The sequence below is a fragment of the Molossus molossus genome, unplaced genomic scaffold (genome assembly GCF_014108415.1).
Source record: "Molossus molossus isolate mMolMol1 unplaced genomic scaffold, mMolMol1.p scaffold_m16_p_9, whole genome shotgun sequence".
NCBI lineage: Eukaryota > Metazoa > Chordata > Mammalia > Chiroptera > Molossidae > Molossus > Molossus molossus.
Window position 1 is genome coordinate 27,867,609 of NW_023425403.1, and position 288,358 is coordinate 28,155,966.

The 288,358-nt window shown below is 34.9% G+C and overlaps 3 protein-coding genes and 2 pseudogenes across 3 annotated transcripts in view; 3 read left to right on the forward strand and 2 right to left on the reverse strand.

The window, feature by feature from the left end:
* Window positions 1-1,394: 1,394 nt before the first annotated feature.
* On the reverse strand, window positions 1,395-102,811 carry LOC118622330 (disintegrin and metalloproteinase domain-containing protein 2-like). Its single transcript, XM_036249779.1, has 21 exons — window positions 102,760-102,811; window positions 101,725-101,856; window positions 101,088-101,164; window positions 93,551-93,606; window positions 78,128-78,206; window positions 72,908-72,984; window positions 72,108-72,276; window positions 66,866-66,922; window positions 57,040-57,111; window positions 56,446-56,612; window positions 55,147-55,228; window positions 49,874-50,010; window positions 38,299-38,479; window positions 36,220-36,318; window positions 35,912-36,107; window positions 26,459-26,564; window positions 13,515-13,698; window positions 7,089-7,163; window positions 5,983-6,115; window positions 2,772-2,931; window positions 1,395-1,458 (listed from the first exon to the last, which is right to left on the reverse strand). Exons 1-21 carry the CDS (start codon window positions 102,809-102,811, stop codon window positions 1,395-1,397), a joined length of 2,355 nt encoding a protein of 784 aa, XP_036105672.1.
* LOC118622955 lies at window positions 15,003-16,231 on the forward strand (annotated as a pseudogene).
* Window positions 102,812-119,226: 16,415 nt separating the features above from the next.
* Window positions 119,227-133,674, forward strand: LOC118623041 (disintegrin and metalloproteinase domain-containing protein 18-like). The gene is made up of 6 exons (XM_036250611.1): window positions 119,227-119,281; window positions 119,919-119,995; window positions 127,296-127,351; window positions 131,366-131,444; window positions 131,816-131,892; window positions 133,479-133,674. The coding sequence occupies exons 1-6, from the start codon at window positions 119,227-119,229 to the stop codon at window positions 133,672-133,674; spliced, it is 540 nt and encodes a 179-aa protein (XP_036106504.1).
* Window positions 133,675-244,070: 110,396 nt separating this feature from the next.
* The window catches only part of LOC118622331 (disintegrin and metalloproteinase domain-containing protein 2-like), a 119,534-nt gene continuing 75,246 nt past the window's right edge, over window positions 244,071-288,358 (reverse strand). Inside the window, exons 13-20 of the mRNA XM_036249780.1 lie at window positions 276,433-276,531; window positions 276,126-276,321; window positions 266,277-266,382; window positions 257,937-258,120; window positions 250,875-250,949; window positions 250,305-250,428; window positions 245,176-245,335; window positions 244,071-244,134 (exon numbers count right to left, since the gene is read on the reverse strand). Coding sequence (XP_036105673.1) covers window positions 244,071-244,134; window positions 245,176-245,335; window positions 250,305-250,428; window positions 250,875-250,949; window positions 257,937-258,120; window positions 266,277-266,382; window positions 276,126-276,321; window positions 276,433-276,531 — 1,008 coding nt within the window. The remainder of the gene's footprint in view (window positions 244,135-245,175; window positions 245,336-250,304; window positions 250,429-250,874; window positions 250,950-257,936; window positions 258,121-266,276; window positions 266,383-276,125; window positions 276,322-276,432; window positions 276,532-288,358) is intronic.
* On the forward strand, window positions 259,687-260,414 carry LOC118622956 (annotated as a pseudogene).

The window sequence follows — 288,358 nt, forward strand, 5'->3', positions numbered from 1 at the left end:
TTTGCAGATGACATGATATTATACATAGAAAACCCTAAAGACTCCATCAAAAATCTACTAGACTTAATAAATGAATTTGGCAAAGTAGCAGGATACAAAATTAACATCAAGAAATCAACGGCATTCTTATACACCAATGATGATCTCACAGAAAGAGAAACCGAAAAAACTATCCCATTTACCATCATAGCAAAAGTATTAATATATCTAGGAATAAACTTAACCAAACAGGACATACAAATGGCCGAGAGACATGAAAAAATGCTCAATATCACTAACCATCAAAGAGATGCAAATTAAAATGACTATGAAGTATCACCTCACACCTGCCAGAATGGTTGCCATCAACAAATCATCAAACAACAAGTGTTGGACAGGGTGTGGAGAAAAGGGGAATCTAATACACTCCTGGTGGGAATGCAGACTGGTGCAGCTACTATGGAAAACAATATGGTGTTACCTCAAAAAATTAAAAATTGCACTTCCATTTGACCTAGAGATCCCGCTTCTAGGAATATACCCTAAGAAGCCTGAAACACCAGTCAGGAAGAATATATGTACCCCCATGTTCATAGCAGCACTATTTACAATAGCTAAAATCTGGAAACAGCCCAAGTGTCCATCAGTAGACGAATGGGTAAAAAAGCAGTGGTACATATACACAATGGAGTACTGTGCAGCTGCAAGAAAGAAAGATCTCTCATCCTTTGAGATGACATGGAGGCCCTGGAAAGTATTATCCTAAGTGAAATAAGCCAAGCAGAAAAAGACAAATACCACATGATCTCACTTATATACAGAATATAATGAACATAACAGTCTGAGGAATACAGTAGACCCAGAAACATGAAAGTAGGGTACAGCCCTCAGAAGAGGGGTTGGTGGTGGTGGGGGGGAGAGATAAGCCACAGATTTTATATGCATGTATGCATAACCAATGGACATTAACAACAAAGCTGGGGATGAGGCGGGGGGAATGGGGAGGAGGGTGACAATGGGGTAAAAATGGAGAAACATCTGTAACAAAAATAAAATTAAAAAAGAAAAGATGGTTAATTCAATAAATAGCATGAGGGTAATCTCATTATAGAGTTCTTTAATGAAATTTATTTTTAACCAATATTTGAATACATAAATGCTAAAGAGTTAAATATTATTTGAAAATATTTTCAAAAATAACACTGCAAGAAATTTTAAGTAATGAATTGAATGTTATTTATAGTTTTTTAATCTATTATGTAGCTTATACTATTAAAATATTCTTCAATTTAATTTTCATTTAATGCATCTGTATGACTACCACTGTTTAATAAATATTTATATTATTTATATTTATTTAATATATAGATTTTCTCTCTCTCTCTCCATGTCATCCTTAAAATATTTGTTACTCACTATGATCTCATGGATTCTCTGTTTTCCAGGCTGCTCTTGGGTTCACTCTCACTTTCAAGTTCCCTGTACATTTAAAATAAAATATAATCACTTAAAATTATATTTTCTTCAAATATTACTGTATAAAACTCTATACCATCTGTCCATACTAAAACAGTTTTGAATTCCTATCTGAGATCTACAAGCAGCGGCTATTTGAGATTATTTTAACACGTAAATAATTTCTCACTACTAATTAAGACTAACATGAGAGCCCTGGCCTGTTTGGCTCAGCGGTTAGAGCGTAGGCCTGCAGTTGGGAGAGACCTGGGTTTGGTTCCTGCTAAGGGCACGTACTTTGGTTATAGTTTGTCCCCTGGTTGTGTTGTGTGGGTGGCAACCACTCAATGTGTCCCTTTCATGTTGATGTTTCTCTCTCTCTCCCCACCTCCTACTCTATCTGAACAAAATATCGAAAAATGTCCTCAGGTGAGGATAAAAAATAAAATAAAAGATTAACATGAGAAACAACATGAGATGTAAATTCACCTAAAAATTAACTTAGGTCATTTTCATATTTATAATATTATTAGCTAAATAACTAAACTTTTTTGACATTCATCTTCTGCCTTATTATTTTCTTTTATTTAACTTTTTGTTTTCAATTATAGCTTACACTCAATATCATTTTGTATTAGTGTCAGGTATGCAGCATGGTGGTTAGACAATCATATATGTTGTCCCCCACGATATTTCCAGTACCCACTGGGCACCATACATAGTTATTACAATATTATTGACTACATTCCTTTGTTGTACTTGACATTCCTATGACTATTTTGTAACTAGTCCCCTAACTTCCATCCATTCTGGTAACCACCAGTCTATTCTTTTTATGAATCTGTTTCCATTTTGATTGTTCATTTATTTTGTTCTTTAGATTACAAATATTAGTGAAATTATACGGTATTCATCTTTCTCTGACTGACTGATTCACTAACTACTCTCCTGGTTTTCTCTGCTACCTTTTAATAAAATAGTGTATGCAAAGTTCTTTAAAATATATAAATATCAAGAATGAAGTAGTAATGTTTAATACATAGTTAATAGTTAAGATCAAATAATAAAAAGAGGTAAATAAATATTAACTAGAAATATTTTCACTTAATTTTACCCCTAACAGAGTCCAAGTTGTTACAAGATTAAAATTGTTGACATTTAAAAAAATTCTGTTCATTAGTCATTATATTAATCTTTAATATATTTAATATTAAATTTCCATTTAAAGATAAAGTAACTCTGAGGTAATACTAGTAACATCAATGATTTATTAATAAGTTACTATGGATGCTAAAAAATTATAAAAGTAATAAATCTTAAATATGAAATCAATATACTCATCGCTTGTATACTCCTCAGTTTTCCATTTTTTTCTTTGGAAATAAACTTTTACCAGGGTTGCTATTATTACACAGAGAATAACACAAAAAGGAATGAGTAGGAAAAATGGCCATCTTGTAGGTCTGTGAGAGTAAGCATTCTCAATATAGGGTATTTCTAGGAAAGAAAACATCAGTGATTTAAAAGTAATTATGAGAAATATAGCAAGACATTTCTGTATTTCAATGTGACTATTAGAATAAAACTTTTTAACTACTTAATAACTTTATAATTAATATTTTTATGAAGTAGGTAAGTTGGTAGGGTCAGTGCCCAAAGAGACCTTCTAACTCTTACAATAATAGTTCCATCCTTTGCTTTTGATTGAGAACCTTTTATTCCATATAGTCTCTTCACAGAACTGTCTGGTCTTACAGATAAACAGAATGAAAGTGTGATCCCTGTATCAGTTGAGTTTTTCTCAATTTCTATTTTTAGCAAGAAATACTGTACATTTAATAAAATTTTATTGAAGTCCAAATTATCTTTTCTTTTATTGCATTGATATATATTTTCATATTTTATCTAAGACAGTATTGCTTATCCCAAGATCATGTAAAATTTTTCCTATCTTTCTTTCAAGAGGATTTATACTTTTGGCTTCTTCCTTTAGATTTATAATCTATCCCATATCAATTGTTAAGTAACTTAAGATTTGTGAGGTTCTTTGGGCTTATGTGGGTATCCAGTTGTGACAGTTCAATGTTTTGAATGGACTTTCCTTCCACATTAAACAATCTTTGTACTTTTCTTGAAAAATTGATAAACCTTCTATTAATGGGTAAATTTCTAGGCTCTCTATTTTATTACATTGATCTATCTGCATATCTATCCTTTACAAATGCCACGCTGTCTTGATTAATGTAACTATATACTAAATTTGTACTATACTAAATTCAATATAAGGCAAGAAGGCAAATAGACTAAGTTATCCTTTGTTATTCTTTTTCAGGATTGTTTGGCTCTTTTAAGTGCGCTTTTGATTATTTTAGAATAAAATTGTTAACATCTAAAAAGTTGCATGCTTTTATGTTTTTAAAAAATCTATAGATTTAATTAGGTAAGAATGGACACTTTAGCAATAATAAGCCTTCCAGTAGGTGAATATGGCATATTTCTACCTTTATTTGTGTGTTTAACATTTATCTCCATTTTGTTTTTGTTTCAATGCTAAGGTCTTGCACATCTTTTGTTAAATTTACTCATATTTTATAATTTTATAGTCTTGTAAATGGCACTGATTTTGATTTTCATTTACTACTGCTATTACATGATAATACTACTGACTTTTAAACATTTTTCCTTTGAACTTTCAGATAATATTTATTACTTCTGGAAGTGTTTTTTTAGATTCTTTAGGACTTTGTATGTAATTAACTATATTATCTGCAGTCTTATTTAAATCTTTCCAGTCTTTATGGTCTTGATTTCTTGTTCTTTTGCTACTTATTGCACTGTCTAGGACTTACAAGTAAAATGTTGAATAGATATAGTATCAATGATATCAGTGTGTGTGTTGTGTGTGTGTGTGGGTGTATGGAGAGAGAGAGAGAGAGAGAGAGAGCGAGAGAGAGCGCGCGCACTGTGTAAGAAACTCCAAATTTAGTAACTTAAAACAATCACTTAAATCTGATCATTTTGTGGGTCATAAATTTGGGGAGGGCTTAGTTGCGCTGTTGTATTTTTGTGTCTCATTGTAATCATATTTCATACAGAGAAGATAAGTTTCAATAGAATAAGTGTTCCAACAATGAGAGACCCAAGAATTAGTATTCTAAAAGACTTTGTCAGAATTTACAGGAAGACCAGGGAAGTCCCAGAATCTCACTGTACATTTATTGATTAATCATGTCACTAGGGTCAACCTGGATTCTAAGAAAGGAGTAGTTTCCTCTGCTCATTGGCGAAATGGCATGTGTGCGCATGAACAGAAACAATGAATTTCAGTTGATTTGAGCATAAGCCATTGCAAGTTAATTGTTACTACTAAAATGGAAACACCTTGATAATGCTTATATATGTTATAATTTAGTAATTTATTATCATATGGCCTTAAACTGTGAAATGAATGTGGAGATGATAAGAACTAGCTCTGGCCCTGGCAGGGTTTGCTTAGTGGTTAGAGCTTCGGCCTGCAGACCGGAGAGTCCTGGGTTTGGTTCCCGCTAAGAGCATGTACTCAGTTGCCCTTTGTCCCTGGCCCTGGTTGGGGTTGTGTGTGTGGCAGCCACTCGATATGTCGCTCTCACATCGATATTTCTCATTTCTCTCTCTCTCTTCACCCCTCCTTTCCTCCCGCTCTGACTGAAGATAAATGCAAAAACAAAAAACAAAAACTACCTCTGGCTCAAAATCTGGAAAAACCTGCTTTAAGTATATGCAAATTTAAGTTTTTACATAAAGAAAGTCTTGCCCAAAGCATAATTGGACACATTGGTTTACTCTAACGTCCATTCCTACATTGAACAAAAAAAAATTATAGGGTACTAGATTTCCCAAGTTCATTTCCGTTTGTCTTCTAGTTAGATTTAGTCAGTGGAAGTCGCTGGCTCAATCAGGAAGTCTCTGAATAAAATTTGGAGCATCAGTAGAATAAAATATCCATGCTATTTATTGCCCTTCCTCTCCTACATCTCTAATAATGGCTGTAAATGCTCTATATTTCTACCTCATGCTGGACAGTACCTTTCTCTGTGGTCTAGATACTGATAGGTAGCTTTGACCATAGTTACATGTCATGCCACATGGCTCAGATTCTGGTTTCAGAACTACCTCTTCCTTTTATTGTCCCACCAGCCCCAAGAAGTGAAAATGGATTTCTGCTGTTGCTAATTTCTGGTTTGCTTCACCATTCTCTGATTGGTTTTTATTTCTGCCATCATGTCTTACCGGTTGCCTTATATTAAAGTCCTTCTGTATAAAGGACTAAAGTGATTTCTGTTTTTCTGCCTTGGTCCTTATTGCCATATATTAGCATATATGTTAAATATGTTCTATTACATTACTCTCTATAAGTAAAACATAAGTCAAATAGCTATATGCAATTTATTATTTGATGTACAAACATAATCTAAATATAAATTGGTAGACAAAATAGCATTCATTTATTTTATTTAATCAATTAAAAGGTTGTTTTAATTATGTTTTCAATTTGTTATTAATACTTACCAAGACTGCGCGCTGCGTTAGGTGGGTAATTGCCACTGTCAACACTCCCTCCAGGCCAATTATCTTGTGTAGTTTCACAATTTGGGGGTAAATAATTGGGGTTACAGTGACAGTTCTTTTTATTGTTGCATATCTGAAAACAGGAGGAATTTTACCTTATAAGTAGCTCAAATTATTTGTGTTCAAGTAAAATTTTAAAATAATATTTAAGTCAGACAAAGCCAATTTTCTTATGTGGTTAATAAGTATGTGTTTAGCTGTGTGTTTGCTTTCCTAGAATCATTCTTTAAAAAAAATTTTTTTTTCTTTATTAATTTTTAGAGTGAGGGGAGAGAGAGGGAGAGAGAGATAGAAACATTGATGAGAGAGAACATCTATTGGCCATCTCTTGCATGCCCCCCACTGGGTATTGGGCCCACAACCTGGGCACATGGCCTGGCTCAGAATTGAACTGGTGACCTTTTTGGTGCATGGGTTGATGCTCAACCACTGAACCACACCGGCTGGGCTCTTTTTTTTTTTTTTTTTTTTTAATTTTCTTCTTCTTCTTCTTCTTCTTCTTCTTCTTCTTCTTCTTCTTCTTCTTCTTCTTCTTCTTCTCCTTCTCCTTCTCCTTCTCCTTCTCCTTCTCCTTCTCCTTCTCCTTCTCCTTCTCCTTCTCCTTCTCCTTCTTTCTTCTTTCTTCTTTCTTCTTTCTTCTTTCTTCTTTCTTCTTTCTTCTTTCTTCTTTCTTCTTTCTTCTTTCTTCTTTCTTCTTTTTTGTGGTATGTGCCCCTAGCAGGAACTGAACCCCGGGACTCTCTGGTCCATAGGCCGACACTCAGCCACTGAGCCAAACTGGCTGGGGCTCTTCTTTATTGATTTTAGAGAGAGAAGAAGGAAGAGGGAGAGAGAAATAGAAACATCAATGAGAGAGAACATCGACTGGCCACTTCCTGCATGCACACAACTGGGGATTTGGCCTACACCTGGGCATGTGCCCTGACTGGGAATTGAACCAGTGACCTCTGGGTGCATGGATCAGTGCTCATCCACTGAGCCACAGCAGCTTGTCCTAAGATCACTTTTAATGATTTCTATTCTTGTGTCATAATACTGGTACTTACACCATGAAAGTGGCATTTTTGTGGAGTACAGTCATAAGCCAAATCATTTTGTACACACTCTTTATTCTTGCAATACTAAAAGAAAATAAGCCAAAGTAAGTTAACTGAAATATCATCTACATTTGGCATCTAATTAAGAGGCATTTATTTAACAATAAATATTAATATACTAACTATAAATGATTAATTTATAGTGCTACTGTTTTAGTACTAAATGAGACTCTGATTATCTGAGATTAAACAAAACAATAAAAGCCATCTTCCCTGCTTTTGCTGGCATGGAAGTCACAGGCATGAAATAAAATAAAAGATTAACATGTGATAATTAATATAATAAAAATAATTATATGAAAAAATACAAGTAATTTATCTCATATGTGAGAGCAGTAAACTCTTTTTATTGATTCCTAACACTGAAAATAACTTAATAAAAGCATAGACATGAAAGACAGGAACTTATAGAAAAAGAAATAATATTTAAAATGAAACAGTATGAGAATTTTGAACAATATTAAGGGCAATGTAGCTATTATACAGAAAACAGCCATTAAATTATTAATTAACTAAATATTTGAATTCTACAATGTAGTTGGCCCTGAGAACATGCACACACAAAATCATATTGCTCATATTTCAGTAAAAGATATAGATACACACACAAATACACACACACACACACACACACACACAAAACACTAAGTGTGATTTGATAGAAGTTGTTATGGTAGGATTGTGTAGGACCTTCCAGTCTCAATCATAAAGTTGGCCTATAGCCTATAAGCAAATGGTTTTATTTAGAGATTTAATTGAAAGATGGGAAGCTGATAAAATTAAGTTTTGGAAAAGAAGATGGAAAGGCAAGAGAAAATGTAGAGAGATAAATTAGGATTTAAATGATCCTACCTGTCTGGTAGAATTAGAAGGAAGGAAGGAAGGAAGGAAGGAAGGAAGGAAGGAAGGAAGGAAGGAAGAAAGGAAGGAAGGAAGGAAACATAGGAACTCTGGAAGTAGTCTAAGGGCTCAAGCATCCAAGGAAATCCCGATCAAGGGAAAGCCAAAAAGGTAGAAAAGTTTGTGGGTTTTGCTCACCCTTGCTCCACTCCTTCTCTCGCATGGCACAGTCTTTATCTGAAGATGGAAGCAGCCGAGTTCTCAATTCCCTCCCTTAAACGGAAGGGAGCAGAGGAGGCCATATTTTCAATATTACAACCTGTCTGAGAAGTTCTTGAAGGACTTGTATCAATTTACCTAATTTAAATCTCAGATGGAGAGGAGCAATGAACACTGCTCAGGATGACTAAGACTTTGCAGACACCTGGGGCAAGATATTATGGGTAGAGACAAACAACAGACAATCTAAGGCCCCAAAGAAATGTTTGCATGAGATTATTTGGAATACCAAGACATCTAAAAACATCCATGAATGTGGGAAATCAAAAAAGCCCCACCTGGAAAGATGCATATCACAAAAGATATCAGAAGACCACAAGCTTTCTCCACAGGCTGATCCCAAGGCTCAGAACTACCCAACAAATTAGTAAAGGGCTGCCCTGCACAGAGCCAGTTTGAATACAATGGGAGAAGTGATTGTTCTATAAAAATAAAAATAGAAATTTTAAAAATCACAAGAAATAAAAAGAAACAGGAAAACATATCTCATTCAAAGGAAGAAAATGAAATGACAGATATTATCTTGAAATGACTATACTAAATATACTGAAGAAGCTAAATAAAAACATAGATAAAAAAAGGAAATCAGAAAAATGACATGAACAAAATGAGAATATCAACAAAGAGACAGCAATTTCAGATAGCAATCAAAACAAATTGTGGTGCTGAAAAAACAAAATACAGGCATGCCTCATTTTATTGTGCTCCACTTTATTGCACTTTACAGAATCCATGCTTCTTTTACAAATTGAAGGTTTGTGGCAACCATGCATTGAGCAAAGCTACTGATACCATTTTCCTAGTAGCATTTGCTCATTTTGTGTTTGTGTCACATTTTGGGATTTTTCACAATATTTCATAATTTTTCATTATTATATTTGTTATGGTGATATGTAATCAGTGAATTTTGATGTTACCATTGCAATTGTTTTGAGCTGCCATAAACCATGCCCATATAAAATGGCATATGTAATTGATAAATGTGTGTGTTCTGACTGCTCAACACCAGACTGGCTGTTTCCCCATCTCACTCCCTCTCCTCAAGTCTTTGTATGACCTGAGACAGAATAACTTTTAAATTTGGCAAGTCGTCAATAACCTTACAAAGGCCTCTATGTGTTCAAGTGAAAGGAAGAGTCTCACATTTCTCACTTTAAATCAAAAGCTAAAGCCTGGCCAATGTGGCTCAGTGTTTGAGTGTCGACCCATGCACCAATAGGTCCCCAGTTTGATTCTCTGTCAGGGCACATGCCCAGGTTGTGGGCCAAATCCCCAGTGGGGTGCATGCAGGAAGCGGCCAATCAATATTCTCTCTCATCCTATCTCTATCTCCCTCTCCCTTTCTCTCTCACTAAAATCAATAAAGAAAAATTTTTTTTAAAAATCAAAAGCTAAAAATAATTACGTGAAGAAGGCATATCAAAAGCTGAGATAGGTTGAAGTCTAGGCTTCTTGTCCCAAAGAGTTAGCCAAGCTGTGAATGCAAATGAAAAGTTCTTGAAGGCAATTAAAGTGCTATTCCAGTGAACACATGAATGATAAGAAAGTAATGTAGCCTTCTTGTTAATATGAGAAAAGTTATAGTGCTCTGACTAGAAGATCAAACAAGCCACAAAATTCCCTTAAGCCACAGCCTAATCTAGAACAAGGGGCTGCTTCTCTTCAATTCTGTGAAGGCTGAGAGAAATGAGGAAGCTGCAGAAAAAAGGCAGTTTGAAGCTAGAAGAGGTTGGTTAATGAGGATTAAGGAAATGAACAATTTCTATGACATTAAAGTACAAGGTGAAGCAGCAAGTGCTGATGTAAACGTTGCAGCAAGTTATCCAGAAGATCTAGCCAAGATAATAAAGGTGGCTACACTAAGCAGCAGGCTTTCAATGCAAATAAAGCAGCCTTATATTAGAAGATGTCACCTAGGACTTTCATAGCTAGAGAAGAGAAGTCAAGGCCTTGCTTTAAAGCTTCAAAGAACAGTCTGACTCTCTTTTTAGGTGATAATGCTGCTGGTGACTTTAAGTTGAAGCCAGTGCTCATTTGCCATTCCAGAAGTCCTGGGGTCCATAAGAATCATGTTAAATCTACTCTACTTTTGCTCTATAAATGGAACAACGAAGTCTTTAGACAGCACATCTATTTACAACATGGCTTACTGAATCTTTTAAGCCTGCTGTTGAGACTTATGCTCAGAAGAAAAGATTAAAAAAAATAATAATGCTGCTCATTGACAATGCCCCTGGTCACCCAGGAGCTGTGATAAATATGTACAATGAGATCAGTGTTTTCTGATGTTTTTTTTTTTCCCCCATGCTTGTCAACACAACATCTATTATGAAGCCCACAGATCAAGTCTTATTATGTAAGAAATGCATTTTTTTAAGGCTTTAGCTGTCATAATAGTGATTCCTCTGATGAATCTAAGCAAAGTAATTGAAAAACTTCTGGAAATAATTCACCCTTCTAGATGCCATTAAGAACATATGTGATTCAGGAAAAGAGGTACAAATACCAACATTAGCAGGAGTTTGAAAGAAATTGATTCTAATCCTCACGGAGGACTGAGGAGTTCAAGACTTCAGTGGAGGAAACAACTGCAGATGGGGTGGAAATAGCAGAACTAGAATTAGAAGTGGATCCTGAAGAAGTGACCGATTTGCTGCAATCTCATGACAAAATTTTAATAGATGAGGAGTTGTTTCTTATGAATGAGCAAAGAAATTGGTGAAGATGCTGTGAAAACTGTTGAAATGACACCAAAGGTTTTAGAATATCACATAAACTTAGCTGATAAATCAGCAAAGGGTTTGAGAAGATTGACTCCAATTTTGAAAGAAGTTCTGTTGATAGAATGCTATCAAATAGCATCACATGATTCAGAGAAATTGTTTGTGGAAGGAAGAGTCAATCGATAAAGTAATCTTTATTGTTGTCTTATTTTAAGAAATTGTCACAGTCATCCCAACATGCAAAAACAATCATCCTAATTGGTCAGCAACCATCAACATGAAGACAAGACCCTTTACTAATGAAAAAGATTATGACTTACTGAAGACTCAGGTGATGGTTAGCATTTTTTAGTAATGTAGTATTTTTAGTTAATGTATTTGCATTGTTTTTTATTATTATGCAACATAATAATAAGTTGCATTTCTATACACTAATGGTGCACTTTTTGAAAAGGAAATTAAGTAAACAGTTCCCTTTACAATACAATAAAAAAAATACTTCAGAATAAATTTAATCAAGGAGTTCAAAGACTTGTATGTTGAAAACTATAAAACATTGCTGAAATATATTCAATAAGACACAAGCAAATAGTATGATACCCTATGTTCATTTGTTGAAGACTTAATATTGTCAAGCAGTCAATACTACTCAAAGAAACCTGCAGATTCAGTACAATCCAATAAAATACTTATGTTATTGGCATAAATAGAATAACTCATCCTAAAACTCATTATAGAATCTTAAGGGACTACAATAGCTAAATTAATCTTAAAAAAAGAAAAATGTGGACACCTACCTATTGATTCCAAACTTACTAAAAAACTACAATATTCAAAACAGTGTGGCACTGAGACAAAGGCAGACAAACCAGTGGAGAAACCTACAAACCAGTGGAGAAAAATAAAGAGTCCAGAAATAAAGTTTTTCAGATAGGTCAAATTATTTTCTTTCTTTCTTTTTTGTTTATTCTCATCTGAAGATATTTTTTCCATTGATTTTTAGATAGAGTGGAAAGGAGGAAGGGAGGGAGAGAGAAATGTTGTGAGAGAAACACAACAATTGACTGACTCCTGCATGCCCCTGAATGAGACCTGGGATTGAACCTGCAAATCAGGTACCGTGCCCTTGATTGGGAATTGAACCTGTGACCCTTCAGTCCATGGGATGATGCTCTAACCATTGAGCAAAACAGGCCAGAACAGGGTAAAATGATTTTTAATAAGGTTGCCACAGAAATTCATACTAAATATTCACATGCAAAGGAATGAACTTGGACTTTTCATTTATACCATATACAAAAATTAACTCAAAATGGATTTTAGACCTAAACATAAGATCTAAAACTATAAAAGTCCTAGAAGAAATCATGGTAATTGACACTGAATTTGACAATAATTTCTTGGATGTGACACAAAAAGCATAGGAGAAAAAAAAAAAATAAACCATACTTCATCTAAATTAAAAACTTTTGTTCATCAAAGAATTCAATCAACAGAGTTAAAGGCATTCCATAGGATGAGAGAAAATATTTGCAAATCATATATCTAATTAAGGATTAATATCTAGAATATATAAAGAACTCCTAAAGTTCAACAACAAATAACAACTCAATTAAAAAAAAAAATGGGTACAGGATGTGAAAGACATTTTTCAAAGAATATAAGCAAATGTCCAATAAGCATATGGAGATATGTTCAACATCAGTAATCATTGGAGAAATAACAATAAAAAATGATAATGAGGTACACTTCAACCCATTAAAATAGTTATTAGAAAAATAAAAAAAGAATAAATGTTGGTTTAATTCCTAACTCATATAGTCTGTGGTAGGCTATTTAGAAAAGATAGAGTTACAAAATTAAAGACAGTTTAGGCAACAATTTGGGAAATATTTTGCAAAGTGAATTTCATAAAAGCAAACTTACTACAAAATTTTTTAAAATACTGAGTTTTGTGTGAGAATTTCAGGTGACAATTTTTCTTTTACATTTTTTTATTTCTAATTTTAAAATGAATTACATTACATTAAGATTTTATTATGAATGACAGTATTTTCATAAATATCATGTAAAAATAATATATTTTAAACATGTATACATTCATAAACCTCAGATATGTGCCTTCAATTACTTCTGCCTTACTCTATGCATCCTATATTAATTTCATCACTAAAATGGACATAATATTATTTAACAGCTATTTTATAGTAATTATATCATAAGATAGATCATGGCAATAGAAGTACTCTATGTAATATAATTTAACAAAATACAGTGAGTGAACAATATGATTCTCAAATTAGTGAATATATACAATTTGTAAGATAAAAGTTAATAAATATTCATGGCTATAACATATATGCATGAATGCAGATTATATATTTTTCCTTTTTAATTTTTTCTTAATTTAAATTTTTTCTATTTTCTTATTTTTGAAATTGAACGTGCACTTAAATTATGAGGAAAATACTAACCATGCATCTAAAAAGAAAGTATAAATTAGAAAGTCATTTGGCACTAAAAGTCTACATACCTTATTTTTATCACAAACAGTTCCATCTTTTACCCACATCTGTTTGCTCTGTTCATGATAATATTTATATTCCAATGAAATGCAGAGGTGTCCACTTATGTTACTATACATAGTACTGGCACTTCGAATTTCAAGTATATTTTCACCTGTATATTTACATATTAATTTTCCACACTTCAGATCTCTATAATTTACCAATAAATAAAAATCATTAGTTTTAAATACAAAAAATTAGAATATCATTTCTAAAGCAAAAAGATTTAAAGCATTGAAGTTTTGAAAAAACATGCATGCAATTAATTGTGAAACACCAAAAAAGTGAGGGCTTTATTTACATTCTTAATAACTGAACAATATATTAATTATGAACTACTTTCTAGTTAACCTGAAAACTTTTTTGTAATGATTCCTTCACTTTTTTGATTCTTAGACATAATCAATTTCCAGTTTGTTCTATCTTAAAAAATTAGTAAAGTTTATCTAATTATCAGTCTTACTTGATTTCCTTTTTAATTTTTTTAAACATAATATCTTCACTCACTATTATGGGTAAAGACTTTGAGACCCACTCAAGAAGTATTATATGCAATAAATATTAATATAAAATACATTATAATGACAGTGCTGTAAAGCACAAAATTATGAAAGTAACTGGAAAATTAAAAAGTACTAATAACAAACAAACAAACAATAATACAACTCATGACTGACTTTACAAAAGAAATAATGGAATCTAGGATTATTGAATGACAGATTCAAAGGTAAGGCAAACTGCTATCTTCTCATTCTATATGCAGAGAAAACATCTTTCAAAATGAAATGTAGCATTTTTAGACAATGATTAAAAAAATTTTTCATTAGCAGTCCTAACTAAAAAAAAAAAAAAAAAGTCAACTGAGTTCTTCACATAGAAGGAAATTATCCTAGGTATAACTTGTATAAATACAAAATACATATAGCTTTAATCTAATTGAGAAGGTTCCTTCCTATTCTTAGTTAGATGAGAGTGTTCATCACAGGTATATTGCTAGATTGTGTGATAAATCAGATACAAAAAATAAAATAATGCAGATAATTCTAAATGAGGGGACTGTGAGGGAGAGAAGATATAGGTTAAGTCATCTCCCCTTTAAACAAGTATAAAACTGGACAAACTGATAGAAACAGCCATTTCAGAGCAATAAAAACTGATCAAAAGCAAACAGCACTTTAAGAAGTTGCTATAAAATCAAGTAAGAATAGTGAGAGGCTGTGGTCTTCTTGCTCGAGTCGGTGGCCAAGCCCAGCCTTCTCCCAGCTCAGCTGAGGCTGTCATTTTATCAGGGCAGGCCCGGGCATGGAAGCCAAAAGACTTAATGTCTTGATATGGTGCAGAGGACAGAAAAAAATATCACCCAGCAGCATTTTGAGTAAAAGTAGCAATTTTTTAAGGGAAAGAGTGTAAACACAGATTGGAGGGGCAGGGGGGTGGTGGTTACAGGCTGGGCCATGGATACACCGCTGAAGCGCAGCCCACAGCTGGAAGGCCTAAAGGCTGAGACTCCCGAGAGCATCACCTCAACTTTGTGGGCGAAACGAGTGCTTGTGGAGTTCGAATCGAACCCAGAAGAAATGAGTGAGCCCAGGTCTCCTCGGCGTGTGCTGCAACCCAGCCTGGAATGCCCCCGATGTCAGCTGGAGACATGCCCAGGATCACCCTAGTCTAGGGCAGGGGGCAGGCCTGGGGTCTCCCCGAAGGGAGCCGGACCCGAGCCCAGGGTTCCCCCAGTGTCAGCAAGACCCCAGGCCAGGGGTCTCCCCGAAGGGAGCCAGAGTCCAGTCCTGAAGCCCCCCAATGTCAGCCAAAGCCAAGTGAGGAGTCCTCAAAGTTCTCCTGGAGACAAGAAGAACCAGATGCGAAGTTGACCCAGAGTGAGGAGGAGCTGGCCCGGGGGTCCCCCTCTGACATCAGCTGCAGTCGGGCCCAGGATCACCAGAGCCTTACCCTGGTCAGCAAGGCCCAGGTCCAGAGCCTTCACCGCCACTACAGGAGCTAACACCCCAGCCACCTGGCTCCCCCTGGGGTCAGCACGTGCGGAACAAGCCACCTCCAGCCAGGAGCTGGTGAGAGACGGCCTTTGGCCAAAGAAGCGAAAAGGATCTTCATCCCAGGCCCCAGCGCCCAAGAACTTGGAGAGGGAGGTGGAGGTCCCTATAATCCCAAGGGAAAGCCCAAGTCGGGGCGAGTGTGGAAGGACCGCTCCAAGAAGAGGTTCTCCCAAGTGGTTCAGGACAAGCCCCTGCGCACATCCTGGCAGCAGAAGATGAAGGAACAACAGGAGAGGAGGCTGGACAAGGACTTTGCCAGGCACCTGGAGGAGGAGGAGAGGCATCAGCAGGAGAAGAAACAGCGCCAAGCTGAGAACCTGAAATGCCGCCCGGAGAACGGGCGCAAGGCAGAGATAGTCCAAGTGATCCAAAACCCCGCCAAGCTCAAGCGGGCGAAGCAGCAGCAGCTGCGCTCCTTCGAGAAGTGGGACACCCTGACCCTGCTGCAGAAGCGACCGCACCAGTGACCTGCAGCCAAGGTCTGGGCTCAGAACAGCCCACAGTCCGTAGCTGGCCACCAGTTCAGACATGGCACCTCAGGTCACTGGGCACTCCAGCTCTGGCTCCAAAACAGGGGCCCCACTCCAGATGGGGCTCAGCCTTTGAGGGCTCTTAGGAGGTCTTTGTGAGACAGAGTCCAGAGTTAGCCTGGGACCTGGCAGAGATTAGGGGCTAGGGCAGGAGAAGAGGTTCAGCTCCATCCTCCCTCCTGCCCCCTCCTTCTCCAAGTGCCTTCAAACGGAGGAGAGTAAGTTCTTCTGTCCTCCAAGAGCTGCTGACTGAAGGGCGAATCCCCCAAATGTGTATGTCCTATCTTCAGGTCCTGGGTCCATCCCAGACCAAGAAGCCGGCGGTCAGAAATCCAGCTCCCCCATACCTTCCCAAAGGCTGCTTTGGGTACCTCTGCACCCCATTAACCCCCACCACTGAATCCAGCTCCACCCACTTTTCAACAGGAAAGGTGAAAGTGGGAGGTTGCAGGGAGCAGGGTTGCTCTCTAACCTTCTCTCCTGTACCATCCTCCCCAGAAGTCCCAAAGATCTGATGAACTCGTGCCCATCCAGTTTACAACAAAAATATTATTGAATACCTGCTGTGTACAGGCACTACTCTGGGTACCAGGAATGCAGACAAAAGTCCATGCTCTCAAGGAGCTTTTGTTCTGATGGAGAAAGCATAATAAATAAGTAAACTATGAAGAAAAAAATAATGTAAACACAGCATTAGTTTTAGCCTGAGGTTGAGGTTCCCTCTGGGGTTAGTGATAGATCAGCCAGGATTTAAAGGCACACTCTCAGAAATGATGACTACAAAAGAGTGGTGATAAGCTTTCCTTACATCACATTCCTAGTTGACTGGAAGGCTATGTGCATGTGCTGAGGAGACTTGAGAAAGATGGATTGGAAGTAACACCAGAGAAAACTTTAAATTTGCCTAAATCTAAATGTGCGCCCCAATTCACAGACAGAGCTCTCCCTCTCAGCGCCAGATGGCTTTAGTTATGAATTCTATGAACTATATAAAGAAAAATTAATGCTAATTCCACACAAACTTTATAGAAAATGAGAAGAGTGAAACACTTTCTAATTCACTCCGTGGGGCAGGTTTTATCCTGATATCAAAGCCAAGCAAAGTCATCACAAAGATGCACAAATCCTTAACAAAATATTAGCACACCAAATCTAGAACTATATAAAAATGATTAAACACCATTATGAAGTGGGAATTAACAAGGAACACAAGGTTGGGTTAATGTGTAAAATATTCTAATTCAAACAATAGAAAAGAAAAAAATGCATAATCACAGGAAAAGCATTTCATAAAATCTAATACTGATCTGTGCTAAACATTCTCATCTAACCAGAAATAGAAAGTTCCTCAATCTAATAGACCTGTATATATAACCCACTAGTAATATCATGATTCAAGTTGTTCCTTTAATCAGGAACAAGACAAATAATTCTGTTTTCATCACTACTATGCAATGGGGCAAAGATGTCTTAGGAATTATACCAAAGCCTGTAAAAATACAAATGAATAAATTGAATTTTATCAAAATTAAAATATTTTTCTCCCCAAAAGATATCATCAAGGAAAGATAAAGAATAGCCAAAAGAAAATATTTATAATTTATATATTGATAAAGATTATATTTTAAATATATAAGCTACTTCTATAATTCAATAACAGCAACAAGTTTTAAAAATGGGCTACAGATTTCTCAAGATATTTCACCAAAGAAAATATACAAATACTTAATAATCACATGAAAGAGTGGTCATTTTATAACTTAATGTCATTTCATAAATTAAAATCAGAATGGGATACCTCTTTAGCATGAAAAAAAAAGCAAGCAAAAAGAAGTTGTGATAACACTAAATGTTGGTGAGGATGTAGAAAAGCTGGAACTCTCATACATTGTTAATGGAAATGTAAAATGGTACAGTCACTCTGGAAAATATTTGGACAATTTCTTAAAATGTTGAAGAAATATTTGCCAGATGATTCAACAATTTCACTTCTAACTGTGCATCTAAGTAAAATGAACAACAAAAAAATTTTGTCTACATATACACTTGCACCTTTGTCACTTGTTATATCCCAAGAATAACAAATACGTGCCTTTACAAAACAAACAAGCAAACAAAATGCTGCACAAGGATGTTCATAGCAGAATTATTTTTATTAGTCAAAAATTAGAGCCCTGGCCTGTTTGGCTCAGCAGTTAGAGTGTCCGCCAGTAGACCAGAGATTCCCGGGTTTGGTTTGTACTAAGGGCAAGAACCTCAGTTGCAGTTCCCCCCATCCCCGCTTGGGGTTGTGTGGGTAGCAACCAGTCAATGTGGTCAATGTGTCTCTCTGGTATTGATGTTTTTCTCTCTGTCTGCCTCCCTCTTTCCCTCCCACTCTATCTGAAGATAAATGCAAAAAAATGTCCTCAGGTGAGGATTAAAAAAAAAAAAATTAGAGGCATTCTTAATGACCATTAACTGATTATGATGAAATAAAATGTTGTATATTCACACCATATAATATTACATGCTACAAAATGGATAAACCATAAATACATTACCTTAAGTAAACAAAATCAGAAAAGAAAACACAAAAAACTACATATTGAATGATTTTTCTTATGTAAAGTTTCCAGAAAAAGCAAATCCTGAAGACAAAGAAGGTCACTGGTTGCTTGGTGTTAGGATCAGGGGTAAGGATTAATTCCCAATGGCACAAAGGAAGATTTAAAATGAACATATATGGGTACCCCATTGACATGCATAATAGTTTAGTAAAGGCCAAGGAAGGGGGTGGCATGGTGGGTGCAAGTTGCCAAAGGGCAAAGGGGAAAGGAGGCTACCTGCAATTATGTCAGCATTAAATTTTTTAAATAAAAAATAATTCTTTATCCTGGTGATTTTTGTACTCCTATAAATTTATCACAAAGTGCATAAAGTATCCTCTTAAATAAATTTCTTACTTTTTATTAAAGCGACTGATATCTTGAAAAGCTGTAAAAAATTATATAAGAGAGACTACAAAAAGAGTTTGCAAGTGATTTCTCCTGTCTTTACAATAAAATGCTGAACAAACTGACATCAATGACTCTTCTTGGATCTGTCAGAGAACTGAAGGCACAGAGAGAAACACCTGTGGGAATCTGGAACGCGAAATACATGCAGAAACGACAAATACAGCAACTGCAATTTGCTTACTGGGAGCAGAAGCCATTGAACTACATAAGCCACTAAAAATATTTAAATGCCAGTTTTAACAAATTTCTGGAAATTGAAAAGGACTATTGTGAGAATGAGAAGGTTTTAGAGAGCTCAGTCATAAGGCACTACCACATTTTTACCTGCCTTTTCTCCAGGAGCCCTATCAGAATCCTGTTTGAGAAAGTTATCCATGTGTCTACAGACATTGCAGGGAAAAGAGAAGAGTAAGCATTGTGAACCCTTCCAAGGCCCTTCTTCCTAACAAAGGCTTATTCTCCAGGTGGAAAGATTTTATCAGAGGGCAATTTTGAAACATTCTCTCTAGCTGGGAAAAGGAAATCCATCTCACTCTGGCCAACTCCACTCTTCTCGTCGCACCTAAGAAAAAGTAATACATAAAGTCATAGTCAATAATAGAGAAGGGTTTAAGAAAATCAGTTGGGAACGCTGTAGCTGTTTCAGGGACTAGGGAATGGGAGAATGGTATGGAAAGCTCTATACCTGGAGGAGGAACAGAAGCACCTCTGAAAGCCATACCTGAAATAGAGGCACAATAAAAGACTGAGGCTTATATGAAAACTAGAGAAGGTCCCTTCCCCACACTCTTATCATCATAATAAAAAGTCTCCAGTAACAAGTAGGTTAAAACCAAAAGAGCTATAAGACATATACTTCCTATGAGGAGTAGAATGAAGGGAAGCCCCAATTTTTAGAGGGGAGGAAGAAATTTGAAGATTCTGTAAAGCTGCAAAAAACGTTAGACACAGCCCAATTCCTAAGAAGGTTAACATAAATCTTGATACTAAAGGCCTATTTACCCATGGTCTATTATACTATATGATATGTCCACCTTTCAACAAAAAGTAAAAAGTATGTGAAAAGGCAAGATAAAAACAGTCTAAAGAAAGGGGGGGGCAGTGCAGGAAGAGATAAACCAAAGGGGGTGGGGACATGAGCAGTGAGGAGGGTGTTAATGGGGACAAAGAAAAATATCTGTAACAAAAATTAATAAATTAAGTTTTTTAAAAGTCTAAAGAGACAAAACAAGCATCAGAACAAAATCAAATATGAAACATGTTGACTATAAAATATACAATTTAAAAAACTGTGATTAATATATTAAAGATTTTAAAGGCAATAAATGTCAACATAAAAGATCAGAGAGAAAATATCAGCAGAACTATGAAAACTGTAAGAACCAACAATAAAACTCAAAAGGAAATGATAGAAACAAAAAAGTAACAGAAGTGAAGAATGGCTTCCAAGAGTTTATCAATAACTCAATCAAAATAGCAGAAGATAGACTCAGTGAACTCAGTGATAGGTCAACAGAAACTTCCCAAAGTAAAACACACTTATAAAGAGTAATGAAAAAAAGCAAAACAAAACAGAAAATCCAAGAACTATGGAACAATATCAGAAAGTGTAATGTTCTCTTAATAAGAATAGCAAAAGGAGAAGAAAAAAATGAGGCAGAAGAAATATTTGAAAAATGAATGGTCCAAATTTCTCCAAAATTATTGACAAACATGTAGCGACAAATTCAAGAGACACAGAGAATGCCAAGCAGGGTAAATACCAAGACAAAACCACCCACAAAAATATCACATTTAAACAGGAGAAAGCCATAGTCAATGAGAAAATCTTTGAAGGCCAACTAGTTTGGGGCACACTTTTCAAAGGACCAAGGATAAAAATTACAGCAGACTTTTTATTTAAAAAAATACACATACACAAGCATGCAATTAAGAAGAGCATGGAGCAATGTTCCAAGTGTTAAAATAAAATTAAAAATTCTAACTGAGAAATCTGTGTCTAGTGGAAATTATCCTCCAAAAGTTAGGAGAAATAAAAATTTTCTCAGACAAAAAAAAATTAATATAATTCTTTGCCAGCAGATCTGATTCACAAGAAATGTTATATGAAGTTCTTCAGAAAAGATAAAAAGTACATGGGTCAGAAAAGCATCTATATAAAGAAAAGAAGAGTATCAAAAAATGAATAAATAAAAGAAGAATAGTTTTATTTTTTATTCTTAACTGAACTAAAATATAACTGTCTACATAAAGCAGTAATACAAAAAATGTATTGAGTGTTTATACCATATGTGTAAGTAAAATGAATAACAGCTATGTCAAAACATGGAGGAATTGGGATAATAATAAACCTGCACTACACGAAAAGCAGTATACTGTTATCAGAGGGTGAGTTGTGTCATATATTATTATTTGAAGATAACAGTTATGACCCCAACATATAACAGTAATCACTTTTAAAGGGAATGGTCTAAACAACCAATTAAAGCTAAACATCGTCAGAGTGAAGAATGAAAATATGACCCAAGGTCGGTATAACATCTGAATATGGATTAATGTAATATACTATACTAATACAATGATGAACAAGAAATATAGAATCATGTCAATAGGTAGATGAAAAACATTTTTAAAAAAATGCAATCACCTTTCAAGATTGAACACTGTCAACAAAAAAGGAATACAGAGAAACTTTCAGAATCAGATAAAAGACAAAAAATCTATAGCTACCAATGAACTTAATGATGAAAGGCTGAATTTTTCCCATAAACTTGGGAATGAGAAAGTGTCTCTTCTTTCTCCACTTATTTTTCAACATTTTAATGGATATGTGTACAGTGCAATCAAGCAAGAAAAACCAATTAAATGCTTCCCAATTAGAAATGAATATTAAGACTTTATTTGTAATTGATAGGATTCTGGACATGAGAATGCTAAGAAATTTACATACCAAAACCAAATAAACAAACAAAAAAACCCAGGAAGTTCACACAATATACAAGACCAATATAAATTGTTATTTATATTTTCATTATTATTATTACATTAAACAATGTGGAAATGAAATTTAGAAAAGCATTTTATTCATAATAGTTTCAAAAACAAAATGTTTAGGAATGTATTAAATAAAATCAAGGCAACACGTTAACACTGAAAACTAACAAAGCCGACTGAAAAAATTAAAGAAGATTGAAATAAAATGAGACATTTTATATTTATGAATTGAAAACTCAAAATGGTTAAGATGGCAATTCACTATACACACACACACCACCACCACCACCACCGATGTAGTAGGAACTGATGAAATCTAAGGAGTAAGGTCTATGAATTTACCAGTGCTAATTTCCTGGTTTTAATATTGTACTAAAGACAAGTATAATAAGATGTTACCATTTAGGAGAACCAACTGAAGTGTACAGGGGTCTCTCTATTCTCTCTATGTTATTTTTGCAACTTCTGGTGAACCTACAATTAGTTCAGAAATAAAAGATACAAAGGTAAACCTCAATGGAAGGAAGACTAAACTAATCCAAATATAATGGAAAATAATTTGAAGAGGTTCCTCATGCAGGAAGATACACACATTGACAAGAAAACTAGGAAAATGCTAAAAATAATTATTAATATTATATATATAAATTAAAACAAAAATAACCTACAACTAGAATGACTAAGATAAAAGACTGGCAATACCAAGTAGTAGCACATTGTGGAGAAACAAGGACTCAGATTCTGCTAGTGTGAATATAAAATTGCACAGCCACTTTGAAAAAAACATTTATCAGTTTCTTAAAAAAGGTTTATATGGACTTACATGACTCAGCAATTATAATCATATGTATCTATCTACGCAACATAAATGAAACTATATCTCATCATAAAAACCTGACTTTCTTTAAAGGTTTATAGCAGCTCTATTCATAATACATCAAAACAATGCACCATATAATTGACCATAAATAAGTGAATGGATAAATTAATTGTGTTATTTATATTTTACATATCAGTTTCAGTGATAATTTAGAACTACGCAGCAATAAAAAGAAACTAATATGAGAGCAATCTATTAGAATGTCAAAAATTACCCTCAATATATCAAGTTTGACACAAAAATATGCATACTATAGGAGTCCATTTATATAAAAATTTTGGACAGACTACATTCATCTATCATCGTTGAGATAAGAACACAGGCAGAGATTGGAGAGAACATGCTTGCATGATGGAAATATTAATCAAGTTGTATACCTAAACTACAACAATTATTAGCTCATGTAAATTAAAAAATAAATTCAAGCAAAATGAAGACAAATGACTCGAAGGAGGTTACATACACTCTATCTTCAGAATGCTATGTTTATATGGACTTTAAACAAAACTCCATGAGGGTAAAACAGTAGTGTTTTAGGTGTTTAAAATGAAAATTAAATTATGTAAAAAGTTCTATGAAGTAGGAAGAGACAGTATTATTAATCCCATTTCACATACAAGTAACTTGTATTTGAATGGGTAGTTTTGTTTTACAAGACACATGGATAAGGAGTTGCAACATAGGATCTATAGATGCATACATGTTAGGTAGGAAACTGTATTTTATCTAATAAAAAACAAGAATAATAAACTGTTAAAATGCATCACTTCAATTTATCTAAACTCCTAAATATTTACTAAGCATACATTTAACATCTGTTTACCTTTTAACTGAATAATTTAAAAAGTAAAAGCTCAAGAGTCAAAGTTGTATTAATAAAAAAAGTAAACAAATTATATACTGTAGAGTTATCACTATGTACATCATTAAGGTATGTGCAGTATTTTAACAAAATGGATATTCTCAAAATTATGTCTGATGGATTGTTGTGAGCATGTGCTTATAACACATGTTATACCATAAATTTGTTATTTGGCCTATGAATTCTTTTTTGGTGTCATAAAGGCTACCACACATTCATTGCTACATCAAAGGATTCAAAATATTATTCTGTACCAAAGGGGCAGGAGAGACTAACCCCAGTTCAACTATATATCATGTTCTCTAAATAACCTACTACTCAGTAAAATCTTAGCAATGGTAAAAATCTAGATATGTTGGAGCAATTTTTTTTTTGGGGGGGTGCAGTTTTTTATGACCTGATTCATTCTCCCTTTGGGCAAGAGAACGAAATGAAAAAGAGAAAAGCAGCCTCTGACATTCAGGTGAAGGTCTCATATTAACAGTAAGCCCTTGAAGTTAATACAAGCTGACTTGTACTCATTGCTAGACCATGGAGCTTACACAGACAATAACAAGAACATCAACTTTAGGTAAAGCCATTCAGGGACCATGCTGGATCAAGCCCACACCATAAATCATATCTGAACATAGAAAGGGAAGAAATAAACATGATCCAAGCAATAAAATTACCAAACATCCCTCTCATCCAACTAATATGAGTGACTATTGTGTCATTACCAGTTATAGCTTTACTCTAGTCTTCCTTCTTCATATATGATTTATTAAAATATCTAATCACACAATTACCTTCACTTCCTGAAATATCCAATTCAGAGCAACGATCCACTTCCTGAAACCCTACTGAAAATCACTTAACACAAGCTCAATTCCTATAAGTCTCTAAACCTTTGGAGCCAAGGTTTCCCATAGTGTGAAGTCTCACTGACTACAAGATGTGAGAAACCCAACTTGTTCAACTATGGGTGCTTTCCTGGTAGTTTTTTGGCTGGAAGGCATTAACACAGAACTTGACCTAAAAATTATGTCTACAGTTAAGAGGTGGATTGAAATGGATTCCAGATAGGGTAAAATTCTAATCTAACACACACACACACACACACCACCACCACCACCACCACATTGGAATGTGAACAGAAAGGGAAGACTTGAGTGCTAATTAAGCCTTAAGAATGGAAAATGCATATGATATATTTTGGATTGTGGCTTTTTAAAAAATTCATGAGAGCATATTCAATCTTCTTAGCTTGAATAATCAAAGAGCAGAATTAGAAGATGGGCCTAATGTAAATTTGGTGACTGGAAATTAAAAGGTACTGAGCACTAAGATATGCATATGAACTTCACCTTAAATCTTGGCTAACCAACAAACTAAGCATGGAAGTGAACATTCCAGGGAATTCATAAAATGCATCTGAGGAGACATAAGAAATGAACACTGTTTTCAGCTGCTGCTCAAGAGAGGGATATTGTTTATGAGTCTAGTTATGTTCAATCCCTTTCATATCAAAATTCTATAGCCTTCTGAAATGCATAAATGAATGCAAAGTTTCCATTGTATATTATTCATAGTATCCAATATAAAGTAAAAAATTGCTAGGCGTATCAAAAACTTAAAATGTAACATAGTCAATGAGCAAATAAATCTCTAGATACCAGTGTCAAAATGACCCTGATATTGCAATTAGCAGAAAAGCACTTTATAACAAATTATATAAAAATTACCAGTGATTTAAGGAACAATATAGTCATAATAGTTAGAAGGTTTCCTTTAGTCAGTATATACTTTAGCAATTATGAAACAAACCTCTGTGTATTCTGGGTTTGAGCACATGGAAAACGATCTTATAAATGTACTTTGTGGTGTGCATACTGTGTGTCAGTCCCATTCTAAGTGCTTTTCATAGACTGGAACCAGATTAGTGATGTTGGTGAAACTGATATTTATATTTTATATATAAAAAAAGTGAAACAGCCCTGGCCGGTTTGGCTCAGAGGTTAGAGCGTCGGCCTGCGGTCCGGAGAGACCCGGGTTCCGTTCCCGCTAAGGGCATGTACTTCGGTTGCAATTTGTCCCCGGCCCTGGTTGGTCCTGCGGGTGGCAGCCACTCGATATGTCCCTTCACGTCGATGTTTCTCTCTCTCTCTCTCTTCCTCTCTCTCCCTCCCACTCTATCTGTACAAAAAATGGAAAAAATATATATATATTAAAAAAAAAAAAAAAAAAGTGAAAAATATGCCCAAGGTCATTCAAGTTGATAAGTCGTGATGTCTGTCTGTAGAGTACATGTTCTTAAACACAGTGCTTTACTGCTTCCTGGATAGTAAAAATTCATGGATTTTCATTTCATTACTGTAAGAATGGTCATCCTATGTGTAAATTAAACAGTCTGTGGAAAGGTACAAGGGGTAGATTGGATATATGAGAAAACGAGGCTCAGACATTCTGTTATGTCAGACATTTCTAACTTGATTAAATACAGTCTTACTTCATGGACAGGTGATATTTTTATTACATATAAACTTATGTGATGATATTTTTAAATTTAAGGCAATAAATAAAGTTTCTCAGATAGATTGTGTAAAGCATACTTAGTTTGACACTTTTTGTATCCTGAAGCATCTGAACCACAATTGCCAGATTGATCAGTCATAGCGTTAAGGACCTGAAAACATTCTGGAGGACCTGCAGATGCATCTGGGGGAAATCAAAATGTGGTCAGTTGTATTCAACTTATATAAATTTAAAATAATTAACAAATATAGTTAACATTTTAAAATATATTGCACAAAATAGAGTTATAATATAAACTAAAAATAAAAACCAGGTTTAAGGTCACACAAAACCACTTCGATGAAATATTTAGAAATTAAAAGCCCTCTTTTATTATCCAGATACCTTAGATATAAACATGGTATTCAGTTTATATTTTTATTTTTAGTAAGTCTAGAAGTACATATCTATAACTATATAAGAAACTTGTACAAAAATAATTGACTTATTGGTCAGTAATCTGTGTTTGCAAAAATGTCATTTCAAGACAAGCCAGTGAACTAATATCTTGCTTTTTTTCATCATAATTTCCTCTGACCAAAAATCTTGGAGCCACAATTGATTCATCTTCACATTCACTATCTGATCCATACACAGCATGTGTTTAATTCTCATAAGATCCAACCTACTGAAAGAACAGTTTACTTACCGTAACCCTCCATCATCAGTTCTACTTTAGTTGAAGGATTAGATTAAATCAAAACCCTCTGATATGAAGATTTAACCACTGCATTGTGATGCTAAAAAAAATGACACACTAAGAGAGGAGCCCCGTTAGACACATCAGGATCTCAGCTGAAACTCCTAGAGGCAGTAGTGAACAGAACATAAGCAGTGGATTTTGTCCAGAGGTCATTTGTAAACCTGGTACGGGTAAGAAGTCAAAAGTGTAAACTCAGCAAGAGAAGCAGGCAATTGCTGGCAGATATAAAATAAGCCAAAGCTGGAGATCTTTCATAACTATAGGGACAAAACTAGAGACTCAAGGGGCATTCACGTATAGTTTAGTCCACCCCTATGACTTGTTCCTGCTTCTAAACATGTAAAAAGCAGGAGATTAAAAAATAAAGAGATGACTTCCATAAAACAGTATAGATTTTTCTGCAGTTTTTGTGCTGTGGCAGTAGGGAGAGGAGTCTTAGTAACTATAGCAACTTTCAGTTGAAAACCCCGGAGAGTTATGCCCTGGAAACAAGAGTGTACTCCATGTAGACTGAGCCTTATCTACAGTCTAACCTTAACAAATATCAGTTTCTGATTTAACTAAAGTGTTTAGTCTCTTGTTTCATGTACCTAACAGAAGAAAAAGAAACACAATAGTAGTATCTATACAAGAAAAGCATTTAGACTGAAAACAGGACCTCTCAAAGGCAATCATTAGATAAAAACAGTGCCTCAGCAGTTAGAGCATCAGCCTGCAGAGTCATGCGTTCGATTCTGGTCAAGGGCACGTACCTCAGTTGCTGTTTGTCCCTGGCCCTAGTCGGGGTAGTGTGAGAGGCAGCTAGTCGATGTGTCTCTCTCACATCGATGTTTCTCCCTCTCTCTCTTCCTCCCTCTCTATCTGAAGATAAATAGAAAAATATCCGAGGATAAAAAAAAGATAAAAACTGATTTTTTTTAAACTAGAAATATGTCTTAAAATAAAAACTCAAGAAAGAGTATAAAATAAAAACATCTATCTTTTAAAAATATTTGAGTAAGAGAACCATGGTACCTGCATACTAAAACACGCATCTGAAAGCTTACTGTAATTTTCAGAGATCTCAGAGGGCGGGTGCACTCAGCCAGGCTCCAGAGCACCAGTATCTTCCAGAGGGGCACTTTCACACAGGTTGGTGCCATGGTTTTTTGATTGGGTGCTCCAGTTGTTGTGGCTTCTGCCCAGGGGAAGCTTTTAAATCAACTGGCTCTGGTGGCCACCGCAGCTTCTATTCCTGGGTGCCACGGGATGGTAACAATCAGAGAGATAGTTCGGCTGGCTACCAGCCCCAGGGCCACGAACAGACAGCAGAATGAAACACAAGCTGTCTCTGTGAAAGGGAGAATTCTTTGCTGATACTGGAGCTTTGGCCTGAGGTAAAGGTATCTGATTGCCATACATCTAGTGGCCTACTCACGTTCTTTGAAGGGATGGAGGTTGATGGACATCATCTTTGAGCTCTCCCTCCTCTGCTTTGTCTTAGTTCTCCAGTATCGCCCATTAAATAAGATTTTACCCTCAGAATTGCCTAAGCCAATTGCTTGATTTTGATAGATAGATAGATGATAGATAGCTATACATGTACATATACATATACATACAGAGAAAAGAATTATATTCCTTACAGATTTTGTTTCTCTGATGGAATCCGGGGTAATACAGTTGAGAGGACAAAAGGACCTGTGATGTTTTAATTTGGAAATTTTCTTATCTCCCCTCAGTGCCATGGTAACCAAAATCTGGCTCACAGCTAATGAAATGGCCTGACCTATTTTTACCTTTTGTAAAAGTACCATAACCAGGGCACATAGTTGATTTTGCCCAACTTTTCAATAATAAATGGAACAAATAGACAGAAGATCAGCAAGTAAACACAAAATTAAAGCAACACTATAACTAAACTAGACATAACAGATATCTGTAGAACATTATGTTCAACAACAGAATACCTATTCTTCTGCATGCATTTTAGATTCAAGAAAATCAATAAACTAAAAAGAATTGAAATCATACAAATTATGTTCTCTGAATACAATGAAATTGAGTTTAAAAATCAATAAAAAATACATAAGAAAAATGCAATAACATGGAAATTAAAGAATGCCTATAAATAACCAAAGCATTGGAAAAAAATAAATCTCATGGGAAATTAGAAAATACTTTGAGATGAATGGAAATAAAAAGTATGGCATACAGCCCTGGCCTATTTGGCTCAGCGGTTAGAGTGTCAGCTCACGGACCAGAGAGTTCCAGGTTCAGTTCCCGCTAGGGGCGCATGCCTCAGTTGCAGTTTGTCCCCAGCCCCAGTTGGGGTTGTGTGGGTGTCAATCACTCAATGTGTCTCTCTCACATCAATGTTTCTTTCTCTCTCTTCCTCCCTCTCTCCCTGTCACTCGATCTGAGGATAAGTGCAAGAATATCTTTGGGTGAGGATAAAAAAATGTATGGCATACAAAACAAAAACAAAAACACAACACGTGTTGTAGAGGATGTAGAGAAAAGGGAACCCTTGTGTACTGTTGGTGGAAATGCAGACTGATGAAGCCGTTGTGGAAAACAGTATGGAGTTTCTCCACAAGATTAAAAAATGGAACTGACTTTAACCTAGAAATTCCACTTCTGGGAATATATCCTAAGAAACTCGAAACACTAATTCAAAAGAATATATGCAACCCTATGTTCACTGCAGCATTATTTACAATAGCCAAGATCTTTAAACAGCCCAAGTACCCATCAGGAGATGAGAGGATAAAATAGCTGTGGAGCCCAGTCAATGTGGTTCAGTAGTTGAGCATGGACCCATGCACCAAGAGGTCACCGGTTTGATTCCCACTCAGGTTGTGGGCCAGAGTCCCAGTGGGGGGCATGCAGAAAGCAGCCAATCAATGTTCTCTCTCATCAATGTTTCTATCTCTCTCCCTCTGCATTCCTCTCTCTCTAAAATCAATTTTTAAAAAAGCAGTGGTACGTTTGCACACTGGAATATTATGCAGCTATATAAAAGAAGGTAATCTTACCTTTGGCAACAGCATGAATGCACCTGAAGATTATTATACTAAGTGAAATAAGCCAATCAGAGAAAAACAAAGGCCATATTATCTTAATTTTATGTGGAGACTAAAGAACAAAGTAAAGTGACAAATAAAATAGAAACAGAGGCATGGACATGTGGAACAAACTGACAGCTTTCAGAGCAGAGGGAGGTTGAGAGACTGGATGAAAGAAGCTGAAGGGATTAAGCAATTAAAAAACATATGTCTAACTACCTATATCTATAGATAGATAGATATGGATATAGATATATAACACATAGACACAGTGTGGTGACAGCCAGAAGCACAGGGGGGTGAGGGTAGGTGAAGGTGGGCAAAGGGAGGATAAATGGAGATGGAAAGAGACTTTGCTTTGGGCAATGGGCACATGATGCAGTATGCAGATGATGTTTTGTTGAGTTGTACTGTTGAAACATGTATAGTTTTGTGAATAAATGTCACCTCAATAAATTCAGTAAAAAATCTATTTAAAAGATTTTTAAAAAAGAAGTTATGATAGTAAACATGGTTACGATTATTTGACTTTGGGTTATGAGCACACATGCAATATACAAATCATGTATCATAAAAAGTTACACTTGAAACATATATAATCTCATTTACCAATTTACCCTAATCCAGTTAATTACAAATAAAATAAAAATTTGAAATATGCTGTTAATGTTAAATTGCATATATGTCAAACAACACACACATACACACACAGGTACAGAGACACATACAAACATATTTCTTCCTCTTGCCTCTCCTGTAGCCCTAGGCAACCATTAATCTACTTTATGTCTTTATATATTTGCTTATTCATTATATTAATATAAATGAAATCAGAATATGTGGTCCTTTGTGACTGACTTCCTTAGCTTAGCTTAAAGTTTTCAAAATTCATCTACCTTTAGGAAATATCAGAATTTTGTTAAATTAATATTTTATTGCATAGTAATATTTCATATTTGGTTACTTATTCATTGAGTAAAGATGACATTTGGGTTATTTCTATGTATTGGTTATTATGAATAACAGTGCTATGAACATTTGTATGCAAGGTTTTGTGGGAACATATGTGTTCAATTCTCTTAGGTATATGCCAAGGGTGAAATTGCTATGCTTAACATTTTAAGGAATTTCCAAACTGTTTTCTTTTTTTAAATATGTTTTTATTGATTTTTTAGAGAGAGAGGAAGGGAAAGAGAGATAGTAATATCAATTGGCTGCCTCCTGCATGCCCCCTATTGAGGATCAAGCCCACAATCCGGGCATGTGCCCTGACCAGGAATCAAACCAGGACTTCTCAGTCCATGGGACAACATTCAATTGACTGACCCCCACCGGCTGGGCCCAAACTGTTTTTTAATGTGGCTACACTATTTTTATATTTCCACCAGCAGTGCATAAAAGTTCTGATTTTGCCACATTCTCACTAACACTTGCTATTATCTGTCATTTTAAATTATAGCCATCCTCAGAGGACCTGAACAGACACCTCTTCCAAGAATATATACAAATGGCCATCAGATATATGAAAAGATGTTCAACTTCACTAGTTATTGTGGAAATGCAAATCAAAACTACAATGAGATAACACTTTACACCTGATAGAATGGCTATTATCAACAAGAAATAACAAGTGTTGAAGAGGTTGTGGAGAAAAACGAACCCTCATTCACTGCTGGTGGGACTTTAAACTGGTACAGCCACTGTGGAAACTACATGGTGGTTTCTGAAAACACTACAAATGTGACCCACCAGTCCTCTTCTGGTTATCTACCAAAACACTCAAAAACATTGATTCTAAAAAATATATGCACTCCTGTGTTCATTGCAGCATTATTCACAGTTGCCAAGACATGAAGATAGGTGTTCAAAGTGTCCTTTGATAGAGGAATTGGGTAATGAAAATGTGGTACATATATACTACAGAATACTACTCAGTCATAAAAAGAGACAAAATACTGCCATTTGTGACAACATGGATGGACCTTGAAAATACTATGCTAAATGGAATAAATCAGTCAGAAAAAGCTAAGAACCATATGATTTCACTCATATATGGGACAAATGAAGCTCCGAGACACAGACAGACAACAGTATGGTGGTGACCAGAGGGAAGGAGAGTGAGGAGTAATAAAGAGCAAAGGGGCCAAATATATGGCAGCAGATGATTTGGCTTTCAGTGGTGGGCACACAATGTGATATACATATTGTGTATCATAGTAATGTACTCTGGAAACCTATATGACCCTATTAATCAATGTCACCCCAATAAATTTAATTAATAAATTATAGCCATCAAATGAATGTGAAGAAGTATTTTGTGGTTTTGATGACTAATGATGTTGAATTCTCTCATATGATTAGTCATATTTATGTCTTTTCTTGTGAAATATCTAGTCAAAACATTGCTTATTTTTAAAATTGGGTAATTTGTCTCTATTGTTGAATTGAATGTTTTTTTATGTATTTTACACAAAAGTATGTTATCAGAAATATGCATTGCGAATATATTCTCCCACTCCTTGAGTTTTCTTTTCACTTTCTTAATAATATACTTTGAAGAACAAAAGCTTTTTAAATTTTTGATGAAGTCCACCTTCATACATTTGTTTTATTTTTGTCATCTGTGCTTTGGATTTTATAGCTAAGAAAAAACATTGCCTAATTCAAGGACACTATGATTTATGCGTATGTTTTCCTTTAAATGTTTAAATGTTTTGCTCTTACATTTAGGTTTATAATGCATTTTAAGTTAATTCTTGTGTTTGGTATGAGGTAGGGGTTCAAATTCATTATCTTGAATGTAAATACACCATTGTTCAAGCTCATTTGTTGAAAAGACTTAAAAGGTATTTTTGCTCATCATAGACTTCTAGATGAACACTTATGTTCTTTTAGCCTTAAGAGGTGTCTATTTTTTCTAGCTTCTGTAATTGTTGAGAAATGAGATGGTTAACTCATTTTTGCTTCTTTACAGATATTATACCTCCACTGCCCCTTCCCACCACCCATACTTTTGTTCTCCTCTCTTTATTTTCTGGCAATTTTGCTATGATGTCTTTGTGCTTTTTATTTAGAGACACCCGTCTTAAGATTTTTTAGAGCATCTTAAATTTGTGGATTGACTTGTTTTATTTAGAAAAGTATTGGTTCTTATCTCTAAATATTGCTTCCTTCTTTCCATTCTCTATCTTACCTTTTTGATGACCCTTTCCTTAGTTAGGCAAAAGGAGTGATACAGTGATCATCTAAATCTAATCAGGCAATTATGCTAGGGTCGAAGTACAATTTTATTTGAATTAATCGCATGATCTCACATGTGGTTCTTGCAAACTACTGACAGAGAACCTTACAAGTATTTTATCTTCTCTTCACTGAAAGTCTGCCAGGGGTAAATATATCCCCCTTAGAGAATTTCAAAGTGGTTTTCTAGCCTATTAACACAGGCACTTCAAAATGTAGCAAAAGCTTTTAGGAGAAGGCTAAGATTTTCTGGAGGCAAGATTCCTCCAACCTTTGGTCTTTGATCATTTTGTGACTTCAGATAAATTTACAATGCCTTTTAAATATTTTAAGTGACCAAGTTCCTGAGCAGCGTCAGAGCTCTAGAATGCCTCATGGCAAAAAATAGTCTATGGTTTTGACAGTCCCCCTTCAATTCCAGCTTCTGAAACTTTTCTAGTCTAGCTTTGTTTTCTAGTGAAAGATCTCTGCCAAAGCCAAGCCTCATCTTTGACTTTTGAAATCTGCAAATGTTTCTAGTAACATGAATGACTGACTGTTGTCCCCTAAGAGATGTACAGTTTCTCTCCTGTGAAAATTTACATCATTAGCATGTCTTTTTGTTTACTGTACTCTAATGCTTTTCAAATATCATCAATGCAGTGTATCTTGATTTTTCTAGTAATTTTCTCATAGTTGCATCTGTCACTATTTGCTACATCCTTTTCCTAACTTTAATATTAAATATAGGTTTTATTTTAATGTGGTTGTTAAATATTTATATGTAAAAATACCTATCATAGTATTTGTTTTCCTATTCTATTCTCATTTATAACTTTTGCCTGAAAGTTAATTAAATGTTATTAATTTTGTTTTCTTCTCCTCTATTAACTTTTAGTTTCATATTATTTTATTATTAGTCTTGTAGTTAGATTATAAAAATAATACTTGACTTATATGCTAATTTTTAATTATTCTGTGTGTTGCATTCTATTGAAATGATAGTTTTGTTTCAGTTAATTTTTTCTTGTGAAACTTTATATTTTTATTCAACAGGTTAACATACTTTAGACATATTAATAGCTTCATTTCATATTATTCTTTATCTTTTAAAATATATGTAGTATATATCTTTATTTTTTTATATTTTAAAAAGTATGTATATCAGTCAACAATGACTTTTACAATTTCTGTGATTATTTCTTCTTCTTGCTTAATTGTTCTTTCTCTTGGGTTAGTCTCCCTTATTTTGGACACTATTCACAACACATTCTACAAAGGTGAATTTGGAAAGTAAATTATATGAGTTTAAATGATTTAATATACCCTCTCTTTTTAGCACTGGAATACATTTCTTAACTATATCTGCCAGCGTAGATAGAAGTTCTACCTTTTTAATGATTTAACCAAAATTTTTATTTATTTTTAAACTTTAACCAGTATACTTTTCAATTCATGATCTTCTCCCTCCAACATATACATACTTATATACTACATATGAATATTTCTTCTTAATTTTCTCACCTGGTTTTCAATCACCTGCTATATTGTAGGCCACTTTTCCATTCTATGCCTTTCTTTCCTTTTATCTTTGTGTTGCCTTTCTTTAAACTAATAGTCATTCTGATTATATGTTCATTTTGGGAGTTGATAATCACTTCACAACATTTTTTTTTTTTAACATAGAAATTAGAGTAGGCATTACTACCTGTTCTAATTGAGAGAAGGTTGACCCATCTGGCTGTTTCTAAAAATATCCTAAATATTTTCTCTGTCAATTGCTATTAATTCCTGTGAGACAGACATGAAATAATGTTGCCATTTGCTGCTGTTTTCATCTCCTTAAGCAAATGATTCTATGTGTATTTTGTGCAATAGCTTTCCTTTTGTTTTCAACCTCAGTCAACATTTTACATGGCTTCATAGTTCCTTGATTTTAGGATTCTCTTTGGGAGTTTCATGAATCATCCTCGTAATTTCCTGGTGCAAATGTGTGCATCTGTCTCTGTGTGTCTGTATGCGTAGTTTAAATTGTATTCATATGTCGACTTATATTTATGACCCTTTTAATGCTCATAGGCATATGTATTTATTCTATATTTAAAAAAAAATGTGAGTATGGAATGAATGAGTGATTGACACATAGTTTTGTGTTTTACTCATACAATTTCCATTCAGGCAGAGCCATTGATTCTCTTCACATGGATGACCATTCTGAGCATAAAAGTCATCAGGACATGATATAGATGATCCACTGTCTGTGTTCAGTCTGCCGTCTTCTTTCTTGAATGCAGATCCCATAGACTTTTTGTATTTTCCTTTATTATTTTGTGGGAATACATCAGAGTTGTATTCCCAGATAACTTTTATAAATTTTTCCTTTTAGTATTCCTCTTCTCTTTCTGTAATTCTTTAAAAATGCTTATAATTACATTATTAAAAAAATCAGTTATATATCAACATCTATTTCTTTTCAGTTTCCAGAAAAATGTATATACATGAAATCAAATTATAATAAATACCTCCACCAAATATAGCCATGCATTGTAGTTTCACACTCTTACACAGTCCCTTCAGGCAGAGCCCTTGATCTTCATCGCATGGAAAACCATCTTGAGCATGAAAGTCATCTGGACATGATGCAGAAGATCCATTGCAAAATTCAGGGAGATCACATTCATCAACGGTACTCCTACATAACTGTCCTTTTGCTTTATACTGATGGTATGAGGTAAATCATATTGAATAAAGCAGAATGCAAACATGTAGATATTATAAAGAATGATAACTTTACTTATATAGGTAATATAAAAATTTTAAGAAGACTTACGTTACAAAATTCACAGCATGTTTCTTCATCACATTTGTAACCAGCTTTTAGTTTACATGTGCCAGCCTCACAGCATTTGTTTTGGGTTTTACCACATTGCTGAAAGAAAAACCAAATGCTCTGAAATATCTTCCAACTTTTATTTACATTGGGTACTTTTTTTTTTTTTGGTTAATCTTCACTCGAGGATATTTTTCCATTGATTTTTTAGATAGAGTGGAAAGGAAGTGGGAGAGAGAGAGAGAGAGAGAGAGAGAGAGAGAGAGAGAGAGAGAGAGACATCATGTGGGAAAGACACATCTCACATCGATTGGTTGTCTCCTGACTGGGGCCAGGATCAAACCTGCAACCCTGGTTTGTGCCCTTGATTGGGAATAGAACCCTCAACCCCTTATGTCCTTGGGCTAACACTAACCACTGAGCCAAACCTACCAGGGCAACATTGAGTACATCTTTTAATGATATCAATGTCATATAGACAGATGCTTAACATACATGTTGGCAAACAAAAAATTGCACTTATTTATTCATGCATTTAACAAAAATTATATTAGTTACTTACAATGTGCTAACCTGTGTGTTTTTTATATCCCTAGAGTAGGTTTGACTATATTGGTAGTAGGATTTTCTGAATTCCTGGAGGCCACCAAAGCCAGCCTCCAGGAGCTTGCTGGCTCTTGTAGACAGGGACAGTTAAATTAAGACTTGAAATAAAAGTCACAACTTAACAATTTTATTAGAGTGACTAGTTATTACTCATTCTTTATGAATCTACTGTATTTCAATAAGTCAATAACTTTATGAGATATTCAAAGTTTATTTTACTTTTCTCTAAAGATGAAGAACTAAAAAATATTTCTGAACATGACTGAAATTGTCACGTTTACATCACTCATCCCTATTTCATGATGCCTTGTATTTTACGTTGTAATTCATCTATGCTGAATGATTATGTTTCTTTTCAATTCTATTATTAGGCTTAATAAAAGCAACATATAAGAAGAAAGCTGGGAGATGATACTTGACACACACACACACACAGTTTTAAAATTCCCAAGAATTTTAAAAAGGGTTGATTGATTCAAATTTTTCAATAAGTTATACAAAAATAAATAATAGATTTCAGTGATCTATATGACTCATAGCATGATACTTAGTAGGGCACACTAAATTTGTAGTATTTTCCAGAACTGTTCTGCCTAATCTATATCTATGGTTATTGCTATCTGAAGGGGATTCTAGCAGGTTAAATTATATAACAGGGATTTGGACTCAATTACATGATATTTAATAGAACCAAAGAACACTACTGTCAATTTTTATTAGAAATTTTCAAGGTGCTTTCATTTAGATCCAAACAAGGAAAAACAGGTGGGTGCTGAGGAATAATTTCTTAAAAGCATATATTCCAATTAGTTATCTAAAATCACACTTTTCATATTGAGGAGAGTACACATGAATGACCTTAGCTATTGCAGTAGGGAACACTGAACTCCATTCTTGTCTTCTTGATTCTCTCATTTTTATACAATTCACTGTGAGTCTCAACCTCGACTTCCCTCATTGCATTCCCTTTATTTCTTCTCTTATCACCTCCTTCTGATCCAGAAGCTATTTGTAAGATTTCTGTGAGTTTGAAAATCAGCTTTTATGGATTATGTATGGCCCAAATCTTTTTGACTGAAGTATTGACCTGGATTAATATACTCAAAGTCAGAAATATGCCTCCTATGTTTTCTTACTCAATTTTAAAACCTTTATATCTTTCTGAATGGTAGAGGATTTTAGGTTAAGAATAAATACAAGAAATATACACAAGAGGGGCAACTTAAATCTAGGTCAACCCAGCTATGGGTTTAATGCTCTTGACAATCACTTGTACAGATAAATCTACAAACTATTAAATCTGTACATTGATATACAAGTGTACTCATTAGTTTATTAAAATCCCTATATACTTTCTTAAAGTCTTTGTAGAAAAGTAAATTTGATCAATTATGAAAAATAACAGAGAAACACTATAAAAAGTAATTACTTTTGATGTAATTCTGGTATGTATTCCTTCAAATTAGTACCAACCTCTGTAGTCCCACAGTCACATTCTTCTCCTTCTTCCACTTTTCGATTACCACAAACTGCAGCTTTGTATGATGGATCTAACGGTGGATGATTTTCAAGACATTGGGATTTTGGCTTTGAAATAAAACGTGTAAAACCTTCTATACTGCAGTTACTAAAGATCTTCACACCACTGGAATGACTAAAAATACATTAAAGTTCAACTTTTTATGTAACCATTGCATCCATAAACTGCCTAGCCTGAGAATAAAGCTATTTAATAACATTCCACAACAGACAAAATGTTTAATTTTATTAGTGTCAGCTATGCACAAACTCATATTAAATATTTTTAGTAGAATGAATAATTAACCAATAAAATTTTTTTACAGAATTTCATTCTTTTTTCTTTTTTCCCCCCTTTATTGAGTTTAGAGAGATAGGAAGAGGAAGAGAGACATAGAAACATCAATGAGAGAGAACATCGATTGGCTGCCTCCTCTTAACTTCTAAATATTGTAATACCCTTGCATTAAGAAAAGAGACTGGGCTTTTCCACTTCTTTATATTTACTCATAGATAATCTTTTTAAGTTATAGGTTTTAAATAACACCAATACCTAACAACTCAGATATTTGTTTTTCTAACTCAAACATACTACTTAAACTGCAGAGTCCAATCCAAATTCTTTACTCAGTGTTTACACAGAGATGACATCTCTAAGTACATGTGTAGCATACTACTCCTTTTCTATCCTTTATTCCCTTAGTGACACTAATTTTTCTTCAAAATATTTATTGAAAACTAGAATATTACTTACTTATTTATTAATTATGTATTAGTCTGATTAGTTTTTTTTAGCTCTAGGAGAAAAGGCATTTTCAATTGTTTTGTTCACTAGCAAAAAACTAAGAGCTCAATGATTATTTTTAAAAAACGAAAGAGTGCATGGTTAAAACTGTTGTATAGTAGATCTTTTGGCCAATGTTTCACTATAATTTTTATTACTCTGAATAGCTTTAACAAGTAAAGAGATTATAATCATGAAGGGCTATAATCTGATGACAAATATAGCTAACATGAAGTTATTGACTTTTAAAGCCAGAGAGTCCTAGTCATTCAGATTATTACAGAAAAATTGTTATTCCAATGAGGACTACAAATTAGAGAGTTTTGAACAAACTACCAGTTTTGATATTTTTTGTTGTTGTCACATCCTGCTTAAACATACCCTTCAGTTATATTAACCATGATGAATGCATTTATTATTACATTGCCAACAATTCAGGTGACTTCTATTTAAATGCCACAAATTAAAAGTTGAGAAAGCAATAGAACTTTAATATTACTGAGAACCAGGCAATGCAAAATCAAAATTGTCCATATATTTTCTGGTAATGAATTAATGTTTTCATTAGAAAGAAAATATCAATCATAATCATATCCAATGGGACAATTATTTGAAGTTTGAATCTTTGCACAGATTTTCTGGATGTTCCCATTCTCATTCTCTCATTAAAAAAAAATAATAATAATACCAGAGCTTCTAATTTTCAGTTCAATATGTAATATCCTTGTAGAAATGCCTATAATCTTACTTTTTGTAAAATTAAGAGTGGGCAGATATAAAGGTTAGATGATTGGCTTTCAATAAAGCTAGAAATTTAAGTTCTAGGAAGTAATGTTGACAGTCATGATTTTATGTGACCCTTTATTTCATTGGTGACTATAAACTTGGTTAATTTAATTTTGTAGTTAAAACTTCCATCATGAATTATGACATTATCTTGGAAATGTAAGCCACTATGTAGAAATCAATGTGAAAATATAGTGTGAAATGCCACAAAATTAATATAATTTTTAGAAATTAAAACAATTTTTTAAAATAAAAATATAAAAAAAACCCTTCTCTTTGGCTTAAGTCATTATTACTTTGGGTTTTCTATTACTTGCAGCAAAATTTAAATACAAACTCTATCTCAATAAATACAGACATCAATTAAGATACTACTGTTTTAATTATCTTTCAAACATTTACTTCCTCACCACAAAATTTTTGAACATTGACAACAGTATATAGTGTTCTGAATTGAGAATAATAGAATAGTGTATCTTTTTTCTTAATTTATAAGCAGAACATGTTTTCCATATTTTGCATTTTTCAGAAGCAACATTATTAATAATAAAATAAAATCTGTTTTTAAATATAATTTAAAAGAAATTATTAGAGGCATCTCAATTACCAACTAAAAACAGTTAAACGACATCTAAACACTCTTGCTTTTACTGTGAAGTGTGTACAGTATGAAAATAATAAAACAAAAATTAAAAAAAGATTTAAAAATACTATTAAATAAGTCTCAATAAACTTCAAAAGATATATATGTATGTATATATATGTATGTATATATATATCTTTTGAAGTTTATAATTATATAAATTATAATTTAGGACCACAATAGACATTAATTCAATCATCAATAATAAAAAGACAACTAGATTATTCACAAATATTAAGGCATCGATTAAATACTTCTAACATAATTCAGTAGCCAAAGAATAAATCACAGAGAATGTGTGAAAATATTTCAACTAAATAAAAAAACAAATGTCAAAAATTGTGGTATGTAATTGAATCTGTGGTTAGAGGGAAATATATAACTTTAGAAAGACTTACACAGAAAGAAAGTTTAAAATCAATTAGTTGAGTTTTTACATAAAATTTAGGGGAAAAAACTATGCATAAAGAAACTATGCATAAAGAAAGAAACATAAAATGGAGAAGTAATAAGAAAGAGTGAATAAAATTAAAATAAGGGACTTGAGTAACAAAAGGTGAGATGACCATTATCACAGACCCCAACAGGACTGGAATTTACTCAGTGGCTTGTAGGGGAAGGTAGAAGTGACTCAAGATTTGGAGGGCACTGGGAGTTTTGTGCTGAATCACTCCCTAATAGGACAGTAGCCCCAGAACCCCAGGGACAAGTGAGAGCCTCTCCCTCAAGAATTTAACGCCACACAGCCAGGCCAGAGAAATGCAAATCGAGGCTCATTAGCAGCAAGCAAGCATCTGCCTTACCCTCTGAAAATCCTCTTACCCTGAACATCTGAGGGATTTTTTTTTTCATTCAGTTGAGGGCTACAACCCAAGGCTCATCAAGTAATGGAGACTAATAGCGTCCAGGCAAACAGCTAGAGGATAACTGAACCTTTCCTGGGCTTGCAAAAATAGCCAGAAATGTAAGACTTGACAGTGGTGTTTAACGTGGATCCTCACACAAATGTCCAAACCCAGAGGGAGCCACAACCAGTGGAACACTAATACCCACAGGGAAAATTTGGCAAGATCAAAAACCACTGAGACAGCCAAAATGGCAAAACAAAGAAACAAATACCAAATGAAAGAATAATATAATATGACAGAAGATGAAATAAATGAAAGGGAATTGAACAAGATATCAGAGGGACAGTTCAGAGTAAAAATCATGAGGATGCTGAATAGCATGAGTAAAAATATAGAAGCGTTGAAAACATACCAATTGGAAATGAAGAATGACATAGCAGAAATAAAGGACACATTGGAAGGAATAACCAGCAGAGTAGAGGAGGCTGAGGATTGAATCAGTGAATTAGAATATAGGGCAGAAAAAAATCACCCAATCAGAGAACCAAAAACAAACAAACAAACAAAATTAAAAATCAGAAAGAGAGCCTAAGAGAACTGTGGGACAAATGGAACATAACAACATCTGCATCATAGGAGTTCCAAAAGAAGAAGTAAATGAGCAAGGGTTAGAAAATATATTTGAAGAGATAGACACAGAAAACTTCCCTAACTTGGTGAAGGAAAAAGGCATTAAAGTTCAAGAAGCAAGGAGAGCCTCAAGTAAGAAGAACCCAAACAGGCCCAACCAAGACACATAATAATTAAAATGCCCAAAATTAAAGACAAAAAGAGAATCCTAAAGGCAGCAAAAGATAAGCAACAGGTTATCTACAAAGGAACCCCCATAAGGCTATCAGCGGATTTCTCAATATAAACATGACAGGCCAGAAGGGAATGGCATGAAGTAATCAAGGTAATGAAAAGGAAGGATCTGAATCCAAGACTAATCTATCCAGCCAGGCTATCATTCAAAATAAAAGGTGAAATAAAGACCTTCCCAGACCGAAAAAAATAAAAAGGCTTAGGGACTATATTTACACCAAACCAGCACTGCAAGAAATATTAAAAGGACTGCTGTAATAAGTAGAAGAAACAAGAAGAAAAATATAACCACAATAAAAAAAAGGCAATAAATAAGTACATATCAATGATAACCTTAAATGTAAATGGATTGAATGCTCTGATCAAAAGACACAGAGCAGCTAATTGGATAAGAGACATGACTCATATGTATATTGTTTACAAGAGACCTACCTCACAATGAAAGACTCACAGAGGTTGAAAATGAAGGGATGGAAAAAAAATTCTTCAAGCAAATAGAAAAAAAAAAAAAAAGATCTGGGGTGGCAATACTTATATCTGATAATTCACACTTCAAACTGAAGGCCATAACTAAAGACAAAGAAGGTCACTATATAATTGTCCTCACCCGAGGACATTTTTTCTTTTTCTTTTTCTTTTTTTTTTTTATCCTCACCTGAGGACATTTTTCCATTTTTTGTTCAGGTAGAGTGGGAGGGAGAGAGAGGCACAGAGAGAGAGAGAGAAACATCGATGTGAAAGAGACACATTGAGTGGCTGCCACCCGCATGACTGACCAGAGCCGGGGACAAACTGAAACCGAGGTACATGCCCTTAGCGGGCACCGAACCGGGGTCTCTCAGGACCGCAGGCCAACGCTCTAACGGCTGAGCCAAACCGGCCAGGGCTTTTTTATTTTTTATCCTCACCCGAGGACATTTTTTCTTTTTCTTTCTTTTTTTTTTTGCCACTATATAATTTTGATAGGATCTATCTAACAGGATGATATAACCTTGATAAACATATATGCACCCAATATAGGAGCACCATAAGGAAATTGAAACAATAATCAATAAATTCCCAAAACCAAAAGCCCAGGCCTGGATGGCTTCACAGGGGAGTTTTACTGAACATTCAAAGAAGAACTAACACCTATTCTCCTCAAACTATTCCAAAATATTCAAGAAGAAGGAAGACTTCCAAACTCATTTTATGAGGCCAGCATAATTCTAATTCCAAAATCAGATAAAGACACTACAAAGAAAGAAAACTACACGCCAATATCCCTGATTAACATAGATGCCAAAATCCTTAACAAAATATTAGCAAATCAGATCTAGCAGTATATTAAAAAAATTATTCACCATGACCAAGTGGAATTCATCTCAGGTATGTAAGGTTGGTACAATATTCACAAATCAATAAATGTGATACACCACATAAACAAAATGAAAAATAAAAAACCATATGATCAAAGGATTCTGAAAAAGCATTTGACAAAATTCAGCGCCCATTTCTGATAAAAATGCTCAGCAATGTGGGAATAGAAGGATCATATCTCGAAATAATAAAGGCCATATATGAAAAAGCTACAGCCAATATCATACTCAATGGGCAAAAACTAAAAACATTTCTCTTTAGAACAGGAACAAGATAGGAATGCCCACTTTCGCCACTCTTATTTAACATAGTACTGGAAGTCTTAGCCACAGCAATGACATGAGGAAAAAATAAAAGGGATCCAAATTAGAAAGGAAGAAATGAAAATGTCATTATTTGCAGATGAAATACTATTGTAAATAGAAAACCCTAAAGACTGCATCAAAAATCTTTTAGATTTAATAGATGAATTTGACAATGTAGCAGGATACAAAATTAACATCAAGAAATTGATGGCATTCTTATACACCAATAATGATCTCACAGAAAGAGAAACTATAAAAACAATTTCATTTACCATTGTGGCAAAAAAATTAAGATACCTAGGAATAAACTTAACCAAAGAAGTAAAGGACCTATATGCAGAAAATTACAGGACATTGAAAAAAGAAATAGAGAAAGATATAAAAAAATAGAAGCATATACCTTGTTCATGGATTGAAAGAATTAACATCATTAAAATGTCCATACTACCCAAAGCAATCTATAGATTCAATGCAATTCCCATCAAAATACCAATGTCATATTTCCTAAAACTAGAACAAATCTTCCAATGCTTATATAGAACCCAAAAAGACCCCAAATAGCCACACTGATCTTGAAAAGAAGAACAAAGTAGAAGGGACAACAATACCGGATATCAGGTTATACTACAAAGCCACTGTAATCAAAACAGCCTGCTACTGACACAAGAACAGACATATAGACCAGTGGAACAGAATAGAGAACCCAGAAATGGACCCAAGACACTATGCTCAATTAATATTTGACAAAGTTGGCAAGAACTTGCAGCAGAGTAAAGACAGCCTCTTTAATAAATGGTATTGGGAAAATTGGACAGCTACATGCAAAAAATTAAATTACACCATCAACTTACACCATACACAAAAATAGACTCAAAATGGATAAAAGACTTAAATGTGACCCATAAATCCATAAAAAATTCTAGAAGAAAATGTAGGCAACAAAATTTCAGACATCATACGGAGCAGAATTTTCACTGATACATCACCTAAGGCAACAGAGAAACAAAGGAAGAAATGAACACATGGGATTACATCAAACTAAAAAGCTTCTGCACAGCAACAGAAACAACCATCAAAATGGAAAGGCAACCCACTATATGGGAAAGCATACTTGCCAATGATACATCACTTAAGGGACTAATTTCCAAAATATATAAAGTACTCATACAACTCAACAAAAGGAAGGCAAAGAGTCCAGTTAAAAAATCAGCAAAGGACCTCTCCAAAAAGGACATACAAATGGCCAAGAGACATATGAACAAATGCTCATCACAAATCATCAGAGAGATGCAAATTAAAACGACTGTGAGGCATCACCTCACACCTGTCAAAATAGCTGCCATCAACAAATCATCAAACAACAAGTGCTGGCAAGGGTGAAAATTGGACTCTAGTAGACTGCTGGTGGGAATGCAGACTGGTGCAACCACTATGGAAAACAATATGATGTTTCCTCAAAAATTAAAAATTGATCTGCCATTTGACCCAGTGATCCCTCTTATAGGAATATATCCTGAGAAGCCTGAAGCATCAATCAGAAAGAATACATGTATCCCTATGTTCAAAGCAGCACTATGTACAATTGCTAAGATCTGGAAACAGCCCAAGTGTCCCTCAATAAATGAGTGGATAAAAAAATATGTGATACATATACACAATGGAACACTATGCAACTGTAAGAAAGAAAAATCTCTAATCATTTGAGACTACACGGAGGCATCGAGAGAGTATTATGCTAAGTGAAATAAGCCAGTCAGAGAAAGAGAAATAGTACATAATCTCCCTTATTTGTGGAATATAATGGAAAAAAAAAGAATATGAGCAATATAGACCCAGAGACATAGAAAGGAGTATGGTTCAGACTGAGAAGCTTCAGAAGATGAGCAAGGGAGGGCAGGGAAAGATAAACCAAAGAACTTATATGCATATTTGCGTAACCAAAGGACATAGACAACAATGCTTGGGAGAGGTGGTGGGAGGAGGGTGTCTGGAGGGGAAAAGGACAAACATCTATAACAAAAATAAATTAATTAAAAAATTAAAATAAGGTCTTTAAAAAAATCAATTAATTTGACAAAACCCATTAGAGTGATTGACAGTGAAAGAGAAAACACAAATTACTATACCAAAGTAAGTATACTTTGGTATACTATATATCTATACCAAAGATAAAAGAGGTCATTATCACTAGAGATCTCAGTGATTTCAAAAGGAAAATAAATAAAAATTATTTTAAAAATTTATGAAAAATTAATCAATTTCAATAAAAATGTTAGAAAACCAAAATTATCAGAAATCTTTATATCCATATAGCTTAAATATTAATTATTAAATACCTCCACTAAAAAAGAAGGCATTGGTGAATTCTATCAAATAATTTAAAATTATTACTAGTTTTCCAAAATTAGCTTTAAAATATTTTATGAAGCCAATGTTACCCTGATAATAAAACCAGTTAAAGGAACTACAAGATAAAACAACGAAAGATCAATATTCCTTGTATATATGGAGTCAGCTGTTAGGGAAAATATACAGCAACAAATAAGACAAATACAAAAACAGTGAAAATAGAAGAAGAATAATGCATCATGCCCAAACACGGTATATCCTGGAAAAACAAAATTATTTAAACAACGGAAAACAATCAATAAGTGTTTTAATATATCAACAGAAAAAGTAGAAAAATAAAACCACATTATCATCTCAACACCTGAAGAATCTATTATGATGAAAACTTTGTCAAACAAGAAATAAAAAAGAACATTCTCAATCTGAATTAAAAACCCTCTATGATAAACCTTTACCTAACATATTTAATTGCGAAAGAGCAAAGATTTTTGTCTCTAAGTCAGAAGTACAGCAACAGCCACACACCCCAGTTCTATTTTACATTGTACTAGAGACCCTAAACACAGGAGCAGGCAAAAAAATACAGATTTTAAAAGACTAAATAGGATAATGTAAAACTATATGTACTATATATGATTGTATATGTACAAAATTCTAACAAAGATAAATTAAAGGTCCCAGAATTAATAAGTTAATTTAACAAAGCTGCAGGATATAATTTCGATATAAAATTATCAATATAAAATTTCTATACATTTGCCACAAACAACTGGAAATTTCATTGTCACATAAATAGGCACAGTTAGAACAATATAAGTCAATATATTTACAGTTAATAATGTCTCCAAAAAATAGTGAGGAAACACTGCATTTTGAAGGGTTCTAATCATGATGAGACTAATTCAGACATCCTAACAAAATAAACTACTTTCAAAATTGAATAAGGAATAACTTGACAATATTTAAAAGCAGTGGAAGATTCAAAGAGCTATTAATATGTAAAATCTTTTAATCCTTCCTATCATTTCTTCACCATTATAGCTATTATCATTGTTACATTCAGTATCACAAGCAACATAATCATCATCATTGTAAAAAAAACTATAACATAATAAAAGATAAATAAAAATTTAATAGGCAGTGCTCAGTATTATTAATATAAGCTCCATAAAATGTCATTTGTCTTTGTTTAAATTAACCAGAAAAATACACACACACACACACACACACACAAACAAAACAAAAAAAGCAAGGCACGAACTTTATTGCAGGAAATTTGTGAATGTGATCCTAGGAAGAAAGGTTAAAGGAGTAGAGATTAAAAAAAGAGAGAGAGAGAGAGAGAGAGAGAGAGAATAAGGAAAAATCAACCCTATGTATGTTTTATTGAGATGGCGAAAATGGCTCTATTCTGTTGGGACCACAAAGAAGTGTACAGAATATTTAGTGGAATTGTCCTTAGATGGCCAGGAATGGTGATCCAATCAAGTAGTTGAAGGTTGGTCCTGTGAAGGGAGTAGCTACTTTCATTCTAAGGGATGTTTTACGGATAGCCTAAGGGAGAATCTAATCAATATTTGTGGATTTCAAAATGTTGACCAGGTCATTAAAATGCTTCCTGTGAAGGAAATACTTTTTGCGGGAATGTGAACTTAAGATATAGAGATCTTCATACTTTGTGCCCACTTTAAATCAATTCGCATCCCTCTTCCCCACACTTTCTTGTCTTTAAATATCCAGTCTTGTAGATTCTAAACCCTCGCCCAAATACCCAAGATATTTGCCACTGCTCAGGCTAAGTAGATCCCAATCTCTAGCATTTCTCTCACAGAAGATAGAAAAGAATAGTTTGCAAATATGCATGCTGGGACTTTTACCATTTGCCATTGTCTGTAGGTCTTATTCTAAATGGAGAATAATATGGAAAAGTGATTTATTTTTTTCTTCTAACTAACATATTGAGATGACATGTTCTTAAAACAAGACAGCTTTTTTCTTTCTCTAGTAGTGAGTTTTAGGGAACCATCATCTGGCCATTGGTGTGAAGTGATTAAAAAACATTGGTGCAATAGAGGCAGGTGCCATAGGGATTTGAGATCCCTGGCTGTATTATTTACTTGCACTATCTGGATTTTTTTTAGCTTGTTCCCGAATTTACCATTTTGGTCATCAGATAGATTAATATGTCTATTTGATCTTATAGTTCTGTGGATCTGAAAGTACACAAACTATGATGAAAATATTAAACTTTAGTAACATAGTAACTTGGTGTTTCCCAGATGCATGCTCAACTCAACAAGGGTCCAGTAGCCTACCAGGAGCTGAAACAGTACTCCAGGGGTCTGCCCTATAAATCTTTGATCCTTGTCAGAGATTCCACATTAAAGCTAACTTATAAGGAATATCTTTAGTTAAAAAAAAATATTTTTTTGATATTAGAGAAAGAGATGAAGGGAGACGGAGAGAGACATCAATGAGAGAGAATATCAATTGGCAGCCTCCTGCATGCCCCCTACTGGGGATCAGGCCCACAACCTGGGCATGTGCCCTGAGTGGGAATTGAACTGGCGACCTCCTGGTGGATGGGTTGATGCTCAACCACTGCACCATGACAGACAGGCAGAATATCTTTAGTTTTATCATATCTTAATGGTCATAAGTAACAAAGGACAAGGCATCCTGCATCACGTCCTGCACCTGTTGCAGTGCCCTCTCTGTACATCATCTCCTGCCAAAGGTGTCCTTGTTGCCATCAGATCATTTATTAATCTAGTTCAACAATCATTCCACAATAGTGTGTTTACTATAGTCATTTCTGGGATAACTATTTAATATGGGTTCCTCCCAAATCAGAGCCTGAAATAAAAATTTGAATACAAGTACTTTCAGGAAATGGTTATGGAAGCAGGAGAGAGGGGAGAGAGAGAGTGAGATATTATAAGTTTGCTGTTGTAGATAATTGGATTTGATTTTCTAAGACATCTGAGAAGCAGAAAATGCCTCCAGAATTGTTTATCAGAAAGATAAAAGGCTGGCTCCAGTCACTGAATGGATAATTGATTTCCTAATCCCTGACTGTCTGCTCCTAATTTTATAAAATCTCATAGTGTACTTTAAGAATAATGATGATAATAGCAAATTCACTAGGTTTTAAAGCATGATAAGGATACTGTAAAAGGCCTCCTCTGATAACAAAGTAAAAGCTGAATAACATAATCTATGAAGTCAGCAGATGCCAAGATCTCAGGCTGAGCCATGTCAGAATGAAGGAGATTTATGCAGACCAGACCATACTAATAAATCATTCTTGTATAGTGATCACAAGCCAGTATTTGTCTTATCTTAACCAGCCTTAAATTATAAAATCATGCAATAAATGTAAGAATAGATTACATATGACAAAGCAAGTGTGACATTAGAAAATATTGAAATAGATATTTGGGACTTGGGTTATGTATTTTGATCTGGGGGTTATTGGTCACAGGTTATGCTCAACCATTTTTAATTATTTTAACAGCTTGGGCTTTAAATATACCAAACTTATTTTCATATAAACTATATGTGTAAGCCATATAAAAATAAAGCATCTTACATCGCTTCTGGGTTCATTATGCAGACTGCTCCTGAGCACTGGCATTTTTCAATGTCATCGTAAACTATTCCCATACTAAGGCTTAGTAATTGAGTTATAATAACTGCAAGTGATTCCAGATTTAGGGCTTTGGGGTGCTGGAAAGAAACATACATATATAAACTCACATTTTAGGAGGTAATTCATTTACTGGAAGAATAATGTAATTATTAAAAATAGTCATATGACAAAATGGAATGGAGCCTTCTAATAGATTAACCACAGAAGTGCCTTCTACATTGGCCTAATTTATTACAGGTATCATTATCAATATGAAAAAGTATGAATAGTGAAATCCAAAATTTTACCAAAATGTAAATGCATGGTTCATTTGGTGGCATCAAAACAAGATAAAAATTGCTCCAATAACATAATTATATATAACAATAATCATAGTCACATTTGTGCTAACAAAAACATTAAAGAAATACACCTACAGTATCAGATTATTAACAGGTTGTGCTAATTTATAATTTGATTATTTAGACATGATATATTAACCCATTGAATTAATTTATATTATGGTAATAATGACTGATAATGACAATGTCAACTTTCCACTGTTGTTTAAACTATTTTTGAAACCAAAATGTCTTTATCGTTTTCTCTTTGTAAATGTAAGATGCCTATATAGCACATTTTGACCATATTAAAATATATGAAGTTTAAGAAAAATCCTGTGATTCACACCATATCTTCATATATAACTAAGAACACTTTTATGAATATACTTCAAGATAGGTTTCCAGGGAGTACATTTTGGTGTATTCTGTTTGCTTCTCTAAATCAACTTTCCATCATTTTCCACCCTGCTCTCCAGCCCAGGATGACACCAAGGGATTATATCAGAAGTTCCTTTGCCCTCTGTTTTGCTGTGGTCTAATGAGGGAAGAGAGGGTGAGAAAAAGCAAGTGTTTATTACCATCATTGTCAGGGCATTTATGATGGTCTGAATCCTTGAGTGGAGGTCTCTACATTCTGTCCATGTCTCTAATAAAATGACTCTGTCCCTTCTTTCAAGCCTGGGCGACAAATTAAATAGATTTATTACTAGCTCTCAGATACTGCAAAGTCCCTACATCTTGCATACACATTGATGAATGGCCCCTTTATCAAATGATCATAGTTGAATGTACCACCCACTTTTAGAGACAGGGAGAGAAAAGAAAAGAAAAATAAGAAGATGAAGAAGGAGGAGGAGGAGGAAAAGGAAGAGAAAAAAGAGAAAAGGAGAGGGTAGAGAATGGAGAAAATAGAAGGGGCTGGAAGGAAGAGAGGAACTATTTGATTCTGCTAAATTTTAATAATGTAAATCATAGGATATTATAAATACTAACATAAAAAATAGTAAGATAGTATATTACTAGTGTAGTTATTTAAGATTTTTGTTGTTGTTTTCAGGATATTGTAGCTAACCATTCAATTGATGTAGCTTTATAATTGTTTCTCTTTCTCTTTGTTGCTCCTGTTCTTTACTAACTTTGATAACTCAGTAAGATGGAAATAACGACACCCAAAAAGTTTTACTTCGGTCGTTGGTATAAAGATTGTCCCCCGCACTCCCCTGTGCAAGTGCTCTTTTCTTCTCTATCTTTCAACTTGTGCATCTAGTCTGGTCTTTCCTTTCATTGTGTGATAGGGTCAAAGACATGGTTTGTATTGGAGATGATGTTCCTTTGCATTCCCTTTGTGGCAGTTTCACACTGGCCTTCTATTAGTCAGCTAGGTCTGTCAGTACAAAATATCACAGACTCAGTTGGTTTAAATAGCGGAAATTGATTTTCTCACAGGTCTGGAGAAAATCAAGTTGCCTAAAGGGTTGCTTTCTGGTGAGGTCTCTCTGCCTAGGTTGTAGAAGGCTATGCTTTCAGTGTCCTCGCCTGGCCTTCTATTGTGTATGCACAGAGATAGGTATCTCTGGTGTCTTTTCCTCTTTTGTAAGGACATTAGTCTTATTGGAGGCCCACTATTATAACCTCCTTTAGCTTTAATAACCTCTGTAAAGGCCCTTCCAATATACAGTCACATTGGGGGTTAGGGCTTCAATAAATAAATTTTAGGAGTACACAGTTTAGTCCATAACAGACTAGTATGAAAAACTTGAAAAAGACATAAACTGGAGTATGAGAATTTTCTATAGGATATTGTTATGAACCTCTGCTTTGAAAATAAGAAAAAAATAAAATTTTATTTAGCATTGGAATTTTTCAATATTTTGTATAAAAATTTATAACTAAGCAAAGAAGTTTCTTTTGGTGAATCTGCTTAGAACAATAGCTGTCAAATAATAATAATAGCAGCTGATATTTATTAAGACTTCTTTTTCTTTTTATAGATTTTGAGAGAGAGGAAGGGAGAGGGAGAAAAAAATAGAAACATCCATGAGAGAGAACATCTACTGGCTGCTTCCCGCACGCCCCCTACTGGAGATTGGGCCCACAACCTGGCATGTGGCCTGAAACAGGAATCAAACGGGAGACCTCTTGATGTACAATTACTCCTTTTAGCTCTTCAGTGTTTTCTTTGTGCATCTTAGTTTGGAATATATGAGTTTAGATTTATTATATTATGCTAATTAAATTTTATTTCATTCTAAATAATAAATCACTTAAAATTAATATGTATTTCACCTGAAGAACATTTTACTGCTTTAAACTATTGATACATCAAATTTGGTGATATATTTGGTTCTTTTTCTTACTCTTTAGGGTTAAAATTTCTGTAGCATTATATATGGGTTGGAAACTTATAAACAGAAAACAATATGATAATTTTTATTTTTAATAGTTGAAATTAAAATATTTTGTTTTGATTATTGCCTTTTGAAATTATTAATACATTTTATTTGTGTGATATTTCTATGCCTTTTAAATAATGAAGTGCACAAATCTTATGTGCCTTGATGTAGTTATTATATATGCATATACATATATGTGTGTATAGAATATTTATTTACACATATATACACATTCTTATATATCATTTATAATATCATATGTATGCATACATTTGTGTGTATATATATACACACACACATATTTGTGAAGTATGTGTGACACATATCTGCAAAACTACTACACTGTGCAAAATATTGGATATTTTTATCACTCAGGAAGTTCTCTCCGGCAAGTTTTCAGCCATTACCTCCCCATAATTTGTTAACTTCTATTCTTACTTTTAACAATATGGTATATCTTTACCTACACATTAAGATAGCATAATAAATATTCTTTTGATTTTGGTATATTTTGCTCAACATACAGTTTTGAGATCTATCAATGTTGAGTGTATAACACTATTTTTTTTATTGCTTACATTATGTGAAAATTCCAGACATGTTTATTCATTTCGTGGACAGGAGGAGTCAGTATTAGTAAGATGTCAATGTCCCTCAAACTGGCCGAAAGATTCAGTTCAAAATTAATCAAATTGACAAGCTGATGTTAAAATGGAAATGCAGAGAACTCAGAATACCTAAATCAGTCTGAAGAAGTAGTAATAGGGTTTACACTATCATTTTTGATGATTCAATATAAAACTATTGTTATTGCCCTGGCCGGTGTAGCTCAGAAGTTAGAGTGTCAGCCCGCAGACTGAAGAGTCGTGGGTTCGATTCCAGTCAAGGGCCGGTACCTCAATTTTGGTTCGGTCCCTGGCCCTGGCCAGGGTCCTGCAGGAGGCAATCAAGCCCCGCCCCTCCCCCCTCCCCACCCCGGTCTTAAAATAGATGAAAAAATATTCTCTGGTGAGGATTATTTAAAAAAAAAAAAAAAACACCTATTTTTATTAAGAAAACGTGTTGTTGGTGGAAGAACAGAAAAAAATACCAATGATGATAAGAGAGTCCATAGAAATATGATCCCCTGATTTAATAACAGAGGCACCACTGAGGGATTAGGTAGGAAGAGTGGTGAGTGTTTAACAGCAGAAGACAGAGCATTAACTATTTACTTTCACATCTTACTCCAGTGATATGCGCTGCTGCTGCTTTTTCCAACAAATGGTCAGGCAATGATTATCCCAATGAAACGTGGAGAATAAGAAAGAAGAGCCCAATCAGTGTGGCTCAATGGATTGAGCATCGTCCCATGGACTGAGAGGCCCACGCGGTCAGGGCACAGGCAGGGATTGTGGGTTTGATTTCCAGTAGGGGGCGTGCAGGAGGCAGCCGATGTATGTTTCTCACATCTATATTTCCATCTCTTTCCCATCCTCTCTAAAAATTAAAAAAGAAGAATATTAGAAAACCGTTCTCTGATTGCTTCTTTCACTGCAGAGACCACTGCCCTCTGCCCATAAGGCACACATTCCAGTAAACTATGGCATTTTTTCCCCCTCTTGGTAGCTAACCTTCTTGCAGAGAGAATGAGTTTTGTTCTACGTTTTGTTAATCAATAAAGGTGCTGCTTCACATGAGAATCTTATGATATGTAGTGTTGCATGTGACTGGGTAAATCAGCCAAATTCCAGCTTTTGAGACTAGATAATGGCTTGCCCATAAACATGTCACATTTTCTAAACTGTCGTATATAAATTTTAAAGTTGATATTCCTGTCTCTATTTGACTGATTCATCTTTACATATCTTCACTTAGCTTTACTTGTTCACTGAAATAAGGGTATTATGCATTGCCTCCTTGAAATTTCAGCAGATATTGTACAAACACACAAAAAATAAAAAAGCAAGTCCTACATGTCAGAATAATCATAGCATTATGAAGAAGGAGCAAAAATATACCGATTTTAAATACACCAAGATCTTCTACTAAGATAAGTAATGCCAGTTAGGGCATTTGATGCTGTTATCCTTCACCTGTGCCCCACAAAGCATTTTAAGGCAATTGATAATTTCAAATTTTTTATTTTAATCTGGTTCATAATTATGTTAGCTCTAATTAAGAAAATGTTCAAAATCTAAGCTTGAACTTAAAATCAATTAATGATTTAATATTGAGCACATGAAAATTTATGAGCGTCTTATAAGACTAAAATAGATCACTACATTAACTTTCTAAAAAGGATATTTTGAGTTTATGAGAGGAAAGGCAAAAACTGTATATTAAGTTCAATGAGGACTTGCTATAGTTCAAACATTCCTCTCAGCAGCAGGGACAAAGATTAATAGATTCATTATGCCAATATTAATATACTTAGACATAGTTAAGAAAATATTTAACCATATATGATCTAAATAGCATTTTATTTATTTATCTTAGCCAAGCAGATTATACCAACCAGGGCAATACTTCCTCCATATTGTCTATTGCACATCTTTCCTTGAAAGGTTGCACCAACATAATCTGAGTTTTCTCTGTAACTTAAGTTTAGAAAAAAAAAAAATCACATAATTTTGTTAAACTAAACACAATTAATATTGAATTTGAGTAATATATAATTTTTGCATATTTATAAAATATATTCATTGATCTGTCCATGTAACATTAAAGTAACAAAGCATAGGAAGTGACTAAATGTGTCTCTTTCTTTTAAAAACAATAAAATAAATTTTAAAACAAATATTATAAAGTGTAATAGCATACGGAACTTTTTAAAAAAAACGAGGATTCTTGTCTGGCCAGTGTGGTCAGTGGATGAGCGTCGACCCGTGCACCAAGAGGTCACCAGCTTGATTCCAGGTTGTGGGCCAAATCCCCAGTTGGGGGCATGCAGGATGCAGCCAATTGATGTTCTCTCTCATCGATGTTTCTATCTCTCTATCCCTTCCCCTCTCTCTAAAATAAATTTTAAAAAGTTTTTTGAAAAGAAAAATAAATTAAAAATGAAGATTCTGTTTTGTGAAGCATTCATTATATCAAAATAAGAAAATTTAACATTTTTTCTTAAAATTAAAAATTAGTCAGTGCAGTTGATAAATAGGAAGTCACCTATGGACTGAAGTTTCTTTCCTCTAAATCAGAGAATTAGCTTGCCAGAGTCATGCAAAGTTATGGCATATTTGCAGGGCAGAAAATAATATAAACAATTATGATTTTTAAATATACGTATGATTTGATTTAATATAAAAACATATAAGTTCTGAGCATTGATAAAAGAAAAACAAGGAGCTTATTAAATAGAAAGAGAGTTTTAACTTTTTAAAAGGAAGTATGACGTGAATGTAGTATGTCAGAGATGTTTTAGTATACAACAGTGTTTCCATTTCCTTGTTATTTCTGTTTTTATTTTATGGAAATAAAGCTTTAAAAAAGCCCAAATTCTATATTCATAAATTCAGGTACATTTCTTCAGATAGATATTATTAATATTTTATGTATAGTTAGGGACACTATACTCTATGGTAAGAAGTCATATGGTAACAAGATTGGAGTGAATTTTAAATACAAACCAATAAATAGAAGGATATCAATAATTCTATAAAACTCATATTTTGAAAAGTAATATTCACATGATGTCATATGTAAGAAAAATGGCACAAGATTTTTTTTCTCAAAAGACCTGTCAACTGTCAGAAATTAGGTCAAATATGGATATGTTTTCTTTGTATAAGATTTAGTAATGTCAAGATATGCTTACACCAGTAAAAATGCCATATCATGTGGACGCAAAACAAGGTAAGATCTTTTCCATTTTAAAAATCTGTGTAATAATTCATTAACATTTCCAGTTACTGGAATTTTATTTTCATATATCCAAAACTCCAATGAAGATAGAATTATTGTAATATTAAATGAAGTAAAAATCTAAAATAGAACACATAAAGAAAATATATTCAAATATCATGGTCTAAATAGATTTGGAAATAAGTGTGAAAATAAACACTATACTGATAACAAATATTAATCAATTGAACTGTAAGTCTGTTTTGAATCTTATTATATAAATAATATATATTACTAGTAAAACAAGTTATAATTAGCATGTGAAAAATCTGTACTTAAGCAAGCCCCATGTCAAATGCTATATTTAATTTAACCCTTCCAATAACCTAATTAGGTATACACAAGTTTTATTATTTCTATTAAACAGTTAGAAAACTGAAACTTAAAATGGTTGTACAATTTCCCCTATTCACACCAGATTTGCATTCAGGCAGTGTCATAAAAAAACTATGGACATTTTTTAAAGTAACACAAGCAAATGCAAAAGTACTAAAAGGCAAACACTTACAGCATTAGTCAATCCAATTAACTGGAATATTTTTTGAGTGACAACAGTCATATCGGAACCCATATGATTGTACTGAAAAAGATAATCACACATTTTAGATCTAATTATATATTGCTTAATATTTAATGATTGTCATTTCATTTAAGTTTTAATATAGTGAGTTTAAAATGTTTAAGCTAATTATTAGTTTTTAAATATTAAATTTTATAGAAACAATATGATATATTGTCAGTGTGAGAAATGGGATATATTAAAAAGTACAAAAAGACACTACAAACTACCAAAACTAGAAGAGGAGGGACCTTCCAAAGTCATTTTACAAGGCAGGCATTACCCTGATCCCAAAACCAGACCAAAGCACTACAAAAAAGGATTACAAGCCAATATCTTTTTTTTTTTTTAATCCTCATCCTAGGACATTTTTCCATTTTTTTGTTCAGAGTGGGAGGGAGAGAGAAGAAGAGGGAAAGAGAAACATCCACGTGAAAGGGAAAAATTGAGTGGCTGCCATCCGCACGACCAACCAGGGCCGGGGACAAACTGTAACCAAGGTACGCTCCCTTAGCGGGAACCAAAACCGGGTCTCTCTGGACCGCAGGCCGATGACAAGGCAACATCTTAAAAGGATCATATACCATAAGCAAGTGGAATTGATTCCATAGATGCAAAGATGATTAAACATTCACAAATCAGTTAATGTGATACACTACAAAATGAAGGAAAAAAGTCATATAATCATTTCAATGATACATAATAAAAAGCATTTGGTAAAATTCAACATCTTTTCATAATAAAAACTCTCAACAAAATATGTATAGAAGGAACATACCTCAACATAATAAAGACTATATATGACAAGCCCGTGGCCAAAATCATAACCAATGGAAAAGTTGAAAACTTTTCCCCTGCAAAATCAGGAACAATACAAGGATGCCCAGTCTCACCACTTTTATACAGCATAGAACTGAAAACTTAGCCAGAGAAATTAAGTAAGAAAAATAAATAAGATGCATCCAAATTGGAAAGAAAGAGGTAAAACTGTCATTATTTGTAGATGTCATGATATAATACAGGAAGCCCCGAAGTCTTCATCAAAAAAACTGTTAGAACAAATAAACAAGACAGTAAAGTTGCAGGATATAAAATAAATATGCAAAAATATGTTGCATTTTTATATGTTAATAGAAAAATATCAGAAATAGGAATTAAGAAGACAATCCCATTTACAATGACATCAAAAGGAATAAAATACCTAGGAATAAATTTAACCATGGAAGTTAAGGATCTGTAAACTGAAAACTATAAGATATTGATGAAAGAATTGAAAAAACACAAATGAATGCAAATATATTTAATGTTCAAGAATTAATATTGTTAAAATGTTTATACTACACAAAGCAATCTATAGATGTGATGCAATCTCTATCAAAATTCCCATGTCAACTAGGAGTCATAGAACCTTCAGGAGGAGGTGAAAGGACAAGATGGTTTGAGAGATTTAAGAGTAAATATTTCAAAGTGTTTGGCCTCATTTATATGTAAAGTTTTAAATCAAGCTCATAGATACAGAGAATAAATTGGTGGTTGCCAGAGGTACAGTGTGAAGATTTGGCAAAATAGGTGAGAAAATCAAAAGGTACAAGCTTTCAATTATAAAGTTATTAAGTCAAGAGGATGTAATCAACAGTACAGCAACTATAGTTAACAATGCTGTATTGTATATTTGCAAGTTGCTGAAAGAATAGATTTTAAATGTTCTCATTATAGGAAAGTAAAATTCTGTGACTGTGCATGATGACAAATGTTAACTAGATTTATTATGGTGAGTATTTTGCAATATATACAAATATTAAATCATGTTGTACACCTGAAAATATAACATTGTATGTCAATTATCCTAAATAATAAAAGAGAGAGAAAAAGAAAGCTATTCACAAGTTTTAATCAGGGGATTGATACAGTCTGATTTATATATTAAAAAGAAATATATGTCCTAGCTTTATTAGGTGTTATAAAGTGTATTATCATTATAAAATGAATTGAGAGCTTTCTAAATAGTTTAGAACATTGATTCTTATATTTTGGTATATGTCAGGCTCATCTGGAAAGCCAATAAAGTATCAGACACCTAGATTTTTTGAAGTTCCAGGGTTTTGGCCTCTGTTTATTGTTTTTTCTCCCAAGTCCTCTAGGTGATTTTTATTCACACCAAAGTTTAAAAACCACTAGATTAGACATCAGTGCAATTATCTGCTATTTAGAGGTTAGATAAAAATGTAGTTATGAGGAGATTTAGGGACTTTTTGGGAAGATGGCTGCGGGCAGGACTAGAAGGAGGGTGAGTATGTGAGAGAGTGAGCTAGTGTGTGAGAGAGTGTGAGTGGACTTGAAGGTGGATGACCAAACTTGTGCAGTGCAGAGACACTGAACAGAAGGTTCCTGTGTTGTGGACAGGAACAGCTGGCTACCACGGTAAGCTACTCTTCAGGGAGCTTCTCCCTGCGCCATGGGAAGGTCCCACCATTTTGGAAGATCCCGGGTCTTCCCTGGGAGGAGGCAGTGGGAGCGGCTAGGGCTCAGCAACCTGAGCCACCAGTGCAACTGGCACCATCAAACCAGTGGACACTCTGTGTCAACACAGACCAGTGCACAGTAGTGGAGCTCCCAAGTTGCCAGTTGCAGAAGCCACAGACAGCTGGGAGCCCAGCACCATCCCCCACAGTAGCAGCCCAATCAGAGTCGAGATATATCCCCAACAATAGAGGCTGGGGAGCAGACATCTATCCCCAGGCAACAGAAGCACAGACCAGCAGCTGAGACCCAGCCCCAAAAACTACAACAAAAGCTGAGCAGGAGTCCACCCCCACAGGGAAGCAGCACTCCCCGGGCAGCAGCACTCCCTAGCCACCAGCGGTGGGACCTGGGGCTCCATAGAGGCCTGTGCAGTCCAGCAGCTCACAAGATCGGTGGGAAGTCGGAGTCTGAGAAGGACTGTTACAATCCAGCTGCCTGCCCACGGTACCTACAGGGTGCGGGGGCACCAGAGAGGCCTGTGTGACCCAGCAGGGACTGTGCAATCCAGTTAAGCATGGGACCTGCAGAGTGCTGAAGCACCAGAGAGGCCTGTGCGACCCAACAGAAATTGTGCCATCCAGTTAAGCATGGGACCTATGGGGTGCTGAAGCACCAGAGGGGCCTGTGCCACCCAGCAGAAACTGTGCCATCCAGTTAAGCATGGGACCTGCAGAGTGCTGAAGCACCAGAGGGGCCTGTGCCACCCAGCAGAAACTGTGCCATCCAGTTAAGCATGGGACCTGCAGAGTGCTGAAGCACCAGAGAGGCCCCTGTGCGACCCAGTAACCCAAAACATAGGCATAGAGCCATGTCCCAAAGGGACTCTGCGATACAGTTACCTGCAGGACCTGCAGGGTGTGGGGGCACCGGAGAGGCCTGTGCAACCCAGCTGAGCACAAGATAGGCATAGAGGATATGAAAATGGAGGCAGAGTAAATGGAAGCTACACAAAAGATCTCCCAGGACCAAATGGAAATTACAATGAAATAATGACAAATCCTCAGAAATAAGCAACAGAAAAGCAGCAGGACAGGACCATATAACCAGGGACACTGGTAGAATCTGCAGAGGCACGAGAGGGTGGCGGGCTGGGAGCCTACGAATAGCAGCAGTCTTAGCTGTGAGCAATGCCCTTGGGAATAAAGACCAAGCCTGCTCCATAGTGCTGAAAGCTGGGACAAAGTGCTAAAATAGCCACAACCACTCTCCTGGGGGCTATGGCACAGGGAAGGCAGACTGGGTTGGAACTCTCTGGGGACAACCAGGATTTGAAGGGCACTCAGAGTTTTTGCTGAGTTGTGGCCACAAAGAATGGTGGTCAGTGTGCTCCTTCCCAGAGCTGTGGGGAAAAGAAGCAGCCTCTCCCTCAAAGATTCAGCTTTTCCCAGGTGAGGCAAAGAAATGCAAATTGAGGCTCATTGAAAACCAGCATCTATCCTACCCTCTGGAAATCCTTAGGCAGAACACCAGGGCTATAATCCAAGGCACTGAGTAACTGAGACTACTAGCCTCCAGGGAAAAGCTAGAAGATAACTGAACTCTTCCTGGGCTTGCAAGTCTACAGTGGTGTTTAACGTGGACCCACCCAGGCTCATCCAAACCCAGTAGAGGGAGCCACAAACAGCAGAACACCAACACCCACAGGGAAAATTTGGCAGACTCCAAAACCCACTGAGATAGCCAAAATGGTGAAACAAAGAAACAAATCCCAAATGAAAGAACAAGAGAACTCTATCGAAGATGAGATCAATGAAATGCAGTTAAGCAAATTATCAGAGATAGTGTTCAGAGCAATAATCTTGAGGAAGCTCAAATGCATGAGTAAGGACATCAGCACCATGATTAAAGATATAGAAACATTGAAAACCAACCAAATGGAAATGAAGAATGACATAGCAGAAATAAAGAACACATTGGAAGGACTAACCAGCAGAGGAAAGGAAGCTGAGGACCAGATTGATGAATTAGAAGACAGGGTAGAAAAAATCAACCAATCAGAAAACCAAAAGGAAAAAAACAAAAACAAATAAAAAACAGGAAGATAGCTGAAGAGATCTGTGGGACAACTGGAAACGTAATAACGTTTGCATCACAGGAGTCCCTGAAGCGGGAGAAAATGGGCAAGGGTTAGAGAATATATTTGAAGAAACAGTGCCAGAAAACTTTCCTAACTTGGTGAAGGAAGAAGGCATTCAAGTTCAAGAAGCACAAAGAGCCCCAAGTAAGAAGAACCCAAACAGGCCCACACCAACACACATAGTAATTAAAATGCCCAAAATTAAAGACAAAGAGAGAATCCTAAAAGCAGCAAGAGATAAGCAACAGGTTACCTACAAAAAAAAAAAAAATCCATAATGCTTTCAGCTGACTTCTCAACAGAAACACTACAGGCCAGAAGAAAGTGGCATGAAGTAATCAAGGTCATGAAAAACAGGGATCTCAATCCAAGAATTCTCTATCCAACAAGGCTATCATTCAAAATAGAAGGTAAAATAAAGAACTTTCCAGACAAAAAAAGGTTAAGGGAATATATTAACACCAAACCAGCACTGCAAGATATGCTAAAAGGACTGCTGTAATTAGCAGAAGTAGGAAGAAAAATAAAACCACACTAAACAAAAATGGCAATAAATAAATACATATCAATTATCACCTTAAATGTGAATGGTTTGAATGCTCTGATAAAAAGACACAGAGTAGCTGACTGGATAAGAAAGCATGACTCACACATATGTTGTTTACAAGAGACCCACCTCACAACGAAAGACTCTCGTAGGTTGAAAGTGAACAGATGAAAAAAAAACCATTCAAGCAAACAGAAAGGAAAAAAAAGCTGGAGTAGAAATACTCATATCTGATAAAGTAGATTTCAAAATGAAGGCTATAATTAGAGACAAAGAAGGCCACTACATAATATTGAAAGGATCTATCCAACAGGATGATATAACCTTGGTAAACATATATCCACCCAATACAGGAGCACCAAAATATATTTAAAATCTTCTGGAGGACTTCAAAGGAGAAATCGACAGCAATACAATCATAGCATGGGACTTCAACACCCCGTTGACATCACTGGATAGATCCTCTAGACAAAAAATTAGCAAAAAAACAGACGCTAAATGAAGCACTAGACCAAATGGATTTAATAGATATCTGCAGAGAATCACACCCCAAAACTGCAGAATTCACATTCTTTTCAAGTGCACATGGGACATTCTCAAAGATAGACCACATGTTAGGGCACAAACTAAGTCTCTACAAGTTTAAGAAGACTGAAATCATATCAAGCATCTTCTCAGATCACAATGGCATGAAACTAGAAATCAATTGCAACAAGAACATGCAAAGACATTTGAACACATGGAGGCTAAATAGCAAGTTATTGAACAATGAATGGTTTACTATGGAGATCAGGGAAGAAATTAAAAACTTCCTGAAAACCAATGAAAATGAACACAAAACACAAAATCTATGGCATGCAGCAAAAGCAGTTCTGAGAGGGAAGTTCATAGCACTACAGGCCTACCTCAAGAAACAAGAAAAATTTCTAATAGACTATCTAACCTCACAACTTAAAGAACTAGAAAGCAAACAAAAAGAAAACCCCAGAGCAAGTAGAAGGGAGGAAATAGTAAAGATCAGAGCAGAAATAAATGACATGGAGACCAAAAAAACAATTCAAAGGATCAATGACACAAATAGCTGGTTCTTTGAAAAGATAAATAAGATTTATGGACCCATAGCTAGACTCACCAAGAAACAAAGAAAGAACCCAAATACACAAAATCAGAAATGAAAGAGGAGAAATAATAACTGACACCACAGAAATACAATGGATCGTTAACAAATATTATGAACAATTATACGGCAACAAATTCGACAATCTAAGCAAAATGGACCAATTCATAGAAACATATAGTCTCCCAAAACTGAACTGGAAAGAGATAGGCAACTTGAACAGACAAATAACAAAAGAAATTGAAGATGTAATCAAGGCTCTCCCAGCAAACAAAACCCCAAGCCAGGACGAATTCACGGGGGAATTTTATTGAACATTCAAAGAACTACTACCCATTCCCCTCAATTATTCCAAAAAATTCAGGAAGAATTTTTGTGAGGCCAACATAATTCTAATTCCAAAACCTGAAAAAGACGCTACAAAGAAAGAAAACTACAGGCCAATATCCCTAACGAACATAGATGCCAAAATCGTGAACAAAATACTAGCAAATCAAATCTAGCAATACATCAAAAAAAATTATTCACCATGATCATGTGGGATTCATCCCAGGGATGCATGGCTAGTACAATATTCTCAAATCAATACATGTGATACACCACACGAACAAAATAAAAGATAAATGTCATTATGATCATATCAATAGACGCTGAGAAAGCATTTGACAAAATCCAGCACCCATTTCCAATAAAAATGCTCAGCAATCTGAGAATAGAGGGATTATATCTCGACATAATAAAGGCCATATAATAAAGACCTAAAGCCAACATCATACTCAATGGGCAAAAACTAAAATAATTTCCCTTAAGAACAGGAACAAGACAAGAATGCACACTTTTGCCACTCTGATTTAACATAGTACTGGAAATCTTAGCCACAGCAATCAAACATGAAGAAAAAATAAAAGGGATCCAAATTGGAAAGGAGGAAGTGAAACTGTCATTATTCACAGATGACATGATATTATACATAGAAAACCCCAAAGACTCCATTAAAAATTTATGAGACTTAATAAATAAATTTGGCAAAGTAGTATGATACAAAATTAACGTCAAGAAATCAACGGCATTCTTATACACCAAAGATGAAATCACAGAAAGAGAAACTAAAAAAATAATCCCATTTACCATCGTAGCAAAAAAATTAAGATACCTAGGAATAAACTTAACCAAAGAAATAAAGGACCAATTCGCAAAAACTTCAGGAGATTAAAAAAAGATACAGAGGAAGATATAAAACAGTGGAAGCACATACCTTGTTCATGGATTGGAAGAATTAACATCATTAAAATGTCCATACTACCCAAAGCAATCTGTAGATTCAATGCAATCCCCATCAAAATATCAACGACATACTTCACAAAACTAGAACAAATACTTCAAAAGTTCATATGGAACCAAAGAACACCCCGAATAGTCACAGCAACCTTGAAAAAGGAGAACAAACTAGGAAGGTTCACAATACCAGATCACTAGCCACACCAAGATTCAGAAAAACTACAACCTGAGTGAGAAAAAGCAACCAATACTTGTCAACACCACTGTAAATAATCTTTTAGAATTAGTTGACAAAGCTTTTAATTTTTTTTTTATCCTCACCCTAGGACATTTTTCCATTTTTTGTTGTTGTTGTTGTTCAGATAGAGTGGGAGGGAGGGGAAAGGGGGGGTATAGAGAGAGAGAGAGAGAGAGAGAGAGAGAGAGAAAGAGAAACATCGATGTGAAAGGGACACACTGAGTGGCTGCCACCCACCCAACCCAACCAGGGCTGGGGACAAATTGCAACCGAGGTAGGAGCCCTTAGAGGGAACTGAACCAGGGTCTCTCTGGACCACAGACTGACGCTTGAACTGCTGAATCAAAACAGGCCAGGGTGGCTGACAAAGCTTTTAAAGTAGCTTTCATAACAATATGACAACAAGAGACTAAACATATCATTCAGGGCGGGGGTTGGAGGTGACATCAGCAAAGTGGTGGGCTAGAAAACTCCAAGCCCTTGTTCCTCAGTGAAAATGTCAAAAGACAATCAGAAACTGGCTGAAATAAACTCTTGGGACCTCTGGAAAAACAGTCAAGGGTTTACAGCAACCAAGCAAGAGAAAGTCAACTTGAAAATGGCAGGAAATTTGTGGTGCTGTTACTTTCCTTTGCTCTACTCCATCTTCAGTGTCTCATGGTTTAAACTGGAGGAGATTGCAGCCCAGTTTCCAGTTTCCTCCCTCTAAACAAGGGTTGCAGAGAAGACCTTATTTGAAATGTTCTAACCTGTCTAACAGCTGCCTGAAAGGTTGGTTTCTGTCTTACCTCCCTCAGATTTCAGGCAGCAAAAAGGAGTAACCACTGCTTGTAAAAGTGTCAGATGCCTGAGACAAGAGATTATAGGTGATAATATACAACAAGGCCTTCTAAGGTCTTGAGGAGAAACTGAGGTGAGACTCTTTGGAAAATTGAGATATCTAAAAGCAGCCCTGTAAAATTAAGAAAGTTCCTCAAGACATATGCTCAGAAAAGACCTAGAACATCCTAAACTTCCACCTCAGCTGACCTGTAAATTGAGAGCAAGCCCGACTAATCACTGGAGGACTGCCCTGGAACAGAATCAATCTGCATAAACTGCAAGAGGTGTTTATTTTTTTTCAAATGCCCAGTTTTCAACAAAAAATCACAAGATTCCTTAGTCAGTCTGAGGTACTATATAATACAAATTTTATAGACGAGGTGCTTAAACAACAAATATTTATCTCTCTCAGTTCTGGAAGCTGTAAAGTCTAAGACACAGACTCCAGCAGATTTGGTGTCTGAAAAAGCCTCTTCTTGGTTCATAAATGGCCATCTTATCATCTTGGCAGAAGTCCTGGAGTCTTTTTTATAAGGTCCCTAATCTCCTTGATAAGGGCTTCATCTCGAAGCCTCAAGCCACTCTCAAAGGCCACACCCTCCAAATACCATCACATTATATTAGGTTTCAATCTATATTTCAGAGAAACACAAACATTAAGTTTATATAATGAGGCAAAGACACAAACAAACAAAAACCGTGGCTCAAAGGAACAAAATATATTGGGAGAAACCATCTTTGAGGAAATGCAGCTCTATCTGAGTCTTTAAAACAGCTGTCTAAAGTATACTCAAAGAGCTAAAGAAAAACAAAGACTAAGGGAAATCAGAAAAATTCCATATAAACAAAATGTCAAGAAAATATAGAAATTATAAAACTAAACCAAATAAATTCTGGAGCTATAAAATACAATAATTGAGTTGAAAATTCACTAAAAAGCTTCAACAACAGATTTGAAGAGGCAGGACAATGAGTCAACCAACTTGAGGAGAAGACAAATGAAATCATAGATTCTAAGAACCAGAAATAAAAAAAGAGGGACTTGTGAAATACCATTAGGTGGAAACAATATATGAATTATGAGAGTCCCAGAAAAATAAGAGAGATTATTTGAAGAAACAAATAATTACTAACATCAATTGACGTAAGGCGAATAAATTAGAATATACTTACCAATTTTTTTTCAACTACAATATGCAATTCTATATACTTAGATATGCCTTTAAGTACCTAAAAATAAATCCACATGAAAATTAAAGTTACTTAAATATTTTAGTGTTTATCACTACTTCATGAGTTCAATATTGAAAAATACAATTTTATATATAAAAATAGAATCAGATAATATAAGCAAAACTAGGTATCAAAGAATACTTTCCAGGATATTTTCTTTGTCATCTCTTAAATAGGTGATCAACCATTTAATTTACACAGAAAGTAACTTTCCTCTACCTTCCATTCTCTATATTCTCATTGGTTTTTAGCTATTTATATTATTAGATTTTCTGCATAAAACAACAATAAAAAATAAAACAAAACAAAATACCTTCCAGTGACTCCCATTACTAAAGGTGTGAATTTTTATTAGCTTAATGATGCAATCATACATTGATATGTGGTATGGTTTTATCTATGACCCTGAAGGTATAAGAACCCATCTCTGTGTTTATTTCCTCTGAAGGACAAAGTTAACCATTATATAAATCATCCCCAAAAATGGTGAGCAACAGAGAATGAAAGTGACTAACTTTCTTAAATTCACCATAGATATCTCAAAATGTAGATTCTGGGTATGATGTCATCCATCCAAATCCTAGTGATTGAGTTAGGCAAAAATATGAGGCCTTATAAGATTTGAACTCTGGCTTATCATTTATGTGAATTAGACTTGCCAAAAAACATGGGGATACAGAAAAAAATATTTTCATAATTATGTTTACATGAAGAGAATCTAGGAGGAAGGCACTAGGGAAAACTTGTAACAGACTTTATGAACTCTAAGACTATAGTGTAGATAACTCAAAGTATCTTGTTACTAAAATAGCATACCATCTACAAACACTAGACAAATATCTAGAAGCAGAAAGAGAGGACACAATTTCAGAAATTAAGGAAACTTTTCTTATATTTATTTTAATGTCTACAGTTTCTCTTTTTCACATTGAAGTTTTAAACTATCCCATTTTAGTAAAACCACTTTACTTAACATATTAAGCAAAGCATTTTAGTTATATGCTCTACTTTAGTTAAACAATTTTCCTTAACATAATTAACTGAGCATTAGAGAACAAAAAATAAGGAATTTAATAGCAATCAGAAAAGTGATGGTTTAAAGGAGTAATTTAAAGGCAAAAAAAAAAGTTGAGAAAGATCAGTAAGACAAATTTAGGGCTGATTGATCACCCAGTTTTCTTCACTTTAAACTTCTATTTCTTGGCCAAGTCTTGGATGTTTCGGGGTTTTGTTTTAAAAAATTCAGATGAAATTCCCTTATGGTCTGATTTTTTTTTTTTTTATCATTTCCATTCAAAATTAAGCACTAAATGTTTCATGATTGTTTGCTTATAGGACTCCATCCTTTTATCAAAGTCCCTAAGCAAAGAAATAACACTATTTTTGTATTGCATAAACATAAATGTTATAGGTAGTTAGATAGACATAAGCAGAGCAAAAACGATGGGCCAGGTACAGAAACTCACCATGGTAAAAAGCCCCAGATGCCTACCAAGCAGCAAAACTGGGAAAATAAGAACCTTGACCCCAGGGTAACCTATCCTCCCCTAGCATATCTCTGGTCATGTGGTTTGGACCCCCTGACTTTTCATATTGCTAGTCATATAGTTTGGTTTAGACCCCTTCACCTTTTCTTTTCTAAGGGTCACTTTGGGCCTCACTTGTATTTTAGCTCCAGGCCCAGAAGAGTAACAAAATCAGACAAGTGATGCCATGGCTGCCTCAGGACCAGTTGCATTGAATAATGACCACCTGTCCTGTCATTGACCAATCACTGGACACTTGGAAAGCTAATAAATATTCTGTTAAGAACCTCCCATAAGACCCTCCCCTAAGATTCCCACCTGCAAGAGAGAGATAAATATGCTCAGGAGGAAGGACCGAGTGTGTAGTCTCCCCCAGAGAAATGTGCCAGTGCCATTCCCTTCCCCTCTTTCTTCTTTTAAGGGACCCAGAAGACTTGCAATAAGGGGAGCAATGAGCAGTGGCAGCTCGACATGGGCTAACCCCCTGAAACTGTCCCCAAGGACCCCTTTCCTCTGAGTTCCCAGTGAACCAAAGCAGCCCAGCCTAGGCTCTCCTGTTGCTTCTTCTATGCCCTTCCTCATTTCACTGTCCTAAGTGTGTTTTTGCTGCAGCCAATAAATCTTTTATTACTATGCTTCATTTTGTTTCTTGATTGAAATCTCTCCTTCAAGAAGACAAGAACCGAGGTCTCCTCATCTTGCCACTGACGTAAACACTTAAATTAATCAAAGTAAACAATTAACTAATGGATTGAAGGATTCAAAACCATTTTGTTTTTTTGTTTCAACCAACATTTGTTAGTTGTTTAACATTCCCTGAAGTAATCTTTGTTCATTTTCTCTTCAAGATTGGGGTTGATTATATTAATATTTTATTAATTCATTTAGTGAATAATAATTTTTATGGGGTAAATTTATTTGCTTTTTAACCAAATAAATTTAAGACAAGGATACATAACAGAATACCAGGAAATGTGTCTGTTGAAAGGTGAGCAGGTGTTATATTTTAAATGACCTCAAAAGTCATTTTATGTAGTAAGAGAATGTGGCCATACAAGGAGACAAATTGCTGAGATATGTATTATATATAGATAACTTTAATCGAAGTAAAGTTTGTTTTGATCAATCAAGCACCAAATAATTGGATAAGGGAAGGTTAGTGAATACTATTGAGTGATAAAATTACAATATAGATTATAGTTAAATTTAAAAGATGTCAAAGTCATCAGTAAGAATATTCAGGGAGTGAAAAGGGGCATGATGATAAATAGATGGATAGATAGATAAATAAGTAGATAGATAGATAATACATAATTAGGTAGATAGATAATGTGTTCCTGTATTTTGTTTAACTTGAGCAACCATTATGTTTAATATGGATCATTGACTTAGGAAAAATTGAAATGAGAGTAAGAGATATGTAAATCACTGTAGACAATGGCATAGAAACCTACGATAGGCAACTCAACATAAACCTGAGGGATAACATAGAAAATACCAAGATCTAGAATGTAAGTGAATAAGAAAATGTCAGAAAAGTGAGATAGAATGAGAACAGTTTTACTGGAGAGTAAAGTGAGTTGAAAAATCTAGAGAGGTTCAGTTTTATTTCACCATTAACATTATACTCAATGGTGATGGACGGAATCTTTTCCTCCTAAGGTTGGGGCAAGACAGGGATATCTCTTCTCGCCTAATAACATTATACTGAAGATGCTAAGCAGGACAATTAGGCAATAAAAAAATGGAAGTTATTATAATTAAAAAGGGAGAACTTATATAAACTATCTTCATTCAAGATGGCATGACCTCGTACATAAAAAATCAGAGTCCAATAAAAAACACACTAATAAACAATTTCAACAATTTTGCAAATTCTGAAATCAATACACAAAAATCAAGAATTTTCTAACACTGATAATGAGACATGCAAACTTGAAAAAAAATTAAATGGGCAATAACATACAGAAATAAATTTAACAAAATGAGTTTACTTGACGACTTGAAGACTAAACTGTGCAAAACAGTGCATAAAAGTATCAAAGAAAATCTAAAAACAAAAAGCTATTCCATGTTCATAAATAGAAAGAGTTAATATTGTTGAATGGCAATATTCTCCAGGTGAATCTACAGAATTCACATAATCCCAGATGGCATTTTTAGGAAACTGAAATAAAATTTAAAATTCATTTGGAAATTCATAGTAACAAAAATAGCCAGAACAATATCATAAAAGAAGAATGCACACTTACTAATTCCAAAAATTTATTCAAAGCTATAGTAATAAAAAAAAGGTGTGTTTCTGGCTTAAGAATAAGCATAAAGATCAATGGGATGTAATGGCAATTGTGGAAATAGTCCCTAACATTTATGGTCAACTAATCTTAGGGGGAAAAAAAGCCATGAAAATTCAATGGAAAAAAAAAAGTCTTTTTAACAAATGATGCTGGAAAAATCAGATATCCATATAAAGAATGATGACTTGAGATTCTTAAATCACTCCATACAAAAATTAAATTGAATCATATATCAAAACGTAAGAGACTAGCCCGGCCAGTGTGGCTCAGTTGGTTGAGCCAAGAGGTCACTGGTCTGATTTCTGGTCAGGGCATATGGGCAGGTTGCAAGCTTGATCCACAGTGGGGGGGGGGGGGGGGTGCAGGAAGCAGCCTCATCAGTGTTTCCATCTCTCTCTCCCTTCCTCTTTCTCTAAAATCAATAAAAACATATTTTTAAAAAATGTAAAAGACAAAGCAATAAAACTTATGAAAGAAATACAGAAATAAATTTTGTAGTCTTGATGAGATGGTTAATTTTATTTGTCAACTTGACTGTCCCCTACCCAGATATACATTAATATGTATATATATATACACACAGGCATACATATATGCACACATACATATGTATACATATATCCTGTTGGTTCTGTTTTTCTGGCAAAATATCTGCCCTGAAATAACCCTTACCTACTGTAACAGCAGATCAGAGAGGGTTGAAAACCAAACTCAAAATCTCATTTCATGAGCACATTAATTGCAACATACTTTAAATTTCCAAGATCGCAGGGTATCTACTGTTAAAATGAGGGTATTAACTGGAAAAAAAATGAGACTCTGAAAATTGGAATGGGAACATATGGGGATACTCTGATGAATCTGTGGTCACAGAACCCCTAAATTCTGGAGTCTTCTTTGCCAGTAGAAGCAGCTTCTCCATCCATGCACAATGAAATTGACATAGCATCTTGAGGGAAATATAATGGCTGCCCCTGAGGCCACTGCCTTAGAAGACCCTAGTAATTCTCTTTAGAAAATATCTTCAATATTTATGTGAACGGCATTTGTATTTATTGTATCAAAATTTTGACACATTGGAAATGGAGAAGGGTGTGTGTACATCTGCAGACAATAAAAGTCTAGATTACGGGGGTGGGGGGGGTGCCACTAACAGTGAAAAATGCCAGATTATAGTTCTGGAAATTTGAATGACAAGTTTTAAGTCTTAAAATATAAGTTACAAAGTTTTTATTACATCTAGCACATCCATGTATCTATCAATCATATTATTAATGTAAATAACATTTTATCAGAAAAAATACATTACTTATATTGATGGTTAGTACTCACCATATAGATACTTAATTAATCACCTACCTGAACACTTTGAATTGTATAGGGTATGTCTCTTGACTCCATATCCTCCTCAGCATATAAAGAAACACCTGTATTCTCATGCTTTACTTGATAAATCACATGTTCAAAACCAATAGAAGGCTCCAAGGGCTCAATTGCATAAGTTACATTTTCAAACTGTAGTAAGCCCCTATGAATTTCAAAATAGATTTTTTCAAATGTACATAAAAAAGCCAGTTAGTCAAGTTTTTACTTAATGGTATGTGAATCATTTTCACTCTTAATCTCAAATGGTAACCTGGAAAAATATAATTTCTAAGTATCCACCAACTTACTAAGTGGCAATGAATTTTAATACTGTTGGCATTTGCTTAGTTATTGATATTTCATGTTCTCCAAATAAATAAAAAAAATTTCATTCAGAATAAGAGTAGGAAGCATTGCAAGATTTTCCATATTCTGCCCAGCTGGTGTGGCTCAGTGGTTGAGCGTTGACCCGTGCACCAAGAGTTTGCCAGTTCAATTCCCGGTCAGGGCACATGCCCAGTTTGTGAGCCAAATCCCCAGTTGGGGGCATCTAGGAGGTTGATATTTTCTCTCATCAATGTTTCTGTCACTCTCTCTCTCTTTTCCTCTTTCTCTAAAATCAATAAAGAAAAAAAAATACTGTTAAAAAAAATTTCCATATTCTGCTTTTCCAAAGATTGTTTTCCACAATAAAGCATGTCTCATGTTAGAACCCCTAAATATAATTTTTTGAGTTTAAAAATTATTTCTAAACTAATATTCCATTTTATAGTGATAAAATTATATATCACAACCTGAGTCCAGTACATGTGCTAAGGATTGCCACAGAATTTGGATAATCTTCAATGTATCCTTGGTAGTAGCAAAAATTCTGAAAAATAAAAAATAAAATACATATAGCTCTATTAGAATAATTCATGATAAAGGTACTATTTTCAAATACTTAAAACAAATGTTAATTGTGCATATGTATCAAATACTCATTATTTCTAAAATAGATTTAAAGGATTATTGGATGAACATTTGGCTCAATTAAGCAAACATTTTCCGATAGGTTCAAAAAGAATTAGTATATTTTTTCCTATTATAAATTAAATATGACATTCTTGGTGATTAAGATCAAGGTAAAAATCATTTAAAACTTATTTTTTCATACTCTATGGACTTGATTTTACAAACAATAAATCAACATTAATCCAAAAGAGAAATTTTTCTTTTCAAAATTATTTGAGTATAATATCAGAGTGGCTTGCATTGTATTAACCCTTTCACCAATTACAAGTATAAACTCTGGAAATAATTTTAAAATCCAACTACAAAGGCAGGCAGGAAAAAGTGAGAACAGGGAGTCAGTATTCCAAAAAACAAACAAACAAAGAAACATGTTGTTTACTGAGCTTTGTGTTTATATTAGTTTTCACCTGAGGGCACTCCCCAAGGTAGGGCAACAGAAGGTAGCTAAAGTTCCAACAAAGAGCCCAGTCTCACTGACCAGGGTTTCAAGTTCTCAGAAATTGAGATGCCATGTCCAGGGAAGGAAGGAGGCATAGAGTGAGGTCCCAAATACTATGATACTAACACAGGTTCAAATGTTAAGACTGACACAGGAAATATAATTCCTAATAGCCATTTTGCAAGCCTCCCTATCTCATGAGAACTGGCTGGACAAGAAATGCAACTGGACACGAGAAACAAAAGCAGCACCCAATCGCACATCTGCATTCCTATAGATCCAACCTCCTGCCCAAACCCACCAACCAAGAACCCAAAACCCACTGACTGACAAAACTTTCTGCTAGTGGATGCATAGAGGGATGAAATTCCAGCTCCTAGGGGCTGCCATTATTGACCCAATACCCCATGGCTCAGTGATGTGTAGCCCTTCCCTTTGGATATTCCAATCCCCCATCCCTTTTTCTTTCATAAAACCAATTTTTCTATATTCACCATCCGAGACAGCTATTTAGCTTGCCTGCTCACGTCCGACCATTGGCTTTAACCTTTCAGTAAGTTCTTTACTTACATCTGCACTGAGAATACGTGAAAAAAATCTCAAGTAGCTTAGTAGAAACTAACATCAGTAAAGCTGGTAGTGGAGACATGTTGGCTGTTTCTGAACACACGAGGGTAGATAGAGTTTTGAAAGTGGCTCCAACAAAATTTATTTTCTGGTGGAATAAAAATGAAGACTCTTTGGAGAAAAGAGTCACAAACTCTAAAATGAATTACTGAGTATGTCCAGTATGACTTTAAAATATCAGATGTGCGAATGTGGCTCACAATCAAGATAAAAATCAGAAAAAGAATTGACCCTGAAGTAACCCAAGATTTTGGAATTAGTTAAAAAACAGATTTTAAAAAATAAGGCTTTAAAGCAGATATTAAAAGTGTGATCTAGAACAAACAAACAAAAAAATTAAGCATAATAGAAAAACAATTAGGAAATCCAGAAGAGAAATAAAGGTTATAAATATGCCAACTCTAAATTCTAGAGCAAAAATATATTTAAACTATGATACAGTGTATAGGTTTTATGGCACATTGGGAGAAGGCAACAAAATATAATAATAAGTAAAAAAAAAATAAAGTATAGGCTTACAGAAATTATCAAATATTAAAGAAAGCTGAACAGAAAGAACCTTTAAAAATTGAAAATAGCTGCAGCAACCTGTGGGATAATGTTATCTAACATGTTTAATTGAACTCTCATAAGAATGGAAAGAGAAAATAGGTATAGTGTAGGTGGCAGTGATGGCCCCACGTGTTAAACCCATTGAGTCAGACTGGATCTGGGTTTAGCAACCTTGGTACTTGAGTTCTGGCTAGGAACACTCCAACTATAAGAGAACATTTATTTGGAAAATCAGAGAGGTAGAAGAAGTAATTCATAGAAGGAATGGGCTTAGGGAATAAGTTGTAGTGGAAAGAAGGGCCCTTGGAGCTTGGGAGAAAGGCAGGTGAAGGCGAAGTGCCTGCGGGGAGGAGGAGCGGGAAGGGAAAGGCACAGGCATGCTCCCCTGCTCCTGGAAGGGAGAGCACCATGGGTCCTCTGTCCTAAGGGTGTATAGGGGACGTCCCAGGGGAAGATTGAATAGAATATTTGGCAGCTTTTCAGGTGTTTTCTTTCAGGGTCAGGTGTCCACTGATTGACTGGTTGGGCAACAGAGCAGAAGGTCTTTATCTAATGCAGCTGGTCCTAAGGTCAGCCATGGGGTCACTGGTCTGGTTTTGCTGCTTTTCTGGGCCTGGAGCTGAAATATGACAGAGGCCTTATATTATCTCTAGGGGGGAAAGTCAGGGATCCAAACTGCAAGACCAGTGATATGCAAGGAGAGGAAAGGTCACTCTGGGGGTGAGGTCCCAGCCTACAATTGTCCTTTGATAGGCACCCAGGGCTTTCTGCCCTCATGTCTGTCTAACTACCACAGATACAAAAATATTTATTTAAAAATATTGTCCAAAATTTCCCCAAATGTATTGAGATAGCACAATTTATAGAGTGAGACACTGAATATGCAAATAGACAATACAAAATTTTAATCTGTCTAAATTTTGTCGCTGTTTTCAACTTAAGCTCAACCTAAGAAAGTCAAACATGCATCCCTAAACAATTACTTAGGAGGCTTTGCTTCTAGTTAGCCCACCTACAGCTTCCCCAGGTCACCCACCTCCAATCAGGGCATACTGAAATTTTCTTTATTTCTACTCTCTGAAGCTTTCTCACCCTCTGACTATTTTAGAATTTTGAAACTAAGGTTCCTTATTACTTTGATTAAATTTAATTTCAAGCCCTGCTAGTGTGCCCATGCACCAAGAGGTCACCTATTGATTAGATTCCCAGGTAGGGCACATGCCCAGTTTGTGGGCCAAATCCCCAGTAGGGGTATGCAGGAAGCAGCCCAATGATATTCTCTCTCATCGATGTTTCTATCTCTCCCTCTTCCTCTCTCTCTAAAATCAATAAAGAAAAAAAAAATTTAATTTAATTTTAACTTCTCATTCTAGAGATTCTCTCCTTCTCTCTCTCTCCGTCTCCCCCCCGCCCCGTGTATGTGTCTGTGTGTGTGTGCGTGTGTGTGTGTGTGTGTGTGTGTGTGTATGTGTATATATATCCCTTAGAGAAATAGTATTTCCCCGAGGCAGCAGAAAGATAACATTTAAGTTATGACTTGGATTTTAGAAGCATAAACTTCCCATCTTCAAATGAGCTAATTCAACGTTAAACTATTTTTTTCTTTCTGTAGTACAAACTCCTACTTGGTACTTCTTTGGGCCAGTACACACAGGCCGGCAGACTCAAGGAAAAACCTTAGGGTTCCAGTAGCAGCATCTGTCCACACGAAAGTGACAGTGGCTGACTCCCTGGCCATGGCAAGCTCTGAATAAATAACTTTTGGTTATTTTCATTTATTTGGCTTATGTTCATTTCTATAAGATATAATGAATTCAACACATCTTAAACTGATGCAAACTAAAATTAAAGAGAAAATCTTGAAATAAACCAAAGAAAAGTAGCATATAACATTCAGAGAAATAATAATACAAACAATATTTCTCACTCTATATATCTATAGATACATATAGAAATAGATGTATAAATATAGGTTTAGGTGTATATATAGATATAGAGCCAGGATACAATGGAATAGAATAAAATGCTGAGAGAAAAAAAATCTCTGGTACCCATAATTATGTATTAAACAAAAGTATTCTTTAAAAATGAAGATGTGGCCCAGCTGGTGTGGCTCAATGGACTGAGTGTCATCCCATGGACTGGGAGGTCCTGGTTCGATTCCCACTCAGGGCACACGCCTGGGTTGCAGACTTGATTTTCAGTAGGCTGCAAGAGGCAGCCAATCAATGTTTCTCTCTCACATGGATATCTCTCTCTCTCTCTCTCCCCCATCCTCTCTCTCTAAAAAAGTCTATGAAAACGTTTTGTTTTTTTTAAATTGAATAAGTAAAAAGAGTACACTCTAAAATAAGAATAGAGAGTGTAGTATAGGAAGTACATAAACCACTAACAGAGTAATGTATTACCATTATCAAGTGTTAGGTACTGTGCATAATTGTACTGCTCTACTTTTTTATGCCTGGCAGTGCAGTAGGTTTGTTTAACAGTGTCACCACACACAAGGGAGCAATGCATTGCACTACAACATTACAATGGCTATGGTGTCACTCAGTGTTAGGGATTTTTCAGCTCCATTATAATCTAATGGGAACACCATAAGTGGTCCGATGTTGACTGAAATATTGTTATGTGACACGTGACTGTACTCATTACATATGAGGCCGATATTTAACCACTTACTACATTCAGGTTATTAATAAAGCATTCTTTGCTTCCTTTTTAATTATACATTTATCTTTCATGGTTACCTCCTAGAGGTAGGAAGTAGATTTAGGTGTTAGATATAGCAAAATAATATAAACTTCAAGCATGGGATATTGCGCTTGTGTCTCTCTGATTCTAACTCTCTCTTATACACTCACACACACACATAAATGCCACATGCATATACATATCTATTTGTGTGTGAAAAATGTATATATTATAACACAGTTTGACTATGTATTATTTATATATCTGTACCGACTGCTCCATAGATAACTCACATATATTTGCCCAGTCTGTTCAGCAAAATTTAAAACAATTATTCACTATCTCTAGTATTTTTTCTGTTAAAAGCTTAGTCTCTATAAAAATGCTTTAATTTCAAAGTATTACACATAGAAATTAGTAACACAAAAGGAAAAAGCAACAGAAACTGGAAGGGCAGGACAAAAGTAAAAAGAAAAATGGTATCTCAGGCATGGGTAATTCATGCAATCCTATTATTCTTCCAATAAATTATAGATATTATAAAGACACATTATCAAAAAGAAATGGTTAAATTCATGCCAAAACAATGTATAACTTCAACCCTTTGTACTGCAGCAACAAGTGGACCTAAGTAAGGTGATCATAGAAACTCACATAACAAAGGTGAAACAGACCCTAAAAATCATACCTCAATCTGTTGTTCAGAAGGTTTCATATACCTCGTGCCATTATAACCATAAACTCGAAAATCAGGGGGTAAAAAAGCTCTGCAAAAATAGATAAAGAGTATTTGATTGAAAATTTGTTTCCTAAGCTTTTATGTTTAAAATATATTTATTTTGTTTTATTTATTATAAATAGGTAAGCAGAGAGGGGGAAGGGAAGGAGACAGAAAATGAGTCTCTGATTTTGTTCTCATTTTACTCAAAGATTCTAGTTTCCAGTCCTCCCCTCATACACTTTATTGTCACACTGTCCTTCTAGCTGGGTTTTTTTTTTTTTTTTTTTTTTTAATACAACCAGCAAGCTTTTGCCTCAGAGTATTTGTGCAAGTTATCCCTTCCTGAGGTGTTTTTTAGCATGGCTCATTGTCTCATTTACTTCAAGTTTTTCTTCACATGTCAACTTCTCAGGGAGGCTTGTCTTGATAATTTTATTTTTTAAAATGCAACTTACCCAGTTATCAAGGATTGGATTTCCAAAAGATACTTTTCACTTTGCTCTATATTTTTGCTTAAAATTTTAACACTTTTCTTAATCTACTTATTATATCATTATTAGAGTCATCTGCTAACAATATAAACTAGAGATTCATATTCATTCTGTTTACTAATGCATCTCAAGCACTTAAAAGAGTATCTATCTGGAGAGTAGCAAATTGTCAATAAATGCTGAACTAATATGATATACAGTCGTCCCTCACCACTTCACACTTTGATGGCTGTGGCTTCACTCTATTGCATTTTTTTCAAATACCATACTATACTGTATTTGAAAAAACCACGATGCAGTGAGGTCGCAAACATCAAAGTGCAAAGTGGCGAGGGACGACTGATTATAAATAAAGAATCCTGCTTCACAGAAATTCACTTATCACAGTAGAGTCTGGAACTGATTATCCCGATAAATGAGGGCCGACTGTAATTCAACAGATTAGATGCACAGCTTGTGGCAGGATAGCAAGAAGCTAGGAAAATTCCTGAGCAAGTGGAATAGAGAAACTGAGGGAAAAAATTAAACAAGGTCAGTTTGGGCAGGTTGCAGCCAGCTTGTGAATCACAGGACTTTATCTTCCCCAACCAAGGGCACTTGGTTAATACCTCTCCTCCCTAAACAAAGATTACATAGCTTAAATCACCTTGGACCAGCTGAGGCAGGAGGGAGGAAGGGGAAAATGGAGGGAGTTTTATCTCACCCACTAAATAAAGAAGTCAGCAGGCTTGGGACTTGCCAAGGTAAAATCTCCAGATGTTCTTAGAAAAGCCACAACAAAGTAAAAGTGGGACCTTGAAATCTAGTCTGTTGCCCAAGATATCCAGGAGGGAAGCTTTGAAACCTATAGAAATAAGGGTATAAAACCTCTTGAACCTCAACCAGTAGTACACTCAGATTAGTTAGGTGTCCACTTGTGCTATATGCCAAGTGTATTTTTAATAAATTTGTTTGCCACGCTTACTTATTAAATTGGCTTGCTACAATGCTGCTATCTGTCACTCGTGTTTGAATGTTTTCTCACAAGCATGGCAAGGACCAAGGAGGGAACAGCCCTCTCTCTCCAACTCAGGGGGTTGTCCAATAACATCTTTTCTGGTGCTGATAGCAATCTCACATTAAAATATATTATGTGTAAATATGAGAATATTATGCTTAAAAGGCTCTATAATGAGAAAGGTAGTTATAGGTATTCCATCTCAATTTCCCAAGCAAGTATAATAATATAGAGATTGTGACTGCCATGACAGTCTGGATTTATTGAAACCACAGGCTCAAGAACCAAGCCACTGAGAAGTAGAAAAAAAATTTTGTCTTCTTGTCATAACTAAAAGAAAATGACCCAAAGTGAGGTGGGGCTCCAGGGAACACACTAATTCTGAGTTTGAAGCCCTATAAAGAAATTTAGCTAGTGATATACAGGCATGTTTTTTTTTTGCCAGAGAAAGAAAGAATCCAAATGTCCATGTTTGTCCCCAGGAGAAACCCACTATTTAGAAGCCTAGAAACAAGCAGAAGTTTTGGGGGTCATTCACATCTAGAATAACAATAATAAATATTTGAAATACATTAAATACATAACTTCGTTCCTGTAAAATAATTTTTCAAATTTTGAAGTCAGACAGAGAGGCCAAGGAACTAAATAAACTTAAAATCTTTGAAAATAAGAGCAAAATTTTTTTTAATGGACAATATGCTTTATGCAATTCAAGCATGATAAAAGAATAATCACATCTAAATATTTTAATTTTATTTTAAAATTATTTTTCTTTATTGATTTTTAGAGAGAGAGGAAGAGAGAGGGAAAGTCAGAGAGAGACATCGATGAGAGAACATCAATTGGTGCCTTCTACATGCTCCCCACTGGGGATTGGGCCCACAACCTGGGTATGTGCCCTGACCAGGAATTGAACCAGCAACCCCTTGGTGCATGGTTTAATGCGCAACCACAGAACCACAACAGTCAGGCACACCTGAATATTTTTTAAAGACTGATGAAAACTAAAATAAAACCTTCAAAATGTCAAGATGGAAAAAAAAGATTCTACCTTCAAAGAAAATGCAGTAATACTGACAGATACCTTATCAGTAGAAATGAAGAAAGCCAGAAGACAATAAATTATAATTTAAAAGAACTAAAGTTTGTTTTTTTTATCCTCACCCAAGGACTTTTTTTTTCATCTATCTTGAGATAGAGCAGGAGGGAGAAAGGAAGGAAGAGAGAGAGAGAAACATTGATGCGAGAGAGATGCATTGAGTGGTCACTACCCACACGACCCCAACCAGGGCCTGGGACAACTGCGACCGAGGTACATGCCCTTAGAGGGAACTGAACACGAGACTCTCTGGTCAGTGGGCCGATGCTCCAACTGCTGAGCCAAACTGGCCAGCACAGGACTAAAGTCACTTTTTAAAAGTAATTCTAAAATTTATTCCAGCAAAAAATAGGCTTAAATAAAGATTTAACAATGAATGCAAGTAAATATAATTAAAAAGAAGCAGACTTGGAATAGAAATACAGAGACTTCCTGGGACATGGAAAGTAACTACATATAGAAACAGAATTAAAGCAAAAAAACAGCAGAAGGGTAAATTTATGGTTAAATATAAAGGAATAGTCACTCTACTAAAATAATAGTAATATTTCACTGAGGTTTAAAAGTATGCAGGATTATGATACATAAAAAATAATGAAAAGGTAGATGAAGAAATTAAAAACTTAAATGATCTAATAATCTAGGGTAATTGGTAAATGTAAAACTTATTTATTAGATTTAAATTATTAGATTTAATAACTCAGGAATATCCAGATAAACTACTAAAAAAAGAGTAAAAAGATGTATAATCTAAAAACTTAATAGAAGAAAATGGTGTAATATAAAATAATATATTCATTAAAATAAACACAATGAAAGCAAAGGAATATAAAATAAAAGGTACAAAAGAAACAAAATAAAATGATTTAAAAAATATATGAAAAATCACAAGATGAAGAAAAGTAAGGATATCTTAGAACTATAGAACAATACCAGGTATCAAGATCTATTGCAGAGTCATAGTAATTAATACTGTGTGGTGTTTGAATTGATAAATAAGTCTCCAGAATAAACATACAAACCAGCAGAGGAGAAAAATATGTACAGAAAGAGATCCCATCATAAAAAGTCATTTGATTTATGACAAGGATTGCATTATAGTGCAGAAGGGAAAAGGTTTTTTTTTTTTCAATGTGCTGGAACCATTGAATGCTAATATAAAAAATAATAAAATCTTGACTCCTATGTGCACATAACATACAAGCATCAACTCTGGATGAATCCTAGAGCTAAATATAAAAGTGAAAACAATAAAAACCATTAGAAGAAAATAGTAGCTTGGATTCATACAGTATGTAAACAATAATTTATTTTAAAATATGAAAAAAGTAATAACTACAAAGTAAAAATGTTAATTTGAACTGTATTAAAAGACAAGATCTCAGATTTTATTAAAAAATCTGGATTGAATAAAAAATTAAAAAGGAAAGGTAGTATTTGCTTATAAATATTAAACAAAAAAAAGTTAATGTAACTATATATTCATCAAATATATTAAAATTTAAAACTAATTACTAGAAAATAGTCACTACATAATGTTAAAATTTTATTCCCTGGAAAGATAAATTATTTAAAATTTCTATTTAACATTTTTATAATTTCAAAATATACAGGCTGGAGCAAAAGCAGTTTTATAGTTGTGAATATGTGAAACACAGAGTTTATTCTTTTATTATTATTTATTAATTGTTGCACTATTTTCCATATAAACAACTGTAAACCAACTCTTTTTTTTTTTTAACCCTCACCTAAGGATATTCCTTCAAAAATCTTCAGATAGAGTGGAACTGGGGGAGAGAGAGAGAGAAACATTGATGTGAGAGAGACACATCAGTTGGCTGCCTCCCACACAACCTGACCAGGGCCAGGAACGAACCACAACCAAGGTATGTGTACTTGGCCAGAACTTTTTAAAAGTAATTCTAAAAATTACTCTTTGGTCCACGGGCCACTGCTATGACCACTGAACCGAACCGGCCAGGGCTGTAAACCTACTTATGCCCAACGCTGTATAATTTAAAATGTACAGAATACAGGAAACTGCCCAGGCTGGTTTGGCTCAGCGGTTAGAGCGTTGGCCCACAGACCAGAGAGGTCCGGGTTCAGTTCCCTCTAAAGGCATGTACCTCGATTGCAGTTTGTCCCTGGCCCTGGTTGGGGTCATGTGGGTATTAACCACTCGATGTATCTCTCTCACATCAATGTTTCTCTCTCTCTCTTCCCCTCTTTCTCCCTCCCACTCTATTTCAAGATAAATGGAAAAATGTCCTTGATTCAGAATAAAAAAATAATAATGATACAGGAAACTAATCAATTTGATAATTATTGTGAAAGATCTTAATAGATAAATCAGTTTTGATATGAAAGATTTTTTGTTTTTAATTCTCACCAGAGGATATTTTTCCATTGATTTTTAGATAGAGTGGAAGGGAGGGAGGGAGAGAGAGAGAGAAACATTGATGTGAGAGAGACTCATCAATTGGTTGCCTCCTGCATGTCCCTAACCCAGGGCCAGGGATCAAACCTGCAATCCAGGTACATGCCCTTGACTGGAACTCAAACTTATGACCCTTAGCTCCATAGGCTGACATGCTAACTGCTGAGCCAAACCAGCCAGGGCAAGAATTTTTTGTTTTTGTTTTTTAAACTCATTTTGATTGATGAATGTATTACAGATGTTTCTCCCTTTTTTCTCCATTGACCCCCTCCTCCTCATTCCTACCCCCACCCGCCCTCCCCACACTATTGTTGATGTCCATTGGTTATGCATATATGCATATAAGTTCTTTGGTTTATCTCATCTCACCCTCCACCCCCCTTTCCCTTTGAGGTTCATCAGTCTAACAACCAATTTGTACTTCCTAATTCCTTCACCTTTTTCAACCATGCTCCCAGCCCTCACACATCTGGCAAGCAACGAAAAGTTCTCTGTATCTATGAGTCTGTTCTGTTCTGCTTGCTCATTTTGTTTGTCGATTCAATTGTTGATAGATATGTATTAATTACCATTTTATTGTTCATATTTTTTTTTCTTTTTTGCCTTCAAGAAGAACCTTCAACATTTCATATAACACTTATTTGGTGGCGATGAACTCCTTTAGCTTTTTCTTGTCTGGGAAACTCTTGATATGTCCATCGATTCTAAAGGATCGCTTTGCAGGATAGAGTAATCTTGGTTGTAGGTCATTGCTTTTCATCACCTTGAATATCTCTTGCCACTCCTTTCTGGCCTGCAAAGTTTCTTTTGAGAAATCAGCTGACAGTCTTATGGCAGCTCCTTTGTAGGTAATGGACTGCTTTTCTCCAACTGCTTTCAAGATTCTCTCTTTGTATTTAACCTTTGACATTTTAATGATGATGTGTTTTGAGTTCAACTTGTTTGGGACTCTCTGTGCTTCCTGGGCTTGTATGTCTGCTTCCTTCACCAAGTTAGGGAAGTTTTCTGTCACTGTTTCAAATAGTTTTTCAATTTCTTGCTCTCTCTCTTCTCCTTCAGGCACCCCTATTATGTGAATGTTAGCATGCTTGAAGTTGTCCCAGAGGCTCCTTACACTATCCTCATTTTTTGGATTCTTTTTTTTTTTTTCCTATTCTGGTTGGGTGTTTTCTGCTTCCTTATATTCCAAGTCAATGGTTTGCTTGTTGGCTTTACCTACTCTACTATTGATTCCCTGTAAATTATTCTTTATTTCAGTTAGTGCATCCTTAATTTCTGACTGGCCCTTTTTTATGTTGTTGATGTTCTCACTAAGTTACTCGGAAGTCTTCTTAAGTTCCTTGAAGGTTTCACTAAGTCCCTTGGATGTCTCACCAAGTTCCCTGAGCAACCTTCTAACCTGTGTTCTGAACTCTGCATCTGTTAGATTGCTCATCTCCATTTTGTTTAGTTCTTTTCCTGGAGTTTTGTTCTTTTCTTTCATTTGGGACATATTTCTTTGTCTCCTCATGTTGGCTGCTTCCCTGTGATTGTTTCTATGCATTAGGCAGAGTTGCTATGCCTCCTAGGCTTCATATAGTGGCCTACTGTTGTAGGTGTCCTGTAGGATCCAGTGGCACAGTCTCCCTGATCATCCCAGATGGGCCCCTGTGGTGCACCCCTAGTGTAAACTGTACACACTTCCTTTGTAATTGAATCTTTATTGCTGTTGGCACATCAATGGGAGGGGTTTACTCAGGCTAATCAGTGGCAAGGACTAGCTGTGCTCACTGATCACTGGTCTCTGACTACCTTGATCAGCTGTATAGGGGCCCACCACATGGAGAAAAACTTACTTTAGCAGGTCTCTAGTACCCACTGAGTCCACTCATTGAGTGTGTCACTTATGGAGGTAGTTGGGTGGTAGTGTTTTGATGTGGTCTGAAGCTGTTCACCAGGTGTGCTGGCTCTGGGACAAGGTCAGCCACTGCCTGTGCTCTAGCAGGGCTACCTGGCATAATCTACAGAGTGAACTGCAGATGGCTGCTTCTTGTGCTGGGCTTGGAGGTGTCCAGAAAAAGCCAAATTGTGAACCAAGGCTAGCTGCTTCTACTGCCAGGCCTAGAGCCCCTTAACAAGAAGTATGAGGCTCACTGAGACTGGCCCCTCTCGAGCTCCAGCTCCACACCACTCTTGTGGGACACTGGGTCGCACAGGCTCCTCTGGATTCCTGACTTCCCTCAGCACTTGTGGGCTGCTGGGTCACACAGATCCCTATGGATCTCCAGCTTCCCATTGCTCTTGTGAGCAGCTGTGATACACAGGGCCCTATGGAGCCCCGTCCCGCTGCTGGTGGCTGGGAAGTGCTGCTGCCCCATGGGGCTCAGCTCCTGCTCAGCCTTTGTTGTAGTTTTTGGGGATGGTTCTCTGCTGCTGGTCTGTGCTTTTGTTTTTTGGGTATAGATGTCTGCTCCTCAGTCTCTGTTGCTGGGGTATATCTCGACTCTGATCAGACTGCTACTGTGGGGGATGGTACTGGGCTCCTGGCCATTTGCGGTTTTCACAACTAGCAACTTGACAACTCCACTACTGTGCACTGGTCTGTGTTGACACAGGGTGTCCACTGGTCCGATGGTACCAGGTGCACTAGTGGGCTCAGGTACCAGATGCTGCTTGTTTAAGAGATATAAGGAACTCTGAAGCAGGATCCAAGACAAGCCAATCCTATGATAAAGCCTTTGGAAACAGCTTGGGTGGGCCTGAAAGTTGGGTGGGGTGGGGACTCAGGGAATCACCAGGGCGGGGCAAACAGTGGGAGCCAGGTTGGTGGAGTCCCAGATATGGCAGCTGCTGCCTGCCCTGTGGGGCAAGGGCTCACCAAAGGCAAAACGGCCTCCACCAGCACGTCTGTCCAGGAGAAAGCTGCCCCTCCAGCCCTCGTCTGGAGGCCAAACAGCTCAGTTCTTTTCTGTTCTCTGATGCCCCTCAAGCTGCCTCCCCTTGGAGTTCAGAAGGAGTGGATCTGAGTAAGTCCATGTATGCGGGCCCTTTAGGAGGAACTGCTGGGGCTTCTGCAGCTGCGGCCTCCCTCTGCCTCAGTTCCCGCTGGTTTTTCCAGCCAGAAGTTATGGGGACTTTTCTTCCTGGCACTGGGACCCTGAGCTGGATGCCTGGTGTGGGATGGGGACCCCTCAAACCTCAGGGAGGGCCTTCCCGTCTGAGGTGTCCTCCTGATTTTCATCTGCCACACGTGGGTGTGGGACCAGCCCGTCCGCGTGCCTTCACCCCTCCTACTAGTCTCCGTGTGACTGCTTCTTTAATTTCTTAGTTGTAGAACTTCCATTCAGCTCGATTTCAGGCGGTTCTGAATGATGTTTGTGTTGTAGTTTTGATGTGGTTGTGGGAGGAGGCGACACTGCGTTTATCTACCCGCCATCTTGTCCCACCTCCAGGGCAAGAATTTTTTATGATTAAAAAACATTGTCTGAAATAATTGCAGAATATATACCATCTTCTAGTATATACAGGACATTTACAAAAACTGAATATAGATTATATCATAAGGTAAGTCTCAAGAACTTTTAAAAGATTGAAATCAGAAAATATTCTGTGATCAAAAAGTATTAGTAATGATACTAAAAAAGTTCCACATGTATTGACACTAAGAGATACAATGAAATAATTTATGGGCCAAAGAAGAAATGTAATGTAAACTGGAAAATGTTTGCTAATGGTAAACTGAAGAAGATTCTACATATCCAGAGATGTGAGGTGCAGCTAAATAGTATTTAGGAGGAGGGGAGATAGGCTTAAATTCTTAAACCAGAAAATAAAAATGGTTGATGAATAATTAACTTAAAATTGGTTGAGAAAATTATAAACAAAGATCAAAAGAACTCAAAGAAATGTAAAACAAAGCAATAATATAAAAACCATATGATATAGGTGATAAACAGAACAAAAATTAGCTTATAAAAACATTATTAATTTAGCCCTGGCCAGTTTGGCTTAGCAGCTGGAGCATCGGCCCAGGTACTGGAGAGTCCCAGGTTTGGGTCCCGTTAAGGGCGCGTGCCTCAGTTGCAGTTTGTCCCCGCCCAGGTTGGGGTCATGTGGGTGGCAACCACTCAATGTGTCTCTCATGTCAATGTTTCTCTCTCTTCCTCCCTTTCTCCCTCCTGCTCTATTTGAAGATAAATGCAAGAATGTGCTCGGGTGAGGATAAAAACAACAAAAACAAAAAACCATTATTTAAAAAGTTATGGTGTGAATTGTCAAAGAAAAAAGAAAAGAGGGATGAAATAACTAATATTAGAATGGATGATGCGGAATGAATGACCTTAGAAATAGCAGGGTTTGAAAAAATAAAACAATACAATAAACCATAAATTGAAGGGTTTAATTGAAATGTAGGAATTCCTAGAAAAATATAATTTATAAAATCAGACTTGAAAAGAAAACCTGCATAATCATAAAACCTTCAGACAAATCAACAGTAAAATTTTTCTAAATTAGGGTACTCCAGGTGAAATTAGTTTCACAGGTGAGCTTTACCAAACACTCAACATTTCAGAGACCAGAAAAAGTAGGAGTACTCTTCAAGTCTAAAATGTTTACTATCTGGCCCTTTGCCAAAAAATTTAGAGACTCGTGTTTTAAAGTTAATAGTGAAAGAAGTAGAAACAAAGACCGGGGCCACGGCTGAAAGAGTAGTAAGCAGGTGACACTGTGCAAACTAAGAATCTGGACCAGAATTGTGCCTTCAGAATGATGCCCGCTATGGTGACTTAATGCCCTAGCATGAGGACACATTATTTGAAACACTTATTCCTAGCATGAGAACATATTCTGAGTCTTCCAATAAAGAGCATAAAGCTAGAATTATCCTCTGCATTTCATGAACAGGAAGGAGAAAAATCAATACCTGTTGTCCACAAACCATGGACAGAGGAAGCTACCCAGACCTGACCATAATAGAAACACCACAAGCAAAAATGAAGACCCTTAATTATATCTCATACAGATATGAAATGGATTATAAATAGCCCCATCATTGCTGAAACCCTAAGATATGAGCAATATAAACATTGGAACTAACAAATGAACTCAGCAGGGATCAAGTAAAATCACCCATAAAATCACCCTCAAAGAGAAGCCTCCACAGCACAAAGGTCAGGAAAGATAATGGAAGATAATGTCCAGTAGAAGGAGTTCATCAACAATAGTTACAAACATATGGAAAAATCCAGATCTTGAAAATGGGGATTTTAATGCAGACAAATTACAATAGTGAAATAAAAATGGAACTCTAATTTAGAATAAATAGCTTTTCATGATCAACAGAGAAAAAGATAGCAACACCAGTCATAAAAATTTTTCAGAGCATAAATATATATGTTTGTATAGAAATTATAAACATTAAAAATATAGTCATTGAACAGGCAGATAGATCAATGGAACAGAATAGAGAACCCAAAAATGGACCCAAGGTAATATACTCAATTAATATTTGACAAAGGGGGCAAGAGCCTACAGTGGAGTCAAGACAGTCTCTTCAATAAATGGTGTTGGGAAAATTGGACAGCTACCTGCAAAAAAATGAAGCTAGAACACCAACTTACACCATACACGAGAATAAACTCAAAATGGATAAAAGACTTAAATGTAACTCGTGAATCCATAAAAATTCTAGAAGAAAACGTAGGCAACAAAATCTCAGACATCACATGCAGTAGAATTTTCACTGATACAACACCTGAGGCAACAGAAACAAAGGAAAAAATGAACACATGGGACTACATCAAAAAAAAGCTTCTGGATAGCAAAAGAAACAACCATCAAAACGGAAAGGGATCACACTGTATGGGAGAGCATAATTGCCAATGATGCATCAGATAAGGGGTTAATTTCCAAAATATATAGAGTGCTCATACAACTCAACAAAAGGAAGACAAAGAACCCAGTTTAAAAATGGGCAGAGGACCTAAATAGACACCTCTCCAAAAGAACATACAAATGGCCAAGAGACATATGAAGAAATGCTCACATCACTAATCATCAGAGAGATGCAAATTAAAATAACTATAAGGTATGTATTACCTCACACCTGTCAGAATGGCCGCCATCAACAAATCATCAAACAACAAGTGCTGGCGAGGGTGTGGAGGAAAGGGGACTCTAGTACACTGCTGGTGGGAATGCAGACTGGTGCAGCCACTGTGGAAGACACTATGGTGTTACCTCAAAAAATTAAAAATTGAACTTCCATTTGACCCAGTGATCCTGCTTCTAGGAATATACCCTAAGAAGCCTGAAACACTAATCAGAAAGAATATATGTACCCCCATGTTCACAGCAGCACTATTTACAATAGCTAAGATCTGGAAACAACCCAAGTGTCCACCAGTAGATGAGTGGATTAAAAGCTGTGGTACATACACACAATGGAGTATTATGAAGCTGTAAGAAAGAAAGATCTCTTATCCTTTGAGATGGCATGGAAGGACCTGGAGAGTATTATGCTATGCGAAGCAAGCCAAGCAGAGAAAGACAAATATCGCCTGATCTCACTTAGTTGTGGAATATAATGAACTAAACAAACAGCTGAACAAAATTAACCCAGAGACATGGAGGTGGGGTACAGGCTGACAAGCCTCAGAGAAGGGGGGTTTGTAGAGGAAGAGATGAACCCCAGAACTTAAATGCATGTGTGCATGACCAATGAATATAGACAACAAAGCTTGGGATGAGGGGATGAGGTGGGGGGGAGGGGAGGAAAGTGTCAATGGGGGAAAAATGAGAAACATCTGTAATAAAAACAAATTAATAAAAAAATTTCCAAAAGTATAGTCATTGAAAAAAAAATTAAAAGTAGACATATTAATGTAAAAAAATAGTAAAGTGTAGTTCGGTCGGTGTGGCTCAGTGGTTAAGCATGACCCATGCACCAAGAAGTCACTGGTTCTATTTCCAATCTTGATGCATGCCCAGGATGTGGGCCCCATCCCCACTAAGGGGCATGCAGGAGGCGGCAAATCAATGTTCTTTCTCATCAGTGTTTCTATCTCTCTCTCCCTTTCACTTTCTCTCTCTAAAATCAATAAAGGAAAAAAAAAAATAGTAAAGTGTAAATAAAAATCTGAGGCATTTACCCAGAATAAAGGACAAATCAAGAATAATGAGAGCCTCTTTTCTGCATCACCTCAGTCTGTTGGCTGCTTCAGGATGAAGCTGAACATCTCTTTCCCAGCCACTGTGTAAGGGAAATTCCTTTTACAAACCAAGGAGGACTGGAGAGAGGAAACCACAAATCTGTTTGGGGTTGTGTTGTGGATGCCAATCTCAGTGTTCTCAACTAGGTCATTGTAAAAAAGTGAGAGAAAGACATTCCTGGGCTCACTGATACTACTGTGCCTCGTTACCTGGGGCCCAAAAGAGAGCAAAATCCACAAACTTTCAATCTTTCTAAAGAAGATGATGTCTGTCAACATGCTATGAGAAAGCCCCTAACCAAAGAAGGTAAAATTACCTAGGACCAAAGCATCTTGTTACTCTACCTGTCCTGCAAGGCAAATGTGGTATATTACTCTAAAGAAATGACATACTAAGAAAAATAAGGAAGAGGTGCAGAATACGTAAAACTTTGTCCTAGAGGATGAAGAAGGCCAAAGAAAAATGCCAGGAACAGACTGCCAAGAGATGCAGGCTGTCCTCTTTAAGAGCTTCTACCTCTAAATTTGAGGCCAGTAAAACATGAGGTTTATCTAATAGAAACAAATAAATTAGATCAAACATGAAAAAAGAATGATGGGAAATGTAAAAATGTATATTAGAAATATAGGTGATATAGTAAGTGAGACAGGAATTGCTTACTTGGAATAACCAAAGGATCATTCACCCATTTAAGTCAAATAAGAGGCCGCAACATATATTCAAAAGCATTCCAGAAAAAGTTAATGGAGTAAGAAAAAAGGGAATATTAAATTTAAAAATTGACGAGAAGATTCCAGAATATAATCAAGGAAATTAATCCTCAAATTGAAAAATCACAGAATCCTTAGAGATTGAACAATAAAAAGCATGATCAGCATATCACAAACTACAGCATCTTAAGAGGGGGTGGTGGGGGAGAGATAAACCACAGAACTTATATGCATGTATGCATGAACAATGGACATGGACAACAAAGCTGGGGACCGGGAGGGGAGGGAGGGGGAGGGGGAATCAGTGAGGGGAAAAGGAGAAACATCTGTAACAAAAATAAATTAATTAAATTAAAAAAAAAGATAAGCAGAGTACTCATTGGAATTAATATTACTCTCAATATGCTAATCTAGACCAATTCCTGATTTTGGCAAGAACACCACTGAACAACATGATAAAATTGATTCCTGTTGTTCTAACTTCATATGTTTGAAGGCCCTATGGAACTGCCACCTTGCCATGACAAGGGACAGATTGGTGCTAGCTCTGTGCACAGACCAAGCCTCAGTGTCTGTTGAATGCACAGTGGTTATCACTCTGTTTATGTCCTCACCCGAGGACATTTTTCCAGATAGAGTGGGAGGGAGAGAGAGGAAGAGAGAGAGAGAGAAACATCGATATGAAGGGACACATCGAGTGGCTGCCACCCGCAGGACCAACCAGGGCCGGGGACAAACTGCAACCGAGGTACATGCCCTTAGCGGGAACCGAACCTGGGTCTCTCTGTACCGCAAGTTGACGCTCCAACCGCTGAGCCAAACCGGTCAGGGCATCACTCTGTTTATGTATAAACGGTTGGCTGAGCCTGAAACTAACTAGCTATCAAGAAACCCTGGGTAGGGGCTTCCAGGGCTTGAGGCAAACCAGGACCAATGGTGACTGAAGGCTTCGTGACTCCACCATCAGGAGCCACCTGGCAACACTTTATTCTGTTTCCTCCCTCCCTACCAGTATTACTCATTTTATTCCCACCAATTTCCTTAAAATATAAATACAGCAAAGCTTTGCATTTTACTATGATTACAGATTTGGTAATATCTTAAAACTTTGATTTATAATAGCTTATTTGCAGTTACTTTATTGATATTTGGTAACAACGTTTCAAATTATTTGGAGCCAACCATTTGGTGACTGCTATTTAATTTCCAAAAAGCTGGTGTTTTTGTTTTTGTTTTTTAATTAAATATTTGTAACTGTGTTTTCATTTTATTGTCTAGACATTGAGAATGTGGTTCTTTTTCAAAAGATTTTGTGTTCTAGTATGTGATTGTTTTTTATTCAAATGTACTTTGATTGCTTATGTGCAAATGAAAAACTTATAATTGTAGGATGTATAATACGTGATTCAAGAATTACTACCTCTTCATTAGTTGTAGTATATGTTCTATAACTTTTTTCCTAATATAGAAAAGAGCTTCAGAAAGCAATTACTTTTACTGCATTTCAATTCAGGTCTTATTATATTTGTAAGCAATTATACTTTACATATTTCAAAATATATAAATATTCAATAAATATTGTGTCTGTGATACTTATATTCATAGGATGCTGTAGACCTGACCACTGGCTCACTTCATCCCCAAATAGTGGCTGACTATGGATTCTGTCTGGATTTTTACCCATGTATTTCTTGCAAAAATGAAGCATTTTATTTAATTTTTTTCTTTAGAAAGAAGTAATTTTAGGTCTGTTTTCAATGTTTTCCTTTAAACTAATATATCTTTTACATACAATTTTTTTCCAAACATTATAATGTTTGAAAGGATCGCAGCTATGAATTCTAGAAGTGATACAGATATATTTCTTATTTATGTATTGACTTGGTAATTTCAGTTTTAGACTTCTGCCTGTCATTAGTTTTGGAAGTCTATTCTTATCATTTAAAACAAATCCATTACAATTTTTATGTTTCTTTATTCCTTAGAATGTTAGTGCTTGTTTCCCAGCTGGCATAGAATTAAATTTGGCTAATTAAAAGTATATTCTAAATCCTTAAGACATTCTGACATGATATATCACTATTCTTTCCACCTGAAAATCCTCTATGTTCTTTCAAATAGAGTTAAATGTAAAGAAACTGAAAAACAAGTCATACTTATGTTTTGATAAAGATAGAAAATTATCAAAATTCATCCCCTATGAAACAACATGAATAACTAAAAAGAAATCTGGTTCTACATGAAAGAGCAAGGTAGGAACTTACAGTATGGATTCAGGTTCTTTAGTATATAGATTCAAGATTTACTATATAAACTCTTAAGTTATTTTAAGGATAAAATAAGAGACAATGAAAAGCCAGTAACTTGAAACATTTACAAATGCAAAATATTGACATTTTGGATAATTACAAATGATGATTATAAATAAAACAAAGACAAGTAATAGAATAATGTCGATCACTTACTTTTGCATCATGTTCACAGTGTGTATTTTGCCATCAATTGCAATGTTGTAGGACACCTAGCAGGATAGTATATTAAAAAGGTAAAGAAAAGTGAGAAGAATTTTAGAAAAAAACTATCATTTTATTTTATTTTGTTTTATTTTTAATCTTCACCTGAGGATATTTTTCTATTTATCTTCAGTTAGTGTGGGAGGGAGGAAAAGAGAGAGAGAAACATCAATGTGAGAGGGACACATCGACTGGTTGCCTCTCACAGGACCCTGACCAAAGCCGGGGATGAACTGCAACTGAGGTATGTGCCCTTGACCAGAATTGAACACACAACTCTTTGCTCTGCAGGACGATGCTCTAACCGCTGAGCCAAACTAGTCAGGGCAAAACTATCATTATATATTAAAGATAATTGCATTCTAAAATACTAATAAATTTTTTTAAAAATTATAATTTAATATTGATGTATTTTAATGAAATTTGATATTAAAATATTTGGTTTTCATAATAAAACTGTGTAGAATAAATATTTGTGTAATTTCTTATTTGTTAACTTTTAAATGTACCCAATATAATAGAACCTCAAAATTATTTTCATCCAATAATTTTATCTAAATAAAGATTGACACCATTATAAAAGTTATGCTTAAAATGGAAGAGTATAACTAAATTACTCAATAGAAAATGTATATAGAAGAGCAAAGAATTAACAGCACTTAGTGTATAATACTTGTAGATTTTATAATGTGTTTCAAGTTTAGATGCATTACTCATTGATTTATTTTATTAATGTTAGGATTAAGAAATGATGTCTAACAAATGGACGATTTAATCTTTATACATGAATTTTAGTGTCTTTATAGGCTTTCCAATAGTACATGAGAATGGCATACATTCAATTTATTTAGGTCTTTAACTCCTTTCATCTTGCTTTACTATCTTCAGTGAGGAGATTTTGCTTATCTTTGTGACATTTATTTAGATATTCATTTTTATATAGTGTCAACTGTAACTTTTAAAAATTTAATTTATATTTGTGCTTTGCAGAATAAAAATACAATTAATTTTTTAATATTTTGATCTTGTTTCCAGAGCATGTACTAAATTATTGTATTATTTCTAATTTTCTGTAGATTATTTTGAATTTTATTTTATATGCAATCATTTTATCTGCAAATGATGATAGTGTTATTTCTTCCTTTCCAATTATTATGCCTATTTCAAAATTTGTCATTTTCTGTCTTTATTGCACTGGCTAATACTTCCAGAAGAATGATAAATAGAAAACATAATAGAGTGCATCTTCGTTTTTTTCTTGATCTCCGGATAAAAGCTTTAATATTTCAACTTTATGCATTTTTAAAGGCATATAAACTTCTTTATAAAGCCTCAGTTAAGTATTATTTTAAATTATTACATGGTTTGGGCAAATAAACATTAAAGAAACTATATGAAATTTCTTGTCACCAATTTCTATATTAAAAAATAAAAACATTACAAGTATCTAAAAATAATTTTAAGTACTCTTGGTACCATTCCCATAGTTACTTCCCTTTCTTACAAGCTAGCTAACACCCTAAATTTTATTTTTATCATTCCTATACATAATTTTACATTTATGCTAATTACAGGTGTTTATTTAAGTAATGGTTTTATTTTTCATAAAATTTAAGTTTCAATAAATGTAATCCTTCTACAAGTTATATATTTTATTGTTGGATTACACCTTGTGGTTAAAACACTGTCTCAGATATAATAGGCACTATACATACAAACATTTGCTGTCATCATCATCATCAATACACACAGCTTTATCATTTATTTTCTTTGTAATATAACTGAACATAGCAGAGTTTATTCATCTATATTGTTGATATTTAGTTCTATTTTTTCACTATTTTAAGCATAGCATCAATAATGTTGGACATGTTGCATTATACATATTTGCTAGGTATATGTTAAACTAAACTTATGAGTGAACTTCTTTTATTAAAAATGAAATAAGTCAGAAAAAGACAAGTATCACATGATCTCACTTATATGTGGAATCTAATAAACCAATTAAACTGACAAACAAAATAGATCCAGAGACATGGAAGCATGGAACAGACTGATGAATCTCAGATGAGGGGTGAGGAGATTAAGCAAAGAACTTTATTTATATCTATATCTATATCTATATCTATATCTATATCTATATCATCTATCTATATGTGTGTGTGTGTGTATATATATATATCTATATATAATCTCAGGGACATAGACAATAGTGCAGTGAAGGCCTGGGGTGGGGCAGGAGTGGGGAAGTGGGGTCAATGGGGAAAAACAAGGGGGACATCTGTAATACTTTCTACAACAAAGATAACTTTTTAAAAAAGTAAGCTATTTCATTTGAAATTTAAAATTAATCTTCAAATTAATTGTACAAATGTAGACATTAATTTACAGTGAATAATATGCTTTTATTCATATCCTATAATGACATTTTGTTTTGTTAAAGGTAATTTTTTGATGATGCAAAATAACTATCTTATTGTGTTTGTCAATTTTCTGTAAATGACTTAATTTGTATATTTGATTTTTTTGTTACCCACTTCACACTTAATGGTCATTCATAATTTTGTACATGTATCTATTTTCTTGTTTTTTATCTTACTGATTTGTATGAGTTCTTGATACAGTTTGAATACACTTTGTGTATTATAAGGATTGCAAATTTCTTCTGTGAGGCTGGAACATTTTTCATTTTGTTTATGGTAGCTATTTATTTATGTATTTACAACTAGATGGGCCTCCAACTTTTACTTAAGAATTGTTCTTTATTTTTCTGATTCAAGATTTCCCTATTATAAAGTTCTAAAATAAATCTTCTATCCTGGCTTTCTAAATTTTTAGTATTTTATTCTCAGATGTATGCATTAAATTATCTATTTTAAAAATCCATCAACAATCACTTTATTTTTTAATGTAATTTAGTTTAAATTTTCCTATCATTTATCCCTCCTATATTCTCTTCCACCTTTCCCCACCCCCACAATCACACACTGTTGTCCGTGTCCATGAGTTATTTTAATAGTATTGGTGTATAATGTGGCATAAATATACTGTTTATTATTATTATTCTATATTGCCAATCAACTGTGCCTTCACCATTATTAACTAGTCCATTCTGTTCTTTATCCAATATTTCAGTGTTGTCATATCCTGTTCCACTTTTCCCCAGCCCCACAATCACCACACTATTGTCCGTGTCCATGCGTTATTTTAAATGTTGGTGTATAATGTGGCATAAATATACTGTTTGTTATTATTATTGCCAATCAACTGTGCCTTCACCATTTATTAACTAGTCCATTCTTTATCCAATTATTTCAGTGTTGTCATTGCATTGAAAAGTTTTCATATGTGTTGTGGATATTTTGGAAGCATTCTATTCTGCTCCATTAATTTGTCTTCCCTTAGACACTGCCATATTATTTTAATTACTAAAACTTTAAAATATACTTCAATGTGAATCCTCTTTTATTCTTCAGAGTCAACAATTTCTGACCTTTACCATTACTTATAAATTTTAAAATCAACCTGCCATTCTTTATGAAATTCTTACTGAAAGTGTAATCAATTTATAGATCTGGTGAACTTCAGAATATACTGAGTATTCTTTACTGCCAACATGATCTACCTCTCTACTTTTATCCGTGGCTCAATAAAAATTTAATATATCCTAAAAAAGTCTTTACCTTTTGAGTATAATTTATTGGTGAGTAACTCATATTTTTAGCAAAAGTGTGTATTATATATATATGTATGTGTGTTTATACATATATACACATATATTTGTATATATGAATGTACACAATACAGTTTCTCAAAAAATGAGTTATTTACCAATAAATATTACTAATTATGTGTATGAATATGTATCTTTGTGTGTGTTTCCTTTTATCATTATAAATTTCTCTTTATTGCTAATATTTGAGTATTTTAATCTTTTCCTCATCTTACTTCTAAGTTATAATGTCAAATGTAATGTTGAATAGAAAAGGCTATGATAGCCATCCTTCTTTAATTCATAAAAGTCAAAGAAATCCTATTTATGTTTTACTATTAGAAAGAGACTTTCATATATGGTTTAAATATTTGTCTTGGTCATTTTCCTATTTCCCCTTTTTCCAAGAATTTGTTTTTCTACAAAATTGCTTATCTCCTCAAAGTGTTCAAGTTTGTTGGTATATTTATTCATTGTATTATTCATTAATTTTTTTTCTTTCTATATATCTGCTTTTTTTCCCTATATATCCACTATGTCCACTTTTCATCCCTATTAATAGACTTTTAAAAATACTTTTATTCTGTACTTTAAAGACTATTTTTGCCTGATTTAAAAAATGTGACTATACAAGCTTATTGTTGGTTACAGTTTGTTTTGTATTTTTTTTTTATTTTTGTGTTTGACCTTTATTTCCTTATAATTTAGATGTTTTCTCATGTATTTTTAAAACCAATCTAAAATATGTGCATTTCTGATAAATTTAATCAATTTTTATTTAAGTTTTATTTTGTTTTGATTCCCTTCTATATTGAGACTTATACATTCTTTCTATTCTTTTATTTGTTACAATTACAATTTCGTATTCACTTTGTTTTGTTTTGTGTTAGACACATTCACTACTTTTTTACCAGCTCCTGTTTTAATGTTCTTCTTTGTCCCAGTTTCAACTTCTATATGCTGAAGTAAATTATTTCAACTCTTTTCTTCCCTTATAATCTGAAAATTACTAATATACCCTAATTTCTAAAAGATAGTTAATTTGAGTAAATTATTCTATAATGCAAATTTATTTAAAGTCAGACCACTGAAGCTTTTATTTCACTATTTTCTCATCCATATTGTTAATTTTGAGATCTATCGGTGTATTAATTATTTCAATGTGGATGAACTCTGATGCCTGGCTGCCTTTAAGATGTTTTCTTGGCCTGGCATTGTCATTTCACTGTCAAGGTGTTACATGATTTTTATATATTCTGTGGTGTGATACCTGATCTGAGGATTCTTTCTAAAATCATTTCTCAGTTAACATATGTTCAATACAACTTCTTCAAGTTTTTTATTTCCCTTTTTCAAGAATTCCAATTATTCAATACTTGAGCCTCTAATTCTATCTTTCTTTCCTTTTTAAGTCATTTATATGTTGTATCACTTGATCTCTTCAGCTATCTGGTCTAGTTAATTCTTTATTTTTTTTACTTTTATTTTATATTTTTTACATCTAGAAGCTCCATTCAGTTACATTTTTTAAAAATCTCCTAGTCTTTCTAAGTTGAATATTTTCTTCTATGATCTTTATTCTTTATTAATTATAATAATTATAAACACTTTGTTTCATATTGTTTGTAGTATTTGTTGAATCAGTCAGCCTTTACTGGATGAAAAATACTATTAATTCCTTACTATCTATTCAGCACTGTTTGGAACACTGGGGATAGAGACACTAACAAATAGTTCAATTTTGTTCCTTATGAATTTGACCATTGAAGAAAGTGAATTTTCCTACCAATCTTTTATTATTATTATTATTAATTTGTTTTTGTTAGAGATGTTTCTCATTTTTCCCCCATTGACATCCTCCTCTCCATCCATCCCGCCCCATCCCCAGCTTTGTTGTCTATGTCCATTGGTTATGCATATACAAATATAAATTCTGTGGTTTCTCCCCCCCCCCAACCCCCCAACCCCCTCTGAGGCTTATCAGTCTGTACTCCACCTCTATGTCTCTGGGTCAATTTTGTTCATCAGTTTGTTTAGTTTATTATTTTCCACAAATAAGTGAGATCAGGAGATATTTGTCTTTCTCTGCTTGGCTTGTTTCGCTTAGCATAATACTCTCCAGGTCCTTCCATGCCATCTCAAAGGACAAGAGATCTTTCTTTCTTACAGTTGCATAGTATTTCATTGTGTACATGTACCCCAGCTTTTTTATCCACTCATCTACTAATGGATACTTGGGTTGTTTTCAGATCTTAGCTATTGTAAATAGTGCCTCTATGAACATAGGGGTACATATTTTCTTTCTGATTGGTGTATCAGGTTTCTTAGGGTATATTCCTAGAAGTGTGATCATTGGGTCAAATGGCAGTTCAATTTTTAACATTTTGAGGTAACACCATAGTGTTTTCCACAGTGGCTGCACCATTCTGCTTTCCCACCAGCAGTGTACTAGAGTTCCCTTTTCTCTGCACCCTCGCCAACACTTGTTGTTTGATGATTTGTTGATTGCAGCCATTCTGACAAGTGTGAGGTGATTCCTCATAATTGTTTTAATTTGCATTTTTCTGATGTTCAGTGACATTGAGCATTTCTTCATATGTATCTTGGCCATTTGTATGTTCTTTTTGGAGAGGGGTCTATTTAGGTCCTCTACCCATTTTTAAATTGGGTTCTTTGTCTTCCTTTTGTTGAGTTGTATGAGCACTCTATATATTTTGAAAATTAACCCCTTATCTGATGAATCATTGGTGATTATAGTCTCCCATATAGTGTGATCCCTTTCCATTTTGATCGTTGTTTCTTTTGCTGTGCAGAAGCTTTTTATTTTGATGTAGTTCCATGTGTTCATTTTTTCTTTTTGTTTCTCTTGCCTTAGGTGTTGTATTTCCTACCAATCTTATGAGAATTATTATCATAGAGTCTAGTGGTGATTGGTTTAAGATATTGCCTTCTCAATAGCTCTTGTGTATATTTTCTAATATAACCAAACAATTACTTTTTTGCATAAAATTAAAACTTAAAATACTGCTAAATGCATCACCTTTTTTCTATTTAAATAATTACATTTGAAACTTTTATAAATATGCATTTTTTCTAAAATGGTATATTGAAAAATTTAAACGTGTAGTATCTGCATTTGGGTGACAAGTGGGTAGCTTTAAAAAACTTTTCATTCAACTTATCAGAACATTTATTACTCAACAAGAAAGGAAATTAAGGTGGGGTGTATCAGAAAACACTTTTCACTTTTTTAGAAGTCATTCTAGAAATTAGTAAAAGAGATATAAATCTTTCTAATAAGTTCAAAGAAAACAAAGATGCTGATCCAAGATGAACTAAGCTGGCATGAAAAGAACAGCCTTAATGATCACATATTTGCAATAATAATGAAAAAAATCATCACAAAACAGTTTATGAAATCAAATGATGATCATCCCACATAAGGAAGCTGTAAATTTACTAAAAAATTGTTTTCTCAAATATAGCCTGGGGAGAGAGTCAGGGAGAATCTCTAGATGGAGCTAGTCAATGATTATTCAAACACTGAAGAGGAAAACAAATTTAGAAGATGGAACTTGGGGCTTTGATAATAAGCATCATTGTACAACATGTCTATGAAACATTATTAGTCTGGGTTCATTTTCAAAAGGCATTTTTACTCAATAAAAATTGGATATAAATATAAAATTCATCAACATGGATAAAAAATGTCAAGTTACTTAGGAACAAAATAGTCACTGGTTTTTAGATTATGAAAAAATGTTAGTGCTTAATTACATTTGATTCAACTCCATTTCTTGATTGTGACACTTTTTTCTCCGGAACTGTAATTTGCACATGTAGTAGTTCAGAATCTGTAAGATGCAAAATGTTTTGTTACAGCAACATATCTCCTTATCTAACTTGATAATATTCTATACGCCACCACTTATTTTTATTACATTTTCAAATACCCTCAATCCTCAGTCTTTCCGGAATTACAGGACTTTGCAAAGAGAAACAGGTATATTGCTTTAAGGAAATTGACCTGTGGCGGTTCGTGGTAATTCTGAGCCAGTGGGACCAAGCACTCTCAGTACATATAAAGTCAGGTCCTTTTGACCTTCCAACTACAGTGTCCAGGGGTAAAAAATGCAGAGCAGTGCATGAACACTAATCCTGGGGCGTCGACTCAAGCCATGCATGGCATCTCCCATTTTTAATATGGTCCCAAGACAAGTGGGAAAGCCCCTTGGCAGGCAGTGTAGGTATTGTTTGGAGAAGGTGGCAATGTGGGATTGGCTCGTGCCTACACAGTTGAGCCCCCAAGAAGGTACTTTCCCAGGGATTATCCAGCCTCTCAGAGGGAAACCCACAGAAAAGCTGACATTTCTGACAGGTCAAATGGGACAGGGCCAGGGGACAGTGTACTTACTACAGTCTGTCTGGACCCAGATGAGCCCAACGATCAGGAACAGATAGCGCAGCATGGCTTGATGTCCTGGATCCCAGCCCCAGTAATGGCAGTTGGCTTGGCGAGAAGGCGGTTGGAAGCGCGAGCGGATCCCTGCAGAGGCAGAGGGCAAAGGGAGCAAAGATGCGTGTGGAGCATCTGTGCTGCGAGCTGTTGAACGTGGGCAGTCTAGGCCCCTAACTCGAAGCAGTAGGAGGCTTCCACTCATTTTGATGCAGCTTTCAGGCTAAGAAAGAGCAGAATCACTTTCAAACAATACAGTTGAAGAAACAACTAATGAACAGGAAGATTTATATGTACTTTTTAAGTGAATTTTTAAAAAATTTATATTTGTTACAGATGTTTCTCTCCCCCCCCCCCCCATTGACACCGTCCTCCCAATTCCGCCCCCACCCCAGCATTATTGTCTATGTCCTTGTTTATGCATACATTGTATAAGTTCTGTGGTTAATTTTTTCCCTCCCCCCACATCCACCTCTTCTGAAGTTTGTCAGTCTGCACCTCACTTCCATGACCCTGGGTTTATTTAGTTCCTCAGCTTGTTTTGTTCATTATATTCCACAAATAAGTGAGATCGTGTGACAATTGTCTTTCTCAGATTGGCTTTTATCGCTTAGGATAATGCTTCCAGGTCCTTCCATGTAGTCTCAAAGGATAGGAGATCTTTTTTACTTATGGCTGCATAGAATTCCGTTGTGTATATGTACCACAGCTTTTTTATCCATTTGTCTACTGATGGACACTTGGGCTGTTTCCAGATCTTAGAAATTGGAAATAGAGCTGCTATAAACATAGGGGTACATAATTCTTTCTGATTGGTGTTTTAGGCTGCTTAGGATATATTCCTAGAGGTGGGATCACTGGATCAAATGGCAGTTCAATTTTTTTATTTTTTGAGGAAACACCATATTGTTTTCCATAGTGGCTGCACTAGTCTGCATTCCCACCAGCAGTGTACTAGAGTCCCCTTTTCTCTACACCCTCACCAGCACTTACTGTTTGATGATTTGTTGAAAGCAGGATTCTGGCAGGTAAGGTGATACGTCATAGTCGTTTTAATTAACATCTCTCTGATGATTAGTGATGTTGAATATTTTTTCATATGTCTCTTGGCCATTTGTATGTCCTGTTTGGAGAGGTGTCTATTTAGATCCTCTCCCCATTTTGAAATTGGATTCTTTGCCTTTCTTTTGTTGAATTGTATGAGTACTCTGTATATTTTGCAAATTAACCCCTTATTTGATGTATCGTTGGCAATTATGCTGTCTCATATAGTGAGTTCCCTTTCCATTTTGATGAATGTTTCTTTTGCTGTGCAGAAACTTTTTAGTTTAATGTAGTCCCATTTATTAATTTTTCCTTTGTTTGTCTTGCCTTAGGCATTGTATCAGTGAAAATTTTGCTGCATGTGATGTCTAAAATTTTGTTGCCTACATTTTCTTTTAGGATATTTATGGATTCACGAGTTACATTTAAGTCTTTTATCTATTTTTAGTTTATTCTTGTGTATGGTGTAAGTTGGTGTTCTAGCTTTATTTTTTTGCATGTAGGTGTCCAGTTTCTCAACACCATTTATTGGAGGCTGTCTTTACTCCATTGTATGCTCTTGCCACCTTTGTCAAATTAATTGAGCATAATGTATTATAATTCACAACAGGCAAAAGGTGGACACACCCAAATGTCCACCAACAAAAAAATGGGGAACCAAAATGTAATATATTTATATAATGGAATATTATTTAGCTTTAAAAAGAAATAAAATTCCTGCGTACATTACAACATGGACAGAACTTGAAGACCTATGCTAACTAACAAGCCAGTCACATTCTGGATGTGATACTGACTGATTCTGCATTTTTGAGGTACTTAGAGTGATAAAATTCATAGAGAGAAAGTAAAATCGTAGTTATCAGGGGCTATGGGGAGGGGAAAATAGCAAGTTAATGTTTAAAGGGTAAAGATTTCAGTTTCAGAATAAAGAGACTGGAGTTTTAGGTGGTAATAGATTTACAGCAATGTTAATGTGCTTAATGATACCTATTGTGCACTTAAACATGTTTAAAATGATACATTTTATATGTTGTGTATTTTACCACAATAAAAACAAATTAGAAGAATTCCATTTTCTATATCACCAAAGATAATATAACATTTAGAAATAATGTTATGCAAAGAAGTTTAAGATATACACTGAAAGCAAAGTATATTATTAAAAGATCTAGATAAAAATAAAGACATCTAATGTTCATGTATTGGAAGTCTCAGTATTGTTATTAGAGAATCACTCTATGACATAAATATTCAACACAATTATTAACAAATCCAAGTTGTCTTTTTTGCAAAAATTGTCAAGTCGATCCTAAAAGTCATGCAGAAATTAAAAACCAGGATTTCAAGAAAACTTGAAACTGAAAACATATTTCTCATTTTCAAAACATTTTACAAAACTAATCAGAAGTGCAGTACTGTCCTAAGAGTAAAGATAACATATATAGTTCAATGGAATAAAATACAGAGTCCAGAAGTAAAAGATTGTTAATTATAGTCATTAATTTTCGACAAGGATGTCAAGGCAATTAAATGGGAGAAAGAATGGTCTTTTCAACAAATGGTGTTGGGAAAAGTAGATATCTACATGGAAAATGAAGTTCCATTGCAACATCACAACCACTCAAAAATTAACTTAAAATAGATTATAGATCCAGCCATTTCTGCTACTGTGAACTCTGTCCTTTGCCTCCTTACCTCAGTGAAACGCTGCAACGTGCCCAGAACTCCAATTCTCTGCTGAGATCAGCAAATTATCCGTAGGTAAAATTGAATTTTCATAAAATCAATCATATTTTCCTTTCTTCAGATATTATAGTTTTGCATTTCCTGTTGACTTCCAGAAATCATTCCCCTAATGTATATTGTCTTATTTTATATTTTTATTACATGAGGTCTAGTTTGGCACCATTTAATAGAAAAAATTTAATCATAGCTAAAGTAAAAGCCTTACCTTTCTTCCTTAAGGTAATGGCTCTCTCTCAATCCAATAAGTAGGGGCAATTCCTTTAATCAGCTTCTAGTACATAAGAAGAAAGATCTACTTTCAAAATAATATTTTGAGTGAAAATGGACTAATGGAGAGTTTACTTTTTCTGATGGATGAAGCAGGGAGAGTTTTAGAACTGTTGAGTTCTATCATAGTGGAACACTGCAGCATATTTACTTGATTTCAATCCTTTTGCAAATATTTGCCAATTATTTCCTATAATACATAAAATATCCTGAATCATTTTGTTTTAAGTAAATCACTTCTTAGCAACATGTAATTGGATTGTATGTGTTTATTTTTTATTTTTTAATTAATTAATTTATTTATTTTTATTACTGATGTTTCTCTTTTTCCCCCACTGATACACCCGTCCCCCTCCCTCCCAGCCCTGTCCCCAGCTTTGCTTTCCATGTCTATTGTTCAGGCATACATGCATATAAGTTCTGTGGTTTATCTTTCCCCCTCCACCCCCACTTCTGGGGATTGTCAGTCTGTACCCCACTTCCACGTCTCTGGGACTACCCCATTCCTCAGACTGTTGTGTTCATTATATTCTACAAATAAGTGAGATCCTATGATACTTGTCTTTCACTATTTGGCTTGTTTCACGTAGGATAATACTTTCCAGGTCCCTCCAGGTCGTTTCAAAGGATAAGAGAATTTTCTTTCTTATAGGCGCATAGTACTCCATTGTGTATATGTACCACAGCATTTTTATCTATTCGTCTACAGATGGACATTGGGCTGTTTCCAGATATTACCTATTGTAAATAGTGCTGCTATAAACATGGGGGTACATATATTTTTTCTGATTGGTGTTTCAGGCTCACACCTATCAGAATGGCTGACATCAACAAATCATCAAACCAGTGTTGTCGAGGTTGTAGAGAAAAGGGGACTGCTAGTGGGATTGCAGACTGGTTTAGCCACTATGGAAAACAACATGGTGTTACCTCAACAAATTAAAAATTGGACTGCTATTTGACCCAGTGATTCCACTTTTAGAAATATACCCTAAGAAGTCTGAAATACCAATCAGAAAAGATTGTGTATGTATTAAAGTTATTTAACTTTTTTGTTTTTTGGGGGGAAGGGGGGACATTAATTTTATTGCATTTAATATTATCACAGTTATGTTGGTGGTGATTTGATTGCTTAATTTAGTTTTCTGTATTTTAGTTATCTGGATTATTATTATTATTATTTTTTTTTTTTTGCTAAATTGGACCAAGTTTCCATAGATTTAAAACTTTTCTGTAATGTCTTATAACACCTGGAATATTTATTTTCCCATTTATATAATCAAAATTAGGGCAATATCACCTTATAGAGATAATATAAAAATTTAACCAAGTTTACTATAATTAATTGTGCTTCACTGTTAACCTAGAGTTATGCCAATAATTTTTCATTAAATAGTTTTTTAAAACAGTTCTTTTGTTTGTTCTATGTTTTAAATGGAAGAACATATTAGATAGTAGTATCAATTTAATGTGTTGTAAGCAGAAGTTCACAGATGGGAACATGATAAAATACATTAGAATATAAAACATAACAAAGATTATCCATATAATTATTCAAAATAAAATGTGACAATAATATTGATATATATCAAGTGATATAAATATGTGATGCAGTTGGTGTCATAGTCATAGAATATTAAGAAACACTTTGAAATTTAATTTTATTCATTACATGACTATTATTTGAACCACAAATTTTTATAAATAAAAATTCTATTATGCTTTGAATATCATTTTTTGTAAAAGTTAAAAGGTACTTTCATGTTTTCAAAAAAAACTGTAGTCATTCCTATAAAACACTATATGTTGCTTCTGGAAAAAATGGCCTTTTGATCAGTTTCTTCATTTTTCTAACTTTCCTTATTTTAATTGCCATTAAATGGAGTAAAATGAAATTTTGATAAAGGTAAACAGTAAGTGAAGGGTAAGTAAACTTATTGTTTCTCATATTTATATTAAAATACATTATGGGACAGATTCCAAAATGGCGGCAGGGTAAACAGAAGCTACACAGACCATCTACCAGGACCAAACTGAAATTACAACTTAAAAACAAATCATCAGGAGAAAGCAACAGAAAAGCAGCTGGAGAGGACCCATATAACCAGAATCAGGTAAAAAGGACACTGAATTGAGCTGGGTAGGTCTTCAAGGCATGAGCGGACGGTCTGGGGGCCCTGGGACAGCAGGTGTTTCAGCTGAAACAGCTCCCTCAGGATAAAAATCTCAAGCCTGCTTCACAGTGCAGAGAGCTGAGACAGAATACTAAATTAGCTACAGCCACTCACCTTGGCCTCTGGCAGAGGGAGGGGGACTAGACTGAAACTGTGTGGGGACACTAGGGATTTGGAGGGTGCACAGAGTTTTTGCTGAGTCACAGCCACACAGGACGGTGGCCATCTTGCTCGAGAAGCCCTTGTGGAGTTCTGGGGAGAAGCAGCTGCCCCTCCTTCAGGGATTGAACCCCATACATCTGGGCCAGAGAAATGCAAATTGATGCTCATAAAGAACAGCATCTGCCCCATGGTCTGGAAATCCTCTTACCCTGAACACCTGAGGGAGTTTTTCATTAAGTTGAGGGCTACAACCTGAGGCTCATCAAGTAACTGAGAATAATAACCTCCAAGCAAGAAGCTAGAGGATAACTGAATCTCTTCTGGGATTGCAAATATACCCAGAAAAGTAAGACTTGACAGTGGTGTTTAACATAGGTCCTCCCACACTCATGCAAACCCAGTAGATGGAGCCACAATCAGCAGAACACCAACACCCACAGGGAAAATTTGGCAGGCTCCAAAACCCACTGAGATAGCCAAAATGGTGAAACAGAGAAACAAATCCCAAGTAAAAGCAAGAGAATTCTACAGAAGTTGAGATAAATGAAATGCAGTTAAGCGAGTTATCAGAGGTAGAGTTCAGAACCATGATCTTGAGGAAGTTCAACAGCATGAGTAAGGATATCAACACCATGAGTAAACATATAAAAACACTGAAAACCAACCAAGTTGAAATGAAGAATGACATGGCAGAAATAAAGAACACATTGAAAGAAATAACCATCAGAGTAGAAGAAGCTGAGGACTGGAGCAGTCAATTAGAAGACAGGTAGAAAAAATCAACCAATCAGAAAACCAAAAGAAAAAAACAATTAAAAAACAGAAAGACAACTTAAGAGAACTGTGGAACAACAGAAAATGTAACAGCATTTGTATCATAGAAGTTCTAGAAGAAGAAAATGAGCAAGGGTTAGAGAATATATTTGAGGAAATAGTGACAGAAAACTTCCTGAAATTGGTGAAGGAAAAAGGCATTCAAGTTCAAGAAGCACAGAGATCACCAAGTAAGAAGAACCCAAAGAAGCCCACATAATAATTAAAATGCTAAAAATTAAAGACAAAGAGACAATCCTAAAGGCAGCAAGAGATAAGCAACAGGATACCTGCAAAGGAACCCCCATAAGGCTCTCAGCTGACTTCCCAACAGAAACACTACAGGCCAGAAGGGAATGGCATGAAGTAATCAAGGTAATCAAAAACAAGGACCTGAATCCAAGACTGCTTCATTCAGCTAGGCTATCATTCAAAATAGAAGGTGAAATAAAGAGCTTCTCAGATCAAAAAGAGGCTAAGAGAATATATTAGCACCAAATCAGCACTGCAAGAAATGTTAAAAGGACTGCTATAATTAGTAGAAGAAATAGGAAGAAAAATATAACCACACTAAACAAAAATGACAATAAATAAGTACATATCAATAATAACCTTAAATATAAATGGACTGAATGCTCTGATCAAAATACACAGAGTAACTTATCGGATAAGAAAACATGACTCATATATATAACAAAAGACTCACCTAGGTTGAAAGTGAAGGGATGAAAAAAAATCTTCCCAGCAAACAAAAAGGGGAAAAAAAGCTGGGGTAGCAATACTTATATCTGATCAAACATATTTCAAAATGAAGGCCACAACTAATGACAAAGATGGCCACTACATAATATTGAAAGGATCTATTCAACAGGAAGATATAACCTTGGTAAACATACATACACCCAATATAAGAGCACCAAAATATATTAAAAATCTTCTGGAGGACTTCAAAGGAGAAATTGACAGCAATACAATCATAGCAGAGGACTTCAACACCCTGCTGACATCACTGGATACATCCTCTAGACAAAAAATTAACAAGAAAACAGAAACTCTAAATGATGCACTACATCAAATGAATTTAATAGGTATCTACAGAGAATTACACCCCAAAACTGCAGAATTCAAATTCTTCTCAAGTGTACATGGACATTCTCAAAGATAGACCACATGTTAGGACACAAACTAAGTCTCTACAAGTTCAAGAAGACTGAAATCATATCAGACATCTTCTCAGATCTCAATGGCATGAATCTAAAATCAATTACAGCAAAAACATTTGATCTTATGGGGGCTAAATAGCATGTTATTAAACAATGAATGGGTTACCATGGAGATCGAGACATTGAAGAAAGAAATAGAGGAAGATGTGAAAAAGTGGAAGCATATACCTTGTTCATGGATTGGAAGAATTAACATCAATAAAATTTCCATACTACCCAAATCAATGTATAGATTCAATGCAATTCCCATCTAAGTACCAACAACATATCTCATAGAACTAGAACAGAAACTTCCAAAGTTTATATGGAACCAAAAAAGACCCTGAATAGCCACATCGACCTTGAAAAAGAATAACAAAGTAGGACGTATCACAATACTTGATATCAGGTTATGCTATACAGCCATTGTAATCAAAACAACCTAGTACTGGCATAAAAACAGGCATATAGATCAATGGAACAGAACAGAGAACCCAGAAATGGACCCAAGACATTATGCTCAATTAATATTTGACAAAGGTGGCAAGAGCATAAAATGGAGTCAAGACAGCCTCTTTAATAAATGGTGTTGGGAAAATTGGACAGATACATAGTAAAAAATGAAACTAGACCACCAACTTACACCATCCACAAGAATAAACTCAAAATGGATAAAAGACTTAATGTGATTCATGAATCTATAAAAATCCTAGAAGAAAATGTAGGGAACATTTCAGACATCATACACAGCGGAATTTTCACTGATACATCACCTAAGGCAACAGAAACAAACGAAAAAATGAACACATGGGACTACATCAAACTAAAAATCTTCTGCACAGCAAAAGAAACAACCATCAAAATAGAAAGGGAGCCCACTGTATGGGAGAACATAATTGCCAATGATAAATCAGATAAGGGGTTAATTTCCAAAATATGTAGAGTGTTCATACAACTCAACAAAAGGAAAACAAAGAACCCAATTAAAAAATGGGCAGAGGACCTAAATAGATACCTCTCCAAAAAAGACATACAAATGGCCAAGAGACATATGAAGAAATGCTTAACGTCACTAATCATCAGAGAGATGCAAATTAAAACAACAGTGAGGTAGCACATCACATCTGCCAGAATGGCTGCCATCAACAAATCATCAAACCATAAGTGCTGGCGAGGGTGTGGAGTAAAGGCGACTCTAGTACCCTCCTGGTGGGAATGCAGACTGGTACAGTCACTATGGAAAACAGTATGGTGTTTCTTCAAAAAATTAAAAGTTGAATTGCCATTTGACCCAGTGATCCTACTTCTAAGAATATATCCTAAGAATTCTGAAACACCAATCAAAGAATATATGTGCCCCTATGTTCATAGCAGCACTATTTATAATCACTAAGATCTGGAAACAGCCCAAGTGTCCATCAATAGATGAGTGGATAAAAATGCAGTGGTGCATATATACAAGGGATACTATGCAGCTGTAAGAGAGATCTCTTATCCTTTGAGACAATATGGAAGGACCTCAAGAGATTATGTTAAGCGAAATAAGTCAATCAGAGAAAGACAAATACCACATGATTTCACCTATTTGTGGAATATATGAACAAGGTGGGCTCATGAATGAAATAAACCCAGAGACATAGAAAGGAGTGTGATTCAGACTGACAAACCTCAGAGTAGGGGTGCGAAGGGGATGGATGAGATGAACCAAAGAACATATATGCATGAATGCATAACAATGGTCATAGACAACAATGCTAGGGGGATGGGAGTCAGGATGGGGAAGAGGGTGTCTAGGGGGAAAAGGAGAAACATCTGTAACAAAAATAAATTAATAAAAACTGGAAAAAATAAAATGCATTATGGGAAATATTCAAATGTAATTCAGAGTATTATGAGTAGGAATACTTGGATGGGTTGGGTTAATGTTTAGAAATATTGAGTCTTAGTATATAATTTTTATTTTTATTTTTCAATTTTCAGGCAGGTAGGTATCTTCCATGTGCATATAGCCCCAAGAACAACAGAATCTACTCAGTAAATGCTTAGTATCTTCAAATAGGAAGCCATTTAGTTATAATTGCATAGGCAGTTTTATCTATTTCCTGAGCAACCCCACATTCAGGTGAGCTGAGGAGATTAATAGAGAGAGGGAAGCACATTTTGTGAACAGAATATGTACAAGGTGAGAAAAATATAAGATAGCAAAGAATGAGGGAGAAAACAGGATGCTCCCCAGTAATTAATATCATAATTAATATCACTCATGTGTTTTGTAAAGTTAGAATTAAGGTACTTGTAAAGCTTTTTTCTTTAACGATAACATAAATACAAGCCACACTTTGTTTAGTGTGAATGCAGAGTGAAAGATAAATAAGTTGATCTCTTTATTCCATGCTAAAGGAAAATGCTTCTCATTCTTACTTTTGGAGAAATAAATAAAATAAAGATAGAAAATCTTTGTCAACACCTCTATTTTTCAAGTTAGTTAATTTTATTTATAAACAAGTTGGCAGCAACTAGCTAAATTCAGTGTGGTATTCTGCCTGATATATAAAGACATTTACATAATCATCAAATTATCATCAATTGACTTGAGTGAATGTCTGGCATGATCTTCTGGTGCTCTTACTTAAGACATTTTGGGAATATCTGAATAATTACTGGAAGTAAACATGACTTTTAAAAAAATTGTTATGATAGGGAATGATTGATCATAAATAACTAAAACTGGTCATGACAGTTTTAGAGCAACCTAAGTGGCTTCAGGGTTGCAAGGGTAAGAAATGAGGTAGGGCTGAAGAACTACTGGGTGGTAACAAACTTCAGTCAGGAACTACGTCATTCCATCATTCAAAGGCTTTATGATTGACATCATCTCTTCTTGTCTATGTCTGTCCATTTACTGAAAAATGCTCTGCTTGTACATGGCAGAGAATATCTATCTAAACATCGTCTAGATTCATTAAAACACACACACCGATAATCTGTCTACAACCAATGCCTTGTAGTTCATGTTCTCAAGAGACAAAGGAAATAGATGTGGAAGTGTACTGGCATTCGCCTATGTTCTGTCTGGATTTATAACTGAACAAGGTACTCAAACCTGACCTTATTACCTGTGGACAAGGAATTGTATCCATGTAGCAGAAACCTGAGTACCATGACACTCCTGTTTGACAGGAACTGTGTAGGTATTGAAATTTTCTAAAGAAAAAATTGAAGACTATAAATACCACCAAGCGTAACTAAATGTAGCTGAAAGACATAGAGGCCTCATTAATGACCTCATTAATGAAAGTGAAAAAGTTAGTTATTTACATAGTTTTTGATGAAAATGTCAAAATTGAATAGACGATAATTTAAAAATTTGACAATTTGCATGTATATTACCTTTTTAACTTTGGAAGAGCATTATAATAAATATATTAATGTACATTTTGTCTTCCTTGTAGAGAAGATAGAGAAAAATAATAGGTTGGGTTTTAGCTTGAAATTTATATATGCTTAAAATATTTAGTAGTCAAATCGATATTAGAAAGACCAAATATTACATACAGGATCACTGAGTGAAATATGGGAAGCAAAGTGAATATTGGTATATATTATTTGAGTAATTAACACAAATATAGCTTTGTTACTTTTCTTGATTTTGCTTGACTACAATGTGTCCTAAATCTAAAACTAATGTTATTTCTTGGGTACAGTTCTATGTCAGAAGGCAACAGTAATATACAAGTTGTACACAATGTTCAAGGTGAAATGAACAAATCAAGCTATTGACAAACTATCCTTACTGAATGTTTTAAAATCTTTAACAATACTGCAGCCCTGGCCGGTTTGGCTCAGTGGTTAGAGTGTTGGCCTGTGGTCCAGAGAGACCTGGGTTTGGTTCCTGCTAAGGGCACGTGTCTCGGCTGCAGTTTGTCCCAGGCCCTGGTTGGGTCATGCAGGTGGCGACCACTCGATGTGTCCCTTTCACGTCGATATTTCTCTCTCTCTCTCTCTCTCTCTCTCTCTCTCTCTTTCTCCCTCCCACTCTATCTGAACAAAAAATGGAAAGATGTCCTTGGGTGAGGATAAAAAAAAACAAAACAAAAACAATACTGTAGTATTAGACCTATTATTTTCATGTCTCATCACCATCATCTTATTTGTCAATAGCATATACTAAAACAAAAACTAATTTTGTTTTATACTCTTTAAAATAGTTAATGTTAACCAGTATTAGTCAGAGGTCTTTTATAAACTTTTTATTGAAAAAAGGAGTGATTTTGAAGAGATTTAAATATATTCTTTTTTTTTTTTCTTCACCCAAGCACTTTTTTTCCCATTTTTGTTCAGACGGAGTAGGAGGGAGAAAGAGGATGTGAAACAGGGAGAAACATTGATGTGAAAAAGACAAATTGAATGACTGCCTCCCACATGACCCCCAACCAAGGCCTGGGATGAATTGCAACCAAGGTAAGTGCCCTTGATTGGAATCAAGCCCTAACTCATTGGTCTATGGGCTGACGTTCTAACCGCTGAGCCAAACCGGCCAGGGCTAAATATATTCTTAAAATAGTTATGAGTCGCCCTGGCCAGTTTGGCTCAGCGGTTAGAACGTCGGCCTGCAGTCCAGAGAGACCTGGGTTCGGTTCCCGCTAAGGGCATGTACCTTGGTTGCAATTTGTCCCCGGCCTGGTTGGGGTCATGCAGGTGGCAGCCCCTCGATGTGTCCCTTTCACATCGATGTTTCTCTCTCTCTTTCTGTTCCTCTCTCTCCTTCCTACTCTATCTGAACAAAAAGTGGAAAAATGTCCACGGGTGAGGATAAAATAAATAAATAAATAAAAATCTTTTTAAAAAAAAAAGTTATGAGTCATCAAGTATCCTGTTCACTCAATTAAGGTTCTAATTGGTAGACTTATATGAATTGTTTCCAAACATGTACATTCTTCCTCACTAAGATTCCATGGTTGTTGTCCTTTTTATTTTATAAATAACAAAACAGACATAAGAATTAAAATAACTCCCCATGCATAGAATTTTAGTAAGTTTTGGAGTTGGAGTTTAAGACAATCAGACTCAAGGGTTTAAACTAATAACTCCACAATTTTGATACACATAGCCTGATATATAACTAGGGGTGGGGAATGAAATCTACATTTATTGAGGAAAATGCTACATGCACTATCCAAGGCAGAAAGATAATTATTTGCTATAAAATGAAATAAAGTAGGTATCTATATATCTATTTGTAATTTTAACTTATATGCATGAAGAAATCATGACATTTGACATAGTAGACCTATCACTTGGAGTAAATGGGAGAATTCAAAAGTTCAACCAAGAGTGAGGTCAGTTTATCCTGTATCTTATATGCCATTCCTCCATGTCTGACTCAGAGTTAAGTCGGTGGATCTATTTCCTTATCTGCCACCAGAGAACACACTGATAATTCCTACCCTGGATATAAATAAGTCTTATTTCTGGCTGGACCAATCTCTACTTCTTGTTTGATTACTCTATTAAAATTCACATCTTAGGTGAAGATTTGGCACTTGGCTCACTGTCTTCCTCTCACAGCCTCCAATCATAGTCACATCCTCATGCTGGGATATCCTCCCCTGTACTAATCATTGCCACCCAATTTCAGTCATTATCTCCTAGGACAATATACTGACCTAGCCATTTCTCTGATTTCTTTCAACTCTTGTCGTAAATTCACAACCTTGCTTTGTTTTACATTTATTTTTTCACAATCTTCTTCTATCACCAGTACTTTATCATTATGGTAAGATCTTGCCTCAAAAATTTGCCCTGGCCAGTTTGGCTCAGCGGTTAGAACGTCGGCCTGCAGAGCGGAAATTCCCGGATTCGGTTCCCGCTAAGGGCGCGTACCTCGATTGCAGTTTGTTCCCAGCCCCTGTTGGGGTTGTGTGGGTGGCAACCACTCAATGTGTCTCTCTCACATCTATGTTTTTCTCTCTCTCTTTGTCCCTTTCTCCCGCTCTATCTGAAGATAAATTCAAAAATGTCCTCAATTGAGGATTAAAAAAAAAAAATTGAAAAAAAAAAAGAAAAGATCTTGCCTCCAAAATCTGAAATAGTGGGCTAGGCAGGCAGTTCATAAACGATAAACACATTTCATAAGTTAATTGTACAGTGTATTGAAAGGAATTAACATTATGTAAAAGATGAAGGCAGTAGGAATAACTGGAAGAGTTGATGTTGATGAAGGATTTTGATAGCAATTTTTAAAAATATGTTTGACTCAGTAGGCCCTATTGAGCAAGTGATATATAAACAAAGAATTGAAGGAGATGCAAATATTTACCCAGTTTAGATATTTAAAAGAAGTCTCATGGACTCACAGGGTCATCTAAAAGAAAAAAAAGGCTTTTATTTAAATGCAAAGGATACAGCACAGCAAGAAAGAGTGCAGGCAAATGGTGGAGGTCAGAGAGACACCTCATGCACAAGGTCTTAGGTTAATTTAAAAAATTTATAAATTGCTAATCATTAATCTCACAGCCCTCATGTTGGCAAAGTGTGAAAGCAGACACCCAGCCTTTCCCAGAAATAAAGATAGAGCTTTTCCATTCCAGCTATAAATCAGCACTATCTTACACAGTGATACAGATGACAGGGCAATTCATGCATGCATCTGGGCAGGAGCTTTGCAAACTCAAGTGATCCAATTAAAAAGGTCAGGAATGCTTGATAAATAACAGGTTTATCTGCAGCAGAGTTAGCAAGAGGCACATGACTTACACTTTTAAAGGCTGTTTTGTTGAAAGTAACAAGGACAGAGAGTAAAGAGGGGAAACCAGTTAGTGGAGTACGACTTCAATAACCCAGGAGAAAGCAGGATGGCGCCTCAGACCAGCGATGACATAAGGGGTTTTAGGAATAAAATTTAATGTGAAACAACAGAATGAACTGACAGCTTGGGTGTAGGGTGTAAGAAGAGGTAATTAAATAATGTTTATTGATATATAGCAGGAAGATAAGAAGGCTAAAATGTAAACCCAGACCTGTTTCTAAATTTGTTCTCTCAATACATTTTAAAATTTCTTTTAAAATTTAGGAACATTGAGAGATAAAATCTACATAGGTAATCATGAGCCAAGATGTGTCTGGTGTGCCCTGATAAGGAGTTTAAATTTTCTCACATGTGAATGGGAAAATGCTAAAGTATTTTTGAAGTAGTACAGGAGGGATAACATGGTATGGTTTCCTGGAATGAAGTAGGAGAACATGCAGTCAGATTCCGCCAGAACTGGAGACAAGTGAAACAGCTACGAGAGTGCAGAATACCCAGGAAAGATGGGGTGAGGGCAGGTTTGGAAGGGCTAAAAAGTTTTGTGAGACATATGGAGGTAGAGTCTACTCAGTGGTGAGTGATGGATGTTTTTTGGCTAGAATAATGAAGGAATACAAAGATCTAAACATTCTGACACAATCGCTAATGACACCTTTTACTAACGACATTGTACAGCAGGGCAAGCACCAGTCTGGTGTTAAAAGGATGATGTGGAGGGGAGTGAAGAATAAGTTTGGTTTTGAACATGTGTATGTGGGACACCTGTTGGATATGCCCAGAGAACTCTTAGAAGTACTCCTCTGAAGATAAAAATAGACCAGCTAATCATAATCACATATTTTTATTGTTCTTTTCCTCTCTGTTTCCTCGTTGGTAATTTTCTCTTACTCTGTCAAGCATAGAGACTGGATAAATAAGACATTTATAAGTACCGATTTAAAATACATATTTTAGTGTGGCTCTCATGGAAGATTCAGGAAAATGAAATGGATTTACAGATTCCGTGGGGGCACAGGCATAAGACCCTATAGCCAGTGTCTTATCACACTAATTAAATGCTATCCCTGCAGATGAATAGTGAAATTACAGTTTCATTATGTTAAAATTTAACATTTCTATTTTGTGTATTTCTTTTTTCTTTTTATTTTTTATCCTCACCCAAGGTATTTTTGTATTTATCTTCAGATACAGCAGGAGAGAAAGAGGGAGGAAGAGAGAGAGAGACATACCAAGTAGCTGCCACCCACACGACCCCAACCAAGCTGGGGACAAGTTGCAACTGAGGTACATGCCCTTTGCGGAAACCCAACGCAGGACTCTGTGGTCCACGGGCCAATGCTCTAATCACTGAGCCAAACTGGCCAGGGCTGTTCTGCATATTTCTTTACAGCAGTGACTAAATGATAATGTCAAAAAGCCATAGGTTGGAGAAAAGTTATTACCAAGAAACTCACCATTAGCTGGCCTGATCCAAGAATGAAACAAATCTGTTTTTCTCTCCTTTTGTTGTGGCTTAAAGCTTTCACTTTCAGAAACCCAAATAAATCCTGTGAGTGAATGTATGTAGGCTCGTGTCTGCTGATTGTTCTATCTGCTGTGACCCTTTCGTAGGAAATAATGAGTTTTGCCTGTTTTGAACTTGGGAGACTGTTGCATCCCAAGGTGACAACATCCCATTGTCCACTGTGCAGTTTGCCCTCAGATGCCCACAGCCATGCTAGCTGCTCCCAGCTCAAGAGAAAACACCTACAGTCCTCATCTCTCCAATAGCTGTGATTCCCTCCCTACCCACTCCAGGCTTTGGATTTTGAAGTGTTACTGGGTAAGGCCAGCCCCCAACCGCTAGAGTCACTAGCATTCCTTCTGTCTTCAAGAAATTGCTCGAACTGAGTTCCTGGTCAGATAACTGTTCTGTCTCCATGTGATACTCCTTGACCTATGTAATCTGAGATCCAGGATATATCGTGTCCTTTGGGGGCACCTGGACTTGCTCTTTCTTTACTTGAAGCTGAGTTTTCTGGGTAAGATTTTCTGTGTCCCCTCTCCCCAACTCGCCCTTACTGAGATAGGTGCAATTCTGTCTATCCAAACCATTATCCATGGACCTGAAATCTTCCACCTTCCTGGAGATAAATATGACCTATGGGTTCCTCATCAATAACAAAGATGCTCCTGGGTCAGAGGTCAGGGAACCTCACCACAGAGACCAAGAGTTTCCTTTTCCAAGTGTCCGTAAATTGATGGACATATATATATTTTAAATGTATTCTATCCATACAATGGAGTATTTTTTAGGGATAAAATGGTTACAAGTGGATGAAACTTGAAATCATTTTGCTAAATGAATAAAGCCAGCCACAAAAACCATACATTAAATTGTATAACATATCTAGAGCAGGGACATTTGCAGAGACAAACATTAGAGGTTGTTCAGTGCTGGAATGGGGCCTGGAAATGAAGAGCTGTGATGTGATGTGGTGACAGCCAAAGGGTACAGGACTTCTCTTTGAGATGATGAGACTACAGTTGTCTGTGGTAAGGGTTGCACTTACCTGTGAATATACTAAAAACCCGATTTATTTTTTCATTGTAACTCTTCAATAGGTGAACAATACACACTGAGGCTGCATTTTAAAGTTTCTTTCCTTTTTCTCAACCGATTATAAACTAATACTCTAAGAATAGGTCCATATTGGAAGAAAAGTGCTTTTAATTGCCTTTTCCAAGATACGTCTAAAAATCTTGATTTTCCTTGTTTGCAAAGCTGACAAATTAAGTCAGCAGTAGCACGATTTAAGTAGAAAGTGTCTCGTACAAATAGCTAACATTTCTACTTTCCTTTCTCCTCCATCACAGTAAATAAAGCATGCCCAAAACTGGGACATGGAGAAAAAAATTACCAAGAACTTGACCAGAAAAGCCAATCATGCTTATTTGCCCCCATATCACTACTGAAGGATTTAAACGACGTAAATTTACCCATAAAAAATCAGTTGTGGAAAAACGCACAGGCTCCTTGCTGGGGTTTTCCTTCCCAGACTGGTGGCGGCTGCCCAGCCAATCAGGATCCCTGAAGGTGCGCCAACTAAGGCAGAAGGCAGCTGCAGTTCCCCCCCTCACCCCCCCCCCCCCCCCCGAACCCTGGTACACGTGCTGTGTAGCCTGAGTACTGCTGCCCAGGAGCCTCAGGGCTGTCCAACGGCTTTCAGTCTTGGCTGTGTTCCTGCGCTCTGGCCCAGCCATGTTCCTTCTCCTTGCACTGCTCGCTGAGCTTGCAAAGATACAGGCCAGCAGGGGTAAGGCCATGGGAGGCTGGACTTCCTTCTCCTTTTGCCTCTGAGCAGGGTGGAGCTCTTTATGAAAAACAATTTCCTGTAGCTTGGGACCTCTACTGCCCTCTTCCTGGATCCTCCCACCCTCCCCCTTGCTGGTGTTTTCCTCTGTGTCCACACCCACTTCTCATCCTCAACACCTCCCCCCATGCCCCTGCCCCTCTCCTCCCACTCCCACCTACCCCTTGCCCCAGAGCAGGGCAGGTGACTCGTAATGTTAGCCAAGGAGTCCACTCTGCATCAAGGGTATAGTGTCTCAGGAGCTGAGACTCAGCCTGTCTTCTTGGCTCACTTACCCTGTGGCCATTGGGTTTAGGGGTTTGTGTACTGCTCTCAATTTCTTCCTGGGAGAGTCGAGGGAAACAGTTCCAATGTGGTTCTAAAGGAACAAGATGGTCCTATAAAACTGCAGTGTGTAATTTTTGTTTCTTAGACATTTTCAATGTCATCGTGAAAGCTTTGGACCAAGAAGGAGGGAGGGCAAATATAAATAAATTTATTGACAATTTTAGACCCCATGATGGATTCAGTTAAGAACCCATGTTTAACTAAGATGATTGCTGTTGCGAAAAACAGAAACAAAACAATTTTCTTACAGCAGATTCTGAAGGAATATTTCTGCATGTCACAGTTCCAAAGAAAATAAGGTCAGATGAGAGTGAAGGTACTAAGAGGAAGGTAAATGATGGAAATTATTTGTTTCATAATTAAAAATTTTAGGACTGTTATAATTTACCTTTGTATTAAGTCAGATCAAACTGATTTATTAGTTTGCAAAGCAAAATGTTTTCACTGAACTATTATATTTTAGTGTATTTTGATACTCCCTCTATTACACCTCCATTGCTAACTCCTGCACCCTTTCCTTCATCTCTTCATCTCTTTGACATGCTTGTTCACAATTTTAAAGAAAATACTTAGAAAAAATAATTCAGTATGAAATAAGTATAATAATGGTCCAGCAATAGAGTAACTGGTCTTGAGCAAAATTTAGATCTACAAAATTTTGACCCAGAAGTATCAGGCTTAGAAGTATAGCCAAAGGAAGAAAAAAGAAAAAGAAAAATGTCGTATTTGCCCTATTATGATTGAAATATCATAATAAATATTAACTGGAAAACAAAGTTAAAAAATACTTAACTGACATATAAAGAATTAAATTGAAGGCATTTAGTCTTAAATATTTCAAATTAGCTTGTTCTGTTTTATATTACAAACCACAATTAATTATGCAGGGGTTTAGAGTTCCATGTACTTAAATTGGTGTGGTCAATATATGGTAACTCTGAAAAAATATTTTTATGTTGAAGGAACAATTTTTGAGATGAGTAAGTAAAAAATTAAGAATTCATTCACTCTATTTTTGTCATACTATAATGGAACTTATGATTTTGTTCTGTTACTGAATAATAACAGTAAAAACAAAATGTATCTGAAATTATAATTGAAAACAACAATAAAATAGTTTTTAGAGAAGTTGTACTTTCTTTTTTTAATTATTTTTATTAATTTGTTTTTGTTACATATGTCATATGTTTCTCCTTTTTCCCCATTGACACCCTCCTCCCTATTCCCTGACCCCATACCCAGCTTTGTTGTCTATGTCCATTGGTTATGCATACATGCATGTAAGTTCTGTGGTTTATCCCCCCCCCCCCCAACACCCCTTCTACTGAGGTTTGTCAGTCTGTGCCCTACCTCTATGTCTTGGGTCTTTTTTTTTTCATTAGTGTGTTTAGTTCATTATATTTCACAAATAAGTGAGATCATGTGATATTTGTCTTTCTCTGCTTGGCTTGTTTCACTTAGCATAATACTCTCCAGTCCCTCCATGTCATCTCAAAGGATAAGAAATCTTTCTTTCTTACAGCTGCATAGTATTCTATTGTGTACATGTACCACGCCTTTTTATCCACTCATCTACTGATGGACACTTAGGTTGTTTCCAGATCTTAGCTATTGTAAATAGTGCTGCTATGAACATAGGGGTACATATATTCTTTCTGATTGGTGTTTCAGACTTCTTAGGGTATATTCCTAGAAGTGGGATCACTGGGTCTAATGGAAGTTCAATTTTTAATTTTTTGAGGTATGAGTACTCTATTTATTTTAAATATTAACCCCTTATCTGATATATCATTGGAAAACATGTTCTCCCAGAGAGTGGGTTCCCTTTTCATTTTGATGCTGGTTTCTTTTGGTGTGCAAAAGCTTTTTAGTTTGATGTAGTCCCATTTATTTATTTTTTTTCCTTTGTTTCTCTTGCCCTAGGTGATATATTAGTGAGAATTCTCCTATGTGTGATGTCTGAGTCTTTACTGCCTACATTTTCTCCTAGCATTTTTATTGATTCATGGGTCACATTTAAGTCTTTTATCCATTTTGAGTTTATTCTTGTGTATGGTGTAAGTTGGTGGTCTAGTTTCATTTGTTTTGCATGTGCCTGTCCAATTTCCCAATACCATTTATTGAAGAGACTGTCTTATTCCTATTGTATGCTCTTGCCTCCTTTGTCAAATACTAATTGTGCTTAATGTCTTGAGTTGATTTATGGGTTTTCTGTTCTGTTCTATTGATCTATATGCCTTTTCTTGTGTCAGTATCAGGCTGTTTTTATTATGATGGATTTGTGGTATAACCTGATATCCAGCATTGTGATCCCTCTTACTTTGTTCTTCTTTTTCAAGATTGCTGTGTCTATTTGGGGTCTTTTTTGGTTTCATATAAACTTTTGGAATATTTGTTCTAGATCAGTGAAATATGCCATTGGTACTTTAATAGGGATTGTACTGAATCTATAGATTGCTTTGAGTAGTGTGGACATTAATGATGTTAATTCTTCCAATCCATGAACAAAACATATGCTTCCACTTTTTTATATCTTCCTATATATTTTTTTCAGTGTCCTGTAGTTTCTGAGAACAGATATTTTACCTCCTTTGTTAAGTTTATTCCTAGTATCTTATTTTGTTGTTATTGTTGTGGCAATGGTAAATGAGATTTTTTTTGTGTGTTTTTTTTTTGTTTTTTCAGTTTCCGCTGCTGAGTGTTCATTATGTCTAAAAGGGTATAAAAGTGACACTGATTTCTGGATGTTAATTTTGTAACCTGCTACTTTGCCAAATTCGTTTATTTAATCTAGTAGATTTTTGATGGAATCTTTAGGGTTTTCCAGGTACAATATTACATTATTTGCGAACAATGACGATTTCACTTTCTTCTTTCCAATTTAGATGGCTTTTATTTTTTATTCTTCTCTAATCACTGTGGCTAAGACTTTCAGTATTGCGTTGAATAAAACTGGCAAAAGTAGACATTCTTGTTTTGTTCCTGTTCTTAAGGGAAACACTTTTAATTTTTGCCCATTGCGTATGATGTTGGCTGTATGTTTGTCATATATGGCCTTTATTATGTTTAGATATGCTCTCCCTATTCCCAGTTTGCTGAGTGTTTTTGTTAAAAATGGATGCTGGATTTTCTTAAGTGCTTTTTCAGCATCTATAGATATGATCATATGATTTTTATCTCTCTTTTTGTTTCTGTGGTATATCACTTCTATTGATCTGAGAATATTGTACACGCCTTGCATCTCTGTGATGAATCCCACTTGGTCATGGTAAATATTTTTTTTAAATATATTGCTGAATCCAATTTGCTAATATTGTGTTGAGGATTTTGGCATCTGTGTACATCAGGGACATTGGCCTGTAGTATTTTTTCTCTGTAGTGTCTTTATCTGGTTTTGAAATTAGGATTATTCTGGCCTCATGAAAAAAACTTGGAAGTGTTCCTTGTTCTTGAATGTTTTAGAATAGTTTGAGGAGAATAGATGTTAATTCTTTGAATGTGTGGTAAAACTCCCCTGTGAGTCTGTCTGAACCACTATTCTTGCTTGCATTTTGTCACTCAGCCAGAAAGTTAACAACTGTGCTTATCATTTCAATTTCTGTTTCCATAGGACCTCAAGATCAGCATGAACTGAGAATTTAGGATCTTTTTATCTCTGTTCTAGGCATGTGCAAAGTTTTGGGCGTGCACATAATGTGTGAGAACTTCTAGATTCCCAGAAATTTGTCATAGCTTTTCAAAGCTCCATGTGAACATTTAAAAAATATTTTTTATTGTTTTGTTGTTTTTTTTAGAGAGAGAGGAATGGAGAGAGAGATAGAAACATCGATGTGAGAGGGAAACATTGATTGACTGCCTCCTGCATGCCTTCTACTTGGGATCGAGCCCACAACCCAGGCATGTGTCCTGATCAGGAATCGAACCAGGACCTCTAAGTTCATGGGACGGCAATCAATCCACTGAGCCACATCGGCTGGGCCATTATAAAGCTTTTAAAAAATACTTTTTATTGAATTCATTGGGGTGACATTGGTTAATAAAATTACTTAAATTTTAGGTCTACAATTCTATAACATCATCTGTATATTGTATTATGTGTTTGCCACCCAAAGTCAAGTCTCCTTCTATCACCATTTATACCCCTTTTACTCTCTTCAACCTACCCAGATCTTCTTCCCCCTCTGGTAATCACCATACTGTTGTCTGTGTGTACAAGTTTTTTGCTTAATTCCTTTAGCTTTTTCACCAAGCTCCCCAAAACCTCTTCTCTCTGATAGCTATCAGTTTGTTCTCTATATCTGTGCGTCTGTTTTTATTTTGGTTGTTAGTTTATCTTGCTCATTAGATTCTATATATAAGTACATTATATTGTCCTCTTTTAAGACTTTTTTGTTAATCAGTACTCAAGGATATTTTTTTCATTGATTTTTAGATAGAGTAGAAGAAAGGGAGGGAGAGAGAAAGAGGCTTTGATGTGGGAGAGACACATGGATTGATGGTCTCTCACACAAACCCACTCAGAGCTGGGGATCAAACCTGCAGCCCTGGTGTATGCCCTTGAGTGAGACTTGAACCTGTGACCCTCCGGTCCACAGACCAGGCTGATGCTCTGACCACTAGGTCAAACTGGCCAGTGCTTAAGTATTGTGGTTGGTCTATTGTTTGCACTGCTGCTATTCATTTTATCAGGCAACTGTGAAGTTAAAGAAAAGTTTGTAATTATTTTCAAAAAAATGCCTTTGGGAAAAGGTTTTTGACATCAAGTGTGATCTTATTTATGTCAAATACAGACAGGCTTGAAGTGGATCTTCTAAGAACCACAAAGTACATCAAATCATGACATTCTCTAGAAATGAGATTTTGCAAATGCTCTAGCCACATTCTGCTTATTTTAGAGGTTTCTAGTACACTGGTATTCACTGCAAATGCTTTCTATTTATTTTCAATTAATGAAAGAAGAGACTAGGGTAAACTCAAACCTCCCAAACATAAATTTCACCATGTTCAGCTAATACATTTGACTCCAGTGTGTATGTTTCTCTATATATTACATAGTTGTTTTGTGTAGTGTTCTATAGATGTTTATTAAGATAATTTGTTTGTATTCAAAACTTCTGCTTTCCCATCTTTTTTTCTTGTAGGGGCTATGTAGTTTATATCTCTTGTCATAGTATCCTCCTGAGGGGCATATATGAGACTTGTTCTGTATTTTTTTTATTTCTAAGTGATATTCTTGTAACCCAGGAGAATCAACCTCATTCGGACACAAAGTAGTTTTGAATATTAGGAGCTGTTATTACCTGCGCAGGGACTGCAGCCAACCTACACTGAGGAGAACTGCAGCCCCGAGCTCAGGGGGTGGGTTGCTTATATAGGACAGGGGTCATTCAGAGCAAGCAAGCTACGTGTACAGAAGCGGAGGCAGTTAGTGATAAGCAGGAGGGAACGGAGGTGGGAGGGAGCTGAGGAGAAAGGGAACTGGGTGAACTGGGCCAGCACACATCTATCCTGCTATTCATTCTATTATCTAAGTTTTAAAAACTAACAAATTCGCTTAGAGGACACATTCATTTAGAGGAGTATCAGGCCAGCTGGTACTTCCTCAGGTTGCCTCTGAAAGCTTCATAGTTGGCCTTTTGTTTATTTAATTAGGACAAAGTGATAGGAGCAGGTTATTATAATATGCCACTATTAATTATTATATTAAAGTAATACCGGATAAGTCTGGCAAACTTTTGTTATCTCCTTTCAGACACTCATTGGTTTTGTCTAGACGTTTGTGGGAAAATTATAGCACATTTCTCTCTCAGGGTTTGGAGGAATATCTGCCACATCAGAGACTCTACCCAAACTCATCTCTTCTACCTTCTTTATGATGCAAAATCCTTAGTCTCTTGACAAAAGGTTAAAGAGATTTGTGGCCTGAGGGCACTGGTGAAACCCACTACAAGTAGGAAAAAGAAGAGGAAAAAAGGTCTAATATTGAAGGCAGAGTAAGGAATACTTACTAGGCCTGTTACTGGACAAGGGACCTGGCCCTGAATGGGTCTGCCTAGGACCAGCTGGTAGCGTGTGGGTTCTTGACTTCCTGTGGGAATGGTTTCACATTGCGAGTCCAGGTGACATCGAGGGCATGTTTATTAAAGCTGGGGACAGTGAAATAAGGGACTTGGCATAGAAGAAGCAACAGGAGAACATGGACTGGGCTGCTTTGGTTTGCTAAAAATGTTATGGGTAAAAAATGAGCAGAGGCAGGGTTCCTTTAACTCACTGGGAAGTCAGAGAAAAGAGGACCTTGGAAACAGGCTCAGGAGGTTAGCCCAAGACGAGTTGCCACTGCCCATTGCTCCTCTAGTTGGAAGTCTCCTGAGGACCCTTAGAGTTTAGGAGATGTGGGCCTGTGGAGGAGGAAGAGGGGAAGGGAAAGGCACGTGCTCCCCAGAGGGAGAGTGCACACAGGGTTCTTTGTCTTGAGGGTTTTTTTCTCTCTCTTAGAGGAGGTCTCAAGGAAGGATTTCAGTAGAATGTTAATCAATTTTCTAGGTGTGCTCCTTCAGGATCATGGTGGTCTCCACTGATTGGTCAGTGTCAGGGCAGGGGGTCATTGTTACTGCAGCTGGTCCTGGAGTCATTCACCTGGTTTTACTGCTTTTCTGAGCCTAAAGCTGAAAAACAGTTGAGTCCTAGATGTTATTTCTAGGGAGGTGACCTTCTGTATCTGGCTGCAAATTGCTTGGTCAGTTTGTTCTGGTATCTGTCTCAGTTGCCCCATTCTACTTGCTAAGGAATTTCCCTAGTAATATCCAGCCTCAGGCCCAGTGTTACATTTTTAGTTCTAGGTTATCAGGCTATGTGGGCTTCTTGTGCTTCCTAGGTGCTTCCAGGCATAAACATCAAATACCCTCTCACAGGCTCACAGACTCCCTTCCCTTAAAATCAGAGATCTTTCTTAAAATTAATTTTTCTAGAAAAGAAATTGTGTATTTGCTAGCAGAGATGTGTGTCTGCCTTTGTAGAGACTGTCCACTGACTCACTCTGTAAACATCCTCAGAGTCACCTCCTAGTCCTGGATGTTACCACATTAGGATGATGACACTGTCATAACTCAGTCTATGTTGTATTAAAGCTGATATTCCTGGAACTGCCGTGTTTCTCATGAGCTTCAGTCTCTCAGACCTTTTTACTCATGGTTCATATATGGAGAAGATTATGAAGTGGCTCTAGGTGTATTTGGGAGTATGTATATATGTATTTTTAAATTTGTTTTTGTTTCATTGTATTTAGCATAGGATATTAACCTGCAGTCATGTCTCGTTCATCTTCACTAGAAAATGTTTATACTTTTCAAATAGAAATGATTAATCTATTGTAATAATAATGCTAAAATTGTATTTTTTCAAAATGTGACCTTCAGTTTTTTTCTTTTCAAAAAGACATTTCTATATTTAAATTCACTACTCTAACCCTGAATCTATGATAACAATAAATTCCTTCTATTTAAAATAATAAATTCTGAAGAATATGTTAATTTTAAAAATGGATTGAGTCTTTTTCTGACATGAGAAAAAAAGTTTTACTTCATATATTTTTAATTTACTAACTCATTTGTATTGATTTGCTTTCTTTTAGGCGATTTATATAATTACAATTGATAAAAACCCATATACTCTGCATCTCACAAAACGGTAAGATATGATTTTCTCTTAGAGCTTAGATTTTAGTTTTAAAAAGTTTTGTTACTATTTAAATATAATAATTAAAAAATTCAGACTGCTTAATCAATCAATTGTCAATCTAGAGTTTATTAGGTCTTGAATCTTAGATCTATGAGACTGTTACATTTAATTATTCATCTTTTTATTTTCAAATTCAGAGATAAGATAGACATTTGTAAATCTTTAACTGAGTATAAAACCACTAAACCCAAGAATTGTGACAGATACTAAGTATGTCTGTGAGAACCAAAACATAGTTCACGCATTGAGTGGTTATTGTTGGGAAATTCAACTAGTGGCATACATCTCATAAATGTATTAATAATATATGTATTTATTTTTAACTTTATAGGGTACTTTATATATCATAAAACTCAGTCAACTGTATAATTAAATCAACCATAAATCATTTTTAGAACATTCCATTTCCCACCTAAGATCCTTCATGCCATTTGAGATTTAATCCCTGTTCCCTGCCACCACTCCAAGTAACTATCCATGTACTTTCTGTCAGTGTATTTTCTCAACATTTCAGTTAAATGGAATCAAACAGCCTCCTCTCTGCCTGCCTCTTTGAAAATATATATTTATAAACAACTGCATTTTGTGCACCTGAATCTTTATAGTTGAACAAGTCTGGAGAAATTTATCCTTATTTAATTCATGACTCTTCTCATGTACTTCATGACTATTAAACTCATGTTGGCCTTTAATGTCTCTACAACCCCATTAAAATTGTTTTTTGATTAGACAATCAATGATCTTCATGTTTCTGTATGCCAGTTAATTTTTAGTCTTTATTTTTCTTGACCAACTGGCAACATTTTGTATAACTGACCAGTGTCTCCTCCACCAAATCATTTCTTCACTTGGCTTCCATAATACCACAGACTACTTGTTGAACTCTTAAAACATTATGCTTACTCTTTTACAATATTTTGTTTGTTTGTTTTTCAGATTACTTTTTATGTCTCCAATCTCAGAGAACTCTGTGATGCTATTATTGAATCTTGTTTTTTTTCACTGAGCTATATTCAATCACCTGGCTATTTCATCCAGCCTTAGGGCTTCAAATTGAATTCATGAATCAATTATTCCAAACATATCTATAGTTTATTCCTTTCTAGTGAATGCCATATTTAATTATCTGACTACTTATTTGATAACCAAGTGTTTAATAAAATTTTCATACTTAACATACTTGAACTGCACTTCTGATCCACCCTAATTTATCCTTTTCACAATCATCTCAATAAATGGTAACTCTTTTCTTCCAGTATCTCAGAACAAAAACCTTGGAGGGATTCTTACCATCTCCCCCTGCGCCCCCTCCTCCTTTTTCTTTTTTTGGAGTTTCACAGTTCTTTTTTTTTTTTTTTTTTAATTTATTTATTTTTGTTACAGAGGTTTCTCCTTTTTCCCTCACTGATTACCCTCTCCCCACCCCTCCCAGCACTATCCCCAGCTTTGTTGTCCATGTCCATTGTTCATGCACACGTGCATATAAGTTCTCTGATTTATCTCTCCCCCACTACCCCCCTTTTCTGGGATTGTCAATCTGTACCCCACTTCCATGTCTCTGGGACTACCCCATTCCTCAGACTGTTATGTTCATTATATTCCACAAATAAGTAAGATCATATGATACTTGTCTTTCTCTGTTTGGCTTGTTTTGCTTAGGATAATTTCCAGGTCCCTCCATGTCATCCCAAAGGATAAGAGATCTTTTTTTCTTACAGCTGCATAGTACTCCATTGTGCTATGTACCACAGCATTTTTATCTATTCGTCTACAGATAAACATTTGGACTGTTTCCAGATCTTAGCTATTGTAAATAGTGCTGCTACAAACATGGCGTACATATATTCTTTCTGATTGGTATTTCAGGCTTCTTAGGGTATATTTCTAGAAGTGGGATCACTGGGTCAAATGACAGTTCAATTTTTAATTTTTTGAGGTAACACCATATTGTTTTCCATAGTGGCTGCACCAGTCTGCATTCCCACCAGCAGTGTATTAGAGTCCCCTTTTCTCCACAGTCTTGCCAACACCTGTTGTTTGATTATTTGTTGGTGGCAGCCATTCTGACAGGTGTGAGGTGATACCTCATTCTTGTTTCAATTTGTATCTCTCTGATGATTAGTAATGTTGAGCATTTTTTTATATGTCTCTTGGCCATTTGTATGTCCTGTTTGGAGAGGTGTCTATTTAGTTCCTCTGCCCATTTTTAATTGGGTTCTTTGTCTTTCTTTTGTTGAGTTGTAGGAGCACGCTCTATATATTGGAAATTAACCCCTTGTCTGATATATCATGGGCTATTATGCTCTCCCATACAGCGGGTTGCCTTTCCATTTTGATGATTGTGTCTTTTGCTGTGCAGAAGCTTTTGAGTTTGATGTAGTTCCATGTGTTCATTTTCTCCTTTGCTTCTGTTGCCTTAGGTGATGTATCAGTGAAAATTCTGCTGCGTATGATGTCGGAAATTTTGTTGCCTACAGTTTCTTCTAAAATTTTTATGGATTCCTGAGTCACATTTAAGTCTTTTATCCATTTTGAGTTTAATCTTGTGTCAGGTGTAAGTTGATGGTCTAGTTTAATTTTTTTTTTTTTTTTGCATGTAGCGATCCAATTTTCCCAACACCATTTATTAAAGAGACTGTCTTTACTCCATTGTATGCTCTTGCCACCTCTGTCAAATATTAATTGAGCATATTGCCTTGACCTATTTCTGGGTTCTCTGTTCTGTTCCACTGGTCTATATGCCTGTTCTTGTGTCAGTACCTGGATGTTTTGATTACAGTGGCTTTGTAGTATAACCTGAAATCTGGTAATGTGGTTCCTCCTACTTTGTTCTTTGTTTTCAAGATTGCTGTGGCTATTCGGGGTCTTTTTTGGTTCCATATGATCTTTTGAAGTATTTGTTCTAGTTCTGTCATGTATGTCGTTGGTATTTTGATGAAGATTGCATTGAATCTATAGATTGCTTTGGGTAGTATGGAAATTTTAATCATTTTAATTCTTCCAATCCATGAACAAGGTATGTGCTTCCACTTTTTTATATCTTCCTCTGTTTGTTTTTTTAATGCTCTGTAGTTTTCTGCGAATAGGTCCTTCATTTCTTTGGTTAAGTTTATTTCTAGGTATCTTAATTTTTTTGCCGCAATGGTAAATGGGATTGTTTTCTTAGTTTCTCTTTCTGTGAGCTCATCATTGGTGTATAAGAATGCCTGCAGATGGTTCTTAACATAGCATTCAGTCTGATTTCATTAAAATATCAGTCGGATCTTATTATGTATTGCTCAAAATCTTCCAGTGGATTCTCATCTCATTGACATCATCTTTCACTATTATCTGTTGTCTTAAATTCATTTCCACTCTAGGCATATTGCCCTCTAGTTGTTCTTTGTATACAAAAACATATTTATGACTCATGGTCTTTGCATTTTTTCTTAACTCTGTCTGGAATAACATTTTTGTGACAATCCATGGGCTTGTTTTCCAGTTTTTAGTCATCTAACGTATCATATCATCTCTGGGCCTCTCATGCCATTCTATCCACATTTTGCAAGAAATCTCCTTCACCCAGGCCTTATTTATCATCATCTAACATGCTGGTTGTATGAGTACTTTACTATCATGAAGACCAGTGGTTTTCTCTTTTTTTTTTTTACTGCTGTATCCCATGCCTAAAAGAGGATCTGTCAGACAGCAGGCACTCAGTAAATATTTGTTGAATGAGGACATACATAGGCACACATACAGATATCTGATGCAGAAGATTTACACAGGGTTTTTTTCAGTGTTAAGAAAGCCTGATACATTAGTTCCACAAATTTAAATTGTTATTCCACACTAAAATTACTGTAATTGAAGCATATTATTATATGATTATAATAAATTTTACATTTATTTGTATTAGTGTGATCTTTATATTCCTATTAAATTCATCACTCAACCATTTTATTTTTTATTTTTGTTTCTTAGCTCATTCTTATCACAGAATTTTTTGGTTTATACATTTAATGAAACTGGATCTTTGCATACTGATTCTTCATATTTTAAGGTAAGGCTCAGATATCTTAGACATTTATTATTATAAGTTTCTTTATTGAAATGGACATATCATTACCATTGAGATATGTTTGTTCTGTTTACAGTTTAATGTAAATACTTTATTCCATTAAAATTATGACATGTGATTGATTATTGTACATAAAAATAAGATGAAATACTGAGGTAATATTCATGGACATTTAGGTGGTACAAAGTAAGGAGAGTTGTCAAAAACATTTTCCCCTGAAAATATGCATTAATAAATCTGTATAATAAAAAATCTTATTTTAAACTCTGTTAACATTTTAAGTCATTTATAATATTTAACCATTCATATTTCATTCATAAATTATTTATTTGCCTTTCTATACTGTTTTTCAGATGCATTGTCATTACCAAGGATATATTGCAGATTTTCCAAATTCAGTTGCTACACTCAGCATATGTTCTGGTCTCAGGTAATAAGATCTTATAATATTTATACCTGGAAAACTTGTGATATACTTTAAAATGAAACTTAGTGACTAGCAGATACAAATCTGGGAAAGTTAAAGGGGAATCCAAATCTGAACGTTTTCTTTATGGTGAAATTAATTTATTTTACATTAATATTTGTAGCTTTACTTTAGTGTCTATTCAAATGAAATCACTCTAGGGAAACCTGACTAAAGGTATTTTTCAAGATACTGTGTGGAAAAGGATAGTTTCAGTAAAGGAAAGTTTAGAATATTCCCCTAAACATTACAGCTGAGTTATCTGTTATCTTAAACAGTTACAGAAAATGATGTTAATTAGTTATTTAAATAGACACATATTGTATGCTCAACATTAAAGTGTACTCAGCGTCAGATATAAAACAACTAATTGAGAAAGTATCTCGAAGGACTTAACAGACATTTCTCCAAAGAGGACATACAGATGGCCAACAGGCATATGAAAAGATGTTCAACACTACTAATCATCAGGGAAATGCAATGAGATATCACTTCACAACTCTCAGAACGGCGGTCATAAAAAATGCACAAACATCAACTACTGGTGAAGCTGTGGAGCAAAGGGAACCCTTGAACATTGTTGGTGGTATTGTAAATTGGTGCCTCCACTATGGAAAACAGTATGAATTTGCCAAAAAAATTAAACATTCATTTGTGAAGGTACATACACCCATATGTTCATTGCAACATTCTTCTTGGTGGCCAAGACATGGAAACAACAAAAGTGTCCTTCAGTAGATGATTGGTTAAAGAAGATTTGGTACATATACAATGTAATATTACTCATCAATAAAAAAGAATGAAATCTTTCCATTTGTGACAATATAGATGGGCCTAGAGGGTATTATGCTAAGTGAAATAAGTCAGAGAAACACAAATACCATATGATTTCACTTATATTTGGAATCTAAAAAAACAAACGAATAAACAATGAAAAACAAATAGACTCATAGATATAGAGAATGAGCTAATGATTACTAAAAGAAGAGGTAAAAAAATATTCTCTCAGGTAAAGGACTGAGAAATGTAATTTTCAAGGAAAGTTGTAAGTTTATCAGGAAGATGAGTCCAGAGCAGACTAACTCACTCTCTAACTTTCTATTGGTTTTTGTTAGCCTGATTTACAAAAATTTACTTGTATTAACCAAGAAAATTGGCATTCCCTGAATGTGGTTTTCTTTTATATCAACTTCTTTAGATACTGACGCTATGTTTCTGCTTTTCCTTTTCTTAACCTCTATAAGAAAGGATCTTTATTCTTGACATTTTTAACAAATATTTTGTTTCCCAGCTAATACTTGGCCTTAAATAATATATTTTGAATGACTGTGACTACTGTACAGAAAATACAAAATACTTCTAAATTTATTTAGATCTTTAATATGTAAGGAAATACTAAGGCAGATGTATTAATAATTATTAATGGTACTCACAAAAAAATAGAAAAAAAATGTGTTTAAAACATGTTCCTTTCTATGGTTCATCATTTCTTACAACATTTTATAGTATAATTAATAGGATTTTTATGTCATTACTTTCTAAATGTTTAGGGGATTCCTTCAGTTTGAAAATATCAGCTATGGAATTGAACCATTGGAATCTTCAGCAAGATTTGAGCACATAATTTATCAAGTGAAAAATGATATACCAATGTTAGCAGAAAACTACAGCAATATTTGGCAAAAAGAGCAGAACTATAAAGTGTATTTAAGCTCACAGGTAACTTCAATAATTCTGATGTTATGACATACCATAAAATTAATTCTGTGAAATTTTTTTATATTTTGAAATGGAACTGCTTAACAGTTGAGTAGGAATATTAAATTTGGTATCTTTTTTTCTGTACCTTTAAATAAAACATCCATATTCCACCTAAAATATATGACAAATTATAAGATAATGTATTTTAAGTTTATTGTTTTATTTTATATTATGTAACATTTATTATTCTTTTATTTAAATTAAAATGCATATTCTTAAATACAATTCAGAAATATAGGAAGAATAGAGTCGCTATTAGTTATTACTAATAGTTACCACTTTTACATCTGTAAAAATATTTTCAATATTTTGTTACATGACTTTAAATACTACCAAAACATATCCTTCTAAAATAAATAATCATTCATCTATATTAAAATCCCTTAATTTACCTATGGGCTGGATATTGCTTGACAAGAGTTTTTTTTTCACCACCTTGAATATTTCTTTTTTTTTTAAATTTGTTTGTTTTTTTAGTCTATTAATCTTTATTCTTTGATGGTGAGCTTCAATATTTTATATTTAATGAAATTAAGTTTAAATCTTTCATCTTACTATTTGTTCCTTTTTCTCTTCTTGCCTTATTTTGGACTTACCAAGATTTTTTATTATTCTGTTTTCTCTTTATTTACTTGTTGGTTATGCATTACTTAACTGTGCTTTTAATTGATACTCCAAAAATTACAACATGCATCCTTGATTTATTAAAGCCCAAGCTAAATTAGTATTTTTACTACTTCCTAGATCAAGCAAATACCTTAGCATTTTTTCTATGTTTAATCCCCTTTCAAACTATGTACTATTTCAGTTGCATATTTTAATTTTATATTTTTGAATTATTTTGTTTATTTCTATGTGGTTTTTATTATGTTTTTTTTTTTTTTTTTTTTTTTATCCTCACCGGAGGATATTTTTCCATTTTTTGTACAGATAGAGTGGGAGGGAGAGAGAGACAGAAACAGAAACATCGACGTGAAGGGACACATCGAGTGGCTGCCACCCACACGACCAACCAGGGCCGGGGACAAACTGCAACCGAAGTACATGCCCTTAGCGGGAACTGAACCCGGGTCTCTCTGGACCGCAGGCCGACGCTCTAACCGCTGAGCCAAACCGGCCAGGGCTTTATTATGTATTTTTTAAAACTTATTTGTTACAGATGTTTTTCCTTTTTCCACCATTGACACCTTCCTTTCAACCCGCTGCCCCATCCAGTCCCCAGCATTGCTGTCTATGTGCATGGTTAGGCATACATGCATATAAGTTCTGTGGTTTATTTCTTCCCTCCACCCCGACACCCTCTTCTGAGGTTTGTCAGTCTGTACCCTACTTCTAAGTCTCTGGGTCTAATTTGTTCATCAGCTTTTTTGTTCATTATATTCCACAAATAAGTGAGGTCATGTGATATTTGTCTTTCTCTGATTAGCTTGTTTCACTTGGGATAATGCTTTCCAGGTCCTTCCATGTTGTCTCAAAGTATAAGAGATCTTTCTTTCTTACATCTGCATCGTATTCCATTACATATATGTACCAAAACTTTTTTATCCACTCATCTACTGATGGACACTTGGGCTGTTTCTGGATCTTAGCAATTGTAAATAGTGCTGCTATAAACATAGCATATAAACATATATTCTTTCTGATTGGTGTTTCAAGCTTCTCGGAATATTCCTAGAAGTGGGATCACTGGGTTAAATGGAAGTTTTATTTTTAACTTTTTGAGATAATACCATATTACCTCCCATAGTGGCTACACCAGTCTGCATTCCCACCAGCAGTGAACTAGAGTCTCCTTTTCTCCACACCCTGATCAGTACTTCTTTGATTATTTGTTGATGGCAGCCATTATGACAGGTGTGAGGTAATATCTCATTGATGTTTTAATTTGCATCTCTCTGATGATTAGTGACATTGAGTATATGTCTCTTGGCCATTTGTATGTCCTGTTTGGAAAAGTGTTTCTTTAGGTCCTCTGCCCATTTTTTAAATTAAATTCTTTGTCTTTCTCTTGTTGAGTTATATAAGTACTCTCTATATTTTTTAAATTAACCCCTTATCTGATGTATTGTTGGCAATTATGCTCTCCCATATAGTGGGTTCCTATTTTATTTTGATGGTTGTTTCTTTTGCTGTGCAGAAGTTTTTTAGTTTGATGTGGTCTCATGTATTCATTTTTCCCTTTGTTTCTGTTGCCTTAGGCATTGTATCAATGAAAATTCTGCTGCATGTAATGTCTAAAATTTTGTTGCTTACATTTTCTTCTAGGATTTTTATGGATTCAAGAGTTACATTTAAGTCTTTTATCCATTTTGAATTTATTCTTGTGTATGTTGTAAGTTGGTGGTCTAGCTTCATTTTTTTGCATGTAGCTGTCCAATTTTCCCAGCACCATTTATTGAAGAGGCTGTCTTTATTCCACTGTATGCTCTTGCAAACTTTGTCAAATATTAATTGAGCAAAATTTTTTGGGTCAATTTCTTGGTTCTCTGTTCTGTTCCATTTATCTATATGTCTGTTCTTGTGCCAGTACCAGGCTGTTTTGATTACAATGGCTTTGTAATATAATTTTATATCTGGTATTGTGATCCCTCCTACTGTGCTCTTTTTTTAAAACCTTGCTGTGGCTATTCAGGGTCTTTCTTGGTCCCATATAAACTTTTGGAGTAATTTTTATAGTTCTGTGAAATATGTCCTTGATATTTTGATAGGGATTGCATTGAATCTACAGATTTCTTTGGGTAGTATGGACATTTTAATGATGTTATTTTTTCCAATTCATGAACAAGGTATATGCTTCTACTTTTTTATATTTTCCTCTATTTCTTTTTTCAATTAACTATATAATTTTCTGTAAATAGGTCTTTTACTTCTTTGGTTATGTTTATGCCTAGGTAGCTTAGTTTTTTGCCACAATGGTAAATGGAATTGTTTTTTTTGTTTGTTTTTTGGGGTTTTTTTTTTTTTAGTTTCTCTTTCTGTGAGTTCGTTATTGATGTATAAGAATGCCATCAAATTCTTACTGTTAATTTTGTATCCTGCTATGTTGCCGAATTCATATATTAAATTTAGTATATTTTTTTATGGAGTCTTTAGGGTTTTCTATGTACATTATCATATCATCTGCAAATAATGACAGTTTCACCTCCTCCTTTCCAACACGGATTTCTTTTTTTTTTTTTCTTCATGTCTGATTGCTGTGGCTAAGACTTCCAGAAGTATGTTAAATAAGAGTGGCGAAAGTGGGTATCCCTGTCTTGTTCCTATTCTGAAGAGAAATGCTATTAGTTTTTGCCCATTGAGTATGATATTTGCTGTAAGTTTTTTATATATGGCCTTTATTATGTCAAGATATGATCCATCTATTCCTACATTGCTGAGTGTTTTTATAAGAAATGGTTGCCAGATTTTGTCAAATGATTTTCAGCATCTATTGATATAATCATATGGGTTTTATCTTTCATTTTCTTTATGTGGTGTATCACATTTATTGATTTACAAATATAGTACCATCCTGGAATGAATGCATCCCTGGAATGAATCCCACTTGGTCATAATGAATACTTTTTTTGATGTATTGCTGGATCCGATTTGCTAATATTTTAAGGATTTTGGCATCTGTGTTCATCAGTGATACTGGCCTGTAGTTTTCTTTCTTTATTGTGTCTTTATCCTATTTTGGAATTAAGATTATGCTGGCCTCAGAAAATGAGGTTAGAAGTGTTTTGTCTTCTTGGATTTTTTGAAATAGTTTGAGAAGAATGGGTGTTAGATCTTCTTTGAATGTTTGATAAAACTTCTCTGTGAAGCTGCCTTTTGTTTGTGGGGAGTTTCTTGATTACATCTTCAATTTCCTGAGTTGTTATTGGTCTATTCAAGTTTTCTGTCTCTTCCCAGTTCAGTTTTGGGAGACTGTGTGTTTCTAGTAATTTGTCCATTTCGTCTAGATTATCCAGTTTATTGATGTATAGTTGCTCATAGTATGTTTTAATGATATTTTGTATTTCTGTGATGTCAGTTGTAACTTCTCCTCTTTTGTATCTGATTTTGTTAATTTGGGTCCTCTTTCTTTGTTTCTTGGTGAGTCTAGGTAACGGTCCATCAATGTTTATCTTTTCAAAGAACCAGCTCTTTGTTTCATTGATCTTTTGAATTATTTTTTTATATTCTATGTTGTTTATTTCTTCTCTGACCTTTACTATTTCTTTTCTTTTACTTGTTCTGGGTTTTTCTTTTTGTTTACTTTTTAGTTCTTTAAGTTGTAGGGTTAGAAAGTCAATTAGCAATTTTTCTTATTTCTTGAGGTAGGCCTGCAGTGCTAGGAACTTTCTTCTCAGGCCTGATTTTGCTGCATCCCATAGATTTTATGTTGTTATGTATTTATTTTCATTGGTTTCCAGGAAGTTTTAATTTCTTTCTTAATCTCCTTGGTAAACCCATTTGTTGTTTAATAACATGCTATTTAGCTTCCATGTGTTTGAATGTTTTTGTTGTAATTGATTTTGTGATCTGAGAAGATATTGATATAACTTCAATGTTCTTGAATTTGTAGAAACTTACTTTGTGTCCTAACATGTGGTCTATCTTCAAAAATGTCCCGCGTGCACTTGAAAAGAATGTATATTCTGAAGCTTTGGGGTGAAATGTTCTGTAAATATCAATTAAGTCCAACTGATCTAGTTTGTCATTTAAGGACTCTGTATTTTTGTTAATTTTTTTGTCTAGAAGATCTATCCAGTGGTGTCAGTGGTGTGTTAAAGTCTCCCACTATGATTGCATTGCTATTGATCTCTCCCTTGAAGTCCTCCAGAAGTTTTAAATATATTTTGGTGCTCCTGCATTTGGTGTATATATGTTTACCAGGGTTATATCCTCTTGTTGGGTTGATCCTTTTAATACTATGTTGTGACCTTCTTTGTCTCTTATTATGGTCTTCACTTTGAAGTCTATCTCATCAGATATGAGTATTGCTACACCACCTTTATTTTCATTTCCATTTGCTTGGAAAATTGTTTTCCATCTCTTTACTTTCATCCTGTGTGAATCTATTTTTGTGAGGTGGGTGTCTTGTAGACAGCATATATATGGGTCATGTGTTCTTATCCAATTAGCTACCTTATGTATTTGGATTGAAGCATTTAAGCCATTTACATTTAAGGTTATTACTGATAGATACTTATTAGTTGTCATTTTTATTTTGTGCCTATGTTCCTCTTTCTCTCTCTGTTTCTTCTCCTTCTTACAACAGTCCCTTTAGTAATTCTTGCAGAGCTGCTTTATTGGTGGTAAATGTCTTTAGCTTTTCTTTGTCTGTGATGCTCTTTATTTCTCCTTCAATTTTGAATGATAGCCTTGCTCGATAGAGTAGTCTTAGATTCAAACAGTTGTCTTTCATTACTTTGTATACTTCATGCCACTTCCTCTGGACTGCAATGTTTCTATTGAGAAATCAGCTGACAGTCTAATGGGAGTTTCCATGTTTGTAACTTTCTGTCTCTCTCTTTCTTCCTTTAAGATTCTTTCTTTGTCTTTAATATTTGCCATTTTAATTATGATGTGTCTAGTTGTGGGTCTTTTGGGATTCATCTTATTTGGCACTCTGTGTTTCCTGGACTTGGGTGACTTTTTCCTTCACTGAATTAGGGATGTTTTCTGTCATTATTTCTTCAAACAGGTTTTCTATTTATTTCTCTGATTTTTTTCCTTCTGGTACCCCTATGATGTGAATGTTGTTTTGGATTGCATGCTTAGAGTATCATCTTCCACCTTTTCACCTTGAGTCTATGTTTCATGTTGGTGCTGAAATGAGTCTCTTGAAGGTAACATATATTTGGGTCTTGTTTTTAATCCATCATACTACTCTTTTGATTTACCAGTTCAATCCATTTACATTTATTGTAATTATTGATATATGAAGACTTACTGTAGCCATTTTATCTTTTATGTTCTGGTTGTTTTATATCTCCATTGTTTGTTTGTTTTTTCCCTTGTCTTTCTGTCTATGACTTTAGTTGGGTGGTTTTCTATGATTTTTTCTCTGTTTCCTCTTTTTCTTAAGTTTCATATTTCAGCTCTGGATTTTTATTTTGTTACTTTTAGGTTTTTGTAAAATGCCTTATACATACAACAGTCCTTTTTCTTCTGATTGCCTCTTATATTCACTTACCTATATCATGTCCTTAGCTCCTTCCATTTTATGTTTTTTTATTTTTTCCACAAATCATCCCTTTTTATGTTGTGTGTTCATTGCCAAATTGCAGTAGGTTAGCTTTTTTAAAAATGATTTTTCTTTATTGATTTTAGAGAGAGAGGAAGAGAGAGGGAGAGAGAGATAGAAACATCAATGAGAGAGAACACTGATTGGCTACTTCCTGCATGCCTCTCACTGGGTATTGGGCCCACATGTGTCCTGACTGGGAATCAGATCAGCATCCTCTTGATGCATGCATGGGTCTATGCTCAACCGCTGAGCCACACCAGCCCTGCTGCAGTAGGTTACTTTTAATGCTTTTTTTTTCTCCCTTTAACTTTTATGTTATAATTAAGTGTCTCATACAATATTCTGAAGTAGAGTTGCAAGTTTCTATGTTATTTACTCAAAGTTTTGTATACCTTTTTTTCTTTACAATTCTGGTATAAGAGCTTCTTTTAACATTTCTTGTAAAGCAGATCTTCTGATGGTGAATTCTCTAGTTTTGATTATCTGGGAAAACACTTATTTTTTCTTTGTATCTAAGGATGACTTTGATGCATATATTAGTTTTGGCTGGTTGTTTCTCTCTTTCAATATTTTGAATATTTTGTCCATACTCTCCTGGCTTGTAAGGTTTCTACTAGAAAAATCTGATGATAGCCTAAAGGTGTTTCCTTTGTAGGTTACAGTCTTTTACATTCTGGATGCCTTAAGAATTCTTTCTTTGTCATTAACTTTTGACTTTCTTTGAATATGCTTTCTGTTCCCTTCTCCCTCTCTTCTTCTGCTATACCCATTATCTTTACTTTGTTGTTTCTAATGGAGTCACATAGTTTTTATAGAGCTTTTTTTTTTTTTGGTTAATCCTCACTAAATGATACTTTGACATTGATTTTTAGATAGAGTGGAAGGAAGGGAGGGAAATAGAGACAGAAACATTGATGTAAGAGATACACATTGATTGGTTGCCTCAACGAGCCTGATCAGGGTGGGGATTGAACCTACAACCCAGCTACATGCCCTTGACTGGGAATCAAACATGTGACTCTTCAGTCTGTGGGCCTGTGCTCTAACCACTGAATAAAACTGGCCAAGGCATGTAGAACTCTTTCTTTCTTCTTATTTTTTCTTTTTATTATTCTTTTTGTTCTCTCTCTGCTTCCTCCTGAGACATTTTAAAGTTTCTATCATCAAGAGCACTAATTCTTTTTCATCTGGTCTGGTCTATTTCTAATGCTCTAATTACTTATATCATTTATTGAGCTCTTTAGCTCCAGAATTTGTTTGTTTTGTTAAATGAAAGAGAGAGAAAGAAACATTGATTTGAGAGAGAAACATCAATTGTCTTCCTCCTCCTCCCAACGGAGATTGAGCCTGAAACTTGGGCATGTTCCCTGACTGGGAATCAAACTGGCAACTTTTTAGTGCATGGGATGACACCAACTAACTGAGACACACTGGTTAGGGCTATTTATAATTTTAATCTCTTTGGTAGAGTACATCTTTTGTTCATTAATTTTGTTCCTGGGGTCATTGAACTGTCTTTCTGAATTTTCTTGTAGCTTGTTGACTTTTTTATTTTTTATAACTGTAATCTTGAATTCTGTCATTTAAATCACCATCTTTCATGTCTTTGAGTTTGTTTTTTAGAGATTTTATATTTTTTCTTTGCTAACTTGTGACCTTAGTTATTCATGATAGTTGATGGGTTGTTTCAGTGCGTGCACATTTGAAATAATGAACTCTTATCCATTTTAGTTACTTTTTACTTTTAACAATTTAGCAGGTTTCTGAACAGAGGTCCTTTTGTTTCTCAAAAGCTGATGCTATAATAGTACAAGCTTTTGTTTCTCTTAACTGCACCATTGAAACCTTTGGAATCTTGGTAGTATGGTGTGCCCTCAGTTATGGAAAATACCCTACATTTTCCAGGGTATTGAGTATCTGTTCTATGTCTGGGTTGCTGCTGTCTTTGGGAACCACCCTCATGGTGGGATGTGAAGGGTAGTGGGGCTATGGGCCTAGGAGCTCTCGGCACTGCCTCCTTGTTACCGATGTGCATCTCTGCTTCTTCAACCAGTTTCTACCTCTACAGGGTTCTGCTGCAATGGGTGGGCAAGAGGAAGCAGTTATTAGGTTTGAGGTTTTGCCCCTAAAACAGTAATGGCCTCCTCAAGACTACCACAAGTTTTACCTTTTTGTCAGCAATGAGCACCATAAGTGCTCTGCGTCTCCACTTCTGCCACCAGGTTTCCCCCACAATGGCTTTTCAGGCAGGAATGTTGCTTTCCCAAATCCACCTCCCTTACTTGTTCCAGTGTGCTCACTTTCAGATGGACTGATGTGTGGATCTCTCAGATGTCTCTGCATTGAACAGAGAATCTTTTGTTTAATTATATTTGTCCAATTTTTCAATTTAAAGAGAGATACAATGGGGTCCTCTAATTTTGCCATGATGTTGATGTCCATGTGGTTATGTTATATTTTATTATTTATCTTTTTAATCCTCAGCAGAGGATACTGTTTTATTTATTTTCAAACGGGGGAGGGAGATACACACACACACACACACACACACACACACACACAGAAACATTGATGTGAGAGAGACACATCGATTGGTTGCCTCCTGCACGACCCCAGCAAGGACTAGGGACCAAACCACAACCAAGGTATGTGCCTCTGATTGGAGTCAAACCCACGACTATTTGGTCTATGGGCCAATGCTCTAAACACTGAGATAAAATTTCCAGGGCTGGTTATGGTATTAAAAGTTTTAATTTTGTGTATATATATGTATATGTGTGTGTGTATACATGTATATATGTTGTGTGTGTGTATGTGTGTGTGTATATATATATATACATATATATATATATATAATCTAGATTTGGAAATAACTTTTGAGTAGAAATATTTGAAATATTTGTAGGTCTACCAAATAAAATTGAACTAAATATCAATTTTAATAATTATAATTTAAATTATTTTAGTGCCCTCTTTTCCACTCCACATTTCATTTTAAAGAATAAATCACATGATCATCATTATTATAAGGTTAGTAAATATTGAATAAGAGTTAAGGGCACTTTTTTCCCTACAAAACTGCATACATATTTGTAGACAGAGTGACTTACAATGAGAACAACACATACAGGGTGGCCAAAAGTAGATTTACAGTCGTGAGTACACAAAACACAGAGTTTATTTTTGTATTATTATTTATTAATTATTGTACTATTTTCCACATGAACAACTGTAAACCTACTTTTGCCCAACCTTGTATATGGAATGCAAGTATACTTTAATTTTAAGCAACATAAGCAAACTTATTTAACCTACGCTCTACCCATTTAACCTACGCTCTACCCATAAACAAGTCCAGCTTGTTTATTTGTTTTAACCTAGACTATTTTATAACAGACCCAATCTTTGTACCCTTCTTATTCTTGTTATATTTAGCGAGCAAATACTTAGATCAATAATAAAATTTTGGATTCTTTGAAATGTATGTATGTGAAATAGCATTTTAATGTGTTTGAGATATAGGTCATATGAAAATTACTATTAAAACAAACTGATACACAAAGTAGACCTAGAGACATAGAAGTAGAGTATAGACTGACATTCCTCAGAAGGGGGGTAAAGGGATAAACCACAGAACTTATATGTATGCATAACCAATAGACATAGACAACAAAACTGAGGACGGAGTAGGAGGGGATAGGGAGGAGGGAGTCAATGGAAGGAAAAGGAGAAACATCTGTAACAAAAATAAATTAATAAAAAAATGATGATGTAATAAATTTGTGATTTATAACAGATTGCTGACACAATCAAGGATTATGAGATCATATCAGAAGGGACTTAAAGCCTATATCCTGGTGCTACAGAACTATTTTTGGTATTTTGCATTCTGTTTTTTCCTGTGTACCCATATGGTTGATAGTACAAATTACACTCTTTACCTGAATTTTTATGTAGATTGTGAGTTCTCAAATTTTTCCTATATTTTTCTGCTGAATGAATGAAAGATTTTTATTGTGGCATAGTTGATATTACCATAGTTTTTAGGAGGATAGTCTATAAAGAATTCTCAAGTATTTTTTAATAATGTAGATTTGCATAAAATTAAGACAAAATAATGTGTATATTTATATTCATTTTCTTTCTCATTCAGTGTTAATACAATGTACTTAGACTTCTACATTACTCTCATAGGCTCACTGGGATGCTTTAAACCTCAAATATATTTTCAAGTGAATTTTTTTCTTTGCAATTAATTTTTATATTTAAGTCCTTTTGAAGGTTTTAGATGCATTTTTCTTTCTTTTATTTTTTATTTTTTTGCTTTCTTTACCAATTACTTTTTTGTGTTTAACAAATTCAAAGCATGATATTATTTGATCAATCCCTTTTTTTTTCCAGGAAAAAAACCTTTCAAAACTCTTACCCCAATATCTAGAAATGCATATTATAGTGGAAAAAGCTTTGGTAAGTCAAAATATCTCCTCCTCCCTCACTCTTTCCCTCCTCCCCTCCCTTCCTCCATCCTCTCTCTCTCTCTTTCTTTAAACTTAATGTATTTTTCTTAATTTCAAAACCACAATGGTAACTTTTATAATTTCTAAATAAAGATACTTTGTTTTAGGTATTAATTATTACTAAAAACCAAAGCTAACCTAGAATGCTTTATACTATCTACTCCATGCCTCATTCCCAGCTCAGCTCACTGTCTCTTTAACCCCATTTTCTAAGTCTTGCCTTGCCCTTCTCTTGACCTACTTAGCTTCTCTGGTCATATATTTTCTTTGAACATACCAGGTATTTATCATCTTACAAATTTATTTAACACTTTTTTCAACTTTATTGAGGAATAATTGTTAAATGTAATTGTATATCATTAAAGGGTACAATGTGATGATTTGATATACATATACATTGTGCATTAATCACCAAGATCAATATAATAAACCCGTATATCACCTCACATAGTTAACTTTCTTTTCCCTTTGTGTGTGTGGTATGAACACTTAGGGTCTACTGTCAGTTGCTTTCAAGTATACAATACCATATAATTAACTCTGGTCACCATCCTATACATTAGATACTCAAAACTTATTTTTCTCATAATTGAAAATCTGTATTATTTGACCTACATATACATCTCTTCATTTTCCTGTAACCCCAGCCAATGCCAACCACTATTGTATTTATTATTTATATAAAATCATCATTTAAAAAATTATATTCAGCATATAACTGATACCATACAGCTTGTGTTGTTCTTCTCTCTCTGGCTTATGTCACTTGGCATAATGCCATCCAGGTTCATCACATTATATCATATGAGAGGATTCTTTCTTTTTTATGATTGAATACATTCCATTGTGTGTTATATAGTACATTTTCTTTGTCCATTCATTTATTGATAACACTTAGGTTATTTACATATCTAGGCTATTGTGAATAATGCTGCAATAAACACAGGAATGCAGATATCTATTTGAGATACTGATTTTATTTCCTTAATATGTATACCCAAGAGTGTGATCTCTGGATAATAAGGTGGTTCTATTTTCAGTTTTTTAAGGAACTTTAATATGTTTTCCACAAGGCTTCATCAATTTACCTTACCAAAAACAGTTTTCTTTTTTCTTTACATTATTGCCAACATTTGAAATCTTTCTTTGTCTATAATAGCCATTCTAACAGAAGTGGAAGGTGATATTTTATTGTGGGTTTGATTTGCATTTTCTGATGTTTACTGATATCTACATTGCAATGAAATTGCTATTTTTTATGGTCAGTATATTTTACCTTTAGAGGATATTGATAAATAGTTTACAAAAATTAATTATAAATTTATTCTCCCATTAACAATGTATGAAAGATCTAAGGATGGAATCCTTGGATTTAATTTAACCATTCTTGTGTATTGTAGGATCATATTTTTGTTTTTATTAGTATTTACCTGATGACTTTTAATTTAAACAAATTTACTGTTGTTGACCATTTAGATTTTCTCTTTAAGAGTAAATACACAAGTGTTTCTCATTTTAATTTTTTTCTTGGTGCTTTGTGGAAATTCTTTATATATTATGAATATGAGTCCTTTGTCAGATAGCTGTATTGGAATATCTTCTCCCTGTCTGGGGATTTTTTACAGTCACTAATTGTGTCTTTTAATGTACATATATTCTTAATTATCATGCATTTAAGCCCAATTTATGATTTTTATTACTGTTTTATATTTTCTATTTAAGAAATATTTTCTTATACCTACGAAATAAGTAGTATCACATATGTCTTATTTTAGAATGTATACACATTTAAATATTTTCACATGTAGTTTTATGAAACAGTTCTAATTGATAAAAGTGTGTGATGTGAAGTAGTGGTTGAGGTATATATTTTCCATATCCATTTGCTCCAGCAAAATTTATGAAAAGACCGATTTTTATCTCATTTAACTTTGGTAGGCAATTTTTTTTTAAAGCATCATATAGAATATGTGTAATCTGCTTCTCAGATTTCTATTTTTTACCCATTGGTCTATTTATATTTTGTTGAATCAATACTATACTGTCTTAATTACTGTAACTTTCTTGACATTTAATCTATTTGTTTGAATCTCTTATTTTTCATTATTTGATTATTCAGGGTCCTTTGCATTTAAACATATTTTAGAATTCCTCTATAAAACTCCATACACACACACAAACACAAAACAAGTGTGATTTTTATGTTTTTTAATTTTTTATTTTTTTATCCTTACCCGAGGACATTTTTTTCAATTTTTTGTTCAAATAGAGTGGGAGGGAGAGAGAGGAAGAGAGAGAGAGAAACATTGATGTGAAAGGGACACATCGAGTGACTGCCACCCCCATGACCCAACCAGGGCCGGGGACAAACCGCAACCGAGGTACGTGCCCCTAGCGGGAACTGAACCCAGGTCTCTCTGGACCACAACGCTCTAACATATTTACTACAAATTCTTTCTTCTTCTTTTTTATTAATCCTCACCCAAGGATATTTTTCCATTGATTTTTTTTTTTTTTTTTAGATAGAGTAGAAGGGAGGGAGGGGGAGAGAGAGACAGAGGGAGACACATTGATTGGTTGCCTCCCCACAATCCTAACAGGGACCAGGGGTTGTATCTTCAACCCAGGTACATGCCCTTAAAGCAGAATCGAATTCATGACCCTTCAGTCTGAGGGCCAATGCTCTCATCACAGAGCCAAACCAGTCAGGTCACCACAAATTTGTTATCCATTGATTTATTGATGGTCATAGATTGCTTCCATAGCTTGGCAATTGTAAATAATGCTGACATGAACATAAGGGTGTATATATCTCTTTGAATTCATGTTTTCCAATTTAAAAATGAGAAGAGGACCTGAATTGACTTTATCCAAAGAAAATATGGGCAACAGACACATAAAAAGATGATCAAAATCACTAAGCATCAGGGAAATGCAAATCCAATTTACAATAAGATATCGCTCACGCTGGGCAGAATGGCTATTATTAAAAACACAACAAAGACTCTCTTGGCAGGGTAGCCGCTGTCCACAGCCTCATGCTGCATTGCCGGGTGCTTCTTACCATTTGGAATGATAGAGTGTGCCATTTTGGAGGGTCTGCAGCATCTTCCTTGGGAGGAGGCTACAGGGAACAGCTGTGACCCAGTGCCCCTGACCTCACCATCACAGCAACTTAGTGCCATCGGCGCCACTGCAGCAACTTAGTGCCATCGGCGCCTGGAACCACTGCCACAACCTTGCACCTCTGGCTTTCCAGACCTGTCGTTGCAACTCAGCATGCCCAGCTCTGCTGCCATGATCCCGCACGGCTGACCTGTGCATCTGGCCCTGCCACCATGACCTAGTGCTCCCAGCCACACAGACCTATCACCTGGACCAGCTGTTGTGACCAGGCATCCCCAGCCCTGCTACCTGAATGACCTAGTGTACCCACCTCACCACCACTGCCTGGCCTCACCACTGACTCCCATGCCTGGCTGGATGGAAACGGAAAAATCTGCAGATCTATGGGAACTCTTAGTGGAGAACAGGACATGGACTGGAACAGTGGGGCCCAGTAAAGAAGATCAGTCCTGCCCAACTGGAGCACAGAGGAAGTGCCCTTTTCCTCACCTGCAGAATTACTACTTCTGCCTTGTCCATCAGCTATTTAAGGCAAGGGAGAATGGTTCTGGACTGGAAATTTGTGCACCTACAGCTGTGTCTGGCTGCAGAGGGCACTCAGACATTGGGACTGGTAAGACAGAGCCTGGGCAGAGGCCCCACCAAGGGGGTCAAATATTGCTAAAAGTTTGGAGTGCCAAGCTGACCTGATTTTTTAATTTATTTAACTTTTTTCTTTTTTCTTCATATTTTTTAAGCCTCTCCTGCTTGAGGTGACAGTGACAGGGGCCAGCAAGCCAGGCAGAACTGAGACATTGGAAAAAGAGGAAGTTACCACTCCCTACTCCCTACAAGCTACAGCTAGCACTCCTAATGGGAGTCTGTTCAAAGCTGCCTCTGGGCCTGCCAGATCGATGCAACACAATGAAACTACAAGCGCAGGCTGCTTGGAGTGAGGGGGTGCTTTGCAAGGCAGCAAATGCTCTTGATTTTAGGACACAGTCCCATTTATTTGCAGATTGGTACCCCCAGGTTACAAGTGGATTTATGTAAATTATTTCATTGAGATGGCCTCTCTGTAAACTATACAGCCTAGCTTTGTCTCTTGCTTTTTAGGGCGAAAAGAGACTTAGAAACTAAAAAATAACAAACACAGACATTCTTGAGTCCTAGGACCCATTAGTCCACCCATGCAAACCTTAGTGCATTCACATGCAAATGAAGCACTCAGTTGCACCTGGGCTGGCCAGATAGTGAGAATGCATTAACACCAGTTTACAAATCATCCATCTTCCAACTCCCAACCCCACAAAAGCATCTTGGTCAGGACCCAGAAACTCCTGCAAGCCCAGGTCCATGGGGACAGAGAGAACAGTTCAGAACAAGGATATTCAAAGTCTTAGACCCAAGGCAGACCCAGCCTCTGGGCTACAGAGGTATGGCCTACTAGACTTTTTGGAGCCCTGCCCTGCTGGGTTTCATCCAGGTTTCTCAGGGCTAGGCAGGGACAGTGACTCACATTGGCCTACACTAGAGGACCTTTCAGGAGGCCTGGAACTAACACACCAAGAGGCCAGAATCAACAACATCAGAGCAAGATCCAGCAAGCTGCACAAATAACAGATCCAAAGTTCATTTCTCTTCCTTATTTGCTTCTATATTCTCCATTTCGGTTCTTCCTCCCCTTAATTCTTTTGCTTTTGTGCCAATTAGTACTCTTTGTTTTCTTTTCTTTTATTCTTTTTCTTTCTTTTATTTTTCTCTTTAAGTCTGTCTTATTTAATTTGATTTTATTTTGGTTTTGTGTTGTTACCAGTTTGGTCTTGTTTTGTCTTATTTGGTTTCTGTTAGCATTTGTCTGACAGCTGGCATGATGTAATGAGGGTTGAGCCTTACAGTCAGCAAGCCTGAGGGGAGATCCCACCTTCAAATGGGGCATCAGCAATCATGACCCAATTACAACAGAAGAGTTCAAATAACCCACAAAAGGGACATTCCTGGAGCATCCATCTCAGGAAATCAAAGAGGTTTCACCACTAAGTCCCACAAGACACTTTCTACATAAGGCCATCCCACAAAGAATGGAAGACATAGCAGTTCTATCTAATATATAGAAACAAACACAAACAGATAGCTAAAATAAGGAGACAAAAAAACAACCCCCAAATAAAAGAAAAGAAGGGATTTCTGGCAATGGATCTAAATGAAATGGAGGCAAGCATTTTATCAGAAAAAGTGTTCAATGTCATGGTTATAGGATGCTTAAACAACTTAGTGAGAACTACAAGCAACTCAATGAAAACTACAAGGAACTAAGTTGAAACAACAGCAACATAAAAAAGATATACAAACCATGAATGAGAACCAATTGCAAACAAAAAATGACATAGCTGAAATAATGAATTCCCTGAGATAATTAAATGGTAGATTAGAAGAAGCTGAGGACTGAATCAGAAAATTAGAAGACAAGGTAGAAATGAACACTCAATCAGAGTAGCAATTAGAAAAGAGAATTAATAAAGCAGGAGGATAGTTTCAGGAAACTTTAGGATGATATGAAACATAACAACATCTACATTATAGGGGTACGAGAAGGTGAAGAATCCGAGGAAGCAATAGAGAACCTCTTCAAAGAGATAATGACAGAAAAATTCCTTAACCTGGTGAAAGAAAAAGTCACACAAGTCCAGAAAACACAGAGAGTCCCACTCAAGATGAACTCAAAAAGACTCACTGCTACACACATCATAATTAAAACGGCAAATGTCAAAAACAAAAAGACTCTTAAAGGCAGCAAGAGAGAGGCAGAAAATTACCTTCAAGGGAGCTCCCATTAGGCTTTCAGCTGATTTCTCAATAGACACACTAGACCAGGAGGGAATGATGTGGAATATACAAAGTAATGAAAAGCAAGGGACTAAATCCAAGACTACACTATCCAGCAAGGCTATCACTTAAAATTGAAGGTGAAATAAAGACCTTCCCAGACATAAAAAGGCTGAAGGAGTACATTACCACCAAACACACATCATCCCTATGTGGCCCTGGGCCAGGTCTCTTTCAGCCTGCCTTTGTAGGTTTGGGAGAGATATATTGAGGGCTCTGGAGAAAGCCCCTGAAATACTTTGGATTGGACCACTGAGTCCCTGGTGTTGGCTGCTGACAGCCTGCCCTCTCATATAAAAGGTCTCTGGTAACCTGATGCAGCACTTGGTGAGGGACCTAATCCTAAGGAAGAGAGGCTGTTACTTAGACCACCTGGAGATTCAGGGTAATAGAGCAGTTTGACAATGACGCAGGTGCTACAGGCTAGGTGTGAAGCCAACCTTCTCAAACAGAGCACGAAGCACCAAAGGCTGATACAATAGCATCGAAATCGGTCTGCTCGCCCTGGCCAGTTTGGCTCAGCGGTTGAGCGTTGGCCTGAGGACCAGAGAGTCCCAGGTTTGGGTCCTGCTAGGGACACGTACCACAAAAAGAAAAAAAGAAAAGAAATCCATCTGCTCTTCTCTCTCCCCAAATCCCCAATGCTGGTCCAGGACCTGTGGGTGGTCTTGGAGCGCTTCCCAGTTTTGTTTATTTGTGGCATTAAGATTGTATAAGCCTCATAAAATGAGTCAGTGAGTTACATACTGTCCAAAAATCTATACATTATGGGTTTGAGCTCTTCCATATATATTTGAAAGAATTCACATCTAAAATCACAAAACTAAGTTTTCTTGGAGATAATTCAGCACAGATTTAATTACTTTGACATGTATAGAACAGTTCAAGTTTTTTATTGTTTCACTTTTTGTAAGTTATATTTTCAAAGAATTTTTTATATTACATAAAATTTCAAATTATTAGAATAAATTTGTTCATAATACTCTCATATTACCTTTAAAATAGTAAATTTATAGCGATATTACCATTTCTATTGCTCAGCATTACTATTGTTGATCACTCTTTGCTCTTTTGTTTTATAATAGAGTCATCAAAACATGAAAATTAACATTCCTATGCTACTGTTTACTAGCCTCTGAATTTTGAGTTTTCCCACAAATGTTGTTTTTCTTTTTTTATAATTTTTCTTTATTGATTTTAGAGAGAGAGGAAGTGAGAGGGAGAGAGAAAGAAACGATGAGAGAGAACATCGATTGGCTGCTTCCTGCATGCCCCCCACTGGCGATCTGGCCCACAACCTGAGCATATGCCGTGACCAGGAATTGAATTGGTGGCCTCTTGGTGAATGGGTCAATGCTCAACCACTGAGCCACACCAGCTGGGCAAAATGTTGTTTTTCTAGTCCAGCCTTCAGGCCAAGATCCTATATTCCATTGGGTTGTCACGTCTTTATTCTCCTCTAATGTGTTACAGTAATATGGTCTTTCTTTGTCTTGCTTGTCCTTTGGCACCTAGAAATTGCTCTTTCTTGTACTGGAGAACACTTGTCAGTTATTTTGCAGAATGTGCCTCAATATGGGTTCACATGATGTTTCCTTATGATTAGATTTAAAATCTATATTTTTGATACAAGTACCAAAAAAGTGATTTATTTTTTACTTTTTTGTTAAGCTTTTTCTAAGGCAGTGCTAAGGCAAATTAGGATGTCTTCACATTTTCTTATATTCTGTAAGATTTTGTGTATGGATTTCTAAATTTCTTTTTTAAATGTCTTCTTTAAATTATCAGGCCTTCTCAGCCTTGTAATTTTTAAAGAAATGTTTATTACTACAAATTTCATTTTTATATTGAGTATATTTTATTTGAGTATATATTTTCTATTTATCTGAGTCAATTTTGGTAAATAGCGTTTTCAACAGTATTTTAAAATTAATCAAAACTCACAAAGTTAAGCATTTTTTAGGTATCATTATTCTTTTACTATCTTTTCAGATATATAGTTTGGCCTTTCATTCTTTTTTTTTTTTTTTTAAATCTTTATTGTTGAATGTATTACAGATGTTCCTCATTTTTCCCCCATTGGCCCCCTCCCGCCTTTTCCCACACTATTGTCTGTGTCCATTGGTTATGCATATAAGTTCTTTGGTTTATTTCTTCCCACCCCCCAACCCCTTTCCCTTTGAAGTTTGTCAATCTAGCAATGAATTTGTACTTCTTAATCCCTTCACCCTTTTCACCCATTCCCCCAACCCCCCTCCCATCTGGTAACCAACAAAATGTTCTCTGTATCTATGAGAATGTTTCTGTTCTGCCTGTTCATTTTGTTTGTAGATTCCATTGTTGATAGATATGTATTCATTGCCATTTTGTTTGTTCATATATTTTATCTTTTTCTTCAAAAAGACCCTTCATCATTTCATATGATAACGATTTGGTGGTGATGAATTTCTTTAACTTTTTCTTGTCTGGAAAACTCTGTATGGCCATCGATTCTAAATGACAGCTTTGCAGGATAGAGTAATCTTGGTTGTAGGTTCTTGCTTTTCATCACTCTGAATATTTCTTGCCACTCCCTTCTGGCCTGCAAAGTTTCTTTTGAGAAATCAGCAGACAGCCTTATGGGAACTCCCTTGTAGGTAACTAGCTGCCTTTCTTTTGCTGCTTTTAAGATTCTCTCTTTGTCTTGAACCTTTTGCATTTTGATGATGATGTTTCTTGGTGTGGGCCTCTTGGGGTTCATCTTGTTTGGGACTCTCTGTGCTTCCTGGACTTGTATATGTCTGTTTCCTTCAGCAAGTTAGAAAAGTTTTCTGCCATTATTGTTTCAAACAGGTTTTCAGTTTCTTGTTCTCTCTCTTCTCCTTCTGGCACCCCCAAGAATGTTGGCACTCCTTCATTCTTGATATTGGTAATTTATATTGTCTTTCTTATTTTCTATAAGTATTTATTAGCGATGCATTAATCTTTTCAGAGGACCTATATTTGGATTTTTTGTTTTTTTATTAATGATCATTTCCCACTTTATTGCATTCTTTTCTCTCTCTCTCTCTCTTTTTTCCCTTCCCTTTTAGCTATTGGATATTAAAATCACCAATTTTATGAATTTCTTAATTTCTAATATATCCATGGTTAAAATTTTATCACTAGTCAAAAAGTAACTATATAATACTCAATTTTGTTTGTTTCTATATACATAAGTTTTGATTTACCTGGTTTCCATCAATATTTTTTTTTTTCATTTTAAAATTTCTAGTAGTTGCATTTTTTTTTTTTTTTTACTGAATTTATTAGGAGTGACATTAGTTCAGAAAACCATACAGGTTTCAAGTGCACAAATCAACAAAATACCATCTGCACAATGCATTGTGCACCCATCACCCAAGCAGAGTCTTTTTCCAACTCCATTTTTCCCCCTTTGCCCAATTCCACCTTTTCCCACCCCCCTTTCCCTCTGACTAACACCACACTGGTGTCTGTGTCTATGTGTTTTCACACATATACATAATTTTTTTTGTTTGTTGGTTGATTTAATCTTTTTACTTCTTTCACCATAACTCTGCTTCTATTATGTTCATCAGTTTATTTTCTTTATTAGGTTCTACATGTAAGTGAGGTCACTGATTGGCATACTTCACTTAGCATAATTATCTCCAGGTCTATCCAGGGTGCTGTGCAAAAGTTAAGATTTTTTTTCTCTCTTTTTTACAGCTGAGTAATATTCCATTGTGTAAATGTACCACAATATTTTTGGCTATTGTAAATAATGTGCAATGAACATAAAGGTGCATTTATTTTTTTCAAAGTAGTATTTCGGGTTTCTTTGGATATATTTCCAGAATTGGGATCCCTGGATCATAAAGAAATCCTATTTTAATTTTTTTAGAAAACTCTATCCTGTTTCTAAAAAAATTATTTTCAAATTTATTTGTGTGAGAAGTTTGTATGTGTGTTTTTGACCCTTGGAATTGTATGGGTTAGATTTAAGATATTTGGGGGTTTTCAAATTATATTTTTGTTATTCAATGTATTGTTTTATTTTATGTTGGTAAAAGCATTATCTAAATGATGTACATTCTTTGAAATGCTTTGTGACTTCTTTCTGGCTCAGTATATGACCAATTTTGTAAATGTTTCATGTGCGTTTGGAAAAAATTGATTATATTCTGTCCTGGTTGGATGCAGCACTCTATACATTTTAATGAGTCAAATATTTTAGTGTGTTGTTCTCAGTTTTTGCTCTCTGATCCTATCTGTTACTGAAAGAGTTGTATCAGTATCTTGAAATATTATTGTGGGTTATTTTGATGATATGTATTAGTTTCTACTAATTGAACATTGCTGTGTCTTCTTCCTTATATATTCAGAATGTTGTCCTTATAAATCTTTGAAGCTAGTGATACATTCCAAAGTATGATGCCATTTAGTATAATACATTTTTCTACTAACATTTGATGATCTTGAGTATTCACAGATAGTCATAAATATGCATTTTTCTTATTTATGTGTTTTATATTTCATATGTATAGGAGTGGGCAAAAGTAGATTTACAGTTGTGCATATGAAAAAAGACATGCAGGTTATGATTATAATACAAGAATAAATTCTGTTTCCCATACTCACAACTGTAAACCTACTTTTGCCAACCCTCATATAGTGCATGCCTAACGCAGTAATTTTGTAATACAAGAAAAACTATTTTGTCTAGAAAATATTAAATTTTTAATTCATCAAACATAAATGTGTAGTGATTTTAAATTACTTCTTTTATCAGCATATGTAAGCAGTACATCAGTTTCAATAACTATGATAATTGCAAGTGAACAAGATATACCAATTTTTAAGATTTGGTAGGATTCCTTATTTTCTGTTTGTCCAATTGGCAACTTGTATGGAAGTGTTAAGCTTTGTCAAATGGGACTCTAAAGAACAGAAATATTAAGCTCCCGAAAAGGAGTCTATATATTTTCAAGAATTTACCAGTTATAAAAAACAACTTTTTTTTTTCCTTTTCCTTTATATTATTTTATCTTATCTTTTTTTTTTTTCTTTTTATCCTCACCTGAGGACATTTTTCCATTTTTTGTTCAGGTAGAGTGGGAGGGAGAGAGAGGAACAGAGAGAGAGAGAGAAACATCGATGTGAAAGGAACACATCGAGTGGCTGCCACCCGCACAACCGACCAGGGCCGGGGGCAAACTGCAACCGAGGTACGTGCCCTTAGCGGGAACCGAACCCGGGTCTCTCAGGACCACAGGCCGACGCTCTAACCGCTGAACCAAACCGGCCAGGGCTATTTTATCTTATTCTTTATTAAAGTTTTTGAGTCATTCAATCCACACAATTCTTATTTTTCATCATTATGATGTCTTTTTTCCTGTAGATATATTTGAGCATTTTGTTAATTTTTTAAATGTTTCTTTATTTGCTCTTTTTTATTTATTAAGCATACAACCAGAAATATTATGATGCCCTCTGTGTCAATAAAACATTTCTAGTTCAGGAAATCCCTTTATAATAAGTAAGAATCTGTAAAGTTACTTTAGTACCTCTTGAGGATTTCAAGAGTGTATTTGAAATATATAGCAAGGAGGTTGGTGGGGATGGATGAAAGAAGAGATTAGCTGAATAATGTTTATGCATGGTCCATGGACACTGACAATAATGTGGCGATGGCTGGAGGCAGGTGGGGTGGGCACTGGTTGGAGTGAGGTAAAGTGGAAGGGAATGGGGGCATCTGTAATAGTGTCAACAATAAAAATGAATAAATAAAATATATAACAGTGAGAATCTCTTTTGAATGCCCAAGTACAATTTTAGTTATTTGTTTTCTTTTATTATAAATGTTGCAATCTTTATATTATGCTTTACATTGTTTGATAAATTCTATTTTTCCTTCATGATATTATCAAGATACATTCATCATCTAAAAAATTGCTATCACTCACATTTTAAAGAAACTTTAAAAAAATTTATTTTTCAGTATGATTATATGGGATCAGAAATAATGGCTGTAACACAGAAAATTATCCAAATCATTGGACTTGTGAACACTGTAAGTCTTAACATTTTTTCATTTATATTTTACAAAAAATTATTAAAAGTGATTTCCACTAAATTATAACAAATTAAAATCTCAAAGACCATTAGTTAATTTAATATGCAAAATAATCCAGTAAACTTTTTAAAAATTTTTATTAATTTGGATGTAATAATTTGTTACTTGAATTAATATAACATAAATTTTATTTCTAGATGTTTACTCAGTTCAAATTGACTGTGATATTGTCCTCTTTGGAACTGTGGTCAGATAAAAACCAAATTTCTACCAATGGGGATGCTGATGATTTATTAAAAAGATTTTTGGCATGGAAACAGGACTATCTTATCCTACAGCGCCATGACATAACATTGTTACTTATGTAAGGATAATTTTCTACATTAAAAATTATATATGTAAATAATTCTATTAATTTGATAATTGAATGCATTTATTGTGTTTTTCAGCTTTCTGTAGGCCCCTTTGAAAAAATTAAGTAAAACATGCTATTACCATGGAGATGATAGTGTAGTTAGCAAATGACTAATTTCTTAAATGAATCAATTAGATAACAATATATTTTGGAGTACATTTTCTATGAAAAAAATCTGTCTTTTATAAATTTTTATGATATCGATTATACTGCAGAATGCATACATGCAAGCCTTATCTTATTAATGATGCCAAAAGTTGACACTATTCAGTTAACATTACCTGTAATATGTTTTTACACTTTTTGTGTACTGTTTGACTAAGAGGGACTTGTTTCTTGGTAATATTTAATTTTAAAAAAATGCTTATTTTTAGGAGAACCGAGATTTTTTTCTTATACAAATTAAAAATCCTTTTTGTTTTAACTTCTAGTGATCAAAACAGTGAATGCAAAGTAAGGGAAAGAGGAAAATTTGAGATAATAAAATTACATCAAGTTTAGGAGTTAGGTGAGGAAAGTTTATTGATATTAAAGTAAATTGTAATTTTTAATGATTTGAGCATTTTGTAAAATAGTTATTATCCAAATCAAAAGTTTGAAAAATCATTTTACATTTTATGGAAGATTTAACTTAATAAATAAGTGAATAAATTGTTCTGAATAACTATGCTAATAAAAAATTTATGCTATAATGATGTAGTTACAGAAAATATCCTAAATATATGGGAGCAACATTTTCTGGCATGATATGCAATAAAAGCTATGATGCCGACATTGCTGTGGTATGTAATATTTGTCCTTCTTTATATAATATTTTACAAGTATCATTATATATGGTTAAGTAGTGTACAATAACTTGATTTTTTCTCTATATGTATATTATTATTCTGTTATCACAGCATTATTTTAATCTCAGAAATCTTATTTAATTATAGGTTTCAAACATAGGAAAAATATTAACAAACATTAATATACTCATTCACTGAGTAGACATAAAGGATACTAATATTTGCATCAGATTTTCTAAGGGCATATCATTGGAGCAAATTTAAAGTCTCTTGTATGTCTCCTTCAAATTCATGAAATAGCAAAAATCCTGAATTTATGTTTGCCATTTTATACATATTTTATACTATTAGTAAAGATATGTCTATCTATTAACTATATATTGTTCTGCATTGTTCTTATTTTATGTAGCATTTCAGAACTATTTCAACAGTTTTTAAAAGGTAGATACATGTTAAACATATACTTTTACATAAAAATGTTTATTTTTATTAAGTAATGTACATATACTTATTAGAAACACAAATGATTTTACAAGACAATAAAACTAAACAGTTTCTTGCATAATTGACACCCTTGAATTCTCTTTCTCATTTTTTTTTTTTTAACTTTTCCTCTTGGCACATAACTTCATGTTCATTTCTAAGCTTTATTAGAGTCGCATCTTCTTTCATCACCATATATTTGACCCCCTTTACTCTTTACTACCCCTTCTACCCTTTTCCTTTGGTAACCACCATGTCTGTGTCTATGAGTTTTTGTTTGTTTATCTTGTTTGTTCATTTGTTGCTTTCAGTATCATATCTTACATATGAGTGAAATCATATGATTCTTCTTTTGTCTGACTTCTTTCGCTTAGCATGATATTCTCATGTTCCATCCATGTTGTTGCAAATGGCGGTATTTCTCTTTTCTTATGGCTGAGTATATTCCATTGTATATATGTACCACATCTTTTTTTATCCAATAATCTATTGAAGGACACTTAGGTTGTTTCCATGTCTTGGCCACCGTGAAAATGCTGCAGTGAATATGTAAATCCAGATGGTGATTGTATATGTACCTAGAAGTGGATTGCTGAATTATCTGGTGGTTTTATTTTCAATGTTTTAAGGAACCTCCATAATGGCATACCAATTTACATCCCCACCAACAGTGTACCAAGGTTCTCATTCTCTTTACATCCTCATCAACATTTTTATTTCTTGTCATTTTTATAATAGCTATCCTACCTGGTACAAAGTGATGTATTTCTTTTCTTTTTTTTTTTATCCTCACCCGAGGACATTTTTCGATATTTTGTTCAGATAGAGAGGGAGGGAGAGAGAGAGAGAGAGCGAAACATCGACATGAAAGGGACACATCAAGTGGTTGCCACCTGCATGACCCAACAGAGGCCGGGGACAAACTGCAACCGAGGTACATGCCCTTAGTGGGAACCGAACCGGGCCTCTCTGACGCTCCAACCGCTGAGCCAAACTGGCCAGGGCCAAAGTGATATTTCATTGAGGTTTTCAGTTTCCTTTATCTGATAATTAGTGATGTTGAGCATCTTTTCATTTACCTGTACCTTTTTGTAGAATGTTGTTTTTTTTTTTTGGTGGTACGTGCCCCTAACAGAAACCGAACCCAGGACTCTCTGGTCCACAGGCTAACGCTCAACCGCTGAGCCAAACTGGCCAGGGCTTACCTGTACCTTTTTGTATGTATTCTTTGGGAAAATGTTTATTCAGGCCCTTTGCCAAGATTTTAATCAAGTTATTGATTGATTGATATTGAGATCTAAGAGTTCCTTATATATTTTAGATCTAACTTCTTACTGGATATTTGGTTTGCATTCCATCATTGCCTTTTCATTTTGTTGAATTTTTCTTTGCTGTGTAGAAACATTTTAGTTTGATATAGCCCCCCTTGTTTAATTTTGCTTCTGTCGCCTGTGCTTTTGTGGTGAAGTAAAAAAAAAATCATTGTCAAGACCAATATCAAAAAGTTTTTCCCATATGTTTTCTTCTAAAAATTTTATAGTTTAAATCATTAAGCCAAGCCACTTTGAGCTATTTTCTTTTTTTTTTTTGTGAGTGATATAAGGTAGGAGTCAAATTTCATTCTTTTCAATATCATAGATCTTTTTCACCTGCAAGTTTGTAGTGATATCCTCTTTTTCTTATTCCTGTGATTAATTTTTTAATATAATCTGTCTTTACAGTAGAACTAAGGGGGTTATTTTATTCAGCTGTGAAAGACTTTATACAGGGGATTTATTTATGTATTTATTTTAAAAGATCTTTTTCTTTATTGATTTTAGAGAGAGAGGAAGGGAGAAGGAGAGATAAGAACATCAATGAGAGAGAACATCAATTGGCTGCCTCCTGCATGCCCTTCACTGGGGATCCCGTGAATCAGGCCCACAACCTAGGCACATGCCCTGACTGGGAATCGAACCAGCAACCTCTTGGTGCATGGATCAGTGCTCAACCACTGAGCCACACTGGCCTGGCAGGAGGTGGATTAATTTTTAACTGTATAATTATGGAAGTATAAGACTTTGAGCTGCAATTAAAAGTCCAGCTTCTGGTTTTTACACCTTGCCCTAAAACCCAGTGTTTAATGAGATGTCATCTATGTTCTGTCTGGCTTTAAACTCATTTCAAATTCTGATACTGGAATTTTCCTTTTCTTTCAAGCTTCACTCTTACAGGATAACAGGAGACAATACTTATTAACTCATTTTCTTATGTTCCTAGATGATATTCCATGTTTTCATTCACATGTGTGCACACATGCACACACAATCCTTTTTCTCTTAGATATGAATTACTTCAATTTTACTCACTATAAATTTCAATTGATGTGAAAAATTAGGAAAGTTTTAAGACTTTTTCTTGTAATCATTAAAGAGATGAGAAAAGTATCACAGTTTAATTATTAAAGTAAAATAATATGAAATGCCACTCTGAACTGCAACCAACATTTTTTTAATAGCTTCTCATTTCTAATTGCTTTACCATAGCTTTGCCTATATCTCTAACTTCTCTTATTTCTTTACTCATTATACTACAACTTTTGAATAAGTTGCCATATAAGCACCCTACACCTTATTCATATTGTTGGATCATTTCCCAAACTATGTATCTCAGCCTAAATATCAATTCCACATATACATTTTTAACTAAATAGTTATACTCCTCCTCAAAATTCTCTGTAGGAACACTCTATTTCTTCAGAGTACTTTTCATTATCTCTTCATATTAGAGGAGTTTATTGTGAATTTTCTGTTTATCTTCTTTCTCCCCTTCTATAATATAAGCTTCAGGTATGAGCACCGTCCATTTCTTGCATTCCACTATATTCCCATCTTCTGTCACAATACCTGACACATGTGTATGCTAAACCAATATTTGTTAATTACATGAATTGCTTTAATGAGAAAGTTGAATGTCTTTTATATTGATTGCATTGGAATTTTAAGTGTGTTTAAGGCTACAGAATTTGGATATGTCAGATTTTAAAACAGATAATATTGGTAGTTTGGCATAATTTATACTTTGTAGTATGGCTATTCATAACAATGGCATATAAAAATAAAGTGTTTTATACACAATGGAGTACTATGCAGCTATAAGAAAGAAAGATCTCTTATCCTTTGAGACAACATTGAGGGACCTGGAAAGTATTATCTTAAGTGAAATAAGCCAAGCAGAAAAAGACAAATACCACATGATCTCACTTATATACAGAATATAATGAACATAACAGTCTGAGGAATACGGTAGACCCAGAAACATGGAAGTAGGGCACAGACTGACATCCCTCAGAAGAGGGGGAGGGGGGATGGGAAGAGATAAACCACAGAACTTATATGCATGTATACATAACCAATAGACATGGACAACAAAGCTGGGGATGGGGAGGGGGTGGGGTGGGGAGGGGGGTGCCAATGGGGTAAAAAAGGAGAATCATCTGTAACAAAAAAATAAATAAATAAATTTTAAAAATTAAATAAAATAATAAAAATAAAGTATTATAAAATATGCTGAAGATAAGTATTCAAATATAAATTTTTGTAGGCATAAAAATGTATTAATTACTTGCTTTAGTTTTCTTCTTATAAAATAGTTTTCTTTTCAATATTATTTATTTCAGTACACAAATGCAATAACTTTGGAGGGATTTTCAGTTATTATAGCTCAACTACTTGGCCTTAAAATAGGACTAACATATGATGACATCAATGAGTGTTCTTGTCCAAGAGCTACGTGCATAATGAATCATGAAGCAGTGTAAGGCATGTTTTTCTTCTTAAATAATTTCACATTATACATTTGTGAGATTGTTTGCAGATGTGATGGATTATTTATTCTTTCTGTTCAACTTCATATCAAATATTAGAAAAGAATGTTGTACATAATATCTCAGTAATAAATTTGTCTAACTGATACAAAACTACAGAGAATGATAAATCACATAACTAAGAAATAGCCACTCAAGGGAATTAAAGGGAAAATTTTAAGATTTATGAAGCCTGTGAAATATTATATAAGCATATAATATTATTGTTGTTTTGGTTGTAGTTTTTATTACTCAAAGAGAAGACGTCTAAAATCTTCTTTAATGATATAACACAGTACTGGCAGCTTTGACTAATATTTTAAGGGAAAAAAAAGGAGGAAGGATTTGAATAGAAAAAGAAATGTTCTTATTTTTAGGTATTATGATTGACTACCTACATAAATCAACATAATTAATATACATTAGAACAACAGCAGTATAAAACATTCATTAGTATGGTTAGTCTGGAAAAAAAAAATGCCCATTAGTATATGTATACCATCATTAAGAAAAGAGATGACATTATATAATATTGCTGTTTTTTTTCAGAAGGGGATTATAAATTCAATACAATTACAATCAATAATTCATACTTATTAAAGAAACTCTATAAATTTCATGGGAGGTTATAAAGTGAAGATGGTAAATATATACAACCTTTTGAGGAGTATGAGGTAAAATTTTATGATCCCAGAGGCAGTTTATTGAAGGGAGACACTACAAACTAATAGAAGTAAAGACAAGAGGGACAAAAGATGATGAGGATGGATAGAATGATGATTTAAGAGCAAAATCAGTGAGTAAATTAAAGAGGACAGGGTCTAGTGCATAAGTAGAGGGGCTGGCTTTCATTAGAGCTGGGTATATGCAATTGTTGCAATAGAATGTTAGGAGAGTAAACAGATAAAGATGTAGGTAGTTTTGTTAATGGAAGTGGTAAAGATGAGCACAATTTCTTCTGATAGGAATGTGAGAGCAAGTAGTGTAAGAGCTATGATAGGAGATGTGAAACACTTCTCTTGGAGACCGGAAATTATAAATGACTTGGGAAATGTCAAGGGATCATTGTAGGCATACTTAGAATTTATAATTATGGATATAATATCAATTAAAATAGCAGGTTTATGTATTTGGTTCCATTTAATGTCAGCTACTAAAGTTCATATGTAGACAAAGTGGTTAAAAAAAAACCCAAAAAGCTGAATAGTTGAGCTTTTGCCAAATTAATGTCCATATAATTCAGAGTAAGGGATGCAGGGGAAACAGTGTTCTCTTGAAATAATTATTTCCTTTTATTCCTACTCACACACTTGGAGCCATGGATAAAAATAATTAAAGTACTTTGAGACACCTTAACTCAGTTTATTTTATAGTTGTCTTTAGCCCTGGGTGGTAATCTTTCCCACAAAAACCCAATCATTTACTATTTACTTTGAAGTGTGTGTGTGTGTGTGTGTGTGTGTATATATATTATATATATATATAAAATATTATATATATATATATATAAAATATATATACACACACACATACCATATATAATGTGATTATATACACAGAGAGAGACATGTATAATCACATTCATTTCTTCTTTGCCATGGCCATCTTTTAAGCAGAGATTTTAAAGCATAAATCTCTTTATATCCATTTTAAACAAATGTTTTAAGTGCTGGTTAATACTTTTAATTTTAACTCAAAAATCATATGGTCTAAATGGAAAATAATCTGTGTTCCTGTTTACCTTTAAACTAATTTTTCATAAAAGGATACCAGTGCTCAGCATCTGTAGCTTTTGGCATGAACTTGGTCTGCAAAAGCAGAGTGGCACTGATGCCTATAAAAACAAGTAGTTAAAAGTAATAAAAAATTTTGCTTAAATAATTTAATTTCTTGTGATATTTTTTTGAGTTTCTCTTACTTATCCCATTACAAATAGTTATGCCAGTGAAAGACAAAGCATTTCTCTTTTTTCTCACACTCTCCCAACTGTGAAACCTTAGCAGTTGCTGCTCATTTCTCTCCTTGGAGGCTCAGGAGAAAACCCAGGACCTCTGTCATCTCAAACATAGTTGTTTAGGGGATGCTATTTCAGACATGATTGCTTAGAGTGGCACTGGGAAATAGAAATAAAATGTGAGCCACATATGTACTTCTAAAAGTTTTAGTAGCTGAATTTTTTTAAATCAGATAAAATTAATTGCTATAATATATTGTATTTAACCAAGTATATTCAAAATATAATTATTTCAGTCTGCAAACAACACAATATTTGTTCATTGGAAATGTTATATTTGTGTGTGTGTGCGTGTGCTTGTGCATGTGTGTGTGTGTGTGTGTTGTGTATAGCTATAGAGTGTGAAAGAGAGAAGAGTCCAGGGTTTGAACAACCCTAAGAATGGAGTTGCTAGAAACTGAGCACAGTGGATGGAACAAGTTTGGTTGAGAAGATCAGTAGCTCAGTATTGTATCTAGTATATTTGATATGTATATTGGACATCTGTGAGTCATACCTATTATATACTCCATTGTAAATACAACTCTGAATGTAAAAATAAAAACCTTTATGAAACATATTTTGGGGCAAAATTTAGGTCAAATAAAAGTAATTATTTAAATATAAATAAAGTACTATGTAAAATAATATATATTGAAAATGGAAGTAGAATATTGAAGGGGACATAATTTTAGATAATGTTGTCAAGAAAGACCTCTTTACAAGGTGATATTTGAGCATACATCTGATGGAAATAGCTTTGGCTATATAAAACAAGAGTGTATCAAGTGGAGAAAAAGATAAATGATGATGGATAGATGAATAGATGGATGGGTGATAGATTAAACTATTATACTTTATTGCTTTTCTGGAATGATATACTTCTGATATGTAAAATGTTAAAGATAAGCAATGACCAATTAAATTTTAATCTTGGTTGATTTTTTCTCTAAGGTACAGGTTTTTCATTTGAGACATCTTACAATGTGTTTCATTATATATGGAGCATTGCTTAGATGTGGTTTTATTAACCAGGTTTATTTACCTGAGGAATTTCATTTTAGGGGCTCCAGTGGTGTAAAGATTTTTAGCAACTGTAGCATGCATCACTATAGATATCTTGCTTCAAAATTTGATGCTAAATGCCTTCATAAATTTCCAAACTTGCAACCATTATACAAAAATCAATCAGTGTGTGGTAATGGGATTTTGGAACTTAATGAAGAATGTGACTGTGGCAGTGAGGAGGTGAGTAATAAAGATTGAAATTTCAGCACAATTTCTCGTGTTTCTAATAAGTGATTGTCAAGGTATATGTGGGATAATATATGCAATTATGTCTTCAACATAGAATTAAGATATAAAAATGAAACAAGTTGCCCTGGCTGGTTTGGCTCAGCGGTTGGAGTGTCTGCCTACGGACCAGAGAGTCCCAGGCTCGGTTCCTGCTAAGGGCATGTACCTCGGTTGCAGTTTGTCCCCGGCCCTGGTTGGGGCCGTGTGGGTGGCAACCAGTCGATGTGTCTCTCTCACATCGATGTTTCTCTCTCTCTCGTCCTCCCTCTCTCCTTCCTGCTCTATCTGAAGATAAATGCAAAAATGTCCTTGGGTGAGGATAAAAAAAATTAAAAATAAAAAAATAAAAATGGAACAAGATACAAGAATCACTTTCCTCAACTCTTCAATTGAGAAGACAAATAGGTCATGAAAATTTGGTTTGCACACACTGTTCCTGATTATTTCAGCAGAGAAATTTTGAATATATAGGCCAAATAAATTCCTTTTTATCCACAACTTATTACTTACCAATTTATTAATAATTATAAATCATGAATTACCAAATATTTTAGTAACGTTACCAGTCAACTACTACTTTAGATGTTATTTATTTAGTTCTGATAGCTGGATATGCCTTTAAATATTATGAAGTAGTAAAATTGTGAAGCTTCAGTGGCTATAACTATAATGTATGACTGAAAAATTGAACACAGAAAATTACTAGATAGAAGTAGAAATTAAGAAACAAGAGCTGTTAAGTAGCTGAATTGAAATAATATTTCTTCCTATGAGATTTTAGGAATGTCAGTTTAAGAAGTGCTGTGATTATAACACATGCAAACTGAAAGGCTCAGTGAAATGTGGTTCTGGACCGTGCTGCACACCAGAATGTGAGGTAAGTTTCCAACATTTATGAAAAGGAAACTGAATGTATTAATAGAAAGTTATGGTGATTGAATTAATGTAGAATTGATGAAAGAACGTAGAATTAATTCAGTGGAACTAAACAGGGCATAAATAACCACAAGTATGTAGAGTAAACTTTTATGAAATAAAGCAGGCATGTCTGACTGGTACTGGTTATTCTATTGTGACTGTCTACTAAATTACCAAATAAAGAGGAAAATAATCATATATATTACTATATTAAAAAATCAAGTCAAGGAAATTGTAAAGTAAAACAAGTGGTAAATTATTAATTGTAAAAAATTATAACATGAATAGCAGACAAATGTGTAGCGTACAAAATATGCAAAGAACTCTCACATATTGAAACATAAAAGGCAAATCACATACACACACACACACATCCACACACAAATAGAAGGCCCAGATAACTTATAACAAAGAAAATTCAATTGTTTAAAATGTACATTGCTCTTTTGCAGTAATTAAGTGGAACATAAATAAAAATAATAAAGCAGTATCAAAGAGCAGATATCCAAACAGCTATCTCTTATAAATGTCAGATATTGGCAAAGAAGTGGGGAAGATCTTTTTTGGATATTGTTTGTGGAATTTTGAATTCCTGTAATTCCTTTGGTGCACAATATTTGCATATCTATGAATAGTGTATATGTTATCAAATTAATTGATTCATTATTATCTCTTTTATGTATATACCCTAGAATCATCCACAAGTCTGGCAAAATCAGGAAAAATTATTAATTACAGAATTGTTTGCAATAACACACCATAAAGGCAAACTTAATATTTATTAGCATTGGAATGGTTACATAAATTACTGTATATTGTGCAAGAGTTAATAAACGCAGGTTAAATATACACGCACTAATATGACATTATTTCAAGACATATGTTTGGATAAGAAATTTTCATAATAAAGAATATTTTATAATTCCAATTCTGATAAATTCACCACATAAATATTTCACATATTTTTGCTCAATTTTTAAATTAAGAAACAATGTCTTAGAGTACAGTTATTTTAGTGAATTTTTCTGAGTATTATTATAAACATATTCAGTCTTATAACTAGCACCACAATCAAGGGATGGGCGATTTCATCATCACTCCCCCCAAATCTCTATGTCCCTTTGTAGTCAATCCATACCTTCACCCACAGACCTTGGTAACTACAGATCTATTGCTCACATCTCTAATTTTGATTTTGCAAAATAGAACATAAATTGAATTAAACAATATGTGTAAACTTGTCATTAGGCATCTCTGTAGAATGTATTTGAGACTCAATCATGTTGTGGTGTTTATCAGTTCATTTCTCTTTTTTTGAATAGTACTGCAAGTATTGTAAGGATGTATCATAGTTTATTAATATATTCCCTACTTGAGGGTCATTTTGATTTCTTCAGGTTTTGGTGATGAAAATACAGCTGCTATGCGTAATATTCATCAGCAGGTTTTGTATGAACATAAAGTTTTACTTTACTAATATATCTGCAAGTAAGATTGCTGGATCATATGGTAAATGTATATGGGACTTTATAGGAAACTGAAAACTGGTTTTTCAAAATGGTTGTATCATTTTAAATTCCCACCAACCATTTATGACATTTACAGCTGCTCTGCAAACTAAACATAAACTCTAAAATTATGCAATATATGGTTTTATTTTATCTTTGTTATTGGTTTATTATTTATAATATTGGTTTATTATTTACAATTGAGAAATAATTTTACTGGTTGTCCCAAATCTTTGAGTTTTATTGGTTATTTACAAATCTTTTGATTAATCAATCTGATTTCATATAATATACCACTTCATGTGCAGTGAATAGATCTGATTATATAACACTCCCATATACTATAAACACAAAATACATTGTTACTATTTTTGTTTTACATAGTCTTATCTTTTAGTGAAAGTAAATATAGAAAAAAAAAAAGAATTTTATAATTAATATCATTTATTCCCTTCCAGCTCTCTTTACTTCCTTTTGTAGATTTCTGTTTGGTATTCCATTTCGTGTGCCTGACAACATCTCTTAACTTTTTCTTTTAACTTAGGTCTGTTGTAAATGAATTCTCTCAATTATTATTAGCCTACAAAAGTCATTATTTCTCATTCATTTTTGAAATATTTACTTCCCAGGTATAAACTTCTAATTGAAAGAGGTTTTTCTAATCACATTTAAGATCACATTTTATTCATTTATTAGTTATCTTTGTCTCAATGTATTCAGTATTAATTAAACTGGATTGTAGTGTGTGTGTGGTGTGTTTTCAACTTATATTGGGAGTCAGCATTCGGACTTAGTGAATTTCACTATAAAACGCAATGAATGACTGATTAAGTAAGCAGGCCATAAAAATTTGGCAATAACTGTACTATTTTTCTGAGATATGCAAGAAGGCCTTTCTGTGCTCATCTAATAATACATATAATGACTATGATGATGATAGCTATGTATGTTGTTCTAAGCATATTTTACATTCAGTTTAACACTAACAAGAACCTTATGAGAAAATGTATTACCCCAAGTTTATAAATGAGAATATTGCAACACAGAGAGATTATGTGTTTCACCCACACAAATAAATTAGTAATAAATCTGAGCAAGAGATTGAGACCAGGCAATTTGACTCCTGTGTCTCTCCAAGAACAGAAAGGTTGAGGCAATATTCCTCCACTTTTGAGAAACATATATGTTTAAACTAATTTGTTTAGTGTTTCTCCAAATTCTGGGTGTGTGAGATTGCCTACTGATAAAGACTAACTGGAACTTTAAGAAAACATAATTAATCCGGAGTGTCTATGGGAGGAACTAGAGCTTATGGAAGTCTTGTATGCAATCTCAAGACTATGCAAGTGCAAACTCTAAAGGAGTACTTTTATGCTTATAATAAAGTTCTATGGTTCTAACTTTCCCTTCCCTTAACTTCCTCTTCCTTTGGATAAATCTCTCTTCTTCTCACCTCACTGGGCTGAGTATGCAGGTGGCCGGTCACGTCTGCAGGTGCTGGGTTGCAACCTATTCTCTTTCCAAAATAAATCCTTTTTGTTGACAAGACACTTAGTAGATATTAATTTTCTGTTGATGGCACCCAAAGTAGAACACAAAGCAGCTTGCAAAGAATCCTTTTCCAACAGTTACTTTTCTTCATGCTTCATAATGAGTATTGTACCTGATGTTTCCTTCTGAGAACTCACTGCCTTAGTAATTGTATAATTCCCTCAGATATCAGTGATCAGACATATTTTATTTGAAAAAGCCCTTCAGTAAATAATTGAGGATAGTCATTTATAGAACATGATATTTTTTTTCTTTTTCCTCCTAGATATCAGTAGCAGGCACTCCATGTAGAAAGAGTACCGATCAAGAGTGTGATTTTACAGAGTACTGCAATGGAACTTCTAGTGATTGTGTTCCTGACACCTACGCACTGAATGGCCACTTGTGCAGGTTGGGCACTGCATATTGTTATAATGGACGATGCCAAACTACTGATTATCAGTGTGTCAACATATTTGGAAAAGGTATTGCTCTTTCTTGTATATTTATCAACTTCAAAATTGGATCTCTCTATGGGAAATAACACATGTCACACAACTCAAGAAGTGGAAAAACAAGCTCAGTAAAGATTAACTTTGAATTAAAGATAGTCATGTTTGAGGTTTTCCAGGATAGTATTGTATTATTTTTTCTCATGGTTCGAATTTTGTATTTGCTAATTAGCTACTTGGGTAATAATTATGTTTATAGCTCTAATCTATATGCAGCTTAGAATGTCAAGTCAGTAAATTCAGAAATTTTACTATAATAAGAACATACTCTTTATTTTAATAAATCAATCTTTAACCCAGAACTGAGTTATTTGACATTTTACATAGCTGTTAGTTGTAATTAAAATAAAGATGTCGCCCTGGCCAGTTTGGTTCAGCGGTTACAGCGTCGGCCTGCAGTCCTGCTAAGGGCGTGTACCTCAGTTGCAGTTTGTCTCCGGCCCAGGTTGGTTGTGCAGGTGGTAGCCACTCGATGTGTCCCTTTCACGTCGATCTCTCTCTCTTTCTCTCTCTCTCTCTCTCTCTTCCTCTCTCTCCCTCCCACTCTGTCTGAACAAAATATGGAAAAATGTCCTCAGGCGAGGATAAAAAGAAAATAGAAAGAAAAAAAAAAAGTTGTCTAGGTAAGATTTAGCCTTTCATGTGTGTTTTTTCCTCTAATGTATATTTTAGTATCTCAACAAAACTTATCCAAATGGGTAAAAAATTTTATTTTGTGGTGCAGTCCATTCCTCTTTTATCCTTTTATTTAGCTCCTATCTAGAGCAAGCATTTTTTCTTTCCTTTTTACTGAATTTACTGGGGTGGCATTGGTTAATAAAACCATACAGGTTTCAAGAGTATATCTCAATAAAACATCATATGCATACTGCGTTGTGTACTCACTACCCAAAGTCAAGTCTCTTTCCATCCTCATTTATCCCACTTCTCCCTTTCTACCTACCCACATGCTCCTTTCCCTCCAGCTATCATTTTTTTGTTTCTATTTTACCAAAAACTATAAGTCCAAAGCTGCTCTAAGTTAGTCTAATGTATGAGATGTATGAATTAACAGTCTTTTTAAAATTTTGCATTAAAGTTAATTTAACTTTTAAAAGGAACTGCAGAAGTTTAATTAATCATATTTTTCCATTAAAAATATATATACTGATTGTGTACGTGCACAAAGTTGATAATGTTCAACAAGGTGAACATAGTCACATGGTTAACGTACTCATGGAGCATATGATGAAGAGATAAAGACAGTAAATGTATAAACACAAAACAAATACAAAACATCTTCTTTCACTAAGTACAGTTCAAAGTAAAAACATAGAATGCTAAAATAAAAATGAGGTGTGGTGGGCAAGGAAAATGCTAACAGTTGTCATTATTCTCCAGCTGTCAGCTTAGTCCTTCAGAATTTATCTCTACTGCACAGACACACCTCACCCAAGAGCACATACTTCCCAGGGTAACACATATCCAGGTCTAGACTTTTGGCTCAGTCAGGCCCAAATCAGGCTCACTTTGTACTCTGACAGGCTATATGTTCCATAGCTACCCATGGGCTTGGTCAAGTCTTTGTTGGGCCTCCATCTGTTTGACTTCCTTCTGTGCTTCATCCTATTTCCTCCACATTCTTAGAGGTTCTGATCACTAATAAATGGCTTGCATATCATATTTCATCTAAATGTTGGCTCTAGGAGGCTCCTTTCCATAAACAATTGGTACTGACAATAGTGTGAAAAAATAGCCTAAAAGATACATTTTCAGAACTAAATCACTCGGTGTCAGTGAGCACCCCATCAATGGTAGAAGGCGGTAATATATTCACTTAGTGAACTGGAATGGCATCCTAGTGAAAGAGTGCATTAGCTGGTACAATGGAAATGTATGGGGGAAATAGTAAGTACAAGGACAGTGGGATTGAATGGCTACCACTAGCAAAATTAAAAGCTAGGAAAAGAGAATAAAAAGATACATATTTTAAGTGAAAGTATGAATTGGAAATTTTCCTCTTAACTTATAAAGAGGTTTCCCTCCATTAAAATAGGAGATTAGAGACAGTTGAGGACTTAATCATCAAATTGAAAGAACTTCAGAGATGGTTAAATTTTTTATCAAGTCCATTTTGTGAGTTTTGAGGTCCTGTTGGGAAAAAATAGGATTTGCAATGGGTGAGAACAATTGCAAATACTCCCTTAATAGGTTTGAGCCTCCAAACTTCTCTGAAACTCTGAATCTAAGAATGGTACAGCCCTGTCCCTTCACACCACCACCTGCTTCCAATTAAGAATGATGTAAGCCTGTTGCCTTTGCTTGAAGATAATGCAGAAGCCTATCATTCATAACACAAATTCTATCCTTGTTAAAATTTTTTCCCAACCCCTCCTGGCCTCTAGCTGAAAATGAAGTGATGGCACAGCAGAATAGAGCCAACATCTGCAGGTACTTATAAGGGAGTAAAGGAACTACACCCCAGTGCAGCTGTAGATCCCAGCTAGCAGTTATACCAGAGTTAGCGGACTACACATGAAATTGGATCTGAGAGTGCTTGATCATAAGACAAGATGGAGGAATATAAGAATGGATAAGAGAGCATTTATATTTCTGGAAGCATTCTCAGAGGATATGTGATTTAACATCCAGGCAAAGATCTTAGAAGATCTTTGTTTTTACTGGGTAAAGGTTTCTACTGAGATTGTTTGCAGAAGCATGGGAAAAAAAAACATGATGGCCCACTCCAAGTGAAGTCTAAATGGTCGAATTATCATACAGATAACGGATGAAAAGAAGAAAAGTAGATATGCTGTAATGTGTATACTATATGTGTAAGGCCAATGAATTAAACCCAATAGGAAGGTCCAATGCCATAGGGAATAGGCTGGTAAGAGGGGTATCAGAATCATCATAAATTTCAATGATGACTTTTTCTGTAGTCCAGGGGTAATGGTAGTAGATGATAGCATACAAGTAGCATCACTGACAGCAATGTGCATTACAAGGTCTTGAAAAAAATCAAGGCCCGACAGTAATGCTTGACTACCAGATATAATGAAACCAAGTGACAGTGTTTGGGTCCAGGTCTGTTGTCTTGCAAAATCGAGGAATGAGGTCATTGACAAAGTGCAAGCAAAAGGAAAGCTTATTTGAAAGACAGACAGACTCCCCACAGTGGGGAGGAGGCCCAATTGGGTTGCCAGTGGGATTTAGTTGTCTAGGGGTAGATATATACCTTGCTGGCCTTTGATTGGTTCTTTCAAAAATTTCTGCTTCAGCAACATCCAAATATTTTAAGGTTTGTCATTTCCCATGGAGCTGGGTTCAGCTCTAAATCATCTTGTTTTTCACAGGGTAATCCCCGCTGGCCAGGTGCATCCTGTCAGAGTTTACAGGGTTCTCTAGTTTATTTCCCTTTCTATGGTCTTGTCCATAACTGCCTAGTTTGCCCCTATCTCCTCAATATGATGGATGAAGTATTTTAATAAGAAGGAAGAACAGGAAAAATGGTGGCGGAGTGAATGGAAGCTACACAGACCATCTCCCAGGACAAAACTGGAATTACAACAAAAATAAACATAAATCATCAGGAAAAGGCAACCGAAAAGCAGCTTTGAGGACCACATAACCAGGGACACTGACTCAATCCTGGTAGGCTTGTGAAGACGCGAGAGGGGGTCAGGAGCCCATGGTCCACAGCAGCCTGGTGTGGGACCTGCAGCAGCCCTGGCTGGTAGCTGCAGCCTCGGCTGGGACCTGCAAACTCAGCTGGGAGCTTCGCCCTTGGCTAGGTGTGACGTCCTCGGCTGGAAGCTGCCGCAGCCGTGTCTGGGGGCAAGGGCCTTAGCTGGGAGTAGCACCCTTCGCTGGGAGCGGTGCCCTCGGGTTATAGTCCCACAGTACAGAGGTGGGACAGAGGCTAAATTAGCAACAGCCACTCACCTTGGGCTCCGGGAGAGGGAGGGCAGACTGGACTGGAACTGTGCGGAGACACTCAGGATTTGGAGGGTGCTCAGAGCTTTTGCTGGGTGCAGCCACACAGGACTGTGGTCATCTTACTCCTTCCCAGGGCCCTGAGGAGAGGCTGCGACCCCTCCCTCACAGATGCAACCCCACCCGGTGGCCATTGAAATGCTAATTGAGGCCCATTAAAACCAGCATCTGCCCCACCCTCAGGAAATCCTCTTACACTGAGCACCTGAGGGAGTATTTCATTCAACTCAGAAACCACGGTTCTTCAGGTGACCACTACTAATAGCCTCCAGGCAAATAGCTAGAGGATAACTACCATTCCCTGGGCTAACAACTCTAAGCAGGAAAGTAGGACTTGACAGTGGTGTTTAAAGTGGGTCCTCCCTGCCTCATCCAAACCCAAGAGAGGGAGCCACAAACAGCAGAACACCAACATCCACAGGGAAAATTTGGCAGACTCCAAGGCCCACAGTGATAGCCAAAAGGGTGAAACACAGAAACAAAAGCCAAATGAAAGCACAAGAGACCTCTACCAAAGATGAGATAATGAGGTGCAGTTAAGCAAGTTAACAGAACTAGAATTCAGAGCCATGATCTTGAGGAAGCTCAACAGCATGTGTAAGGCCATGAGCACCATGAGTAAAGACATAGAAATGTTGAAAATCAACCAGTTGGAAATTAAAAACCACCAAGAAGAAATGAAGAATGACATATCAGAAATAAAAAACACATTGGAAAGTCTAAATAGCAGAGTAGAGGAAGTGGAGGACAGGATCAGTGAATTAGAAGATAGGGTAGAAAAAAATGAACCAATCAGAAAACCAAAAGGAAAAAACAATTAAAGACAGCTTAAGAGAACTGTGGGACAACTGGAAATGTAATAACATTCGCATCATAGGAGTCCCAAAGAAGAAGAAAATGAGCAAGGGTTAGAGAACATATTTGAAGAAACAGTGACAGAAAACTTCCCTAATATGGTGAAGAAAGAAGGCATTCAAGTTCAAGAAGCACAGAGAACCCCAAGTAAGACGAACCCAAACAAGCCCACACAAGACACATAGTAATCAAAGTGCCAAAAATTCAAGAAAGGAGAGAATCCTAAAAGCAGCAAGAGACAAGCAACAGGTTACCTACAAAGGAAACTCCATAAGGCTCTCAGCTGACTTCTCAACAGAAACACTACAGACCAGAAGGGAATGGCATGAGGTAATCAAGGTCATGAAAAACAAGGATCTGAATCCAAGACTACTCTACCCAGCAAGGCTATCATTTAAAATAGAAGGTCAATAAAGAGCTTCCCAGACCAAAAAAGACTAGGGGAAGACATTAGCACCAAACCAGCACTGCAAGAAATGTTAAAAGGACTGCTGTAATTAGCAGGAGAAATGGGAAGAAAAATAGAACCACACTAAACAAAAATGGCAATAAATAAATACACATCAATAATCACCTTAAATGTAAATGGATTGAATGCTCCCATAGAAAGACACAGAGTAACTGATTGGATAAGAAAGCATGACTCGTCTATATGTTGTTTACAAGAGACCCACCTCACAACAAAAGACTCACATAGGTTGAAAGTGAAGGGATGGAAAAAAATCTTTAAAGCAAACAGGAAGGAATAAAAAGCTGGGGTGGCAATACTCATCTGATAAAATAGATTTCAAAATGAAGGCCATAACTAGAGACAGAGAAGACCACTACATAATATTGAAAGGATCTATCCAACAGGAAGATATATAACCTTGATAAACATATATACACCCAATATAGGAGGACCAAAATATATTAAAAATTTTCTGGAGGACTTCAAATGAGAAATTGGTAGCAATACAATCATAGCAGGGGACTTCAACACCCCGCTGACATCACTGGACAGATCCTCTAGACAAAAAATTAGCAAGGAAACAGAGACTCTAAATGAAGCACTAGACTGAATGTATTTAATAGATATCTACAGAAAATTACACCCCAAAACTACAGAATTCATATTCTTCTCAAGTGCACATGGGAGATTCTGAAAGACAGACCACATGTTAGGACACAAACTAAGTGTCTACAAGTTCAAGAAGACTGAAATCATATCAAGCATCTTCTCAGATCACAATGGCATGAAAGTAGAAATCAATTGCAACAAGAACATGCAAAGACATTTGAACACATGGAAGATAAATAGCATGTTATTAAACAATGAATGGGTTACCCAGGAGATCAAGGCAGAAATTAAAAACTTCCTGGAATCCAATGAAAATGATCATACAACACAGAACCTATGGGATAGAGGCAAAGCACTTCTGAGAGGGAAGTTCATAGCACTACAGGCCTACCTCAAAAAACAAGAAAAATCTCTAATAGACTGTCTAACCTCACAACTTAAAGAACTAGAGAGCAAACAAAAAGAAAACCCCAGAGCAAGTTGAAAGAAGGAAATAGTAAAGATCAGAGTAGAAATAAACAACATAGAGTCCAAACAAAAAAAACAATTCAAAGAATCAATGAAACAAAGAGCTGGTTTTTTGCAAAGATAAACAAGATTGATGGACCCTTAGCTAGACTCACAGGAAGCAAAGAGAGATAACCCAAATACACAAAATGAGAAATGAAAGAGGAGAAGTAACAACTGACACCACAGAAATACAAAAGATGGTTAACAACTACTAAGAACAATTATATGGTAAGAAATTCAACAATCTAAGCAAAATGGACAAATTTCTAGAAACACACAGTCTCCCAAAACTGGACCAGAAAGAGATAGAAAACTTGAACAGACCAATAACAACGAAGGAAAGTGAATAGGTAATCAAGACTCTCCCAGCAAACAAAAGCCCAGGCACAGATGGCTTCACGGGAGAGTTTTACAGAACATTCAAAGAAGAACTAACACCTATTCTCTTCAAAGTATTTCAAAAAATCAAGAAGAATAAAGACTTCCAAACTTGTTTTATGGAGCCAGCATAATTCTAATTCCAAAACCAGAAAAAGACACTACAAAGAAAGTAAACTACAGGCCAATATTCCTGATAAACACAGATGTCAAAATCCTGAACAAAATACTAGCAAATTGGATCCAGCAATATACCAAAAAAATTATCCACCATGACCAAGTGGGATTCATCCCAGGGATGCAATACTGGTACGATATTAAAAAATCAATAAACGTGATACACCACGTAAATAAAATGAAGAATAAAAACCACATGATCATATCAATAGATGTCAAAAAAAGCCTTCGACAAAATCCAGCATGCAATTCTGATAAAAACATTCAGCAATGTGGGAAAAAAGGGAGCATTTCTCGACATAATAAAGGCCATATATGAAAGACCTACAGCCAACATCATACTCATTGGGCAAAAACTAAAAGCATTTCCCTTAAGAACAGAACAAGACAAGGATGCCCACTTTCACCACTCCTGTTTAACATAGTATTGGAAGTCTTAGCCACAGCAATCAGACAGGAAGAAAAAATAAAAAGGATCCAAATTGGAAAGGAGGAAGTGAAACTGTCATTATTCGCAGATGACATGATACTATATGTAGAAAACTCCAAAGACTCAATCAAAAATTTACTAGACTTAATAAATGAATTTGGAAAAGTAGCAGGATACAAAATTAACCTCAAGAAATCGATGGCATTCTTATACACCAATGATGAATTCACAGAAAGAGAAACTAAGAAAACAATCCCATTTACCATTGAGGCAAAAAAATTACAATACCTAGGAATAAACTTAACCAAAGAAATAAAAAACCTATTCGCAGAAAACTACAAGTCATTGAAAAAAAAAAGAGGAGGATATAAAAAAGTGGAAGCACATACCCTGTTCATGGATTGGAAGAATAACATCATTAAAATATCCATACTACCCAAAGCAATCTATAGATTCAATGCAATCCCCATCAAAATACCAACGGCATACTTCACAGAATTAGAACAAATACTTCAAAAGTTCATATGGAACCAAAAGAGACCTCGAATAACTACAACAATCTTGAAAAAGAAAAACAAAGCGGAGGGATCACATTACCAGATTTTAGATTATACTACAAAGCCGCTGTAATCACAACAGCCTGGTACTGGCACAAGAATAGGCATATAGACCAGTGGAACAGAACAGAGAACCCAGAAATGGACCCAAGGCAATATGCTCAATTAATATTTGACAAAGGTGGGAAGAGCATACAAGGTGTAAAGAGAGCCTCTTTAATAATTGGTGCTGGGAAAATTGGACAGCTACATGCTGAAAAATGAAACTAGTCCATCAACTTACACCATACACAAGAATAAACTCAAAATGGATAAAAGACTTAAATGTGACTCATGAATCCATAAAAATCCTAGAAGACACTTTAGGCAACAAAATTTCAGACATTATACGCAGCAGAATTTTCACTGATAGATCACCTAAGGCAATAGAAACAAAGGAGAAAATGAACACATGGGACTACATCAAACTCAAAAGCTTCTGCACAGCAAAAGATACAATCATCAAAATGGAAATGCTACCCACTGTATGTCAGAGCATAATTGCCAATGATATATCAGATAAGGGGTAAATTTCCAATATATATAGAGTGCTCATACAACTCAACAAAAGAAGACAAAGAACCAAATTAAAAAATGGTCAGAGGAACTAAATAGACACCTCTCCAAACAGGACATTCAAATGGCTAAGAGACATATGAAGAAATGCTCAACATCACTAATCATTAGAGAGATGCAAATTAAAACAACAATGAGGTATCACCTCACACCTGTCAGAATGGCCACCATCAAAAAATCATCAAACAAGTGTTGGTGAGGGTGTGGAGAATAGGGGACTCTAGTACACTGCTGGCGAGAATGCAGACTGGTGCAGCCACTATGGAAAACAATATGGTGTTACCTCAAAAAATTAAAAATTGAACTGCCATTTGACCCAGTAATTACATTTCTAGGAATATAGCCTAAAAAGCCTGAAACACCAATCAGAAAGAATATATGTACCCCCATGTTCGTAGCAGCACTATTTACAATAGCTAAGATCTGGAAACAGCCCAAGTGTCCATCAGCAGACGAATAGATAAAAAAGCAGTGGTACATATACACAATGGAATACTATGCAGCTGTAAGAAAGAAAGATCTCTTATCCTTTGAGATGACATGGAGGGACCTGGAAAGTATTATCTTAAGCGAAACAAGTCAAACTGAAAAAGACAAGTATCATATGATCTCACTTATTTGTGGAATATAATGAACATAACAGTCTGAGGAATGGGGTAGTCCTAGAGTTGTGGAAGTAGGGTACAGACTGACAATCCCCAGAAGAGGGGGTTGTGGGGGAGAGATAAACCACAGAACTTATATGCATGTATGCATGAACAATGGACATGGACCACAAATCTGGGGACAGGGCAGGGAGGGAGGAGGAGGGGTGAATCCGTGGGGGGAAGAGGAGAAACATGTAACCAAAATAAATTAATTAAAAAAAAAAGAAGGAAGAAGAGAGTAGCAGACATATAAATATATACCTGATCTATGGATAGTCAGGAAGATCCTTTCTAGAATATAATTTCTATTCTATGTGTTTTATGGGCAACCAACATTGATATTACCCAGTTTGAACCATCAAAGGAAATACAAAAATAGATGATTAGGAGACTGAAGAGAGTTAACCTAATAAATGCCATAATCTCATCTCCAAATTCTGACTCTAAGACAATTTTCAAAAGCAAAAATCATTGACTTAAGGGCAGATAAGGACCCAAAGGAAAACTCCACATCACCTTGGCAAATATTCAGGTTAACAATGCCCCTTTTGCATCCCCAAATAACGTACAACTTTTTGACCAGGTTATCTGTTCACTGGGAAAGATAATGTTGAACAAATGTCTGAATCGATGTGGATACCCAGAAACCCAGTGTCATTGTGGTCTCTCTGTGGGAAGGGGGTCTTATAGTGGTCAGGGAATAAATAGAGTTGTTACCAAGTTTCAGTTTACAATAGGCCCACTAGATCCACAAATTAATTTGATAATTACTTCTCAGTCCTAAGATTTTGTAGGAGAAAGCCTCTGTAACTGTCCTTTTCCAGAAATTAGTACTACCTTCAAAGATCTAAAGGATGCAGAGGTGGTTGACTGTACAATATCTACATTTAATTACTCCAACTGATCCCTTGCATATACCAGATGATTCTTGAAAGATCATAGTAATCTATAGAAATGCGGTCAAGTGGTAGACTAAATAATTGTATCCACTGTGCCAGATGTAACATCTCTGCTAGAGCAGATTAGCATGGCCTCAGATATGTGGTAGGAGCATAGTCATTGACTTAGCAAATATATTCTTTTCTATGCCGATTTGAAAAGAGAATTAGAAGTTTGTTTGGAATAGATACTATCATTAATTTGAGTTTTGTTCCAAGGCAATGTTACTCTCTTGCCTTCAGGAATAATGTAGTTGAAGTCATTTTGACATCCCAGAACATATCTCATTGATCCACTCCAACAACAATTTTGTACTAATCTGGCTAAATAAGAAAATTATAACAATTGTGTTGGAGGGCTAAGTAAAAGATGTGTTACAAAGGGCAGTAAATAAGCCTTAGAAATATCAAGAATGATCACATCAGTAACATTTTTAGGAGTCCAGTGGTCGGTCATGACTTGACATCCCCTGCAACGTAAAACACAAACTGTATTTTGTATATACTATGACAAAGAAAGAATTACAACATCTGGTGAGCCTCTTTGGGTTCTGGAGGCAGTAAATTCCAAATGGGGAAGTACTTCTTGATTCCATTTAGGGAGTGGCATCACAAGCTGCTACTGATGAGTGAGGTGAAAGCAGAAAAGGGATCTGCAGCATTTCCAGACTGCAATGCAATCAGCCCAGAAATTTTCAATTATAGAACACAGCAGAGCTGGTAGATTATGAAGGGAAAAAAAATTTCCATGTAGTGTATACACCAAGCCTCTTTGGGAGAATTGCAGTGTAGTTTTTCCTGGGGTCCTACAGCATGGCTGTGGCATCAAAACCAGAGAATTATGCCACTTTCACAAAATGACTCTGGAAGATGGTGGCATAGGTAAACACGGTATCGCGTCCTCCCACAACCACATCAAAGTTACAACTAAACTACAGAACAACCATCATTCAAAACCGCCTGAAATCAACCTGAATGGAAGTCCTACAACTACGGAATTAAAGCAGCAGCCACATCCAGACTGGTAGGAGGGGTGGAAGCGCGAGGGCCAGTGGCGAGATGGGCTGGTCCCACACCCACGTGTGGCGGATAAAAATCAGGAGGATACCTCTGCTGGGAAGGTCCTTCCTGAGGACTGAGGTGTCCCCGTCCCACACCAGGTGCCCCGCTCAGGGTTCCAGTGCCAGAAAGAGAAGTCCCCATAACTTCTGGCTGGAAAAACCAGTAGGAACTGAGGCTCAAGGAAGCTGAAGTGGCTGGAGCCCCAGGTAGCTCCTTAAAGGGCCCGCACATGGACTTATTGGACTCCCTCCCTCGAAGCTTGGAGGGGAGGCAGCTTGAGGGGCACCAGAGACATACAGAGAAGAACTGAGCTGTTTGGCACTGGAGTGAGGGTTGGAGAGGGGGCTTTCTCTGGGACAAATGTGCTGTCAGAGGCCTTTGTTCCTTTGGTGAGCCCTTTCCTGGGGCGGCAGACAGCCACCATATCTGGGATTCCAGCAACCTGGCTCACATTTGTGGCCCCGCCCCACTCCGCCCCACCCAACTTTAGGCCCACCCAAGCTGTTGCCACTTGCTTAACCATAGGATTGGCCTGTCTTGGATCCTGCTTCAGGTTTTTCCTAAATTCTTTCAAACTAGCAGCATCTGGTCTCAGCTAGCCCCATACCTCTCGATAAGTAATACACAGAAACAAACACAGGGAGGCAGCCAAAATGAGGAGACAAAGAAACAGGTCCCAAATAAAAGAACAGAACAAAACCCCAATAAAAGAACTAAGCGAAATGGAGATAAGCAACCTAACAGATGCTGAGTTCAAAATACTGCTTATAAGGATACTCAATGAACTCAGTGAGAACCTCAGTGAACTTAGTGATAGCCTCAAGAGCATAAAAAAGGACCAGTCAGAAATGATGGATGCACAGTCAGAATTGAAGGAGGCATTAACTGAAATAAAGAATAATTTACACAGCTTCAATAGTAGAGTACGTAAATCCAAGAAGCAAACCATCGATTTGGAATATAAGGAAGCAAAAAATGCCCAATCAGAACAGCAAAAAAAAAAGAATCCAAAAAAAAAAAAAAAATGAGGATAGTGTCAAGAGCCTCTGGGACAACTTCAAGCGTGCCAACATTCGCATCTTGGGGGTGCCAGAAGGAGAAGAGTGAGAACAAGAAATCAAAAACCTGTTTGAAACAATAATGGAAGAAAACTTTTGTAACTTGCTGAAGGAAACAGACATACAAGTCCAGGAAGCACAGAGAGTCCCAAACAAGATGAACCCCAAGAGGCCCACACCAAGACACATCATCATCAAAATGCAAAAGGTTCGAGACAAAGAGAGAATCTTAAAAGCAGCAAGAGAAAAGCAGTTAGTTACCTACAAGGGAGTTCCCATAATGCTGTCAGCTGATTTCTCAAAAGAAACTTTGCAGGCCAGAAGGGAGTGGCAAGAAATATTCAGAGTGATGAAAAGCAAGAACCTACAACCAAGATTACTCTATTCTGCAAAGCTGTCATTTAGAATCGATGGCCATATAAAGAGTTTTCCAGACAAGAAAAAGTTAAAGGAGTTCATCACCACCAAACCGTTATTATATGAAATGATGAAGGGTCCTTTTGAAGAAAAAGATAAAATATATGAACAAACAAAATGGCAATGAATACATATCTATCAACAATGGAATCTACAAACAAAATGAACAGGTAGAACAGAAACATTCTCATAGATACAGAGAACATTTTATTGGTTGCCAGATGGGAGGGGGGTTGGGGGAATGGGTGAAAAAGGTGAAGGGATTAAGAAGTACAAATTCATTGCTAGACTGACAAACCTCAAGGGGAAAGGGGTTGGGAGGTGGGAAGAAATAAACCAAAGAACTTATAGGCATAACCAATGGACACAGACAATAGTGTGGGAAAAGGCGGGAGGGGGGCAGGACTGGGTAGGAGGAGGGGGTCAATGGGGGAAAAATGTGGAACATCTGTTAATACAGTCTACATTCAACAATAAAAATAAAAAATTAAAAAAAAAACAACAAGAAAAACAAAAAAACAAAATGACTCTGGGCACACTACTGGCCTCTGTAGAGATGGAAGATCTTACTTCTGGATACCAAGTGACCATGTGTTCAGAACTCTGCATCACAAGTTCAGTTATTTCAGAACCACTAAGTTAGATGGTTAGATAGATAGAAATCATTCATTCATCTTGCTTCAAACACATTAAAAAAGAGAAGGCCGAAGAAAAATTTATAAACAAGGAATCCTTAACACTATGGCTTTTCCCCCTTACACCTTTGCTTCTCCTCCAGCTCACACTAATGGCTGTATGGGGTTTTATCACCACCAGCCAACATAAAAAGAAAAAACCTATTGATTTTTTATAGGTGTGTTGGCCCAGCAACTGGCTACAAACTGAAAAAGGACTTTAAAGCCATACTGGAATCTCTCTAGGAAGGATGCCTTGAATGATGTTAAAATCCTGGTCATCCATTTTATGTGGAAGAAGAAATGGCCAGAGGTTAGGTTATAAATGCATTCATAGGCAGTGAGAAAGGGCTCTGCTGGTTGGTTGGAAGCCAGGATATGGAAAACTTAGAAAATTCGAGACAAGAGTTCTGGAGTGTATGTAGATAGACACATGGGAAAGAACAGGAAATGTGAAGATCTTTGTATTAATTTATTAGGATAACAGTCACCAAAGACCAATGACCATGGAAGAGACACAAAACAACTGTATAGACATAATGACCTGGCCAGTTCACATGAGCCAGCATCTGTCATCACCTTCCCCAGTGCCTGTAGAATGAACACATTTCTGAACATTTTCTGTTTTTTTAATTACTGCTTCAGAAAGAACTGATTCTTTCCTAAGTGTAGATTATGTTTCCTGAGTACTTTCACCATCTGGTCAAATGCAGTGGAATAACCAAGACACATCTGTTTTCTTACCTCTTTGTATAAGGCAAGCAATTCACTAACGTGATTATCTTTCATTAAATTATTGAGAAGATAGTTTTCCCAAATGTTTCACCATCACATATCATGCACTTTTCTCTTTATAACCTCTGATAATCATTCTTTCATACTACCTACTTCCAGGCTCCAATTACAATACTGTAATATTTTTGGCATATTTTATAATAGAACTCCACTACAAGTACAAATTTCTGTGTTTAATGAAATGAAAATAACCCTCAAATATCTGAGATTTACATATTCAATACAATTATTCTGCTACTCCACAGACTTTACAATGACATTCAGACAGTTAAATGAGCCTCTACTTAAAACATTACTTATCCACCATAAGAGATTTAAAAAATTAAAAAAAGAGTATGGCACTCCAGGTACTAGCTCCACAGGTTTTTGCTCATAAGTGATGTATTTCAAAACTCTCATTTCATTAAGCAGGGTAATTTACAGGGTCAAGCCTGATACCTGCTGGACAAGGAAGTATCATTTACACAGGGAGGGGAAGCAAATTGTTTTTAATAATAATATAATTTACTATAATAGACATAATCTTTTTCTGTTTTCTATTAGGTAAAAATTGACAAGGTACACACAGGGAAAAATGTATAATCAAGATCATGATATTTTGATTATTTAATAAGCAATTCATTTGCTTTTTTTTGACAAAAAGTTAATTTGGATTAAAAATAATAATTTAATACATGTGTTTGCATTTTAAGGTGCTCAAGGTGCTCCACTTGCCTGTTTTGAAGAACTTAATTCTCTTCAAGATAGATTTAGAAACTGTGGTTTTAAAAATTCACAATCATTACCTTGTGAACCAAAGTATGTATATACAACTAATTGTTTCATTAAATTCTGTATTTCTTGTCAAGAGACACTTAATAGTAATGTACAGTAAATCATATGCCTGAAAAATATTTTGAAATAACATTATATGTATTTTTCTTCTGTACAATTCAGTTTTCATTTCCCTTACTTTTTCACTGATACTGTTCTAATAGTAAAACTAGCTTAAAAGACTAAGATGCTTGTTTCCAGAGTAAGGAGTGGGCACTGACTACCAACTAAACAAAAAAAAAAACAAAAAACAAACCAGAAATCTGTGCTACATTATGAGAATAAAAATATAATTTTTATTCAGTCAATAAGTAATAGTGATCATAAAGCAAGTGCTTTGGCTTAAGACATAAGATTGTGTGAAGAATAGTTTTTTTGTTTGTTGTTTGTTTTTACATTACTGATATGTAAAGTATGGCAGAAGCTATCAATAGCTTAATATGTAGTTCTGGAATATAATTTTACTATAAGCTGTAGAATAAAGGGATTCATGAAATCCATTAAAGAAAGTGCTTACCCCACAACAGACACTTCCTGAGTTTCATAGGAGTATTGAAAATAAAAGAATTACAAAACTAGTAACAGTTAGGAAGTTTACCAAGATGGTGATATAGGAAGCAACTGAATTATCCTCCTTTCAAAGATAACCGGGATGTTCAGGTAAACATGGAGTGATTACCTCTGAAAGAAATCCAGAAACCAGCTGAGTGACTCCTACACATCAGAGACATGACAAAATAGTTACATCAAATTGGTAGACATACTCTCATCATAAACCCAACCCCTGGCATAGCACCATACAATTGAGAGGGAACTTCCAACTCCCAGATTTGCATGGAGGAGCAAAACATTTGGACCACACATTTAGTGTCCCCAAAATGTAAGACTCTCATCTTAAGGGCAGGATTATAAAATATCTAATTCTGAGAGTCAAAAAGGCCTGCATCTAGGAGACTCAAAATGCCATAGCAAACACAAGAGTGGCTGTCAAAAAGAGTATAAGTACTTGCCATGGATATGGACTCAAGGCATCCCTCTCCCAGTCTTTCCCTGGAAAAAGTCCATGTGCATACTTAGAAAGCTGCCACCTAAGGGTCAGGTTTCTAATTTAGCACACGTCTAGGGGTGACTACAATCCTTCCCAGAGACTTGAGAAACTGATGGACACTTCCCTTGCGATCTCCTTATAGTCAAATTCCAAGTCACAAGATTCTCCCTGTAAAGAGCTTGTGCTCATTAAGTTTGCACCCTAGCTCTTGCTCTGCTAGGGAAGGAATTGGTTCCCAGATCACCTACCTCTGAGAGCCAAAGGGCTTCCCTTCATAAGTCTTATAGGATTTAGCAAACAAAGAAGGAATTCTTAAGTGGCTATCACCCCAAGACTTAGCACTGAGGGAACAAACAAAAGCACCATTTTCTTAGTCTTACCATAAAAGGGGTCCATATTCACATTTTAAAAGTTGTTGGCTTCTAATCTACTGTGCACCTAAAAGCTGGATTTGATCCTGCTGAGGACCAGGAAAGCCAGTAGCCTCCTCCCCACCATCTTCCTGTAGCTCACTGCAAGTCACCAGTTATCTCCTGGGAGGAACTGCACACATGGCTGTGCTGCAGTTTTTGCAGCTGATGACAAAGGAATGTGCTTGCAAATCACCTGGCAGTGATAGTCAATGGGACTTTTATTCAGGAGTCCCACAGGACTTTAGCAAAGAAGTTCTTAAAGGACACAGGAGCACCTCCAGTTCCCCCTTGCAGCTACATATCCAGGCAAGACAGAGTGAGCAGGAATAAATGCCCATCATTCAGTTTCTCTTTGGAGAGACTTTACAATAAACTTTCTTGAGGATCTTGCTTCTAATTAGACTGTATCTAGGGACATAATGCAATCTTCCCCTTTGGGATATTGCTGCTCTTTGAAGACACTCAACTATTGGGAGTCACTAAGACCAAATAAGGCTGCTTGGACAATCACAAAAAAACTCAGGTTCGGCTGATCGATGAGGTTCACCTCTTAAATAAGAACACTCTGTCAAAACTGGGAATAGTAGCTATTATACCAAATGCCCAGAAAATAATTCAGAAGTCAAGGAAAATGAAGAAACACAGGAATATGTTCCACACAAAATAATATAATAAATCTCCAGAAACAGATTTAATGAAATGGAGGTAAGTAATTTACTTTATATAAAGATAAAAATAACAGTTATAAAGATTCTTAATGAGGTTAGGAGAGCAATGCTGAACAGATTGAGAATTTTAAAAAGGAGATAGAAATAATTTTAAAAGTGTCAAACCAAAATCATAAAACTGAGTAATGTAATAACTAAAATAAAATATTCAATAAAAGGGCTGCTCAACAACAGACTTGGTCAAGTAGAAGAAAGGGTCAATGAACTGAGTCAGGTCAGTGAAATTCATACTGAGGAAGAAAGAAAGAGGGAGAGAAGAAAGAAGAAGAGAAGAGAGAAGAGGAAAGGAGAGGAGATGAGAGATAAAGAGAAAGAAAAGAAAGGAAGGAAGGGAGGGAGGGAGGAAGGGAGGAGGGTGTAAGTTTCTTAGAGAAGCCAGTATTCTACCCAATGATAGATTATCAATGGCCAAATAAACTGCTATTCAATGGCTAAATAAATAGCCTTCAGTATGTTTGTTTCTTAATTCTCAAGGTAAGAATGCAGAACTATTGAAAGTATTATCATTTTGGAATGATCTTGAGATAAAAATAAAGAAAATGTATACTACAGAGCTGTACTAAGTAAAGATCATGTCAGGGACAGTGTGCCTAATCAGAAAGGGCTCAACTGACACACAAGAGTAAATATAGGCAATCAGCCACTCTCAGAAAATGTTGTGTAACAAATAACCAGACTGGCCAAGCTACACCAAAGTGGGGACAAGTGATGAAAAAATGTTAAAATAACATTATCGTGTGGTGCACAACCATCAATTAAATGACATTAAAGTTTACCCATGTAACATAACACTTATTTGGAATTTAGTATCATTAAAATGAGAAATTATGAGAAATTTTCTGCTTTCCATTTCTAGGGATGTTCTCTGTGGAAAATTAGCTTGTGTATGGCCACAGAAAAATACTTATAGAAGTAATATTCGGTCTGCAGTTTATTCATATACTCAAGGACATTTATGCTTATCCATACCTACTGGGTTATCAATGAGATCAGATGGAAGAGATTATAGCTATGTGGCTGATGGCACTGTGTGTGGCACACAGATGGTAACAAAATATGTTTGTATATTTTTAGCTTTAATAAATTATGTAATTATTGATACTATATTCCATGATGACTATCACAATTATAATGACCTGGCGCTGTCATTTATTTCCCATATGATATTAAAAAGGTAATTAAAGCCCTGGCCGGTTTGACTCAGCGGTTAGAGCATTGACCAGAGAGTCCCCTCTTTGGTTCCTGCTAAGGACATGTACCTCAGTCGCAGTTTGTGCCCGCCCCAGTTGGGGTTGTGTGGGTGGCAGCCAGTCAATGTGTCTCTCTCACATTGATGTTTCTCCCCCTCCCCCGCTCTATCTGAAGATAAATGCAAAAGTGTCCTCAGGTGAGGATAAAAAAAAAAAAGGTAATTAAACTAAGCCTAAGCCTCAGTTATCCAATAACACTTTTTCAGTTAACTTGTCTTCAGTCATATGAAGAGATATATATGTGTTTTAAGCACAAGAGTCCATTGACAAGTGATTTATTTTTAGATCTTTAAATAGCTTTAAATCATAAAATTATAATTTTGAGTTTTCAGTTTTTCCTGCTTCACAAAACAACATAATTGAGCTTTTATATTTTTTTAATGATCTCTTTATGTGTATGAACAAAATATAAGTATGAGAGATTTGGAAGAAACAAACAAGAAGTCTGTTCTAGGAAAGTATTGTTACAGTGATGTACAAGCTTACGTACATATGCATCTATACATGCACATGAGTATTTACAATCACGTAGTCACAAAATAAAGGGAGAGCAAACAATCGTTCAGAGGCTTAGCTAGCCTCGAAGTATGAGCTGCACATATTTCAGAAACTGTAAGGTCTCTGAGATTTAAAGCAATTATGAATCAGAATGTTGCATGTAAATTGCATTCAACACTTGCTGACTTATACATAAAATGAAACCTTGAAATGGTGACTAATTAGCCAATTCTTACATCTAGGTTCAGCGATCCTATCCCCTTGGGAAATTTGTTTGTGATAGGCAGCTTCCTTTTTAAATTTTTATAGGGATGATATTGGTTAATAAAATTATATAGGTTTCAAGTATACATCTCTATTATGCAAATCATCTTCTGTCACCATACATTTGGCCCTCTTTACTCTTTGCCATCCCTTACCCCCTATCCCTCTGGTAACCTCCATACAGTTGTCTGTGTTTATGAGTTTTTTGAAAACTTTTTTTCTTTATTGATTTTAGAGAGAGAGGAATGGAGGAGAGAGAGACAGAAACATCGATGAAAGAGAACATCGATTGGCCGCCTCCTGCATGCCTCCCACTGCAGATTGGGCCCACAACCTGGGCATATGCCCTGACCAGGACTCAAACTGAAGACCTCTTGGTGAATGGATTGACACTCAACCACTGAGCCACATTGGCTGAGCCATTTATTAATTTTTGTTTGTTTGTTTTTCTTGTTTGTTTATTTGTTGCTTTAAATTTTATATCCTACATATGAGTAAATCATGTGGTTCTTAACTTTTCTGACTGACTTATTTCTGTAGTCAGCTTCTAACATGGCTCCAATGACCCCACTTCCTGGTATTCACTCCCTGTGTATTTTTAGGGAAATCAAAAGAACATAAACTGCAAGGCTTATTAACACAAAAAATAAATGAGGCAAAGAGTTACATATCCACATGACTACTTACACTGTATTAACCACTTTGACATAATTAGTGTTTTACAAAGGATACAAATTAAGTTAAAATATTTATTTTGCCAGATTACTCTGATCACTATTATAACAAAGATTCATGATAATTCATACTCCAAAATATTAACTCCTATTTGCAACTAAAACAAAATTAATGAATTATCTTCCAATTTTGGAGGGGCAAATCACTAACATTAATACAACCAATTATTTATAACAGAACATTAACATAATATAGAAAACTACTGTGATGGAGATTCTCAATTTAATTCCCAATTGTAAGTACCAAAACCAAATTTATATGACATCATTACATAAGCAATGTTAAAGCAAACACCTTCCTATTTTTCTTAAATATAATATTGTTTAGAATTATCCATCGGTATGCCAATATCTTTGTGCTAGAATCAGAGTAATATAGAATAAAAAGTCTCAACTTGAGCGTGTGTTATACATAGATAACAAATAACTTTTTCTTATCGAATTTTCAAATGATTATAAAATACTATGTATGGATTTTTGTTTTGTTTTGTTTTTAGTATTGTGAAAATAAAACTTGCAAAGAAATTCATTTAATGAGATATAACTGTAATGCAACTACACATTGCAAAGGGAATGGGGTAAGTGACTTTTCTTTTTGTAGTTCTAAACTTCATGTTATTTTTATGGATAATTCAAAGTAAAAAATGTATCCTATTTGGGAGACTTGAGAGTCTAGGTTACTATTTTTTGCTTTCTTTTTTAAAAAATGTATCTTTATTGTTGAAAGTATTACAGATGTCCCTTTGTTTTCCCCCATTGACATCTTCCTCCTCACTCTCCCCACAGCCCCCACCCCCATCCAGCTTGCATAGCACTGTTGTCTCTGTCCATTGGTTATGCATATATGCATATAAGTTCTTTGGTTGATCTCTTCCTGGCCCTCTCCCCCACTTATCTCTTAAGTTTGTCAGCCTGTTCCTGCTTCCATGTCTCTGGACCTATTTTGTTTGTCACTTTATTTTGTTCATTGGATTCCACATATAAGTGAGATCATGAGATACTTGTCTTTCTCTGACTGGCTTATTTCACTTTGCATAATACTCTCCAGGTCCCTTCATGTCCTCTCAAAAGGCAAGAGATCCTTCCTTTTTAATAGCTTCATAGTATTCCATTGTGTATATATACCACTGCTTTTTTATTCACTCATCTACTGATGGACACTTGGGCTGTTTCCAGATCTTAGCTATTGTAAATAGCACTGTGATGAACATAGGGGTGCATATATTCTTTTAGATTGGTGTTTCAGGAGTCTAATGATATATTTCTAGCAGTGGGATCACCGGGTCAAGAGGCAGTTTCATTTTTAATTTTTTGAGGGAACTCCTCCCCTCTGTTTTCCATAGTGGTTTCATCTGTCTACATTGCCACCAACAGTGTACTAGGGTGCTTTTTTTTCCTCCACTTCTTCACCAGTACTTGTCCTGTGTTTATTTGTTTATGGTAGCCATTCTGGCAGTTGTGGGATGATACTTCATTGTCATTTAAATCTGCATCTCTCTGATAATTAGTGACATTGAGCATTTTTTCATATGTCTCTTATCCATTTGTAAAATTAACATCCAGAAATCAATGGCATTTTTATACACCAGTAATGAACTCATAGAAAGAGAAACAAACAAACAAAAAGAATCCCATCTATATTGCGAGAAAAAAATTAAGATACCTTGGAATAAACTTAATGAAGGAGGTAAAAAAACTCAGAAAACTACAGGACATTGAAAATATAAATAGAGGAAGATACAAACAAGTGGAAGTATATACCTTGTTCATGGATTGGAACAATTAACATCATTAAAATGTCCATACTACCTAAAGCAATCTACAGACTCAATGCAATCCTTATTAAAATACCAATGACATATTTCACAGATCTAGCCCAAATACTCCAAAAATTTATATGGAACCATAAAAGACCACCAATAGCCATAGCCATCTTTAGAAAAAAGAAAGTAGGAGGGATCACAATACCAGATATCAAATTATATTACAAAGCCATTGTAATCAAAACAGCCTGGTATTGACACAAGAACAGACATATAGATTAATGTAATAGAACAGAGAACTCAGAAATCGACCCAAGACATTATCCTAAATTAATATTTGACAAAGGAGGCTAGAGCATACAATGGAGTAAAGACAGTTTCTTCAATAAATGGTCAGATATTGGGAAAATTGGTCAGGTACATGCAAAAAAACAAAACAAAACATGAAACTAGACCACCAACCTACACCATACACAAAATTCTGGGTTACTTTTAAAATGACCTCGCCTAGAAATAGTTAACTAACATAAAAAAAAAAGAATCAGCTGAACTAATTCAAACACTTTTAAACATACAGTATGGGTTTTGAATTTATTATAAGCACCCTCAACTTATAAATTAGTAACATGTTTAAATTGAACACATTTAGCCCTGGCCAGTTTGGCTCAGCAGTTAGAGCGTCGGCCTGCGGTCCAGAGAGACCCGGGTTCGGTTCCCGCTAAGGGCACGTACCTCGGTTGCAGTTTGTTCCTAGCCCTGGTTGGGTTGTGTGGGTAGCAGCCACTTGATGTGTCCCTTTCACGTGGATGTTTCTCTCTCTCTCTCTCCCTCCCACTCTATCTGAACAAAAAATGGAAAAATGTCCTCAGGAGAAAATAAATAAATAAATAAGTTGAACACATTTATTCTTTCCTAATGCAAAAAAATACATGTTTTATATTGTTAACACATTTTGTTCACCCTCTTACTCTTAATAACTAAAATCTATGGCTGTGTAATATTTTACAGAGTATATACTTAAAAAAAATGTTCCCGTGTTATAGAATTTCCTGTTTGTTCTTTATGAAGAGGTTTCTAATAGAAAATATTTTGTCATGTAAAATACTTTTTATTTTTTCTCAACTGCTTTATCTATTTTAATGTGGTAGTACAAATTTGTCATTATTTTTACATTTAATTTTATTTTTACTTCTTAAAATTTATAATTTTGGTCCATTGCATGTCCTCAACATTATATGAATAACCCCAAACTCACCAAGTTTATGAGCATTAAATTTATAAATTTAAAATTGATTGGTTTAGAAGATATAAAATGCCACTACATTGTCTTTAATTTGTATGGGCTGTTAACAAAGAGGGTAGATACATTGTAATGTTTTGTTTTTTATGTTTTGTTTTTGTATACTTACAGTTGTTCCCCTGATCTTGTTTTCCTTTGCTCAGTGATCTCTTATCAACCTCAGCCTTAAGACTTGATAAAATCTCAAAGTTATAGCTTGTAGATTATTCATACTTTGTTTATTTATTTCTTAATCCATTACTATTTAGTTCTATTTTTATATTAAATTTCTTGAATATATTTTTCTTTTGATAAACCTTTTACTGTGAAATATGACATAAGAAATAAATAAGATAAAACTTCCACATTTCAAATTTTTCTATATATGTTATATTTCACAATTCAAATGTTTAAAAAAGAAAAGTATTTAAAAGTAATTAAAATGTCAAGAAAATTTTAACTGAATATAGGGGAAGCAGTGTTTAATTCTCAATGAATCCCAACAAAATGGCAACTCCATCATTCAGAACTGATAGAATTGATTTACAACTCTATTATTTACAATTACAGTTCAATTTTGTAAGCATAAAATTCAGAAATCTCATCAATTGTGAAATGTTAACAGTTAATGCAGCATTCGTTCATTTTTTATTCATGATGTACCTTTTCATTAGCAAGACTATATTTTTAGAGCAGTTTTAGGTTCACAGCAAAATTGACATTGTTTTTCTATTTTAATGGGAGAGGTAGGGTGCTGGAATGAGACCTTTTTTTTTTTTAAGTAGAGGAAAAATGTATATGGAAGATTATACATTTAGAATAGTTGCATAACAGCAATGCAAAAATTTTGCCCTTCCACAAAAGAGATCACCTTGTTGTCATAAGATTATCACACCTCAGGTCCCCTCTCCCCAAACTTTATAGATTCTGTCCCACACTGTTCTGTTGCTTTCAGTCCTCTCAGATAGTAATGTGATGTGGGTTTCACTCCCCTGACTTTCTGCAGAAAGTTGGAAATTTTCTAAGCTTTTTGAGCTTAGAAATATTGTTGACAAGTGTCTAAGGTTTGTGTTTTTTGTTTCATTTTTTCTATTAGAATGTCAGTTTTCACATCCAGTCTGATATATCAAGTCATTCTTCATTTAAGAATATTTGTTATTTATTTGGTTGTTGCTTCTGCTCTAGCTGACAACATTTTTCTTCCATTAAATTAGTCAAAATACACTAATAGTATCATCGATTGACTTACCTTGCTTAGATAATTATAAATTAATTCAGGAAAGGGGAACAATTATGGACTAAGTTTAAATGATAAATATATCCTATTCCAATTCTAATTTCAAAACGTTATGTTAAAATAGTTATAACTAATGCATTAACTATCCAAAGATGGAGGTCTGGATATATAAAGTACTTCAAAGCTGTAATTCAAACTTATTTTATTAAAATCACTTTTGATATGTAGGGGAAAAGGTTTAATTTTGGATAAATTTTAAACACAAACAATATTGCTGTATGACTATAAATGGAAAGGACACAGTATCTGTAGAATTATATGGAATATCTATACAATTTAATATTATGAGTTTATTTTTTTTAAATATGCCAGTCCTGTGTATATACATAGACATAGGAAAGTAAGTTCATGATATAATATTGGTGGTGGTAGTTTGACAAAAACCATGAACTTGAATGTGTGTTTGTAAATGTGGGTATCTAGGTTTATAAATGGTTATATATGAATGGAATGTAAAAAATGCTTAGCAGCAGAGAGTGGAAGTTAATGAGTGAGAACTCTTTCAGTTCTATGTATTTAAATTGTTTGAATTTCAAAAATATTACCTTCTTGTTTTTCTTTAAAATGAAAATTAATACTAAATCATTCAAATGGAAAAGCACAAATATCTGCACACAATCTAAACTGCTAGCAATACAAGCTTACCATAAAGTGTTATTTTACAGTCTAGTTGAAAATGTTTTTGCATTTATGTTATTTTATTTTGGAAAATATACTCACTTCAAAATGAAATACACATGGTTTCTCAATAGCATCAAATTTCTAAAAAGGGTTAAGATAAATTAAAGTGGCCAAGTCAATTGATGGTAATTTTCACACAATATTTTATATAGAAATTAAAGGGCATCAATAGGAAATATGGAAGTGGTGACAGCAAATATTTTGAAAATGAATTGATATATTATTTGATAAAAATTCTAAATTCACCTAATAATGTGCTTTCTTTTGTGAATACTATGGCCATAATTTTATTGAATCAGATGATTACTAGAATTAGTGGGGTGATTACATTGTAACATTTAAAAATATCGAATCATTATATTGTATACCCAAAACTAATATAAGCAATATAAGATTGTATACCAACCCTACTTAAATAAAAAACAAATTTAAAAGTATGATTGGAATGACAAAATACTTATTAAAAACAGTCAACATGTAGCACCAGTAATATGATATCGTGGAGGTAGTGATTTTATCATTGATTATTATGCTGTCAAAATTTTCACTACTTTTTCTAACATATTTCTCATATTACAGTCAAGCACCACATAACGGGGTTATTGTCCATGATAACTGCATCTAAGACACTGGTCCCATATGATTAAATGGAGTTGAAAAATTACTGTCACTCATGATGTTTTACCTGTCTTAGCCATTGTAGCTTCACAGCATAGTGCATCACACACATGTTATGGTGTTGCCAGTGTAAATAAATCTAATATGCTTACAGTTGTATAAAGGTATAGCACAGACAGTTATGTACAGTAAATAATATTTGGTAATCATAATAAACAACTATGTTACTTGTTTATGTATTTATTACATTATACTTTCTATCATGATGTTGGAAGGTACTCTTCTTACCCGCCCCCAAAAAATATTTGCTGTAAATGGAATCCCCTGTTACACTGGCAACAGCCTGATACATCTCATGTTTACCGAATCTCTTGGTTGCATCATTTTCTTTTGTGCTTGATTTAATCTTGTGCAGTTTTGTACAGTAACATGCTATACAGACTTGTAGACTAGGAGCAATAGGTTATGAGGTTATATACCATCTATGCTTGTGTAAGTGCACTCTATGATGGTCACACAATGACAAAATCATCTATGCATTCATTTCTCAGAATGTATCCTTGTTATTAAGTGGAACATGACAGTATATATTCTTAATAAACTTGAAAAAATAATTATTTTATTCTTTTGAGTTTAGGTATTATATATACTATATAAAGGCTAACATGATTTATAGTGATGATATGTTTTTCTATTTCAGATATGTAATAATTTGGGCAATTGTCATTGCTTTCCTGGCTATAGGCCTCCAGAATGTGAATTCCAGATTGATTCACCAGGAGGAAGTATTGATGATGGAAGTGTTCAGAAATATAGTGAGTGAAAATTAAATTTTGAAAACAAAAATAATTTTTTATGAAATAATTAAAGAAATGTACTGCCGAGTCAAATCTTTTATTACCTTCTGAGTAAAAGTTATCAGGAAGAGTGGCTTTAATTCAATTAGTATCAGAAAAAATTTGTAATGAGAATATTTTTCAGAAACACCAAGTTTTAATAAACTTAGTTAAATTCAAAAGAATATAGTACTTTTAGGTTTCAGTAAATGTTATAGTATGAGTTCAAGACAAATTCAAATATGGAAGAAGGAGTACCACGCAAATTATTTGCATCCCAAAGTATGAAAAATTGTAGGTTATTAAAAAATCAACCAAAGGATAAGGTGTTTATTCTGAAAGAAATCTTGAAAAAACACATGGCAAAATATATATATATATATTTATTAAAAAATAATAGAAAATTACATTTTATACTTTCTTTTGTTCCCATGAATAAACATAAGTATCATAATTGATTGATTCAAACATTCATTTATTTATTAATATATTCCCTCCACACACATGTTATTAAGTTTCAGGTAAGGTAATAAAATTTAGATCCATGTTTCAGAAAGTCTACTCATGCTGCAATGTGGAGACTGAGTTATATAATGTGTGTCTGAATTAAGGTAAATTACTTGAAAAGCAATAGCCTTAATTATAAAGACCTAAAGTAAAAATGAAAAAGAAGATAATAAGTTGCTACATAATATCAAATATTTATGAGTAACAATGAATATGGCTTGATGATCAGTCATATTTGGCACATAGAGAAGAATGTGTAAGGATGATATATTCATGTTTGCATAAAAGAATCACAGGATGGACTCAGCATAAGATAATAAATTTAATTTTTAATAACTAGAGTTAGTTTTACCTTAGTAGAATCCACATGATGATATCTGTGGGAAGTCATAGGAATTTGATTGTAATGTTAACAATTCAGTAGGGACATCAAGGATATGTATTCCTTAGTTAGTTTAATAATTAAATTAATTTGTGGAATAATATAAATGTGTATATGAAAACCTTGATATAATGGACTAATTCAGATGAGAAGGTGTCTGTCAAAGTCAAAAGTCCATTATCTAATAAAGCAGTTTTTCCAAATGTGTATGTTAAAAATTGATAAATTCACTAGTTTACCTATTCTTACTTATGTAGTCATAATTGTGTAATTAAATTAAGTATGCATGAAAAGTTTAATTTCACAGAAACATTTTCTATATTTGTTACTATAATTTTAAATTTATACTGAATAGGTCTAATAAATGTGTGCATTGGCCAGGCATTGTGAGTAATCAAATGCACACAGCTGGGGTGTGGCTTAGCACATGTCAGAACATTGGCCAGCACACCTTAAAACTGCTGCACAATGTCATGCCATGTGACAACAGAACCAATTACTGCACAATGCTGTGTGATCATGTGCTAATCATTCACCAAACATTGTTTATGAGTGGTGACACTTTGATTAAATATGTGGATTATAGTTGTTGATATGTAATATTTATTTATGTTGGTGAAATTGCTACAGTTTTTTTTCCAATATATGATATATTCACTAAAATTTGTTAAATATAACAGTGACTTAATAGCGAAAATAACCTGTTAATTAATTATAAGCAAATCTTGGTTAAAAGCATTTGAAAATTAAAAGGGTGTTAATTTTTACATGTGACATACAAATCAGAAATTTTGTCTGTTAAATTGGAAGTCTGTTAAATCAGAAGTCCATTAAATCAAGGGCACAAAATTGAGTTTACTGTACACAGTTATATGTGATGAGGTAAAGATTTGGCTATAACTTCAAGAAGCAACAATATTTCAGAAACAATGTCTGAGATTACTAATGATTCTTAAAAGAAAAATAATAAAGAGTAGTAGTCACAAGGACTTTTTCCATGATAGAATAAAAATAGAAAATTACATATGATATTTTCCACAAGGCAATCGTATTAGATTATGATTCTAGAGGTAAGAGAAACACACAAGACTCATTAATGTATGCTTGTGAGACAGTAACAACTATTCTTACATATGTGTAATAGAAAATTCAGATGAAAATGAAAAAAAATGAATATATAGAAAAGATGTTTTAAAAAATAATGCCCCAAATTTCCTAAACAGGATGAAAAAGTTAATACTCAGATACAAGAAACTAAGTAAACCTTAAGTCCAAAAAGTTAAAGAAATGTGCATCTAGTGCACATAGAACATCCTCTAACATAGACCACATGTTAGGGCACAAAACAAGTCTTGATAAATTCAAGAATATTGAAATCATCTTCTCTGACCACAATGGTATGAAACTAGAAATCAATTAAAAAAATTAAAAAAATAAAAACACTGGAAAACAAACATGTGGAGGCTAAATAACATTTACCAAACAATGAATGGGTCAACAATGAGATCAAGGAAGAAATCTAAAGCTACCTTGAGACAAATGAAAATGAACACACAACCACCAACAATTTATGGGATACAGTGAAAGCAATTATAAGAGGGAAATTTATAGCAATATGGACCTACATCAAGAAGCAAGAAAAATCTAACCTTACACCTAAGGGAACTAGAAAAAGATCAACAAAGCCCAAAGTGAGTAGAAAGAAGAAAATAATAAACACAGAGACTTAAAAAAAATAAATGAAACCAATATCTGAATCTTTGGAAAGATATACAAGACTGACAAACTTTTAACTAGACTCTTCAAGGAAAAAAGAGATTACCCAAATAAAATTATAAATGAAAGAGAAGATGTAACAAGTGGCCACACAGAAATATAAATGATTGAAAAAATTTGTCATGGACAACTATATGCCAACAAATTGAATAATCTGAACAAAATTGATAAATTCCTAGAAACATAAAGTTTTTCAAAACCTAATCAGAAAAAATGTGAAAATCTGAATGAACTAATTACAACTAATGATTGAAGCAGTAATCAAAAAATTTGCAGCAATCAAAGTCCTTGATGGGATGGCTTCACATGTGAAATTTATCAAATGTTCAAAGAAGAACTAACACCTATTCTTCTCAAACTATTTCAAAAATTTTAAAAGGAGGTAATACTTCCAAGCTCATTCTACAAGGTCATCATTATCTTAATTCCAAAATCTGATAAAGATATTACAAAGAAAGAAAATTATAGGTGAATATTTCTGATGAACATAGATGCAAAACCCTCAACAAAATATTGGCAAACCAGATATAGTAATACATTAAAAATCAACACCATGATCAAGTGGAATTTATTCCTGGGATGCAAGGTTGATACAATAACTGCAAATCAATAAATTTGATACACCAGCCCTGGCTAGTTTGGCTCAGCAGTTTGAGTGTTGGCCCATGGACCAAAGAGTTGCAGGTTTGATTCCAGTCAAGGGCAAGTACCTCGATTGTGGTTCTGTCCCTGGCCCTGGTCGGGGTCGTGCCAAAGGCAACCAGTCATGGTGTATCTCTCACATTGATGTTTCTCTCTCTCTCCCTCCCACTCTATCTAAAGATAAATAGAAAAAATACATATCCTCAGGTGAGGATTAAAAATAAATAAATTTGATGCACCATAAAAACAAAATAAAGGGTAAAAATCACATGGTCATATCAATGGATGCAAAAAAAGCATTTGATAAAATACTGTACCTATTTATGATAAAAACTCTTAGCAAATTATGAATAGAGGGAACATATCTCAACATAATAATGCCCATATATGACAAACCCAGAGCAAACATCATACTCAATGGGCAAAAACTAAAAGTATTTCCCTAAATCCGAACTAAGTCAGTAATGTCTGTTTTCACCACTCCCTCTCAACATAATACTGGAAATTCTAGCCACAGCAATCAATCAAGAAGAAATAAAAGGCATCCAAATTAGAAAGGAAGAAGTAAAACTATAATTGTTTGCAGATAACATAATATTGTATATAGAAAACCCTAAAGATTTCACCAAAAAACTATGAAAACTGATAAATAAATTCAGTAAAGTAACAGGATACCAAATTAACATTCAGAAATTAGTGGCATTATAATAAACCAATATTAAACTATCAGAAAGAGGAACTAAGAAACCAATCCCATTTACAATTCTAACAACAACAACAAAATAATGTTTCTAGGAATAACTTTAATTAAGGAAGTAAAAAAAAAAAACTGTATTCAGAAAATTAAAAGATACTGAAGAAAAAATTAAAGAAGATACAAATAAGTGGAAGCATATACCATATACCATGCTCATGGATAGGAAGAATTAACATCATTAAAATGTTCATACTACCCAAAGCAATGTATATACTCAATGCAATTTCCATCAAAATACCAACAGCATAATTCACAAAACTAGAACAAATAATCCAAAAATTTATGTGGAAAAAAAATAACAAATAGCCTCAGAAATCTTGTGAAAGAATAATAAAATTAGCAGTACCATGCTAGCTGATATCAAACTATATTATAAGGCTTTAGTAATCAAACCAGAATGGAATTATCATAAAACAAACATATACAAGATGTCCCAAAAAATGTACACACAATTTGAGTGATTATAAAGTCAGTGTTTATTAACATACAGATCATTTTCAAAATTTAAAAGAATTTCCATAAGTGAATAACTTTTTTTGTCAATGCCTGTTTTCACACTGATAACCATTCTGGTCCAGGCACTGTTGATAATGTGAAGCCACGGAATAGCAAACATCAAGAATCATTTTGTTCAGTATTTGTACACATTATCTTTCAATGGCTGCCCTCAGTTTTTCAACTGCTGCTGGTTTTGTTCTGTAAAGTTTTATCTTTTATGTATTCTCATAAAAAAGTCTAGTGGATAAATTTTCTTTGTTCAAAGTTCAGTCTGGCTTCACTAATTATTTCAAATCACTTAAACCTGAAAATGAGTAATAATTAAGTGAGTTATCAGCTGTTCAAGTGTGTATACAAATTTTTGGGACACCCTATAGATCAGTAAAACAAAAAATAAACCCACACCTTTATGGTCAATTAATATTTGACAGAGGAAGCAAGAATATTCAATGGGGTAAAGACATCTATTCAATAAATGGTGTTCAGAAAATTGGAGAGATAAATGAAGATAAACTAGATCACCTTCTTACACCGTACACATAATAAACTAAAAATGTATTAAAGACTTAAATGTAAGACTCAAAAACCATAAAAATCCTAGAAGAAAGCACAGGCAGTAAAATCTTGGACATTTCTTATAGCAATATTTTTTTTTTCTGATATATTTCTGTGGGCAAGGGAATGAAAAGAAAAAATAAACAGGTGGGGCTACATCAAACTAAAAGATTTTTCACAAAAAGGGAAGCCATCAACAAAACAAAAAGATAACCTATGGAATGGTTGAACATATTCACCAATGATGTATCTGATAAAGAGATAATATACAAAATTTATAAAAAACACAGACAACGTAACATCAGAAAACAAAAAACACAATTAAGAAGTGGGCAGAAGACCTAAATAGCATTGAGTTTGTTATTTATGTCCTTCATTATGTTGAGATATGTTGCAACAATACCCAGTGTGATGAGGGTTTATATCATAAAAGGATGCTGTATTTTGTCAAATGCTTTTTCTACATCTATTGAGATCATGTGAATTTAATCCTTTATTCTCTTAATATGGTGTATTATGATTATTGATTTACATACATTGAAGCAATCTTTCATTCCAGGGATAAATTCTATTTGGTCATGCTGTGTAATAATTTTATGTGTTCTTGAATTTATTTAGCTAAAATTTTTCTTGATTATATTTGCATCTATATTCATCAGTGATATTGGTCTTTCATTTTTTGGTAATATCTCTATCTGTTTTTTGTATAAGCGTAATTCTTGTCTCATGGAATAAGTTTAGGAGTATTTCCTCATCTTCATGTTTCAGAAGAATTTGAGATTAAAATCATTGGCATTTTTATACACCAATCATAAATACACAGAAAGAAAAACTTTAAAAAATCCCATTTGCCATTGCAAGAAAAAAATTAAGATACCTAGGAATAAACTTAACCAAAGAAGTAAAGGACCTACTTACAGAAAACTACAGAACATTGATAAAAGAAATAGAAGCCCTGGCCGGTTTGGCTCAGCGGTTAGAGCATCGGCCTGCGGTCTGGAGAGACTCGGGTTCAGTTCCTGCTAAGGGCGCGCACCTCGGTTGCAGTTTGTCCCCGGCCCTGGTTGGGTCATGTGGGTGGCAACCACTCGATGTGTCCCTTTCACGTCGATGTTTCTCTCTCTCTCTTCCTCCCATTCTACCTGAACAAAATACTGAAAAATGTCCTCAGGTGAGGATAAAAAAAAAAAGAAAAGAAAAGAAAAAGAAATAAAGGAAGATATAAAAAAGTGGAAGCACATACCTTGTTCATGGATTGGAAGAATTAACATTATTAAAATGTTCATAGTACCCAAAGCAATCTATAGATTCAATGCAATCCCCATTAAAATACCAATGACATATTTCACAGAACTAGAACAAACACTCCAAAAGTTTATATGGAACCACAAAAGATCCTGAATAGCCTCAGCAATCTTAAAAAAGAAGAACAAAGTAGGAGAGATCACAATACTGGACATCAGGTTATGCTACAGAGATTGATTGGCATTAGTTATTTAAATGTTTGGAAGAACCCAACAGTAAAAATCATTTGATCCTCAGCTTTTCTATTTGAGTTTTTTTTTTGTTTTTTTTTTTATTACTGATTTAATCTCTCTACTCATTATTGGTCTGTTCAGATTTTCTATTTCTTCATGATTCATCTTTGCATGTTATATGTTTCTAGGAATTTACCAATTTCATTTAGGTTATCTAAATTAATGACATGTGATTGTTCATAGTAGTCTCTTATGATCCTATATATTTCTTAGTACCAGTTATAATATCTCCTCTTTTATTTCTGACCATATTTACATGAGTCTTCTCTCTCTCTCTCTCTCTCTCTCTCTCTCTCTCTCTCCCTCCCTCCCTCCCTCCCTCCCTCCCTCCCTCTTTAAGTCTAGCTAAAGTTTTGTCAATTTTATTCACCTTTTGAAAAACTAGCTCTTAGTTTCTGTTGTTTTTATAGTCTCTATATAATTTATTTCCATTCTCATCTTACCTTTATTATTCCCTTCCTTTGGCTAATTTTAGGCTTTTTTTTCCTTGTTTCTTGAGGTGTTAAGTTGATCTATTTGAGATCTTTCTAAATATTTTTTTTATTTCTTACCTGAGGATATTTTTCTACCTATTATCAAATAGAGTGGGAGGGAAGGAGAGAGAGGGACAGAGAGAAACATCGATGTGATAGAGCCACGTTGACTAGTTGCCTTCCATAGGACCCAACCAGGGCCAGGACAAACCACAGTCAGGTATGTGCCCTTGACTGGAATGGAGCCCATGACTCATTGGTTCATGGGCTGACACTCTAACCACTGAGCCAAACCAGCCAGGGCTAATTTCTTTTTATTTATAATTTATTGATTTTTAGAGAGAGGGAGAGAAGTAAACATGGATGTGAGAGTGCAACTTCAGTAGGCTGCCTCCTGGATAGAGCTAGAAACCCAGGCATGTGTCCTGACTGGGAATTGAACTGGAGAACTTACAGTGCAAAGGATGATACTCAACCCACTGAGTCACACTGACCAGGGCTCTAAACTGCTTTTGTACCATCTGGTATATTTGGAATATTGTGTTTCCATTTTCTTTAATTTTCCTTTTGATTTTCTTTGACCCACTGATTTCTGGGAGTGTGTCATTTAGTTTCCACATATTAGATTTTCTAGCTTTCCTCTTCCTAATGTATAGTTTTATACCATTGTGGGCAGGAAAAAAAATAGACGATATGTTTTCAGTCTTTTTAAATTTATTAAGACTTATATTGTGTCATATCCTGGAAAATGTTCCATGTTCACGTGAGAAGAATATGTATTATGCTGTTGTTAATGGAAAGTTGTACAAATGTCAGTTAGGTTGTCTTTAATTTTTCTTTCTAACTGATCTACCCATTGTTGAAAATGGGGTATTGAATAATCCTACAGTTATTGTATTATTGTTTATTTCTTTTTTCAGATCTATAGTGTATGATTAATGTATTTAGGTGTTCTGATGTTGAGTACATATATAATTACAATTGTTATATCTTCTGGATCATCTCTTTTTACAAAATTTGGCTTAAAATCAATTTTTTTTTTCTGATATATATAAGGCTACTCTGACTCTCTTTTCATTTCCACTTGCATATCTTTTTCCATCCCTTTACTTCAGGCCTATGTGTCCCTAAAGCTGAAGTGAGTCTCTTGTAGTCATTATATAGTTGGATCTTATTTTCTATTCATCCAGACACGTTATGTCATTTCATTGGTGAATTCAATTAATTTGTATTTGGAGAAATGCCATCCTTTTGACTGAATGTTTTGTATTTTCATTATTTCTTTGTCCATCAATTTCTATCTACTAGGTAAACTGGTGATTTTCGACAGTGGTAACATTTGTTTCAGTTTTCTTTATTTTTTGTGACTCTACTCTAGACTTTTGCTTTGCAGTTACCATGAAGATTGTATGAGACATTTTAGATAAAATAGTCCATGTTTATACTGATAGTTACTTATCTTCAATTTCCCACATAGACTATGCCCTTTTACTTTCCAGCTTTTATATTTTTGATGTCACAATGTACCCCTTTTTATGTTATGTATTTCTGAACAAGATATAGAAGCTGTAGTATTTTAATACTTTGTTTCTTTAATCTTTGTACTACGGTTGAGTGGTTAACACTAGATCCTATTATAGAATTAAAGTTTTCTAATTCTGATTTAAAAAAAAAATTTTTTTCTTTAATTGAGTTTTAGAGAGACAGGAAGGGAGAGGAATAGAGATATAGAAACATTGATGAGAGAGAATATTAAACTTGCCACCTCCTGCATGCCCCCCACTGGGCATGTGCCTTGACTGGGAATCAAACCGCTGACCTCTTGGTGCGTGGGTCAATGCTCCACACTGGCCGTGCTGATATTTTATTTTTATTTTTATTTTTTTATCATTAGCATTATGTTGTATATTTTCACATCTTTTCATGTCACTGGTTAATGTCATTTTATTTCAGTTTGAACAACTTTTTTCAACATTTCTTGTAAGTCAAGTCTAGTGGTGATAAATTCTCTCAATTTGTTTGTCTGGGAAAAAAATATATTTCAACTTTATATTTGAAGGATAACTTTGCCAAATAGAGTATTCTCAGCTGGCAATTTTTGTCTTCCAACACCTGAATATGCTATTTTAATCTCTCCTGGTCTACAGAATTTCTCCTAAAAAATCTATTGATGGCCTAATGGAAGTTTCTTTGTAGATTATACTGTGTTTCCTGGGTGCCTTTAGAATTCTTTATCTTTTATTTTTTTGACAGTTTCATTAAGTATCTCAGAAAAGGTCTTTTGGCATAGAGATAATAGGGTGATCTATTATCTTCAGAAAGTTGGATGCGCAAGTCTTTCCATGGATTTGGGAAGTTCACAACTATTATTTTTTTAAATAAATGTTCTGTCCCTTTCTTCTTCTCTTCTCCTTCTAAAAATGTGATTATTCTAATATTTGTCTTTTTTATTTAATTCCATAGATATGAAAAGCCTTTTTAGCTATTTATTTATTTATATTTTATTAGTTACTTAATTCAAAATTTCTATGCTCTGACTCACTTATTCTGTCTTCTATCCAATCTACTCTACTACAGATGTTCTCTATTGTATTCTTCATCTCATTATTGAACTCTTCATCTCCCTTTTCTGAATTTTTTTCTTTTGTTGCCTTTATATTTTTTGTTTTCCTTTGGTTCAAACAGTTTTGTTACTATTTGTGTTAGAAAAAAATATTTTGGATTAAAATTTGGGGGTGACATGTTAGCTTTATAAACTTGGATGTTCAAATTTCTCCACTGGTTTGGGAAGTTATCAGCCATTATTTTTTTTTTAACAAACTTTGTACTCTTTTTCTCTTCTTCTCCTGGGAGTCCAATAATGCATTCATTATATTCACGTTGTCCCATAACTTTTAATTTTCTTCATAGCTTTTTATTCTTTTTGTCTTTTTGCACTTCTTATTGTACAAATTCAATTGCTATTTCCTGTAGTTCACTTATTTTCTCTTCTTGTTCAAGTTTACTGTTGAAACTTTCCATTGAATTCTTCAGGTCAGTCATTTTATAATTCGGCTCCAAGACTTCACTTTAGTTCTTTTTCTATGTTCTCTCTCTCTGTCTTAAGCTTCTCATTTTGTTCTTGTATTTTTCCTTTTATATCATTAAATTGTTTATCTATGTTCTCTTGAAACTCTCTGAGCATCTGCAGAAAAATTACTTCCAATTCTTTGTTGCAAAGTTCCTGGATCTCTGTTTCTTTAAGGCCAGTTACTGGAAGTTTACTGTATTCCTTTGGTGGAGACATGTTTCTCTGATTTTTTATAATCCCTGTAGTCTTATATAGACATCAGCATATTTGAAGATATAGTGACCTCTTTCAGATTTTATGAACTGATTTCATAAAGGGAGCCTTTCACCTGTGGATAGGGGCACAAGTGCAGAAACACATGGTTTCAGCAGGAGGAGGATGGAATGTCTTTTGACTCATCCAATGGGGTCCACATTACTGATAATTCTGTGGTCCTTATGGCTGATAACTTCCCAAACCAGTGGAGTTCATTGTAGCTGCAAGGGCTGTCGGGGTCCTAAGTGACATCTCCAGAGCCAGCAGTTAGGAACAAGGTCTGATAGTAATAGTAGTTAGAGATAGTGGTGTGTACACACTTTGAGTGCTCCAGCTATAGGTGCTGATGTAGTAGCATAGGTCAATTGCAGATACACTCATAGTGATCACAGTCAGGATAGATAACAAGTGCCTTGGCCAACTGTGGGCTCACTGGCAGTTACAGTGGCCCAGGGTGCAAGCAAGACTTCACACACTACCTTTTTGAATGCATAAATACTTTATTGGAGGCCAGTGGTGGTGGTCAGGCTGTGGGGCATACAGGTGCACTTCTGGAGAAGCCATTCATGGGTGGGCATTGTGATGCCTGCCAGTGGCAAAGGGCAAAGCCTAATCTAATGAAACAAGCAGATACAGGAGTCCTGGATGTTGGTGTGTTCTCCTGTTGTTGCACTCTCTGCCGCTGCGTGTGTACACAGTCATGGTGACTGGTGGTGGTTGTCTAGTTGGGGTGAGCAGGTGCACAGCTGAAGAGACTAGTTATAGGTAGGCTTGCTGTTATTTTTTAGTGACAGAAGGAAGGGTTTGATATGATTGTAGAAGCAGCTGCAGGGCCCCTTGCAATCAGTGTACTCCTCTGTAGCTGCACTCTCTCTCCTTGGGCATGTACCCTACAGTGGAAGGCAGTGACAGGAGCCATACTGGGGCATGCAAGTGTACAGCTGAAGGGACTATAAACAAATTAGCATGGTGGTGCTGGTCAGTGACAGAAAGCAAGGCCTGGCCATGCCCACAAAGAGATTTTGATGTCTTGGCTGTTCATGCATTCACCAAAGGCTGAACACACTTCCCCTCTTACATATGTGTTGAAGTAGAGATCAGTGACAGACATCAGGCTAGTGGTCTTCAGATGCACAGCTGTGGGGTGGGGGGGAATGCAGGCACAGAGGTGGACATCACCCAGGAGCATTTAGGCTTGTGTTTCACACTCATGCAGCTGCAGAAGCCCAGGCTGCAAACATGGCTCCTGGGTTCTGAAGGTGGCAAGGAAGGAATCAAGCCACTGTCAAGTTAGACTTGTGCAGACACAGACCTTGGTTGCTACTGGTGTGTGGGGAGGAGGGAGACTAGGAAAAAAACAGAAGGGTAAAATGTGGCTGGTATTAGTGAATGCAAATGCTGGCTGGTGGCTTCTTCAGTGGCAGAGGCTGCTGAGTTTGTCTGCAGGGCAGGTATCTGTGAACCACAAGCACACGCATTGTATGTTAGCTCATAATAACCTCGCTTTCTTTCTTGTTTCTAGTTTACTCTGTGTGTCTCAGCTTGATGGTCTAGGTGGGATTAAATCAAAGTAGAATCTTTGTATAAGCTGATGATCAAAATAGATTCAGAGACATGGAAGTAGGGAACAAACTGACAAAACTTCAGAGGGAAAAGGGATGGGGGGAGGAGGGAGAGATAAACCAAAGAGCTTATATGCATATATGCACAACCAATGCACACAGAGACTAATGTGGAGAGGGCAAGAGGGGATGGGAGCTAGGAGGAAGGTTCAGTGGGGGAAAAAAGGGAGGAACATCTATAATACTTTCAACAATAAATACTTTAAAAAGTAGAAACTTATGCCGTGTACTCAAAAGCTAAGGAAGCTGGTCATTCAACCTGCTCTCTTTTTTCTTGTAATTGGAAGTTTCTTCTTGGCACTGAACAATGCCATGATTCGGTTATTAGACAGTACTGGAAACATAAACTTGTTTTCTTTCTCATGTGATTATTTTCTTTATTTTTTGTCATTGTTTCACAGTGTTGCTAAAACTTCTTAAGTGAAACTAAAATATCCCAGAGCTGTTTTTGTTGGTGGACAGTTGTTCATTCATATATCTTTCTGGGGGGATGTTTGGTAAAACTGGGTTCTTTGATTACTTTATTCTTCCACCGTTCAGCAAAACATTTCTTGAGAATACATTAGCAAAAAATATCAGCAACATATAAAAGAACTTATATACTCTGGCCAAGTGAGGTATGCTAATAATTTATGATTATTCTGAATATTAATTTATATAATATACAATAAATTAATATTTTGTTAATATGATCAACTTAATAGATGTACAAACAGTAATAGAAAAAATAAATATCTATTCAATATAAAGGCACTCAATAAATTAAGCATAGAAAGGAACTTTCTCAAGTTGACGTATAGAAAACCTATAGTTAACATATTACTTATGGATAAAAAACAATGCTTTTCCTCAAAGGATGTCCACTCAGATCATTTCAACTCAGTATTGTACCTTATACTATATCAGGATTTTGACCCGTACGATAAGGCAAAAGGAAGGTGTCTAGATAAAAAGAAATAAAGTATTGTAATGTGATCTTATACACAGAAAATTCTATTTTTTTTCTTTCTTTTTTTTAATTAATCAATTTAATTATTTTTGTTACAGATGTTTCTCATTTATCCCCCACTGATGGCCCCTCTACCTCCCTCCCTGCCCTGTCCCCAGCTTTGATGTCCATGTCCATTGTTCATTAATACATGCATATAAGTTCTGTGGTTTATCTCTCCACAACCACTCTCTCTTCTGGGGATTGTCAGTCTGTACCCCACTTCCACGTCTCTGGGTCTACCCCATTCCTCAGACTGTTATGTTCATTATATCCCACAAATAAGTGAGATCATGTGATACTTGTCTTTCTCTGTTTGGCTTGTTTCGCTTAGGATAATACTTTCCAGGTCCCTCCATGTCATCTCAAAGGATAAGAGATCTTTCTTTCTTATAGCTGCATACTCCATTGTATATATGTACCACTGCTTTTTTATCCATTCGTTTACTGATGGACACTTGGGCTGTTTGCAGATCTTAGCTATTGTAAATAGTGCTGCTACAAACATGGGAGTACATATCCTCTTTCTGATTGGTGTTTAAGACTTCTTAGGGTATATTCCTAGGAGTGGGATCACTGGGTCAAATGGAAATTCAATTATTAATTTTTTGAGGTAACACCATATTGTTTTCCATAGTGGCTGCACCAGTCTGCATTCCCACCAGCAGTGTACTAGAGTCCCCTTTTCACCACACCCTCACCAACACTTGTTGTTTGATGATTTGTTGATGGCAGTCATTCAGATAGGTGTGAGGTGATAACTCATTGTTGTTTTAATTTGCATCTCTCTGATGATTAGTGATGTTGAGCATCTCTTCATATGTCTCTTAGCCATTTGTATGTCCTATTTGGGGAGGTGTCTATTTAGTTCCTCTGCCCATTTTTTAATTGGGTTCTTTGTCTTCCTTTTGTGGAGTTGTATGAGCACTCTCTATATATTGGAAATTAACCCCTTATCTGATATATTATTGGCAATAATGCTCTCCCATACAGTGGGTGGCCTTTCCATTTTGATGATTGTATCTTTCGCTGTGCAGAAGCTTTTGAGTTTGATGTAGTCCCATGTGCTCATTTTCTCCTTTGTTTCTATTGCCTTAGGTGATGTATCAGTGAAAATTCTGCTGCGTATGATGTCTGAAATTTTGTTGCCTAAAGTGTCTTCTAGGATTTTTATGGATTCATGAGTCACATTTAAGTCTTTTATCCATTTTGAGTTTATACTTGTGTAGGGTATAAGTTGATGGTCTAGTTTCATTTTTCTGTATGTAGCTGTCCAATTTTCCCAACGCCAATTATTAAAGAGGCTGTCCTTACTCCATTGTATGCTCTTGCCACCTTTGTCAAATATTAATTGAACATATTGCCTTGGGTCCATTTCTGGGTTCTCTGTTCTGTTCCACTGGTCTATATGCTTGTTCTTGTGCCAGTTCCAGGCTGTTTTGATTACAGTGGCTTTGTAGTATAACCTGAAATCTGGTAATGTGATCCCTCCAACTTTGTTCTTCTTTTTCAAGATCGCTGTGACTATTTGAGGTCTATTTTGGTTCCATATGAACTTTTGAAATACTTGTTCTAATTCTGTGAAGTATGTCGTTGGATTTTGATGGGGATTGCATTGAATCTATAGATTGCTTTGGGTAGTATGGACATTTTAATGATGTTATTCTTCTAATCCATGAACAGGGTATGTGCTTCCACTTTTTTATATCTTCCACTATTTCTTTTTTCAATGCCCTGTAGTTTTCTGCGAACAGGTCCTTTATTTCTTTGGTTAAGATTATTCCTAGGTATCTTAATTTTTTTGCCACAATGGTAAATGGGATTGTTTTCTAAGTTTCTCTTTCTGTGAGTTCATCATTGGTATATAAGAATGCCATCGATATCTTGACGTTAATTTTGTACCCTGCTACTATTCCAAATTCATTTAAGTCTAGCAATTTTTTTTTTATCCTCACCCGAGGACATTTTTCCATTTTTTTGTTCAGATAGAGTGATAGGGAGAGAGAGGAAGAGAGAGAGAAAGAGAAACATCGATGTGAAAGGGACACATCGAGTGGCCGCCACCCGCACAATGAACCAGGGCCGGGGACAAACTGCAACTGAGGTACATGCCCTTAGTGGGAACCGAACCCGGGTCTCTCTGGACAGCAGGCCGACGCTCTAACCGCTGAGCCAAACCAGCCAGGGCAAGTCTAGTAAATTTTTGATGGAGTCTTTGGGGTTTTCTACATATAGTATTATGTCATCTGCAAATAATGACGGTTTCACTTCCTCCTTTCCAATTTGGATCCCTTTTATTGTTTCTTCCTGTCTGATTGCTGTGGCTAAGACTTCTAGTACTATGTTAAATAAGAATGGCAAAAGTGGGCATGCTTGCTTTGTTCCTGTTCTTAAGGGAAATGTTTTTAGATTTGCCCATTGAGTATGATGTTGGCCGTAGGTCTTTTATATATGGCCTTTATTATGTCAAGAAATGCTCCCTCTATTCCCACATTGCTGAGTGTTATTATCAGAAATGGATGTTGGATTTTGTCGAAGGCTTTTTTTGGCATCTATTGATATGATCATGTAGTTTTTATTCTTCATTTTATTTATGTGGTGTATCACTTTTATTGATTTGTGAATATTGTACCAGCCTTGCCTCCCTGGGATGAATCCCACTTGGTCATGGTGGATAATATTTTGGTGTATTGCTGGATTCGATATGCTAGTACTTTGTTCAGGATTTTAGCATCTATGTTCATCAGGGATATTGGCGTGTAGTTTTCTTTCTTTGTAGTGTCTTTTTCTGGTTTTGGAATTAGAATTATGCTGGCTTCATAAAACAAGTTTGAAAGTCTTCCTTCTTCTTGAATTTTTTGAAATTGTTTGAGGAGAATGGGTGTTAGTTCTTCTTTGAATGTTTGGTAAAATTCCCCCATGAAGCCATCCGGGCCTGGGCTTTTGTTTGCTGAGAGAGTCTTGATTACATCTTCAATTTCTTCTGTTGTTATTGGTATGTTCAAGTTTTCTATCTCTTCCTGGTCCAGTTTTGGGAGACTATGTATTTCTAGAAATTTGTCCATTTTGCTTAGATTGTTGAATTTTTTACCATATAATTGTTAATAATAGTTGTTAACGGTCTTTTGTATTTCTGTGGTGTCAGTTGTTACTTCTCCGCTTTCATTTCTGATTTTGTGTATTTGGATTCTCTCTCTTTGTTTCTTGGTGAGTCTAGCTAAGGGTCCATCAATCTTGTTTATCTTTTCAAAAAACCAGCTCTTTTTTTCATTGATCCTTTGAGTTGTTTTTCTGGACTCTATGTTGTTTATTTCTGCTCTTCCTTTTTGTTTCGTTTTGGACTCTATGTCGTTTATTACTATTTCCTTCCTTCTACTTGCTCTGGGGTTTTCTTTTTGTTTGCTCTCTAGTTCTTTAAGTTGTGAGGTTAGATAGTCTATTAGAGATTTTTCTTATTTTATGAGGTAGGCCTGTAGTGCTATGAACTTCCCTCTCAGAACTGCTTTCGCTGCATCCCATAGATTTTGTGTTGTTGTGTCTTCATTTTCATTGGTTTCCAGAAAGTTTCTAATTTCTTCCTTGACCCATACATTGTTTAATAACATGCTATTTATCTTCCATGTGTTCAGATGCTTTTGCATGTTCTTGTTGCAATTAATTTCTAGTTTTATGCCATTGTGATCTGAGAAGATGCTTGATATGATTTCAGTCTTCTTTACTTGTGAGACTTAGTTTTTGTCCTAACATGTGGTCTATCTTTGAGAATGTCCCATGTGCACTTGAGAAGAATATGAATTCTGTAATTTTGGCATGTAATTCTCTGTAGATATTTATTAAATCCATTTGGTCTAGTACTTCATTTAGAGTCTCTGTTTCCTTGCTAATTTTTTGTCTAGAGGATCTGTCCAGTGATGTCAGCGGGGTGTTGAAGTCCCCTGCTATGATTGTATTGCTAACGATTTCTCCTTTGAAGTCCTCCAGAAGATTTTTAATATATTTTGCTGCTCCTATATTGGGTGCATATATGTTTATCAAGGTTATATCTTCCTGTTGGATAGATCCATTCAATATTATGTAGTAGCCTTCTTTGTCTTTAGTTATGGCCTTCATTTTGAAATCTATTTTATCAGATATGAGTATTGCCTCCCCAGCTTTTTTTTTCCTTTCTGTTTGCTTGGAAGATTTTTTTCCATCCCTTCACTTTCAACCTATGTTAGTCTTCTGTTGTGAGGTGGGTCTCTTGTAAACAACGTATAGATGAGTCATGCTTTCTTATCCAATTAGTTACTCTGTGTCTTTTTATGGGAGCATTCAATCCATTTACATTTAAGGTGATTATTGATATGTACTTATTTATTGCCATTGTTGTTTAGTGTGGTTCTATTTTTCTTCCTATTTCTCCTGCTAATTACAGCAGTCCTTTTAACATTTCTTGTAGTGCTGGTTAGGTGCTAATGTCTTCCCCTAGCCTTTTTTTTTTTTGTCTGAAAAGTTCTTTATTTGACCTTCTATTTTGAATGATAGCCTTGCTGGGTAGAGTAATCTTGGATTCAGATCCTTGTTTTTCATGACCTTGATTACCTCATGGCACTCCCTTCTGGCCTGTAGTGTTTCTGTCAAGAAGTCAGCTGAGAGCCTTATGGGGGTTTCCTTTGTAGGTAGCCTGTTGCTTCTCTCTTGCTGCTTTTAGGATTCTCTCTTTTTCTTGAATTTTTGGCACTTTGATTACTATATGTCTTGGTGTAGGCTTGTTTGGGTTCTTCTTACTTGGGGCTCTCTGTGCTTCTTGAACTTGAATGCCTTCTTTCTTTACCAAATTAGGGAAGTTTTCTGTCACTATTTCTTCGAATATGTTCTCTAACCCTTGCTCATTTTCTTCTTATTCGGGGACTCATATGATGTGAATGTTATTACGTTTCCAGTTGTCCCACAGTTCCGTTAAGCTGTTTTCTTGTTTTTAAATAATTTTTTCCTTTTGGTTTTTTGATTGGTTGATTTTTTCTACCCTATCTTCTAATTCACTGATCCAGTCCTCAGCTCCCTCTACTCTGCTATTTAGACTTTCCAATGTGTTTTTTATTTCTGATATATCATTCTTCATTTCTTCTTGGTGGTTTTTAATTTCCAACTTGTTGATTTCAACATTTCTATGTCTTTACTCATGTAGCTCATGGCCTTAAACATGCTGTTGAGCTTCCTCAAGATCATTGCTCTGAATTCTAGTGCTGTTAACTTGCTTAACTGCACCTCATTTATCTCATCTTTGGTAGAGGTCTCTTGTTCTTTCATTTGGCTTTTGTTTCTGTGTTTCAACCTTTTGACTATCACAGTGGGCTTTGGAGCCTGCCAAATTTTCCCTGTGGGTATTGGTGTTCTGCTGTTTGTGGCTCTCTCTACTCAGTTTGGATGAGGCAGGGAGGACCCACTTTAAACACCACTGTCAAGTCTTAACTTTCCTGGTTAGAGTTGCTAGCCCTGAGAATGGTAGTCATCCTCTAGCTTTTTTGCCTGGGGGCTATCAGTAGAGGTTACCTAAGAACCTTGGTTTCTGAGTTGAATGAAAATCTCCCTCAGGTTCTCAGTGTAAGAGGATTTCCCAAGGGTGGGGCAGTTGCTGGTTTGTAATGGGCCTCAATTAGCATTTCAATAGCCACCAGGTGGGGTTTAATCTTCAATGGAGAGGCTGCCACCTCTCCTCAGGGCCCTTGGAAGGAGTAAGATGACCACAGTCCTGTGTGGCTCCACTCAGCAAAAGCTCTGAGCACCCTCCAAATCCCGAGTTTCCCCACACAGTTCCAGTCCAGTCTGCCTTTCCTCTGCCAGAGCCCAAGGTGAGTGGCTGCTGCCAATTTAACCTCTGTCCTGGCTCTGCACTGTGGAGCAGCCTGGGACTTTAACCTGAAGGCTTCGCTTCCAGCTAAGGGCAGCTGAGTCTATGGCAGCTCCCAGCCGAGGGTGTAGCACCCTGCTGAGGTCGCAGGACCTAGCTGAGGCCGTCACAAGTCCCAGCCGAGGCAGATGCTGGTCCCAGCTGAGGCCACAGGTCACGACTGAGGGCGCAGCTTTCAGCCAAGGTTGCTGGTCCCAGCTGAGGCCGCAGCAGGTTCCAGCTGCAGCCACAGGTCCCAACCAAGGCCACTGGTCCCAGACGAGGCAGCAGCAGGTCCCAGCCGGGGCAGCAGGTCCCAGCCCAGGCTGCTGCAAACCATGGGCTCCCGTACCCCTCTTGCATCCTCGCAAGCCTACCAGAATTGAGTCCATATCCCTGGTTATGTGGCCCTCCAAGCTGCCTTTCGGATACCCCTTCCTGACGATTTGTCTTTATTTTTGTTGTAATTTCAGTTTGGTCCTGGGAGATGGTCTGTGTAGCTTCCATTTACTCTGCCGCCATTTTTTCTCCTCTACACATAAAATTCTAAAGAATCCAGAAAACATCCCACAAGAGTTAATAAGGATGTTTAGAAAGACTGAAGAATATGAGATCAATAAATCTATACACTAACAAGAGAATCCAACAGTGAAAATAAGAAAACAATTTCATTCACAATGGCATTGAGGGAAAAAAAAACAACTTGGAAATAAATTTAGTCCCCAAATTTTATGATTTGTACAGAGAAAACTTTCAATCATTGCTGAGATAAATTATAGGAGATTTAAATAAATAAACTACATTTCATGTTTTTATACTAGGAGACTCACTATTGTTTAAAGGGCAGTTCTCTCCAATTTATACATTCAAGAAAATCTTTATAAAACTTACTCAGCAGGATGTTTTGCCAAAAATCATAATCTGACTATAAACTTTATATAGAAATTCAAAGACCTAGAATAGCCAAAATAATTTTGAAAAAGGACAGTGTTGGAGAAAGTACACCACCTAATTTTAGCTTAACAATAACCCACAACCTTCAGACCAACTCACCACCTAATTTCAAAACATTCTACCATAATCAACACAGTGTAACACTGACAGTAACATACACTTGTAGATCAATGGAATCAAATAAACAACTAGAAATAGAACATGGTAAAATAGGCACATGCAAAACTAATTTTCAATAGAAGTACAAAGCAATTCGGTAGACAAATAATAGCCTTTTTAACAAAAGGTGCTGGAGCAATTATGTATCTTTATGTAAAAATAAAAAGAGAGCGATTACAAAATAGCAGCAGAGGGAATGGAAGCCATTCAGACCATCTACCAGGACCAAACTGGAATTACAACTAAAATAGAGACAAATCATTGGGGAAAAGCAATAGAAAAGCAGCTGGAGAGGACCCATACAATCAGGGACAGGAAAAGGACAGTAAATCAAGCCTGGTAGAAACTGTGGAGGTGCAAGAGGGTGGACTGGGAGCCCACAGACAGCATGTGTTTTAGCTGTGAGCAGCTACTTCAGGGTTAACATCCCAAACCAAGTCCACAGCACAGAGGGCCGGGAGAGAGCACTAAATTTGCTACAGCTACTCACCTTGGGCTCCGACAGATGGAGGGCAGACTGGACTGGAACTGTGTGGACAATTGGGAACTTGGAGAGCTTGGAGGGAAATAGGAATTTTTTGTTGAATCACTCCCTTAGAGGACAGTACCTATATTACTCAAAGAGCCCCTTTCCAGAGCCCTGGGGAGAAAAAACAGCCCTGCTCATAGGAATTTAACATCAATCAGCCAGGCCAGAGAAATGAAAATTGAGGCTCATTTACAGACAGCTAGCATCTGTCTCACCCTCTGGAAATCCTCTTACCCTGAACACCTGAGGAATTTTTTCATTCAGTTGAGGGTTACAACTCAAGACTCATCAAGTAACTGAGACTAATAGCCTCCAGGCAAACAGATAGAGGATAACTGAACCTTTCCTGGGCTTGCACATAGAGCCAGAAAAGTAAGACTTGACAGTGGTGTTTAACATGGGTCCACCCATACTCATCCAAACACTGGAGAGGGAACCATAACCAGCAGAACACCTACACCCAAAGTGAAAATTTGGCAGGCTCCAAAATTTATTGAGACAGCCAAAATGGTGAAACAAAGAAACAAATTCCAATTGAAAGAACAAGAGAACTCCAATAAAAAAAGAGATAAATAAAATGCAGTAAGCAAGTTATCAGAGGTAGAGTTCAGAGCAATGATAATGAGGAAGTTCAACAGCGTGCGTAAGAAACTCAACACCATGAGTAAAGATATAGAAACAATGAAAACCAACCAATTGAAAATGAAGAATGACATAGCAAAAAAAGACAATAGCATTGAAAGAAATTGCCAGCAGAGTAGAGGAAGCTGTGGACCAGATCAGTGAATTAGAAGACAGAGTAGAAAAAAATCACCCAATCAGAAAACCAATAAGAAAAAACAATTGAAAAACAGGAAGGCAGCTTAAGAGAACTTTGGGACAATATGAAATGTAACAACATCTGCATCATAGGAATTCCAGAAGAAGAAGGAAATAAGCAAGGGTTAGAGACTATATTTGAAGAAATAGTGAAAGAAAGCTTCCCTAACTTGCTGAAGGAAAAAAGGCATTCAAGTTCAAGAAGCACAGAGAGCCCTAAATAAGAAGAACCCAAACAGGCCCACACCAAGACAGATAATAATTAAAATGCCAAAAATTAAAGACAAGGAATACTAAAGGCAGCAAAGGATAAGCAACAGGTTAGCTACAAAGAAAACCCCATAAGGCTATCAGCTGACTTCTCAGCAGAAATACTATAGACCAGAAGGTCATGAAAAACAAAGATCTGAATCCAAGACTCTATATCTAGCAAGGGTATCATTCAAAATAGGTGAAATAAAGAGCATCTCAGACAAAAAAAAAAGGCTAAGAAAATATATCAGTTTCAAACCAGCAATGCAAGAAATGTTATAAGGACTGCTGTAATTAGTAGAAGATATAGAAATAAAAATAGAACCACAATAAATATAAATGGCAATAAATAAGTACATATCAATAATAACCTTAAATATAAATGGACAAAATGCTCCTTTCAAAAGACACAGAGTAGCTGATTAGATAAGAAAGCATGACACATACATATGTTGTTTATAGAAGACCCACCTCACAACAAATAACTCACAGAGGTTGAAAGTAATGGAATAAAAAATTTTTTTCCAGGCAAAAAAAAAAGTTGAGGTAGCAATACTCATATCTGAAAGAATAGACTTCAAAATGAAGGCCAAAACCAGAGAAAAAGAAGGCCACTACATAATGTTGGAAGGATCTGTCCAACAGGAAGATATAACCTTGCTAAACATGTATGCACCCAATGTAGGAGCACCAAAATGTATTTAAAAATTTCTGGAGAAATTCAAAGGAGAAATTGACAACAATACAATCACAGCACGGGATTTCAACACCCCACGGACATCACTGGATTCTCTAGACAAAAAATTAAAAAGGAAACAGACTCTAAATGATGCCCTATATTCAAGAGAATTATACCCCAAAACTACAGGATTCACATTCTTCTCAAGTACACATGGGACATTCTCAAAGATAGACTACACAGTAGGACACAAACTAAGTATCTACAAGTTCAAGAAGATTGAAATCATATCAAGCATCTTCTCAGATCAAAATGGCATGAATCTAAAAATCAATTGCAACAAGAACATGCAAAGACATCTGAAAACATGGAGGCTAAATAGCATGTTATTGAACAATGAATGGGTTATGAAGGAGTTCAAGGAATAAATTAAAACCTTCCTGGAAGCCCATGAAAATGAACACACAACAACACAAAATCTATGGTACTCAGCAAAAGCAGTCCTCAAGGGAAGTCCATACATCACAGGCCTAGCCCAAGAAACAAGAAAAGCATCTAATTGATTATCCAACCTTACAACATAAATAACTAGAAAGTAAATGAAAAGAAAAACCCAGAGCAAGTAGGAAAAAAGGACTAGTGAAAATCAGAGCAGAAATAAATGACATAGAGACAAAAAAATTTCAAAAATCATTGAAACAAAGAGCTATTTCTTTGAAAAGATAAACAATGTTGAAGGGCCCTTAGCTAGACACACCAAGAAACAAAGAAAGAGAACCCAAATTAACAAAACCAGACACAAAAGAGGTGAGGTAACACCTGACACTACAGAAATACAAAGGATTGTTAACAAATACTATGAACAATTATACGCCAAAAAAAACTGGACAATCTAGGCGAAAGGGACAAATTTCTAGAAACTTATAGTTTCCCAAAACTGAGCTGTGAGGAGAGAGAAAACTTGAACAGACCAATAACAACCAAGGGCATTGAAGATGTAACCAAGACTCTCCCAGCAAACAAAAACCCAGACCCAGATGGTTTAACGGGGGAGATTCACTGAACATTTAGAGAAGAACTAAAACACGTTCTCCTCAAACTATTCCAAAAAATTCAAGAAGGAAAACTTCAAACTTGTTTTATGAGGCCAGCATCATTCTAATTCCAAAACCAGATAAAGGCACTACAAAGAAAGAAAACTACAGGAGGAAAATGTAAACGGAGGGAAAAGGGGAAACACCTATAACATAAATAAATTAATAAAAATTGCAAAAAAAAGAGAGAATTTAGAGCCATATATAACACCATGTACCAAAATTTCCTAAAAGTGGACCACCATCCAAAATTAAAGCCTAACTATATAAAACTTTTAGAAGCAAACCTTAGTGACTTTGGTTAAGCAAAGATCTTTTTAGATGTGACATCAGAAACACAATTCAAATGTGGAAAGTGATAAACTGGACATCATCAAAAATTTTTAACTGTTGCTCTTTAAAAGCCATTGTTAGTGCCCAGCCAATGTTGCTCAGTGGTTGAGCATTGACCCATACCAAGAGGTCACTGGTTTGATTCCTGGTCAGAGCACATGCCCAGGGTTTGGGCCCGATCCCCAGGACTGGGCATGTAGGAGGCGGCCAATCAATGTTCTCTCTCATCAATGTTTATATCTTTCTCTTCCTCTCCCTTTCTGTCTGTCTGAAGATCAATAAAGAGAAAAAAAAAAACTGTTAAAAAAAAACCCACTATTACCAGGCTGTTTCCAAAATATATAGAGTGCTCATACAACTCAACAAAAGAAAGACAAAGAACCCAATTAAAAAATGGGCAGAGGACCTAAATAGACACCTCTCTAAAAAGGACATACAAATTGCCAAGAGACATATGAAGAAATGCTCAACATCATTAATCATCAGAGAGATGCAAATTAAAACAACTATTAGGTATCACCTCACACCTATCAGAATGGCCACCATCAACAAATAATCAAACAAGTGCTGGTGAGGGTGTGGAGAAAAGGGACTCTAGTACACTGCTGGTGGAAAAGCAGACTGGTGCAGCCACTATGGAAAACACTATGATATTGCCTCAAAAAGTTAAAAATTGAACTGCTATTTGACCCAGTGATCCCACTTCTAGGAATATACCCTAAGAAACCTGAAACACCAATCAGAAAGAATATATGTACCCCTATGTTCATAGCAGCACTATTTACAATAGCTAAGATCTGGAAACAACCCACGTGTCCATCAGTAGATGAGTGGATTAAAAAGGTGTGGTACATGTGCACAATGAAATACTCTGCAGCTGTAGGAAAGAAAGATCTCTTATCCTTTGAGATGGTATGGAAGGACCTAGAGAGTATTGTCCTAAGCGTAACAAACCAAGCAGAGAAAGACAAATATCACATGTAGAATATAATGAACTAAACAAAGTGCTGAACAAAATTAACCCTGAGACATGGAGGTGGGGTACAGACTGACAAGCCTCGGGGTGGGGGTGGGGGTTATGGGAGAAAAGATAAACCACAGAACTTACATGCATGCATGCATGACTAATGAACATAGTCAACAAAGCTGGGGATGGGACTGGGGGGAAGGGGTGGAGGGTGTCAATGGGGGAAAAATGAGAAACATCTGTAACAAAAACAAATTAATAAATAAAAAATTTAAAAAAACACTACTAAGTATATACTTAATAAAGTATTTGTTTTCAGAGTACACAAAAATATACTCAGAATATGTAAAGAATCCCTGATTCTTATGGTTTTACAGGTTACATTCAAGTCTTTTATCCATTTTGAATTTATTATTGTTTATGGTGTAAGTTAGTAGTCTAGTTTCATTTTTTTGCATATAGCTGTCTAATATTCCCAGAACCATTTATGAAAGAGACTGTCTTTTACCCATTGTATGCTCTTGCCTCCTTTATCAAATATTAATTGTACATTCTGTCTTGGGTTGATATCTAGGTTCTCTGTTCTGTTTTATTGATCTATATGTTAGTTCTTGTGCCAATATCAGGCTGTTTTGATTACAGTGGCTTTGTCGTATATTTGGTCTTGTGTTTTCTCCCACTTTGTTGTTCTTTTTCAAAATTGCTGTGGCTATTTAGGGTCTTGCATGTTTTCATATAAACTTTTGGAGACACTTCTCCAAACAGGACATACAAATGGCCAGGAAACATGAAAAAATGCTCAATGTCACTAATCATCAGAGAGATGCAAATTAAAATGACTATGAAGTATCACCTCACAACTGCCAGAATGGTGGCCATCAACAACTCATAAAACAACAAATGCTGGCAAGGATATAGAGGAAAGGGGACTCTAGTACACTGCTGGTGGGAAGACAGAATGGTGCAGCCACTATGGAAAACAATATGGTGTTTCCTTAAAAAATTAAAAATGGAACTGCCACTTGACCCAATTATCCCACTTCTTGGAATATGCCCTAAGAAACCTGAAACACCAACCGGAAAAATATATGTACCCCTATGTTCATTGCAGCGCTATTTACAGTTGCTAAGATCTGGAAACTGCCCAAGTGCCCATCCGTAGGTGAGTGGATTAAAACCTGTGTTATGTTTACACAATGGAATACTATGCAGCTGAAAAAAGAGAGATCTCTTACCCTTTGAGATGCCATGGAGGGACCTGGAGAGTATTATGCTAAGTGAAATAACCCAGTCAGAGAAAGGCCACATGATCTCACTCATTTGTGGAACATAATGAACAAAAGTAGCTGTCGACCATAAAAGATCCATAATCATGGAAGTAGGGAACAGACTAACAAACCTCAGAGGGAGGATGGCTGGGAGGGGAGGAAAGAAATAAGCCAAAGAACGTATATGCACATATGCATAACCAGTTGACAGAGACACTAGGCTGGGGAAGGTAAGAGGGAGATAGCAGTGGGAAGGAGGGGGCCAAGGGGGAAAAGACGGGACATCTGTAATACTTTAAAGAATAAAAACAAACAACAACAACAAAAATCTTTCCAAGTTAAAGTTAAGTCAGTTGCTATTTGGGGCAAAGTTTCTCAATAAATTAGAAATTCTTTTATTATTTAAATAAAGAAAGAAAAAAGTCCCTGAAGATTAGGAGTCAAAAATATACTATAAAAATTGGCAAAATAAGCCCTGGCCGGTTTGGTTCAGCGGTTAGAGCGTCGGCCTGCGGTCCTGAGAGACCCGGGTTCGGTTCCCGCTAAGGGCGCGTACCTCGGTTGCAGTTTGTCCCCGGCCCTGGTCGGTTGTGCAGGTGGCAGCCACTCGATGTGTTCCTTTCACATCGATGTTTCTCTCTCTCTCTCTGTTCCTCTCTCTCCCTCCCACTCTACCTGAACAAAAAATGGAAAAATGTCCTCGGGTGAGGATAAAAAAAAAAAAAAAAAATTAAAAAAAATAAATTGGCAAAATATTTGAACTGATATTTCATCAAAGGAAATGTGTGGATGGCAAATAAGTACACATAAAGAAGCCCAACGTCATTGTTTATCAGGGACATACAGATTAAAATCACAATCATATACCATTATATTCTTTTAAGAATTGCTTAAATTTAAAGGACTAACTGCATGAAGTTTAGCCAAAGTGTGGAAATAGTATCTCATAACATGCTGTTGTACTGTGAAATTGTACAAACAGTTGCACAGTTTTTAAAAGGTGAACATTCACCCACCATATAATCTGGTCATTATTTACCCAGGGGAATAGAATGCTTGTGCCCATACAAAGTTTTATACACAAACTTTCATAACAGCTTTATTTGTAATAGAAGAAATTTGGGAAAAAACTCAAATATAAATCAACAGGTGACAAATAAATAAAGTGTGGTATATCCAAACAATAGAATACCACTGCACAATAAAAAGAAACAAACTATGGTGACATGTACCAATGTGGATACATCTCAGTATTTACACTATAAGAAAGAAGCAAGATTTAACAGAGTACATTACTAACTGATTCCATTCATATTAAATTACAGCATAGATAAACTGATTTATATTGAAAGAATGTAGATCATATCAGTGGTGCCTGTGTGAAGCAGTGGCAGCATCACAGGACCATAAAGCACCAAGAGAAAATCTTGGATAATGGATGCACTTATTATTTAGATTGATATCATAGTTTCATGGATATATACATAGAACAAACCTATCAAATTGTACATTTTAAATAGGTGAATTTATTATTTGTAAAAACACTTCAACAAGACTGTTAAAATAACAAAATTAAAGTAACATATAAGAGGATAGTCACACTATTTTGTTGTAAAATCTCAAGCACTAATTATTGTACTTATTTTATTTATTTATCAAATCAAAACTTGTAAACATCTTATACTAAATGGAGAAAACCCACAGATGTCAAAACAAAAAAACAATCTTTTAAATATTTGCCTCATTCGGGTGTACATTTGTCAAATCTTATTAACCTGTACAGTTAAAATGTTTGCATTCTTTGTACATAAAAAATAACTATAATAAAAAAGGGAAATATCAAATATATACAACAACCAAGACTTTCATTTACTAATGAAAATAAAATTGTTACAACTATTGAGGAAAATCATTGGAATATTTCCTGATGTCGAATATAAGCATATACTATGAATAACCATTGCTGCTCTCAAGGACAATGAGAATACGTGCTCATACATTGACTAAAAGACATGTAGTAGGATATTCATAGCAGCACTATTAATAATACCAATAATTGCAAGTTACCCAAAAGCCCATTAGGAATAAAATGTACTAATTGCTGTTACATCTATACAAAGATATAGTTTATACAGATGAGAATGACCATTTTACAACTCTAAGCAACAGTATGGGTGAGTCCCAAAATTAGGTAACATTGAGAAGAAAAAACAGGCATTAAAAAATACATACAATATAATTATATTTATAAAAAATTCTAAATCTGCCTAAAAAGATCTATGCTCTTAGACACAAAAGTAATGATTATCTTCAAGAAAAATGGTGACTGAAAGAAAGCAGAATGAGTTTTCTGAAGTAACATGTTTCCTGGATTTGGTGCTGGTTACAGAGACATGTTCAATTTAGAGGATTTTTTGAGTTGAATAATTATGGCATGCATACATTTCTAACATATTAGAGTTCCATAAAAATGTACTATATAAATAATAATGGAATAGTGTAACTCTTTACAATAACGAAAGACTATAATGTGTTTTACAAAATGCTAATGAGGGGAAAATACACACACATGTTACATATAGTTACATAGACATAGATAGGAATAGATAGAAATTTTATTTCTATGCATAAAATATAAATACTAGATGGAGAAGCATGAGTCAGTTAAAATTGTTTTTTCCAAGTTGAGAAGCTGTGTGACTTGGCTAGGGAAGAGGATGGGGTTTTTTATGGCACATTTTTTAAATATTTTTAATGTAAGCTTTACTATGTATTACCTTTTAAGATAAAAATAATAATAGATGTCATAAATAATCTGAGTGCAGTAAGCAGTACTCAAAAAATGTCTACAATAATTATGAATTAAATAGAAATAAAAAATTTACTCAAAAAGTAACATTGTAATTTTGGGATATGACTTAAATATCTTTTTATTTTTTCCTATAATAGTTTGCAAGATCTTAACATTTTGTTTACTATATATGTGTTTATATTGCATATATATGATTAAAGTGAAAGAAATATAAATGTATTTAAATATTCAGTGACCATTCACTGATCTCTTTGTTTTGTTTCTAGCTAAAGTTATTTTTAAAAAAGGCTATAATGCACATCAGAACAACTGGTTTTTTCTCAGTTTCTACATTGCTTTGCCCTTTTTTATAATTTTCACCATTATGATCAAGAAGAGAAATGAAATCAGAAAATCCTGCAACACAAAAAATGCAGAACATGAGGGGTAAATATGATTATAAAATAATTTATTATAATAAACTTTAGAGGTCATTGACAGTGTCATACATTTATATTATATTATAGAATAATTATTGTATCTATTGTTAAGTATATGTTATTTTAATAAAATATAAATTGCATTTTTACAATTCTGTTTTCTAATAGTTTATTGTTAGAGCATACCATATATGTGTGTGTGTGTGTGTGTGTGTGTGTATAGAGAGAGAGATAGATGATAGATATAGATGATAGATAGATGATAGGTAAATAGATATAGATATATATATATAAAAAGAAGGATACAAATGAGATAATATCTTAGACCCAAGTGGAGAAACACAAGAACATTTTATGTAGAAAGTGAAATGCGTGTCTCAGAAAACTGTTTTAGTAACAATGTATTTATGTATTTATATCTACCCACCTCTTTATTTGTTATCAAGTAACACTTTCTCAGTCTTGAGAACTTGATCATGACATAGCTTTTTATTTTAAGTAAAAATGGGGTATCAAATAATTGACTATGTTAAATAACTGCCTAAGAAAAATAGTAAATTTACAATTTTAATCTGAAATCATTAACATCTCACTTACATTTACATGTTTTAAGATAAAAGTATAGACAGTTTCAGTTATTAATTTTGTCTTGCAATAATTTCACAAGTTTGGATATTTCAAAGAACTCACAAGACTCCATAAAGCATACTCACATAAGGATTCTATTAAAACACTACAATTGGTGAAACAAAGTTTCAGACATGCAGTTTACTTTACATATAAAACATACAGTTGGTCCTCTACATGGGTTCAAAAAAGTCACATGTTATAACTTTATGTGTTATAAATTGTACCTATTTTTCATTAAATAGTCAATTATCTTTTTAAAACAGCTTTATTAAAATATATAATTTAATATACCATAAAATTCACTCACTTAAGTGTACAATGATTTTATGTTATTTGCTGGTTGTGTAATTATCACCAAAAATCAATTTTAGAACATTTTTTTTTCGTATTGTTGATTTTAGAGAGAGAGGAAGGGAGAGGTGGAGACAGATAGAAACATTGATGAGAGAGAACATCAGTTGACTGCCTCCTACATGCCCCTCACTGAGGATTAGGCCACAACCTGGGCACATGCCTTGACAGGGAATCAAACCAGCGATCTCTTGGTGCAGAGTTGATGCTCAACCATTGAGTCACACCAGCTGGGCAATTTTAGAACATTTTAAAGAACATTTTTATCACCTTACAATGAAATTTTATTCTATTAGAAGTTACTCCCAGTGGTTGTAGCGGGCTGGGGACTGGAGGAAATGGGGAAATATTGGTCTAAGAGTACAAAACGTACAAGTTCTTGGGATCTAATGTACAGCATAGTGATTATAGTCAGTAAAAGTTCCAGTTATGCAACTTAAAAAAAAAAGAAAAATATAAATTTTGTTTATCTGGGACTATGCCAAGAGTTCATTCATATGAGAACAAATCATGGACCATAAAGAAAATTTGGATTTGGTCAAAAGAAAGATATTTGAACTGAAAATTACCCTGTTAATATGGTGAAAAGACAAACTAGGGTCTGGTAGAATGTATTTGCAAATCATATAGTTGGCAAAAAGTTTCTTCCTGCAAATATATATATATATATATATATTTCAAATTCAATAATTAAAACAAAAACAGAAAATGGGCAAAGATATGAACATTGAATCGACTAAAGGAATATATAGATAGCAAAACAGCACATTAAAAATATGAGTAACATAATGAATAATTGGGTAAATGCAAATTAAACCCACAATATTATTTCACATCCCCCCAACAGAATGACCAAGATAAAAAATAGTGATAATAGCAGATACTAATGAGGATGCAGAAAACTTGATCACTTATACAACTTATACAACCCAACAATTTCACTCTTGAATATTTACCTAGAGAGAGGAAATTTTATGTTTTACACAAAAACCAGTACATGAGCATTCTTAACTATGTTATTTGTAAAGCTACAGACTGGAAATTACCCAAGTACTATTTTGATGGGTTAATGGTGAAGCCAACAGTAGAATTTTTCCAGTCTTCATTATTCCTATCTCATCATCCCCAAACTATTAGAAGTTATTTTTCTAAGACAAAATAACCTAACTTATTTACACTTAAAACTCTTGATGACAGTCCAGTCAAGATGGCTTGCCTCCTCCCATGACATCAAAATTACAGCTAAATTATAGAGCAATCAATCTGGAAAACTATCTGAAAACTAGCTGAACAGAGGTCCTATAACTAAAAATAAAAAGAAGCCATGTGGAGAATGGTAAGAGGAACGAAGACTTGAATGGGCTGACCCTACACCTACTGTGGCAGTTGAGAATCAGGAGGGATATCTCACCTACAAAGGAGCAAAAATTCCCAGCCTCACACTGGGCTCCCCAGCCCAGAGCACCAGTGCTGGGAAGAGGAGCCCCACAATATCTGGATGTGAAAATATATGGAAATTCCATCTGCCTGGGTGAGACCAAAGGCTGCTGGAAAACACAGGAGCCCTTCTAAAGGGACTGCACAAAGACTCTTGAACTCAGTCTGGGCCTCAGAAGAGCAATAGCGACTCAGGGGGGTCATCAAAGATATTCAGCACATGGCCGGTTTGGCACAGCAGTCAGACCACCGGCTCATGGACCAGAGACTCCTGGGTTTGGTTCCCACTAAAGGCATGTACCATGGCTGCAGTTTGTCCCCGGCCCCAGTTGGGCTTGTGTGGGTGGCAATAACTGGATGTGTCTCTCTTACACTGATGTTTCTCTCTCTCTTCTTCTCACTCTATCTGAAGATAAATTCAAAAAAAAAAAAAAAATGTCCTCAGGTGAGGATTAAAAAAAAAAAAAAAGACATTCAGGGAAAAACTAAGTTGTGTGGCTTCAGGCAGAGGGATGGAAAAATTGCCACCATTGTCACTGTGTTGAACCTTCCTTCTACATAGCCAAATCTGGATCTGAATTAACCTGGTGAATACCGCTTACCCTGCTTTGGTGACTTCCAGAAGTACTGCCTCAACCAACTTGCGAACTGCCTGGGGATCTTTCAGGGTCCAAGTCTTATGGGCAACAGGTGGGCACTGGAAACCCTTTTTCTTACGTGCTCCAGGCCCAGTACTTATAGCAGGCAGTCTTGGTTTGCAGCATGGCTTCTCCCACATGCATCCTGGTCCAACGCAGACAGCTATCAACTGCAGATCACTTTGTAGCTCCTAACTGGTAGTCCCAGGTCACTGGCAGTGTCTGACATTAGCCTGCCCCAGAGCATACCTCAAGAGGCCCCAGAACCAACACACCCAATGGACGGCTTCAGCCCACAACATAGCACAACCTACATACACAAAGGGTGGTCTCAGCAGACACCAGACCCCCCTGGGGCAAATTCTACTTTGTGGGGTAATGCCCACACAGCAGTTCATATGCTGTGGTCATGACCAATCCTCACAGCCAGTCAGCCTGAGGGTCAATCTGACCCACTTTTGTGCCCTCAGCAATTAAGGTTATAGTTGAACTATAACAGGAGAGCTTAAAACATACACAAGGAACACTCCTGGAGCAGCTGGCTCAGGTGCTCAGGGAGAGTACACTACTGGGCCCCACAGGACACCTACTACATAAGGCCACCATGACAAGACCGGGAGACATAACAGATCTACCTAGTACACAGAAACCCAGAGAGGTAACCAAAATGAGGAGGTAACAAAACGTGTCCCAAATGAAAGAACAAAATTAATCTTCAGGAAAAGAACTAAAAAAACGTAGGCAAGAAATCTACCATATACATAAGTTCAAAACATTTGTTATGAGGATGTTGAAGGAACTTAGGAGAAAGATTGATGAACTAAGTTAGAACTTAAACAAAGCGGTAGTACACATAAAAAAGGACATAGAAACCATTTAAGAGAACCAGTCAGAAAGGATGAGTACAAAATCTGAAATGAAGAACACTAGAAGGACTTAACAGAAGATTAGATAAAGCAGAATATAAATCAGTGATTTGGAAGGCAAGGTAGCAGAAAATACCTAATAAAAAAAGCAAAAAAAAAAAAAATGAGGATAGTTTCAGGAATGTTTGGGACAACATCATACATACCAACATTTGCATCATAGAGGTAGCCAAATAAGAAAAATAGAGAGGAAGGGATTGAGTCATTAGGAAATAATGAATGAAAATCTTCTCTAACTTGAGGAAGCAAATAAACATATAAGTCCAGGAAGTGCAGAGAGTCCCAAACAAGATGAACACCTAAAGGACCATCCCCAAGATACATCATAAGTAAAATGGCAAAGGTTAAAGTCAAAGAGAGAAACTTAAAAGCAGCAAGAGAAAGACAGTTACCTATAAGAATTCCCATAAAACTGTCATCTGATTTATCAATAAAAACTTTGCAGGCTAGAAGGGATTAGTACAAAATATTCAAAGTGATGAAAAGCCTATGACCAAGAGTACTCTAGAAAGCAAGGTATCATTAAATTGAAGGAGAGATAAAGAGCTTCCCAAACAAGAAAACTAAATGGTTTCATCACCACCAACCATATTACTAGAAATGTTAAAGGGTCTTATTTAAGAAGAATGGGGAAAAATATAAATATGAATAATAAAATGTCAATAACTACATATCTATCGATAATCACTTTAAATGTAATAGATCAAATGCTCCAATCAAAAGACATAGGATAGCCTAGCCGTTTTTGCTTAGTGGATTGAACATCATCCCATGGACTGACAGGTGCTGGTTTGATTCTTGGTCAGGGCACATGTCTGGGTTGCAGGCTTGATTCCCAGAAGGGGGTATGCAAAAGGTAGCCAATTGATGTATCTCTCTCACATTGACCTTTCTATCTCTTTCTCCCTTCCTCTCTCTCTCAAAAACAAACAAACAGACAAACAAACTAAAAACAAAACAATAAAAACACATTTTTAAAAAAGACATAAGGTAGCTAAATGGATAAGAAAATAAGACCCATATATATACTGTCTACAAGACACTTCAAGTTGAAAGACACATACTACTGAAGGTAAAGGGATGGAAAATGAAAACAAAAAAACAAAAAATGATGATGTAGCAATGCTTATATCAGACACAATAAATTTTAAAGCCAAGGCTATAATAATAGATGAAAAGGATATTTTGTAATGATAAAAGGATATTACCCTTGTAAGCATTCATGCACCCAATATAGGATTACTTAAATAAACAAAACAAATATTGATTCTCTGAAGAGAGAGAACAGTAATACAGTCATAGTAGGGGACTTTTAACACCCCATTGACTGAAGTAGATAGAACATCCAGATAGAAAATCAACAAGGAAACTGTGGTCTTAAATGACACATTAGACTAGATGTAGATTTGATTGATATTTTTAGAGCATTATACACCAAAGCATTAGAATATACATTCTTTTTGCTATACATAGAATGTTTTCAAGGCTAGACCTTATGTTAGGCCACAGAACTATTGTCAATAAATTTAAAAAGATTGAAGTCATATCAAGCATCTTCTTTAACCATAATGGTATGACACTAGAAATCAATTGCAAGAATAAAACTATAAAACACATAAATTCATGGAAGCTAAAAACATGCTACTAAACAATAAAAGGGTTAACAATGAGATTAAGAAGAAATTAAACAGTACATTTACAAATAAAAATAAAAACACAACCTCAAATCTGTAAGACAGAGTGAAAGCAGTCCTCAGAGAGAAATTCATAGCAAATCAGGCCTACCTCAAGAAACTAGAAACATCTCAAATAAACAATCAAATGTTACACCTAAAGGAACTAGAAAAAGAACAATAAACAAAACCCAAAGTGAGCAGAAGGAAGGGAATAATAAAGATCAGAGTGGATATAAACAGAAGAGAGTGAAAAATAATATGAAAGATCATTGAAATTATCTGGCTGATGCAGCTCAGTGGTTGAGCATCGACCCATGTGCCAAGAGGTCGCATGATTGATTCCAGGTCAGGACACGTGCCCAGGTTGTGGGCCAAATCCCCAGTAGGGGGCACACAGGAGGCGGCCAATGTTCTCTCTCATTGATGTTTCTATTTCTCTCTCCCTCTCACTTTGTCTCTCTCTAAAATCAATAAAGTAAAAACAAATTTTTAAAAAGATCATTGAAATCAAGACATGGTTCCTTGAAAAGGTAAACAAAATTGATAAGTCTTTAACAAGCCTCATCAATAAAAAATAGAGAGGGCTCAAATAAATAAAATCAGAAATGAAAGAGGAGATGTGACAACTGACACCATAGAAATACAAAGGATCATAAGAAAAATATTACAATTATATGCCAACAAATTGGACAATCTACAAGAAATAGATAAATTCCTAGAAACATACATTCTTCCAAGTTTTATTTAAAAAGAGAAAAAAATATGAACAGACCAATCACTCCCAAGGAAATCAAATTAGTAATAAAAACACCCACAACAAACAAAAGTCCTGAAGGGTGGCTTCACAGGTAAAATTTACCAAATAATTTTAAAAGATAACACATCTTTTTCAAACTAATCCAAAAAAAAAATAATGAGGGGCCCAGCCAGTGTGGCTCAGTGGTTGAGCATCGACCCATGCATCAAGAGGTCACTGGTTTGATTCCTGGTCAGGTCACATGCCTAGGTTGTGGGCCAAATTCCCAGCGGGAGGAATGCATCAGGTGGAAAATGGATATTCTTTCATTGATGTTTCAAAACCAAATGGAGACATTATTTTTTAATTATTTCACATGAACATAGATGCAAAAATCCTCATAAATATTAGAAAACTGAATTCAGCAATACATTTAAAAGATCATATACTGTGATCAAGCAGGATCTATTCCTGGAATGCAAGGTAGGTTTAATATCCTGAAATCAATTAATGTGATACATCACATAAAGAAATAAAGGATATCATATGATCATATCAATAGATGCAAGAAAGCATTTGATAAAATACAGTATCTCTTTATGATAAAAACTCTCATCAAAGTGAGAACAGGGGGAACATACCTCAACATAATAAAGAATATATTCAACATAATAAAGAATATATGTGACAAATACACAACTAACATCATTCTCCACCATGAAAAGTTGAAATCCTTTTCTTTAAGGACAGAAACAAGATGATGTTGTCCACTTTTACCACTTTGATTCAACATAGTATTGGAAGTTCTAGCCACAATAATCAGACAAGAAGAAATGAAAGACATCAAAACTGGAAAGGAAGACGTAAAATTTTCATTATTTTCAGATGACATAATACTATATTAAAGGGAATCCTAAATAATCCACCAAAAAAATAAAACTATCAGTACTGATAAACTCAAGAAAACAGCAGAATACAAAATTAATAATCAGAAATTGATTGCATTAGTACCTACCAATAACATACTAACAAAAAGAGAAATTTAAAAAATTTCATTCACAATTGCATAAAAAAATATAAATTGAACCAATGAGGTAAAAGACACATACTCAGAAAATGATAAGATATTGAAAAAAAGAATTGAAAAAAATACAAATAAATGGAAGCCTATAGCATGCTCATGGATAAAGAATATCATTAAAATGTCCATACTACCCAAAGCAATTCTTTTCAAAATATCAATGACATTTTTCACAGAACTGGAACAAATATATTAAAATTTATATGGAACCACCAAGACTTCAAATATTCATAGCAATCTTGCAAAAAAGGAGAACAAAGTTAAAGATATTATGCTACTTGATGTCAAATTATAGTTCAAGTCTACAATAATAAAAATAGCATGGTACTGGCATAAAAACAGACACATAGATCAATAGAACAGAACCAAGAGCCCAGAAATAAACTCACACTATATAGTCAATTTATATCTTACAAAAGAAACAAGAATATACAATGGGATAAAAACAGTCTAGTCAATAAATGGTGTTGGGAAAATTGGACAGATGCATGCAAAAAAATTAAAACTAAACCATCTTTTTACACCACATATAAAAATAAATTAAAAATAGCTAAACATTTATATATATAAGACTCAAAACCATTAAATTCCTCTAAGAAAACACAGCAGTAAAATCTCTGACATTGCTCTTACTAATGTTTTTTTTCTGATATATTTCCTCTGGCAAGGGAAACAAAAGATAAACAAAACGCACCATATAACCCTAGAGTTTTTGCATAACAAAGGAAACTATTAATAAAATGAGAAGACAGCCTACTAAATGGAAGAAGATATTTGACAATGATGCAGTTGATAAGGGGTTAAAATAGAAAATTTATAAAGAACGCATACACTTACACACACACACACACACAAAATCAACAATCAATTTAAATGGGCAAAGGATTTGGATAGACATTTCTTCCAAGAGGACATACAAATGGCCAATAGATATACAAAAGATGCTCAACATCACTCATCATCAGAAATGCGAATTAAAACTACAATGAGATATCACAAATGTCAGAATGGACATCATCAATAAATCAACAAACAACAAGTGTTTGATAGGGAGAAAAGAAAACTCTCATGCATGATTGGTAGGAATGCAAATTGATGCAGCCACTATAGAAAACAGTATGGAGGCTTTTCAAAACATAAAAAATAGAACTTTCTTATGATCCAGTAATTCCACTTTTGAGTATTTATCTGAAGAAATCCAAAGCACTAATTTTAAAAGATATATGTACCACTATGTTCGGTATTATTTACAATAACAAAGATACAGAAGCAACCTAAGTATATAGCAATAGATGATTGGATAAACAAGATGTGGTACATATATACAATCTGTGCGTGTGTATATACACACTCAGCCAGTATATATTGCTTAGCCATAAAAAAAATGAAATCTTTACATTTGCAACAGCATGGATGGACACAGAGGGTATTATGCTAAAAGAAATAAGACAGATACATATCATATGATTTTATTTATATGTAAAATCTAAAGATCAAAATTAATGAACAAACAAAACAGAAACAGACTCATGGATACAGAGCAAAAAGAACACATGGTTTCCAGATGGGAGGAAGTTGGGGGTGGGTGAAAAAATGTGAAGGTATTAAAAATTACAAGTTGGTAGTTACAAAATAATCACAGATATAAATTCCTGAGTAGGGAATATACTCAATAATATTGTAATAGTCCTAGCCAGTTTGGCTCAATAATTAGAGCATCAGCCCTAGAACCAAAGGGTTGTGGGTTTAATTCCCTATCAAGGGCACATACCTGAGTTATAGGTTCGATATCCAGCCCCAGTCAGGGTGGTATGTGAAGCAAACAATCTATGTGTCTCTCTCACATCGATGTTCCTCTCTCTCGCTCTCTCTCTCTCTCTGTTTCTCTCATTCTCTCTCTCACTTTCCTTCCTTTCTTCCCTTCCACTCTGTCTAAAAATCCATGGGAAAATATATTTAGGTGAAGATTAACAAAAAATTAAATATTGTAATAATTGTATTGGTGCCAGGTGGGTAAGGGGGGATCATTTTGTAAATTATGTAAATGTCTAACCACTGTGCTGTAAACCTGAAATTAATATAAAATAATATTGAATTTTAACTGAAATTGAAAAAAACAAACAAACAAAAAACTCTTGGATGATTTAATGTTACTTTTAGGAGAAAATGCTCTGACTTTATATAAGTCATTCATTTATCCATTTATGACTCAAATCTCAAATGTGATAGCCTTTCTGAAGTTACAGTTGATATATGTAGAGAAATCATAATTATCTTAGCTATATTCACAGAAAACTTCATATTTCATGCTAACAATATATTTATAATTTCTAGCCATGTTATATACTTTTCTGGTATTTTGTTAGCCCTGACTATTTGAAAGCATGGGAGATATTCTTCATATTTGGTAACACAGGACTACTACTTGGCTTATAGTGTGCATTCCATAAGTAACTGTTGAAGACTCGTGGACACGGAGAACAAACTGAGAGTCCCTAGGTGGGAGGAGTGTTGGAGACTGGGTATAAAAGGGGAAGGGATTAGAAAGTACAAATGGATGATTACAGAATAGTCACTATATACTATTTTTTAAACTAAATATGTATGGTGCTGTGTGCATACTAGAATTATGGGGAATAACTTTATAAACTATGTACTTGTCTAACTATTATGCTGTATACCTGAAACTAACATCAAACAATATTGAATGTCAACTGTAATTAAAAATGAAAAAGATAATTGTTGAATTTAAACAATTTCAGTATCTATTGTCATGCACATAAAAAATTATAAAAGGGGCCATTCCTGTCAGACAATGATAAGGAATAATTTACGTAGTAATTTCTCTGTTGGTGAATTAATTGAATACCAGGGATTTAATAAAAATCATTAATAACTAATATGTATCATACCTTCAATTATATATATCATCAATTTATATTGATGACATTTATTAAATTGTATATATAAGCTATATATATAATTAATAATATATAGAGATAATACTTAAATTTATTATATATAATCTATAGATCATATGTATCATCTATATATATATCATCAGTGATATCATATATATATCTTCAGTAATATATACTATATAGAAAGATTATATATAAAATTGATGATATATATATAAAACAACAAAAAACATGTTTAAGAAGCAAATAAATTAGTCAAATAAATAGACGTGACGATTTGGGGTTATATGTATGTTTTTCTGTTAATTATTAACAGCTGCTCAAACAAACATTTAGAAAAAAGCATGGAAAATAAATTTTTAAAAATTATCTTTATCTTTTTCTGTATACTAACAGGAAAAGCAATCACTTTTTATGTTGTCTGTAAATATTGATTGTAAAGTACAAAAGCACACGTTCCATGGATAAAATATTTTTAAATATCTAATATAAAAAGTTTTTTCAGAATGGAAATTAGGTAATTCTATTTTTAAATTTTTAAAAATTGCCACACAGTATTTTCCAGAGACTGTAGCATTTTACATCCCACCAACAGTGGACAAGGGTTCTGATTTCTTCACAACCTTAAAAATGCTTATTTCCTGTGTGTTTATTTAATAGTATTCATCTTAATTGGTGTGAGTTGTAATACATTATGGTTTTTATTTACATTTCCTTAATGATTAGTGACAATGAGCATTTATTCATGTGTTCATAGGCCATTTTTATATCTTCTTTGGATAAATATCTATTCAAGTCCTGTGGCCATTATTAAATCAGGTTTTTTTATTTTTAATTTTTGTTGAGTTGTAGCGGTTCTCTATATATTCTAGGTATTAATTCCTTATGAGATATATAATTTGTACATATTTTCTCCAGTTTCTTGAGTTGCCTTTTTATTGTGTTAATATTCTGGTTATACATACAAAATAATTGCAAACAGGGTCTTAACGAGAAATTTGTACACTGATGTTCATCACAGTTTTATTCACAGTAGCTAAAAGATGGAAGCAAATTATCAACAGATGTGTCCATTGAGGGATGACTGGATACACATAATGTGGTAGTTACGTGCAGTGAAATAATACTCAGCCTTGAAAAGAAAGGAAATTCTGACACATGTTACAAAATGGATTGACCTTAAGGACATTATGCTGGGTGAAAGAGGCCAGTCACGAAAGACAAATACCATGGTTCCACTTTTAAGGGATATCTAGGGTGGTCAAATTATCAGAGAGAAAGTGGAAAGTAGTTGCCAGGGTTTGGAGAAGGGAGAAGTGGGAACTTACTGTTTCATGTTTATAGAGTTTCAGTTTTTCAAAAAGAAAAAAGTGCTCCAGATGGATGGCGGTGATGTTTGCACAAACATGTGAATATACTTAATAGCAATGAACTGTATACTTAAAACTGTTTAAGATGGTAAAATTTATGTTACATGTATTTTACCACAATAAAAACATCATAAAATAAAAAAACCTAAAATTAAGAAGTCACCAAACTATATACTCAAAAATGAAATATAAGTTCTTTCATAAATTAACTCTTGACTTTCAATGTGTGAATTCCATATTAATTAAAATTTTCCATTTCGCCTTTCACTTAAGCTGTAGAATTTTCTAAGAATCAAATGTGTACAAAACTGAATGATTAAATGATTTCAATTGTTTTTGAGAATCATTTCAGTTGTAGTTTTTTTGCTTCCAACTTAAGTTATAAATCAATACTAAAGTGTTAAAACATGTACACATTTAATATTTAGTTATTTATTAGGACACATTAGCTTTCAAATAAAAAATAGTACGGTAATAGTACTGATTTTTTATTTTTTAGTTCTTGTGCTTGTGTTTGTGTGTTTTGACCTAAGACTTAAGTAGAAATCTGATAATAGATGTGGTTAAATTAGGCAATTGTCTGCTAGGGAACATATTGTGAATTTCTATTTTCTTTTTATTTCACTACAGTAATTCAACCATTGTACCAGAAAGCTAAGACATGGACTCTTCATATTGCCAAGAACTCCACCCTCAACTGCCAGCTTCCAGAGGAGAAATGCTCCCAAAGGCACTTAAAATATCAGCTTTGTGGAAATAAAGTGTGTGGCAAGAGACAGGCTCCAGTGTTCTCCCTTACGTTGGAGCCAGCTGGGGTGGGCAGGTCTGACCTCCATGGGACATCCTCCATGGGCGTGTGTGAACCTGTGTCATAGGAAGGGTGCCCATCACAGTATCCCTGGGCAAGGCAAGTGTTGACCTTGTGCCAGAAGCTGGGGCCATGTTAGGGATCACCCAGCGAGCTGTCAGAGCTCCCCTAGCTTCAGGGTCCTGCTGCACCTGGTGGTTGAAGGGCTCAGAACAGGCCAGTAGAACCCTCACCTGATTCCACACTGGCATCACAGGGAGCCCCACCTCCGGAGTGGTGGGGATGGAGAGAGCCTGAATGGGGTCCTGAGACCAGCACTTCTTCACCTTGTCAGAGTTGAGGTCAATGAGCCCCCAGGGACTCTGACACACTAGTAGGGTAATACTCTCAAGTGAGAGCAGCATCTTCCTGAAATCACACAAATTATGAGTGTGCATATGTGTGTGTGTGTGATTGTGTGTAATGCTCACACATGTTTTCTGTACTAAAGACTCTGAAATAGCACATCTGCAAATTACAGTGCCACAGAAGCTTGGGACCTACACCAATGATGGCAATGTTACAGAAATACCTGTAATTAAGAAATTATCATTAATTTATGGCTATTTTACTGCACCACACAGCTCAAATCAATTCATACATATCCTTTTTTTAAAATTTCATGTATTGGTTTTTAGAGATAGAAAAGGGGGGGGGGGGCAATATTGATTTGTTGTTATGCATTAATTGGTTGCTTCTCCACAAAGCCAAAATATTTGCTTATTCATTAGCATGACTGTTTTTTCCAGAGAGACTTGAAGTAAATATTTATGGTAACCAACTAGTTGACTTAGAAGAACCAGCTGACAGAGAGGAACGGCCCTCACATCACTTGCTTTAACGGAAAGGAAAGCAAAGCTTATTCATGCCCTGAGCAAAGTCACTGTCAAATGACTGTCCTTTCCCTTTCTGGTCAGCTGCACCAATGCTGCTGCTCCTGTTGAAGGAGAGGACAGTCTCTCCTGATCAGTGGGGCAGCCCGGAGCAGATTCTTGCTTCCCCCACCTCTTCCCAGAAAGGGAGATGTTTAAACACAAGTGAGAGAAACTAAAACTAAAACAACCACATGTTTAGATATCTGGCCTATGCCCGTAATAAAGTGGACTCAGTGTGCCAGGGAATTTTTTAAACACGAGCTCAGGAATGAAAATTTCTCCTTAGGGCTATCCATCAACTAAATCACAGGACAAATATGGTCTGACTCAGGACATTGTAGACACTTGATGTTGTTGTTATTTCTCATTATTTATTTATACAGAACAAGTCTTCCTAAAAATAATGATGGTGTTGTCTTTGAATTCTGACTTTGAAGCTCCATAATTTTGTTTGAAGTACCTGCACTGAAGCTGCTACTGAAGAGACAACTACTCCAAATATCAAAGACCCAGGTTAAGGGAGCTTCAAAAGAGCATTTTTTTTGTTTTCAGTTAGTTTTGTAGTGTCTCGGCACCAGGGAAGAACCTTGGCCTGCAGTTGAATTCCAGACCACCGTGGACTTTAACGTAAGGCTGAGTAAATGATTCCAAACTGCTTATTAAAACAAACAGGCCAACAAAAGACTTCAGAAAAAAAAAAATTGCTCCTTTATTTTTTTCATAGAGGAAGGGTGAATTAACACTGCTTGAGCTGAGAGTTCCGTTTTCTCCTGCCTTCAGACACTGGCACTTCTGGTTCTCAGACTGGGACTTACACAACCCTGACCCTCACTCCCATTCTTAGACTTTGGACTTAAACTGGATTGTTCCACTGGCTTTCTTGGTTCTCCAATTTGCAGATAAAAGATTGGGGCACATCTTGGCCTCTGTAACCACATGAGTAAACTCCTATAATTATATCCCTGACTAATACAGATATGTGAATTTTAAGTATGAGTTTTCTGAATTGGTTCTGAGATTTCTGGAACTATTTCTCTAATCTTATTAAATTTAAAGATGCCAATGCCTTTAAGTAGTAGAGAGAGCACTGATAGTCCATGGCATGGACAGTTTACAGAGATATGCAAAAATATCTGCATTGACTACTCCTAATCAAACACTTATAAGAAGAAGCCAAGTACCTCTGTATATGATACTTTTGAATATTTTTGCAAAACTAAGAAATATTAACAACATTGGTTGGTTGTTCCTAATGTTGCTGGACAATGTGGTAAAAGTAAATGATGAGCTGAAGGATTTGAATTCCCAGATCAGGCATTTCATAAATTACCTAAGAGCTTCTAGGTGTGCCGTGAGGGGAGAGTTGTCTCTTGCAGCTGGAGGCTCAAACTGCTAAAAATTAAATGGAGAACCTCATTCTGTGACTGGCTGAATTACAGTGCAAGCTGAACTCCCAGCCTCACAGGATGTCTGCTCTTTAAGTGGGGACATTAATTGGGAAATAATGGGATCCTCTAAGTTCAGATGGAGATGTGTGAGAAGACTGAAATAAAGTTGAAGAAATTGAGCCACTAAGTTGTGATGAGTATTTCTTGTGGGAGAGGCCTCTCCACCTGCAGTGGAACGGGCCTCCTAATCTTCAGCAACAGTGTCCTCCCAAACCTCAGTGGAGGTGACCTTCTCATCCAGTGTGGTATCAGCCTTTCCACCTCCATTACCTGAAATGGCACTGGTCCCCCCTGAGGCAGTTTTGTGTGGTGCCCAGAACAGGAGAAATCCCTGCAAAAGCTCCAGGCTGGATTACAAACTGTTCTGCCTCTTGGGCTATATGACCATGCAGATCTGATGGTCTTGAAGTATCAGTGGCAGATAGGGATGATGTTTGCAGACTTTGGCAGGTCCTGTAGATGTATCACAGAGTAGGCCCTTAACATTTTGGAGAAAGGTTCTGCAATAAATTACAGATAACTGTTTTCCCTTTTAGAAACAGCTCTTTGCCTGATACTTAGCCTTAGCAGAGACTGAATATTTAACCATGGGCCACCACGATACCATGCAACCTCAGCTGCTCATCATGAACTAGATGTTTTCTTGTTCACAAAGCCATTAAGTTGGACATGCACAAAAACACTCCGTCATGAAATTGAAATGTTAAATATGTAATCAAGCACAAGTGGCACCTGAAGACACAGGTAAGTTACATGAAGAAGTGGTCTAAATACCATGGTCTCTAATCCTGCTACACTGCACTCTCTCTCCCAGCTTGCATTTATGTCTTCATAAGGGGTTTTCTACCATTAGTTGGCAAAGGAAGAGAAGATTTGGGCCTAGTTTACAGATGAATCATTATATACAGGCGCTACCTAAAAATAAACAGCTGCAGCATTATAGCTCCTCTCTTAGGTATTATTGAAGGAGAGTGGTGAAAGGAAATTCTCCCGAGAAGGAAGAACTTCAGTTAGTGAGCCCGGCCAATGTGGCTCAGTGGAGGAGAGTCGACCCATGCACCAAGAGGTCACCTGTTCGATTCCTGGTCAGGGCATTTGCCCAGGTTGTGGGCCAGATCCCCAGTGGAGGGCGTGCAGGAGGCAGCCAATCAATATTCTCTCTCATCGATGTTTCTCTCTCCCTCCCTCCCTCCCTTCCTCTTTCTAAAATCAATTTTAAAAATTATTTTAAAAAAAGAACTTCAGTGCCCTGGCCGGTTTGGCTCAGTGGTTAGAGCGTCGGCCTGTGGTCCAGAGAGACCCGGGTTCAGTTCCCGCTAAGGGCATGTACCTCGGTTGCAGTTTGTCCCCAGCCCTGGTTGGTTGTGCGGGTGGCAACCACTCGATGTGTCCCTTTCACATCGATGTTTCTCTCTCTGTTCCTCTCTCTCCCACTCTACCTGAACAAAAAAATGGAAAAATGTCCTCAGGTGAGGATGATTAAAAAAAAAAAAAAAAAAGAACTTCAGTTAGTGTACCTGGTTGTGCACCTTGCTTGATAAGAGAAATAGCCAGCCATGTGATTACATCTCAATGTGGTTTGGCTGAATGGTCTGGGACTTGGAAAAACGACAAAAATTCTGGGGAGAAAGTATGTGGAGAGACCTATATGAATTGGCAAAAAATATGAAGACATTTGGGTCCCATGTGGATGCTCACTAAAAGGTGACCTCAGCAAAAGAGGATTTTAATAATTAGGTGGAAAGAATGACCCATTCTGTGAATACTAGACAGCCTCTATCCTAAGCAATATCTATTATCCCCCATGAGCTCATTGTGGTCATCATGGCACAGGTGAAAGTTATGGATGGGCACAGCTACATGTAATTTTACTCACCAAGCCTAACCTGGCTATAGTCACTGACAATTTCCTAATCTGTCACCATGAGTTCTAGATATGACACCATTTTCCAGGATGATCAATGAGCTCAAATGATGGACCACTTTCATCATGGAAGGGGCAGTGTTTTTTTCTTCATTGTAATACAAATTTACTCTATATTTAGATTTGCCTTCCTTACATGCAGTGCTCCTGCCCAAACTACCATCATACCTATCCAGCATCATAATATTCTACTCGTCAATGCTTCTGATCAAGAAACTAACTTTACATCTTTAAAAAATTTTTTTTAAATGTGGCAATGGTCTTGATCATGAAATTCGCAGGTTTATCACCCTTCTGAAGTAGCTGGCATGACTGAATGGTGGAATGGTTTTTTACATTCAGTTATGGCACCAGCTAAGTGGCAGTAGCTTTCAGAGCTGGGGAAAGGATCTCCAGGACACTTTCACTCAGTGTCCAGTATATACATAGATAGGATTCATGGGTCCAGGAATTCGAGGATGAAACCAGAAGTGGTACCACTCACTGTTACCCCAAGTAACCCCTCTAGCAAAATTTTTGCTTCCTGTTTCCATGACTGTATGCTCTGCTAGCCTAGAGGTCTTAGTCTCAGAGGCAGAAATGCTTTCATCAGGAAGAAATTAGTGCATTTTTGGTAACATGTAAGATAGTTATATCATGTTAGACAGAGTTATGTCCTTTATTTGGAGAGCAGTATGGTTTAAGGAGATGGATTTGGGTGCCAAGTTGCCAAGGTGTAGACTAGTGATGATTAATTTTTTTCTGTCAACTTAGGGATGCCCAGGTATCTGACAAAACATTATTTCTGAGTATGTTTATGAGTGTGTCTTTGGAAGAGATTAGTATTTGATTCAATAGACTGCATGAAGATTGTCCAATCCCTTGAGGGCCTAAATAGAACAAAAGTGGAGAAAGGGTGAATCTGTTCTCTGCTTGAGCTGGGCATTCATCTTTTCCTGCCCTTGATATCCATTGACACTGTGGTTCTTGATTTTCTGGACTCAGACTAGGACTTACACCATAGGCTCCACAGTTGTCAGTCCTTCAGACTCATACTGAGTTACATTATCAGCTTTTCTTGTTCTCCAGCTTGTAGATGACAGATCGTAGGACTTCTTTTGATTAGCTATGGATCAGATAATAACATAACTACATATCTTTGCAATTAAAAAATATAAAAGTGGTCTTTAATTAGGGCATCACATTCATTATACTGTAAACTTTTCTCATCTCATGCCTGCTGATTAAGTTAGTTTCGACTGACTAACAGAATTAGTGAGATAACTTTTAAAATGTGTAATATAAAAACTCATAAACATGCATTTCTTACATATATAAATATTATATGATATGTAAATAATATAACAAATTGTATATGACAAATTCTATTTTTTCTTATATGATCAAAACAATAATATCCAGGTTTTGAATCCCAAGCAATCAGGCAATACATGTATAGTTTCTCTTTCGTTTTCATTTTTCTTGTTCATTGAAGATAATTACTCTGGAAAAACAAATAAAAGGAAAAAAGTCAACTGTATGCCCAATCAAGTTAAAACTGATGGTTAATTCAACAAATAGCATGAGGGTAACCTCATTATAGAATTCTTTAATGTAATTTATTTTAACCAATATTTGAATACATAAATGCTAAAGAATTAAATATTATTTGAAAAAATTTTCAAAGATAACACTGCAAAAAAGTTTAAATAATGAATTGAATGCCATTTATTGTTTATTAATCTATTAAAATATTCTTCAATTTAAGTTTTATTATATGCATCTAAATGACTACTACCATTTAATATACATTTATATTATTTATATTAATTTAATACATTACATTTTCTCTATCTCTCCATCTCATCCTTAAAATATTTGTTACTCACTATAATACTATGGATTCGCTGTTCTCCAGGCTGCTCTTGGGTTCACTCTTACTTTCAAGTTCCCTGTACATTTAAAATAAAATATAATCACTTAAAATTATATTTTCTTCAAAGATTACTATACAAAGCTCTGTACCATCTGTCAGTACTAAAACAGTTTTGTATTCCTATCTGAGATCTGCGAGCAGCCGCTACTTGAGATTATTTTAACACTTAATCTCTCACTGCTAATTCAGACTAACAGGAGAAACAAGCACAGTGAGGTAAATTTACCTGAAAATTAACTTAGGTCCTTTTCATATTTATAACATTACTAGCGGAACAACTAAACTTTTTTGACATTCATCATCTGCCCTATTTATTTCTTTTTATTTTTCTTTTCAATTATAGCTTACAGTCAATATCATTTTGTTTTAGTTTCAGGTATGCAGCATGGTGGTTAGACAATTATATACTTTGTTCCCCACAATATTTCCAGTACCCACTGGGCACCATACATAGTTATTACAGTATTATTGACTTCATTCCCTATGCTGTATTTTACATTCCTATGACTATTTTGTAACTAGTTCCCTAACTTGTATCCCCTCTGTTAACCACCAGTCTTTTCTCTGTATGAGTCTGTGTCCATTTTGATTGTTCATTTATTTTGTTCTTTAGATTACACAGATTAGTAAAATTTTATGGTATTCATCTTTCTCTGACTGACTGACTTCACTACTCTCCTAGATTTCTCTGCTACCTTTTAATAAAATAGTGTAGGTAAAGTTCTTTGAAATACATAAATATTAAGAATAAAGTAGTAATGTTTAATACATAGTAAATAAGATAAAATAAAAGAGGTAAATAAACATTAACTAGAAATATTTTCACTTAATTTTACCCCTAACAGAGTCCAAGTTGTTATAAGATTAAAATTGCTGACATTTAAAAAATTCTGTTCATTAGTCATTATATTAATCTTTAATATATTTAACATTAAATTTCCATTTAAAGATAAAATAACTCTGAATTAATACTAGTAACATCAATGATTTATTAATAAGTTACTATGGATGCTAAAAATTATAAAAGTAATGAATCTTAAATATGAAATTAATATACTCATCGCTTGTATACTCCTCAGTTTTCCATTTTTTTCTTTGGAAATAAACTTTTACCAGGGTTGCTATCATTACACAGAGAACAATGCAAAAAGGAATGAGTAGGAAAAATGGCCATCTTGTAGGTCTGTGAGAGTAAGCATTCTCAATATAGGGTATATCTAGGAAAGAAAACATCAGTGATTTAAAAGTAATTATGAGAAATATAGCAAGACATTTCTGTATTTCAATGTAACTATTAAAATAAAACTTTTAACTACCTAGTAACTTTTTAGTTAATATTTTTATGAAGTAAATAAGTTGGCAGGGTCAGTGCCCAAAGAGACCTTCTAACTCTTACAATAATAGTTCCATCCTTTGCTTTTGATTGAGAACCTTTTATTCCATGTAGTCTCTTCACAGAACTGCCTGGTCTTACAGATAAACAGAATGAAAGTGTGATCCCCATATCAGTTGAGTTTTTCTCAGTTTCTATTTTTAGCAAGAAATACTGTCATTTAATAAAATTTTATTAAAGTCCAAAGTATCTTTTCTTTTATTGCATTGATATATATATTTTTATATTTTATCTAAGAAAGTATTGTTTATTCCAAGATCATGTAAAATTTTTCCTGTCTTTCTTTCAAGAGGATTTATACTTTTGACTTCTTCCTTTGAATTTATAATCTATCCCATATCAATTGTTAAGTAACTTAAGATTTGTGAGGTTCTTTGGGCTTATGTGGATATCCAGTTGTTACAGTTCAATGTTTTGAACTGACTTTCCTTCCACATTAAACAATCTTTGTACTTTTCTTGAAAAATTGATAAATCTTATTAATGGGTAAATTTCTAGGCTACCTATTTAATTACATTGATCTACCTGCATATCTATCCTTTACAAATGCCACGCTGTCTTGATTAATGTTACTATATACTAAATTCAATATAAGGCAATAAGGCAAATAAACTAAGTTATCCTTTGTCATTCTTTTTCAGAGTTGTTTGGCTATTTTATGTTCTCTTTTGATTATTTTAGAATCAAATTGTTAACATCTAAAAAGTTGCATGCTTTTATGTTTTTTAAAAATCTACAGATTTAATTTGGTGAGAATGGAAATTTTAGCAATAATAAGCGTTCCCATGGCAAATTTCTTCATTTACTTATATGTTTAACATTTATCTCCATTTTGTTTTCATTTCAGAGCTAAGGTCTTACACATCTTTTGTTAAATTTATTCCTAATATTTTACATTTTTATAGCATTGTAAATGGTACTGATTTTAAGTTGATTTCCATTTACTGCTGCTATTATATAATTCTGCTGACTTTTGAACATTTTTTCTTTGAAATTTAAGATAATATTTATTACATCTGGAAATGTTTTTGTAGATTCTTTAGGATTTTCTATGCAGATTCTTTAGGACTTTCTAATCAATCATATTATCTGCAGTCTTATTGAAATCTTTCCAGTTTTTATGATTTTGATTTCTTGTTCTTTTGCTATTTATTGCACTGTCTAGGACTGAACAGTAAAATGTTGAATAGATATAGTAAGAGCAGACTTTATTCCCTCTTAATATTTTTGGGAAAACAATGTATTTCACTATAAAATATATTAACTGTGTTTTTTTGTTGATGTTTTTTATCTGACTGATGAAGTTTACTTATGTTAGTAGATTGTTGCTTTAAAAAAATTATGAATAAGTGATACATCTTGTCAAATGATTTTTCTTCACCAAATAACAAAATAATAATAAACTTATAAAAAATTTGTTGGTTTAATGAACTGTACTGATTGACTTTCAAATGATGAGTTGTGTGTTCCTAAAGTAAATCCCATGTAGTCTGGATTAATATCTTTTTTTAAATAGATTTTTTCTTTATTGATTTTAGAAAGAGGAAGGGAGAGGAAGAGAGAGATAGATAGAAACATCAATGAGAAAGAACATCTATTGGCCACCTCCTGCATGCCCCCCATTGGGGATTAGGCTCACGACCTGGGCATGTGCCCTGACCAGGAATGAAACTGTGCCTGGGCTGACTCTCAACCAGTGAGCCACACCAGCCAGGCTGGTTTATTTTCTTTTTAATATAGATAGCTATATAACATGAGCAAATATTATCTTGAGAATGTTTACATTTATGTTTATGAAATAAATAAACCTATGTATTTATTAATAATTTATTAGTTAATAATAAATAAATTATTCTGTAATTTTTTAACTTCTCTGTCTGTATAGGTTTACTTCATGAAATAAGGTAATAGGAATCTTCCCACTACTACTTTTTAAATGGTATTTCTTCCTTGAAAAAAATTTAGTGAAATTAATCTACATTTTTACCATCTAGACCTATATTTTTTAAATTTGTGTTGGTTGTCATTTTAAAAAACCATAAACCCACACATATAAGAAGTTTTTGCTTCTGCTTTCTTGATAAAACCCTTTAATTTATAATTATTTCCATTAAGAATAGCTGCTTTTATATCTGAGTAGCTTATTTCCTGTAGTTAATTGAAACTCAAAAGAGCACATGAGCTATTGAGATCACTTTCAGTCTGAGCTAATATAACTTTAAAAATATATGAATTTCTTGTGTATTAAATAAAAATACACCCCAGGAAGCAGTTGAGATCTTGCTCCCCAGCATGTTTGTCAATTTGGCTCAAATAAACTATATTAAAATTTTTATAGAAATTTAAGACAATAATAATAATAATGTCTTATTAAATAAAGGCCACACTCACAAATCTCTTTGAAATAAATCTTTTTTTAAAAAATATTGGTGAGGTTGTCATAGGAGAACATATTTAAGATTCTTAGTAGCCTTTTTGTTTGAGATTTTGATAAGGCATTTCAATGCAGTACTTAGAAGGGCTTTTGTTTAGATGAAGATATCTAAGAGGCATCATTACATTTTTCTGAGATTTTCATAGAGGAGTTTTTACAATCATGTGCTTGACTTAATTTTATCTGAGATCAAAATTTATTACTTACTATCTCAAATTTAGCTGTTAGACATTTATTATTTTAAGAATATTTTTTCCAGCTCTGATCAGTTTGGCTCAGCAGTTGGAGCATCGGCCTGCGGACCAGAGAGTCCTGGGTTCAGTTCCTGCTAGGGGCATGTACCAAAAAAATATATATATTTTTTCCAGAACAGACCAGGAATAATAATTAGTTTCTTTTTCAAATAAACAAACAAAAATTACCTATTTTACATTTACTCTACATTTTATTTGAAAATTGAACTATTCTTTTTTATTACTGTCTTATATTTAATCATGGGTAATTTAAGTCCCCCACCTGAAAATCTTTAAAATCTCCCAGAAGTCTTGCCACTCAGAACCATGGATTCTACTTTTCACATTACCCCAGGCAGCAGTGATGCAAAATAGCTCACTAATTCATAATAAAACTTATTTTCCCAACTTCAAATAACATGTTTTTGAATTGCTCACCAACTGTCTTTTAAAGACAATTTTACCATATACTATAGTGGTTTTTAACAGTTTCCTAGAGGTTTTTCTACCACACACCATCAAATTCCAAAGCTAATGCCACACATTTTAGATATTTGTTATATAAATAACCCTTCTGCTATCAATGATATCAGTGTGTGTGTGTGTGTGTGTGTGTGTGTGTGTGTGTGTGTGTGTACAGGCCAGTCCATATATATATGGAGAGAGAGAGAGAAAGAGAGAGCTGTATAAGAAACTACAAATTTAGTAACTTAAAACAATCACTTAAATTTGATCATTTTGTGAGTCATAAATTTGGGGAGGGCTTAGTGTATTGTTGTATTTTTGTGTCTCAGTGTAATCACATTTCATACAGAAAAGATGAATTTCAACAGAATAAGTGTTCCAACAATGAGAGACCCAAGAATTAGTATTCTAAAAGACCCAGTCAGAATTTGCAGGAAGACCAGGGAAGTCCAAGAATCTCATTGTACATTTATTGATTAATCCCATCACTAAGGTCAACCTGGATTCTAGGAAAGGAGTAGTCAGTCTCCTCTGCTCATTGGCAAAATGGCATGTATGTGCATGAACAGAAACAATGAATTTCAGTTGATTTGAACATAAGCCCTTGGAAGTTAGTTGTTACTACTACTAAAATGGGAACAGCTTGATAATACTTACATATGCTATAATGTTGTAATCTAGTAATTTATTACCATATGGCCTTAAACAATAAAATGAATGTGGAAATGTTAAGAACTACCTCTGGCTCAAAATCTGGGAAAACCTGCTATAATTATATGCAAATTTAAGTTTTTATATAAAGAAAATCTTGCCCAAAGCATAACTGAACATGTTGGCTTGCTCTAAAGTACATTCCTGCATATAACAAAAAAAAATTATAGGGTACTAGATTCCTCAAGTTCATTTACTTTTTGTCTTCTAGTTAGATTTAGTCAGTGGAAGTCGCTGGCTCAATCAGGAAGTCACTGAATAAAATTTGGAGAATCAGAAGAGTAAAATATCCATGCTATTTATTGCCCTTCCTCTCCTACATCCCTAATAATGGCTGTGAATGCTCTATATCTCTACCTCATGCTGGACAGTACCTCTCTCTGTGGTCCAGATTCTGATAGGTAACTTTGACCATAGTTATGTGTCATGCAGCATGGCTCAGATTCTGATTCCAGAATTACTACTTCCTTTTATTGTCCCACCAACCCCAACAAGTGAAAATGGATTTCTGCTGTTGCTTATCTCTGGTTTGTCTCACCATTCTCTGGTTTTTATTTCTGTCATCATGTCTTACCTGTTGCCTTATGTTAAAGTCCTTCTGTATAAAGGACTGAAGTGATTTCTATTTTCCTGCCTTGTTCCTTACAGTCATATCTCATCTACTATATATGTTAAATATGTTCTATTACATACTCTCTATAAGTAAAATATAAGTCAAAAAGCTATATACAATTTATTATTTGATGTACAAACATAATCTAAATATAAATTGGAGGGGGGGTGCCAATGGGATAAAAAAGGTGAAATATCTGTAACAAAAAAATAAATAAAAAATTTAAATAAATAAAAATAAATTGGTAGACAAAATAGCGCTTATTTATTCTATTTAATAAATTAAAATGTTGTTTTAATTTTGTTTTCAATTTGTTATTAATACTTACCAAGACTACGCATTGTGTTAGGTGGATAATTGCCACTGTCAACACTCCCTCCAGGCCAATTATCTTGTTGAGTTTCACAATTTGGAGGTAAATAATTGGGTTCACAGTGACAGTTCTTTTTATTATTGCATTTCTGAAAAAATGAGAAATTTTACCTTATAAGTAGCTCAACTTATTTGTGTTCAAGTAAAATATTAAAATAATACTTAAGTCAGATAAGACCAATTTTCTTATGTGGTTAAGAAGTACGTGTGTGTGTATGTGTGTGTGTATGTGTTTAGCTGTGTGTTTGCTTTCCTAGGATCACTTTTTTTTTTTAATTGTTTTCTTCTTTATTAATTTTTAGAGTAAGAGGGAGGGAGAGAGACAGAAATATCGATGAGAGAGAACATCGACTGGCCGCCTCCTGCATGGTCCCCACTGGGGATTGGGCCCACAACCTGGGCATGTGCCCTGGCTGGGAATCAAACCTGCAACCGTTTTGGTGCATGGGTTGATGCTCAACCACTGAGCCATCCTGGCCAGTCCTAGGATCACTTTTAATGATTTATATTCTTATGTCATAATACTGATACTTACACCATGAGATTTGCATTTTTGTGCATCACATTCATAAGTCAAGTCCTTTTGTACACACTCCTTATTCTTGCAAAACTAAAAAGGAAATTAGCTAAAGTAAGTTAACTGAAATATCATCTACATTTGGCATCTAAGAGGTATTGATTTAACAATAAATATTAATATACTAACTATAAGTGACTAATTTATAGTACTACTGTGTTTTTAACACTAGATGAGACTCTGATTATCTGAGAGTAAACAAAACAATAAAAGCATCTTCCTTCCTTTTGCTGGCATGGAAGTCACGGGAACGAAATAAAGAAAATCAAAGATTAACATATGATACTATAATAAAAAATAATTACATAAAAAAATACAAGTAATTTATCTCATATGTGAGAACAGTAAACTCTTCTTATTGATTCCAAACACTGAACAGAACTTAATAAAGCATAGACATGAAAGACAGATACTTATAGAAAAAGAAATAATATTTATAGTAACCCTACACTGGAAACAGTATGGGAATTTTGAATAATACTAAGGGCGATGTAGCTGTTACACAAAAAACAGCCATTAAATTATTAATTAACTAAATATTTGAATTCTACAATGTGCTTGGCCCTGAGAACACACACACACAAAATCATATTGCTCATATTTCAGTAAAAGATATAGAAACACACACACACATACAAACATAAAACACTAAGTATGATCTGATAGAAGTTGTTAGGGTAGGATTATGTAGAACCTTCCAATCTCAATTGTAAAGTTGGCTTATAGCTGTAAGCAAATGGTTTTATTTAGAGATTTAATTGAAAGATGGGAAGCTGATAAAATTAAGGATGGAAAGGCAAAAGAAAATATACAGAGATGAATTAGAATGCCATGACTGTAATCCATGAAAATAACCATATAGTGAAATTGAGTCTTAATGATTTAGATGGAAAGAAAAAGAAATTAAAAACAAAAAAAGCCCAGTTGATATGGCTCAATGTTTGAGTGTCAACCTATTAACCGAAAGGTGGCGAATTTGATTTCTGGTCAGGGCACATGCCTAGGTTGTGGGCCAGATCCCCAGTGGGGGGTATGCAAGAGGCGGCTGATCAAAGTTCTCTCATCCATGTTTCTATCTCTCTCTCCTTCTTTCTTAAAATAGATGGAAATCAGTGGTTATATTTGAGATATAGTTAAAAATTTTAATGCACCTAAATTTAGTGATAGCTAGTAAATGGAAGATGAAAAGACAAATGGGTAAATGACAACAAAGTTTCTGGCTTGTCTCACTCTCTGGGTTGTGGTACAATTAACTGAGATAGGGAAAGCTAAGCATAAAGCTCAAAAGTTTAGATTATTATTTTTTAAAGCATCTTTTAACTTGTAATATTAAATGCTACTATGTTTCAAAAATAAGAAACACATGTTGATGACACTCATGGAGGGCCTTAGAATAACTGATAATAAACCAAATACTATATAATTGGGAATACTATTTTTATTAAAAAAAATAGTTTTCCAAATAATATTGGCAATATTTCTTTGCAATTTTTTCTCTTGAAATATATATGACCAATATACTGATTTTTAAGACCAGAGAGTGAATAGAATCTGCTCACATATATTTTGCTAAACATTACTGACCATGGGAAAATACATTATTGATGGTGTCTGATAATTATGGCAACACATACCTCTGTTTAAGACTTAGAAGGAAATATACTGATGACAAACATGTTCAGGTTATTTTGAGCGGTTGTGGTAACCACTAAATGTTCCAGGTCTGGATACAGACTAGTGCTGCTGCAGTTAAAAATGTATCTGCTCTGTAAGAATGATCACTTAATACCTAACTAGAAATTGGGCAGAGAAGTTAGATATATAATTTACAGAGCTGTTGTCCAGAAGAAGATAACCTAATTATCAGACCTGTTAAAAAATTATTAGAGCCAAACTAGAAATAAGTTGAGAAAAGATTATTAGTCATGTTTCTGTGCAATAAATTAATCTGTTTTCTGATTTAAATGCTTACTTCTGTTGCAATATGCAGGAAAGCTAGTGAGAAAACCCATCCAAAGTAGGAATCTAGCTATAAAAACCACACAAATTATTTATCTACACATAATAATAGTATAATAAAAATAATGGTTCTTCACTAAACTCTCCGAAACAGAGATTTTTTTATTTGTTATTAGATAAAAGCTATAACGCATCTTCTTATTCTTGCCACTTGGGTAGAATAGGTTTCTGTAGAAACCTTTTTGCATGAAGTACTTAAAATGATAAAACGACAACAACCACAAAAGGTGTACATATTCTTTGAAAATAAACATATGGTTACTGGAGATAAAGTAAAAGTTATGTTTAGGCTCAGAAAATGTGACGCAACGTAACTTCTCAAAAGAATCAAATACTGAAGGATTCTAAAATGATGGAAGAGTAAATGGAAGCTACACAGACCATCTCCCAGGACCAGACCCCAGGCCCACACTAAGTCTCTACAAGTTCAAGAAGACTGGAATCATATCAAGCATCTTCTCAGATCACAATGGCATAAAACTACAAATCAATTACTATAAAAACATGCAAAGACATTTAAACACATGTAGGTTAAATAGCATGTTATTAAACAATGACTGGGTTACCAAGGAGATCAAGGAAGAAATTAAAACCTTCCTGGGAACCAAACAAAATAAACACACAACAAAACAAAATGTATGGGATGCAGCGAAAGCAGTCTTGAGAGGGAAGTTCATAGTACTACATGCCTATCTCAAGAAACAAGAAAAATGTCTAATAAACCATCTAACCTTACAACTTAAAGAACTAGAAAGCAAACCAAAAGAAAACCCCAGGGCAAGTAGAAGAGAAGAAATAGTAAAGATCAGAGCAGAAATAAGTGACATAAAGATAAAAAAAATTTTTGAAAAAAATCAATGAAACAAAGAACTCTTTCTTTTAAAAGATAAACAATATTGATGGACCATTAGCGAGACTCACCAAGAAACAAAGAGAGAGAACCCAAATACACAAAATCAGAAATAAAAGAGGAGAAGTAACAACTGACACCACAAAAATACAAAGGATCATTAACAAATACTATGAATACTTATACCGCAACAAATTGGACAATCTAAGCAAAATGGACAAATTTCTATAAACACAAAGTCTCTCAAAACCGAACTGAGAAGAGATAGAAAACTTGAACAAACAAATAACAACTAAGGAAATTGAAAATGTTATCAAGACTCTCCAACCAAACAAAAGCTCAGGCCCAGACAGTTTCATGGGGAAGTTTTACCAAACATTCAAAGCAGATCTAACACCCATTATCCTCAAACTATTCCAGAAAAATTCAAGAAGCAGGAAGACTTTCACACTTGTTTTATGAGGCCAGCATAATTCTAATTCCAAAATCAATTAGATTTAAAGACACTACAGAGAAAGAAAACTACAAGCCAGCATCCCTGATGAAGATAGATGCCAAAATCTTTAACAAAATATTAGCAAATTTGATCCAGCAATACCTTAAAAAATTATTCACCATGACCGAGTGGGATTCATTCCAGGGATGAAAGGCTGGTGTAATATTTGCAAATCAATAAATATGATACACCAGATAAATAAAATAAAAGATAAAAACAATATAATCATATCAATAGACATTCAAAAGGCATTCGACAAAATCCAGCAACCATGTCAGATAAAAACGCTCATCAATGTGGGAATACAGAGATCATATCTCGATATAATAAAGGCCATATATAAAAAAATTACAGCCAACATCATACTCAATGGGCAAAAACTACAAGTATTTTCCTTAAGAACCGGAACAAGACAGGGATGTCCACTTTTGCCACTCTTATTTAACATAGTATGAGAAGTCTTAGCCACAGCAATTAGATATGAAAGAAATAAAGGGGATCCAAATTGGAAAGGAGGAAGTGAAACTGTCATTATTTGCAGATGACATGATATTGTACTTAGAGAATCCTAAAGACTCCATCAAAAATCTACTAGACTTAATAAACAAATTTGGGAGAGTGGCAGGATACAAAACTCACATCAAGAAATCGATGGCATTCTTATACACTAATAATGAACTCACAGAAAAACTAAAAAAAAAAATCCCATTTACCATTGTGGCAAAACAATTAAGATAGCTAGGAATAAACTTAACCAAAGAATTAAAGGATCTATTTGCAGAAAACTATAGGACATTGAAAAAAGAAATAGAGGAATATATAAAAAAGTGGAAGTACATACCTTGTTCATGGATTGGAAGATAACATCATTAAAATGTCCATACTACCCAAAGCAATCCGTAGATTTGATGCAATCCCCCCATCAAAACACCAATGACACATTTCACAGAACTCAAACAAATCCTTCAAAAGTTTATACAGAACCAAAAAAGACCCAAATAGCCACAGCAATCTTGATAAAAAGGACAAAGTTAGTGGGATCACAGTACCAGATATCAGGTCATACTACAAAGCCACTGTAATCAAAACAGCCTGGTACTGGCATATAGATCAATGGAACAGGACAGAGAAGCCAAAATTGACCCAAAAGATTATGCTCAATTAATATTTGATAAAGGTGGCAAGAGGATACAATGAAGTAAAGACAGTCTCTTTAATAAATCGTGTTGGGAAAATTGGACAGCTATATGTAAAAAAAATAAATAAAAGAAGCTAGACCATCAACTTACACCATACACAAGAATAAACTCAAAATGGATAAAAGACTTAAAGGTGACCAGTGAATCTAGAAAATTTCTAGAAGAAAATGTAGGCAACAAAATTTCAGAAATCATAAGCAGCAGAATTTTCACTGATACATAACCTAAGGCAACAGAAACAAAGGAAAAGTGAACACACGAGGCTACATCAAACTAAAAAGCTTCTGCACAGCAAAGGAAACAACCATCAAAACAGAAAGGGAACCCACTATATGGGAGAACATAATTGCCAATGATACATCAGATAAGGGGTTAATTTCCAAAATAAATAGAGTGCTCATACAACTCAACAAAAGGAAGACAAAAAAAACAGTTAAAAATGGGCAAGGGACCTAAATAGACACCTCTCCAAAAAGGACATAAAAATGGCCAAAAGACATAAGAAGAAATGCTCATCATCGCTAATCATCAGAGAGATGCAAATTAAAACAGCTATAAGGTATTACCTTACACCTGCCAGATTGGCTGCCATCAACAAATCATCAAACAAAAAGTATTAGGGAGGGTGTAGAGAAAGGGGCACTCTGGTACACTGCTGGTGGGAATGTAGACTGGTGCAGCCACTATGGAAGACAGTATGGTGTTTTCTCAAATAATTAAAAATTTTCTGCCATTTGATCCAGTGATCCCACTTCTAGGAATATATCCTAAAAAGCCTGAAACTCACATTAGAAAAATATATATACCCCTATGTTCTCAGCAGCACTATTTACAATATCTAAGATCTGGAAACAGCCCAAGTGTCTATCAATAGATGTGTGGATAAAAAAGCAGTGGTACATATATAAAATGGAATACTATGCAGCTGTAAGAAAGAAAGATCTCTTATCCCTTGAGACAGCATGGAAGGACCTGGAGAATATTATGCTAAGTGAAACAAGCCAAGCAGAGAAAGACAAATATCACATGATCTCACTTATTTCTGGAATATAATGAACTAAACAAACTGCTGAACAAAATTAACCCAGAGACATAGAAGTGGGGTACAGACTGACAAGCCTCAGAGGAGGGGGGTTTTGTGGGAGAAGATATGAACCACAGAACTTACATGCATGTATGCATAACCAATGAACATAGACAACAAAGCTGGGGATAGGGCGGAGTGGAAGGGGTGAAAGGTGTCAGTGGGGGGAAAATGAGAAACATCTGTAACAAAAACAAATTAATAAATAAAAAATTTAAAAATAAATAAAAAAATAAAGACAGTTTAGGCAACAATTTGGTAAACATTTTGCAAAGTGAATTTCATAAAAGCAAACTTATTACAAAGGTTCTTAAAAGACCGAGTTTTGTGTGAGAATTTTGGGTAACAACTTTTACATTTTTTACTCCTAATTTTAAAATGAATTTTAGCAAATTAGGTTACAATAAGATTTTATTATGTATGACAGCATTTCCATGAATATCATGTAAAAATAATATATTTTAATCATTTATAATGATTTACATTTAAAATGAGAAAAATGTAAGATTTCATTTATATCTGGTATAACCAAAACATAAAATTTTACACTTCATTTACAAAAAAAATCTTCTGCTCCCAGGTCAATTACCTTTTGCCTTTTGCTCTGTTCTTCATTAAGTAATTTAATATGTTGTTTCTTATTAGACTAAAGAGACTTTATAACTTAAAACTGAGATATGAAAATAATTTAAACCAGTTTTGTTGTGTATGTATGTATATATACAACAGTAACATATATTTCATAGAGAAAAATCTAGGAAGACAGAAATGTTGATACATATCTATATTTACTATGAAATAATAAAATAACAAAATCAGATAATAAGATGAGATGTTCTTATAAAAATATGTCACTGTTGTTGATATATTTAGGTAAGTATTATGTATATATATATATAACATATATAGTGTTTGATAGAATGCTCATAAAAACAGAAAGAGTAGTTATACCTCAGATAAGTGCCTTCAATTAATTTTGGCTTACTCTATACATTCTATATTATTTTCATCACTAAAATGGACATATATTATTTAACAATTATTTAAAAGTAATTATATTATAAGATAGATCATGTCATTAGAAGTACTTTATGCAATATAATTTAACAAAATAGAGTGAATGAACAATATGTTTCTCAAATCAGTGAATATACACAATTTGTAAGATAAAAGTCAATAAAACATTCATGGATATAACATCTATGCATGAATGCAGATTATATATTTTTCTGTTTTAGTTTTTTCTTAACTTAATTTTTTTCTATTTTCTTATTTTTGAAATTGTGCACTTAAATTATGAGAAAAATACTAACCATGCATCTAAAAAAAGAGCATAAATTAGAAAGTCATTTGGGACCAAAAATCTACATACCTTATTTGTATCACAAATAGTTCCATCTTTTACCCACATTTGTGCACTCTGTTCATGATCATATGCATATTCCAATGACACGCAGATTTGTCCTTGTATGTTAGTATAAATAGTACTGGCATTTCGAATTTCAAGTGCATTTTCACCTGTATATTTACATAGTAATTTTCCACACATTATATCTCTATAATTTACCAATAAAAGAAAATCATTAGTTATAAAAACAAAAAATATTAGAATATTATTTTTAAAGCAAAAAGATGTAAATGAAACATTGAAGTTTTGAAAAAAGATGTATGCAATTAATTTTGAAACACCAAAAAAGTGAGGGCTTTACTTTTTTTTTTTTTTTTTATCCTCACCTGAGGACATTTTTGCATTTATCTTCAGATACAGCAGGAGAGAGAGAGGGAGGAAGAGAGAGAAACATGGATGTGAGAGAGACACATTGACTGGTTGACACCCACACGACCCCAACCAGGGCCAGGGACAAACTGCAACCAAGGTACGTGCCCTTAGTGGGAACAGAACCCTGGTCTCTCTGGTCCATGGAACAACGCTCTAACCGCTGAGCCAAATCGGCCAGGACTTTACCTGCATTCTTAATAATAGCTGAACATTTTATTAATTATGAACTATTTCTTAGTTAACCTGAAAACTTTTTTGTAATGATTCTTTCACTTTTTTTGATTCTTATGAATAATCAATTTACAGTTTTTTCTACCCTAAAAATGATTAAAGTTTATATAATTATCAGTCTTACTTGATTTCCTTTTCAATTTTTTAAACATAATACTTTCACTCACTATTATGGGTAAAGATTTTGAGATCCACTCAAGAAGTAGTATATGCAATAAATATTAATATAAAATACATTATAATGATAGTGCTGTAAAGCACACAAATTATGAAAGTAACTGGAAAATTAAAAAGCATTAATAACAAACAAACAATAATGCAAATTACTGACTTTCCAAAAGAAATATTGGAATCCAGGATTATTGAATGACAGATTCAAAGGTAAGGCAAACTACTGTCTTTTCATTCTATATGCAGAGAAAACATCTTTCAGAATGAAATGTGACATTTTTAGACAATAATTAAAACAAGTTTTCATTAGCAGTCTTAACTAAAATAATAAATGTAAACTGAGTTCTTCACATTGAAGGAAATTATCCCAGCTATAACTTGTTTAAGTACAAAATACATATAGCTTTAACCTGATTGAGAAGCTTCATTCCTAGTCTTAGTTAGATGAGAGTGTTTATCACGGGCATATTGCTAGATTTTGTGATAAATCAGATACAAAACAATAAAATGATGTAGATAAATCTAAATGAGGAGACTGTGAGGAAGAGAAGATACAGGTTAAGTCATCTCCCCTTTAAACAAGTATAAAACTGGGCAAATTGGTAGAAACAGCCATTTCAGGGCTATAAAAACTGATAAATAGCAAATAGCAAATTGAGAAGCATTTATAAAAAGCTGCTATAAAATCAAGTAAGAATAGTGAGAGGTCTTCTTGCTTGAGTTGGTGGCCAAGCTCAGCCTTCTCCCAGCTCAGCTGAGGCTGTCATTTTATCAGGGCAGGCCCGGGCATGGAAGCTGATAAACTTAATGTCTTCTTGATACGGTAAGAAGGACAGAAAAAAATATCACCAGCAACATTTTGAGTAAAAGTAGCAAATTTTTAAGAGAGAGTGTAAACACAGATTGGAGGGGCAGGGGGGTGGTGGTTACAGGCTGGGCCATGGATACACCGCTGAAGCGCAGCCCACAGCTGGAAGGCCTAAAGGCTGAGACTCCCGAGAGCATCACCTCAACTTTGTGGGCGAAACGAGTGCTTGTGGAGTTCGAATCGAACCCAGAAGAAATGAGTGAGCCCAGGTCTCCTCGGCGTGTGCGGCAACCCAGCCTGGAATGCCCCCGATGTCAGCTGGAGACATGCCCAGGATCACCCTAGTCTAGGGCAGGGGGCAGGCCTGAGGTCTCCCCGAAGGGAGCCGGACTCGAGCCCAGGGTTCCCCCAGTGTCAGCAAGACCCAGGCCAGGGGTCTCCCCGAAGGGAGCCAGAGTCCAGTCCTGAAGCCCCCCAACGTCAGCCAAAGCCAAGCGAGGAGTCCTCAAAGTTCTCCTGGAGCCAAGAAGAACCAGATGCGGAGTTGACCCAGAGTGAGGAGGAGCTGGCCTGGGGGTCCCCCTCCGACATCAGCTGCAGTCGGGCCCAGGATCACCAGAGCCTTACCCTGGTCAGCAAGGCCCAGGTCCAGAGCCCTCACCGCCACTACAGGAGCTAACACCCCAGCCACCTGGCTCCCCCTGGGGTCAGCACGTGCGGAACAAGCCACCTCCAGCCAGGAGCTGGTGAGAGACGGCCTCTGGCCAAAGAAGCGAAAAGGATCTTTAAATTTGCCTAAATCTAAATGTGCGCCCCAATTCACAGACAGAGCTCTCTCTCTCAGTGCCAGATGGCTTTAGTTATGAATTCTATGAACTATATAAAGAAAAATTAATGCTAATTCCACACAAACTTTATAGAAAATGAGAAGAGTAAAACACTTTCTAACTCATTCCGTGGGGCAGGTTTTACCCTGATATCAAAGCCAAACAAAGTCATCACAAAGATGCACAAATCCTTACCAAATATTAGCAAACCAAATCTACAATTATATAAAAATGATTAAACACCATAATGAAGTGGGAATTAACAAGGAATGCAAGATTGGGTTAATGTGTAAAATATTCTAATTCAAACAACAGAAAAGAAAAAAATGCATAATCACAGAAAAAGCATTTCATAAAATCTAATACTGATCTGTGCTAAACATTCTCGTCTAACTAGAAATAGAAAGTTCCTCAATCTGATAGACCTGTATATATAACCCACTAATAATATCATGATTCAAGTTGTTCCTTTAATCAGGAACAAGACATATAATTCTGTTTTCATCACTACTATGCAATGGGGCAAAGATGTCCTTGGAATTGTACCAAATCCTGTAAAAATACAAATGAATAAAATGAACTACATCAAAATTAAAATATTTTTCTCTCCAAAAGATATCATCAAGGAAAGGATAAGAATAGCCAAAAGAAAATATTTATAATTTATATATTGATAAAGATTATATTTTAAATATATAAACTACTTCTATAATTCAATAACAACAAAACTTAAAATGAATCACAAGAAATGTTATATGAAGTTCTTCAGAGAAGATAAAAAGTACCTGTGTCAGAAAAGCATCTACATAATTAAAGAGTATCAAAAAATAAATAAATAATAATTAAATAAAAGAATAATAGTTTTATTTTTTTTTATTCTTAACTGAACTAAAATATAACTGTCTACTTAAAATAGTAATACAAAAAATGTATTGAGTATTTATACCATATGTATAAGTAAAATGAATAACAGCTATGTCAAAAGATGGAGGAATTGGGATAATAATAAACCTGCACTACATGAAAAGCAGTATACTGTTATTAGAGGGTGAGCTATTACTGTGTCATATATTATTATTTGAAGATAACAACGGTAACAGTAATCGCTTTTAAAGGGAATGGTCTAAACAACCAATTAAAAGCTAAACATTGGGTGAAGAATAAAAATATGACCCAAGGTCAGTGTAATATGAAAATTTATTAATGTAATATGCTATATTAATAGAATGATGGGGAAGAAATATAGAATCATGTCAATAGGTGGATGAAATGAAAAATATTTGAAAAAAATGCAACCAGTTTTTAAGATTAAACACTCTCTGCAAAGAAGGAATACAGAGAAACTTTCACAGTCAGATAAAAGACAACAAAAAACCTATAGCTACCAATAAACTTAATGATGAAAAGCTGAATTTTTTTCCCATAAAATTGGAAATGAGATAGTGTTCTTTCTCCACTTATATTTCAACTTTTTAATGCATATTCATTCAGTGCAATCAAGCAAGAAAAATCAATTAAATGCTTTCCAATTAGAAATGATTGTTAATTAAGACTTTATTTGTAATTGATATAATCCTGGATATGGGAATGCTAAGAAATTTGCCTACCAAAACCAAACAAACAAACAAAAAAACCTAGGAAGTTCACACAATATAAAAGATCAATATAAATTGATATTTGTATCTTCATTATTATTATGATATTGAACAATGTGGAAATGAAATTTAGAAAAGCATTCTATTCATAATAGTTTCAAAAACAGAATGTTTAGGAATGTATTTAATGAAATCAATGCAACACATTAACACTGAAAACTAACAAAGCTGACTGAAAAAATTAAAGAAGATTGAAATAAAATGAGACATTTTATATTTATCAATTGAAAACTCAAAATTGTTAAGATGGCAATTTACTACACACACACACCACCACCACCACCACCACCACCACCACCACTACCAATGCAGTAGAACTGATGAAATCTAAGGAGTAAGGTGTATGAATTTACCAGTGCTAATTTCCTGGTTTTTATATTGTACTACAGACAAGTGTAATAAGATGTTACCATTTGGGGGAACCAATTGAAGTGTACAGGGGTCTCTCTATTCTCTCTATGTTTTTTTTTTGCAACTTCTGGTGAATCTATAATTAGTTCAGAAATAAAAGATACAAAGGTAAAACTCAATGTAAGGAAGACTAAACTAATCTAAATATAATGGAAAACAATTTAAAGAGATTCCTCACACAGGAAGATTCACACATTGACAAGAAAACTAGAAAAATGCTAAAAATAATTATTAATTATATATATGCAAATTAAAACAAAAATAACTTACAACTAGAATGACTAAAATAAAACAGACTGATAATACCAAGTAGCACATTATGGAGAAACAAGGACTCAGATTCTGCTAGTGTGAATATAAAATTGCACAGCCACTCTGAAAAAAAATTTATCAGTTTCTTAAAAAAGGTTTATATAAACTTACATGACTCAGCAATTACAATGTTATGTATCTATCTACCCAATATAAATGAAACTATATCTCACCATAAAGACCTGACCTTCCTTGAAGGTTTATAGCAGCTCTATTCATAATACATCAAAACAGTGCATCACATAATTGACCATAAATAAGTGGATGGATAAACTAATAGTGTTATTTATGTTGTATATATCATTTTCAGTGATAATTTAGAGTTATTCATCAATAAAAATAAACTACTAATATGAGAGCAATCTATTAGGATCCCAAAAATTTTCAGTGATAATTTACAATTATTCATCAATGAAAATAAACTACTAATATGAGAGCAATCTATTAGGATCTCAAAAATCATCCTGAGTATATCAAGTTTGACACAAAAATATGCATACTCTAGGAGTCCATTTATATAAAAATTTTGGACAGACTACATTCATCTACCATCATTAGATAAAAACACAGGCAGAGATTGGAGAGAACATACTTGCATGATGGAAATATTAATCAAGTTGTACACCTAAACTGCAATCAATTATTAGCTCATGTAAATTAATAAAAATGCAAAAATAAAAAAAAAGCAAAATGAAGACAAATGACTCAAAGGAATTTACATACACTCTATCTTCAGAATGCTATGTTATATCTGGACTTTAAACAAAACTCCATGAGGGTAAAACAGTAGTGTTTTCAGATGTTTATAATGAAAATGAAATTATGTTAAAATTTCTATGAAATAGGAAGAGACAGTATTATTGATCCTATTTTACATACAAGTAACTTGTATTTGAAAGGGTAGTATTCTTTTGTAAGACACATGGATAAGGAGTTGCAGTAAAGGATCTATAAGTTGCATACATGTTAGGTAGGAAACTGTATTTTATCTAATAAAAAATAAGAACAATAAACTGTTAAAATGCATCAGTTAAATTTATCTAAACTCCTAAATATTTACTAAGCATAAATATAACATCTGTTTAATTTTTAATTGAATAATTTTAGAAGTAAAAGCTCAAGGGTCAAAGTTGCATTAATAAACAAAAGTAAACAAATTATATACTAATTTGTTATAGTGGAGTTATCACTATGTACGTCATTTAAGGTATGTGCAGCATTTTGACAAAATGAATATCCTCAAAATTATGTCTGATGGATTGTTGTGAGCATGTGCTTATAGCACATGTTATACCATAAATTTGTTATTTGGCCTATGAATTTTGTTTGGTGTTATAAAGGCTACCACACACTCATTGCTACATCAAAGGATTCAAAGTATTATCCTGTTCCAAAGGGGCAGGAGAGACTAACCCCAGCCCAACTATATACTATGTTCTCTTAATAACCTACTACTCAGTAAAATCTTAGCAATGGTAAAAATCTAGGTATGTTGGAGCAATTTTTTTGGTGGAGAAAGGCAAGCAATTTTTTATGACCTGTTTTTTTTTTTCTCCCTTTGGGCAAAAGAAGAAAATGAAAAAGAGAAAAGCAGCCTCTGACATTCAGGAGAAGGTCTCATATTAACAGGAAGGCCTTGAAGTTGATACAAGTTGACTTGCACTCATTCCTAGACCTGGAACTTACACAAGCAATTACAAGAACATCAACTTTAGGTAAAGCCATTCAGTGACCATGGTGGATCAAGAAAAATGCAAGCCCACACACCATAAATTATGTCTGAACATAGAAAGGGAAGAAATAAACATGATCCAAGCAACAAAATTACCAAACATCCCTCTCATCCAACTAATATGAGTGACTATTGTTTTATTACCAATTATAGCTTTACCTTCACTCTAGTCTTCCTTCTTCAAATATGATTTATTAAAATATCCAATCACAGAATTACCTTCTCTTCCTGAAAACATCCACTTCAGAGCAATGTTCCACTTCCTGAAACCCTACTGAAAATCACTTAACACAAGCTCAAATCCTATAAGTCTCTAAACCTTTGGAGCCAAGATGTTTCACAGTTTCCCATAGTATGAAGTCTCACTGACTGCAAGACGTAAGTAACCCAACTTGTTTAACTATGGGTGCTTTCCTGGTAGTTTTTTGGCTGGAAGGCATTAACACAGATCTTGACATAAAAATCATGTCTACAGTTAAGTGGGTTGAAATGGATTCCAGATAGGGTAAAATTCTAATCTAACACACACACACACACACACACACACACACACACACACACACACAAACACACACACATTGGAATGTGAACAGAAAGGGAAGACTTGAATGATAATTGAGCCTTAAGAATGGATAATGCATATGAGATATTCTGGATTGTAGCTTTCTAAAAAATTCATGAGAGCATATTCAATCTTCTTAGCTTGAATAATCAAAGAGCAGAATTAGAAGATGGGCCTAATGTAAATTTGGTGACTGGAAATTAAAAGGTACTGAGCACTAAGATACGCATATGAACATCATCTTAAATCCTGGCTAACCACCAAACTAAGCATGAAAGTGAACATTCCAGGGAATTCATAAAATGCTTGAGGAGTCATAAGAAATGAACACTGTTTTCAGCTACTGCTCAGAGAGGTATATTGTTTATGAGTCCAGCTGTGTTCAATCCCTTCCATATCAAAATGTTTTAGCCTTCTGAAATGCATAAATCAATGCATAGTTTCCATTGTATATTATTCATAGTATCCGATATAAAGTCAAAAATTGCTAGGCATACCAGAAAATTAAAATGTGACAATGAGCAAATAAATCTCTAGATACCAATATCAAAATGACCCAAATTTTGCAATTAGCAGAAAAGTACTTTATAAGAAATTACATAAAAATTACCAGTGATTTAAGAGACAATATAGTCATAATAGAAGGTTTCCTTTAGTCAGTATATACTTTAGCAATTATGAAACAAACCTCTGTGTATTCTGGGTTTGAGCACATGGAAAACCATCTCATAAATGTACTAAGATGTACTTTGTGATGTGCATACTGTGTGTCAGTCCCATTCTAAGTGCTTTTCATAGACTAGTACCAGATGAGTGATGTTGGTGAAACTGATATTTATATTTTATATATAAAAAAAGTGAAACATATACCCAAGGTCATTCAAGTTGATAAGCCGTGATGTCTGGCTGTAGAGTACATGTTCTTAAACACAGTGTTTTACTGCTTCCTGGATAGTAAAAATTCATGGATTTTTATTTCATCACTATAAGAATGGTCATCCTATGTGTAAATTAAACAGTCTGTGGAAAGGTACAAGGGGTAATTTGGATATATGAGAAAAAGAGGCTCAGACATTCTGTATGTCAAGCATTGCTCTAACTTGATTAAATACAGTCTTACTTCATGGCCAGGTGATATTTTTATTTCATATAAATTTATGTGGTGATATTTTCAAATTTAAGGCAATAAATAGAGTTTCTCAGATAGATTTTGTAAAGCATACTTAGTGTCACACTTTTTGTATCCTGAAGCATCTGAACCACAACTGCCATATTCATTAGTCATAGCGTTAAGGACCTGAAAACATTCTGGAGGACCTTCAGATGCGTCTAGGGGAAAAACAAAAGTGTGGTTAGTTATATTGAACTTATATAAATTTAAAATAATTGACAAATACAGTTAACATTTTAAAATACATTGCACGAAATAAAATTATAATATAAACTAAAAACAAAAACTAGGTTTAAAACCACTTCAATGAAATATTTAGAAATTAAAAGCCCTCTTTTAATATCCAGATACTTTAGATATGAACATGATATTCAGTTTATCTCTTCATTTTTAGTAAGTCTAGAAGTACATATCTATAAGTATATAGGAAACTTGTACAAAAAATAATTGACTTATTGGTCAGCAATCTGTGTTTGCAAGTCAGTAATCCTGACTTTTCAAACCAAGCCAGTAAACTAATATCTTGATTTTTTCATCATAATTTCCTCTGACCAAAAATCTTGGAGCCACAATTGATTCATCTTCACATTCACTATCCGATCCATACACAGCATGTGTTTAATTCTCATAAGATCCAGCCTACTGAAAGAACAGTTTACTTACCGTAACCCTCCATCATCAGTTCTACTTTAGTTGAAGGATTAGATTAAATCAAAACCCTCTGATAGGAAGATTTAACCACTGCATTGTGATGCTAAAAAAAAATGACACACTAAGAGAGGAGCCCCGTTAGACACATCAGGATCTCAGTTGAAACTCCTAGAGGCAGTAGTGAACAGAACATAAGCAGTGGATTTTGTCCAGTTGTCATTTGTAAACCTGGTACGGGTGAGAAGTCAAAAGTGTAAGCTCAGCAAGAGAAGCAGGCAATTGCTGGCAGGCATAAAATAAGCCAAAGTTGGAGATCTTTCATAACTATAGGGACAAAACTAGAGACTCAAGAGGCATTCACATATAGTTTAGTCCCACCCACCAAGGCTTGTTCCTGCTTCTAAACATGTAAAAAGCAGGAGATTAATAAGTAAAAAGATGACTTCCATAAAACAGTACAGATTTTTCTACCATTTTTGTGCTGTGGCAGCAGGGAGGGGTGTCTCAGTAAATATAGCAACTCTCAGTTGAAAACCCTGGAGAGTTATGCCCTGGAAACAACAGTGTACTCCATGTACACTGAGCCTTGTCTAAACTCTAACCTTAACAAATACCCATTTCTGATTTAAAGTATTTAGTCTCTCATTTCATGTACCTAACAGGAAAAAAAGAAATGGATAGTAATCTCTATACAAGAAAAGCATTTAGACTGAAAACAGAATTTCTCAAAGGCAATCATTAAAGATAAAACAGTGCCCTGGCTGGTTTGGAGTCGGCAGTTAGAGCATCGGCCTGCAGAACAATGAGTCTTGAGTTCGATTTCAGTCAAGGGCACGTACTTCAGTTGTGGTTCGATCCCCGGCCCTGGTCCGGGTCATGTGGGAGGCAACCAGTCAATGTGTCACTCTCACATTGATGTTTCTCTCTCTCTCTTCCTCCCACTCTATCTGAAGATAAATAGAAAAATATCCTGGAGTGAGGATAAAAAGAAAAGATGCAAACAGTGAATTTTTTAGAACTATAAGTATGTCTTATAAGTATGTCAAGAAAGAGTATAAAATAAAAACATCTATCTTTTAAAAATAATTGAGTAAGAGAACCATGGTACCTGCATACTAAAACACACATCTGAAAGCTTACTGTAATTTTCAGAGATCTCAGAGGGTGGGTGCACTCAGCCAGGCTCCAGAGCACCAGTATCTTCCAGAGGGGCACTTTCACACAGGTTGGTGCCATGGTTTTTTGATTGGGTGCTCCAGTTGTTGTGGCTTCTGCCCAGGGGAAGCTTTTAAATCAACTGGCTCTGGTGGCCACCGCAGCTTCTATTCCTGGGTGCCACGGGATGGTAACAATCAGAGAGATAGTTCGGCTGGCTACCAGCCCCAGGGCCACGAACAGACAGCAGAATGAAACACAAGCTGTCTCTGTGAAAGGGAGAATTCTTTGCTGATACTGGAGCTTTGGCCTGAGATAAAGGAATCTGGTTTGGCATACATCTAGTGGTCTACTGACGTTCTTTGAAGGAATGGAGGATGATGGACATCATCTTCAAGCTCTTTCTCTGCTTTGTCTCAACTCTCCAGTATCGCCCATTAAAAAAGATTTTACCCTCAGAATTGCCTAAGCCAATTCCTTGATTTTGATAGGTAGGTAGATGATAGATACCTATGCATGTACATGTACATGTACATGTACATATACATATACATATACATATACATATACATATACATACAGAAAAAAGAATTATATTCCTTACAGATTTTGTTTCTCTGATGGAATCCGGGGTAATACAGTTGAGAGGACAAAAGGACCTGTGATGTTTTAATTTGGAAATTTTCTTATCTCTCCTCAGTGCCATGGTAACCAAAATCTGGCTCACAGCTAATGAAATGGCCTGACCTATTTTTAGCTTTTGTAAAAGTACCATAACCAGGGCACATAGTTGATTTTGCCCAACTTTTTAATAATAAATAGAACAAATAGGCAGAAGATCAGCAAGTAAACACAAAATTAAAACAACACTATAACTAAACTAGACATAACAGATATCTGTAGAACACTGTATCCAACAGCAGAATACCCATTCTTCTGCATGCATTTTAGATTCAAGAAAATCTACAAACTAAAAAGAATTGAAATTATACAAATTATGTTCTCTGAATACAATGAAATTAAATTTAAAAATCAATAAGAAAAATACATAAGAAAAATGCAGTAACATGGAAATTAAAGAATGCCTATAAATAACCAAAGCATCAGAAATAAAGAAATCTCATGGGAAATTAGAAAATACTTTGAGATGAATGGAAATAAAAAGTATGGCATACAGCCCTGGTCTGTTTGGCTCAGCGGTTAGAGTGTCAGCCCACGGACCAGAGAGTCCCAGGTTCAGTTCCCTCCAGAGGTGCATACCTCCATTGCAGTTTGTCCCTGGCCCCAGTTGGGGTCGTGTGGGTGTCAACCATTCAATGTGTCTCTCTCACATCAATGTTTCTTTCTCTCTCTTCCTCTCTCTCTCCCTCCTGCTCTCTCTAAGGGTAAGTGCAAGAATGACCTCGGGTGAGAGAAAAAAAAAGTATGGCATACAAAAACAAACAACACATGTTGTAGAGGATGTGGAGAAAATGGAACCCTTGTGTAGTGTTGGTGGAAATGCAGACTGATGAAGCCATTGTGGAAAACAGTATGGAGTTTCCTCACAAGATTAAAAAAATCTGACTTTTGACCGAGAAATCACACTTCTGGGAATATATCCTAAGAAACTTGAAACACTAATTCAAAAGAATATATGCACCCCTATGTTCATTGAAGCATTATCACAGTTGCCAAAATATGAAGACAGACACTCAAAGTGTCCTTCAACAGAGAAACTAGGTAAAGAAAATATGGTACATATATACTATGGAACACTACTCAGTCATAAAAAGAGACAAAATACTGCCATTTGTGACAACATGGATGGATCTTGAAAATATTATGCCAAATGGAATAGGTCAGTCAGAAAAAGCTAAGAACCATATGATTTCACTCACATGTGGGATATAAAAATGAAACTGAAATACAGATAGACAACAGTATGGTGGTGACCAGAGGGAAGGAGAGTGAATAGTAGTAAAGAGCAAAGGGAGCCAAATATATGGCAGATGATGATTTGGCTTTGGGTGGTGGGTACACGATGTGCTATACAGATCATGTATCATAGTAATGTACCCTGGAAACCTATATGACCCTATTAACCAATGTCACCCAATAAATTTAATTAATACATTATAGCCATCTTAGTGAATGTGAAAAAGTATCTTGTGGTTTTGATGACTAATGATGTTGAATGTCTCTCATATGTTTAGACATATCTGTGTCTTTTCATGTGATGTCTAATCAAACCATTGCCCATTTTTAAAATTGGGTAATTTGTCTTTTTATTGTTGAATTGAATGAGTTCTTTATGTATTCTACACAGAAGTAAGTTATCAGAAATATGCATTGCAAATATATTCTCCCATTCCTTGGGTTGTCTTTTCACTTTCTTAATAATATACTTTGAAGAACAAAATGTTTTTAAAGCTTTGATGAAGTCCACCTTTATACTTTTTTTTTTTTTTTTTTGTCATCTATGCTTTGGGTGTCATAGCTAAGAAAAAACATTGCCCAATCCAAGGACACTGTGATTTCTGCCTGTTTTTCTTTAAGCATTTAAAAGTTTTGCTCTTACATTTAGGTTTATGATGCATTTTAAGTTAATTATTGTGTTTGGTATGAGGTAGGGGTTCAAATTTATTATTTTGAATAAGAATACACCATTGTTCAAGCTCACTTGTTGAAAAGACTTGAAAGATATTTTTGCTCATCATAAACTTCTATATGAACACTCATTTTCTTTTAGCCTTAAGAGGTGCCTACTTTTTCTAGCTTCTGTAATTGTTGAGAAATGAGATGGTTAACTCATTTTTGCTTCTTTACAGATATTATACCTCCACTGCCCCTTCCTACCACCCATACTTTTGTTCTCCTCTCTTTATTTTCTGGAAATTTTGCTATGATGTCTTTGTGCTTTTTATTTAAAGACACCCTTCTTAAGATTTTTAGAGCATCTTGAATTTGTGGGTTGACTTGTTTTATTTCGAAAAGTAGTGGTTCTTATCTCTAAATATTGCTTCCTTCTTTCCATTCTCTGTGTTACCTTTTTAAATGGGTGATGCAGTGATCACCTAAATCCAATCAGGCAATTATGCCAGGGCCGAAGTACAATTTTATCTGAATTAATCGCATAATCTTACATGTGGTTCTTGCAACTACTGATAGAGAACCTTACAAGTATTTTATCTTCTCTTCACTGAAAGTCTGCCAGGAGTAAATATATCCCCCTTAGAGAATTTCAAAGTGGTTTTCTAGCCTATTAACACAGGCACTTCAAAATGTAGCAAAAGCTTTTAGGAGAAGGCTAAGATTTTCTGGAGGCAAGATTCCTCCAACGTTTGGTCTTTGATCATTTTGTGACTTCAGATAAATTTACAATGCCTTTTAAATATTTTAAGTGACTTAGTTCCTGAGCAGCATCAGAGCTCTAGAATGCCTCATGGCAAAAAATAGTCTATGGTTTTGACAGTCCCCCTTCAATTCCAGCTTCTGAAACTTTTCTAGTCTAGCTTTGTTTTCTAGTGAAAGATCTCGGCCAAAGCCAAGCCTCGTCTTTGACTTTTGAAATCTGCAAATGTCTCTAGTAATATAAATGACTGACTGTTGTCCCCTAAGAGATGTAAAGATTCTCTCCTGTGAAAATTTACATCATTAGCATGTCTTTTTTTTACTGTACTCTAATGCTTTTCAAATATCATCAATGCAGTGTATTCTTGATTTTTCTAGTAATTTTCTCATAGTTGCATCTGTCACTATTTGCTACATCCTTTTCATAAGGTTAGTGTTTAATATAGGTTTTATCTTAATTCAGTTGCTAAATATTTACATGTGAAAAACCTATCATAGTATTTGTTTTCCTATTCTATGCTCATTTTTAACTTTTGCCTGAGTGTTAAACTTTTTTATTAATTTTGTTTACTTCTCCTTTATTAGCTTTAAGTTTTATATTATTTTATTATTATTCTTGTAGTTAAATTATAAAAGCAATACTTGATTTATATGCTAATTTTTAATTACTCTGTGTGTTGCATTTTATTAAAATGATAGAGTTTGTTTCAGTTTTATTTTTCTGGTGAAACTTTGTAATTTTATTCTTGAGGTTAACATATTTTTGACATTAATAGTTTCATTTCATATTCTTTAACTTTTAAAATATACAATATATCTTTATCTTTTATATTTTAAAAGATATGTATATTAGTCAACAATGACTTTTACTAATTTCTGTGATAATTTCTTCTTCTTGCTTAATTGTTCTTTCTCTTGGTTTAGTCTCCCTTATTTTGGACACTATTCACAACAAATTCTACAAAGGTAAATTTGGAAAGTAAATTATATGAGTTTAAATGATTTCAATACCCTCCCTTTTTAGCACTGGAATACATTTGTAAATTATATCTGCCAGCGTAAACAGAAGTTCTACTTTTTAGTGATTTAACTAATATTTTAATTTATTTTTAAACTTTAACCAGTATACCTTTCAATTCACAATCTTCTCCCTCCAACATATATACACTTATATACTACATATGTATATTTCTTCTTAATTTTTTCACATGGTTTCCAATCACCTGCTATATTGGCAGGACACTTTTTCATTCTATGCCTTTCTTTTCTTGTATCTTTGTGTTAGCTTTCTTCAAACTAATAGTCATTCTGATTATATGTTCATTTTGGGAGTTGATAATCACTTCACAACTTTTTTTTTTTAACATAGAAATTAGAGTAGGCATTACTACCTGTTCCAATTGAGAGAAGATTGACCCACCTGGCTGTTTCTAAAAATATCCTAACTATTTTTTCTGTCAACTGTTATTAATTCCTGTGATACAGATATGCAATAATGTTGCCATTTGCTACTGTTTCCATCTTTTTTCAGCAAATGATTCTATGTGTATTTTGTACAATAGCTTCCTTCAATCTCAGAAAACATCATTTTACATGGCTGCATGGTTCCTTAATTTTTAGGATTCTCTTTGGGAGTTTCATCCTCATAATTTCCTGGTGCAAATGTGTGCATCTATCTCTGTGTGTCTGTGTGTAGTTTAAATTGCATCCATATGTCAACTTATACTTATGACCTTTTAATGCTCACAGGCATATGTATTTATTCTATATTTACAAAAAAAAAAAAAAACTATGGGTATGGAGTGAATGAGTGAATGACACACAGTTTTGTGTTTTACTCATACAATTTTCATTAAGGCAGCGCTATTGATGACCATTCTGAGCATAAAAGTTATCAGGACATGATACAGATGATCCGCTGCTTGTCTTCAGTCTGATTCTTCGTTCTTTTCTTTTTTTTTTTAATCCTCATCTGAGGACATTTTTGCATTTATCTTCAGATAGAGCAGGAGAGAGAAAGTGGGGAAGAGAGAGAGAGAAACATTGATGTGAGAGAGACACATCGACTGGTTGCCACCCACAGGACCTCAACTGGGGCCAGGGACAAACTGCAACCCAGGTATGTGCCCATAGCAGGAACAGAACCTAGGACTCTCTGGTCCACAGGCCAATGCTCTGACTGCTGAGCCAAACTGGCGAGGGCTGCCTTCTTCTTTCTTGAATGCATATCTCATAGATTTTAAATAATTTCCCTTAATCATTTTATGGGAATACATCAGAGTTGTATTCCCAGACAACTTTTATGATTTTTTACCTTTTAGTATTCCTCTTCTCTTTTTGTAATTCTTTAAAATACTTATAATTGCATTATTGTAACAAATCAGTTATATGTCAACATCATACTCAAAGGGTAAAAATTAAAAGCATTTCCCTTAAGAACAGAACAAGACAAGGATGCCCACTTTTACCACTCTTATTTAACATAGTACTAGAAGTCTTAGCCACAGCAATTGGACAGGAAGAAAAAATAAAAGGGATCCAAATGGAATAGGAGGAAGTGAAACTGTCATTATTCGCAGGTGACATGATACAATACGTAGAAAACCCCAAAAACTCCATCAAAAATTTACTAGACTTAATAAATGAATTCAGCAAAGTAGCAGAATACAAAATTAATGTCAAGAAAGTGATGGCATTCTTATACACCAATGATGAACTCACAGAAAGAGAAACTAAAAAAACAATCCCATTTACCGTCGCAGCAAAAAAATTAAGATACCTAGAAATAAACTTAACCAAAGAAATAAAGGACCTATTCACAGAAAACTACAAGTCATTAAAAAAAGAAATAGAGGAAGATATAAAAAAGTGGAAGCACATACCTTGTTCATGTATTGGAAGAATTAACATAATTAAAATGTCCATTCTACACAAAGCAATCTATAGATTCAATTCAATCTCCATCAAAATACCAATGACATACTTCACAGAACTAGAACAAATACTTCAAAATTTCATATGGAACCAAAAAGGACCCCAAATAGCCACAGCAATCTTGAAACAGAAGAACAAAGTTGGAGGGATCACAATACCAGATATCAGGTTATACTACAAAACCACTATAATCAAAACAGCCTGGTACTGTCACAAGAACAGTCAGATAGATCAATGGAACAGAATAGAGAATCCAGAAATGGACCCAAGGCAATATGCTCAATTAATATTTGACAAAGGTGGCAAGAGCATACAGTGGAGTCAAGACAGCCTCTTTAATAAATGGTGTTGGGGAAATTAGACAGCTATATGCAAAACAAATAAACAAAAAATGAAACTAGACCATCAACTTATACCATACAGAAGAATAAACTCAAAATGGATAAAAGACTTAAATGTGACTCATGAATTTATAAAAGTCCTAGAAGAAACTGTAGGCAACAAAATTTCAGACATCATACACAGCAGAATTTTCAGTGATACATCACCTAAGGCAACAGAAACAAAGGAGAAAATGAACACATGGGACTACATCAAACTCAAAAGCTTCTGCACAGCGAAAGATACAATCATCAAAACAGAAAGGCTACAACTGTATGCGAGAGCATAATTGCCCATGAGATATCAGATAAGGGGTTAATTTCCAATATATATAGAGTGTTCATACAACTCAACAAAAGGAAGACAAAGAATCCAATTAAAAAATGGGCAGAGGAACTAAATTGACACCTCTTCAAACAGGACATACAAATGGCTATGACACATATGAAGAAATGCTCAACATCACGAATCATCAGAGAGATGCAAATTAAAACAACTATGAGGCATCACCTCATACCTGTCAGAATGGCCACCATCAACAAATTATTAAACCAGTGTTGGCGAGGCTGTGGAGCAAAGGGGACTCTAGTACATTGCTGGTGGGGATGCAGACTGGTGCAGTCATTATGGAAAACAGTATGGTGTTACCTCAAAAAAATTAAAAATTGAACTTCCATTTGACCCAGTGATCCCTCTTCTAGGAATATACCCTAAGAAGCCTGAAACACCAATCAGAAAGAATATATGTACCCCCATGTTTGTAGCAACACTACTTACAATAGCTAAAATCTGGAAACAGCCCAAATGTCCATCAGTAGATGAATGGATAAAAAAGCAGTGGTACATATACACAATGAAGTACTATGCAGCTGTAAGAAAGAAAGATCTCTTATTCTTTGAGACAACATGGAGGGACCCGAAAAGTATTATCCTAAGCAAAAGGAGCCAAACAGAGGACAAGTATCATATGATCTCACTTATTTGTGGAATATAATGAACATAACAGTCTAAGGAATGGGGTAGTCCCAGAGACATGGAAGTGGGGTACAGACTGACAATCCCCAGAAGAGGGGATGTGGGGAGAGAAATAAACCACAGAACTTATATGCATGTATGCATGAGCAATGGACATAGACAACAAAGCTGGGGACAGGGCAGGGAGGGAGGGGAAAGGGAGAATCAGTGGGGAGAAAAAGAGAAACTTCTGTAACAAAAATAAATAAATTAATTAATAAAAAATAAATAAAATAAAAATCAGCCCTGGACAGTTTGGATCAGCGATTGGAGCGTCGGCCTGCGGACTAGCGAGTCCCGGGTTCAGTTCCCTCTAGGGGCACATACCAAAAAAAATAATAATAAAAATAAAAATCACTATTATATATCAATATCTATTTCTTTTCAGGTTCTAGAAAAATGCATATACAGGAAATCAAATTATAATAAATACCTTTACCAAATATAGCCATACATTGTTGTTTCAAACTGTTACACACTCCATTTAGGCAGATCCATTTGTTTTCATCACATTGAAAACCATCTAGAACATACAAGTCATCTGAACATGATGCAGAAGATCCATTGCAATATTCAGGGAGATCACATTCATCAACGGCACTCCTGCATAATTGTCCTTTTTCTGTAAACTGATGGGATGAGTTAAATATATTGAATAAAGCAGAAAGTAAACATATAGATACTATAAAGAATGATAACTTTACTTATATAGGTAATATAGAAATTTTAAGAAGACTTACATGACAACTTGTGCAGCATGGTCCTTTGTCACAATTGTTACCTGCTTTTAATTTACACGTGCCAGACACACAGCATTCGTTTGGGTTTTGAGCACATTGCTGAAAGAAAAACCAAATGCTCTTCCAACTTTTATTTACATTGGGTACCTTTTTTTTTTTTTTTTTTTTTGGTTAATCCTCACTTGAGGATATTTTTCTCTTGATTTTTTTAGATAGAGTGAAAGGGAGGTGGGGGAGAGAGAGAGAGAGAGAGAGAGAGAGAGAGAGAGAGAGAGAGAGAAACATCATGTGAGAGAGGCACATCAATTGTTTGCCTCCCACATGACCCTGAGTGGGTCCAGGATGGATCCTGCAACCTTGGTACGTGCCCTTGATCAGGAATAGATCCTCAATCCCTTCTGTCCTTGGGCCAACACTCTAACCGCTGAGCCAAATCTACCAGGGCAACATTGGGTACATCTTTTAATGATATCAACATCATATAGACAGATACTTAACATACGTGTTGGCAAACAAAAAATTGCACCTACTTATTTATTCATGCATTTAACAAAAATTATATTAGTTACCTAAAATGTGCTAGCTTGTCTATATCCCTAGAGTAGGTTTAACTATATTGGTAGTAGGATTTTCTGAATTCCTGGAGGCCACCAAAGCCAGCCTCCAGGAGCTTCCTGGCTCTTGTAGACAGGGACAGTTAAATTATGACATGAAATGAAAGTCACAACTTAACAATTTTATTGGAGTGACTAGTTATTACTCATTCTTTATGAACGTACTGTATTTCAATAAGTCAATAACTTTTATGAGATATTCAAAGCTTATTTTACTTTTCTCTAAAGATGAAGAACTAGAAAATATTTCTCAACATGACTGAAATTGTCACGTTTACATCACTCATCCCTATTTCATGACGCCGTGTATTTTATGCTGTAATTCATCTATGCTGAATGATTATGTTTCTTTTCCATTCTATTATTAGGCTTAATAAAAGCAACATATAAGAAGAAAGTTGGAGAAATGATACATTCAAAGACACACACACACACAATTTTTTAAATTCCCAAGAATTTTTTAAAAAGTTAATTGAGTCAGTTTTAAATAAGTTACACAAATATAAATAATATATTTCAGTGATCTATATGATTCATAGCATGATACTTAGTAGGGCACACTAAATTTTCATTATTTTCCAGAACTATTCTGCCTAATCTATATCTATTGTTATTGCTATCTATAGGGGATTCCAGCAGGTTAAATTATATAACAGGGCTTTGGACTCAATTACATGATATTTAATAGAACCAAAGAACACTACTGTCAATTTTTATTAGAAATTTTCAAGGTGCTTCCATTTAGATCCAAACAAGAAGAAACAGGTGAGTGCTGAGAAATAATTCCTTAAAAGCATATCTCCCAACTAGTTATCTAAAAACACACTTTTCATATTGAGGAGAGTACACATGAATGACCTTAGCTATTGCAGTAGGGAACACTGATCTCCATTCATGTCTTCTTGATTTTCTCATCTTCATACCACTCACTGTGAGTCTCAACCTCTCCTTCCCTCATTGCATTCCCTTTATCTCTTCTCTTATCACCTCCTTCTGATCCAGAAGCTATTTGTAAGATTTCTGTGAGTTTGAAAACCAGCTTTTATGGATTATGTATGGCCCAAATCTTTTTGACTGAAGTATTGACTTGGATTAAAATACTGAAAGCCAGAAATATGCCTCCTATGTTTTCTTACTCAATTTTAAAACCTCTTTCTGAATGGTAGAGGATTTTAGGTTAAGAATAAATACAAGGAATATATACAAGAGGGGCAGCTTAAAATTAGGTCAACCCAGCCATAGGATTAATGATCTTGACAATCACTTTTACAGATAATCTACAAACCACTAAATCTGTACATTAATATATAAGCACACTAATTAGTTTACTAAAATCCCTATATGCTTTCTTAAAGTCTTTGTAGAAAAGTAAATTTGATCAATTATGAAAAATAACAGTGAAACACTATAAAAAGTAATTACTTTTGATGTAATTCTGGTATGTATTCCTTCAAATTAGTACCAACCTCCTGAGTCCCACAGTCACATTCTTCTTTTTCTTCCACTATTTGATTACCACAAACTGCAGCTTTGTATGATGGATCTAACAGTGGATGATTTTCAAGACATTGGGAGTTTGGTTTTGAAATAAAATGTAAAAAATCTTCCATGCTGCACTTACTAAAGGTCTTCACACCGCTGGAATGACTAAAAATACATTAAAGTTCAACTTTTTATGTAATCATTGCATCCATAAACTGCCTAGCTTGAGAATAAAGCTATTTAATAACATTCCACAACAGACAAAATGTTTAAATTTGTTAGTGTCAGCTGTGCACAAATTCATATTAAATATTTTCAGTAGGACTGAATAATTAATCAATACAATTTTATTGGGACTTATAGTTATTTGTGACACCATTTTCTCTTACACCTCCTACCTCATAAAGTGGTCCATCTCTGTTTCATTTTGGCTTCCTTTTCCTTTCATGACTTCCAAATATCGTAATACCCTTGCATTAACAAAAGAGACTGGGCTTTTCCACTTCTTTATATTTACTCATAGGCAATCCTTTTAAGTTATAGGTTTTAAATAACACCAATACCTAACAACTCAGATATTTGTTTTTCTAACTCAAATGTACCGTCTAAACTGCAGGGTCCAATACCAAATTCTTTACTCAGTGTTCACACAGAGGTGACATCTATAAGTACCTGTGTAGCATGCCACTCCTTTCTTACTCTTTATTCCCTTAGTGACACTAATTTTTCTTCAAAATATGTATCAAAAACTAAAATATTAATTATTTATTAATTATCTATTAGTTCTATTCATTTTTTAGCTCTAGGAGAAAAGGTATTTTTAATTGTTTTGTTCACTAGCACAAAGATAAGAGCTCAATGATTATTTTAAAAAAATTAATGAGTGTATGGTTAAAACTGTATAGATTTTTGGGCCAATGTTTCACTATAATTTTTATTATTCTGGATAGCATTAACAAGTAAAGAGAATATAATCATGAAGGTCTATAATTTGATAGCAAATATAACTAATATGAAGTTATTGACTTTTAAAGCCATAGAGTCCTAGTCATTCAGATTATTACAGGAAAATTGTTATTCCCATGAGGGCTACTAATTAGAGAGTTTTGAACAAACTACCAGTTTTGATATTTTTGTTGTTGTCACATTCTGCTTAAATATACTCTTCAGTTATATCAACAATAATGAATACATTTATTATTACATTGCCAACAGTTCAGATGACTTCTATCTAAATGCCAGAAATCAAAAGTTGAGAAAGCAATAGAACTTTAACATTACTGAGAACCAGGCAATGCAAAGTGCAAAATGGTCCATACATCTTCTGGTAATAAATTAATGTTTTCATTACAAAGAAAAGATCAATCATAATTATATCCAATGGGAGAATTATTTGCAGTTTAAATCTTTGCATGGATTTTCTGGATATTCCCATTCCCCATTTTTTCATTAAAAAAATAATAACAATAATAATAGAACCTCTGATTTTCAGTTCAATATATAATATCCTTGTAGAAATGCCTACATTTTTAGCTTTTTGTAAAGTTAGGAGTGGGCAGATATAAGGTTAGATGATTGGCTTTAAATGAAGCTATAAATTTAAGATCTAGGAGGTAATGTTGACAGCCATGCTTTATGTGACCCTTTATTCCATTGGTAACTATAAACTTGGTTAATTTAATTTTGCAGTTACAGCTTCCATCATGAATTATGACATTATCTTGGAAATGTAAGCCAATATGCAGAAATCAATGTGAAAATATAGTGTGAAATGCCACACAATTAATAGAATGTTTAGAAATTAAAACAATTTTCTAAAATAAAAACATAAAAATACAAAAACCTTTTCTTTGGCTTAAGCCATTATTACTTTGGGTTTTCTGTTATTTGCAGCCAAATATAAATACAAACTCCATCTCAATAAATACAGACATCAGTTAGGATACTACTGTTTTAATCACCTTTCAAACATTTATTTCCTCACCACAAAATTGCTAAGCATTGACAACAATATACAGTGTTCTGATTTGAAAATAATAAAATAGTGTATCTTTTTCTTAATTTATAAACAGAACATACTTTGCATATTTGGCATTTTTCAGAAGCAGCATTATTACTGATAAAATAAAATCTGTTTTTAAATATAATTTTAAAGAAATTATAGAGGCATCTCAATTACCAACTAATAATAGTAAAACACCTAAACACTCTTGCTTTAACTGTGAAGTGTGTACAGCATGAAAATAATACAACAAAAATATTAAAAAAAAAAAACAAGAGATTTAAAAATATTATTATTAAATAAGTCTCAATAAACTTCAAAAGATATATATATATATATGAATTATATTTTTGCACCACAATGGACATTAATTCAGAGGTCAATAACAAAAAGACAACTAGATTATTCACAAATATTAGAAAATCAATTAAATATTTCTAAAATAATCCAGTAGATGAAGAAATCGCAAAGAATATATGAAAATATTTCAACTAAATAAAAAAAATGTAAAAAATATCAAAAATTGTGGTATGTAATATAATCTGTGGTTAGAGGGAAATATATAGCTTTAGCAAGACTCACATGAAAAGAAAGTTTAAAATTAATTAGTTGAGTTGTTATATAAAAATCTAGGGGGAAAAACAAGATTACTTCACACTGTGCATAAAGAAAGAAACATAAAATGGAGAAGCAATAAGAAAGAGTGAATAAAATTAAAATGAGGGACTTGAGTAACAAAAGATGAGATGACCATTATCACAGACCCCAACAGGACTGGAATTTACTCAGTGGCCTATAGGGGAAGGTAGAAGTGACTTAGAAGGTTCTGCAGTTCTGTGTCATTATGAAACCAAGCAGAAGTGATGAAGTCTGTGTTCGTTGTCTCAAAAATTAAAGAATGAATTCACAGACAAAAGAATTTCTTCATTCTCTGCTTTTGCACATTCTTTTTAAATCTATATATTAGTAAGGAATTCCAAAATGGTAGCAAAGTGAAGGAAGCTATACAGAATATCTCCCAGGACCAAACTGGAATTACAACTAAAATAAAGACAAATCATCAGGAAAAACCATCAGAAAAGCAGCTGGAAAGAACCATATAACCAGGGACAGAAAAAGAACACTAAATTGATCCTGGTAGGAACTACAGAGACACAAGAGGGTGGGCTGGAAGCCCATGGACAGAAGCTGTTTTAGCTGTGAGCAGCTCCCTTGGGGTTAAAATCCCAAGCTGGCTGCACAAGGCAGAGGGCCTGGACAGAGCACTAAATTAGCTATAGCCACTCACCTTGGGCTCCAGCAGAGGTAGGGCAAACTGGACTGAAACTGTGTGGAGAGACTCAAGATTTGGAAGGCACTGGGAGCTTTGTGCTGAATCATACCCTATAGGACAGTAGCTATTTTACTCAAAGAGCCCCAGAGCCCCAGGGAGAAGCAAGAGCCCCTCCCTCAAGAATTTAACACCACCCAGCCAAGCCAGAGAAATGCAAATTGAGGCTCATTAGCAGCAAGCAAGCATCTGCCCCACCCTCTGGAAATTCTCTTACCCTGAACACCTGAGGGATTTTTTTCATTCAGTTGAGGGCTACAACCCAAGGCTCATCAAGTAACTGAGACTAATAGCCTCCAGGCAAATAGCTACAGAATAACTGAACCTTTCCTGGGCTTGCAAATAAAGCCAGGAAAGTAAGACTTAACAGTGGTGTTTAACATAGGTCCTCCCACACATATCCAAACCCAGTAGAGCAGCAGTTCTCAACCTGTGGGTCATAACCTTTTACACAGGTCACCTAAGACTATCGGAAAACACATATTTCTGATGGTTTTAGGAACTGAGACACTGCTCCTCTATCTGTCTTCAAACTGATCCACCCACATGCAGATACACCCACATACGAGTACCTGGCATAATGACATCATCACACCAACCCCATCACATACCAGTCACACATGTGTAGAGAGCAGGTACTGTTTACAAAGCAGCTACTCTGTTGAAAGCAATAGTATTGGAGGTAAAATGACACTTCATGAATTATAATTACTGGGTAAATGTAAAATCATGTACTGTAAAATTATCAACTACTGCAAAAAGAAAATATTTGTATCATGGGAACTTAATCTGGATACTGATCTTTTTATATTCAGCTGTGGTTGATGTGAATACTGCCCCCTTGTGATAGTAACAGGTATGTTAAAAATAAAACAAAACAGAATGGTAAACCATAGGAAACTTTAATGAACTGTATTGACTACACTATGCCATGCATCATCTTTTTATTATTAAAGCTATTGTTATGTATTATTTTCATTAGCAAACCATCCCATGACAATGGATCGTGTAGAGAAGAACATTAAGAAAAAAAAATATAGTGAGGATTTTTCACAGTATGGTTTTGCCTCAATAATTACTGTAGGAATTGAGAAACCACAATGTGTTATTTGTTGTGAAGGTCTATCTGCCAAATTTATGAAGTCAAACAAACTAAACCGCCACTTTGATAGCAAGTATCTGAGCTTTGCTAGCAAGGATATCAACTATTTTAGAAGCAAAGCTGATGGACTCAAGAAAGCCAGACTTGACATTAGTGGCAAGTACCTCAAACAAAAGGTAGAAGCTTCATATTTGGTGGCACTCAGAATTGTCAGAGCTATGAAACCTCATACCATTGCTGAGGAGTTACTGTTGCCAGCGGCCAAAGACATTGTTCGAGTTATGATCGGAGACAAATTTGTTACAAAATTGAGTGCAATTTCCTTATCTAATGACACTGTCCACAGAAAAATAGATGACATGTCTGCTGATATTTTTGATCAGGTAATCCAGGAAATTAAATCTGCTTCACTTCCAATATTTAGCATCCAGCTTGATGAATCTACAGATGTTGCAAACTGTTCATAGTTACTGGTTTACATGAGTTATATTAATGATGGCAACTTTAAAGATGAGTTTCTTTTTTAGCAAACCTCTTGAAATGACAAATACTGCACATAATGTATTTTACACTGTTGGTTCATTTCTGAAAGAGCATAAGATCTCTTGGGAAAAGATTTGTGGTGTTTGCACAGATGGTGCTCCAGCTATGCTAGGATGTCAATCTGGATTTCAATATTTGGTACTGAATGAGTCATCAGAAGTCATTGGAACATATTAGCAACAAAGACGCTGCCACAAGAGTTACAAGAAGTAATGAAAAGCGTCATAAATTCTGTCAATTTTATAAAGGCGAGCACTTTAAACAGTCAACTGTTTTTGCAACTGTGCAACGAGTTGGTTGCGCCAAACAATGCTCTGCTATTTCAACTGAAGTGAGATGGTTGTCAACAGGAAAAGTTCTAAATTGTGTTTTTGAGCTTCATGATGAACTCAAAACGTTTTTTAATCAGAAAGCAAGACCACAGTTCAAAGCACTTTTCAGTGATAACAGTGAACTTCAGAAAATAGCTTACTTGGTTGACATCTTTCCCATCTTGAATGAGTTAAATTTATCACTGCATGTACAAAATGCAACATGCCTCGATTTGTCTGAAAAGATCTGATTATTCCAAATGAAAGTTCAGCTTTAGCAAAAAACATTGGATAAAAATAAAATGTACATGACTCCTACCTTATCTGCTTTCTTTGAGGAACATGACATTGAACCAGACAAAAAGACTACAATGATAATTTCTGTGAAAGAACACTTGCACATGCTTGCAGACAAATTTTATTATACTTTCCAAATCTACCTGACACTCCATTTTCACTTGCCAGAAGCCCATTCACAAAGTTGAAGATGTTCCTGAGACAGCACAAGAGGAGTTCATTGAACTTATTAACAGCAATGCAGCAAGAACTGATTTCTCTACAATGCCAGTTACAAAATTTTGGATCAAGTGTTTGCAGTCATATTCTGTTCTCTCTGAGACTATGTTGCACCTTCTTCCATTTCCAACAACATATCTTTGTGAAACAGGGTTTTCCAGATTGTTGATTATCAAGTCTAAATACAGAAGTAGACTTGTGGAAGATGATCTTCACTGTGCTCTTGCAAAGACTGCCCTGAGAATTTCTGATCTGGTGAGAAAGAAGCAATCTCAACCTTTGCACTGACATTGGCTTTTTATGTACACTGTCACAAAATGTAGCAATGTGGTTTACTGTTGTTATATGAAGACTGTTACCCATGCTGCACCATGCTTCAAGACAAAGTTTCATTTATTTGTAATTAGAAATAAATATTTCACAATATATAATTACATATTGTTTTTGTGATTAATCACTATGCTTTAATTCTGTTGAATTTGTAACAACAAAAATACATCCTGCATATCATATATTTACATTATGATTCATAACAGTAGCAAAATTACAGTTATGAAAGAGCAACAAAAATAATTTTATGGTTGGGGGTCACCACAACATGAGGAACTGTATTAAAGGGTCACTGCATTAGGAATTTTGAGAACCACTGCAGTAGAGGGAGCCACAACGAGTGGAACACCAACATCCACTGAGTAAATTTGGCAGGCTCAAAACCCACCAAAATGGTGAAACAAAGAAGCAAATCCCAAATGAAAGAACAAGATAATTTGACAAAAGATGAAATAAATGAAAGGAAATTGAGCAAAATATCAGAAAGAGAGTTCAGAGTAAAAATCAAAAGGAAGCTGAATAGCATGAGTAAATATATAAAAGCATTGAAAACCAACCAAGTGAAAATGAAGAATGACATAGCAGAAATAAAGAACATATTGGAAGAAGTAACCAACAGAGTAGAGAAGTCTGAGAATCAAATCAGTGAATTAGAAGACAAGGTAGAAAAAATCACCCAGAGAACCAAAAAAGAAAAACAGCAAAACAACAGGAAGGAAACTGTGGGACGATATGAAATGTAACATCTGCATCATAGGAGTTACAGAAGAAGAAAATTAGCAAGGGTTAGAGACTATATTTGAAGAAATAGTGACAGAAAACTTCCCTAACTTGGTGAAAAAAAAAGGCATAAAAGTACAAGAACCAAGGAGAGCCTCAAGTAAGAAGAATCCAAAAAGGCCCAAACCAAGATGTCTATTAATTAAAATACAAAAAAAAATTAAAGACAAAGAGAGAATCCTAAAGGCAGCAAAAGATAAACAATGAGTTACCTACAAAGGAACCCCCATAAGGCTATAAGCTGACTTCTCAACAGAAACACTACAGGCCTGAAGGGAATGACATGAAGTACTCAAGGTAATGAGTAGCAAGGATCTAAATCCAAGACTACTCTATCCAGCAAAGCTATCATTCAAAATAAAAGGTGAAATGAAGAGCTTCCTAGACCAAAAAAAAAGGCTTAGGGACTATATTTGCACCAAACCAGCACTGCAAGAAATGTTAAAAGGACTGCTGTAATAAGCAGAAGAAACAAGAAGAAAACTGAAAACTATAACCACAATAAACAAAATGGCAACAAATAAGTACATATCAATGACAAACTTAAATGTAAATGGACTGAATGCTCAGATCAAAAAACACAATATAGCTGATTGGATAAGAATACATGACTTATATATATGTTGTTTACAAGAGACCCACCTCACAACAAAAGACTCACAGAGGTTGAAAGTGAAGGGATAGAAAAAAAATCTTCCAAGCAAATGAAAAGAAAAAAAAATCTGGGGTGGCAATACTCAAATCTGATAAAATAGATTCCAAAATAAAAGCCACAATGAGAGACAAAGAAGGCCTCTGCATAATTTTGAAGGATCTATTTAACAGGAAGATATAACCTTAGTAAACATATATGCACCCAATATAGGAGCACCAAAATATATTAAAAATCTTCTGGAGGACTTAAAAAAAATTGACAGCAATACAGTCACAGTAGGGGACTTCAACACCCCACTGACATCACTGGATAGATCCTCTAGACAAAAAATTAATAAGGATACAGACTTCGACGCACTAGATCAAATGGATTTAATGGATATCTACAAAGACTTACACCCCAAAGTCACAGAACTCACATTCTTCTCAAGTGCACATGGGACATTATGAAAGACAGACCACATGTTAGGACACAAACTAAGTTTCTACAGGTTCAAGATGATTGACATCATATCAAGCATCTTCCCAGATCACAAATGCATAAAACTAAAAATCAATTACAGCGAAAACATTTAAACACATGGAGGCTAAATAGCATGATATTAAACAATGAATGGGTTACCAAAGAGAACAAGAAAGAAAATAAAACATTGTTGGAAACCAATGAAAATTAACACAACACCACAAAAATCTATGGGACGCAGTAAAGCAGACCTAACAGGGAAGTTCATAGCCACATAGGCCTACCTCAGAAAACAAGAAAAATTTCTAATTGACTATCCAACCTCACAACTCAAAGAACTAGAAAGCAAACAAAAAGAAAAACTGACAGCAATTATAAGAAAAGAAATAGTAAAGATCATAGAAGAAATAAATGACATAGAAACTAAAAAAAACAACAATTCAAAAGATCAATGAAACCAAGAGCTGGTTCTTTGAAAAAATAAAGAATTATGGACCTTTAGCTAGACTCGCCAAGGAACAAAGAGAGAGGACCCAAATAAACTAAATCAGAAACAAAAGAGAAGTAACAACTGACACCACAGAAATACAAAGGGTTGTTAACAAATACTATGAACAATTATATGCCAAAAAACTGGACAATCTAGGTGAAAGAGAGAAATTTCTAGAAACACATAGTCTCCCAAAACTATGAGCCATGAGGAGATAGAAAACTTGAACAGACCAATTACAACAAAGGAAACTGAAGATGTAATCAAGAATTTCCAAGAAACCTGGTTACAGTTTGTCCCCAGGCCTGGTTGGGTCATGTGGGTGGCAACCAATCGATGTGTCGCTTTCACGTCGATGTTTCTCTCTCTCTCTCTCTCTCCCTCTCCCTCTATCTGAACAAAATATCGAAAAATGTCCTCGGGTGAGGATAGAAAAAAAAAAAAAAAAAAAAGAATCTCCAAGAAACCAAACTCCCAGGCCTGGATGGTTTCATGGGGGAGTTTTACCAAACTTTCAAAGAAGAACTAACACCCATTCTCCTCAAACAAGTTCAAAAAATTCAAATAGAAGGAAGACTTCCAAACTTGTTTATCTAATTCCAAAACCAGATAAAGACATTACAAAGAAAGAAAACTACAGGCCAGTATCCCTGATGAAGATAGATGCCAAAATCCTTAACAAAATATTAGCAAATGGATCCAGCAATGCATTAAAAAAAAATGATTCACCATGACCAAGAGGGATTCATCCCAGGGATGCAAGATTGGTATAATATTCGCAAGTCAATAAATGTGATACACCACATAAACAAAAGGAAATATAAAAACCATATAATCATATCCACAGATTCTGAAAAAGCATTCAACAAAATCCAGCACCCATTTCTGATAAAATGCTCAGCAATGTGATAATAGAGGAATCATATCTCGACATAATAAAGGTCATATATAAGAAACCCACAGCCAATATCATACTCAATGGGCTAAAACTAAAAGCATGTCCCTTAAGAAGAGTAACAAGACAGGGATGCCCACTTTAGCTACTCTCATTTAACATAGTACTGAAAGTCTCAGCCACAGCAATTAGACATGAAGAAAGAGTATAAGGAATCCAAATTGGAAAGGAGGAAATTAAACTGATATTATTTGCAGATGAAATGTCATTGTACATAAAAAACACTAACGACTCCATTAAAAATCTACTAGATTTAGTAAATGAATTTGGCAATGTAGCAGGATACAAAATTAACATTAAGAAATCAACAGCATTCTTATACACCAATAATGAACTCACAGAAAGAGAAACTAA

Coding starts and splice junctions, on each gene's coding strand:
- LOC118622330 (XM_036249779.1), bottom strand. CDS start 102,811: ATGACGTATCACCTTACCTGCCAGAATCCTGCTTTCAACAAATCATCA. Junction 56,613..57,039: donor TAATTGGATTGACTAATGCT/GTAAGTGTTTGC, acceptor GTTCTATTTTAG/ATTTTTACTTCATTTAATAT. Junction 13,699..26,458: donor TACAAAAAGTGTCAAACTAA/GTATGCTTTACA, acceptor GGTAAATTATAG/AGATCTGAAGTGTGGAAAAT.
- LOC118623041 (XM_036250611.1), top strand. CDS start 119,227: ATGTTCCTTCTCCTTGCACTGCTCGCTGAGCTTGCAAAGATACAGGCC. Junction 119,282..119,918: donor AAAGATACAGGCCAGCAGGG/GTAAGGCCATGG, acceptor TTCTTACAGCAG/ATTCTGAAGGAATATTTCTG. Junction 131,445..131,815: donor CTGATTCTTCATATTTTAAG/GTAAGGCTCAGA, acceptor ACTGTTTTTCAG/ATGCATTGTCATTACCAAGG.